Genomic DNA, 288,358 nt, shown 5'->3' with positions numbered 1-288,358 from the left:
CAGTTAACAACTCCAAGAGATTTATTCTAAGGAAGCGGCTCACACAATTATGGAAGCTGAGAAGGCGGGAAGGTGAAGACCCAGGAGTGCTGATGGTATAGCTCCCATCTGTGAAGGCAGTAGAAGACCAATGTCCTAGCTAGAACATAGGCAGAAAGAACAAATTCTTCTTTAATCAGACATTTGTTCTATTCAGACCTTCAAAGGGTTGAATGAAGTCCACCCACATTGAGAAAAATAACCTGCTTTACTCAGTCTACCAATTCAAAAGTTCATCTCATCCAGAAACACCCTCACAGGCACAACCGGAATAATGTTTAACTAACTATCTGGGCACACATGGCCCAGTCAAACTGACACATAAAATTAATGTGTCACACTCCCTAATGACACAGATAAAGACCTAGGTTGATAGTCTATTTGTTATGACACTAGATGCTACTTCCCTGACATCCCTCTTTTCTTAGTACTTCAAACAAAGGAGAGAAGGGGGACTCGACTAAAAAGGTGTAGAATTTGCTTTTAATTTGGAATGACAAAGGTTTGGAGAATTTATGTAAGTGGTATGAACACCACTATGATGGAATGGGTACCCTGATTCTTTCTGAGAATATCAACGACATGAGCTTTTAAAAATAATTGATTGCTTCTTCTAGTATTAAGTTCATAAAAATGCTTTTCTTAGATCTGGTCCTGATTTCTCTTCAGTCCCTTTCTCAGTTTTAGAAAACTATGGGCCTTTAAAAGCATTTGAAAATATGCTTGTAAAACTTGAACTAGTACATTGAGTAAATGTCAGTCAAAGAGTATATAGAAACTCCACACTGAGGTCAGAGAACACATGGAATGCTTTTCCCAGAAGTGGTGAAGGCAGCACTCTCCCTGCTCTCAAAGAGCTTATAATTTTGTGGGGACCATCTCACAAATGACCAACTGGAAAACATGAAAGAATGAAACAGTGTTGGTCTGAGGTATAAAAAATGTCTATGGAGGCCCCACAGAGGCACAACTCACTTTCAACCTGAGAATAAACAGAAAAGGCAACAGAAATAAGAGAAAAAGAAATCAAGAACACTAATCAGAATGCGTATTTGTTTTCTACTGCTGTGGAACAAATTATCACCACCTAACAATTTACATCGACACACACGCATTATCTCAGTTTCTGCAAGTCAGAATTCTAGCCTCAGATGGGTCCTCTATTTAGCCTCATTTGCTTGTAATCAGGGTGTCACTGGACATATGGTATTATCTAAGGCATAACTGGCAAAGAATCTGCTCCCAAGTTCGCTTGGGTTGCTGGAAGAATTCCTTTACAGGGTAGAACTGAGGGCTTCAGTTTCTTGATGGCTGCCACCTGTAGGCCATTCTCAGCTCCTGAAACTGCTCAGAGTTCTTTGATACATGTGGTTTCCCAACATGGCCACTTGCCTCCTCAGAGCCAGAAGACTCAGAGGAGAAAGAGTCTTTTATACAATATAAACATATACATTCCATCACCTTTGCTATATTCTATTGGTTAAAAGCAAGTCTCAAATCCTGCCCACAAACAAAATGGATACTAAGAAGCAGGGATCATGAGGACCACCCCAAGAGTCTATTAGCATTGTTATGCTACTTCAAGATTGTGGCCAAGAGGTGATAAAGCTTGGAACTGGGCAGAGGCCATGGATATCAATGACTGATTAGGAAGCATCACTACAGAATCTATAAGCAGAGGCTGGGCACAGGTCTAAGACACATAGAAGTTGTCAAAAATGGACATGCTGAGGAGGTGTGGGTCAATGATTTATTAAGCTTAACAATCCCTGAGAAGCTTGTTAGAGATGAAAATTCTCAGTAATCCTTCTAAATTTTGATTATGTGAAGGTCAAGGGATCTATTAATATATTTAAGTTAGAACTCTCATTACCCTGCACTAGGAAATGCTAGAAGGATAGGGAAAGAGAAGAATTCAATTGAACTCAGCTCATCAAATATTCATTGGGCATGTGATGAGATACTATGACGTCTAAGATTTAAAAAAAAAAAAAAAAAAAAAAAGTCTTCCTTGAATGACCCCAAAATCTCTTGGGAGAAAGGCATGTGAGCAGAACATTAGAAGGGATCACAGGACATAGGGTAGTCCAAGGTGGCTCAGTGAGCTCAGTTTTAGAGAAAAGTATTGGAAAGTCTGCCCATAACATGTGTTTCCTAAAAATAAAAATGACATTTAGTATGCCCTTAATACCTACTAGGTTAGAAAAACTATCTAATTTAATCCTTATCATAACCCCCTTTATGATACTATTATTTTTCTATTTTACAAATAAGTAAACAGAGCCGAAGCCGGTTTGGCTCAGTAGTAGAGCGTCGATCTGCAGACTGAAAGGTTACAGCTTCGATTCCGGTCAAGGGCATGTACCTTGGTTGCGGGCACATCCCCGGTGGGGGGTGTGCAAGAGGCAGCTGGTCGATGTTTCTCTCTCATCGACGTTTCTAGCTCTCTATCTCTCTCCCTTTCTCTCTGTTAAAAATCAATAAGATATATTTTTTTAAAAATAAGTAAACAGAGACTAAGGGAAACAAAGTAATTTGTACAAGTCACTCAACTATTGATAGTAAATGTGAAAACAAGATATATCTGGGCTTTTAACCATTACTTTATACAACCTAAAAAGTATTTTGAAGGATCAGCAGAAACTTCCAAGGTAGATATGATAGCTAGGAGGGATGGAAGGAAAAACAAATATTGCAAGTGAGATATAAGGAAATTACTCTGTAAATCATTTTTTAAAAGCAGTTTGAATCTACTCAAAATGTATTTAAGTGATTCCATCAGGAAAATGTTCAATTTTACATAAGAAAACAATTTTGTCAACTACAATTAGAAACTTAAGGAATGCTAAAGAATCTCTGGAGAGAAAAAAGGGGGGAGACCTTTGATACGAATGCTCAGTCTAAATCAAGTAAAATGTTGTTTTAACAAAGGGGACATTGTTATGGTTTGTGTCTCTTCAGCAGAAGAGGGCCAAGTAGCTGAAACGAATGACTCTTGTCTCTTTAGGAGAACATCTTATATCCCTTTCTTTGATAAAGAGAAACAGCTAGAGAACAGCCTGTGGCAGGAAGTGCTTATTTTGTTAATTCCAAAAGTACCCCTAACTACCAAGGAGGTTAGTCCAGAAAGACCTCTCCCTCCGGTAGAGAGGACAGTGACACTATCATCTAGGGTCACGTTATGACCAACACTGAAGCTATCTGTGCTGAACATGCTGATCCATGTCTAAGGTCTCTTCAAAACTTGCCTCAAATTATATTTTCATAAATTGTAGAGATAGGCAATCCGTATCTGTACACATCTAGACCATTTTTAATACAGAATCATTATTTTAATACAGAACAATGTCAAACGAACTGTAAACTTTAGTAATTCTTAACCAGCTGGGCTGAGAACTCTTGGTCAGTGTCCCAAGATCCTGCATGATATGGTGGCAGCTGCTGACATGCCAGGTATAGCTTCTAGACAAAAAAAATAATTAGTTTTTAGGACAGTATTTCTCAGTAAATCTCTGGTTATAGGGCAGTCTTTTTATTGTTTGTTTGTTTTTAATGTTCAGCCCCACTACAGATCAGTACATAGTCCTATTGCACATGATCAAATGTATATTGTTCTAAGACTAAGTTCTATTTAACAAGGGCATAACACAACACCTCATCTGGTCCTATTCAATGAGAGGAGGTCATCAATCATCTGCTTGGATATCATGATAATGTCAAATTGCTATAAAATGCTCTCAATTTCTGCACTTTTCTAATCAGAGACTGGAAACAGTTGCATGGTGGCCCTGACCTACAGATGTTGCTATGGAAAGCACTGTATAGACCATGGCCTTGACCATGTGAATCATATTCAATGGGCACGAATATGCCATCAGATGAGATTAAGGAAGAAGAGAAGACCAATGAGTGGAGACAGAGCAAAGGTTCTCTATGGGAGGGGAAATGATGGCTGAGCCAATATTTTCTGTCAGCACAGCCAAACAGAATGCCAGCCCTGTGAGAGGAGGACCCTCTCCCAAGCCTCCCTCAAGCAAACACCATCTCCAGCCTTCAACAAACACTGCCTGAGTGTCTACAAACATAGGGTCCCATGCCCAAATCCATGAGGAACACCAACATATGTGAAATGACTTTAGGCTCATTGCCTTTCCCCCAAGCTGGCCTGGCCTGCCCCCAGAAGGGAATTAGAAATAATGCAGCTGTATTGATGGGTTTGAAACACCTTACGGGAACGTCTATCCTGCCCACAAAGCTCTGAGTGCTTCAGGAGAAAACTCAATGCACATAATTCTTAAGACAATTCTTCCTACATTTTTTATCATTTCTGAAATTGGTGTGCACGTTATGATCAATGTGTACACTTAGTATGGCAGTGTTCCATTGTTTTGCTGCCAACTGTGCTTAAATTCATATTTAACAGTGGTGGCATTTTACAAATGAAGGAAACTAGGTAATATCCACTGTAAATAAAAGCATGTGACATATTATTTCTCTTAGGCAGCATCGTTTCAGGGAAGTACATCCAGGGGGAAAAAATGTAGGTTTCAATAATAAAAATACAATACAAACTTGTATTTATTGAAATTACTGCCAGTTATTTGTATAAACTCATGTAAATCTTATAATGACCCTCTGTGATTATTATTCATTTTACAGATGAGGAAAATGAGGCACAAAGAGGTTCAGAAAATGGTCCCAATATTATACAAACAGCTATGAAGTACTGGGGCCAGCCAAGGTTCAAACCAATGTTGATTGCTAACTACATGATAAAACAAAGTTGAAGTTCATTACTTACTGCAGTAAAGAAGAAAACATCCTTGACAGCATCTTATTTTCTAGAAGAGAGATTTATGAAGTTTAGGGTCTAGTTTAAGAAATATATTTCAATGCAGAGCTTGATTCAGATTGAGCCAACTTCCTGGCACAGTAGTTTGGGATTGGTTGACACAGCAAGGAAAGTGTTCCTAAAGTCCTAAAGAGCAAGCTTGATGGATCTGGTAAAGGGATTCATTGTCCTGAAATGAGGTTATTTCCTCTGATGAATAACCTTTATTTAGCTGAATAATCTTTATTTAGATAAATGGATTTTCAGGAAGTTCCTTAACCAAATAACATCTGCAATATCATATTCATGGGCAAGAGTGTCATAAAATAAGGTCATGTTAATGCAGAGAGGGAGCTGTGTGGCTTGCAGATGGCTTCTGTTCCCACCAGGTGGTAGGTGTTTGCCATCTGGTATGACTGAATTGTGTCCCCCTTCAAAGCCCATATGTTAAGCCCTGACCCCCAATGCAACTGTATATGGAGGCAGAGTAGATAGAAGGTCATTAAGGTCAAATGAAGTCATATGGGTGGGGCACTGATCAGAGAATTGGAGGTTTTATAAGAAGAGGAAAAGAGCAATATTTTCTCTCCCTCTTCCTCTTTTTCTTTCCCCTCCCAACTCTGCCTTCCTCTCTCTCTTCACCCCTCAATCCCCTTTCTCTCCCCACATTTCTCTCCATGTGCACTGAGGAAAGGCCAAGTAAGCATACAGAGAGAAGGTGGCATCTGCAAGCCAGGAAGAGAGAACTAACCCCCCCACAATGGCACCCTGGTCTCTGACTTCATCTCCACAACTGTGAACAAATAAATTTCTACCGCTTAAGCCATCCAATCTATGGTAGTTTGTTAACGTCAACCCATCTAACAAATACACCATCCATACTCATAAACATTCACTTACACACACTCAGCTTCTCTTAGTGAGTAGCTGTAAGAATTCAATGAAATCGTGTATGTCAACATGCTTTAAGCTGTGGAGAACTCTATGAGTGTTAGCCAATAGCAATGTTAATGGTAGTGGTCCCTGCAGCTTCTGATTTCTTGCAGGCTCAATACTCGGGCCTGAACTTAATGACATGGTTGAGTAAAGCAACTGAGCCTAGCAGTTCTCCGATGCAAGACTCGCCTTGAGTTAATCAGAAAAGAAGTTTGGCAAAGGGATCGAAGAACAACTTGGCACCAGAAAAATCTACATTCTCTGTATTTCTGAGAAAGTGAACACCCAGCTGTGAATTTATTGACTCTCCCTTAATAAGTTATAATGGAATAAATTTTGTCTTCTTGGTGCCTGCTAATTAGACAATTATTTAACTCTGTTTCTTTTTTTTTTTAAATGACTCTCTGCTGTTGTTTGAAGACTTCTGTCTATTATTTATAATAAAAACCTCTGTCACATTTTTGCCTCATTATCCTTAACAAATAGTGCATTCCCCAGCCCCAATCCGTGGCTCCCTTAGTTCTCCCTCTCCCAGCACCATTCCAGGCTAGAGCTCCCAGAGTTTCAAAGACCAGCTGTTATCATTTTGTTGACTGAGAGATTTTTAGAAACTTCTATCACAGGCACAAGGCTCCATGGGGGGCTGTTGAATTAAATATCAGCTCTTCAAACACAAATTAGCTCAGAGAACAAAAGCAGCAGGAAGACAAGGGACAAATAGAAGCAAGTGCTGCAGTCCTCCCACTCAGTGATTGGGAAACTGGCCCTCTCTCTCCTCCCTGGAAGGGAGACTGAATTCCTAAGCCAGTGGCCGCACTTGGCCGTGATCAGTCACATAGCTCTTTCTAGGACTGGAAATCAAGCTTAGCTCAGCCCAGGGTCACTCATTCTTTCATCAGAAGATTTTGTTATGTTCAAAGGAAATGGTCCTTTCACTGTCTCCTACAGCACCCTAAAGGTTTTCCATTGAACTGCTATTTCTTTTTTTTTTTTTTTTTTTTTTTGAGGGGAGAGTTGATGAAACAAGAAAGTACAGAATTAACATTTGCTCCTCCTTACTACATTGCAATAGCTGCCTTCCATGGAGATAGGATTAGCCTATCTTCATTTTATAGTAATGTAGAGAGCATAGTAGAGTTGAGACTAGATCCTACTCAAAGCCTGGCCAGGGTTGGATTCATAAATGTGAGACTTGGCAGTCAAACACGATCCTTGGCTCAGGATGGCCATACATGGTTAAATGCTCTGCTGTCTTGAATTCATAATAATTTTATCTTTCACCTTGTGTTTTGCAAATGAAATCCAATAGGTCATGGAGAATGCACATAAACAGAGTTGATGCGGGCAACATGCATATTTACTGTGATGCCCATTAGCACAGAGTTTCAGTGGATCCGTGATGTGTGGGAGTTCAACAAACTCAAAACAAGGGCAAGGTAAGCATGTTAAGTCCATGACTGAATGAGAGTCTTGGCAGCCCCCAAAACTACACTCTCCTTTCCCATCAGAATTTTCTTTTAACACAAAAAAAAGAAGGCAATCGTTCTCTAAGAAACACAAACTATCAAGAAACCCTTTCATAATTCTTTTTATTCCTTTCTCATCCCTGTGTTAGCCAGCCGCTTATGCTAAAAGTGATGACATTAACGGAAAAGGAAAAATAAAAGATTGGGCAACCGTAGCTTCTTCTACTCCCAGTCTCTCCTTCCCAGTCCCTCCTTATTCATCAGTAACTGGAAGAGAGAATGTCGTAGACTATTAGTGCATCAAGAAGTGAAACAACAGTTGAGTTGGTTTTGTTCAGCGATGCCACTATCCTAACAAGAACAGAATACATATGGATGCACACACGAGCAATGAAATGCGAATTGCATCATTTCAGTGAATACAAATGAGTTCAATGCTCTTATATTTGCATTTAATGCATTGAAATATGACATTGCACAGTTTGAAGATAAATGATAAGGTCTATACTAATAACTTAAAAGTTTAGCTTTTCTTTACTTAGTATGACATTAAATAACAAAATATACCATGACGAGCAAAATGTGAGACCATGAAAGAAAGGGAAAGGCTTCATATCGATATTTTAATGCCTTTAACCACACTTTCTTCCTGATTTTAGAACAAAGGGCCCCACGTTTTCATTTTGCACTGGACTCTACAGTGCCCACCCTGCCCGTGGCATCAGTGTGCATTGGAAGCTGGTTAGAAATGCAGAACCCCAGGGCACTTCTCAGATCTGGAACAGGAACCCCAGGTGATACAAGCCCAGGTCCACATTAAAGTTTGAAGCCCAGGATTAGAGAATCTGTTCAGTGAATCGCAGATGTCCAATGGGGAAGCTGGGACCTAAATTCTGGCAGCCTGATCCCGGAGTGAGTTGAGAACCGCTGCACCCAAGTGTGGGCTGTGAAATCAAAGTGTATTTACCCAACTTTCAGATGTAGGAACAGCTCAGAGAGGGTAACATCTTAATAAGCTACCAGCTAATAAGTGATAAAACAAGAAGCAAATCTTCCTCACCCCAAATCTAAATTGTTTTCATTTGCACCAGTTTTCAAATAAGAGTGAGTATCAGAAATAACAGGACTTATTATTATTATTTTTTTTAATGCAGAATCCTGGGTCCCAACCCCAGACACATCAAACCAAAATCTGTTGGGCTTGAAAACAGGTTGGGGCTTGAAAATCTGTATATGTAGAAACAGTGGTTCTTACATGAGGCTACACAGAAGCACCATGTTGGGGAGCTTTTTAAAAATCCTGATGACCAGGCTACCTCTAAGATGATTGAAATCAGAATCTCTTGGAGTGGGGCTCACTCAACAAAATGTAAAACCAATGGAGAACTGTTTTCAAACACTCCCAGGTGACTCTGCTGCTCAGCCAGTATGGGAACCCCGCTTCACACCTGCTGGTGCCCCTGGCCACAGGGCTGCCTGCTGGGCTCCCGGCTGCAGGTGAGGAAAAAGTGCCCCATGATCAAACAAACAAAAATATGGAATTTCAAGAAGCTAATTTTATTTCTACGGCGAACCTAATCAACCAGCTCTGTGTGTGAAAAAATGCAATTAGTGCTCGGGATCACCGGTGCATGTTTTGTTAATAAAACTGTAAAAACTTATCAAAGACTCATTAGCAGCCAAAAGCAAAAGTCGGTACTAAATATTTACATCTGTTTCCAAATCAACATTTTTTTTATCTCCAGGAATAATGATATTCACTAAGAATTATTCTAGAACCTTTGTTAAGGGTTCATGTTAAGAGAGAGAGTGGTGCTCCTTTTAACAGCCATGGAAGCTGGGGAGCTAGGGTCCCTCCAGGGTATGGGAAGGAGGCCATGGGGAGAAAGTGAGGAGCCAGGAGGTTGGTTTTTTTTTCAAAAATTTTTTTTTATTGTTTAAAGTATTACAAATAGTAGTACATATGTCTTCTTTTTTCCCCCATTGACCTTCCCCTGGCTTCCCCTACCCCCCTGGCACATGCCCTCACCTTTCTCTTCCCCCCAGTGTCTTGCATCCATTGGTTATGCTTATTTGCATGCATACAAGTCCCTGGGTTGTCTTTTAAGAGCTGTTGGCAGACAAGTCTGGAGTCTCAGAGTTAAAAAGTGCCTAGAGGTCAAGAATTAAAACTCTCTTTCAAAACCTGACCTTGCTTATAGCATCTGGCCCTGATACCAAGTTTTTGATAGCTTATCTGGTGACCACCACCTTCTTATGAATTACCTGGATGCTTGCTTCTAAGGGCAGCAATTTCTAAAGCCAGCCCAGCATTAGATAATAATCCCACCTATCAGATCAGCATCCCCTGAGGGTGGTGCTTTAAAAACAAACAAGCAAAACACAAACAAAGGGATTCTTAGGTTCATTAAAGTTTGAAAACATCTGTTCAGATAGTTGATACAGTTCCATCCCAGTGTTAGTGGCAAATCCAAGCTAAGGCCACCCTGGGGATGTTTTGGTGGCTGATTACCTGTAGCTGCCCACCCAACAACACATATCTTCATACCACTCTCTTTCCTATCTACTCTAGAGTGACTTGGATATTTATCTACACATGTAGAACATTAGCCACCAAAAGGGCCTTAGACATTATATGACTTTTAAAAATGCCCAATTCAGGGGTCACTTCCACATGACCCAAGATTAGTCAGTCCCCCTTAACTACCCTAAATGAGTCCTATTTGCCCATTTTGTAAGGTTTCACTGGCACACTAAAGGTTCTTGTCATTGAACCAAAACCTGCTCCCCAAAATACAGAACAAATGGTCTTTTATCACAAGGGCTACCCAGAGCCAGTCTCTCTTTCACAGGACTGACTTTAATACCTATAAAAATACACCACATGCCACTCAAACCTTTCCTTCTTCAAGCTTAATAAACTCATGTCCTTTAAATTTTATTATTATTAAATTATCTTAAAATTATGTTTGTGTCTTGTCTGGCATAATATTATTTTTAGTTCATGTGAATGGGAGCATGCAGTATTTCATTCTGTTTCTTGTTTTTTTCATCAAACCCAAGGCTTCTAAGAGCTGTGTGTGTTGCTCTATGTACCTCTTATTTTTTTTTTCTCCAATTGCCAAAGTTTCCCCACATCTCTTCCCATCTCTCCTACATCCCCAAGTCTTCCTGCTACCCATATAATCCTATTTTTACATATTCCTCTTTATCCATATACCCTTTAAACCAAGTCACCCAAAACTGAATATCATCTGATACATTATAAATACACAGGGTACTGGAGATAGACAGGATGGGGCAAAAGTAGGTTTACAGTTGTTCATACGGAAAATAATACAATAACTAATAAATAATAATACAAGAATAAACTCCGTGTTCTGTGTACTCATAACTGTAAACCTCCTTTTACCCCACTTTGTGTTTTATGGGGCATATGATCCTAGATTTCCAATATAGTTATCCATTGGTAAGGTCTTTAGTTGTAATGACAATACTTCATTTCAATCATTGACCATTGATAGACATTCCCCTTCTGAGGTTGCAGAAACCTATGGCCTGGGGAATATTGTCTCTTAAGTAGACTAACCTGTATCCTATTTCCATGCATTTCTTTTGCTCATGGAAATTCTTGTTGTGTTGTTACAGATAAGCTTTCTAAAGGAGACTCATAATATGCAACAGAAACCTGAGAGATCATCTAGCATGAAGTTGCCTGAGGAGGTGCCAGTAAACTAAACATTTTCTAAAGGAGGAAACTGAGGTCCAGAGGGGTTCAGCGATTTGCCCAAGGTTCACAAATCAATTCCAGTTTCGGAGCTGAGTCAGAAGCCCCAGGTGTTCGGACTTCCAGGCCGGCTTTTCCCGGTGTCCCTTTGGACCATGCTCCCTGCAGCACTGGAGGGCTGTGCATCAGCTTCTACAGCTGCCTTCCCCTCCCCCGTGGATTCTCTGAAAGCAGAGCACACAGACCCAGTCTCTATTAGAGCCTCTGAGCTACAAAGCCTGCATTATTTAACGCTGGTGTTAGCTATTGGGAAGGAGAATAGATGGCACTATAATAAAATCCATAAAATATACCAAATTGGATTTTTTTTTTCAGGGATGGCTCCAAGCACAAGTTGATAATCAAAATGTTTTCACAGAGACTTGAAATAGTGCTTGCTCTGTTGAAATTTCCATGAATCTTCAGAACATCGCTGTTCCCTATCATCCATTGGCTGAACACATTGGGCATAGATATGTGTCTTACAGTAAGTCATGAAGAAAGGGGACATTTCCTAAAGGCCTGATAAAGAAGGCTTTCTCCTCAGGTTTAGAACCATTCCCACCTTAGGGCATGAAGGTCTGTAGCCCTCGTGGTCTCCTAATACTTCCTGAGCAGCCCAGTCAGTATGTTGGAAGTGATGGGGGCATTTTCCAGCAAGGGGAGGAAGCTGTCAGTGACAGTGAGTAGCAGTGGCGTCTGTTATCCCTTTACAGACACCTGGGTTTTCAGGGCTACTAATAACGAAGCCTCCCAGTTCCTCATAAGGACTTGACCACAATTCCATTAGGTCACCAAGTGCTGCCTTTCTTAAAGCGTTGGAATCAGAGGAGCTCTGTTTCCCATCAGTGTGGTCAAGTGAGGAGCAGCAATTAACACAAACCTCCGTCCGAATTTCCCAACTAATACAAGTACTTTAAAAAGAAAACTTCCAGTTCAAGAAGCTTTCATGAGAATAATCAGTTACCTCTCTTCAAACCCAAGTCCCCAGTAAAATGATTAAAATGATATGGTTTAAAAAATAAAATTGTAACAGTGATAGCACCTAAGAGAGCGATCAGGGCATCAGAAAGTTTAAGGAAATCCTGGCAGACAGAATGTGGGATATTACGCCAAAACCGGTTTGGCTCAATGGATAGAGCGTCGGTCTGCGGACTGAAGGGTCCCAGGTTCGATTCCGGTCAAGGGTGTATACATTGGTTGCGAGCACATCCCCGGTAGGGGGTGTGCAGGAGGCAGCTGGTTGATGATTCTCTCTCATTGTTGTTTCTAACTCTCTATCCCTCTCCCTTCCTCTCTGTGAAAGCCAATAAAATATATTATAAAAAAAAAAAAGAAGAAGAAGGTGGGATATTACAACCCAAAGCACCATAAATAAGACATGCTCCCTGGAGAAGCTGGAGACAAGCCAAGCAACTTGGGGTCAACAAATGACAAAGCTCAGGAATAGGCTCTGAGGCAGCTGGATGAGTTAACTGAAGAGCTCTTTTTAGATCAACTGAGCCAGCAAAGTGCTGATTCCTCTTCAAAGTATACAGAACATAGATACATAAATCTGACCTGATGGGATGAAGCTTCACAACCATTCTCTAACAAAAACAGGCAATCATCTGCATAAGGGTCACTGTGTGGGTGTCTGAAGCAGAGAGAGAAAGAGAATAGCTGAAACCGGTTTGGCTCAATGGATAGAGCATCGGCTTGGGGACTGAAGGGTCCCGGGTTCAATTCCGGTCAAGGGCATGTACCTTGGTTGCGGGCATATCCCCAGTAGGGGGTGTGCAAGAAGCGGCTGATCGATGACTCTCTCTCATTGATGTTTCTAACTCTCTATCTCTCCCCCTTCCTCAATGTATAAAATCAATAAAATATTTTTTTTTTAAAGAAAGAAAAAAGAAAGTTACTAGTACATAAATTTCTGTTCTCCACATCAGACCCTAAAAGAAAGGAATAGGAGGAGGATAAGAAGGAAGAACAAGAAAAGAAGAAATGGAGGAGGAGGAGGTAGAGGACAGGAGGAGAGAGCTCTCCTTCTGAATGTCCTCCCCAGAAGCACCTTCAGCTGCATGACAGCTGCAGACTGACTGTCTGCTTCACCTCAAGGTGCCCATCACCTGGCCCATCCACTCACATGATTTCCTCTCATGAGAGAAGCTCCTGTTGACAGACACCAGCAAAACCATACGGAAAATTGCATCAGGAATATATACCAATTAATCTAGCCCTTCATCCATGTGTCTTAACCAATAACCAGGACTCACTAGACATGTGAGTTAAACCAAGAGAGAAAGAAGCTCTACTACAGTAACTGAACAAAATAACAGACTCAATAAGAAGCAGGTGTTAAGCCATCAACAAAACAACAAGAAAGCCCACTACATGGGAGAACATATTTGGCAATGTTATATCTGATAAAGGCCTACTCTCCAAAATTTATAGGGAACTCAGACATCTTAACAAAAAGTAAATTAATAATCCAATGAAGAGTGGGCAAAGGACTTAAATAGACACTTTTCAAAAGTGGAGGTTCAGAAGGCCATGAGACATATGAAAACATGTTCAAAATCACTAATCATCGGAGAGATGCAAATCAAAACAACAATGCGGTACTATCTCATACCTGTCAGAATGGCTATTATCAACAAAATAACAAATGACAAGTGCTGGTGAGGATGCAGAGAAAAAGGAACCCTCGTGCACTGCTAGTGGGAATGCAGACTGGTGCAGCTTCTAAGGAAAACAGTATGGAGTTTCCTCAAAAAATTTAAATTGTACCTCCCATTTGACCCAGTAATCCCACTTCTAGAAATATATCCCAAGAAATCAGAAACACCAATCAGAAAGGGCATATGCATCCCTATGTTCATAGGAGCACAATTTACAATAGCCAAGATTTGGAGACAACCTAAGTGCCCATCAGCAGATGAGTGGATTAAAAAATGTGATACATCTACACAATGGAATATTACACTGCTATAAAAAAGAAAGAACTCTTACCATTCACAACAGCATGGATGGACCTGGAGAGCATTATGCTAAGCAAAATAAGCCAGTGGGAGAAAGAAAACTATCACATGGTCTCATTCAATTGTGGAATATAATGAACAACATAAACTGATGAACAAAAATAGATTAAAAGACATAGAAGCATCAAACATTCCATCACTCTTCAGACAAAAGGCAGGGAGGGTGAAGGTGAGGGTTCAGAGATCAACCAAAGGACTTACATGCATGCATATAAGCATAACCAATGGATACAGACACCAGGGGGATGGGGCATGTGTTGGGGGGGTAGGGGTGGCCAATGGGAAAAAAAGGAGACATATGTAATACCATATGTAATACATGAATTTAAAATATAAAATATAAAAGTTTAAAAAGAAAGTTAAAAATGGAAGCAGGTGTTACTACAGTGAGCACATATGAATTTTTTTTTTAAAATCTAATTAGTCTACTCTGAGATATCCAAAAAGATTTGATTTCTTATAAAACAAGGCTGGTGTGGATCCAAAAGATGAAGCAAAGAGACAAAGAAATAAAAAAGGGGAGAGAAAAGTTAAGTAACATGGAGAATAGATTAAAGAAATTCAACATCTATTTAATGAAAGCTCTGAAAGTAGAAAATAGAAACAATGGATGTGAGTAAATAAAATATAATGAAACAACACACTGGTAGGTATGCTCAGTGGTTAGAGTGTTGGCCCTTGTACTGAAGGGTCATGGGTTTGAATCCCAGTCAAGGACAGATACCTGGGTTGCAAGTTGGAGCACCAGACCCTGGTCAGGGCACATAGGGGAGACTACCAATTGATGTGTCTTTCTCATTTTGATGTTTTTTTTTCTTCTCTCTCTCACCGCCCCTCCCTCCTTCCCTCTCTTCCATTCTAAAAATCAATGGAAAAAATATCCTCTGGTGAGGATTAATGTACATGGAGAGAGAAATGAAATTTCTCAAAGCTTAAAACACAAGAATATTCAAACAAAAAGTTCCTACCAAGTGCCAAATAGAATTAGCAATATAGCTTGATACAATTTAAGAATTCCAAGGATGAAGAAAAGAAAATCTTAAATGTTTTCAGAGAGAAAATAACCACTTATAACCACTTATAAAAAAAAATCAGAACGCAGTTCCAGTGTTTTATTTATCAACCACTTACATAGCTCTCATTTTATGACAGGCCCTTTTCAAGACACTTTAAAAACAATAACTCATTCAGTAGTTTGTAGTATCACAGTCCTTTTCATCAACAAGCTTGAGTACTAAAACACAATCAAATAATATCTTCAAAGTTTTAAGAAAAAATATTCAAGCTCAAAATCCCATACATATTTGAACCATCAATCATGTATGGGCAAAATAAAGTCATTCTTTGACATTTAAGATTAGAAAATTCACATGCCCCATGTGAAAACTAAAAACCAGTAACAGCTATTCCAACAAAATTTAAGAGATACAAAAAGACAATACGAGATATAATAAGCTGCTGAATATGACCTGGAAGAACAGAAGAGAGTTGACAAGAAATTAAACAATAATCCAATGGACCTTGACTTCGGATATTCTTTTGAGCATGGGTGGTTTAGTGACATAGGATGATATTGCCTTCTCTGTGGCCAGACACTAAATTTGGTATGACAATGGATACTCTATGCATAATCATAGAACTGCAAATGCTGGGTGGGGGGTGTTAATTTTTATAATAAACCTATCATCAAAGCAAGGGGAAAATGTCATTACAGGAAATAGAAATACAAATGAAAAAATACAAATGTAACAGAAAGTGAGAGAAAAAGGAGATGAAAGATTGAGAGAAAATGTAATAAAATAAATGCTTCACCTTTCATGTCAGGGAATCAACAAATACAATCTAGCATTAATAAATCAAGAAAAGAGCCAAAACTGGTTTGGCTCAGTGGATAGAGCATCGGCCTATGAACTGAAAGATCCCAGGTTCGATTCCGGTCAAGGGCATACACCTTGATTGCAGGCACATCCCCAATAGGGGGTGTAGGAGGCAGCTGATCGATGTTTCTCTCACATCGATATTTCTAACTCTCTATCCCTTTCTCTTCCTTTCTGTAAAAAAATCAATAAAATATAGTTTTTAAAATAAAAAGAAAGAAAGAAAATGTTGGTAATAATTTAAAGTTTATAATAATGAGCATCAGAAAAACTAAAAGTCAGAAACTAGTAGTTACTGGGAGTAGGTTTTTCTGTAAACTTAAAACTGCTCTAAAAGAGACTATTAGTTAAATAGATTAAAAGACATAGAAGCATCAAACATTCCATCACTCTTCAGACAAAAGGCAGGGAGGGTGAAGGTGAGGGTTCAGAGATCAACCAAAGGACTTACATGCATGCATATAAGCATAACCAATGGACACAGACACTAGGGGGATTTGGCATATGTTGGGGTGTAGGGGTGGCCAATGAGGAAAAAAGGAGACATATGTAATACCATATGTAATACATGAATTTAAAATATAAAATATAAAAGTTTAAAAAGAAAGTTAAAAATGGAAGCAGGTGTTACTACAGTGAGCACATATGAATTTACTCCACAGCTGCCTGTGGAGTAAGTGGTCAACCCCTCTGTGTGGTTCAAAACATTTTCATTATGATTACTTTAATAATATGCTTAACCTTAGAATAAGTATGAAGTAATATAGTAAAATAGAATGGAGAATTTTTTACAAGTATATCTGATCCTTACTATGGTTATTTATCTATTTATCTTACCCCCAAAAACTCTTTGAAAGCTTATCTGTATATATCCTTATTGTGATCAACACAGAACTTTCAGCCTTATGTTTAATTTAAAAGGTTATTTACAGGGTGGATCAAAAGTAGTTGTTCATGTAGAAAATAATACAATAATCTGTATATATAAAAGCCTAAGAGACTGTTTTGACCAGACAATGGGACAAATGGATGACAGGATAACCAGCCAGTAGTATGACATGCACTAACCACCAGGGGGCAGATGCTCAATGCAGGAGCTCCCCTCCATCCCCCCCAATCTCGGTCATCTGTACATTTCCAGAGCCTACCCTCCTGCCCCAATTGGAACTGGGTGAGACGGCCCAATCATCTGATCTCTGGCCAGGCCAAGGGACACACCTGTGCACAAATTCATGCACCAGGCCTCTAGATATTTATTATACAAGAATAAACTGTTTCATGTACTTGCAACTGTAAATCTACTTTTGCCCCACCTTGTACAAAAATCTTAAAAGAAATAGAAACAACTCCGAGACCATATGGATTCCTGCAACAGAGAGGAATTGACAGGAGTGCTCCAGCCATGAAGACAGAAGAAAAAACAGTCCAGAGATGGAAGATGCTGACGATGCCTTGCCATACTAGCAGTCAGCAGCTGTGCGTCACTGCAAGTTGCCCAGGACCAAACCAGAGAGGGTCGGACCTGCATTACCACCATTTGTTCACCAACCAGAACTGAAATATTATTGCTGACATGTACACATAAGGAACTGTTTGACATAGAAATTGGGACTCAAAAGAACTGGTGGCCCAGAAGGGAACTCACTATAGACTGATTCATTTGCCTCTCAGTAGAACCATTACTGCTTGTCTCATTTTTGGTTCTGATAAGTGTATTTCTAGTATCACATGAGCTCGCTCATCTAGGGGAAATGATGAACAACATAGACTGATGAACAAGAACAGCATCTATCAGACTGTCAAACCTCAGAGGGAAGGTAGGGGAGGGTGAGGATAAGAGAGAGATATCAACCAAAGGACTTGTGTGCATGCATATGAGCCTAACCAGTGGTCATGGACAACAGGGGGTGGGGGCATGCGTGGGGAGGGGTTTGGGATGGGAATGGGGGGATGATGACAAATATGTGATACCTTAATCTATAAAATGTTTTTTTAAAGAAATAAAAAGCACAATTATTGATGTTTCTTACTAATTTTCAACTTCCACCAATCACTTTATTTGTGTAATACCATCTATTGCAGTTAGGATACTGGCTGGGAGCCAAGGTCTCCTCGGTGCCATCTGCTGCCTGTCTGGCACTCCTTTGCCCTTGGCTCCCTGTTTCTTGACTGCTTTCCTAAACTCATAGCCCTTCTCTGGGCCAGCCTGGCAATGTCTGCATCTTCCTGCACATCTGCCTTTCCACTGCTTGTTCTCAGTGTGACAGCTTTGCTCTGTCTGGTCTCTGAATGGCCTTCGTTGCTGCAGACAGACCCGCCATCCTATACTCCTCACCCCCACGCACCTCAATGTGCTTCTGCCTCTTCATGGTTCTGGGGTCCTACTCTGCACCTGCCTTTCACTGATGCTATATGCTGTGCTCACTTCTGAATTATATATATATATATATATATATATATATATATATATATATATATATATATATATATTCACACACATATATAATTCACTTCTGAATTTTATAAATATATATATTCACATATATATATATGTAATTCACTTCTGAATTTTATAAATATATATATATATAAACACCACTGGAATGTATAAAGCAGGGAGTTGGAAGTTAGGCAAATATTTTTCAAGAGTAGTTTGATCGAGAATGTCAACCTCAGTAAGGTGATTCTGTCCCCTCCGATCAAGCCAAGGGCAAGGAGCTGAAACAGAACCTCTTAGAGAACTGAACATGCCCTCTGCAGTTTGGTGAGCAGGGAATAGCAAATAGCTCATTCTTGTGAAATCCAAAAAATTAAGAGAAGTTATGGCTGGCCTCTCATAGCATGAGGAAAGAGACTGTCCTGTGGAGGCAACCAGCACTCCTGGTATTTGTGAGGGAAATACATGTGGCAGTGTTTCTGGTGAGCCAGGTGCTGGCACTCCTGGGCCAACAAGGAATTCTCATGAGTCTGAACAAGAGAGCCCCCTACAGGGGCAAGGGACTCTGCCAAGAGAGGCTGGGCAGGTGGCCAGCTGTAAGCCAGGGGACTGAGCAGCATTATAAATTACAGCTGTAATACAAGTACATTCAGATGTGTCTAGCAAACCTCAGGTAAAAGAGCCCCTATGGTGGTGAGGGCAGGAAAGGGAATTGAGTCAGCTGCAAACACTTGTCAAGTCCAAAAAGCACTGAGGCCAGCTAATGGCAATGTTTATCAAGGGAGAAATGTTCTCCCAACCTGTAGTAGGCAGATTTCTAAACTGGCCTCCAAGATTCCTGCTCCCGGTAGGCCAAGCCTTCAAGCCTTTGTGTCTCTCCCCCCCACTACCCTCCACCCCCTGCCATTCCTTGAGTGTGGGGAAAACTGTGATTTGCTTCTAACCAATAGAATACAACAAAAAGGGAAGGAGTTTTATAAATGTGAGTAAAGTCCCTAATCAGCTGACTTGAAGTAATGAAAAGGGAGACTGTCCTGGATTGGCCTGACTTGGTCAAGGAGCCCTTGGAAAGAGGCTCCAAGATTAGTGATGCTCTCTCCTGCTGGTCTTGAAGAAGCAAGGAGTTCCACAGGAGCAAGGAACTGAATTCTGCCTGTATCCATGTAAGCTTGGAGGAGGATCCCACACCTCAGATGAGATCACAACCCAACAGACAACTGGATTTTTCATTTGGTGACTGCTATACATCCTCTTGTTCTTCTGGATCCACTTATAAGACTCTGAGTGAAGGGCCCAGCTGTGCCTGCACTGTGAGCTCATGAATTACTCAAGTTATAAGAATTTGCTTCACATCAATATAAAACTAATATGCACACACTACAATTCCAGGGAGTTGTACACACACTACAACTCCAGTTGAAATGAAGATTAACAAGATGAGAGAGGATTGGTCAAATTACTCAGTGGGGAAAAGAAGAAAACAGGGGGGAATAGCTGACCATATCCTCCTTCTCTTTGCAAGGGGACAGCTTAAGGCCAGAACTAGCTGGAGAGGAGGGAAATCATAACTTTACATAAGGATTAGTTTTTATTGTTACTTGGAATTGTGTTTGTGGTATGTATGTGTGTAAACTGCTCTGGTGCCCTGGTTATCAAGAAAGGAAGGTAGCCATTAGCCCCAAAGTGTGGGAATTGATGGGCAGCACAAGAAGCGTAGTTACCTTCAGATTACACCCTGGAAGTCTCACTTGTTTATTTTGTCACTTCTTTACATAGGTCGCCACATACCAAATTGGAAATGTTTATGTCTGATGCTGTCTTTCATCCTAGCAGACTGTCCATTTACCCACCCTGCCACCAACCATTAATAAGAAACTCCAGCCCTAACCAGTTTGGCTCAGTGAGTAGAGCATCGGCCTGTGGACTGAAAGATCCCAGGTTCAATTCTGGTCAAGGGCATGTACCTTGGTTGTGGGCACATCCCCAGTAGGAGGTGTGCAGGAGGCAACTGACCTATGCTTCTCACTCAATGATATTTCTAACTCTTCATCCCTCTCTGTAAAAAAATCAATAATATATATATATATATATATATATATATATATTTTTTTTTTTTTTTTTTTTTTTTTAACGAAGAAACTCCAGGCCTCCCAATCTCCTCAAAAGACTTCCCTCATCCTCATTTCGTTCCATATTCAGCCTTAACCCTGCATTTTCTCAGCTTCACACTTCCTGGCCTCATTTTTTCTTTATAACCCTCACATCTTTCTTTAGAGTTGATAGATCTATTCTTTCTAATTAGCTTTAGTGCCCCCTTCGCAATAGGTCTCTCCCTGGGCCCATCTACTTACGTCTATGCTGGGTAACTCTCATGCCTGGCCGACCCCTGGTCATTATTACCCAACCCCAGCACTGGTCTACTTGACTGGCATCCCTACCAAGTTCATCACAACTTCCCATGATGGGGGATTCAACAAAAGTTGGGTATTCTTAGCAGTCTTTTTATGGGGAGATAAAGCACAGAAAGAGTGGCCAATAAAAAGCACAGTCTCAATCACACAATCTGTATGCATATCTGCCAACACATGCATGCACACATGTAAATCTTAGAAGCATAAACAGCAAGAATTAAAGAGAAGTTGCATTTGGTGACTGCTCATTTTTTCTTCTGGGTCCACTGTGGAGCTACAAATAAAGGTTCCAGCTCAAAGGTTAGAGTCATAGATGCTGAGGGTTTCAAAGGGCCTTAAAAGAAAACTACAGTATGACAGATGTCTGTGCCAATGCCCCCTACTTCAAGTGCAAACCTAATTCCTACTGCTATAGCTGTGACACCAGAGGTGTTAGAAGGCAATCTCATCGCCATACCTAAACTTTAACTCAGTGAAGACAGAGATCTTATCCTTCTGTTAATCATTGTATCCCCACACCTAGAATAATGCCCAGTATTTGGTTCACGTTCCATACAGGTCCACCAAATGAATGAATGACTGAAGGACCAAGTTCCAAGATGAACCTACAAGCATAGGCCTTTGCCAAACAAGTAGACACTCAGCCCCATGCTCTCTCTTTTGGCTCACTCTCTCTTTCCCTTTGCCCTTTTGCCTATCTGCATCAGTTTTATCTACTTCTGTGTCAATTCCCCCAACTCTCTCTGCTCCTCATCTCTCTTGCTTCTCTACTCCTATTCTCTCAATTTTTCTTCTCTCTCCAACTCACGACTCTGTTTTACCTGACTCCCTCTGTCTCTCATTCCCTGTTATCCCTTTTCTTCTTTGTACCTCTCCCTCCCAGCCCCTCACTTCACAGGCCCATCCATTTTTATCTGTCCCCCTCCCTACCACTTACCTACCATACTATTTATTTGAAGGACATTTTATTTGTTACATCTATTGATTAAAAAGTTTTGTGTTCCCTGTTCTTAATTAACTTATCATTCATTCTGCTCCCATATATTGCTGTTGCATATTTCAAACAATAGATAAATTGCTGATAAAGCTATTTGTAAATCAATGTTCTGTAAACTAAACCATATTTCAAGTGTACTAGAACTTGCTAGATAAAGGAATCTATGATGAAAAATTAAGCAATTTCCAATAATGCGTGTTTTTATAAATCTGAAGATTCAGAAAATAGCCATGTAAAATAAAACAAACTCGTTTTAACGTCACCACAATCATTCTGCCCCAGTTTGTGTTGGTCTCCTTTAGTTGGATATTATATTTCAAACATTGTCTGTAAAGGGGACTCAATTCTCCTGGGAGGCTCTTCTTTATGAAAATGGAATCATTGGAAGATAAAAGATGAATGAGAACATGTTCAAAGTCTGCAAATTTATAAAAGGTAAAAATACAAAGAGTGTCCATTCATTATACATATGCCTGCCGGTTACTAGTATATCCCAGGCACTCCAGTAAGTCTTGAGGATGAAAACTTGATTAAGACATAGTGCTTGCCTCAAGGACTCACAATCTGATAGAGGACAGAAACACATAATTTCAAGACAATTAGGTATTTTAAATAATAGTAGCACACATGTTTAAGAAGGCTGGGCAGTGGCACCGAGTGGAGAGTGCTGCACAAGAGCAGCAACTGGGTGTGTTTTGATTGCTGTCTTATCGCCAGTGCCTTGAACGGAGCCCCCTTACATTAGACACACAACGAATATGTGTTACTAAATTGTTGAGTGATCTGCTCCACTGTGGTGGGAGTTGAAAGAGCAAATCGATAAAGGCTTCATAAATGAGGAGAAGATACGGACACTGGGCCTTCAAGGCGGATGGATGGAATCAGCTTCTGATGTGGAACCTGCAAGTTTAAGATACAGAGGGGAAGAAGAACTCTACATTCAAGAACCAATTTCAAGCAAACACAGGCCATTCACAAAAGCCTTCTCTCAGATTATCAGGAGGAGAGAAGATTTAATTTCTAATAGTTCACCATCTTGGTTTTTTTTTTTTTTCTCTTGATGTCTTTGTCTGTTTTACCATTGAGTTACTTCTTGTCTCCCTTATGCCTCTTTGTTGTAATTGGTCCTTCAAAGATCTCTCTGTCTAATTCTCCCAAATGCCAGCTCTCTCCTTCATAGACTCCTAAGTTACTATTGTATCACAACTGTTCGAATACTTTCCTACTTATGTGTGTGTTAGGGCAAAAACATGCTATCAATTCTAATACTTTCTTGATTGCCCCTTAGAGCCTGTTAGATATGATATACCTATTTTATTGGATTCCATAGGCAGCATAAGCTTACATCCAGAATTTCCCAAGACAGTTTTTTTTAAAATATATTTTATTGACTTTGTACAGAGAGGAAGGGAGAGAGATAGAGAGTTAGAAACATCTATGAGAGTCATCGATCAGCTGCCTCTTGCACACCCCCTACTGGGGACATGCCCACAACCAAGGTACATGCCCTTCACCGGAATCGAACCCGGGACCGTTCAGTCCCCAAGCCGATGTTCTATCCATTGAGCCAAACCGGTTTTGGCCAAACACAGTTTTTATCTCAAACACTTGCTTGTGTTGTTCTCCAACCTGCAGAGTCCCTGAAGTTTGAATATTTCTTCTCTTACCTCTCTCTGTCTCTCAGTCTGATCTGACAGGAGGAAGCAGCACAAAATTCTTTTGTTAGACCATGTGTCACACACAATTTTTGTTTCAGAAAGTCTGAATACCAGATTCAGGAGTCTTGTCTCCTATGACAATTTGTAAGTCCTAACATTTGCTGCAATAATTTCCCTACGCTGAGGCTGCTCTAGGAACAGGGGCTGTGGGGTTTCAAGTGCTGTGCAGCATATTGGCTGAAAACTGAAGGTCATCAGCATCGCCCTTAGGGAGGGCGGGAGGGAGGATACAGGTGGCCAGGCAGGACACACAGCATATGGGCTTTGCAGCCAGACAAGCTGAAATTCTAATTCCATCTCTACCACTTCCTAACCAAGCAACTGCCTTCCGCAGGGGCTAATATCAGCCCATCTAAGAGCTCCTCCTCCTCCACTTGGGATGAAATGGAACCGGAGGGGCTCTCCTCACAATTGAATCTTGTCTGCCAACATTACCTAACACAGTAATGAAACAGGTGTCTGCCTCCGGCCTTTTCCACCCCAAGGCTACCTTCTGTTAATAGCCACACATGCTCCTGTATCACCTTCATTTGGAGGCATGGCCCACACCCTAGTCCTTGTTTCCTCTGATTAGTATCCCATTGACTCTCCCTGCTCTGGGGTCTCCAAGCAATAATTCTCCAAAGTGTACCTCTGACCTACACAACTCCTGACCTAGGGGTCATAAGCTAGGAAAGGGCTCTTGGTAAACCTTAGATTTTCATCCTGGCTATCCAGTGCTCATGTTTCTTACCCCTCAGGAATTTTGCATAACATTACATAAGTCAGTCTCACATAGAGGGACCCAGCCCAGCAGAGAAAGGTACTCCTCCTCTTCAGCCACATAACTACAAGGTCGTGTCTTTTCCTAAATTACATACACTACATGTGCCAATTCTTCTGATCACATTAATGCCCTCTAGAAAGCTGCCTACACACTGTCAAGTTCAGCAACTGCTTGTCCCCAGTTCTCTTTTTTTGCTTGTCCTCCCTTCCCCCAATAACCCCAATGTCTTCTTACAGATCTTACTCTTCCATTTATTCTTCTCTCTACTCTCCTATCCCATGCCTTGGCCATTTTATGGAACTATAAAAGACACATTTCATCCAAGTTACACCAGACTCTCTTAATTTTGACTCCTAAGGACTCCAGGGAAGTCATCTGAAGCCAGAGCATAAGAAGGACTGCAGAGCACAGTATGGGCAGTCATTTTCTAAGAACTAAAATACGCACCCAATTTACATGACTATTTGCATTTGTGTATAAATTATACATCAATATGTATCCTCCCAAGACAGTGAGTTACTAAAATAATTTTGCTACTTTCCACTTGTCATTGCTCAATTTTTCCTCTCTCCCACTTGCAACAACACCCACACACATCTTTTCAGCCCTCAGAAGAAAGAGAGTGATACAAAAAAAAAGGGGGGGGGGGTAGAAAAGAAAACATAAGATAGAATGAGGTAGAGGAGAAAATATAACAAAGGAGGTAATAAGGATGAGAAAGTATCAATGCAATAATAAATATTTGAATAAACAAAAGGGACCACTGTAATGAGTTTATGGTGATGATTATAAATACAATCAATTCTATACACAATGAAAGCAAAATAAATATAAAATCACATAAATGCTGCCCTAGCCATTTTGGCTCAGTAGATAGGGTGATAGCCTGTGGACTGAAGGGTCTCAGGTTCAATTCTGGTCAAGGGCATGTACCTTGGTTGCAGGCACATCCCCAGTAGGCAGTGTGCAGGAGGCAGCTGACCAATTTTTCTACCTCTCTATCCCTCTCCCATCCCCTCTGTTAAAAAAAATCAATAAAATATAATTTTTAAAATCACAGCAATATCTCCTAAAATTTCCTACTTATTTCAGATATTAGGATTTAATTTCTAAGAAATGTGTCTTTAATAGATCATTCTGGCATGCATACATAGATTCAGTCTTTTAATAATAACCAAATGTCATAAAATAGTTCAGCTACAACTGTTTTATGCCCACATTGAACTGCTTTCTGTAAAAGGATCAAGCAAGACAAAGCTTGTGCGGTAGACAATGCTTATCCTGCAAAGCATTTCCTTGAGAACTTCTCTCCCCGGTCCCATCCCACCTCTCCTCAATTAGGCTGTTCAGGCAGCTATGTATTCACTACAGAACTCCTATATCCTTGACCAATCACAGTCTTTCTCCTAGGAATCTGGACTTGGGACCCAGAGATGCTGGGTAGTTTGAACTCTTCACTTGACTCAGGAGGTGAGGTTGCCCTCCTGGAACAGCCAACTTCAAAGGGACAGAAGGAAGCACAAATACCAAATGCAACCAGAGAGAAAGCCTAAGGCTGAAATGTGTCTCTGAGGGCTCCAAACTGCAGCCCCACTTTCTGCCTTTGGGAATTGGAGACACCATGTATCCTTATCATAAACTTTCCCTTCCCGCTGCAGCCAGTTTGGGTAGCTATCTGTTATTTGTAACAAAATAACCTTGACTAAGACTATTTAATCCAATTAATCAGAGGAATTTCCAATTTAATTTTGAATTTCTAATAATTTTTAAATACATTTGAAGTATTTTGTAGCTAATAAAACTTTTTTTTTTCATTTTCTGTCCAATGAAGTTGAATTATTTAGGGGATAGCCACTTTGTATAAGGAACTTTCCTTATCTGTGTCATATTTTCAGCCAATAAAATATCAGATACTTTAGGAATACATATCACTTTGTGTTACATAATAGATTATGACTGCGAATCACACATCTTGAAAAATAACATATACCGAAGTTCAATAAAATTCTCACCCATGGGTCTCACTTCTTCATTTCTGCCACCAAAATACCAATACCTCATTAAATGTGAACAAACATTGGAAATGTGCTAATTCAGTTAATAAATGCATAGAAAGAGCAAAGGCACAGATAATGAAAAAAACGCAGCAAGAAGGAAGCAATAATACTAAAAAAGGAATAAGTCTGAGAAGTTCTGCAGGGCAGGCTGCAGGCTTGATAAGTAATTCATTACAGTAGAAAAGAAAGTAGAACATGGTAGAGTATCCACAGGCCCTGGAAGAGGAATCCGGGCCTGTTCTCTCAGCCATGCTGTGTGAAGCTCTCACACTTTGGTACCAGAACCCCACTGAGTATTCTTTCTAATTGCTTGTATAGCCACAGGGCAAAGTCAATGTATGATCAAATGTAAATCCTGCATATTGCACAATGTAAAAGCAGTAATTCTTAACTAATTGTTTTATGTCTCAACAAAAAAAAAATATATTGCAAGCTCACACTAGCAACTGATGTGATAATTAATACACTGTTGATCCCCATGATAAACACACATTGGGAACTGCACTTCTGGATAAGAGACATGACCCTGCCCTAACCAGTTTGGCTCAGTGGATAGAGCATCAGCCTGCAGACTGAAGGGTCCCAGGTTCGATTCCGGTCAAGGGCATGTACCTCGGTAGCATGCACAACCCCATTAGGTTGTGTGCAGGAGGCAGCTGATCGATGCTTCGCTCTCATCAATGTTTCTAACTCCATATCCCTCTCCTTTCCTCTCTGTAAAAAAATCAATAAAATATATTTTTTAAAAGGAGAGACATGAGCCCTGCTTTCAGTAGGTACAGGTGTTAGTTCAGTCCTATGTCCATGCTCTACTTTCTCCACTCACTGATGCTAATACCACTAAAGTTGGATTGAAATAAAACAAAAAACATGAAACCGCAGTTTTCATTTTTAATATTCAGTATCTACTCTATGCCAGGGACTATATTAGGTGTTTTCTGTTTATATATTACATATAATTCTCTTTATAACTCTACAAGGTAGGTTTACTCTACCTATTTTACAGATAGGCAAATTGAGATTCAAAGAAATTAAGTAATTTGCCCAAGGAAGTAAATGAGGGAATCCAGGATTGAACCCAAATCGCTCTTAATTCTGAGTCTATCTATTTCTATTTCATCTGGACTCAGCATTAACTACACTAAACTGTCTCTGCAAAATAAAAAGAAAGGTGTTTGTTCAATCATTCAGTTGCTCATTCATTGATTATTATTTATGCTCTTATTGAATACTTACGACCTGTTGCACAACTTCAGGGGGCACCACCCACAATGTACCCCACATTCGCCTCTTCCTCCCTGCACAACAAGAGCTGGTGCCCTGGAGCTTCACAACTTATAGAATCTGTCTGCCATTGGGCAAGGCATTCTGAATGACACCAAAGTGAGGAAGGAGCTTATTGTTGATTGCAGGGATAAAGAAAATTGTCATGAACAGAAGAAAATACAGTAACACCTCAAGCGGGGTAAAAATACGGTGGCCATTCTAAAGCAAGCATCCAATTTCCCAAAGGGCTGCTTGAGGAGATTAATAAAAGGGGTCTTTTGAATACCATGAGCCATTTGCTGACTGCACAGGTGGCCTGACATAGCCCACTGCTGCCAAACACATTCAAAGACACCATGAGGAAACGAGGCAAGTGGGAAAAGCTTTTTACATTTTTTAATCTCCCGTGAATTATCTTCCTCTGTGCTATGAGTGGAAGCAAATCATTCTCCCGCCTCCTTCCAGTTTCACCTCCTCCCCCATTTCAACACGCATGTTACAATTTGAATTTATAATTCATATGTATCCTCCTTCCATTTGGGTTTCAGTGGCTCAATTTTAGGAAATGCAAATACATGTTCCTTGCTACCTTCCCTAGCTCAGCAGTCACTTGTCAGTATACTGACTGTAGATGAAATTAAAGGACATCTGAAAAGACCTGTGATTCTAAGAATAAACATTAGAGAAGATTAAAAAATGATAAAACCATATTTGGACACCAAGTAAACCCTTCTTGTTATTTTTTTTCTCTTTTTGGCTCATGGATATCTGATAATGTACTTCTAGAAAGTTAAATGTAGTAACTGGTCAGGGATCCAATTTTGATATTTTTCACATATCTAACATGATCTATTGCTACAGTTTCATAAAAATAAGAAATTGATGCTAATCACATATGTATGTGACTGCATGCTCATTCGCACCATGCAAATTCCCCACTCAGAGATAAACCGCCTCTGTTCTTCATTCCCCTCCTTCCACTGGTATCTGAGTTTTTATTGTTACTGAGGAAGGAAGATATTAATTTTTTGCTCTAGTAGTCAGAAGATTAGAAGCATTAAAACAGATGCACCGCAGTCATGTTTATTTGAAAATTTTTTTATCTAAAGACCAAAAGGAAGCAAATCTAATTGATAGATACATGAAACAGAGCTGCATTCTCAAAAAGATTATTTTCTTGTGCTAACTTTCCTCCCTTGCTCTATGTAACACCTCATCTTTGCAAATGTAGAGTTTGCTTTCTAATGAAATCCTCCCTGTCACTCCGCCTTCCAGGGAGCAGTCCTCTATGGCATGGCACGGCCCCTCACAGGTGGCTACGCCCGCCAAGAAGACATCAGAGATTCCACAGTGGGAGGAAAAACCACAAAACAGAAGGCTAAGGTCAAGGGAAAATCTAAGTAAGGAAGGATGTTTAGTGAAGGGAGGAAGGAGGTTGGGAAGACAGCACAGAAAAAACAGACCCGATCTGGAAAAACACAACTGACTTTTTCAGGACAAAATGAGATGCACTGAGTGGTGCTTTAGAACAAACAAAACCTATCTGATCCTTAGAAACCTGGACTTTGTGAAATACAGTCTCTTGCCCTCCCTCTTCTCCCCCCGCCCCCCCCCAAAAAAAAAAAAAAAAAAAAAAAAAAAAAACCCTGCTGAATCCAAACCTCTGGTAATGAGCAAGGAATCTGGACATTTTCAAAGTGCACCAGGTGAGAGAGCTTATTCGTGTTTGGAACCAAGGCCTTAAAGACATGTACCTTCATAATGTTTTGTCCGAGTAGAAGTCAGTCTCAGCACTGTTGTTGCAGATCCTGGAGGAGGGACAAGCCACTGGGACCTCTGAGACCCGGGTTCAGGTGGGAAATTGGGGGCAGGGGAGCAGCTGTTCTCCGTGAGCAATCCCTAACGGGAGAGGGATATCATTCAGACATGAGTTCACAGCTCTGGAATTAGTGGCAAGAACAGTAATAGACAGGAAAATCACATGCAAAAGATACTACACAGGAACATTTAATGGAATGGGTTGGTTAAACACATACAGTTAAATATTAAATATGTTCAGACATAATGATTCTGAGGTTTTTGTGTCCTGGAGCCAGCATTTTCTGCATAACCATCACCCTTTCCTTATCTGAACTATGGGAATGGCCTCCAGGCCAGTGTCTATATGTCCATTTTTGCCCATTCCCTGCCAATCCATTCTCTTCCCTGCAGACTGCAATCATCTGAAAATAAAATCCCAATTGTGTTATTCCCTTACTTAGTATGCTGCAATAATTCTTAGGGTAGAGATCAAAGTCTTTAATATGACATCAAGGCCCTTCGTGATCTGCCTCCACCTCCTCTTTTGCTACTTTCTCTTCCAGGTCACTTTCATACTACATCGCTTTCTTCATTGCTTCGCATTACACAGTTTCCTCCCACTGCCACCCCCAGGTCCAAGACTTTAAGGAACGCTATTTTTTTATGCCTGGATGCCCCTCTCTAGCCCTGAATCATCATTCAAATCTCAGGTCAAACATCCCTCTCCTCCCATTCTAAGTCAGGTCCTCATACTCCCTGCACTTTTCCTGTGCTGTTCTTTTCCTGCATGCAGTAAGGTCTATTTTTGTGAGTGTGTGATTAATGTCTAACTCTCCCTTTGGGATGCAAACTCCACTAAGGAAGGACCATAATCTACCAAACAACTAGAACAACAGTGTCTGAAATATAATAACTACTTGGTTTTCTGGCAGTAGGAGGGGGCAATATACTTGGATGAGTAAGATAATGAGAGTACCATAAAGAAGCATGGAAATCAAGAAAGGAAAATAAAATGAAGTATTTCATTTCAAATATTGATTCTGGTTGATATCAACAAAAGCAAGTGGACTTAAGTAAAGATAATAAAAATCACAACGACATTTAACTTAATAGACAATTGATAATGTATGTTGTGCTCACTCTAGGGCTAAAAATAAAGACTTGGAACATATAATTATATAAGAGATAGTTAAATCCTGAGAAATTCAAATGCAAAAGTACATATAAACATATCAGAAAACCAAATATCAGAGAGCTTTATGGATGGTGACATTTTGTTCTTATTAAGAGACACTAAAGAAGTCACCAACGCCCATGGGGGTGGGAGGGCCAAATGAGAGAAAGATGGACTGGAGGACATGACCAACCAGCCTGGTGTAATGAATCAGAGGACCAGGGAGGGATTTTCCAGATATGAACTATCAAAGACGTCAACAGCTGTGGAGAACACAGGGATGATGAGGATTGAACAGGCCACTGGTATTGGCACAAGTTTATTCCTTGAAGAGCTGAGCACTCAAAACCTTACCATGAAGGATGGGTAAGAGAATCGGGAAGATAAGTAAAAGCCCATTTCCAAGCACCTTCCCCTGTACATCTGCAAATGTAACCCCAGCATCTGGGTTAGGTCATTGTGCCCAGCACTAGGCAGGTTAGAGGCTCTTGGGGTGGCAAATGAAACATAGTTTCCTCCTCAGACACTTCAGATCTACTCTCATGTTCATGAGCATCTATCCTGAATACTTGCTGACCTGCACACACTATATACTCAGGCATGATTATTCACCTTGCTTTCCTATGCCCTTATGGATAAAGACATTTTGTTCTTATTAAGAGATACTAAAGACGTCACCAACAATGAAAGAGCTTTACCCAAAACTTTCCCAGATTAGAACCCAAATTGATAGTAATCTGAACCAATTATGTCACATATCCTCAATGGATGTTTACTGACCCTGATGGTGAAGTTATTTATGGCCTTTGATTTATCTGCACTGTACACATTTTCATTTCAGCAGAGCAGAATTGGTAGTGTTATAAATATCTGTGAAATATTTCATGAAGTGTAAATGCAAAAATCCAAATATATATCGACATTTCTTCTTGAGATGCTAATTGACAAACATAACCAGAGAGCGGTTGGGGGCAAACACTGAAAATGTCAGTTGGTGAAGGTTTATATTTGTCTGTTATAATCCTGACACCCTAAAATGTGTAAACAATGAGAAAGATAAAGATCAGAGGTTGCTTATTTGAGTTTTCATAAAACCATAAGTTAATACCAGAAATCAACATATGTACCTTACCATCTAGCTTAGTGCTCAGAAAAAAAAAAAGAGAGAGCTGGAAAAAAAAAATGGAATTGGCCACTAGAAAAACTACTTCCTCCAGGTATTGATTATCAGTTATATTAAAATCTTGTTACCGAAAAGAGTTCTAAGTCACTGTTACTGCCCACTCACCCCATCTCTCCCATGTAGGTCCAGTTCACTTGGCAAATGTGCCCATTTCTAAACAAGCCTATCCATGGCCCTTTAGGACCAGTGACATAAGTGGTCAGTTGTCGGAATGTTCACATACGACTTTAGGAATCCATGACTAAGCCCAGGGAGAAGATAGACAAGAGAGAAGGAAGTTAAACTCCTCCACCCCCTTGCTCTGATATTCTCAGCCTTGCCATCCCTACACTCCTGTCTACCCAAAAGAGAGATGAGTTCATTACAAGTGGCCCTGGATATATGAAGTCTTAATGGCTTTAACTGTCAGAAATTTCATAATAAACTTATAATGTATCATCTAGAAGTAAAAGAAAGTAGATGGCAGTCCCTCTCTCTTCTCACTATATTTAGACCACACATCTGACATCTGCAATCCACCCTAGGAGCCATTTATAAGGGATGTAGACAACCTGAAGTGAGTTTAAATCTTAGTAGAACAGAAGCCCTCAAAACAATGTCATATGAAGACAAGTTGAAGGAATTGGGGGTATCCTCTTAAAGAAGAGCAAGATGGGGTGGGGTGGAGTGTGGAGAGATAGGAAGGCAACAATGCAGTTGAGCTGCACCAATGTCAGTGGTATATCCATCTTCCCCATCCAGACTGTCAGCAATGACCTTATTTTATTTGTGTTGGGGACTCAGGGCAGGTCTGTGCCTATAATAAGTTTTCAGTAAATATTTGGTTAAAAAGTGAATGACTAATAATTGCCATCAAATTTCAACCATGTGGAAAGGTGAGATTTGTTCTTTGTGCTCCCAAATTACAGAATTGAGAACAATGGGTAAAAGCCATAAGGAGTATCTTTTCTGTTAATATAAGGAAGAACTTCCTCTAGAGCTCTTCTATAGAGAGTTCTTCCTGGGAGGTATCTAATGGAGACCAGCCAAATATTGGGCACTGACAATGATGCAGAGGAGATTTAAGTATCAAGTGGGTTTATGTTGACCTTGGCTCTCAATCCTGGCTGCATATTAAAATCACTTAGGGTTTATTTTGTTTTGCTTTGTTTTGTTTTAATACAGCTACTTAGGCACCATCACTGGAAAATTTGTTTCAATTGGTCTAAGGTAGCGATTTCCACCTAACATGCTGCCAGAATTTTTAAAACATGCAATACCCGACTATTTAGTCCAGGAACTGACCTCTTTTCCCTAAAATTTTCAAATTAAAAAAAAAAGCAGCTAACAATAATAGCTGTATGGTGTGAATGAATCAAAATTATACCTTTTGTGTGTGTGTGTCAAATAGGCAAAAAAGATATTTTTGGGTGTGCCACAAAATTTTAGTAATTAGTTTATGTGTGCCATGAGATGAAAAAGATTGAAAATTGCTGGTCTAAAGCATCAGCATTTTAAAACACTCTCCAGATGATTCTGATGTGCAACTGTTACTTCAAACTTAGACTCTGATTCAACATCTGAGGAAATGAGCACTTCCATTCAAAACACTCCAATTTTGACTGACGGCCCAATCCATTACACATTCTCTAACACTGGTTAAACTAATGAGGCATATAAGGCAATATTCCAAACAGAAAGAGAAAATTGAGAAAGACAGGCAGAAAGAGAGAATGAGGGGAAGGGGGCAAGAGGGGGGGAGAAAGAGAGAGAGAGAGAGAGAGAGAGAGAGAGAGAGAGAGAGAGAGAGCGAGCTGTATAAAAGCACATTATCATTATCTTAGTTTTTAGTTTGCAAAAATCTAAATAATTAAATTTTCACTTTGTAAAAAGTATTGGCTGTCCAAACATGCAAAGTTCTTCCCCTGAAGTGTCCTGATATAGAATCCCCAGCATTTGGATCACCAGTAGGTATGGATTTAATCAAAGGCCTCAGAATTCTCAAACCTCAAATTTTGTTTTGAGACCTCTCAGCCCGAAGACTGGAAATAGCGAATGGGAATGGGAGAGTACATATGGTTGTTAGAATGCAAGTAGGTGACAATCAGATAATTTCATATGCTGCTTTTTATCATGAACTATTTTTGTAAAAGTCTGCTCTTTAGTAACTGAATTATTCACTTATATTCTAGCTGTATTTTAAATATGCCACATTTGAAAGCAGGGTAAGATATATTTAAAGAACATGTTATCACTTTTTAATAGGTTGAAAAGTGGCTTGGAGTGTTGGTCTTCTAGATAAAATAAACCAGTCAGCTACACATCTATAAAAACAGAGACCGGATGGGCATTAAAGTTTCCTTCAATCCAATAACTAGAGGCAAATTCCATCCGATAGCTTCTTAGTTCAGGTTACCCTTCACTTGCCTTCTGTGTTCCTTATTTTGGCACCTGAGTCTGTTCAGTGTTTGGTTGCCACTACCTGTGGCTCCCAATGACTGAGAATTCTACTCATTTACATTCACATTCTTAGGAGAGAACATAATGATGGAATAAATTTATCATATCATTAAAATATAAGGTCTTAAAAACACAGTGAGACAAAGATAATTAATTTCCAGCACATAAAGTTGGAGGTGGGAAGGCAAATGCCATGCCCACAGTCAGTACTCAGAGATTCTAGAATGCAGTGACAAAAGGTCAGTTCAAACAGAGGCAAGTATGTTTGCACTGATTTTTTTAAGCTATATGTTTAAAAAGAATAGTTAGGGGTGGTTTCCTATATACTTGGTAAAACAGCTTAAAAAACTGAAGACATTACCTTCAAAAATAAAAACCTTACCTGGCATTTTTTAATAAACTCACAGCCCTCAAAATTTATTTTTAAGACCATTGTCTTTTCTTATTTTGGTAATTTATAGTAAATTCTATAATATAGCAGGAATAGGGGTAGGAAGCTCTGGGGTGAATGGGATTTTCAATTTTAAATAGGATGATCAGGAAAGGCCTCCCTTAGTTGGTGACAGTTGAGCAAAGACCCTAAGGAGTGAAGGAACTATGAACATATCTGGAGAGAGAAAGTGCCAGGCAGAGGGAACTGCAGTGAAAATCTCTCGGGCAAGAATATGACTGGAGTATTAGAAGCCAGTGTGGGCACTGACAACAGGTAGTGAGAGAGGAGGAGACTATTAGGACATTAGCTCAGAAACAGGTGACAAGCCCTGTAGGCCTTTATAAGGACCCAGTGAACTGGGGATCCTCCTCCCAGGTTTTGAGCAGAGAAGTACCATATCTGACTTTGGTTTTTAAAGGATCATTCAGCCTGCTATATTGAAACTCAGGAGCCCAGGCCAGAGCAGAAGTAGGAAGACCATTCAGGAAGGACACTGCAATAAACTGGGTGAGAAAAGACTGTGTTCAGAACCAGGGTGATAGCAGGAGAGGTGATTGGATGTGGTCAGATTCTGGATTTTCAGGTATTTTTATTTTTTTTGTATTTTTTAATTAAATTATTATCTGTGTACATTTCAGATATATATATATATATATATATATATATATATATATATATATACACACATATATATATATATATATATTATGATTTTTTATAGAGAGGAAGAGAGAGAGATAGAGAGTTAGAAATGTCAATGAGTGTAAAACATCAATCAGCTGCCTCTTGCACACCCCCTACTGGGGATGTGCCTGCAACCAAGGTACATGCCCTTGACCAGAATCAAACCTGGGACCTTTCAGTCCGCAGGCCAATGCTCTATCTGCTGAGCCAAACCGGTTTCAGCTGGATTTTCAGGTATTTTGAAGAGGAAACCAATAAGCTATTCTCTGTTGCACTGAAAGTAGAATATGAGGTTAAGAGATAAGTTGAGGATGGTTTCAAGGGTATGGGCCCAAGCAACTGAAAGGGAAGAGTTGCCCTTTATTGGTAAGGAAAGATGAGCAGGAGCATGTGTGAGGGAGAACAGAAGTTCAGCGTGAGACATTAATTTTTCAACATGCCTATTACAAATTAAAGTGCTGAGTCAAGCACAAGATTGTGTGTATTTCAAGTCTATCTGAGAGTTGCAGGCCAGAGATATAAATGTGGGAATCTTCAGCAGACAGAAAGTATTTAAATCCATGAATCTGGGTGAGCATGAGTGTTGACAAAATAAGAAAGGCATCCGAGGACTGAACCCTGGAGAACCCAATATTTGGAGGTCAAGAAGAACAACAAGCACCATCAAAGAGAATAAGATGGAGTTGTCACTGACCATTGACGTGTGAGGAAACCAGAGAGTGTGCTGTCCTGGAAGCCCAGGGAAGAAATTGTTTCAAGTAAGTGTAAAACTGGACATGTTAAATCCCGTGACAGAACGATTAGAAGCTGGCTGAGACCTGACCTTTGTGCTTAGCAATGGGGTGGGCACTGATGGTCATTGTATGAGTAGCTTAGTTGGAGTAGAAGAGGTGAAAATCTTGCACAGAATGAACTCAAAACAGGAGCAAAGTAAATGGAAAGAGCAGGTATAGACAATCCAAGTAGCCATCACTGACTGCAGGAGACAATGAAGAACTAAACAGACATTACCCTCCCCCCCCAATTAAGTAGAACTCAGTATATATAAAATGGGCTCATATTCCTATTCTCAGAGGAAGGAAAAAACTGTTCATCACTTTGTAATAAGGTGAGACATTTTTTAACTGCTCATTTTGTCAGCCTACCCAGCTTCTGAATCAAAAGTCACAGTGTTCCTGTTCAATTTGCAAAGCTCAGGTGACATGCTTGGATTCAGTTCCATGTTCCTAGGCCCATGGCCGGCAAACTGCAGCTCGCAAGCCACATGCAGTTCTTTGGCCCCTTGAGTGTATCTTTTCCACAAAATACCAAGGCCTGGGCAAGTCTATTTCGAAGAAGTGGCGTTAGAAGAAGTTTAAGCTTAAAAAATTTGGCTCTCAAAAGAAATTTCAATCGTTGTACTACTGATATTTGGCTCTGTTGACCAATGAGTTTGCTGACCACTGTCCTAGGCCATAGAACAAACCCAGTCCCCAAAAGACTTCAGCCCTCTACCCAATCAATAAATTGCAGTTAATGCCCTTAGGGAAAATGGTCTTGGATGAAACTCCCAGTTAGCAGCCAATCCAAGCCCATTAACTTCCATATCTGGAAGTAGGTGAGTAAAGTGCATAAGGCTGATGGCTTCAATTCAGTTCTCATTTATCAGCATCACAATAACCTGACTCAAGGATATACAATTCAGGGTGATTGGATGAAATTGCTGAGTAGAGGTCCAAGACCGAAATAATGAGGCTGGAGGTCAGGATCCACAATTACTGGTACAGTTGTTTCAAAGGACCAGGTATATTGTCATGGAGCAAGAATAAAGGGCACCCAGAGGCTCTAACCTAGACAAGCCATCAGGCTGATGCAGCACCCTATCATTTGCCTCACCCTGTGACTTCTGACTCTTCATTTCATTAAAAATATGCATAACAACAGTGATTACCATAAACCTTTTATTTCTATAGCTTAATTCCCTGCAAAATGCTTTCTGTCTATGCTTTTCATTTGAGTCCTTTAGCAGGCATTTCATAGATAGAAAAACTGAGCTTGGAAAGGGTGAGGAACACAGAACTGTAGATGGTGGGGACCAATGAAAAGCATACTTTGCTTCAGTGAATAACACCTCCCACCTAATTAGGAAAAGAATTGGCTATATGAGTAATCAACTTTGGAGATTATATGTGATAGAATGAAAAATGTTTTATCTGTTAACACCAGAATTCTTCTAAGGAAAAAACTATCTGTGGTTAGGAAAATACTTTGATAAATAGCAGATCCTGGTTTGGCCAGCATAATCCCAATGTTTTTCTTTTGTCTTAGAGAAATAATTAACATTGCCCACTTTTACCTCCAGAGATGTTCTAGTTCTTAGATGTGGTCACCATATTGAGATGTGTTTGCTACTACATATAAGCTACCTGAAAGGAGGCAGGGAGGGAGGGAGGTGAGATCCTATGCAAGAGCAAGGGTTAGCAGGCAGTCAATTGTTCGTCAAGCTGTTATGCATTTGACATAAGTAAGAATGCATAAAAGAGCCAGAAGAAAAAAGAGAAGTGAGTAGAGTTGTAAGAAGCTAGGCAAATAATGTGTGGCTGTGACACTGTGTGGAGTTAACTCCCAAATCTCCAGTTGCAAGGTAACTTTAGGACAAGATACCTGGTTTCCGATTTGAAATTATTTTTATTCCTAAGATGTAAAACCTTGCCTTGCCCTTCTTTCCACCACTTCAGTCAAGTCTACTATACATGTAAATGCTTGATGTAAGGTGTTGTTGTTGTTGTGTGTGTGTGTGTGTGTGTGTGTGTGTGTATGTTTATAGAAATTAAGGAAGGAAGTTTCATAGCTAAGATACACAGAACAAAGAGAACACACAAAGGACAGGTGATAATGCAAAGCCAAAATACAGAGGACCAGAAGTTTAGAGTTAGAAGTGACCTTGAACATGTAAGCTCTCCAGAAATTCTCAAAACTCACAGAGTCAAGTATGGAAGTTTTGGGACAATGTCCTGCAATTCTCACAGAGCACAAACACAGTTCACACTGGGGCTGCATAATAAGTGAGTGCAATAGGGATTGACATTTGTTTGATTAATCAGAAAAGTCAGTTAAAGTTTCTTAAACACTTTATAAAGTCTTAAACCTACACATGTACATTTATTCTCCAATGTATTCATGTGGAGCCAAAGCTGTTCCTTCATCCATGAGCCTGTCCACTGGAGTTCTCTATTGTCTTTCTTGCATAAACTGCGTTCAGAATAATGCAGAATCTAATTTCATTAGAAGAGACTCTAATTTCTTTAGAAGAAGCACTCCTAGATGTCTATGATATTTTTCTAATTTTTTACAGAGGTTTACCAGTCCCTAATTTGATGACAATTTTTCTTAGCAACTTGTTTTATCAATTCTTTCCAAAGAAACTTAGCTTTCATGGATGTGTTTTCTTCTTGCAGTAATGGCCTACTAATTTAATATTTAATAAAATTACATAATTATGAAAACAAATACAATTAGCATAAACACATTTGCAACAAATGCAGCTGACTCTTGAGAGGTATAGAAGTCATCCATGGGAGCACGCGTGGTTGGTGAATGAGAGCTCTCAATTGCCATGACTCTGGGAAGTGTCTGTGATTTCAGAGGAAAGGGAGAGCTCTACCATTCCAAGAAGCTTGGTAAGTGGAGGTGATTTTAAAAGCTTCTTTTTAGATTATACAAAATTTTCCTGAAGAGTTCAACAGCTTGTCAATGCACAGTATATGGGAACTATGGCCATGCTTTCTTCCCTCCAGTGACTGCATCACTGCCAACCCGAGAGCTGCATTCAGTGGTTAAACCTGGCCCAGAGACCGGGGACCAACTTCCCCAAATGGGGACAATAATCACTCCCATTCCTAACTGAACAATCATAGGGTGTGGTGGGCTCTCACATAGGCTCAACCTTTAGTGAAGCCCCTTAGAAGAAGCCAAGCTGCACCCAAGGCTGGACAGAACAGCTCCAGGAGATTCTCAGCAAGAAGAAACATTTAGTGGTAATGACTAAACACGTGTATTCAATGTAAATTAGGACTCTCTTCAGCTGGAAAGGGCAAAGAGCTAAATCTAAGCCGCAGCCGGAGAAAGCACATTTCCTCCTAATCAGCGGAGCACAGTCAGGGTGCAGTGGAGCAGGTAAATGAACTCATGTGTATAATTAGGATCTTTTTTCTTTTCCTCCAAAGTATGAAGAAGGAAAGGTTGGCATGTGAGGGGAAGAAGTTAAAAACTTCTGGGAGATGACTTCCTTAGTCATCTGAAGAGGCAGGTTAGCCTTGATAACTGTCCTGGTAAAGAGCTGAGGATATCAGCCTGAGGAACTATGTGAACTAAAAGGGCTTCTGATGTCAGAAATTCTTAAGTGATGATAGCATTCTTTAAAGTTATAGATTTTTAAAAAGATTAAAATCAATCACCATAAGTAGATAATAAGCAAGGTTTCTAACTACTAGTGTACCAGTTAATAATGTGGATTTTTTTTTCAATAGATGGAGTTACACATGTTAATATATATGTGATTTGATATGTATGCTATTCTGTTGTATTGACGGCAAGCTTCAAAGCTTCATATGTCCAATTTGCTGAAGATGTTAACATCATAGATATTTTTATGCTTAAAATGTCCAATTTGGTGAGAAAAAAAAGAGCATTTGTGAGAAGTTTTAATTCATTACTATAGTAAACTCTTTCACGGCCTGTGTGGAAAGAGTTCCAATTCAGGGTTCGGATTCTGGAGAAGGACCGCACACAAATGAAGAAACTTGAGACTTGAAGAAATTCAACTTGGTGATATGGGGGCCAGGCAGTAGTCCAACTCTAGTGGGAGAACTACTCACTGCTCTGGCCCTGCCATCCTCTTTTATTAAGGCTTTGGGGAAAACATCTTAGGCAACATAAACAGAAATTTACATGTAGCCCTTAGGCAGGAAATAACAGAAACTTACACGGGACAAACAAGGTGGAGGCTGCTTCAGCTAACAATGTCTCGAGTAAAGGGTGAATGGTTAGAGTAATTAAGGTTGTTGACCAGCCTTCCTGGCTTCCTGTCAAAATCTCTTTTTAGTGAAACTGATTTGTTTTCCAGCACATTACTTTATTTTGAAGAAAAAGTTATCATATACTTTGGGAAGCTTATGGTGAACATCTTCATCTGAACTGTGAACACTGGTTTAAATGCTTTAAAAGTGATTATTTCAATATGAAAGACAAAGAACATCCAGGTTAACTGAAAAAGTTTGAAGACCAACAATTACAAGCATTATTGGATAAATATGGGTGTCAAACTCAAAAACAACTTGCAGAAAAATTAAGCGTTGCTCAGCAAACAATTTCCAATCATTTACAAGCAATGGGAAAGATTTTAAAGGAAGGAAAATGGGTGCCACATCAACTGAACAAAAGACAAATGGAAAACTGAAAAGTAATCAGTAAAATGTTGCTTCAATGGCACAAAAGTAAGTCCTTTTTGCATTGAATTGTGACCGGTGATGAAAAGTAAATTTGAAAATCCCAAATGCACAAAATCATGGGTTGATCCAGGTCAACCATCAACATCGACTGCAAAGGCCAAATCGCTTTGGAAAGAAGGCAACGCTTGCATTTGGTAGGATCAAGAAGGTGAGGTGTATTATGAGCTTCTAAAACCAGGTTAAACCATTAATACTGATCACTACTGACAACAAATAATCAATTTGAACCACGCTTCAATGATGAAATGACCAGAATGTTCCAGAAGACACAGTAAAGTAATTTTGTTTCATGATAACACACCATCACATACTTCAAAACCAGTTAAAGACACGTTAAACGATCTTGCCTGGAAAGTATTCACCTATCCGCTGTATTCACCAGACCTTGCTCCTTCAGATTACCACTTGTTCCAATCGATGGCACACTTTCTGAGAAGCACTTCAAAATGTACGAAGAAGTGGGAAATTGGGTCTCTGAATGGTTTGCCTCAAAACAAGAAAAGTTCTATTGGGATGATACCGACAAATTACCTGAAAGATGGGGAAATGTGTAGCTAGCGTTGGACATTACTTTGAATAAAGCACTTTTGATGTTTCTCTTGAAAGTATCGTGTTTTCTTTGATTACAAAATGCACCATTATTAAATGGTACATCTAGGTTTTGTGTTTAAATTTATTTTAGGCCTAGATGGTTTGGCTCAGTGGATAAAACATTGGCTTACGGACTGAAGGGCCTCAGGTTTGATTCTGGTCAGGGCCACATGCCCAGGTTGCAGGCTTGATCCCCAGTAGGGAGCATGCAAGAGACAGCCAATCAATTATTCTCTCTTATCATTTATGTTTCTATTTCTCTCCCTTTCCATTCCTCTCTGAAATAAATAAAAATATATAAACTTACTTTAAATTATCTTTAATTTTACTATGTTTATATATTCTTCATGATGGGACATTTAGTACAAAGAAAAAAAATATATGTACCATTGTCTCTGGGGCTCAACCTCACCAGTGGTCCAGTTGGGAATCCACAGATGAAGCAGTTAAATTAATGAGAGGCAGTAAAATCTCAGACATCTCACATAGTAGACATCTCCTAGGGCAGTGGTCAACAAACTGCGGCTTGTGAGCTGTGGTTTGCCACTCTGTTGACTAATGAGTTTGCTGACCACTGACCTAGACTCTCAATTCCAATAATTGCAGGCCATTGTTGTTCCTTGTGATTAAGCCCCTAGCAAAAGAAACTAAGAAGAAAATAGACAAATAGGACTACATCAAAATAAAAACTTCTGCATAGCAAAAGAAACCACCATCAAAATGAAAAGGGAACCCACTGTATTGGAGAACATATTTGCCAATGATACATCTGATAAGGGGTTAATATCCAAAATATATAAAGCACTCATACAAGTCAATAGAAGGAAGACAAACAATCCAATTGAAAATTGGGCAAAAGGGCTGCATAGACATTTCTCCAAAGAGGACATACAAATGGCCAAGAAACATATGAAAAAATGCTCAAAGTCACTAATCATCAGAGAAATGCAAATTAGAACCACAATGAGATATCACCTTACACCAGTCAAAATGGCTACCATCAACAAATCAACAAACAAGGGATGGCAAGAATGCAGGAAAAAGGAAACACTAGTTCACTGCTGGTGGGAAGGCAAATTGATGAAGCCACTATGGAAAAGAGTATGGAGTTTCCTCAAAAACTTAAAATGGAACTTTGTTTGGCCCAGCAATCTCACTTCTGGGAATATACCCCCAAATGCTGAAACACCAATCAGAAAGAATATAAGAACCCCTATGTTCATAGCAGCATTATTTACAATAACTAAGATTTGGAAACAGCCCAAGTTCCCAAAAGTAGATGAGTAGATAAAAAAAAAACAACTGTGGGACATTTACACATTGAAATACTATGCAGCTATTAAAAAAGGGGGGGGGGGGAATCTCTTACCCTTTGGGACAGCATGGATGGCTCTGGAGAGTATTATTCTAAGTGAAATAAGCCAATCCGAGAAAGATAAATATCACATGATTTCACTTATTTGTGGAATCTAAGGAACAAAATGAATTGACCAATAAAATACCTTGATGTAGGGTTAAATATGTGAGAAGAGATAACCCAAAGAATTTATATACTTATATGCATAGCCTATGGACACAGGCAATGGGATGGTGAAGACCTGAGGGTGGGTGGTGGGTAGGGACTGAGAGGAGGGGAGTAAAAGTGGGGTGTAAACAAGACGTCTGTAATACTATTCTATATAATTAAAGGCTAATATGCAAATTGTCCCCTTGGGAGTTCAACCGACCAGAAGTTCAACTGCTCGCTATGATGTGTGCTGACCACCAGGGGGTGGCACGGAACAAAGGAAGGCCCTGGCTGGCAGCCAGCAGCCAAGGAAAGAAAGGTCCCAGCCAGCAGATAGCAGTCAGAGAAGGAAGGCCCCAATCAGCCCTGATCACTGGCCAGGCCTAGGGACCCTAGTCATGCATGAATTTCATGCACTGGGCCTCTCGTCAACAATAAAACTATACAAATAAGGAAGTTAATGCAAGATCTAGAAATGGGGACAAACCGGCATCAAACTGAATACTATCAAGTATTGGCAACTGGCAGGAGGTGGGAACATAAAAGGTAACAAACTGAACTGACAGACTCCTTTGCTTTTATATTTGTTTTATTTTTTTTTTCATTTGTTCATTACTTACTGACTTGAGGCCTGATGCACACACAATTCATGCAAGAGTAGGCCCTCCTTCCCCTGTCTGCCGGCATCAGCTTCCCTCTGGCACCCGGGACCCAGGCTTCCCCTCTCTTCATCCAGAAGGTGGTCCAGAGGCCATCTGAAAGGATGCCCAGTCTAATCAGCATATTATGCTTTTATTATTATAGATATTCAAAAGACATAAAAAGAAGCAAAGAAATTAAGTGGAACTTGCTGTTGGAGATAATAGGAACAAATACATAAACTTTGTTTTCCCTGCTGCCCACTCTGCCGAAGAAGGGAGACGTTGGTTCCAGCCCAGCTTTTGTGTTGTGAAGTTGGGCGGCAGATATCAGTGGAGTCTCCACATTTCCCTCCTTTCTCTAGCTCTTCCCCAGCTCAAATTCATGGCAAGGAGGCCCATGCTGAGGCCTCTGCGGGAAACCATCAACAGTAGCAGCTAATGGGAAGCCTAATGACCTTTTAATGGGACAAGTAAAGCTAAGAGAGTTGTGCAGATAATATTTATAATAGAAGAAAAAGAAACTACGCAGTAAGCTGAAGCAAGAGCTTGCTAGGCACTGGTAAGCCCAGCAGAGAAAAAGCTGCAGCCCTCCTGGAGGAAGGACATTTATCACTCCTCTGAAGACCTCCACAGCATTGCAGCACACCCAACAACCCCCAAACTCTGAGAATAATGGGATTACATTCACAGTGCACCATGACATCTCACAGGACTTCTATGGTAAGCAACAACAGCAGACAGACACGTTTCTTCATTTGCATGTATGAAATGGTATTAACCCATGGAAGACAGACTGCTAGGTCTCCAAGACCTGCGTAAAATCCGACTGAAAGCAAACATGTTGTCAATCAAATTCAAACACGGACGGGTAGCAGAAGAGCCTGGTTGCACAGGTATTTCCCAAGGCCTGTCACATCACCTGGTTTTATCAGGCTTACCCAAATTTGTCTTTAGAGCTTGGAGATTTTTATCCCATCCACTCTAATAATATTAACGTACCTGAAAACTCTACAATAGTTCTCTAAATGTGATCCCTAGACCATTGGCATCTGAATCACCTGGGAAGTTGGTAGAAATGCAATTTCTCAAGCCCCACTTGAAGCGCAGTTACTGAGAAAAATCTGAGGGCGGAGCCTGGAATCTGTGTGTAACCAGCCCTCCAGGTGATGGTGGCAACACCCTCAAGTTTGAGAACCATGGGTCTATAGCAGTGTTTCCCAACCTTCTCTCATGATGAGAATCACCTGGTGGAGTTGTTAAAACACAGATTCCTGAATCCCAACTAAGAAGTGCTAAACTAGAATTTTTGAGAACATGTAGGTAAAATTTCATACCTAACTTAGTGCTCTGTATATAAAATCTGTCTTAGAGCACTAGTTAAGTATACAATTTTACCTATATGTTCCCAAAAATTCTAGTTTAGCACTTCTTAGTTGGGATTCAGGAATCTGTGTTTTAACAACTCCACCAGGTGATTCTCATCATGAGAGAAGGTTGGAAAACACTGGTCTATAGCACTGAATTGCAAACATGGCTGTGCATTGGCATCTCCTAGGAAACTTGCAAAAGCAAAATGCTGGTGCCTGGTTCCTACCTTCTCTCCCACCTCCAGAGATTCTGATTTAACTAGCACCAAGTGCTGCTAAGACCGTTGAATTTATTTTTTTTTAATTCCCCAGGTGATTCTAATGTTCAAGGAAGTTTGAAAAACGCTAGAACATAGAAAATGAATGGGAATAGACAACTTCTCACACCTAAGGCAAAAAGCATACAGGCAGTCAACAGGTATTCACAGCCATCAATTACAAAGAATAATAGGTAGTCTATACTGACAGGCTCAACAGCGTTTCCCTTGGTCATATTTCAATAGAAGAGAAAGTAACAATTTCCACAAAAGTCTTAGGCTTCATTGATTTCAATATATATTTCAAATTTCCTGTTTTGTCCTTACCACTAGGGAACTCAGAGGCTAATTTTGTCCTTGGGAATTTTACACACACACACACACACACACACACACACACATACACACCATTGAAAGCTCCTGACTCCTGTTTTTTGTTTGTTTTTTTTTACATCTGTTTGCAAGTTCTATTGCCAATGTTCCTCTTCACACTGAAGGACATGTCTCCCAGGCTCTGCAATGATCGAGGAAACCACAGGACAAAGGTGGCTCATAAGCCTGGAGTCCCAGATTTAATCAGAGTTGGGTCATGTCAAATGTCTTGATATTAGGACAAACATGATGAATTGATCATTATGCATTGATTATTCTTGGTTCTTCCCTCAGGCCTCCTGAGAAGAGTGCCCACACACCCTCCTCTGACATTGGAAGCGCCTCCCTAAGAAAGCTGGGAGGACAAGGACACTACACATGAGCCTGATTGAGAACTGCCCGAAATTACTTTGGAAGAAAGCATAACATAAACAAGTAAGTGCAGGAATTTCCCCTTGGGATCTCAACCATGTCTTTATTCAAAAGCATTATTATTGATATCTCCTCTCCTTCACTGTTTATTCTTTGGATTCCCCTGAACACCTACACTCAGTAAAGAGAAACATTCTACTCCCCATTTGATATCACTGACACAGGAGACCCCACTGTGGCGGACATTCAGAATACCTCTGAAATAATGAGGTTAATCCCTCTCCTTTGTTTTCAGTGAGAATGGATGCTGGGACTGGCACTGCCGGTGAGAACTTCCGTCTCCAGGATGAAAGAGAGGGGAGCAAGTTGGGACCCAGGGCTGAGAAACAAGAGAACCTGGTAGGAAGCAAAAAGGAGATAAGTTCTTGAAATTGGGATTCAAAGGGTGGGGTGGGGAATGTGAAAAAAAAAATAATAACACAAAAGCCCAATAAAATAGGGCATTCTCACCCTCTCCTAGAAGAATGAGAGTAGAGAAAGAAGAACAAAATGACAAAAATCCAAATCAAGTCTGCAACCTCAAGGAGAAAAATTGTCAGCACTTTATACAGAATTCTTGAGCCATATTTACACATTTATTACACCCAAAGGCTTTATTGTTCAGTCTTTCTGCCGTCCTCTGGGTGAAAAATAGGATTCTGTTCCTCGGAGCTTTTACAAAAAATGGCAATAACATTCTCTTGAGAGTTGGCCCTGTCTCCCAGCTTTTCCTCCTTCCTAATCAAGTTTGAGCTCATAGAATTGGTGCTTTGGGGTGTATTTCGCTAACTTCTGCTTTAGGCATCAGCAGCACACCGCACTGCATTCTGGGGGCTTCTCAGTTCTGCTGTTTCCTGCAGTGCGAATGGCAGCCCGGGTAAGTGCAGCAGCCCTTGGGTGTGTCCACACTTTAGAGAAATGTACTTTCACGTTTTGTTTTGTTTTTGTCAGAAAAAAAAAAATAATAACACAAAACCCCTAACTATCCTTATTAGTTCTCACTGTTCTGAGCAGCAAAGTAAGCTTATCCATTTCCCAGAAAGTTGAGGAGATAGGCCTCTCATGTTCCATGAACACTGCTTTTGGAACCTGTGTATTAGAAACATGTCAGTGACCATCTAGTCCACACCCGTTGGAACAGTGGTGCACAAAGAGGCAAGAGGGCCTCGCAGAGCCCCACAGCGGATCAGACCGGAGCTCCAACGTCCCAGCTGAATTCAGGTCTGCTCCCAACGCACCTCACCTTGCCCTGAATGCCACAGAGCACAGCAAGACTGGGAGCTGCTGCAGCAACTAGCAATCGATAAAGGAAACAGAAAGAAGCCTAACGGGATGGGAATAAAGCCCGGGCCCTGGACGAGCGTGGAAAACGGATGCACACACAGGAGACGGTGAGCAGACCTGCAGCACAGGTCATGGCTCAGAGGGAATTGACGCAGGCAATCCACAACAACAGACACAGACAGAGCCAAGCAGGCCAGCACGGGGGTGCCAGAGATATCCTCAGAGCCTGGCCCAGGGCAGAGACCCTCTCGTTTCTCTCCTGTTCCATGAACAGGTACAAAATACAAAGTCTGACCCATGCATTCTTGCACTGAGGGAGGCAGGAGGTGCAATAGATTTCTAGGCAATTGCTTCTAGCTTCTGTGCCCTTATCTGTAAAAGGGGTTCACGTGAAAAATGAAGTCAGACATGTGAACTTGTATATGCATTATAAAGGAGGCTGAGCTCCTACTGTTTCTTCTAGCATCACAGTCACTACAACCTCAGGGGCAAAAATCACCTAGGGCCGTGGTCGACAAACCACGGCTCAAAAGCCATATGCGGCTCTTTGGCCCCTTGAGTGTGGCTCTTCCACAAAATACCACGGCCTGAACCAGTCTATTTTGAAGAAGTGGCGTTAGAAAAAGTTTAAGTTTAAAAAATTTGGCTCTCAAAAGAAATTTCAATCGTTGTACTGTTGATATTTGGCTCTGTTGACTAATGAGTTTGCTGACCACTGACCTAGGGCTTTAGGGAGTTTGTGAATCCCGAGGCTTAACGAGGAAGAAAGTATGTTGTGAAGTGAGAACAAGCTGTGGAGACAAACAGCAGTGGAGGGACCTTACCTCTCCAAACCTCAGGCTCCCAGCACAGGTGAGGAAATCAGTCCATCAGAGCCCTGAGTAATAATATTTTCAAAACAGATGTTAATTAAGCTCTCTCTGAGAAACAGTCAATCTTATGGCCAGTACCAAGTCTTTCTTCTAAGCATTCATTCACCTGCCAATTATAAATCTAACCCCAGGTGGGCTTACCTGGATAATACACCTTCACCATGTAAAATTCCCCTTCTATCCCTTTCCGATTGTCCAGGAATAGAAAGCAAAACTCAAGTTACAATTTAATTACCAAGTCAAGCATAGAAATGCAACAACTAGAACAAAAGATAAAACAACACATCTGTCAAAACCATTGGTTTTAAAATTAGCTAGCTAACCAGAGAATCAAACACTCATTACATAATTTCGGAAAATTCTTCACAATAACTAGAAACGATTGCCTTGATTGGGCTTTCTTATTATACACACGAGAAAGAAAGTCCTCCAGTAAGTGAAAGAAGTTTAGCTGGGTAGAAGTGACAGAAATCACAGTTATCCGATCTGGATCAAAAATATTAAAGAAAAAACACTCATTGTTCTGTCAGCCCTGAGACATTTTCGGCTTGCTCACACTGGAACGCGTCCCCCTGTGGTCTTGTAAAACTCACTGAATTGGAGTAAAGTAGCATAAGCAGCAGCTTCATCTTCAAAGATGCCATGTAAAATATGCATAGTAACAAGCAGGGTTTTTCTTATTCTTGCGCCTCCGCGGTTTCTCTTCTCAGTTCCAAGCATCGGTCATGCCTCGCTTGCCTAATATCACGTCGAGTTTACATTTTCTTGCACTCACCACCACCTTCCAACCTCGAGCCTCTGCCGCTGCCGGGGGAGCCCTCCTGGGCTCCTCCAGAAGGGACCTGACTTCCTGAGCCAATAAACGTGACAGAAGACTTACGTCTCTTTCCTCTAAGACAGTCCCCGGTAAACAGCGCCCAGGTTAAACTGCTTGTACTTGAAAAAACAAATAAACCAAAATGGCATGTTTGTGGGTCTGTGTCTCAGTGCTCTGCTCTGTAAATTCCTCCTGAATAACTGATTAGGTCTGGGACCAGCAGAGTCTCGATCTGAAGCAAGATGTGACCTGTGAATTCAAATTTACAGGCCCAATCCCCTCTCCAAAATGCGGAGGTGCTGATACATCTTGCCATTTCCATGGGTGGACTGCTGTAGACAAGATTAGGGATTTGTCTCCACAGGACCCCACACCACTCTTTGCAATAAGCAGGTGGACAAAGCCACAGAACAGAATGACCTAGTGATGATGTTATTGTAATTAGGCAACCATCCTTGAAGACCCTCTTATAGGCCTCGAATCATGCAAAACTCTGTCTTTCCAGCAGTTAGCACAGTGCCATGTGCATAGAAGAGACTCAGTAAATAAAATCTGTTGAATGAATGAATGAATGAATGAATAATCATTTGGCTTAGACTGTAAAAACGATTTCAAATTTTAACCAAAAAGATTAGTTTGGTCCATTGCTAAAAAAAATATATATAGAAGTAGGAAATTACAAAAGAAAAAAAATCAAAAAGTTTTAGTTGACCCCCAAAACAATGTATGATAGGAAATAAAAAACAAGAGACATGATAAGAAGCAGAAGGGGCCAGGCAACCTAGGGGATGGAACCTGGGAAATGGACAAACCCACCAGCGTAGGGCAGCGGTCTCTCCAGCTTTAGGATTTGTCAGCACAAGTATAGCCAGATGGTCTGAACATCCTAAGTAAAAGGCCACCTGCAGGTTGACAGGGTTCAGCCCTGGGAAAGTCTAGCTGCAGATGAGACTGATTTGTGGGGTCTGGGGATCACAGGTAGGAACTCTAGGAACTAGCTAAGCACCCACAGTTTATGCAGAGTCAGCGGGAAAGCTCTCATTGCTCAGCTGCTGAAAGGAAGCCTGGTGTTCCTTAAATCTGTCTCAATTGTCTAGACTCTCCTGGATCTCAACTGACACTGAGACCAGAGTGAGGATGAGCCTACAGGAGTGTCAACTACAAACACCAATATGGCACACACTGTTAAACATGGTCTTAGGAAGTAGGCACCATTGTTATCACCTCCTCTTCACAGATGAGGAGACTGAGGCACAGAGTACTTAAGTGCTGGTCTAGGGTCACGCATGCAGCTAATAAGTGGCTCAGCAGGAATCCAAACCTGGGCAGGTTTGCACCACGGTCCACACTCTAAATGATGTATCCACTGCTCAGAGGCCCCTGCTGCGGGGCTCCGAGGGAGGTGGTCAGCGGATGCCCTGTTCTTGCTGCACAGGATCAAAACCAACATGACCAGTTACCGATGTGGAGAGCCACACTTTGAAATGCACAGAATTAAAAAGTGGCGCAGATAAGCAAAGCCTCACACACAGGAAGGCATGACCTGTGAGAATAATTCAATAGGCAAAAGCCCAAGGGGCCTGACGCTGGTCAGGAAGCGAATTAATATTTACACACTAAGACTCAGATGTGCAGAAATGGAGTTTTAATTCCCATGCTCTGGAGCCCTCACCCGCTTTGCCTGCCCCTACCAGGTTTCCAGGCGATCCCCTGTGGCTGAGACAGTCTCCTTGGTGTCAGCACACTCAGGATTCACCCCATTAGAGTCCACAGAGGGCGACTTCCCCACTGCCCAGCCCTGGGAAAGCTTCTGGGGTCCTGTCCCACCTCCACCTGGGCAGGGGCCTCTCTAGCGTGTGGCTATTTCAAAAAATAAAGAAATTTAAAGATTCAGTTTCTCACTCAAACTTGCCACTTTTTAAAAAATATTTTATTGACTTTTTACGGAAAGGAAGAGAGAGGGATAGAGATTTAGAAACATCGATCAGCTGCCTCCTGCATACCCCCTAATGGGGATGTACCCACAACCAAGGTACATGCCCCTGACCAGAATCAAACCCGGGATCCTTCAGTCCACAAGCCGACGTTCTATCCACTGAGCCAAACCGGTTTCGGCGCCACTTTTTTTAATTTAAATTTTATATTATTGATAAACTTGCCACGTTTTAAGTTTTCCACAGACACTTGTGGTTAATGGCTACCAGCCTCAGGTAATACAAATATAGAACATTTCTATTGTCGCAAAATATTCTACTAGACAGTACACACACACCCCCACACACACACAGAAGGTGTCCCCAAAAATGTACACACAATATAACAGTCGATTACTCATTTAATTTTCACTCCTTTTCAAGTTTAACTGATTTGAAATAATGGGTGAAGCCAGACTAAGCTTTGAACAAAGAAAATTAATCCTAAAGTGCCACTAGACTTTTTCTGGGATACAGAAAAGATAAAGTTTGAATTGAGGGCGCATGAATACCAAAGATAATGATTCTTGATATTGGAGATTCCTTTTCTTTGTGTTATCAGCAGTGTCTGGAACAGAATGGTCATCAATTTGAAAATAGGCATTGACAAAAAAAAAAATTATTCATTCCCATTGATTATTTTTCAATTTTTAAAATGATCTGTATGTTAATAAACACCAACTTTTTAGTTACTCAAATGTATATATATTTTGGGGACACCTTGGATATATAGTCCAATAGAATATTCTGTGATAATGAAAATGTTCTATGTCTGTATTACATATGTAGATATGTGTGTATTCTTATTTGTAGCTTACTTTCTTCCAAAGATAGCATATATAGAATAGAAAATATATATAACAAGACATTAAAGAATCAAGCTAGAAATTCCATGCTTTGTAGAACCAACCTCTGCAAAGAGATAACATTGGGATTTTGAACAGGTTCTTTAATCTTTTGAGCCTCAGTTTCCTCATCTTTCATATGGGTATAATAATGACACCTGTCCTACCAAACTCTCAAGTGGATATAATGATCACTTAAGATAGGGGTGTCGAACTCAATCAGAGAAGGGGCCAAAATCTAAAATCCAGCCTAAATCGCGGGCCGAATGGTTTACTGAACAGTCATAAACTGACAATGTCATAAACTGACAGCGGAGTGCAGTGATGACAGGGCGGTGCGGGCCACATTGCAATGCCTGGCGGGCTGGATTTGGCCCGCGGGCCTTGTGTTTGACACATGTGACTTAAGATAATGCATGTAGAAGTACTTTCAAATTTCTAAGGTGACACCTGAATTTAGCTATTGTTAGTCCAGTACTAATAAAGAATCCTATTTAATAAAAGAGTAATATGCAAACAGACCAAACAACAGAACAGCCAAACAACCAATCAAAGAGTAATATGCTAAGGCTGCTCAACTGCTCTCTATGATGTGCACTGACCAGCAGGGTGCAGATGCACCATGGTAGGTTAGCTTGCTCCTGGGGTCCAGGCCCATCAGAACTGAGCAAGATGGCCCAGACACCCCCTGAAGCCTTCCTGCAGTCCCTCCTCGGCCTGATCATGCACCAGTGGGATCCCTCAGCCTGGCCCTTTCGCAATCCAGGACCTCTCAGAGGATGTCTGAGAGCTGGTTTTAGCCCCATCCTGCAGGCCACTCCCCTTGGGAGGGCGCCAGACACAGGGCTTATGTCTGGCAGCTGCTATGGCAGCACAAGCCTCTCCCGATTGGGACTGATTGGGACTGATTGAGCACGTGCTCAAAGCAATCACAGTGGGGCTGGGATGAGCAGGAGCAACAGATAGGAGCTGCAGGCAGAGTTGGACTATGGACTGAAGGCCACCCAGAAGGACCCCACCTGTGCACAAATTCATGCACTGGGCCTCTAGTCATGTTATAAACTGAATGTTTGTGTCCCCAAATTCATATGTTGAAACCTCATCTCCAATGTGATAGTATTTGGAGGCAAGACTTTGGGGAGGTGATTAGGTCATAAAGGTGGGGACCCTCATGTACCAGGTCAGTGGCAGTATGAAAGTGATTCCACAGAGCTCCCTTCATCCAGGTGAGGTCAGTGAGAAGATGGTTATCTGTGAAACAGGAAGTGGACTCTCACCACACACAGAAATTGTGGGTGCCTTGATTATGGACTTCCCAACCTCCAGAACTGAGAGAAATAAGTTTCTGTTTTTTAAGCCCCTCAGTCTACAGTATTCTGTTATAGGAACTTGAACTAAAACAGAGTTATTTTATTTTTAAAAGAAAAAAAAAATGTAGCAGAACCCAGACTAATTATATCTCAGGTACTGGAGGAATTGCATCTATATCTCAGGGTTACACTATGCTAGCATGACAAAGTCGGAAAAAATAGACTGCCTTAGGAGACTGAGCATGGGACTTTTTAAAGGAGGAAAAAGAAGAGTTCCTAGGCCAGCCACAGACCAACACATTCCCTGTCAATTCTTTAAAAATTTAGAACATATTTTATAACAAAATACTTTAAATATTTATAACACAATGTATGTTTTAGAATTACTTACCAAGCTGAAAAACTTTAGGGATATTGCAAACGTGGTATGCTTTGATTTCAACCTTCCCCAAGATCTGGATGGTGAAATGGGGACTAATGGGTATGTGATTCTATTTGTGTCTGCTTGAAAACCTTCCCTCAGGTAGTATTGATTATGTTTCAAAGTTAGCTTGAAAGGGGGTCTGGAGAATATTGTCCTTGGAGCCATTCTGTTACACAGTTTTGACAATGATGAATGCTCTCAATGGAATGTTTGCATATGACAACACGGAGCAATCAGCTAGGCCTTAACAGAGAAGGCTTTGAAGGGGCAGGCAGGCATCTCCTTAGGGGAGGGGTGGCTGAATAAAGAAGGTGAAGGGATTAGCTAAAGAACATGTATGCATACCTCATGGACTAGGACAACAGTTTAGTGAAAGCCAAGGGAGGGGGGATGTAGGGGTGGGTGGAGGGTGGGAAAAGTGGGGAGGGGGGGGAGGACACCTGTAATAATGTCAGCATTAAAGTTTTCCATTAAAAAAGGAACACACACACACATTTTGTCCTGCTCAATTAACTACAACCATGCATAGAGATATAAAGTTAACCCTACCTTAGAATTAAGGAAACTGATAGAGTAGTTAAATCAATGATTTAGGGTCACAGAGTCAGCTATCAGCACAGCTGGAATTCCAACCCTGGTTTTCCTAACTCCCCAAGACTTCCAATTTTTTCTCTAAACACATAGCTGGTAATTGCCTTCCCTTTCAACAATGGAGGACTCCTTCTTTATCCCTTCTCTGCCTTTCTCTTCTCTTTCTCTTTCCCCGCTCCTTGCATGTTCAGTGTCATGCTCTTTACCTTCTTCCCTGCCTACGCCCTGTCCCCACTCATGTGCAGGCAGGTTTAGCTCCACTAGAGTTTTTAAGGAGAGGCCAGGGGTTGGACCCTGCCCTAGAAAATGATGTTCGTGTTCCCCCAAAGGCAAAATCACTAGATATCCCAAACACAGTGGGGAGTGACCCATATTTTACTGTTTGTTCCATTTTCAACTCCACTGGGACAAATAATTGTCCTATATTTTAAAATGGAACTAGGGTGTGTGTGATGGGGGCAGTATGCACGTGTGTGAGTGAGAGAGAATATGAGAGAAACATATCATACCCTCGCTTCCTGATTTTATAGTTGAAAACTGCTAGGTCAATCATATTTTGTCCAACCAGCATTCTTTTCCACTCAATATACTCATAAGCATCACCATCTACCTAATAACCTCTGTTTTTAATATTGACATCTGGAACACGTGTTCATTCCTATCATTCATATTCACTTTTACCTTCATAACCTTGTCTGATCGGAAGGAAAAAAAATACTATCATTCCCATTTTTAAAGAGTCACCACATCAGAGAATGTCAGTCATTAAATTTTAAGAAATTATATTTCCAAGTCTCTAGATCTAGAGTCCCCTGGCTTCCAGGCCAGCTCTCTTTAATCTCATGTGGCTCCTTCCCAGCATTGTGAGGAGGAAAACTAGGTCTCCTATCTTCTTATCCTGGTCTTTTTATAGAAACGCAAATGCAAACCCTAAAGATGGGGGGACGGAAGATTTAAATGGAAATAATTTATTCTCCCTTTAACTAAAATGGAAAACAAAAAGGAGTAGAAAAAGGAAAGGAGCAACAACCTACCACTTCAAATGTAGTGCATGAGCCAAGCAACAGTAATGAGCCATCATGAAGAGCCAAGGAATGGGAGAGCAGAGTCCTCCAGCCCAACCCCCAGCTCCGTGCACAGACTCTATGGCATCCTCAACGATCATGACCATCACTAATATTCACTGAGCACCCCATCCTCGAAGTCCCAAGCACTGTGCTTATGGATTTTAAGTTTCCTCTAATTTACTTACAACCCTAAGTAAATGACAACCCTAAGAGGTAACTATTATTACTACCTCATTTTACAGAAAAATTAAAAACTACTTTGTCATCTATCTGTATTCCTCACAACAACCCAAAGTTATTGCTGTTACATTATTACCATTTTCGAGAAGACAAACTGAGACTCAGAAAGGTCAAGTAGCTTGCGCATGGGTCACACAGGTCTCCAATGTGGATGGAAAGCAAAGCTACCTCACAGAGCACCATCTCAGCAACACACAAAATGCCTTCACTCCCTCCTCCCATTTGACCATCCATCATCAAACATTTAAAGTCAGAACATGAAGGTGACATTCTGCAAATAAGCCCAAGACTGGGTCTCGCAGTATCCTACTGAAGAAAGACCAGCACTGGCCCCTAAGGAAATCTAGTCAATAATTCAAAATGGAAACATGGATTTATCACAAAAGCAAACAACTCTAAAAAAAACAAAACAAAACAAAAAAAAAAAACCCGAAAACATTGTAATTTCATTGGAGGAGAGTTCTTAAAAGAGAAACAAAAATTGATGGCTTAGGACAGGTAAAGGCATGACAAGGGGTTGTAAATCCTGATCATAAATTAGGACTGAAAGAAGAGGTTTTTTTTATTCAATTGCTGGGTAAACTTTTATTGGATACACTAGCACCACCTTGTGGTGAAGAAGAAGAACTCGCAAGGTTCTACCTGTTCTGAACTAATAAAACATGCTTTAGCTATGGAGGTAAAACAACGTTGGATACAAAACACAGGGCTCCAGAATTTCACTCACTACGTGATGACAGCTATTTGACTAAATATCCTACTTAGTGGAAATCTTATTTTATCCCAGATAGGGCAAAATTCAAAACAAGGTTAGTCCTTATATTTTTAAAGATATCTATCTTCATACATATCATGAGAATCTACTGATGAATGCTAAGCCCTAATGTTGAGATATGGTAATACCTCACACATTTATATAGCACTTTCCCATGCATAATGTTTATTTTATCATCAAAACAACAGTGAGTTAGGCAGACAATATATTTATCCCATTTTACAGCTGAGGAAATTGAGGTTAATTTGTGTTGCATTCGCTGTGAAGTTATTTGTGAAGCTTCCAGAGATAACTAAGAAGTTAATAAGCTTACATAGGAACTAAAAAAGCTGAGAAAAGACTCAGTCAAGTAAATGTTCCATTCACTTTTAGATGACTTCTAAAGAGCTGATTTCTCAGCAAAGATGCCTTCCACAAGTCAGAAAAATGAACAGAACCACAGCAACAAATGCTCCCTGGAATAAGCAGCCCTAATTAGCTGGAACGCTGGGCAGCCCCATGTGCTGGTCCATCACTGAAGTCCTTCAGGGTCAATATCCTCACATCGAAAGACATTTCTACCAAGCTGGCTTCATCAAACCGCTGTCGAAATAATTACATCTTCTTAACCAAACCATCTCCAAGTCATCCAAAACCTGCTCATTCTTTCTTGTCCACTGAACATCATCCATCTGTTTGGATTGAGCCAAGAAACTCCACTTAGCAGAGAATACTCCTATGTGCAAGGCACACAGCAGTCATCTTTTTTAGACTATGCTTGGTGGGCCCTGTGTTGGGGTGGAGTGTGCACCTGTCCCTTCTGCAATTGGGTTTACTTGATTTCTTATTTCTGTATAATTTTATGATTCATTTGGTCATATGTGTGTTTAGGATTAAACTTATTTATCTCAAATGCCAATTCATCAAGTCTGTTAATAAACATGCTACCACAATGTGTATACATTAATCTGTGTCTGCATTTCTAATTATTTTTATTGGATATTTTTGGAATAGAGAGGCACAGAGCTTGACAAAGTTATTCTAAAGTCCATTTGGGAAAATGAACAGATAAGAATATAATTTTTAAATACCTTAAAAATAGGAATGAGGAACTCTCACCAGTATATTATATTATTTCAGATATTTTCCCTTTTTCTTCTGTTTGCCTTTTAATTAGATGATGGCGTTATTTGAAATAGATTACAAGAATTAGAAGATTTAGAAGAATTTTTGACCAAAGGTAAGTATTTTTTTTCTCTCCTTACTTAGTGCCAAGTTAATTAATAGTTTTCTTTTTAAAGGCTGTGGGTGAGTAGACCAGACATCAAACAGACATTTTTTTAACAAAGTCCCTTTATTTTCTACTCCAGTTAACATTAATAAATTACCAGATATCAATTCTCCTTGAAATGTTTCCAAGGCCTGAGCCAAGCTGGACACACGGACACCACATTCGCTGGCTTAGGTCAGTGGTCGGCAAACTCATTAGTCAACAGAGCCAAATATCAACAGTACAACAATTGAAATTTCTTTTGAGAGCCAAATTTTTAATCTTAAACTTCTTCTAACACCACTTCTTCAAAATAAACTCGCCCAGGCCGTAGTATTTTGTGGAAGAGCCACACTCAAGGGGCCAAAGAGCCGCATGTGGCTCGAGAGCCGCTGTTTGCCAACCACGGGCTTAGGTTAATCCCAGTTAAGACATGGTTCCACTTTCTCTCCCTTAAGAGGTCACAGCCTTTTCTTTTTTTAAATTATTTATTTATTTATTTATTTTATTTTTTATGGTCTCACATAATTGTCCTTATTCCCCCATTCCCATCCCAAACCCCTCCCTAAATATGCCCTCCTCCAACCCCCGTTGTCCATGGCCACTGCCTAGGCCCATATGTATGCACACAAGTCCTTTGGTTGATCTCTTCCCCTTACGCCCATCCACCCTTACTTTCCCTCTGAGGTTTGAGATTCTGTTTACTGGTTCTCTTTCTCTGGGTCTGTTTATGTTGTTCACTATTTCCTCTATATGTGTGAGATCATGTGATCCAAAAAATACCCTTATAAGAACCTAAACTTCAACAAGCCATAATGGTTGTGCTGAGAGACAAATGAATCAGTCTGTAGGTCACAGCCTTTTATATTATAACCAAGCATGATTGACAATAATGACATCCAATTACAACTTTCCTTTTTTCATCAAAACTCCAAGAAGTGAGCTTCCCATGCTCTAAAAATACATTATAAAGCAGCAAACAACAAATGTGTTTATTCTCTTTTCCATTATAAATAACATGATAATAACTAGACCACACTGTTCGCAGATGAAGGGTGCATTTTCAGAGAAACCATTGGCATGTGGCAGCAGGTTGCCTGGGGATCCCCGAGAACAGGCCAAATGATATCATTAAGGAATGGAAGAAGTCTTGAGGATATTTTTGATAGATTGGCCTATATTTTACCTAGCAATAAAACAACAAATCAATAATAAAAATATTAAAGCAGTATAGAAAAATAGGCAAAGGATTATGCAGTTCCAAGAGAAAGCATTAATGACTGCTAATACTATGGAGCCCATCAGCTGCTTAAAGTATATGTAAATAAAAATAACTATAAATAAGGAAATGTAAATTGCCTCAGCAACAAGATACTATTTTCTCTCTATTGAGCTAGAAAAGATTAAAAACATTATAAAAACTCCCTACTGTCCAGTAGGACTTATACCTTTCATACTGCTAATTCTCTTCCATTATGAAAATGCTAAGACAATATGCATCAAAAGTCCCAAAATTGTTATAGCTTTTGACCTAGTAATTTCATTCTAGATAACAACCCTAAGGAAATAATTAGAAATATAGACAAATTTATGTGCATATATGTTTATTATAGCATTATTTATTACAGTAATAAATGGGATTGATAAAAAAAATGCCCAACAATAGAGGCCTGCTAAAATAAATTGCAGGCCATACAAACATCCATATTGTGAATTGTTACACAACCATTAAAAATTACATTTAAAAAGAATTTTTTGAACAACGTGGGGAAATACAATGCACAAAGTGAAAGAAACAGTATATAAAGCTGTTCATATAGCATAATTCCATCATTATAATTTTAAAATACATTTGTATGCAGAAAAAAAGAAAGTACCAAAGCATGAACAATGTGTAAGATTACAAGTTATTTCTATTTTATTCCTATGATACTTCTTTGTTTCTTCCAAATTTTCTAGAGTGAACATGTAATACTTTAACAATTAGAGAAAATGTTTGTTTTTAAAATATATTTTTATTGATTTCAGAGAGGAATGGAGAGGGAGATATAGAAGCATCAATGATGAGAGAGAATCATTGATCAGCTGCCTCCTGCACGCCCCCCTAGGAGGATGGAGCCCAAAACCCAGGCTTGTGCCCTGACTGGGAGTCTAACCGTGACCTCCAGGTTCATAGATCGATGCTCAACCACTGAGCTACACCATCCAGGCAGAGAAAATATTTAAAGTGGTCAAATACAAGATGATGGAAGGAGACTAGACTTGGGTGGCAAGCACACAATAGAGTATACATGTCGTGTTATAAAGTTGTTCACCAGAAATTTTTATAATGTTAATAACCATTGTTGCCCTAATAAATTTCATTAAAAGAAATAAGAAAAATAAATAAGTATATGCCATTGCTTGCACTCAAGGCCTTGGAAAGAGTGTGTTCCAGCTCCTTCACCTAGCCTTGATTGCTTCTTAAACACAGCAGGCATTTCCACAATCCCTGCTTTCCTCTCTGAAGTCCCTAGTGCTTGGAAATCCTTATAAGAACTTGAAAGTCACTTCTTCTCATGACACTCTCTGTGAGAATTAGTTTCTCCTGTATCTTTATTTTAAAACCACTGGGTGCTTGGTCATAGGAAGCCATTTACCAATTTAATTCTAATTATTCATTTATTTGTCTGTATCCTCTGTTGAACTTTGAACTTTTCAAAGGTCTTAGAAAGCTTTAAATCTCTAATATCTAGTGCTATTCCTGGCATGTCATAAATATTAAATATATGGATGAATGAGCGATAAATGGAAGAATGAAAGGAAGGACGGGTGGGTGGGTGGATAGGTGGATGGATAGATGAATGAATGGCTGGGTGGATAAGAGACAGGTTAGAAACCCACAGATTTTCAAAAGGTGAAACGATGTAGAAAGAAAGTCCTCCTCAAGTTGCTTCTCATATTTCAATGCCTAATACAGCAGATGACACACCAGAAGCACTATGTTGAGCACTGCTAAGACAATTGAGCCATAATTAGCTTATAATAGAACCGAAATTCTTCTGGTTGAAACAACAAATCTGTTATCCTGCTTTACAGTAAATGGCTTTCTACAAGGGATATCCACATGCTATTTTATTATTAAAAACATTCCAATAAAAGATATGCTGAAACATTATTGCAATTTCTACTAATTAAAAACTAATTAAGTCATTTGCTGAATAATACATATACTCTACTTGCATTATCTATGAGTACGCTCTTCACTTACAAATATTTGTCTCCATTTCATTAAAGTAATTAAACTGCTTCAAGTATGGTTATTTTTACAAGCATTTTTTATAGCCAACTCTCAATTTTCCATACCAATGGAGAAGCATAATTGAAATATTTAAAACTGAATAAAAGATAATACAGAACCTCCCTGAAGTTCTTTTCCTCCCCCAGTTTAACAACAAAACAACTGACTTGAGTTTTAGCTCAGCTCCCTTCTCTCACTCCCACTCTGGTATTCTAATGGAAAATAATTACCCATCAACAATAAGATCATATTCATGAGCACACAGTCCCTCTCCCCACCCCCTCTTCCTTCCCTCCTGCACCCCATCTCTTAATGCTTGTTAGAGCAAAACCAAGGTAGGAGTGAGCCTGCTTTACCAGGCCAGAGGGACCATCCCCAAATCAATTACAAAATTAATTGCACTCTGTCTCTCCCATCACATTGCCCATGCCTTGTCCTGGGCAATTATGACAATTCCTTAAGTTCGTAGGGGGGAAATTGCTGCATAAAGCAAAAAAAAAAAATATTTACACTAAGCATCATAAGGGAGGTGGTGAGTGATGTCAGCATGTGCATGGCTGCGGATCTGGCTGCAGCTTTGTTTGCTATTTAGTGAGGGGAATTATGCAGAGGAAACATTTCCTTTTGCAGAATAGGAAGGAGCATCATTATGGAGGGGCAGAGAGTAAATACAAAGTTGGGTGCATCTAATTACATATTTTGAGAAACGTGACAAGAAAACATATACTGGAAATGGGTTGAGAATCCATTTTATATAATAGGCACTTGGTTGGGGATAAAGGGAGTAGAGTTCTTCTCACTTCCTACTGTCAGCTTTTGCCCTGAAAGGAAGTGCTGCCTTTGGGATGAGGCAAATGGTGCTGCTCAGAGAAAACACCATCCAAGGAGGCCAAAAGTCACGTGTGGGGAGGAGGGCGCCCTGAGCAGATCAGGCCGGGGGAAAGGTGGCTGGAGTACAGACAGTATATGGCCCAGGAAGGCTGGCTCCAAGGGCCTGGAACTGCAGCTGTGATAGAAAACAAAAGATTGATGATGATGAAGATGGATGGGTGGATGGATAGATGTATGGATGGATGGATGCATGGATGGACGGACAATTTCTTAAGTTCCTAGGGGGGAAATTGCTGCATAAAGCAAAAAATTATTTGCACTAAGCATCATAAGAGAACATCCTCGTCCATCTCCTTCTCTCCTTTTTCACTGCCTGGATGGACAGACAGGCAGATAAACAGAAAGACAGACAATTGATAGATATGCAAACAACTGCTTAGATAAATACACAGATAGAAAGAAAACTATTTGGTGCCCACCCCTTGCCTACAAGAGCCTAATAAATATACTAACACCTCAAGGTCCTCAGAGACAGTATCTGGTTCCTAAGGTTAAAGACACAAAGCAGGTTGTGTGGCAGGAGGCCCGGGAGGGAGTTTTCATTGTTGTTTTGTTTCCTTTTTAATACAAGCCAAAGAGGCAGTCCCCAAAACGTGTTCAGAAGGTTGCAATGGAGTTTCATTCCAACCTCATTTGTTATATGGCATCTCCTTTATTCTGGACTTTCCCCTGCTTTAAATTTTATTGGATTTTAATCGGAGACCATCTGATGAAATGGTCGGAACCCAGATTAGAATGGAGCATGCACTACAGCTGAATGAGAGGGAGGACAGTGGAATCACATAATGGAATATAAAATAGATTTTAAAAGCAATAAAACTGCGGCAGGCGGAGGGGTCTCCTCAGGGGCAGGGAGAAGTAGAGACATGCAGAAATGTACTCACCACCCAGAGGTAGAGACGTCCAACAAGTTCATCCCCAGGCCACGGCCAGGTCCAGGCCCACAGCCACTCCCCCAGGGCCAGAAAGTGCCTCATGCTGCCAGGAGCACAGCAGAGAGTAGAGGCAGAGTCTGGCTGGCTTATGCGAGTAAGACTGAACAGTTATAAAAAGGGGAATAGCCAGGCCCAGCCAGTATGGCTTGGTGGTTAAGCGTCAACCTATGAACTTTCGATTTCTGGTCAGGGCACAGGTCTGGATTGTAGGCTGAGTCCCCAGTGGGGGGGAGCGAAGGGGGGTGGACATGCAAAAGGCAGCCGATCCATGATTCTCTCCTATTATTGATGTTTCTATCTATCTCTCCCTCTCCTTTCCTCTATAAAATCAATTAAAAAAAAAATTTTAAGGAAGAACAGACAGAGTCCTCAAGGAGCAGAGACAAGCCCTGGATTCTTTAAAGTTCGTTGTGAGAGATAGTGGAGTGGCAACTACTAAGAACAGGGCTTCTGGAATCAGCCATGGCAACTGAACCCCAGGGGACCTTATGAAAATACAGATGGCAATTTAGAAGGTCTGGGTGGGCCTGATGATGTGCATTTTTAGCTCTGAAGTGAGGCTGATGCTTTGTTCCAGGGACCATGGAATGGAAAGCAGTGTTTTTCTCACCTGCATCAACATCATTCAGTACCTAGTTATAGCTCAGAAGCACCTACCCACACACACATCTCCAGGGATGATGCCTGCTAATTTGCATGTTTATCAAAATCCCCTGTTGATTTTTATGCCTACTCTGCCACAAGTCAGACAAAGTATGATAATTTGTAACATGGAGTTCTCTATAGAAATGACTGTATGACAGCAGGTTGATTGTCAGAATCAAGAGTAGTGCGAGGAGGTAGGAAGTGGCTGTCACCCAGGAGTTTAGCAGTGAGTCTACCAACAGGAAACAGGGCCAGGATCTCTCTCTTTGGGACACAGACTACATGCTTTAGAGAAGGCACAGTCACCCTAAGGGCTACATCTTCCTGAGCAGATATTTAAAATTCCATTAGTCTCCTAGCCAATGGAACCATTTGGAGACTCATCTTTAACTCTGCACTTTCCTTCACACCCTTCTCTCCAGTCCAGTTCCCAAGTCCTACCAGCTCAGCCTCTAAGATCCATCCTCATCCATCTCCTTCTCTCCTTTTCCATTGCTACATCACAGTCCCACCCTCTAGCTTCTCTCACCTGGGCCAGAACAAGTATCCCAGCTGATGTCCCAACTACCATCCAGCTCCCTGGCATTCTTCCCTCTTCCACAGTTGGCCTAAAACTCCTTCAGAAGCTCCACACTGCATTCAGAACAATGGAGCCTGAAATGCCCTATGTGATCTCACCCCTCCGTCCCTCTTGAACCCCATCTTTTCCTCTCTGTGCTCCAGCTGCACTGCCTTCTCTGTGTTTCTTAAACATACCAAGCTCTCTCATGCTCACTTCTTGTTGAGTTTTCTTTGCCATACAGACCCATTCCTCCTTTAGGTCTAGGCCTAACTATCAGCTTCTCAGAGAGAGACCTCTCTGCCCACCTCACCTTATATGTGTCCCTCTCTGGCCTCCTGTTGTTCCTTTATATGCATTATAGCTGACAGTTGATTCACTTGTTTACTCAATGTACTTTTCTTTCTCTTCCATTATACCTTGAGTCCTCAAAGTGTGGAAAAACTGCACAACATCTCCTGAGAAACACTGAGGGAAGAGTCTAGACCATGTTAGCAGCTCTTCCCATGAATTGTTGGGTGCTGAAGGCTGAGAACCACTACCCTGGACTGTGACCACCGGGGGGAGAAGAGACCAGGTGTGTCTTGTCTGCCATTGTGTGCCCTGCACTAGAATAGTGCATAACTAGTAGTAGACATCTGGTAAAGTTTTTAAGTATTTATCTATTGATAAATTAAGTCACATATGGCTAAAACAATTCCCATGTCCCACCCAGAATCCCAACCTATAGCCACTAGAATAGTAGCAAAAGCTCTATTTGAAAGGGAACTCTCACATGAAAACCCTGGCCAGGTTTCAGATTTGATCCCTGGTCAGGGCACATACAAGAATCAACCAATGAATGCATAAATAAGTGTAACAACAAATCAGACTCTCTCTCTCTCTCTCTCTCTCTCTCTCTCTCTCTCTCTCTCTCTCTCTCTCTCTCCTTTCTCAAATAAAATTAAAAAAAAAAATTTAAGTAAATATTTTTTAAAAAGAAAACTCTTCCATGAATTTTGTATCCAATGAAGGAGTTCTAACTGGATTAGGAGTAAAGACTGGATTTTAAGGAGAAGGACAGAAGCTGGAACACCAGCTGGGGCCCAGGAGAGATGATGGCAGGAACTAGACTGAAAGCAGTGGGAAAAGGAGTTAATTGAAGAATAGATTTTAGAGACTGAGCCAACAAGACTTGTGACTGGTTGTAGATGGAATGGTGTGAGGTACAAATGAGTCATTAGGAAAGGAATAACACAGGTGAAATTGGGATTCACAAGTATACTGGGTGCCAAGTAAAGCAAATAGTGCAATCTATATATATAAAAGCCTAAGTGACCATTATGACCAAACAACAGGAACGACTGGTAGACCAGTCACTATGACATTCACTGACCACCAGGGGCAGATGCTCAATGCAGAAGCTGCCTCCTGGTGGTTAGTGTGCTCCCACAGCCAACCTCCTGTAGCTCCTCCCCTTGGCCAGCCAACCTCCCAAGGTCCCTCCCCACTGCCAGCCGGCCCCCTTCCCATAGGCCTAGATCACCTGCCAGGCTGAGGAACCCTGCCTGTGCACAAATTCGTGCACCGGGCCTCTAGTAAAAGATAATAAGCAGGCTGCCTTTGCCTAAGAATGGTCACACTGGGCCCATTTTCTTTTCTTTTCATGACCCTTCCACCTCTCCATCTCCCATCAAACACATGTAACCCAAGGATAGAATGGTATATTTGGAGGAAATCATTTAGTGGCCATACTTATTATGTGGCTGAGGATGCTGCAGGCCATGCAGGGGAAGTGACTTATTCAGGTCACAGGCTTGCTGGTGGCCATGGGGATTAAGCCCCAGTCTCCTACCTCCTAGTCCATTGAGATACTTGGTTCAGTGGGCACTCTGAGGGGGTTGGGGAAGAGGACAAAAAACAGCTCCAGGGTCCAACATGTTTGGAAATGCTGCAAGCAACATTCTCTCTAGAGAGTTGTAGTGCACATTATATTAAGGCTATGAAAAGCCTTCCATCAGAGAAACCTGTCTAACTCAGCATTTCTCAAACATAGTTGATCTAGAGCAGGGGTCTTCAAACTACGGCCCGCGGGCCACATGCAGCCCCCAGGGGAGTCTGATCCTGCCCGCCAGGTTTTTTGGTCAGTGAGCGCAGCCAAGGTGTTACAGTAGGAATTAGTAGTTCATATAGTCCGGCCCTCCAGCTCTCTGAGGGACCGTGATCTGGCCCCCACTTTAAAAAGTTTGAGGACCCCTGAAGAGTTTCACCATCCCACAGAACTTTGTAACACCTATTAGTACCCCCAGGCCTCATACAAAGCATGAGCTATAGGAGAGAGGGGGGTAAGTTAATCCCAATTCAAAGGTTACATCTGAATTTTTCATATATTCACACAAGTCTTGGTGCCTTTGCCATGTTTATCCACATTTGGAAACCTTTAAATGACTTTTTCAGCAGCTGGCAGGGCTCACTTTGAAGGCATTTTGCTTTCCCCGGGGAAAGATAACAGGAAGCAATGCTGAGGTTAGGTATTCCTGCAGGCTCAGGTGCCAGAGCTCCCAAGCCTGAGCCTGGTTCTCCAGAGCCCTGCCCTGCCCAGCTGCCCTTTCCTACTATGAGGCCACAGCCTGCACAGGAGGGTCCCTGTGCTCTGGCAAGAAGAACCCCCTGGCATGGACAAGAGGAAGTAGTGAATGGGAGCAGACACTCCAGGGATGACAGGGAGTGGCTGCCCACCAGGAAGAAGGGGAGGGGATGGTTATTAGTGCTCAGCAGTCCCTTACTTAGGGGAAGGAGGTCTCTCAGAAATGGGAGATGCCAAGTTAAGATGGGTATACAGGTGTAGGGCCTTCCTAAGGGAGAAGTGTCTGGAGGTGACACTGGGAGCTTGGCTGAGCCACCTCATCTAGGGAACAGCTAGAAGAGTGGATGCTCTGGAATTTACACAGAACAATGTCCAAATGAGCCAGGTTCTCATGTTTAGCTGCATGACTGTGGACAGATGCTTCATCCCCCAGGGCCCTGGTTTCTGCATATGTAAAAGAGATACAACAATTCCTGCTTCCCAGAATTGCTGGGGGGGGGGGGGGGGTAAGTTAGATAATTGTGAAAACACTGACAGATACTCCAAGGTCTGATTATAACTAGTACTGGGGTTTATTGAGCACTTACAATATGCCAGGCCTTAGACTAAGTGCTTCAGAGACATTAGGCTGTCTACCCATTCCAGGAGCCCTATGAGATAGATACCAGTTTAGACTCGGACTTTATAACCTAAGAAATTAAAGGCCAGGAAAACTAACCACTTGACGCAGGCACACTGATAGAAGGCCAGAATCTGAACACAGACAGTCTGAGCACAGAAAATATTGCCCGCTCTGGGAACACAGATGTAATAGAGGAGCAGAGGGCAGGCTAACCGTGAGCCAGCAAAGCTCAGTGGGAAGGTAGGTTATGAATGCTGCAACCATCAAGGGCCCCTCCTGGGGTCAGTTTAACAAGCATAACCCTTTTATTTCAATTTGCAAGTTCTGCCTGAGACAGAAAAAAACTAGAAATCTTGTCCAGGGACCCACCTAGTTGAGCTGAGTGGCAATGGCCAGAGGGATGTATGCCAGCACCTATGGTGACCGTGGTATTCTCTGTGCCGATGTCCAGGACAGGAGGTTCCTTCTAGGTCCTTGGCCAAGGCCTCCTGCAGAGCGGGAGTGTGCAGCTCAAGGCCAGCAGTGGAGGTCAAGGCCACAGTTACATCAGGCCATGGGCACCCTGATGGAAGCCTGCTTGGTTGCAGCAGCCCTTGGCAATCCAGAGGCAAAAGCTCCTGGGTAGTAATTAAATCATGGAAAAGAGATTTCTCCAGGTTGGACTTTGATGGCCAAAACTGGCCAGCCCTGAGTGATTTTTTTAAAAATATATTTTATTGATTTTTTCACAGAGAGGAAGAGAGAGGGATAGAGAGTTAGAAACATTGATGAGAGAGAATCATCGACCAGCTGCCTCTTGCACACCCCCTACTGGGGATGTGCCCACAACCAATGTACATGCCCTTGACGGGAATCGAACCTGGGACCTTTCAGTCTGCAGGCTGGAGCTCTATCCACTGAGCCAAACTGGTCTCAGCAAGCCCTGAATGATTTTTAAAGAAATCTGGTGGAGTCTGTAAGGAATGAGAGCTTCCAGGAAGAAGGGGGGTGAAGGTAGGGAAGGGAAGGGTGGAATGACCTTTAACATCACCTGTTTATACTTGGCCACAGCAGGCAGCCCCAATGCTTCAGTAAAGACCAATCCTAAAGGTTTCACTATTGCGTGGCAGCAGGGAGAGAAGTTCCAGAAGGGCTTAATGTGAACCCCAAAGATAAATTACAGCTCTAAGTAAAGTCAGAAGAGGGGGGTGGAGGCATTATGTGGATTTGAGGCTGTGGTGCAGGGAATGGGAGTGAGTGCTATGCCCTAGCCCCCAAGCCCATCTAAGTCATAAAACGCAGGATAGCAAAGTTTGTCTCAGGAGTAAAATTACATGGTAGCCAGTAACCTGTGGAGCAGGCCCTTAATCAAGCAATGCTGGCTGAGAAGGACAAAAGTCTGCCTTATAGCCCAGGACCATGGTTGGCAAACTGCAGCTCTCAAGCCACATGCGGCTCTTTGGCCCCTTGAGTGTGGCTCTTCCACAAAATACCACAGCCTGGGCAACTCTATTGAAGAAGTGGCATTAGAAGAAGTTTAAGTTTAAAAAATTTGGCTCTCAAAAGAAATTTCAATCGTTGTATTGTTGATATTTGACTCTGTTGACTAATGAGTTTGCCGACCACTGGCCCAGGAGAAAGGAAGAAGGTGGGAGGGGAAAGCAAGGAAAGAGAGGGGGGTGGGAAAGAAGGGAGGAAAAGGGAGAGAGGAGACAGAGCTTCTAAATTAAGGTCAAATACCAGAGGAAGAAATGCTATATCCAAGCCAGCCTAAGTGTGATAGAACCATTTTATTCTATTCCTTAGGATTTGAATAAAAACCATTGTTTTTAAAATAATGCTGCCAGACTTCTGGGGAAGTCTGCTCTTCATTGTAGCTTTAATTCCTGTAATAAGGGGGGAGAGGGGGAAGTTTAAAATTAAACATAAATGATAAAAACTTCAAAATTTTTCAAGTCAAATTTCATTAATTGATAAAGGTCTACCCTGAGCCTCTGGGCAAGGGCAGTAGAAGGGACTTGGTTAATTTGTAAGATTAAAGGCATTTTCAATAATTGAGGCCACATTAGAGGGAGACTCTATAGCTTGAATGACATTCCAAGGTCAGAAGACTGAAAAGCTAAGTGTCCTTATCCTAAAACACCAAGTTAGCCTTTCAGACAAGAAAAATTCAAGCTACTGTGGCCTTGAACTTCAAAGACTGATAAACAAGAAACAGACAATATAAATTGGTAATCTACCTGTTTATACATAGATTTATCTTTCCTTTGGTTAAGGAATCTGACCATTCAAGTCTTGAATATTTTAAGGTGTTCTGTATAAAGTAATGTGTTATCTTGACAGTTTATTAGCAACAAAGTCAAGAGGGTCAAAACTGAAGACTCCGTCTATAATTTTATTTCCACTCTGCTTACATCTTAATAAAAGGTGTCTCTTGCAACAGTAAACAGAAACCAATCCACATTTGCAGGTGCAGAAAAGGTGCTTTCAAATATATTAGCAGCAGAGAATGACATAAGCTTATTGGAATCATCATTACTCACACTTTTTGTACCTTGGCAAGATACAAAAATGATCTGTTTCTTCTAGCCAAATAGAAAGTGAATAACCAAGTCCATGGAATATGAAACTAAATCAGTTAAGACAATGGTAATTTTATTATTGTTGGTATTATTAGTAACTAGTACTCAGTGCATGAAATTTGTGCACTCGAGGGAGGAGTGGTGGGGTCCCTCAGCCCGGATTGTGAGAGGGTACAGACTAGGCTGAGGGACCCCACCCCACCGGTGCACGATTGGGGCCAGGGAGGAACACAGGAGGTTGGCCAGCCTGGGAGGGACCACAGGCGTGTCCAGTCGTTTCACTCAGTCCGGATTAGCTGGATCCCAGAAGCAAGCTAATCTACTGGTCAGAGCATCTGCCCCCTGGTGATCATAGTGACTGGTCATAGCGACTAGTCGACAGGTCGACTGTTTGCCCCCTCGTGGTCAATGCACATCATAGCAAGCGGTTGAGCGGCCTTAGCATTCATTAGCATATTGCATTTTTATTGGTTGAATGGACGACCAGATGACAGGACACTTAGCATGTTAGGTTTTTATTATATAGGATAATGATACCATACACAGTGCTTCATGATCTTCTAGTATTTTCCCACATTTCCTTGGTCAGAGAGAGAGCTGCTTTGGTTGAAGGAGCAGGTGTACATTAGAAGCAGGTTGAGACTGAGTGTCCCATATCCCCTCATTCCCTCCCATCCTTGGAGGTGACCCTTGAAGCTCAATGGGAGACAGAATTTAAAACCACAGCCATAAATTACCTGATTTTATACTCAATGTGACTAATATGGACATTTTGTTTGCCACCCAACCTCCCTTCCCCTTCCTCTTGGTAGCAACAAGATTTCCATTCTGAGGTCCACACCTACCCAGACATCCCACAAGCTTTGGCAGATCATGCCACACCTGGTTCTAGACTTGGAGCCTATGGAAAAGAAGTATTATCCCACTGACTTCTGTTACTGGTTCAAGGGTAGGAGTGTGACATATTTTGGGCCAATGAGACTATACACTGGAGTTTTCTAAGGGTCTGCAAAAAAGAGTAGTACTTGAGTTTTGTTATTTGACTTGAATTTCTGTTATTTGCAGCTGATTTCACCCTAACTGATATAGATGCTATATGGTGATTTAGGCAAGTGTACTATCTCCATTTTAGAGATAAGGCTGAAATTCTGAAACCTGATGTGACACAAGAGCACACAGTTAATAAGTGATGTAGTGAGGAAACCAACGTTCATGTCCTCTGATACCAGGACCAGTCCATGGCCACATGCCATCTCCATGATACGGGCCTAAAAGGCCCCCTTTTCAGTTTTATGATTGCCACTAACTTTGAATTTAAGCATTCCAACATTACACAATTAAAACAAAAAAATGTGAGTCTTGCTTCACTATATGTTAGCCTATTAAAGAAGTAGCAGTGTTTTTATTTTTGTTTTCATAGCTATAACCCACTTGTAGACGAGACGCTAAACCCATCACACAGCTTCATTCATATCACCGCCAATAACATCAGGCATGAGGACAGGCTGCAGAAGTATGTGCAGGTGTTAAGTATGTTGTTCTTATTGGACAGGCTATTAGGTACATTAAAGTGGGAAGCCTTAGGTCTGTTATTTAATACCAATTAACAATGCCGGTTAGGCAGCGTGGAATCATAAACAGAGCTCTGGCCTTCCAGGAGTTCGCTACTAATGAGAGCAGAGAAAATGGTGATCCTTCCTCCTTCGCTCCTTCCTCCAGCTGCCCTGATGTGTGATTAATTCTTCTCATGTGTGGGCTAACTAATTGTGGTTGAATCAGGACTCTCTCTACCATCACAGGGGAAGTCACCCTGCTTCACTTAAAGATCAATCAATTCTATGAAATTATATGGGTCCAGGCAGAAGGAACAGAGAGAGCACAGTTAGGAAAAAAAAGAAAAGCAATTTGTCCTCTAGAGATACCATGGGTTACTAAAGCGTAAACATACATTTAATCAAAGGAGAAAAAAGTCAAACTGCCTAGAGATAAAACATATATCAATTATTATTTCAAATTAATGTTATTTTATTAAAACTAATTTCAGGCTGAGAGGGAACTAGGCAGACATAGGCAAAGCAGGTTGCATGCTCTTCCTCACACTGGGAATACTGACTTCTCATTCATCCAGACTTTTGCATCATGAGAAGGTCAAGAAGAGTGTTTAGGAGTTCAAGTTTCAAGACAGACTTGGATCTAAAGCCCAGTCCCAGTATTAACTAACTATATGACTATATGACTCAGTAAATTACTGAACCTCTTTAAAACTATTTCCTTATTTACAAAATGACTTGGCGTAAAGATTAAGATTTATGCATTAAAATGTTTAAGATACAGGGCTCAATAAATTGAAAATACTATTATTATTAGCCATATGCCAATCATCCTTCAAAACTTAGGTTCTCATTCTTAATTGTAGAGGCAGCCTTCTCTGGCTTCCCAACAACCATGATAATTTGACCTAGAGCAGTTATTACAGGAGCCATTACCACAAGTCTCTCCAAGTTCTTCAATATTCACTCTTCCCCTTCCAAAACCAATCCTTAGCTGGCTTTGCAGACTCTCACTGGGGCTAAGGAGCATGCCTCTACATCACTGCCTCATTTTCTGGGTGTCTGAACACTGCTACCTTAGACTCGCCCTTCTCCAGAAGTCCGTAACTTCTGGTGACCCAAAGAACATTCTGCGGGTCTCTCAATGAGACCCGCATATAAGGCAGAATCCATGTGATCTGTTTTCAGAAAGGGTCCTGATAGCTAAGAAAGTGAGAATGTTCGTGCCTCTTGCTATTTTCTGCAGACTAGCATGCATGTCAAGGGTCCCCAGGTCGGCCTTTTCTGAAAATCTGCACTACTGTCTCAGGTACAAATGCTCAGGTAGGGTCTCACACCAGTTATGGCTGTCAGGAAGCAAATAGCACATGAGAAATGTGAATAGAGAGAATTTAATGCAAATAATTATATGAAGTTATTAATAAGGAGACTAAAAGAACATTAGGGTATCACAGAGGCAGCAAGTACAAGAAATAGCTATCACCCCTAAGGCTTGAGGAGCAAAAGGAAATGTAATTATTAAAACTTAGAAAAGGGAAAAATAAAACTTACAGGAGGGATACAGTCTTGTGAGAGGGGAGTGCCAGCTGTCTGGGGTGGTGGGGGGTGGGGGCAGGTTTGCAATGAGACTGATTCTCCAGATGCTGGGAAAAACTGCAAATCAAATCCAGCTGCTGCTGCAGGACGGAACTGCTGCTTCCAGAATGAAGAAGTTTTACTGGGTGACACTCAAATGGACAAACAGCAGAAATGGTAAAGCCCATCTTCCTCCTCTAGCCTTGCAGTATCCCTCTTACTGCCCCCTACTGGCAAATCCCAATAAGGAACCAGCTGACAAAGCATGAATGTTTTTGGCAACCTATCACAAAGCAGGGCACAGAAGGGTGGCTTTGGAGGTGAGAAACAATAGCTTCTTGACTAGCACAAGGCTCCTCTCCTTCCCTTTGACCAGAGATTTCCCACCATTGGAAAGATATTAGAGGTTTCAGAGACATCCACTATGCCCTTCTCTACTCAAGGAACCTCCAACCCTCAACCCCAATAGTCTCTGAGGAAGGCAGAAATTTCCCAAGGATATGAAAGTCTTGCAGGAATTTCTAAAACTGCCCACACCAGATCTATCCCATGTGGGTTAAAACAGCCTGATATATTATACAAGGCTGTGTCACTCCTTATTTTATTGATCACATTTTCCAGCCTATAACACAAAATCGTATAATCAATGAGCACTAGGTAACAGTCCACTTAATACAACATCAACAATATAATATGACCCAAAATTGCCATCATCCTCTAAAATAAATGTCTTCCTTTTGTTCTGATGGGTAAATTGCATCTGAAATGTATATGTACATTTTATTTTCATTTATTTAGCTTAAAATTCTATTCCATTTCCTTTACTACTTTAATGCATACTCAGCTTGGGCTTTTTTTATACTTCCACAAGAAAAGGGAGTCTAGGATGATGGCAACCTGGTACAAGTCCCTGCTATACTCCTAAAGCCACATGGTCTGCTGCTCCTACCCAATTATTTGCTGGGGATGATGGTCAGCTGAATGCCAGAGAGGTCTCAGGCTGCAATCCATGTCTAATGAGGATAATTCCTGGGAGGCCTGAAGACCACGATCCAAGAGCTGGGGTAATGACTAGATACCTTGAAGGAGCTTGGTCCAGAAATTTTTTTACCCCTCTAAGGGTGAGGTCAACATTGGCCCTTTGTGAGGGGTCTCACAGACTCCCAGAAAACTGAGATGTGGTGAGCTATGAGGCTGAAGTCTACCTGCCCCTCAGGTAAGGAAACTATGTGAAGTCTGGGGAGAAGGTAACTTTATCCAGAAATTCTAGACTACTGTTTCCGTTTCACCATCCCACATTACTTCTCACTACCATCAGGAAGCTGCCACTTGCGACATCTCAATAACACATCTGAGTATCAGTAACACACAAAGGAAAATAACACAGCTAATGGTTCCAGAGAAGGTAAGACCAAATAATTTGGGCACCCAGCAAAGTGGTGCTTCAGAGGAGACAGATGACAACTGACCGACAGTATTACTATCAATAGGGTTTCGTGAAATGCAAGCATGGATCACAAGCTTACACACAAGATCATCTAGATCTGAATACCTTCCTTTTGAAATTAAACATCTCAGTAAATTAATTGACAGAGAAGTGATGAACACTGAGACACAATTTAGTGCCCTGGAATTCTAATTAGAACAATCTCAAAGTGCAGAAAAGTAATTATGAGGAAAAAGATGAAAGACTTAAAGCATAGGTTCAGGAAAACTAAGATACAAGTGATAGGAGTTTTAGAAATCACCAGTGGAATACAGTGACAAGAGAAAACAATTAAAATAAGCAAATAATACAAGAGAACTTTCCTGAGATGAAAGAAAGTTCAAGTTTTCTGATTAAACATATACATTAAGTTCTAGGTAAATATAACTGAAAAACATATACTCTTGAGCACATCACACTAAAACTTCTAAACTCTAAGGATAAAAAAATATTTATGGGTTTTCAATAGAAAGAATAAGTTATCTACTAATAACTGGTATAGAAATTTGTATTCATCACATAGGAAACTAGATGATATGATGTTGGAGGACATCTTTCCTACAAAGAGGAGAGGATTTAATCCCAAGGATTCCAAATCCAACTCTGATATTCAACTGTTAGGAGAAAAACTATTTCTATATAGTATTCATGTCACCCATTTCTCATCAGAAGAAAATGTTCCAGATGGAACTTTTATTTTCATTTATTTGTTCTGTACATTTATTTGTACATGTATCAAAGTGATCAAATACTGCCTTTTAAATATGTGCATTTGATGTACTTCAATTGTGTCTCAATAAGCCATATAAATAAAAAGAGGACTTAACTGTGTAAATGAATACAAAACAAAGCAAGAGAGATAGAATAACTTTAAGTATACCAGTCTTTGCACTGTGAGTGATTGAATTCTCCCATTAAAAGACATAGACAAAAATCAGATTTGTTCTAAAAAAAAAAAAAACTCTAAGTTTATAAGACATACTTAAAGTTATAGTGAAAGGTTGAAAATAAAGAAATATATAAAGACATACTGGGAAAATATAAATAAAAGTTACCAAATAACACAGCAGGTAAATATGCTAAGCAAAATGCATTAAAAATGCAAACATAACTGAATAAATAAGCTTAATAAGTATACTAGGAAGATTCAATATATTTTTCAAAAAATGAGTATACCTACTAGAAGAAAAAAAGCAAATAACTAAAGGAATTAAATAACACAATCAATAAATTGAATAATATAAGCAACAAAGGTATTAAATATATGGAGAAGCATATGGCTCCAAATAGGCAATATATATATATATATTGTCTTCTGTCCATAAAACATTTATAAAAATATTGATTTTTTACTTTTCTTAAATAATAATATATCAAGAAAATCCTTTACAGCCTATCTTTTCCATTCATAATACATTAGGAACAAAAGATGAATGTGGCTAATGAAAGCAACTGTCAGGACTTTTCTGAGGCTGAAATACCACCTGACACTGAACACGATGCAAGGCTAACCTTGTAGGAAGAAAATATGGGATCCAATTCCACCTTTGCAAAACTGTGACATTGGGAGGTTACTCAAACACTCTGAAATTCCAACTCCACAAGATAGCAGTAATTCTACTCATACTACAAACTTCATAAAAGTTTTCCACCAGTGACAAGGCAAACTGAGACCATGCAAATGAAAGCATAAAGTACCATACAAATGTAGGGTTTCTGTGGGGAAATATGTCTAAGAAGCAATCAACTGGGCTCACTGAAAGACATAGAGAGAAAAAGGATCTTGAAATCTGACTTATTATATCGGGATCTACCTGTGCATGTATGCAAAGATCTTTTTAAAGAAATCCAGAAATGCCACACATACTTGGAGTAGTAGGAGCTGCAGCAACTAACAAGAATAACTTGTTACTAACAACTAATGAGGAGGTAAAGTCCCTCAGATAGGAGCTACTTAAATATTTGATGACTAATAAATTAAATGTTAATTAAATACTTCGGCAATTTTCTTCCCTGACCAGCATATAATTAACATTTAATTCGTTATAAAATATTTAAAGTTATGAAATATCCTATGGTATGTAAAATGTCTCCTTTGTCAAATCATCTTGAGACAATGTGTCAAGGGTACAAGAGGTTAGACTGGCATTTAAACCTCAGGAGACAGAACATAAAAAGTACCTTTTGTGACTTTCTCACATAAAGAAATTGAAAATGTGATAAGGAGAATCTCATTTCCAACTGAATTTGACCAAGGAATGTATAACTGTTACTAGGGAGGAAAGGATGAGATAGGAATAAGGCACCCTCCAAACCTAAAACTATAATATAATGAATGTTGCAACCACTTCAATAGTAAGTAGAAAACATGATTAAAAGTTGGTTAGGAAAAAAGCACCATTCACTTTGGCCTCTTTGGATGGAAATTCACCTGGAAGAAGGAGCATACGGAGGAAACAGACTGGTAGAGCAGTTACTCTAGTAAAACAACCAGTGCCATGAAAGAGGTATCCTGCTGCCAACTCCCCCACGATGCTGTCTGTAAGCCCCAGAGGGAAATGCATTCCCTCATTGTTCAAAGCTGACCTTGGAAAGTACATGAGCCTGAGTATCGCAAAGGAAATAAGGCCTGGACAGACTGAGACCTGCGGGAAGACATCTAGCTAGTGAGGAGAGAGGGATTTGAAAAACAAGCATCCCCATTATTAGTCCTTAAACCAAGACCATACAAAAGAGTCACTGGATCAAGAGAAGTGACTTCTGTGGATCATCAGTAGAGCTATGCCGTGAACCAGGTTAATGGCAATCTTCTAAAAGAAGGCTCCTGTGACACAAACCTACAACATCAGAGGGAATAGGTGGGTTCCATTTCCAAAAACCATGATTTAGGGGTGCAGCCTCTTCCCTCCTGTCCCCTCATTACCTCTCAACATGCACGGTCTTCAGCACAAGCCCAGTTCAGTGATTCAGATAGCAACACTCATTCTATCTGCGGTGAAATAGATGTGGCCTAAGCATCAGACACTAAACTTTGGCCTTCACAAGGACTGATTCTGATAGCTTCTCAAACCCCCTCAATACCTGTTATAATAGACATTGACTGTAGTCTACCCTCTTCTCTCTGGTATTTAAAGGGTCTAGCTCCAACCCCAGCCCCCAAACCCCAAGAGATACATTCTGCTCAACATAATATATGTTAAGCACTGAAACCTCATTCTGCTTATCTGTGATTGATTCAGGAGTTAACAGGAACCTAGTTCTTGCCAAAGGGGTATGAGGTGTCTACTGGGAACTTTCTCTAAGGAAGGAGAACCTGAAAGAATGAGTCCTCATAATCCTGTTTGATGTTGTGTCTGTAGGCAACTACAGAGCAGCCACAGCCATCTCACCATTGGAGGGTTGATCCTAAAGGAAAAGCACCCCAGTGGGCACGGAGACCAGAAAGAAGGAAAGATGCTGGCCACTCAAGACATTAATTAGTGAGTGACTGAATTAATCTAGTCTGGGGTTGCCCCACCTCTGGCTTTCTGACACTGTCCTTTGTTTGACAGCCCGTCTCCCACCATGCAGCCTGCCTTTCATTTCTATGTTCCGTTTTCTCAATATTTTTGCTCCTTGTAACTCATATTAATTTCCCACTATCTGATTCACACATCTAGGGCTTCCATTTGTACAGATCCCAGTCTGCTCATACTATCCAGCTCAGAGCTAGAAATAAAGTTCACACCAGCCCAATATAAATGTTTCTCAGATCTGGATTGCAATATGATTGGTGTTGTCCCTTTCACTCAGCAGTACTCCTAAATCATCCTATAATTTTGGATACAGGAGATACGGGAAATTACAGGAACAATAGTGTCGCCATCAGGAGCTGCCTTTCTCTTTGTGCTCTTGATTCCTACTCCATCCTCCACTCTAGCAAGTTAGTTCACTCACTTGTACCTGCAGGTCCAGAGGCAGCCACTGCAGGGAACAGATTTGACATTAGCAAGAAGCATCCATAAACTCCTGGGACTACAGATGGCTTCAGTAAACAGCTTGACTTTACAGCTGTTCTGATAAACTGCAGTTTTCTTGTTTGCTTTTCTCTATCTCTTCGGCTTCTGTATCCCATGTCCTGACCCTCTCCCTGGAAGGTAGGACACTTGCACTACTTTACTTTTCAGGAAATTGTAACCCCACGTTCTGGTCTGCCTGCTTGGTTTCTTACCTCTTCATTGGCCTGGTTCTCATTCCTGGCACTACCCTCCATGGCAGACCTTGATCCCTCATCTGCCACACAAGAAAAGCTGCTGTCCACCCTCTAATGTGTCAGACATAGCCAGAGCTCTGAAAAATATCCAGGAGAGGGAGAGAATGCTTCAGAATATAGTGAAACACATGGCCCTGTGAATATAAGCCAGGGAAAGTGACAACTAATCTTCCACTGAGAAGGTGTGGAAGAGAATAAGAGAATTAGAAAGAGACAACAGTATATGCACCAAATAAGAATGTATGCGGAAATTCTCTGGTTTACATGAAGCTATTAAAGTCCAGATTGGAGAATGGTCAACAGAGTGAAAGGCTGAGAATTAAGGAGAAAAAAAATGAGGCTTTTGAAAACATGGTGTGATCTACAATTTCAGAGCTCACCTGAACTAAGTCAGAATGCAGAGCGTCCTGGATTAGCACTGATTTCTAAGGAGGAGCTCTTGATGTTGTTGCACTTAACCTACCCACAGGGAACACCCCAGAGGAGCTGAGAACAAGGAAGAGCGTTTACTGATCTCGGACACGGCAGTGTTGGCATTCTCATCCCACAGCGGTTACATGACGCTCACCTGAGGCTATGCGGTGACCTCAGGTTTGGTGACGATTGAAAGTTTGTTTACTATGTCAGGTGACGTTTTCTTGGTGGAACAGCCATGCCATTTAACTCTCTGATGAACCCAGCCAGCACCGTGATAGAGCTCTTCACTCCCCCAGATGAGCAGGAAACATGAGCGTCACACGTAATTACCATCCTCAGAGAACAGAGCCCATTAATGATCTGAGCTGAAACCAGGTCTGAATACTAATGAGAGGGTGGCCTTCTAGGATATTAATTAGGGGTGACACTTTCAGGGCAAGCTTGACTTTCCTTCCTAGGATTCCAGTGGAGACCAGGCATTGGATGTGAGCAAAATGCAGATTCAAGTAAGAAAGGGAAAGAAGGAACAGTGGAGAATTAAAATAAAATAAAATAAAATAAAATAAAATAAAATAAAATAAAATAAAATAAAATAAGATAAGATAAGATAAGATAAGATAAGATAAGATAAGATAAAATAAGATAAAATAAAATAAGATAAAATAAAATAAAATAAAATAAAATAAAATAAAATAAAATAAAATAAAATAAAGTAAAGTAAAATAAAATAACCACAAAAGCAAATCAGGAAGCTTTCAATCATAAAACTCAAGAGGTAGGTAAATCACTACCTGTAACACAAGTGTCCCCTGCTCTCTCCTTGTCATTTGAGATTTAATAAAACTGATTCCATCCCTTCTGCTGTGTTAAGTAGGAAGTCTATTTCTCTCCCCTAAGATTTCTGAGGATCTCTACAGTTTACGTTCTCAAGATTTTTTTTATTCTAAATTTCTCACTCTGCTGAACATGACAGCTCACCTGCATGTCTTACCTTCTCCCCTTGATACTCAAAATGTGGTCTTGAGACCAGGGTCTAGACACTTGTTGGTAATGCAGAATACTGGGCCCGACCCCAAACCAAGTGAATCAAATCTGTAAGTTTAGCAAGATCCCAGTGATTTGTGTCTACATTAAAGTTCAAGGAGCTCTGCTATACTCAATGTGAACAGTATAGATGAGGGACTCCATTGCTCTTTTATTTGCCCCAAAGCATGAGGAGATTATTACAAATTTGAGGCAATAGAGGGGTTTTCATAGAAGCAATGCCTATACCTCATATGAGATTATAAACTATCCCTGTATTGTAAAGTCTTCAGACCACCTTGACCTGTTGTTCAACTGTCTCTTTCCCTCGAATCTTACATCTCAATTCCTCTCATTTTATGAGGTAGAGTAATTCAGTTCTCTGCTCTATTTTAGATCTTTGCTCACTTTTGCATATAATAAAAACTCACTATGTCCAATGATAAGACAATGGGTTATCGCAACCTTTGGTACCTCCAAAAACTTGCAGAGACTTTGAAGTGTGAAGCTTTCCTTTCTTTCTCACCTTTGGCCTCTGTGCATGGAGGGAAGCAGGGCAGATGAATATTTTCTTTTGATATGAAATATGTCATCCCTACCCCATTTGAAAGGCAGAAACTGCCATGGTCAGTTTGGATTTTGGAACATTCTTTTTTTTATCCTGAAATGCCCAAATCTCAATTATTCATTGCAAAGCAAGATAAGAGCAGCTTAGGTCATTTAAATCCACAGAGTGTAAATACCACATGTGAAGCTCTACTTTCAAATATTTTATCAGAATTACACACAGAGAATGAGAATTATTCTAAGTTCTAATTGGTTTCTCTTTTGTCAAGATCAGCTCCTATCGCAGGCTCCAGACTGAAGACTTTGGCTGGGGCAGCTTATTACCACCCTCTTTACCTGGGTCATTGGCTTTACTTGTGGCAATAAGCCCAAGGAAGGAAGGTGGTAACAGATTTGGACATGGGCTTCTTAACAGTATCTCTCTAGTATTGGCTATACTCTCTACTATGATCTTACTAAGAAATTCTTGGCTAAGGTAGGTGTTGATGTTTCAAAACCTTGTTTTTCATGCTTTAGGATCAGTTGACCAAGAACCTGGGGTGTCATGAGATTTATTAACAGTACGGAGGCCCAATTAACATGGCTCAGTGGTTGAGCATCAACCTGTGAACCAGAAGGTCACGGTTCAATTATTGGTCGGGGCATATGTCTGGGTTGCAGGCTAGATCCGTGGGGCGGGGGGGGGGGGGGGGAGAGCATTAAAAGGCAGCCAATCAATGATTCTCTCTCATCATTGATGTTTCTACCTCTCTCTCCCTCTCCCTTTCTCTCTAATATCAATAAAAGTATATTAAAAGATAAAAGTAGGGAGAAAGGAAAGAGGTTCACATGTCTCCAAGTAAAGTGAAAGCCAGAGAATGTTCCAGGCATGGAAGACTGGAATCACTGGCTGGGTAGGGAGCCTAAATGACTGATAATACATGAGATTAATCTGTTTTGTAATGCAGGTGGACAGCAGCCTCTAGTAGGTACCAATAAACTTCAATCAATAGTAGAGTTTATAAGAAACAGCCCTGAGCTCAATTGAGCATGACAAATGTTCAGAACAACACTTTTTTTCAACACCTACTGGTGCCTGACATTATGCCAGGCCCTGGGAAAGCGCACATAACTGCGAAATCACCCCTGCCTTGAAGGAATATAGTCACAGGGCAAAGTTAATTTGAGTATGGTATGGTAAATTCTAAAATAGAGATAAGCATAGGGTGTCGTATATAAGCACAGAAGGCTTGGGGAGGTTTCACCTGAGAAGAGATTTTTCGATTCTACAGTGGTGGCAACTGATGTCCTTTTCATCACACCTGTCATCACAAATATGTTTATGTTAGGTTTTTCTAACATAATTCTCAACATACCTCTCCCGAAGGCTTTGTAGCAGAGTTGTTAAAATAGAGGAGCCTGGAGAAGCCACCGGGTACTATGCAGAGGTGGAGGTCTATGGGAAATTGATGTTAGATTGTGAGCTTCTCTCATAAAACAATTTGGAAGGTGATTACGAGACAACAGGAGAATGACATTACAATTTATTGTTCAAACTACGGCACTTCTAAGAGTGAAGGAGGGACGCTGTTAATAATTCCTAGAGTACAAGCCTGAAACCATAAAACTTCTAGAGGAAAACATAGGTGGTAAGATCCTTGACAGCAGTCTTGGTGATGATTTTTTGGATTTGACAAAAAAACAAAGCCAATGAGCCAAAACCGGTTTGGCTCAGTGAATAGAGCATCGGCCTGCGGACTGAAAGGTCCCGGGTTTGATTCCAGTCAAGGGCATGTACCTTGGTTGCGGGCACATCCCCAGTAGGGGATGTGCAAGAGGCAACTGATCAATGTTTCTCTCTCATCGATGTTTCTAACTCTCTATCCCTCTCTCTTCCTCTCTGTAAAAAAATCAATAAAATATTTTTTTAAAAGGCAATGAAAGCAAAAAATTAAACAAGTAGAACTACATCAAATTAAAATGTTTCTGCCCACCAAAAGGAAACCAACAAAATGAAAAGGCAACCTATCAAATGGAAAAAAAATATTTGCAAATGATATGTCTGATAAGGGGTTAATATCCAAAATCTATTAAAAACTCATATAACTCAAAAGCAAAAATCTAATTAAAATTTGGGCAAAGGATCTGAATAGTCATTTTTCCAAAGAAAACATACAGATGGCCAACAGGTCCATGAAAAGATGTGCAACATCATGAATCATTAGGGAAATGCAAATCAAAACCACAATTAGCTATCATCTCACACCTGTTAGCCAGAATGTGAAGGAAAGGGAACCCTTATGTACTGTTGGTAGGAATGTAAATTTGTGTAGCCATTATGGAAAACAGTATGGATATTCCTGAAAAATTTTAAAATACAGTTACCATATGTTCCAGAAATCTACTTCTGAGTATTTATTCAAAGAAAATAAAACAACATAAATGTTGATTGATAAATGAATGGATAAAGAAGACTTGCTATGTATACAATGAAATATTATTCAGCCAAAAAAAATAAAGGAACTCCTTCCATTTATGACAACATGGATGGACTCTGGGGGTACTGAGATGGGAGCTGTGAAGTCTTGGAAATACAGAAAGCAATGCATCCACCATTTTTGTAACTCTGCCTTTTTAAAGGTGGGCTTCAGCAGCTCTTTAAAGGCAATGGCCACTTGCCCTGGCAGGTTTGATTCCGGGTCATGTGCCTGGGTTGCAGGTTCTATTCCTAGCCCTGGTCAGGGTGAGGGTGGGAGGCAAACAATCTATGTGTCTCTCTCATCTCTCTCTCTCCCTCTCCCTCTCTCTCTCTCTCTCTTTTCTTCTTCTTCTTTTTCTTCTTCTTCTTCTTCTTCTTCTTCTTCTTCTTCTTCTTCTTCTTCCCTCCCTCCATCTCTTCCAAAAATCAATAGAAAAAATATCCTCAGCTGAGGATCAACAAACAAATGATAAATAAGTAAATAAAGGCAATGCCACTTACTTAAGAAACATGAGGAAGAATTTGAGATTATCTAGAAAGTTCCTCAAGAAATGTTGAGAATTTTAAAGTTCTGTTCATTAACATGATACTGAGCTTGGTGTATTATGTAAGGTGTAACCTTAATTAATACAATAGCACAATTCTGTTCACCAAGAACAAATGGAGGAGGAGGAGGAAGCAAACTGGCTCTTCTTTCTCAAAGAGGTGTGGTAAGAGAGAAGTTGGGTGAAAGTTCCTTATAGAAAATCAGCTCTTGTGAGAAAAGCTCAGAGCTTAGGTGAGAACCAGGAAAAATTCAGAGAGGGTCACTAGGCCCTTGGGTCCCTAGAAAGATAACCTACCACCCCGTGAGTCAAATGGTAATTTGATAACCTGCTTCTGAGGAATATCACATTATTGCTAAAACACATTCTAATATAGAGCTCCTAGTTGCCTCAGGATGAATGTTTTTAATTTTGAATGCTACACTGAATTGTTCATCATGAAGATGTTTCATAATGCAATATGGCTGCAAGATAGGAACACACCAGAGAGATCGGCAGAGGCTGAATAATTGATTGGAAATGCCTCTCAGGGAAAGACCAGCAGCAGCACACTGGCCAGTAAAGGAAACACTGAAGTCAGACACAGGAGGGAACTAGCCAGGGGAGGACCAGAAGTCAGAGAGTTTGACACAGAGAAAAGCAATGGAACTTCCTTCTCCTATAGCCCCTTACAGAAGGCCAGACACAGTAGGTATCTCTATTACCCAGGCATCCAAATAACAACTAAAGAGGATGCTTTTGGCAATAAAGTTGGGAAAAGAGTGGGTTCCACAAGGGCCTCAGTGAGGAATATCAGCTTGGTACCCTGAGTCTTCAGCCACACAGGCAGGTAAAGAACATCACAACTGGCAACACAAGATATTTTGGCTTCTCTATGAAATTAATGTTCATTGTGTGGTATTTCCAAATTAAATTTCCAATTAACTAATCCTTTCATAAGAAATCTTAATTGTCAGAGTGCTGAAGAGGAAATAAAGCAACAGTGTACATGATAGATAAAATTAATCGCCTGAGAATTCTTTGTAAAAGGTCTCTGAGTCTAGTCACAACAACATTTGTATTAAATGACATGTCAAATATTCTCTAGAAAATGTCCTAAATGAGGTCTACATCTCTGGGCACCATCACATGAGGACTTTTTCTTCTCTTGGGACATAACAGGTCTAATCGATGGTAATCATTTTTGGTAGAAAGGTGTGGCTGGGTCTCTCTGTGCCCTTTCCAGCAAGAGACTGCATAGCTGTAAGGAGGGAGAAAAGCATGTTGCATCTCAAGATTCTTACGAAGACCCATATGACATAAAAATCTCCCTCAGTCTCTCCTTTGATATGTGGGTTTCTATAAATAAAATAGGAGAAGCTAAGCCAGAAAAGACAAAATGGAATTGTGACGGGATGTCATGTGAGCCCACAGTTTCAGCCCGATATAGTAATGAAAGGGATCAGCACCCCTATGCCCTTTGCTAGAACAGTTGCACATTGTCATCAGGATGCCTGGTAGAGGAGAAGGGAAGGCTGGGAGTGGGGATGCTGTTTTTGCAAAGAGCTTTTGTAAAGAGCATCTCAGCATGACAGGGAGAACCGTGTTGGTTCTCTATGGGAATTAAGCAGCTGCACTGTATGAATCCATAATTCCAGGGAAGTGACAGCCTCATTGCCGCAAAGGGTCAAAGCTTTGGAGGCAAAGCACTATTAATCCCGATGAGGTTCGCAACAAAGGGTGTGCTGTCAGCAGCGACCACACCAGGGGCTGCTGGCTTAAATTCTCAGGCCATGCCCACATGAACTGGAGTGTGTTTATACTCCACAGTGAATGGTGAGGCTTACTCCTCTCATTCTATTCCATGAAGAACTGAATCTTTCCTCAGGATTTTATATACAAAAGCAAAAGTGCTAGGTAAGGGCACAGCTGTGGCATGAGATGTAAGGTGCAGGCCAGAGTACTCAGAGGGAGCCCAGGCCATGAGAGAGCCCCATAAGAGTTGAGGGTCAACATGGTGACAAGCTCAGGGGCAAATGTGATAAACTGCCAAAACTCCAAAGCAAATGTGGTAGCTATGATGATTTAGAGAGTCACTACAAAGCTAAGAACATACAGGGTGGGAAAAAGTAGGTTTCCAGATGTGAGTTTGCAAAACACAGAGTTCATTCTTGTACTATTATTTATTAACTAGGGGCCTGGTGCATAAAATTCGTGCACTGGGGAGGGGTCCCTCAGCCCAGCCTGCCCCCTCTCACATCCTGGGAGTCCTCAGGGGATGTCCTACTGATGGCTTAGGCCTAAGCCGCAGCCTGGTCTCCCTTTGCGGGAGGTGACCGGGCTGATCAGGGGAAGGCTCCAGCCCTATCACCCCGCTGCTGCAGCCACTGCCCATCACCATGGTATTTTCATCAACATGAACTCCAGTCCCTTCACCATGAAAAAATGACAACTTTCTTTAAGCATTTTCAAAATGTGTCTTTCATAGGATATGACATTTCTTTATTTTTCTTTTTTATCCTCACCTGAGGATATGATTCCATTGATATTTTTTCTGCTTCTCTCTGATCACAGGAGTTCCTCCACCCACACCTCCAATCGCAGACTCAGTCCCTTCCCAAGCCTATAGCTTCTGCCCCAGGATTTAGGCTTGGGAAGAAGGATGTCCCACTCCTCTGATCACAGGCTCGGCCCCTTCCCAAGCCTAAAGCTTCCATCCAATGGGCCAGCTGGGAGTGACCTGGGTGCCAAGGAGGTTCCCAGGACCCAGGCATGTATGCAAATTAACTGCCATCTTTGTTGGGTTAATTTGCATACTCACTCTGATTGGCTGTGGGCATAGCGGAGGTATGGTCAATTTACATATTTCTCTATTATTATGTAAGATTACTGTATTATTTTTCCATACAAATAACTGTAAACCTACTTTTGCCTCACTCTGTATTTATAGTCAGCTCCACAGATGAGAATTTCAGGATCCTGTAGGATAATGGAAGCAGAAAGGTTTTGTTTGTTTAATCTATAAAGTTTCCTCCTAGACATCATGCTAAGTAACAAGGACAAGAAAAAACAATGCAGACGACACTCTGTTTCTGACCACAAAAGGGACTAATGCCAAACTAAAATTCTCACAGCAATTCTTTGTAAAATTCAACAAACCTATGAAGCAAATGTTTTTAGATGTTGGCCAACAAGCAGCCTATAAAAAAATGAGAAGCAGGTGAGGTAAGCCCTATGAAATCCCTGTGAGAAAGCAGTTTCTGGGCCATAATTCAGGGAGGTGTGGTCATGCAGAGCATACTAACTTCATTGTCTGAGAGACAGAGCTTGAAGATCAGGACCCCAAGGGGATATAATTTGTGAAACCTTGTACTAACAAGAAGAGAGCTTCACAGAACTAGAGAATAAGACATCTGAAAAGGGTCTTGACACTTTGAACAAAAATTAAGTTTCATGTGCACAGGATGAGAGTAGATGAGGCCCACAAACAATAGCTACTGGGGATGAGATCTGTGCAGATTGGAGTGGAGACTGCAGAAGTCATAGAGTGCACACAGAGATGTTAGTATCCCAACCAGCCAATGTAAAGAAGCCTTACTGCACACTCCAAGAATTCAACTGAGATCTCAGAAACAACAAAAATGAGTTGCCTTATTCTAGCGATAGAGTTAAGTCTATAGTATGTCTATTCTAATGTAGCTTAAAAATGTTCCTTGAGCTGAAACGGGTTTGGCTCAGTGGATAGAGCATCGGCCTGCAGACTCAAAGGTCCCAAGTTCGATCCCGGTCAAGGGCAGGTACCTTGGTTGAGGGCACATCCCCAGTTGGGGGTGTGCAGGAGGCAGCTAATGGGTGTTTCTCTCTCATCAATGTTTCTGACTCTCTATCCCTCTCCCTTCCTCTCTGTGAAAAATCAATAAAACATATTTTTAAAAAAACTTTCCTTGAAAACATCACATTGATCCTCCATTAAATTAACTGCCCAATAGAATAAAACCCAACACTCTTTAAATGAAGACAACCAAAGCCAGGTTTTGTGTTTTTTTTTTAAAAAAAAATGCATTGTTTACAATTGTCTAACACACAATCAAAAATTACCAGATAGTAAGGAAATGTGATCCATAATTTTTTTAAAAAAAAATCAATAGAAACAGCCCTAACAAGTTTAGCTCAGTGGATAGAGCATCAGCCTGCAGACTGAAGGGTCTCAGGCTCAATTTTGGTCAAGGGCATGTACCTTGGTCGTGGGCACATCCCCAGTAGGGGGTATGCAGGAGGCAGTTGAAAGACGTTTCTCTCTCATCAATGTTTCTAATTCTCTATCCCTCTCCCTTCCTCTCTATAAAAAAATCAATAAAATATATTTTTAATCAATAGAAACATATCTATAGATGACAGAGGTTTTATAATTAGCAAACAACTACTTTAAATAGGCAGTATAAAAATATTTAAGGATTTAAGAGAAAAAAATAGATATAATAAATGAAGAGATAATGAAACACCACATAAAAGAACCAAATAGAAATTATATAACTTAAAACTGATATCTGAACTAAAAGCAAAAATGTTCTAGATGGTAGTAATAGCAAAATGGACACAGAAAAAATAAGTTCATATAAAGACAAGACGGTGGAAAATTATCCAAACTGAAGCATGGATGGTGGGATAGGGGTGGAAGTGACTAGAAAAATGAATATATGAAAAAATGCTTTACTTCAGTGTGAATAGGAGAAACATGAAACAACATGGATATACTATATCTCACTTAACTCCCAGCAAGGCCCATGAGTCTAATTATATACCCTTTGTTGAGGCTATAGAAGAACATTTGTTTTTATTCTTAGCTGCCTGATAGGCAAAATGGCAACTTCTAATAAAATTACATGTGCACTTATCCCACCTGCCTCTCTTTAACTTTGGTTAGTGATACCCTGAATTCTGTTTTTATCTGGAAACATTTTATAGAGTCCTCTTATAATCAGGGTGCAGTTGGAGTTGGATTATTTTTCAACCCCATATTTGCCAGGTAGAGGTGTCCTAATCTTGATGTTTAACTTGTATATTGATATTGGACAGTGGGGCAGACACTTAGAACTCTGTTCACTAACTCAGGATCGGGAGGGTTTTCAAATGCTGTTGATCAAAGGTATATACTTAAACTTATCAAGGGCCACAGCAAATAAGTCTTGGAAATACAGGAAGCAATGCATTTGCTTTGGGAGAAGCATAAAACAAATATCTTGAATTTTCAAGCTCCTCCCCTCTGTCCTGATTACTATGGAATATATGTGGTTCTGGTGATGGCAGGACTTTAAGAAGAGAGAAGATTATAAAACATATTCATATCACACGCCAGGGAGCTATGATCTGCAGGAACCCAGCCAGCAGTCAGGAGCCAGCAGCCAGCAGCCAGCCCTTTTTTATTTAGAGAGTTTTATTGAACACAGCCATGTTCATTTGCTTATATGTGGTTTATGGCCATTTCTATCCCACAATAGCAAAGTTGAGTGCTTGCAACAGAAACTGGGCCTTTTACAGAAAAAGTGTGTCGCCCTGGCCATTGTGACTTGGTTGGGTGTTGTCCCATCCACTGAAAAGTTGTGGATTCGATTCCAGGACAGGGCGCATGCCCAGTTTGTGGGCTCAATCCCCAGTACAGGGCATGCAGGAAGCAACGGATTAATGTCTCTTGCACTTTTTCCATGTATCTCTCTCTCTTTCCCTTCCCCTTCCCATCTCTCTAAAAATCAATAAAAATATTTTTGCCTCCATCAGCAGCTCAAGGAAAAGGCTTCAGCTTCCCCACCCTGGACCACCTGCTTCTCAGAGTTATTATTATCCCAAAGTCCTGTGTCTGTGTTTGTTGTTGTTATTTACTCTTCCTGAGATAGAATTGAAAGTCCAGTACTTTGGTGATGACATGATTTCTTTGCAATATTCAGTTCAATTAATTATAATGTCTGGTGAGACAACTATCCCATGTTCAGAGTTCCAAGGTTGCTGTTCCCTAGAATATCTCCCACAGTGAAAAGTCAGCTAGCTGCTCAGTGAGAAAATAAATTCCTGCCATTTAATCACCCAATCTGTAGTATTTTGTTACAGCAGCTGGAGCTGACTAGTACAGTCCCCAGTAGGATGGACTTGCCTTGTCACTTGTTTCTAGTGCACTGGTTAGTTTATATCCCTCTATCCTCAGCTTTTTATATCCTTCCTACAGGAAGTTGAGAGAAGCTCCACTAAGGCTAAGTCTGAGGCACAGAGGAGGAAGTGTTATACCTGTCATTATCCAGCCTAGGCTGCCCACCCAGCCTTGTCCATAGTCCTGACTGTTAATTCTAATGCCTCCTTACTATCTTACTTAGAAGGCCCTATTTAGTCACCACCCAAAAAGGTCCCCAGTCTTGTCTTAAACTGCTGGGAATCCTTTTTGGGAAAATAATGTAACACTCATAGACCCTATGCTATTAAGTGATTGCTGTTCTCATTAAAAAGTCTCTCCTTGTATTTTTCTGTATTTCTCGCTGTATCTTCCCTTATCTCTTTATTTTTAAAATGTTATTCTCTATCTGCCTCATTATTGATGTCTTTCTTTGTCTCTTAGTCCTAATCTCTCTCTTTCAATCTTAATAATATTAAAGTATGCTTTTTAGTTATTTTTAGCATAGTGAATAAGTTTTGGTCTCTGGTATTAATTTTATAAGTTAATGAGTCAAATGCTATATGCCTCTTCTTGTCTGAAAACAAATAAGCAAGTGAAAACCAAATTAAAATAAACTTCTGTAACTAATCCTGACTTCTTTTTTATTGGGTGCACTACTAACCAACATTTGTTTGTGCCACAAGAGGGCAGTGCAAGCAAGCTTATCATTGAACCCAAGCAGTGGTAATTCCAGGAAAAGATGGCCAGGAGCTTTCTTCTAGAGAAAAGTAGAACCAGAATGCAGCAAATGCCTGCTTCTGTCACTTGGGAAGAGTTATGACAGGCAAAGAGTGTGGGAAAGGATTCAACAGACTTTGAATTGGCTTTCATATCTGTGAATTTCTGTTTATACCCAACTAAAGAGGACCGTTACAGTTTATCCTATCTAGTTCAGGTCTGTTTTGTTGAAAATCAAGAGGTAGGGGAGGGTGGTGAGGTCAAGAATTACTTGAAATATTTGAATGTGGTTGGCCAGAAGGACCTGGGAGTTTGGTGATAAACATGTTGGCTTTGTGGTGAGGAATGGCCAAGCAGAAATATCTAGCTAACATTTGTAAATTTGTGTCTAGCACTCAGTAGAGAAGTGAAGACAAGGGATGTGATTTGAGAGGTCACAGAAGCCACATGCACGGAGCTTAAGGGTCTGTGGTCTCCCTCCTGGGGGCTTTTGCAGGGCTCTGCAGGGCACGCCTGTGTCTTCCTAACCTCCCAAGCTGCCCCCTAATATGTGCCTGTCCTAACTCTCATTTGCAAGTGACAAAAACTCAATTCAAATTAGAATCAGTAAAAAGGGGGACTTACTGGCTACTGTAACTAAAGAAATCAAAGAAGTGCTAACCAATAGAAATATAATGTGAGACACATGTAATTTAAAATTAATAGACTCATTTAAAAAGTAAAAAGTTCTAGGTGAAATTAATTATAATACATTTTATCAATCCAATATATCTATAATTATTCTATTTTAATGTAATAAGAATGCCAAAATTATTAAGACATTTTACATTTTTTGTCACACTTTATTTTCAAAATCTGCTTCTTATTCTACATTTCTGGGACATTTCAGTTTGGACTAGCCATATTTCAAGTGCTCACTAGCTTTATGTGCCAGTGGCTACCATATTAGACAGCAGGGGCCTAGAGCTTGACCTTGAGGTCTGACTGGATCCTCAAATAGTGTCATTGGGCTCTCTCTCAGTTTTGATTTTTTTTTTTTTACATATTGGGTTCATCCTCTCCAAAAAAAACATGCCTTCACTTGGCCAGACTAGATAGCCCACAAGTAGTTCCAACTAGTATTGTGATTACAGCTCAGTCACAGAGGAAAAGACATCATTCTGATGCCATCAATGGGTCCTGCTGATACATAATTATCCATGAACCAATCAGTCACTGAGGCCAGGGATGTAGAGCCAACTCCAACCTACTTGTCTTTGGTAGATCTGACAAACAAGGCTCTAACTGCCCAAGCCTAGTCAGTGCTCCTCTTTGGGCCTGGGGGTGCAGTGAGAGGACTGGTCAGCCCACCTGAACCACACAGAATCAAGCAAAGTGGGTCCCCAAAGAAAAATAGGGCACAAATCACACATATCCATGTAACAACCACTGGTGGGCTTACTCTGGCCCAGACCCCAGGCTCAGTGCTGAGGGAAGGGCAATTAGGAAGGTTGGTATTAATAGCTGCTCATCCAGTCATATTTTGACTACCAGTTCCTCTTTTTCTACTTCCACCATAGTCATTGTATGAGGAAGACGAATCCCCACTGGATGCCCCTTCCTGATCTCAGGTCCTTTTAGCTCGCTCCTCAATGCCTGCAGCCGGATCTCTCCCATGCTAACCTGCGTGGGACTCCTCTCAGAACCTGACCATCCCAGTTCCTCCATTCAGCCCTTGGACTTGGGGTTTAATTCTGACTATTTCCTGACCTTGTGGATTGGGCCCCAGTGTGGCTCTCGCATTTGCTCTGACACACGGGATCAGTACCCTCAGGCTCAGCTCTTTCATGCAACTCTCATTGCCCTGAGAGGCAGCTTCAGTCCTCGTGGCTCAATCCTGACGCTGAGCTCCTACCACAGCAGTGAAAATAAGAAGCAGAATAGACTTACAGTCCAGGGAGTCACAGCATAGACTCTGGAGCCAAAGTGAGGCGGGGATTCAAATCCCACCTCTGCCCCTTAGTGGCTCTGTGATGTTGAGCAAGTTATTTAAGCTTTCTATGCCTCGACTTCCTCTTCTTCAAAATGCAGATAAAATAGGACCTATTCACCAGGCTTGTGCTGTAAATTAGATATGCAAATATATGTTACACTAGTGGCCTGATGCACGAAATTCTGGGGGTTGGGGGATTCCTCAGCCTGGCCTGCACCCTCTCCAATTTGGGAATCCTCTCACAATCCAGAACCACTGGCTCTTAAGCACTCACCTGCTTGCCTACCTGATGCCCCTAACTGCTGCCTGCCAGCCTGATGGCCCTTACTACTCTCCCCTCCTGGCCTGATCCCCCTAACTGCCTATCTGTTCTCCCTTCCTCTCCCCATCTTCAGACCCCAGCAGAGGAGTGCTGAGAGCTCTCTGTGGAGGCTCTGCCCCCATCCTGGTGACCCCTGCCTGGTGCGCTGCCCTCTGGGCCAGGTGGTACCATGCGCCTCCATGGGGGTAGGAGGCTGTCCCCTGTGGCAGCCTCATGTCCCAGTGGCACAAGACCCCGCCCCATCCCTGCCCACCAGCTCCTGTGCCTGTGCAGCCTGGTTGAGACTATGACACCATTAGGACCAATTAGCATATTACCTCTCTATTATATAGGATGTTTAGGAGAGTCTCAATAGGCTGTACCTCGGAGGGTTTGATGAGGAGAGGGGAACACTAGGACTGATAGGGAGTGAGGGTTTCATTACAGAGATCAGACCTTACACTCCTGTGGAGAAAGCGGGGTGAGTAAGGTCCATAAGGGGAAGCCAGAGGACCCCAGAAAAGTCACTCATTGGGGACCCAGCTCAGCGCGGATTGCCTACTGAGAGGAAGGCTGCAGCCTCACCGGGTGCCGGGGGCCTGAGTGCCAGGTTAGAAGGGGAGGCAGCTGGGGAAGAAACTGAACCAAAGCGGAGGAAAGCAAGGAGCCTGGATCCCACCACCATCCCTCTCCACTTTTAACCCCACCCTGCTGGTGACCCGAAAAGGATGCGGTGCCTCCACTGACTGCACACCCTGAACTCAGAGGAGCGGAGGGGGTCCTGAGCAGCAGCAGCCCCTGGGGGCCCCGCAGCCTCTTGACTCCCATAAACTCATATCAGCCTGACAACAGCACCAGCAGCATGGCCAATGCACCACCCCATCCTTCCTGACACCAGGGCTGCTGGGTCGCTTCTGCCTCCCAAATCCCCGTGACTTCCACCGGTGCCCACCCTAACCCAGAACCTGACTTCCTCCTTTCCCCACCCTAACCCAGAACCTTCTTCCTCCTGTGCCCACCCTAACCCAGAACCTACTTCCTCCTGTGCCCACCCTAACCCAGAACCTTCTTCCTCCTGTGCCCACCCTAACCAAAAGCTTACTTTCACCTGGGCCACACTAACACAGGACCGCAGGAGGAAGGAACCCTGGGAGACATATTCACAGCTTAGCTAAACTGTCACAGTATAAAACCACCAGTGTGTTAGCTGCTATTATTATTTCTGCTACCCATATTGTGTATGGGTCTTGCGTTGTTACCATTTATTGATTATATTATGCTCCACAAGAGGGTAAGATCCCCGAGGATGCCTTAATTCAACCACTTATACACAATTTAAAAGAGTTGTCAGCCCGGCAGGAGTGGCTCAGTGTTTGAGTGTCGACCCAGGAACCAACAGGTCACGAGTTCGATTCCCGGTCAGGGCACATGCCCAGATTGCAGATTCCATTCCCAGTAGAGGGTGTTCAGGAGACAGCTAATCAATGATTCTCTCTCATCATTGATGTCTCTCTCTCTCCCTCTCTTTCTCTCTCTCTCCTCTCCCTTCTCTGAAATCAATAAAAACACATTTTTTAAAAGAGTTGTCATATATTATACATGTTAGCTAACCCATATGACAGCCCCATGGGCAAGATAGGTTTTATGACCCACAGCTTCCAGAGGTGTGAGGTGGCAGGGCTAAAACTCAATGGCAGGTCCTGATTAATTCTAAGTCCTGGGCACCCTGCTACGCCCCTTACACCACACGGGGGCAGCACAGTGCCCAGCGTGGCATTCAACCAGGTTAAAAAACACCGCTTTCAATGTCTGCTACACATCAGTTAACAAGACCCATGGTATTTCCTGGCACAGTGAGGCTGCTTTCCGTGAAAGGTCAGTGGGTGCAGTTACTAAAGCTTCACAGGGCATTTGCCTGCGGAAATCCTAATGTTGAATTTTTAAGGATGCAGTTCCTACAATTTGCAGCAAGTGTCACCCTAGAGCTACTGAATAATCATCCCTGAGACCTAACAGGATCTAGAGAATCTGTGTAAAGCATATCATGTAATAACAGGGCACTACTTACATTTTAGCCTGGGCAAAACAATAAAAAACAACGAAATATTGTACCATTTCATGTTACCGTGCAGACAACTTTTTACCAGAGTATTTCTCCTCACCTACCCTCCTTGACTGGCATCAGGAAGTGCCTTTCTGACACCTATGAGCTAAGTGCTGGAAGTGGCAGAATGGTAAAGCAGATTTTTCAGTGCTGTTCTTGTTCTGTCGTGCTTTGATATTCCCAAATCCTCAGGATTATCACTCAATGCAGCGTACCCCTGATAGCACATGATCCTCTCCCTGCCTTCTTTGCTCCTTTGCAAAACAAAAGTCATAATGAACTTGACTCTCCTGAGGTCTGGACAAGCCCTTTCAGGACTATATAAGACCCTGGGAGATACTAATAACTTTATGTTTGTTTTGTACTGTACTTTTCAAAGTAACTTTTATATCTATAATCTCATTGGAAACTTATAACAACCTTGTGCAATGAAGAGGGCAGATATTACAGTATTCATTTTACAAAAGTGGAACTAGGCTGCAAAGGTTAAGTCAATGGGTCAAGGTCACACAGCTAGCCAGCCAAGTGCTGTATCTCCTGTGTCCAAGTCCAGAACACACTCTGCTACTGTAGAGGAACCAGAGTCATAGATACATATTGGCATAACCTGTGCATGTTCTGTTGTGGATAATTTTGACAGAAAGAGAGTAAGCAGTTTCAATGGTCTTGATAGCCATGAAGCCAAACAAACTCTTTAGTTTATCTTGACTCTAGCATGATAAAGAATGGAACTTCCTGGTTAACTGAGAGTGCCACCCATGCCTATGATTTGATACTGCCATGATGGCTTCCCAATACTGCACTGTGGTACGATTTTTAGAATATAAACTTCCTGGAGGGGAGAAACTTCCTTTTGTTTGCTGCTGCATCTCCAGTGCCCAGAAGAATCTCTGGCTCAGTAAGTGCTTAATAAATATTTGGTGGGGCCCTAACTGGTTTGGCTCAGAGGATAGAGCATTGGCCTGTGGCCTGAAGGGTCCGAGATTCGATTCTGGTCAAGGACATGTACCTTGATTGTGGGCACATCCCCAGAAGGAGGTGTGCAGTTGGCAGCTGATTGATGTTTCTCTCTTATTGATGTTTCTAGTTCTCTATCCTATCTATATATTAAAAATAAATAAATTAAAAATAAATAAATATTTGGTGGGGAAAAAATAATGAATGAAATCTTGATGAAAACAAAAGAGGGAGATGGTCATGAGTTTTAGGTTCCTTGCTTTCCTTGTTCAGAGTTTCTTCCCCAACTGCCTGCCCCTCTGACCTAGCACTTCAGGCTGCTGGCACATGCATTGGTCAATCCACAAGTGAGCCGTGGTTCCCAATGAGTGATTCTTTCTCCGACCCTCTAGTTTCCCCTCTTATGGACTTTCACTTACCCCTCTTTCTCCACAATCATGTAAGGTCTGATTCCTGTAATAAAACTCCTATTCCATACCATTCATAGTGTTCTGCTTCCCCAATCAAACCTTCCAGGGTGCCTAGGCTTACAGAAACCCTCCCAAACATGTCACATATATTTTCATATCTAATTTACAACAGAAGCCTGGTGATTAGGACTTATTTTATCTGAATTTTGAAGAAGAGGAAATATCCACACTGTGAGATTGCATAATTTAGCTTTCTAGGTTTGCCTTAGTCACTTAATGAGTGGAATAACTTCTATTTTTATATCTCAGCTTATTTAATAAACAGACCTACATAATGAGAAAATGAGATTTAGCAGTAGGCAATCCTGCCTTTTCCCCAAGCCCTTGTCATTTCCTCAGCATTCATAAATATTGTATTTAAATAGCACAGTTTTTCATAATCCTTCTTCCAGTCAGAATCTCTAATCCAAACATTCCTCCACCAAAGGTGTTGCTTTCTAAGTTTTGTCCATCAGAAGTGGCTTCCTGAGTTTTTGAGAAGGATATGGCATGGTGAACACACAGGTATGCTTCTCAACAGCCTTGTGCTTGGATTGTGTCCCATGATCGAATTGTTCCAGAAGCACAGCCAAACCCAGGCATGGGGAGGTTTAGACCACTGAGTGAGGACCAGGGGCTGCAGAGCCATCCAGGATCCTATCCCTTTCAGGTAGGTTGTCTGATGATTTCTCCACTGGGACTCATGACTGGTTTGCGCTTTATTACCATCCACTCTCCGCAAACTAACTGGGTCCAATTTCCATTACTGACTATAGCCATTCAATGACAAACCCTCAAGCCATGTTATTCTATGTAAGAGGCATCTCTCAAGTGGTACCTCCTTTCTATCTTCGCCATTATGACTCTAGTTCATTTTCTCAGCTTTTTTTACATGAATTATGTAAATAGTTTCCTAACTGGTTTCTAAAACCAAGTTTTTCAATATTATAGACCCCCCACCACTTTGCTTTCTGCTTTCAAAACTTTTGGTGTTCCTGTTTCCAGAAAATAAGGATAAAAAACTTAGCGAGGCACATAAAGCCTTGCACCCTGGATCCAAGCCCTGTTAGCATATGCCTGTGGTTTTCAACAACCACCCACACCCAACACTACCCTCTATTCCTCCAAATCATAGGCCCTTCCAGCACACACTCCTTTCCTGGAATGGGTTTCTGCTTTCTCTGCCATCTGATGCTCTCTCCCCCGTCTGATGCCTGGAGATATTCATTACTCAGGGTCCAATTCTGCAAAAATCACCCGAGTTCATAATATGTTGTCACCGGTGGGGTAACTTGCTATAATCTTTTTAGATAATGATTTGATAGAAGATATCAGGAGGCTAAACAAGTTCATATTCTTTGACCACATTATTTGCCATATTTATATTTTCTAGGAAAAAAAACTCAAGAAATTATCCACAGCCCTAACCAGTTTGGCTCAGGATAGAGTGTCAGTCTGCAGACTAAAGGGTCCCAGGTTCGATTCCGGTCAAGGACATGTATCTTGGTGTGGGCACATCTCCAGTGGGGGGTGTGCAGGAGGCAGCTGATGGATGTTTCTAACTCTATTACTCTCTCTTCCTCTATGTAAAAAATCAATAAAAACATACTTTTTTATTATTTTTTAAAAAATATATTTTATTGATTTTTACAGAGAGGAAGAGAGAGGGATAGAGAGTTAGAAGCATCGATGAGAGAGAATCATCAACCAGCTGCCTCTTGCACACCCCTTACTGGGAATGTGCCTGCAACCACAGTACATGCCCTTGACTGGAATCGAACCTGGGACCTTTCGGTCCGCAAACCAACGCTCTATCCACTGAGCCAAACCGGTTTCAGCAAAACATATTTTTTTAAAAAAGAAATTATCCACAGAAAAATCCATTACAGTATTATTTATAATAGTAAAAAAAATGCAAATAACCTAAATGTCCCCCTGTGAGAGAATGCTTAAAAATAGTTTCTGAACTTTTATGACTATCCTACCTAATTAAAGGAGTAATATGCAAATTGACCATACCTCTGCTACACCTAAAAGCCACACCCACCAGCCAATCAGGAACAAGTATGCAAATTAACCCAACCAAGATGGCTGCGGCCACAGAGAGAGCAAAAGGCTTGGATTTCCCTGGCAATGGAGGAAGCCAAGTTTTCCTCCCACCCTGGCCTGCCCTAACCTTTGTTCAAGGCTACAAAATTTCAATTATAAAAGATAAATAAATCCCAGATACCAAGGCCTCCAATTGGGGCATGGCTGGGGGAGGGGGGGTGCATGGCCAGCCTGCAAACCACCACAGGCCCCTTGCCAAGGCTACCCCATGTCCCAAGGGAACCCCCACCCTTATCCAGGAACCCTTCAGGGCAAACCAGCCAGCACCCACCCATGCACCAGGCCTCTATCATATCTAATAAAAGAATAATATGCAAATCAATCATCACTCCAACACACAAGATGGCTGCCTCCATGTTGATACAAGATGGCCATCACAAAATGGCCAGCAGGGGAGGGACCAGTTCTGCAAGGGAGGGCAGTTGTGGGCGATCAGGCCAATAGGGGAGGGTAGTTGGGAGGGACCAGGCCTGTAAGGGAGGGCAATTTGGGGCAATCAAGCCTGCAGGGGGGGGCAGTTAGGGATGATCAGGATGGCAGAGGAAGGAAGTTGGGGGCAACCGGGCCTGCAGGGAAGAGCAGTTGAGGGGAGGGCAGTTAGGTGTCAATCAGGCTGCCAGGAGAGTGGTTAGGGGATCAGGCTGTCAGGTAGAAGCGGTTAGGGGCAGGCAGGCAGGCTAGAGGTTGGGAGCCTACAGTCCTGGATTGTGAGAGGGATGTCCCAGATTGAAGAGGGTATAGGCGGGGCTGAGGGACACACCCTTCCTGTGCACAAATTTTGTGCATGGGGCCTCTAGTTATATATATAATCACATGCCAAACACACATTTGCATGTGTATAAACAGATATACACTGAGTGGCCAGATTATTATGATCTCTGAATGCATAATAATCTCGCCACTCAGTGTGTGTGTGTGTGTGTGTGTGTGTGTGTGTGTGTGTGTTTGTGTGTGTAAAGCCCGGTGCATGAATTTGTGCATGGGTGGGGTCTGGCCTGCCTGGCCAGAGGGAGGGGACATGGGCAGTTGGCCAGCCCACCTGCTGGTCAAACTCCTGGTCGATGAGACAATTTGCATATTAGCCTTTTATTATATAGGATATACCCTGAGTGGCCAGATTATACGTTCAGAGATCATAATAATTTGGCCACTCAGTGTATAGATAGATAGACAGATAGATAATCTGAAACAAATCTTTATAAGATAATACATATCTTCATGAGACAATACATACTTCACTACATATAATACAACCACTTTTATTTTTTTGAGTGTTGATTGCAATCCATTAAAGGGGTTGTGAGTCACAGTTTGAAAAACACTGGGTTAAAAATATAATAAAAATATAATGAATATAATTCAGCTACATAAATATTTCTTCAAATAACATTTAATCACAATATATTAATGTAATATTAAATGATGAAAAGCAAGGTACCAATTATTCCTATAGCCTGAATATAATATCTTTTAAGCAGGTATGCATTGGGACGGTTCTCTTGGGTCATCATCAAGAGGCAGGTGCTTTTGCCAAAACCGGTTTGGCTCAGTGGATAGAGCGACACCCTGCAGACTGAAGGGTCCCAGGTTCAATTCCGGTCAAGAGCATGTACCTTGGTTGCGGGCATATCCCCAATAGGGGGAGTGCAAGAGGCAGCTGATCAATGTTTCTCTCTCATCGATGTTTCTAACTCTCTGTCCCTCTCTCTTCCTCTCTGTAAAAAAAATCAATAAAATATATTATAAAAAAAAAAAAAGAGGAGGGTGCTTTAGTATGTCCACAATTTACCTAGTATTTCTATGTCATAGTTTCTTATGGGGAAGCAGAACAGAACATGAGATTTTGATAGTCCTGGTGTCCCATGTGACCTTGGACTAATTGTAAAGTATATTCATTTTACTTAATAAACACTTAATAACCATGAACATTATGTACTCAGGACCCATCATGGGAAGCAGCCATTTAAACAAATTAACCCACTGGTGGTGCAGATGAACATAGATGTACAGTGGAGACCCCAACGAGATAGGGCCATCATTTCCACTGGGAAGTGATTCCTGGGATGAGATTAAACATGAGTTCACCCCAAGATATCAAGGAAGAAATAAAAGAAGCAATGCCCAATAAAAGGATGGGCCAGTGGGGTGCAGGTACAGGATAAATTGAGGGACATTGGGTACATTGGTATGACGGGAGCATAAGGTAAGGGAAGATGGAGTGAGAAGTGAAGCTGGAGAGCCAAACATGGGCTACATCATGGAGGGCCTTATGCCAGACTAAAGAGCCTGGACACTCTGGGCCTCTGATTCTTAACAAGGATTCACATTTCTGTTGCCTACACAACTTTAAAAATTATAGCTGCCTGGCTAATGTAATACTGATTAGGTGAGCCTTACTGAGATCTACCTTTATTTTTTCCTCAACCTCTTTCTGTAAGCAATGAGTGATATTTAAGGAGCACAATAAACAGATGTGTAATTCCACATTTCTAACAGCATCAGTGTGGAAAGTGCACTGGACACGTGGATGGGACTGAAAGCAGGAAGTCTAGCTGAGGAGACCAATATGAAGTCGGATGAGTAAGGGTAAAAATAAATGCGAAAGCAAAAGCAGTAAGGAAGGAAAGGAAGGTAAGAATATTGAAATGCCAAGTGCACAGTCTGGACTTATAATGATATGAAGGTGGCGGTGGCAGAAAAAGGTGGATTGAGGAGCTGGGAGGTCTAGCTCGTCCATTACCTCCTGCTGTCCTCCTAAATCAATAGGCAAAATGAAAACAGACACTGCTTCTCTACCAGTGTGGAGAACAGTATGGAGTTTCCTCAAAAAACTAAAATTGGAACTCCCATTTGACCCAGTAATCTCACTTCTAGGAATATATCCCAAGAAACTAGAAACACCAATCAGAAAGGACATATGCACTCCTATGTTCATAGCAGCACAATTCACCATAGCTAAGATTTGGAAACAGCCTAAGTGCCCATCAGCAGATGAGTGGATTAGAAAACTATGGTACATCTACACAACAGAATACTACGCTGCGGTAAAAAAGAAGGAATTCCTACTGTTTGCAGCAGCATAGATGGAACTGGAGAGCATTATGCAAAGTGAAATAAGCCAGGCAGTGAAAGAAGAATACCACATTCTCTCACTCATTTATAGAAAATATGGAAAATAAAGAGCATTATAACCTGATAAACAAAGATACAGAGGCAGTAAAGCATCGAACAGACTGTCAAATTACAGTGGGAAGGCTGGGGGGTGTTGGGGAGGGAGGGAAAGAGATTAATCAAAGGACTTGTATGTATGCATATAAGCATAACCAATGGACACAAGATATTGGGAGCGAGGGGAGATGAGAGCATGCGATAGGGGTGTGGAAGGCTGGGGGAAGGTCAATGAGGGGAAAAAAGGAGATATATGCACTACTATATGTAACACTTTAAACAATAAAATAAAATTTAAAAAAATCAAAATAGATACTTGCTCTGCTAACAGAATTATAGGAAAAATCCTCCCCTTCCTTTCCTTGGCCCACTTTCCAAACGACTGCCACCTCTAAGTAGCTCCTGTCTCTGAAGCTACTGGTTAGCATGTGGGGGTGGAGAATGGGAACATGGAAGTGGAGGGGAATTAAGGATGACTGCCTTGTCCCAACACCTCAGGGAAAAGAATGCTTACCTCGTGGATGTGAAGTGAGAATAAATACGATAATGTATGGACTGTGTCTGGCACATGGTAAGCTCCTAGACTGGAGTGACTAAAGCTGAGCCTTCCTTTCATCTGACCAGAAATTTCTACCTGGTCCTGGTCTCCTCTCTTGAACAGATTTATAGGGTTTTTAGTGCAAGACTAAAATGACAGGTTTCCACCTTTCCCCCCCCCCCCCCAGATAATACGATGTTTTCCATCATATGGAATATTGAAGTCGGAAGTAGGTGAAAGATGCCCCCGCCCCTTTAGTCTGTGTTTCATCAACTGAGAAGAAATTCTGTTTCCTGATAATCCTCTCTGAAATTTAACATTCTTTTCACCCTTATCCTCAACGAAAAAGAAGTGCTAGCAGCAACACATCTGACGATTCCTTGTGCCATCTAAAAGTTAATTCCTCTTCAGTGCTTTGCACATAACCGCAAATACTACACTTAAAAGAAGAAGCTGCAGAAGCCTTTATTAAAGCTGTTCTTTTTATAAAAGTGCGGTCACAAATCAATGCATTGCTAATGAGGAGTTTTCCTCTATAGGCCTCCAGGCTGGAGCCTTGCTCAGGACTTCGGGCAGGGCAGGGGGCCGGGGCAGAGGGTGAGCACAATGGGGGCTTTCAGCTCGGTTCCTTCAAAAGAAAGCAGAGGAAGTCAGATGCCAGAACCAGCCTCCCCCTCCGCTCCCAAGGTTAAGCCCAGATTGTTATAAGGAGAACTAGGGAGAGGGTTGTACTAGACTCAATCATCCAAATCTTCCTCTTAATTTTTTAAAAATATATTTTATTGATTTTTTACAGAGAGGAAGAGAGAGGGATAGAGAATTAGAAACATCAATGAGAGAGAAGCATCGATCAGCTGCCTCCTGCACACCCCTTACTGGGGATGTGCCCACAACCAATGTACATGCCCTTGACCGGAATTGAACCTGAGACCTTTCAGTCCGCAGGCTAACAGTCTATCCACTAAGCCAAACAGGTTTCAGCCCTCTTAATTTAAAAATGGTCAGAAATGCATCTTTTATTCTCCTTCTGGAGGTACCTATGTCAGAACACACTGTGTGGTGATCAAGAGCCAGGTTGGCTACATCAGAATCCTGGTCCCAGCTCTGCTGCTGCTGTGGGTCTTGGACCACTCACTTGCCTGTGACTCATTCCATCATCTGTAAAGGAGGATAACATCACACTGATGCAGACGTTCCGGAGGTCTGGGCACCCGAGGGTCTGAGACCACTGTGGGTTCTTGGCTTCGCACAGGAAAGAATTCAAAATCAAGCCAGCACGGAGTTTAGAGGAAAGTGAGTGTTTTAGTGAAGCAGGATCTTCCTACAAAAGGGGTGGAGATGTCTCAGAGGAACTCCCTTGCTATTTTATGTCCATATATGGGCTTTTCATTTCTGATCCTGAAATGGGTGTGCTTTGCATGCCAATGTTCATTGTGTAATGAGGGTAGGGTTATTATTAGGTGACATTAGTTGCCATGTTGGATCCATCCTGTCTCTGCCAGTTTTAAGCCATAAATCTGGTGGTGGGGAGGAGGGCACTTAATTCTTAGCAGTTCCTGTAGCTTTATAAATTGCAGCTGTTCTGCCACATATCCTACCTCAGGTCCAACCTCACAGAGTTGTTGTGAGGATTAAAATGAACAAATAGATGCAAAATGCTTAGAAGAGAGCCTGGCAAGTGGTGTCTGGTCAGGAGATACTGCTCTGCAGGGGGAGGGTGCCAGGGTGGATCAACCACGGAGCTGCTAGAAATGGATGTGTTCTAGAACAAGAGAGTGTCAGTACTGGACCACAGGCCAACTGAGCCCCACAGACATGTAGTTAACTTGTTCAGGGTTTAACTTTTAAAAAATTCATTACTACCTGGCCGTTGTGGCTCAGTGTTTGAGTACCGGCCCATGAACCAAGAGGTCCCTGGTTTGATTCCTGGTCAGGGCATATGCCCGGTTTGCAGGCTCAATCCCCAGTGTGGAGCATGCAGGAGGCAGCCAATCAATGATGTTTCTCCTTGATATTGCTATCTCTTTATTCCTCTATCTTCCTCGCTCTCTAAAAAATCAATAAAACCATTTTTACAAAATCGTTACCAATATAGATGGTTCAGGAGACATACGAATCAGCATTTCTCCTCCATCGTGGGAACTTTCCCCTCTCCCTTATAAAATGTAAATAAATTACTTCTAAAGTAAACCAAAGCTACAATTTGTCAAGAACTATGTCATTTTACATGTTATCTAATTGAATCTTCAGAACTATGATGTTAGGATTATGATCCTCATTTTGTAGGTGAAGAAAATGAGCCTCAGAGGGGCTAAACATCTTGCAGAGGGTCAGTAAGGACATGACCGAGCTGGGGTGTGACACTCAGCTCCCAGGGTAACACAGTGCATCCTTCTATCTCACTGTTCCCTCCTGATCCACCTTGTGCCTCCAGAGACTTCTTAGACCACCCCCAATCTTCTCATTTAAGAGAATTTCTTCAAATTCACCCTCCTCTCACCACAGCTCTGACTACAGAGCTAAAGGTGGTGACAAAACTAGCATTTTATGCACATTGCAAATGCCCTAGGAAACTGATGAGAAAAAATTAAGAGGCTATGAGATTCCCTAAATATGTAGAAAATGAAGCCGCAGAATGCTTGACTGTATAGAGAAAATTATTTTAATGGTCTAAAAAGTCAAAGGTGGGAATTTTTTTTCTTTTTTTTTTTAAAGATATTTTTATTGATTTCAGATAAGAAAAAGAGAGAGAAGCATTCATGATGAGAATCATTGGATGCTTCCTGCACACCCCCTACTGAGAATTGAACCTGCAACCAGAGCACATGCCCTTGACTAGAATCGAACCTGGGACTCTTTAGTCCACAGGCCTACGCTCTATCCACTGACCCAAACCAACTACAGCAATGGGAAATGTTTTCAATAAAATTTTTTTTTAAATATAGGCAAAGAATGACTGGAGGGAATTTAGAGTTCTATCTATGCCACAGCAATTTTGAGGCAGTGCTGAGATTTTAAATATTTATTAGCTGTCTTAATAAGAAGGGAAGTCTATAGCAATAAATGAGCAACACACTTGGCTCTACAACTTACTAGCTTTGTGACCTTGAGCAAATTACTTAGCCTATGTAAGCCTGGATTTTCTGATCTATAAAATTAGCATAGCATTAAACTTGGAAGTGTGTTGTGAGGATTAAATGGAATACACAGAGTGATTAGCATGCTGGCTGCTATACAGTAGGTATTCTACAACTGTGTTTTCCCACACTGTTAATTCTCCTCAGTAATTTAAAATTGATGGTAATCAGAACATAGATGTGCAGTTTTGGAATGAAAAGGGGAAAAAATAGGAAAGGAGGGACTATTTGACCAGATAATAATTAAAGTCTTCTTTCTCTTAAACAGTCTTGAAGTGCTATTTTATATGCAGCAGCACTCAAATAGTACCTCCGACAAGAAGAGTTGGAATACTGAGTAAGTGTAAATGACTTAGCTGTCGCCTAGAAATTTAAAGCTTCTGAACTACTACTACTGCTAATGGCTAATATGGAGTATTTACTATGACCAAAGCGCATACTCATTTATGTGCACCATTTTATTTAGTCCTCACAATCTCAAAGGAAGCTACTATTATCTCCATTTTGTGGATGAATTTGAGCCTTAGGAGAATTTTTTAATTTGTCTAATATAATGAATCATTGCAACTTGTCCATGGACATGGACAAATAATTTTGTCCAAGCCCAACATGCAAAACTTATGTAAATCTGATTAACTTGAGGGGAAAATAATGGATAGTAAAAAAAAAACTGTGGCTTTAATGTAAATTATTTTAGGCTAAATTATCTAATCCATATATCCAACCTGCTAAACTTAATCAGACGTCAACAGAACTTACAATGTTAAATACACAGTATGCCCTGATTGCTTTGTCTAATAATTGTGTCTCTATCATTAATGTCTTATTAAGCTGGAACTTTGTGCCCTGCCTTTACCCAAAATGGAAAAATTATACCTATTTGAAAGGAGACATGAGGTAAAGCTATAAAAAACTACATACACACAGAATTTAAAAGTCACCATTTCTTTAATTGTATTCATCTACTGTCAGTGAAAAGAAAATTGAATCTCTGTACATTTAAGAAAGGTTTTTATTTGGCCCATCCTGAGGGCTATAGCCTGGAGATATAACGTTAAGGAGCCCTGAAAGAATGTCCCAACTTCGAAAGATGAGTGGCACTTACAGAGGCAGAAAGAAGGTGGGAGTGAGAAGAGTAAATTATTTTAGGGCCAGGACACCTTTTCTTTGGGGGAAGAGAACTGGAAGGTGTGTGAAATAGTTTTATTGATTTCAGAAAAGAAGGGAGAGAAACATCAATGATGAGAGAGAATCATTGATCAGCTGCTTCCTGCATGCCTGACATTGCATATTGAGCCAGCAACACAGGCATATGCCCTGGGAATCGAACCATGACCTCCTGATTCATTGATAGATGCTCAACCACTGAGCCACGCCCGAATCTCTAATATAAAATCAAATGTAGCCCAAGAAATTGGTGCAATCATGTGCCCATTGGTGAACGACTCTAATCGCCCTTGCTTTCTGATATTTGCTACTTGTAACACCTGAGATTAAGAAACCAATCATATATTTTCAGTTTCATCAATTTAGTACATCCTTGAAGCACTTTCTCTGAGTGAAGCAATGTGCTAAATATTATGACCACAATGAAGATATAGAAGAGGCCATCCTGCCTGCCTGAACTTGTAAAAACACCTATTTGTATCCTTATAACACTTAATTGCAATTATTTCTTTTTGGGTCTGTACTCTTCCTGCAATATGAAGTCCTTAAGGAGAGCTCTGGTGGCTTATTTTCTGTTTTTATCTTCAACACCTAGAATAATGTTAAGCACACAGCAAGGGATCAAAAATGATTGTGAAGTAATCAGTTTACAGTTGAGCAGGGGTGATCAATCATGTGCACAAATATAGGAATACAGATGGTGACAGTTTCCTTATATGTGGTAAATGCTACAGCTCATGAAAGCACCAGTCACTTCTCAAGAGACTGACAAAAAGGATTGAAGAAGGACAGAATATTTGGAGACAGTGAATGGAGAGAGAGAGAGAGAGAGAGAGAGAGAGAGAGAGAGAGAGAGAGAGAGAGAGAGAAAGGGAGGAAGAAAAAGGAGGAGAAGGAGGAGGAGGAGGAGGGGGAGGAGGAGGAGGAGGAGGAGAGGGAGGGAAGGAGGGAGGGAGGGAGGGAGGGAGGGAGGGACCTGGGGACCTGGCAGGTGGGAGGGAGGGAGGGAGGGAGGGAAGAAGGAAGAAGGAAGAAGGAAGAAGGAAGAAGGAAGAAGGAAGAAGGAAGAAGGAAGAAGGAAGAAGGAAGGAAGGAAGGAAGGAAGGAAGGAAGGAAGGAAGGAAGGAAGGAAGAAGAAGAAGAAGAAGAAGAAGAAGAAGAAGAAGAAGAAGCAGCAGCAGCAGCAGCAGCAGAAGAAGAAGAAGAAGAAGAAGAAGAAGAAGAAGAAGAAGAAGAAGAAGAAGAAGCAGAAGCAGCAGAAGAAGAGAGAGAGGGGGGTGGGGGTGGGGGGGGGGGCAGGCATGAACAGGCCTAAAGCAAAATTTGAGGAGAAGCAGTCATGAGAAGGGAAAGATAGTGGACCATTTGTAGGAGGAACTGAATGAGGTAAGCCAGAGAGTAATAATTTTATTTAATACACAATGAGAATCCTCAAAGCTCCCAGGTGGTAAAATACAGTAAATTTGCTTAGCTGCTGTTATTTAAAAAAGTAGCATCCCAGGATTTCTGGTTCCAGCTAAGATGGAGTAGCCCCATTGCAAACCCCAAGGTAAAATTGTCTTCCCTCTTAAAATTAAAAAGAAATAGTGGATATACTGGGAGACACTGCACAGTGGAAAGAACCCAGGGGCCTCGGTTCCGCCTCAGTGGAGGTGAGCCTGCATCCACACCCAGGATCAAGGTGGAAAGAGATGGTTCAAGGCAGGGTTCACTCCCCCCTCAGGTAAGCAGGCTAGTGAGGAAGGCAGAATGAGGTGGCTCTGCACCTGCCTCCTTCCCTTCTGCCAGGTCCCCAGGGCAGCATGGAGGTGAATTTCACTCCCACCTGTAGCAACAAGTGGTGTGAGTCAGCGCTCTTTCTTTCCTCCTGGTGTCAGCAGGACCCCTCCGGAAGCTGAGCGTATACCCCCACTTGAAGGCAACATCTCTGCAACAGTTGGAGTTCCACTTTCACTAAGATACAAGCACAGCAGGGGGGGTAGGGTCCTTCCCATCCTCACAGACAGTGCAAACAGGCCACTGGGGCTGAGGCGCTTGGTGGGGCACGTCAAGAAATAAACACACACACACACACACACAGCTGTCTCCCGTGTTACACTTCAACAAGGACCATGCCTGCTGTAAATATGTATATATTATAAGGAGCTTCCAGAGTCTCATTATGTAACATTGAAAATGCCCAGGAGAAAATAAAAATCACTCATTACCCACATAGACCAGTAAAATCACAACTTGAATGAGAAAGGACCATCAACAGATGCCAACATCAAGATGAATCAGATATTGGAATTATCTGACAAGATTTGTATAAGTTGCCGAAATTGGTTTGGCTCAGTGGTAGAGCGGCGGTCTGTGGACTGAAGGGTCCCAGGTTCGATTCCGGTCAAGGGCATGTACCTTGGTTGCGGGCACATCCCCGGTGGGGAGTGTGCAGGAGGCAGCTGGTTGATGTTTATCTCTCATCGACGTTTCTAGCACTCTATCTCTCTCCCTTCCTCTCTGTAAAAAATCAATAAAATATATTTAAAAAAAGAAACTTAAAAAAAAAGATTTGTATAAGTTATAATAAAAATGCTTCAATGAGCAATTATGAATTCTCTTGAATCTAACTGTAAAGCTAGATAATCTCATTAAAGAAATAGGAATGATGCAAGAATGCATGCTGAACTGTGAAAACATTAAGCTAAGTGAAATAAGCCTGTCACCCACACACCCACACATTTCTGAAATGTCCAGAACTCTACCAGATGATGAAGCTTGTCAAACTGCTACAGTGGTTTGCAAATGTATAGAGATTGGAAGCTGAAATTAGTGTAGTGTAAGGAAGGACTGTTAGTGAGTATAGATTTCCTTTGGGAATGATGAAAATTTTCTAAAATTAAATTACGGTGATGTTTGTACAACTCTATAAATAAACTAAAAACTACCCAATTGTACACTTTATATAAACAAATTTATGATATAAAAATGCATTTCAATATAAATTGTAACTTAAGTTAATGATTAAAATTTGAAAAGAAATGTAAGTTATCGAACAAAAAAATGCAGCAACTGATACTAAAAAAAAAAAGACACTCGCTAGATGGGCTCAGTAGTACAGTGGAAATAACAGAGGAGAGAAAGCAGTAAACCTGGGAACAGATCAATAGGATTTGCCCTGAACAACAGAGATAAAATAGACTGAAAAAATGAGCAGAGCCTCAGGAACCTGTGGGACAATAGCAACAGATCCATCATCAAAGTCCCAGAAGGACATAAGAAAGAGATTAGGGCTGAAAGAGTATTTTAAGAAAAAAATGGCTGAACACTTCCCAAATTTTTCATGTGCTGAAAGAAAAGTACTGTCAACCATGAATGCTGTATCCAGTGAGGAGTGAAGGGGAAATAAAGACAACATCAGACAAAAGAAAACTAATAGAATTTGTTGCTAGCAGACCTATCCTAACAACTTGGCTAAAGGAAGTTCTTCAAATATAGGAACTGATAAAAGAATCAGGCAAGGAGAAAGTATAACAGGAAAGTGTAGAAATATGGACTCCTCATAAATCTTATTAATCATATTTGATGGTTGAAACAAAAATTACTCATCATCTTATGACCTAGAAAAAGATATATAAAATATTTAATGGTAAAAAAAAAAATGATTTCCGCCTAAGATTAGGAACATGAGGATCTCATACTCACTACTCTTATAAATTCTAACCATTATAATAATGCAAACAAGGTACACAGATTGAAGAAGAAGAAATAAAACTACCCCTATTTGCAGATGATATGATTATGTGTGTCTAAAATCTCAAGGAATCTACAAAAAAAGAAAAAAAAAACTTGAAAAAGTGAGTACAGCAAGGTTCTAGAATATAAAATCAACACACAATTAAATTACATTTCTTTTTTTTTTACATTTCTATTTACTAAAGTCTAATATATAGAAACCAAAATTTAAAGCAACATTCATAATTGCTTCAAAAATTAATGCTTAGGGATAAATCCAACAAAACATGTACAAAATTACTAAATGCTAATGAAATATATCAAAGACATAAATGGAAGGAGAGATACCAAGTTCATGGTCTGGAAGACTCCAAGTAGTCAAGATGCTAATTCTTCCCAAACTGATCTGTAGGTTTAATACAATCCTTATTAACACATCAAGGAGTTTTATAGGCACAGACCCTCTTCTTCTAAAATGTGTATGGAAAGGCACAGGGTTCAGCATGTCTAAAACAATTTTTAAAGAGAAGAATGAAGTGAGATGAACCACTCTACCAGATGATGAAGCTTGTTAAACAGCTACAGTGGTCATCATATTATCTTTGGAGGGATAGGCACAAAGATCAGTGGAACAGCCAGAGACACACAGCTGTATCGAAGTGATTTTCCCCCCCAAAGATATAAAAGCAGTTCACTGAAGTAAGGGTAGACTTTTCAACTAATGGTGCTTGAGCAACTGTATTTATCTCAGAGAAATAAAAACTTAGGTTCACACAAAAACCTGTACAAAAATGTTCACAGTAAAAATAAAATGTTCACAGCAGCTTTATTTTTAAAAGCCAAAAAACTGGGGGAAAAACAAAAAACAAAACAAATATCCTTTATATCCATCAATGGATAAATGATTAAACAAACTGTGGTACATCTGTACCACAGACTAGTACTCAGCATAAAGAGGAATGAACTATTGATACTTTCAAATTGAATGGATTTCAAAAATATTATGCTGAATTTTTTAAAAAGCCAACCTTCAAAGGTTATATAATGCATGATTCCACTTATATAACATTCTTGAGATGACAAAATTAAAGAGAAAAAGAACAAATTAGGGATTAGGGACTTGAAGAGGTGGCTGTAACTATATAAGGGAAGCATAATGAATCCTGTATCATGACTGTGGTGGTCACATGAACCTACTTGTGATAAAATTGCACTAAATATGTACACGCACACACAAATTAGTGCATGTGTAACTGTTGAAATCTGAATAAGGTTGATGGACTGTCAATGTGTGAGACTGTATCAGAGTTATGCAAAATATTACCCTTTGGAGAAATTAGATGAAGGGTATATCTCAAAATAAGAAGTTAAAACAAAGGAATAATCCATTATACAAGGGTGAGCAAAAGTAGGTTTACAGTTGTAACTACACAAAACAGAGTTTATTTTTATATTAGTATAATCCTAAATTATCTTTTTCATATACGTAAACAACTATAAACCTACTTTTGCCAACCCCTATTTGTATCAAGAGTTACAATCATGATCATAACTTTATGAACTAACCCTGGCAACTTCAGCTCAGAAATTATCAGTCATTTGTGTACTCAACATCCATGTTAGGCACTGTTCTAGGTGACAGAACTTCCGGGCTGAAAAAAGCAGAAAATATGAAATATAAAAATAGTTCAATTAATGAGAAAGGTAACTACATCTACAATCACACATGTGAGAACTGGACCCAAATTAAATTTCTAACAATGAAATTAATTTTTGGAATATTACATACTCATTAAAATGATTATGAAAACTATTTAACAGAATAGAAAATGACTATAAAATTAAGGGGAATACAAAATCATCCATTCATTAGTATTATGATAATTAATGACAACTTGCTTTTATATGAATAAACTTTTATTAAATTTTAGACAATTAGAAATAAAGAAATGCAAGATAAATGCTTTCTAAACATCTGATATTATCATCTCTGTGTCATAGTATTTTCACACTTGTGTTTATTAAAAGTATAGATATTCGTTTATTTAAATTTTGTACAAAGTCAAGAACCATCAAATGAAAAAAATAAGTAATGCTAAAGTAAATTCAGTTTTCATCAGTATTGGAATGGTTAGGTTCTGATCTTAGCCCTCTTGGAAAAACAGGTAGGCAGCAGCTGTTGGTTTCCATTTAGACAAAGAAGTCTGAAAATAAGGAGGCCACTCCCTGTGGTAACTATGCTTACAGGAAAGCAGAACAAAACATAATGGGATGAGCGAGTAAGAGACAATACCGGGGGAAGAAAAGATGCTTCTATGGAATCATGGGAGTCAGTATCATAAATAATTTAGGAAAAAGTCTGGGAAGAAAACATTTGTGTGCTGCTTATAGTGTGATTAAGGCGAGATAGTCACCAATCCAAATATGACCCTATCTACAGAGCACAAAATAGAGCGGAGAGTTTGTCAATTACCAGGTGAACTCATAAGGCCACACTGGGTAATTAATCACAAAAGGAGTCTCTTCACAGGGGTGTAAAATGCATTTGGACACAAATGCACTCCTGAGCTCTGACAAATGTGGGGCAGACCCTTCCAGGAGCATACCTGAAGACACATCCTTTTGGTCTCAGTACCATATTTTATAAAAATAATTATTTTGAAGAAAAAACAAAACAACTCCTGCCCTGCAACAACCTACTAACCTCTGCCTGTCAAACAAGGAGAAAGTTATTTCCCTCAGTACAAAAGGCATCAGGTGCTGCCCTCGTTAAGAGTGACCCGGTGTGACAGCAGGGAAGCCCTGCTCTGAGAGGCCGCCAGGTATGCTCCAGTCCCTGGACCTGCCTGCCTCCCTCTCCTGTGCTGCCCCCACCCCCCAGCCTTGCTCTTTCCTGATGGCCCTCCGTGGGCCCAATGAACAGCCACTGACTGTGGTGTTAATAACAGTATTTTCTTTCCTAGTCCAATGCCTTCATGTATTTTTTAAAAAACCAATACATTTATTTTAAAAAAATACTTTCCCAGGAAATAATGAACAGTAATTGTTGTGGACCTGTCTAGCAGACCCTAGAAAAACCTAGACAGGCAAGAATCTGTCAATAGAGCAATATTCCAAATATGAAATTCATGGTTCAGAAATAAGTAACGATGAATGGGGTTCTCAAACTAGTTTGTTTCCTCCCACTTCCTACTGAATTCTGCTTCTGTAAAAAGTTTTGATTCTGTGATGTAGGGACAGATATTAACCATGCCCTTTGCCCTCTACGTAGAGAGGGAATGGAGAGAGGATGTTCATTGCTTTTGTAAAGACGCCTATCTTTTAAAATAACGTCATTATTTAAACTCCATCTGGCACTTGAGTCTCTTGAAAGATTATTAAGTTAGGCATGAGCTAGAGAACAAACCCGTCTGGACTGCAGTTTAGATTTCCCGTGCTATTCTGCTCACATCTTATCCTTCGCTTGGCACATCTTTGAGATTCAGCTTACTGACTAGGATCCCGGGGCATCAGAGGTGGAGGAACAAATCTTCAGGACAGACATTCTGGCTCATTTCACAAATCTCAGTGGCCAGGTAACAGCATAACTGTCTTCTCTGTGCTTTTTACTAGTATCATAAGGAAAGGGTTTCTTCCCCGCACTCATCCCCCACCCCCACCCCGTGTATGGGGCATCTCACTGGCTTTTTTCTGAACTCTATCTGCTCTTGTGCTATACGAGGGACCCTGCCCGACTCTGGGCTGGCACCATAACAGGGATGGCGCCAATCCGCTCCAGCGTTGCTTGGCTGACAGTGTGGGCGTGTGTGTGCTGCGGCCTAGGCTTCCTGCTGACCGAGCCATTGCTCCTGGGCATGACCTGCGGTGATGAGCCTCTGTTGGTTGTCACTACCAGAGTCCTGTGTGGAGCTGGGACCAGGTGGGTCCCGTTAGCACAGATGGCTGGTATGTTGGCATTGCCCGAGTGCAGGGAGAAAGATTGGCGCAAGTCACTGAAGTGGTTGAATGACTGTGTGTTTCTGTGAGCCTTTGGGTTGTTGCTCCAGTATCGGCTGTTGTAGGTGTTAGAGGAGGTCAGTGTGTTGTTCTCGGAGGAGGACATCTCGGTGTGAAATGCTTTGGCAGAAGAACATTTAGGTGGAAGATCATCCTCTCTGAAAAGGAACAGAATAAAGTTGTCATTGGGATTTCATTCAGGTTCACTTACCAGGCCTCTTTCTTCCACATTAAGGATAACATGTCTGTGAAACACAAATCCTCAGGAAAGGCCACAGCAGCTCTGGTGGCCTTGGCTTTAACATTCATTCCCTCTGAGACAATGCCCGAGAAATGCCCATCTTCTCAGTCTCCAGAATTACAAAAGGGCAATTCAAATCTCTCAAAGACTTGTGTTTTCCAATATAACTAAAAAACAAAGCAAAAAAAAAAAAAAAATCTGTGTGTGTGTGTGTGTGTGTGCATTTGCTCTAAATAGGAAAATAGTCCATGAAGAATTTTGCTGAGCTAACTGCTGTAAAATAGCTAAGAAATCAATCTATGGATGTGAAGAACTTCAAGAAATGGTTAGAATAGGCCTGATCTTATTGCACTTTGGGGTTTGAGAGATCATTGTGGATGGCCAAAAACAAGTTTTCCTCAGTAATCTCATGCTGGGATGAAATCTGTCCCTGCATATACAGATTTATAAGATGCTAAGAGGTCATTAATTTAATTTAAGAGGTTAATTCATTTAATATTTATTGAGTATCGTTCCACTAGATGTTTCATGTAAAAAAGACACAGCTCAGATAGCCAATAAACTTATGATCAAATGGGGATGACAATTAATATAAGAATATCTGCAAGTCTGCAGGGTTGGGTAAAAGGCAAAAGTTACTTATGAGAGGAGATGATACCTGGACTGGTCTTGAATTAGATAAAGGGATTTACTGAAGAGATGGAGAAAAAGGAAGGAATATCGCCCAGGAAGCGGGCAGAGGCCTGAGCAAAGGCCCTGAGGCATGAGAGGATGTAAATTGGAACCCAAGTGATCGGGGAAGTAATGGGAGGCAAAACCAGTTATGGGAAGAGGTGAGGGGGTCAGATCCTGAAGGACTGCATGTGTCATGCTAAGTAGACTGTAGGCATAAGTCATCAAAGCCTTTTCAATAGGACATGATATGATGCAATCTGATTCTGAGCCTGAACCCTCATATTTCCACCATATGCCAAAAATCATTTTTCTTTTCCTGGCCAGTGTTACTAAGTGGTTAGAGCACTGGCCTGTGGGTCAAAGGGTCCCTGGTTTCATTCCTGGTCAAGGGCATATGCCTGGGTTGGGGTTTATTCCCTGGTTCTGAATGGAACATGTGTAGGAAGTAACCAAGCGATGTGTCTCTCTCACATTGATGTCTCTCTCTCTCTCTTTCTCTTTCTCTCTCTTCCACTCTCTCTACAAAATTAACAGGAAAAATACCCTCTTGTAAGTATTAACAATAAAAAAAGAGTCACTTTTCTTTAAAGATCATTTTGACATTGTTTTCTTAAGATGTTTATATTCTTGACTGAACTGTCTTTCACACAAAGCCATACTGTTTTGGCCTATCTGGGTATAGGTATGCTCTGATCATATTCCTTCGTGCATTATGTTCTCATCTATAATATGTGTCAATTTTAAACACATGTTCTAATCTAACTTTTCTACTGTGGCAGCCTCCTAACCCCAATAACTCTAGAGATCTGGGAGGGAAGGGGGACATTCTTCACTGTGTCCTCCAAGTCCACCCCTTTCATGATCCAGCAAATAAAGCTGACTAGTACCATGAGGAAAAGTGAGAGCACATACAAGAAAATACCCTTTAGCCATTTTAACTACGTTGGCCATCACAGTCCTAAGATAAGCAAATAAATCTTAGTTTCCCAAATGAATGGAAATATAGACATTGGCTAAGTGGGACAAATTATCTGACACACAAACCTTATTTCATTAGGAATGTCTTCTTCCTCCTCCTCTTTATTTTTGCGTCTCCAGTAAAAGAATGCCCCTAAAATCAGTGCAATGCAAAAAATGACAATAACTGCACCAGTGCCAACGGCTCCAGCTATTAGTCCAATGCTCCTGGGCTGGGCTGCAAAATATATTTAAGGTATATTTAAACAACAAAATAAAAGAGAAATAGCATGTACCCATGCAACTCTATAAACTAGTTTACTAAAGAATCTTCTTGAAATGTACAAAATTGCCTAAAGTATTGCATCCATAAAAAGTTAAACCTCACTAAACTTTCTGTATCCCAGGGGCTAGGACTGAGGTACAGCAGGCTTGCAGTTATTGAGGGAATGAACAGTTTACATGACTCAGCTTCAGGAGAGCCACACCTACAGAGCAGGTAAAAGATGGTACCTGTCTTACCTGCCTGATCTGCCCCACAGGAACTGAGCAATCTGTGGGCTAACTTATCAGCTCATCCCAAATAGATCATGCCCTTTTGCAACTAGAATTCCAATAACCCAGAATTCTCAAATGAAGAGAAAAAAATTATATTCATTTATGATTGAGGGCATTCAACAATTAAGCCGATATAAGAAATTTGGAGAAAATACAAGAAGATATTGTCTTGACCATGGTCATAGATCCTCACAAAGTGTATAATGTCTATAGCATTATACCATTAGAATTGATTTGATTCTATTGATTCTGGGGAGAAAGACCTTTTGTCATAAAGAAGATGTTATATTGCTCAAGCTGAAAAGTATACTAATACACTTATAAAATATTTTCAATAATGATTAAACAAATAAATTTCTATTTAACCCTTAAAAAAACTTAAAAACAATTCAGCATCACTCTTCATTCCCCAGTCTCAGACCTAAAGTGGACATCAGAATGTTACATACTTACGGGAGATAACCTGGAGATCCAAAAGGCAGGTGCTGGTTCCTATGGCGTTAGAAGCCACGCACTGGTACAAACCTGAAGACAGCGTGCTGATGTTACGAATGGTGACTGTTCCTTGAACCTGGTCTGCCAGAAAAAAATAGCAGTCAAATTAGGATTTAAAGGACAAAATAAGAAAAGCAAAGAAATCAGCAGAAGATAAGACTATGAAAATAAACACGGAAGAAGTATCAATAGCTTTCTTTTTTTGCAGAGATTTTTTCCCCCCCATGAATTTTAAAGACCCAAGTCAGGACATCGCATTAAAGATCTGTAGATGCACAGGCTGTCTGTGCAGGCAACTCAGAGCGGAGCCCGAGCACCTCCCTTGTCAGCAAGCACCAGACTGATTCAGACACAAGCACATGGCCTGTCAGAAAGCGGGTGGGCTGATTCCTCAGTCCTTCCCTTCTCTTGGCCTGCTCTGGCATGGAAGCAATTTATTGAAATGGAGCTAGAAAATAAATGTTCTTTTCATCTGCTTTCTTTTAAAGAATAGGGGAAGTTCAACGGTGTGGAACCATAATTTTAAAGCACAAATGACATCACCCCCCCACTGTTTTAGTTGGCTTCAACACTGTATCCCACGTAAACTATGCAGCTGGACTAAGTGCCCTTCAGAGTGAGAGAGAAGTAAATGTGCACATTTCCACTTCCATCCTTTCTGCTTCGTTCCAGACCAATTCTGGATGTGTTCTAGACTCAGAGCGCCTGAGCTGCAATCTGCCCTAACACATGTGGCCCCGAATGTGTCACCTTATCTTCATCTATGTTTCTGTTTCCTCATGTGTGACATGGAGCTACCACTGTGCCTCTACATCATATCTCTATGAGGACTAAAGGAGATAATGTATGGAACAAGCTTTGCATGGTTCCTGATCATGCTTCCCAAGGGAAAAGCCTTCCTGGCATTGCTTGGGAAATTTAAAATTTTCTGAATCATAAAAAAAATCATAAGGAAAATGTTGAATGTCTTCAAATTCTCAATATAGATTAGTAGCTCAGGATTTGAGGTTGCAGTTGAGAGATAGGCATTCACAAATCATAAATCACTTTATATTTTTATATGGCTATATATTTTTAAATAATAATTAATAATAATAATAATAAAGTCATTTCTTCCATAAAAGTTCAGAGGTATTCTGTACAAAATAATAAATGGATGGCATATGAATATACTATGGCAAAATAATACATTTCAATAATATGTAAAACATGATCTCAAACTGATAAACATTTGATAATAAAAAACAGTAAAACTAAATACCAAATTAAAGTCTATATAAATATTCAAAGGTAGTATCACAAACACTTAATATTTAAGCTCTGTTGTTCTAAAAGAAAATTTTAAAACAATACAGCATTAAGTGAATTTTAAAACAATATGGCATTAAAGACTATTCAACAGACTTGATCTTTGTTTCATGCCAAATTTTCCAGAGGTAGAAAATCTTATTTCATTTTTGTGGTAATGCTGAATTAAGATATAGATAGAGAATGGATAGGAAGAGAGCCTATACCCATTAAGAGAAGGTCCAAAGCACCTTCAAGGCAGACATTAGGGTACATCCATCCGCTTCATATTGGCTCAGTCTTTTATTTAACATTGAAAATGTTTTGTCTTTTTGGCCTGACTTTGCCTTTACCATAGAAATAGATATTGATTTTATTGATTTGGATTTTAAATCCATTTCTGTTTTCATCTCAGTGTATTCTACAGCAACATTCCCATCTCCTTCTCTTTGCATTTCTGCTTTTGAAGCATTTACAAAGAACTGAAGTCTACAGCAAATATTCGAACACTGGAAAATAGCAATGAACATAAGTGGGCAATATCTGAATAATGTGATATTTGGATCCCCTTTATTAACACTAGAGATCCGGTGCACAAAAATTCATGCAAGAGTAGGCCTTCCTTCTCCCGGCTGCCTGCACCAGCTTCTCTCCAGATCTGGGATCCACGCTTCCCTCCTCTGGCCACCATAAGGCACCCAGGACCCGGGCTGGCTTCCCTTGGGCAGCCTGCAGGCACCCAGGTTCCAGACTGGCTTCCCTCCGGCCCTTGCTTTGTCAGGAAGGACATCCGGAATGATGTCTAGAAGACGTCTGGTCTAATTAGCATATTACCCTTTTATTATTAGATTACATAGAATCATGCATCAGGATTACCAAGCTAATGACTTATTCTGCTTCTAAAACAGGTAGAGAAAAATCAAATAAATTTAAACCATTAGAGAAGCTGAATCAATAATAAAAAATTCACCAACAAAACGTAACAGCAAGGCAAAGCTTAGGCAAATTCTACAAAATAATCAGATAATCTCTATCTTATTCATACTGCTGCAGAAAATAGAAAAAGAAGAAAAGCCGTCCAACTCATTTTGAGGCCACTGTATAATGTGATACAAAAATTGAACCAAGGACAATAGAAGGCAGAAAAATCACAGGCCATTCTCCTCACTTATGATTACAGATGCAAAAATTCCATTAAAAACATTAGGATTATGAATGGAGCAATTCGTTTAAAAATAATCAGACTTTATTTCAGAAATGTAAGGATGTTGCAATGTTTGAAAATCTATTAATGTAATTCACTTACTGACATTTTGATCTGGAAAATTCTTCATTCTGTCCCATGCATTATAGGATACTTGTTAGCAGCAGTCCTGGTCTCTATCCATGAGCTGCCAGTAGCACCTCCTCCCAGCTGTGACTATCAACAACATCTCCAGACATTGCCCAGTGGAACTGTCCCTGCTTGAGACCCCTGATGCAGAGGCTGCTGAACTTTCTCATGCATTATGTTTCTGGAGAACCTGGGCCAGTTGTACAAGCCTTAGAAGCACAGACCAAGGGCTACATTTTGCTTGAAGTAATATCAATCTTAAACACAGTTTTCACTTACCTTAGAATTCAAAAGTAGACACTAAAAGGATAATACTGAATCCACTGTTATTTCTCCATATGAAAATGAAGTGTACTTCCTAGGATATTGGTTCTAAATCTACTCATCTCTTGACTATCCACATATGAACTAAATGAGAACTTTTGGGTAACTTTTATTTTGACATAATTTTAAACTTACAGAAAGTTGCAAGAATGTCACAAGGAACTCTACTATATATATTGTACAACATCTACTCAGATTCAACATCTTCATATTTTGTCCCATAGGTTTGTATTTTCTCACTAAGCATACAAATACTTTTCTGAGTCATTTAAGAGTGAGTTGAAGCCCAGCCATGGTGGCTCAGTGGTTGAACATTGACCCATGAATCAGGAGGTCAAGGTTTAATTTCCAGGCAAGGCACATGCTAGGTTAGGTTGCAGGCTGATCCATGACTCTCCTTCATCATCTATCTTTCTCTTTCTCTCCCTTCCTCTCTGAAATCAATAAACATATTTTTAAGTGAGTTGGGCCTCTTTACAACTAAGTAATTAGTATTTCCTAAGAACATTCTTCGCATAATCACAGGACAAGCATCCACATCAAGAAATTTAACATTGGTATAGCAGAATTATCTAACCCACAGTTTATACTCAGATTTCACCAATTGTCCCAATAATGTCTTTTTTGGCTATTTCTTCCCCTGTCCAGATTCTAATTTAAAATTCCACATTGCATTTAATTGTTTTATCTCCTTAGTCTCTTCCCATCTGCTATAGTTTATCTTCCCTTTGGTTCACTTGATGTTTCCTCCTGATTGGGTTCAGTTTGTGTGTTTGACATGAATACCACAGCAATGAAGTTGTGTCCTTCTCAGTATATATACTAGGAGGTACAGGATAACACCTTCTAATAATATTAATAAATAGAGGCCCGGTGCATGGATTCGTGCACAAGTGGGGTTCCTCAACCTGGCCTGTGCCCCCTCACAATCCAGGACCCCTCAGGGGATGTCGGACTGCCAGTTTTGGCCCAATCCCTGTAGACCAGTCCAACATCCCCCAAGGAATATAGCAGTGCATGAAGCAGCAGGCGGCCTAGGAGGAGCCTCACAGCTCCCATTCATTCCAGCCCCATGGAACCTGTCTCCACCATGGGGCTGGAATGCTGCAGCTATGCTCACCAACCATGAGCCTGACATCTGGCACCTGTCGGTCAGCTGAGTGGCACTCCCACTGTGGGAGTGCACTGACCACCAAGGGGCAGCTCATGCATTAAGCATCTTCCCCCTAGTGGTCAGTGCATGTCATAGTGACCAGTCAAATAGTCGTTTAGGCTTTTATATATAGAGATGTTCACTTTGATCACCTGGTAAAAGTGGTATCCACCAGGTGTCTCTATTATAGAGTCACAGCTTACCCTTGAATAACACAGGAGTTATGAGAACTGACACACACCCCAGCAGTAGAAAATCTGCATATAATTTTTTACTCCCCCAAGACTTAACTACAAGTAGCCTACTGTTGACCAGAAGCCTTATGGATAACCTAAACAGTCAACACTTATTTTGTACGTTATATGTATTATGCATGGTATTGTTACAATAAAGTAAGCTAGATAAAAGAAAATGCTATTAAGAAAATCATAAGGAAGAGAAAATACATTTATAGTATTTATTGGAGAAAAACTGCATATAAGAGGATCCCTGTAAATTCAATCCCTTGTTGTACAAGGGTCAATTGTATTATTTTTTTCTGTGCAACTAATAAGTAATTTGTGGAGACATATTTTGGAACTATGTAAATATCCTGTTCCTTATCAAACTTTTGTTCATTATTTTGACATCAGTGATGCTTTCCTAACTCCACCATTCCTTCTATATACAGTAATAGGTATTCTACTGTTAAAAAATGGCTTTCCCTTATTCTACTGGCTTTCCTTTATCCCCCATTTATTTATGTATGTCAGCAGGGACTCTCATTTTATTCAATGGATTATGTTTTTATTTTAATGTTCAAATTGTCTCAGATTTGGCTGGAAGAAATGTCTTCAAGCTGGCCCCTATATACAAGGTCAATGCTAATTCCCACATATTATGCCCTTGTCACTAATGAGACATCTGGGGTGCTTTCCTCTGGTGTCAAACATTCTTTTCTCAGAGATGCATCCTGAGTTTATATTAAGCAACTGCAAACATATTAGTAAAGTAAATCTTCTGAAAAAAATATGTTGAGAATAAATGTTATTTTGAGATCTATTTTATTTTTATAGCTATCAAGAGGTAGACTTAAAACTCAGACACATTTAATGTGCATTATTATGAAACATAAAATTATCTAAAGTAATTCTGATAACCGATCCAGTTTGAATTATAAAAGACAAACATTTTCATCTTTGCATTCCAATTATCTTTTATACCCAAAGAACCAAAGAATATTCAAGTTGCAAAGAAAATATCAAAAATTGTGCACCAGCTGGCCTGACTCGGTGGATAGAGCATCAGCCTGCAGACTGAAAGACCCCACGTTCAATTTCAGTCAAGGACACATGCCTGGGTTGCAGGCCCAATCCCCAGTAAGGAGTGTGCAGGAGGCAGCCAATCAATGATTCTCTCTCATCATTGATGTTTCTATTTCCCTCTCCTTGTCCCTTCCTCTCTAAATCAATATTTTTAATTTGACTGATATATATTTATTCATAAACAAGGTATGGAAAGTTCTTTCTACAGATATTTCACAACTTACAACCACTTTTAAATGTTCATTTGTAATTCCAAACTCAATCCAGTATTTCAAAGAAATGTTATAAATTATAAAAGCTTAAGGTGAGCAATATCATCTTCAGTATACTGTTTAACCCCTTTACTTTACAAAAGGCAACACAGGCTGAAAGAGGTAAACTGTAACAGAAAAATCTAGAATTTGAAAATAATTTCAGGATTTGAAGACAAGTTCTATTTTAAACATATCATTTATAATGGTGAGATCAACAAGTTAGTACAGAAATAAAGCTATTTAGCCCACAGTGTGGCTAAAACACCTACCAATAAAAAATCAGTAGAGAACAATATTGTAATAATCATTATTAGAGTAACAAAAGGTATTACGTTGAAAGAAATGTTTTAAAATAATGACATTTGGACTTAAAGGTGATGGGTGGTCCATTGATATTTCTGTTGTGACTCTGAAAGAAAACTAACAAATTCTTTAAGAAGTTGGTGGTCCTGGTTCTTTAATATGTCTAACTTCACATACAACTTAGGACTTTCCTTTTCCATAATTCATACTAATCAGACATAATTAAGGTTGTTTTAGATCTCTCCATTAACTGCCAATTCTTTTATATATATATATATATATATATTTTTTTTAATTGATTTCAGAGAGGAGAGGAGAGAGATAGAAACATCAGTGATGAGAGAGAATAACTGATTGGCTTCCTCCTGCACGATACCTACTGAGGGGAGGTGGAGAATCGAGCCTGCAGCCCAAGCATCTGCCCTTGGCCGGAATCGAACCTAGGACCCTTTAGTCAGCACGGTGACGCTCTATCCACTGAGCCAAACTGACTAGGGCAACTACCAATTTTTTAAAGATTTTTACATCTGTCCTGAAAATGTTACAGTAAGCATGTTCTGTATTATTGATGATGCAAAACTCGAGACTGCTAATTCCTAATTTTTAAAAATGGACTTTAAGTATAATTCTATAATTTTCCTAATATTATTTCATAAAATTTCCTCAATTTTTTCAGGGGTGTTTCTTTTCATATCAAATATAAATAGCTGGGTTAACATGTAGAAAGCCATCAGTGATATCCATGCCTTCCCTATGTTTATCTGTCTGGTGTGATCAATTCCTAGATGATCGGTGGGGTCTTTTCCTGTTCTCTTTCCCATCTCCCTCCTCTAATTAGACATGAGGCTGCAAATAAGATGATTTCCATGACCATGCAGGTGTTCCTCATATAAAAGTAGGCAGTTGCATCTCAAGTAGGAAGTGGATTCTCAGTGATGAACTTCAAGGATTATCTTACAGTTAACAACACAAAGAAGCTACCACTGAGCTATTTTAAAATCTTCACTATGATGGAACAGAATTTCCTTATATAGTTACCACTGAATAATCTGTATTTCATAAAATCAGCAATGAGAAGATATAATACAATGTTTTGTTCTATTTATAGTTGAAAACACAAAATGATCCAGATAGCGTTTTCAGCAGTTAGAAATACAGTGTGTGTTTTTTCAAAATCTGTGAAAGCTATTACTTTGTGAGTTTTAGAATCGAAATTTTCCACAATAACTAATTCAATGAGTTAAGCAAAACTCTACTACATACCCTGAGTGGCTGTTGGAGGTAGCTTGAAGGTATTGTCTAACTTCTCCCAAAGGTAAGTTGGCCGAGGAATGCCTTCCTCAGAGCTGCAGAGCAGGATGACATCGCTGCCGATATCCTGGGATCCTTGGATTTGGCAATGAGGGGCAGAGGGGGGAACTATAACAGGAAGAATAAGCAGCAAAGTATGCAGTCACTACAAGCCAAACGATGACAGAGGTGAGATCCAACATTCAGTACGCTAGGACCTCACTGCTTATGGAACACATACACCAGGAGACCACCTGAGTGAAGCCAGTGACAGTCATGTACCATTCACAGGGTGCCTACAACGTCAGTCAGCAGGGAACAAGTATGTAAAAGGGGCTACACTCTCTGAGGTATCTTATGGGCTTGCTTTCACTCTGCTTCCTCTAAAGAATCCTTGAGATTTTTTGCTCAACATATTGCCTTTAAAAACACTGCTGAATACATATGTTCAGAGCAGCATCATTTACAATACCACAAGGTGGAAACAACCCAAGTCTCTATAGATAGATGAATGGGTAAGTGAAATGCGTACAATGAAATATTATTTAGACTTGAAAAGAAAATTCTGACATGTTACAACATTGATGAACTTTGAAGACATTATGCTGAGTGAAATAGGCTAGTCATAAAAAGACAAAATGTCATTCCACTTATATGAGGTATCTAGAGTAATCAAATTCATGGAAACGGAAAGTAGGACAGTGGTCTCCATCAGCTGGGGGTAGAGTGGCATGTTGTTTAATGGGTACAGAGTTTGAGTTTTGCAAAGTGAAAGTAGTTATGGAGATTAGTTGCACAATAACGGGAATGTACTTAACACTATTGCACTGCACTGTAAATTTCATGTTACATGTATTTTACCACAGTGAATTTTTTTCATTACTGAAAGAGGCCACTTATAGAGAAAAATACCTCAAGGAAGAGCAACCACTTACCCTGCCAGCTCCACTCTGGCTAAGATCACCTCAACAAGGTCCTTTACAAACAAAAATCAGGCAGACCTACTTTATACCTAAGCTGCTTTGTGGTAGGGGAAGTCATGGAAAGGTTCAAATCTACCTACTACTTGACAGTAATACAGTACACATTTTTTAATCATTAAGGCGGATGAGGACACAAAGATCATGAAATAAAAAATTAGTGGGGAAAAAAACACTAAAGAAAAGAGGTGGTGATTCATAGCCAAAAAACAAACAAACAAACAAAAACAAAGAAAAAAAAACAAGCAAGCAAAAAAATATAAAGAAAGTAAGCTCATGGCTTGGAGTCTCTTATTAGGAAATAGAGGCAGTAGAGAATAAATCCAAGAAATGATGTATTTGTAATGCTAATGGCTTTTCAGTAAATGTATTCCATCTTACAAAAACGAATGAATGAATGAATGACTAAATAAAAGAATGAAAAATAAATGCAGTACACAGAAGAACAGGAAAGAAGGTGGGTGGAGGAAAAGAGGACAATGAGAGTAACCTATAGGTAGGAAGAGTAAAAAAATCTCAGGGTACCCTACCTGCTACGATAGGATAAACCAATCTCCTCAGTTTAGTGTCTTCAACATTGCCACTGTGATGCTATGAGGGGAAACCAACATAATTCTTTGAAGGCAGCATTAATTATAAAATAAATTAAAGGCTTTTTGTCCCTTCCTTTAAAAAATAAAATAAATAAATAAACTTGGAGAATGTGGGAATCTAGTTAGCTAACTTATAGGCATAAGCATCAGAATAATACTAAATTCCAATAGTACTCATGAATATCTTAAAATCTACAACTTTAATATATTAGAATGAATGACACTTCTAGGACAGAATTCTCCAACCTGGTTCTTAGTTTTCTTAATCTGTTTAAAAACTGGGAGGACAAGGCACCGCGGCTTTGGCATATCCTCACCCAAGGAAGAAAAATGTCAAGAGCCCCCAACATTAGTGTCTTCAAGTGACTCAATAATGGAAGAGATGGGGAAAGAGCTTGCCAAGGAGCATGGGAGCAGGTTCTGAGACTTAAGTAGGATGAAGGGCCATCAAAAGCATCAACCTTTTCTAAGTACTTCCTTGGTCTCCCCAAATGAACTGCCTTTAGCCACTTCTGCCATAAGCATCCATTTCGGAGGGAGTGTTTTACTTCAGAGGCAGTGGAACTGAGAAATAAAACATGTTTAAAAGTGGAGATAAATTAAGTATTAGTCTAACTTGCCAGTAAAATGGAAAGTACACTAATATGAGTAAAGAAACCTACATTTTAATCTTAACTTTATTGTGCTTCTTATCTATATAACCTTGGAAAAGACCCTAATCTATTTGGTCTTGGTATTAAGACCAACTTGATCATATAACTCATTTAAATAAGGATACTTTTGAGAGTAAGAGGAGGTATTATTAAAATCATGCCAGGACAAGAAGTGTAAACCAACGACTGGTGAGCCTACTCAGAGTTACACAGACATGATGAAGTAGTTAACTATTTTCACATGGGCTGAAACTTCCGCTTCATACTCATAAATAATTCTTGATTTAATTTGCTCTCAGCAATGCATCCTCTCTTGCACAGTCCTAAGGAAAGTGAGAGGCCACTTGTGATGGTATTGTATCAATATATCATCTTTATCCAGGAAGTGAACTTTAGAAAGCTACTAAAATGGAGTGTGGCAGGGGTTGGCGGGGGAGACCAAGCAGCACGGAGAAGCAGAGAGGACGTGGGCTGGGCGGAGAGATGACATGAGAAGGACACAAGCGGACTGTGAGTGCAGTAAACGTGCTTGAGAGGAGATTTGTAAGTAAAGCCCAAGTGCTTGGGACATTTGCTGTCACTCACCTAAAACTGTGAGACCGGTGACCCCAATGTTCCTGCCCCCTCTATCCGGAAGGTTGTTCACCAAACACTGGTAGGTGCCAGTGTCTGAGAGCTGAGTGTTGTTAATGAAGATAGAGACATTGGTGGCTGGCATGGTGCCTGCAAATCCCACCCTGCCGTGGAACTGCGGGGAGCCATCAAACATCTGCCCACCCTGATACAGGATGACCTGCAAAAGAAAGCAAAGTCAGTAAACTGGCCACTGCCTCTCCTTCTGGACATGTAACTGTAACTACCTAGTAAACAGGAGACTGCACCAAACATTAGAAAACTTTATTTCTAACTTAGAGCTTCCACCAAGTTCTTACTGTAACACCTGTCTGTTAGTATCCAGGGATTCTAAATTTTACATACCAAGTTGGAATAACATTATTTCCTTACCTAACTCATCAGAATAAAGAAAACATCTTTATGCTATGCTACTATCAGCCAATAAATATTTCTACTGGTTCAAAAAATTATATCTAAATTGAATGTTTTTTTAAAAAAATGAGTGCTGCTATTCTTATGCTTACTAGGTCACATAATATATCACAGGTAATAATTGAATATACATGAATGTCATGAAAGGAAAGGAGAGTTATAAGCCCATGATCGCTTTCTTATATCAATTTCTATCATCAAAGTTAACTATCCATGGGAGGGGGCTTAGAGGAGTGGGGCTGCAAAACGCCCTTAGGGCTGGGAGTGGGGGACTTGGTTCTAGTCCAACTGGACCAGTAAATGTTTGCATAACCGTGGCCAAGTCTTTCTTTGCCTGTTTGACTCAGTCATTGGCTCCTAAAATGATGAGGTTGAACAAAATGATCTCAAAGGTTCAGTCCAATTACACAAGTTCCACAGTTTAAAGAAATCCAAGAAGTTCCAATTAAATCTACTTGTTCCCCCTACAGAGGATTGAATAGGAGGTTATGTCCTCACCCTTTCCTGCCAGACAGCTCCCTTCAGAAAATGGAGCTTATCAAATATTTTTAGGTAGTGATAAGTTTCTTGAAGCAGGAAAGCTTCATAAAAGAAATAATTAACTCTGGGAATGAAAGTATAGTCATAATCACAATGCATTAATCTTCTGAGCATTCTTTTCTGCAGTAGCTATCACATATTATAGGTTTGTTGCCTATAATTGATACACCTTTTTAGGAAATAACTTCTATTTTCATGTACCCTAATTTGTTTGAAACTTCAGTATGCCGGATGGATTTGTTTAAAATACTGTAAAATTAGCCAAATAATACAAGTACTACTTTCTTAATATCATCACAATCTTTAAAAAGTACTTTCTCATCCACCTTGTTTCAGTCCCTGCCTTTCAAAATGTATTTTGCTTTGGTATATAATCAGTTTTGGCATTTTCTGTCAGTGATTTTTTATTTTATTTTTTTATAAAATTTCAGGTTCCTATATAAAATTCTCAGAGCCCCTTGACATCCGTTAATTTTTCTAGAACGTCTCTTCTGATAGTTGACTTAAAGCAGGAGTAGAACCTAAAGCAGCACAGGCAGTGCACACTGAGCATGCCACCCTTCTCTAGAACTCACGCATGTCCTGGGGATGCTTTCCTACCTGGCTCCTCTGAAAAGATTAATTTCCTAGAGGCAGCACTGGATGGCATAGAAGTACCTGCTCAGGTTGGTTGGCATTGGCGAGAGGAATGACCATCCAAATGACATTGAGGTTGATGAGGGCAGCACTGGTAGTGAAAGTACAGGGCAGGACTGCTGTCTGACCCCGGGCCACCTGGACACTGCCAGGGCTCTCTGAGACCTCCAGGGAAATGGTGACACCTAGGGAAGAACCAACAGGAGGTTATGTGCTCACCCTTTCTGGACAGAGAGAGCTGCGTTTTCATGTGATTCATAATGTATACAGACTGTGACAGTCTCAACTAAACAACTACTGACCAGTCACTGAGACAAAGTAATGGAAACTATTCATCCCTTTCTTTACCTCTTAGTAACTACAAATGAAAAATAGCAGAGGCTACTTATTCTATTTTGTAAGTCATTATTTGGTATTTGGCCAGATTCAAATATAACATAGGAGAATTCAATTGAAAGGGTTTGAGCAAAGCTTGACCCAGTGATGGGGGATGAAAAAATGAGACAATTTTTTTAAAAGCATTATTATATTAGCACAACTGCAATATTAAATGCTTATACATAAATCTAACAAAATATTTGCAGGAACTATAGCCTAAAAACTCTAAGATGCTGATAAAATAAATCAAATAAGACTAAATACATATTCAGCTTTGGAATGTTCATGAGGACTGGATGATTCAATATTGTTAAAGTGCCAATTTTCCTCAAAATAATCTATAGATTCAGAGCAATCCCAGTGAATATCCCAGCAGGCATTTTGTTGATATTGACAAACTAAATCTAAAACACAAGAAAATGGAAAGTGCTATAACAGTCAAAAAAATATTGAAAAATAATTTGGAGAATTCATACTATGTGCATACAAAGTTTGCTATAGCACTATAGTGATCAAGATAGTGTGGTACTAGCACAAGGACAGACCACCAGATAACTGAATTTTATACTTTAAATAAGCCCTTATATTTATGGTCAAATGCTATTCAACTATGGTGCAAGCCAATTAAGTGTGGGAAAGAATTGTTTTTTTCAATAAATGGTGTTGGAACAATTCAATATTAGCATGCAAAAAATAAATAAATAAATAAATAAATAAATAAATAAATAACTCAGACTCTTGTCTCATAGCACAAACAAAAGTCAACTAAAAGTGTACCACAGACCTAGGCCTAGCCTGGTGGCTCCGTTGGTTGGAGCATCATCCCATATGCCAAAAGACTGCAGGTCTGATCCCCAGTCAGGGCGCATAACTAGGTCAGGGCATGTGCCAGAGACAATCAATGAATGTTTCTCTCTTTTCTCTTTTCTCTTCTCTCTTCTCTCTCTTCCCTCCCTTCCTCCCTCCTTCCCTTCATTCCTCTCTAAAATCAATAAACACATCCTCAGATCAGTATTAAAAATAAAAAAATGTGCCACAAAGCTAAAAATATAAAACTTCTAGAAACAAACTTTGTGAGTTGGGGTTAGTCAAAGAGATCTTAACATAGCACAATAACCATAAATCATAAAAGAAAACAATAACTGGACTTCATTAAAATTTTTAAAACTTGAATGATTCAATATATATAATTTAAAAAAAAAAAAAAAAAAAGAGCAAGATACAAACTTAGAAAAAAATATTTGTAGCCGAAACTGGTTTGGCTCAATAGATAGAGCATCGGCTTGGGGACTCAAAGGTCCCGGGTTTGATTCCGGTCAAGGGCATGTACCTTGGTTGCGGGCATATCCCCAGTAGGGGGTGTGCAAGAGGCAGCTGATTGATGACTCTCTCTCATCGATGTTTCTAACTCTCTATCTCTGTCCCTTCCTCTCTGTACAAAATCAATAAAATATATATTTTTTTAAAAATTGTTAACCATATATCTAATAAAGGACTTGTTTAAAGAATATATAAAGAACTATTACAACTCCATAATAAAAAGACGAACAATCCTATATAATAAAGAGGTAATATGCAAATTGACCATTACTCCAACACACAAGATGGCCACCCCCATGTGGACACAAGATGGCTGCCACAAGATGGCAGTTGTGAGCGATCAGGCCAGCAGGGGAGGGGAGTTGGGAGGGACCAGGCCTGAAAGGGAGAGCAGTTGGGGGCGATCAGGTCTGCAGGGCAGGGCAGTTAGGGGTGACCAGGCCAGCAGGGGAGGGCAGTTGGGAAGGACAAGGCCTGCAGGGGAGGACAGTTGGGGGACCAGGCCAGCAAGCGGGGTGGGCAGTTAAAGACAACTAGGTCTGCAGGGGAGAGCAGTTAGGGGTGATCAGACCAGAAGGGGAGGACAGTCAGGGGCAACCAGGCCAGCAGGGGAAGGCAGTTAGGAGTGACCAGGCCTGCAGGGGAGGGCAGTTGGGGGGGGGGGGGAACCAGGCCTACAGGGGAGCACAATTAAAGGGGACCAGGCCTGTAGGGGAAGGCAGTTGGGGGTGACTGGCAGGTATAGGAGAGCAGTTAGGGTGACCAGGCCCTCAGGGAGGGCAGTTAGGAGGGGGGGGGAGGGACCAGGCCTGTAGGGGAGGGCAGTTGGGGGGACCAGGCCTGCAGGGGAGGGTAGTTGGGTGTGACCAGGCCAGCAGAGGAGGGCAGTTGGGGGCAACCAGGTCTGCAGGGGATGGCAGTTGGGGGTGACCAGGCCTGCAGGGAAGGTCAGTTAGGGGTGATCAGGCTGGCAGGCAAGCAAGCAGTTGGGAGCAAGCAGTCCTAGACTGTGAAAGGGAAGTCCAACTGCCCATTTAGGCCTGATCCCATTGAGGAGTGCTATACTGGAGAGGGTGCAGGCTGGGCTAAGGGACACACACACACCCCAGTGTATGAATTTCATGCACCAGGCCTCTAGTCTATTAAAATGGATAAAATATGCTCAACATTATCACTCATTAGGGCACTGCATATTAAAACCACAATAAGATACCATTACACACCCACTTGTAGTGGCTATACCCAAGACAAAATCAAGTGCTGACAAGGATGTAGAGAAACTGAAACTATTCTCACTGTTGCTGGAAATGTAAAATAGTTTCAGTTTTTTAAATAGTTTAACATAAACTTACTATACAACATGGCAATTCCATCCCTAGGAATCTAAACAAATAAAATGAAAATACACTGAGTATCCAGATTATTATAATCTCTGAACACATAATCATCTGGCCACTCAGAGTGTGTCTGTGTGTGTGTGTGTGTGTGTGTGTGTGTGTATGCCTTCCTTCCCTTGGCTTCCAGCACTGGTTTTCCTCTGGCACCTGGGACCCAGGCCTTCGCTCCAGCCAGAGTCTTCCTTCTTCATCTTTGTTGCAGACTCTGGCCAGAGTCAGCCATCTTCCTCGCAGCACTCCACTGCTATAAATTCCTTCACCCCTCACTCTCCCTCTCATGGCAGGCATTCTGCCCTGCCTGACCACTCTGCACCTGGAGCAGCTGGACGGCCACCATTTTTTGCCTTCTAATTTGCATATACACTCTCATTGGCTGTGGGTGTAGCAGAGATATGGTCAATTTACATGTTTGTCTATTATTAGGTAAGATATATATATATTAGAGGCCCAGTGCATGAATTCATGCATGGGCAGAGGTGGGGTTCAGCCAGCCTGGCCGGGGGGAGGGGACATAGGTTAGCTGGCCTGCCTGCTGGTTGAACTCCTGATCGAGGAGACAATTTGCATATTAACCTTTTATTATATTGGATAAATACTGAGTGGCCAGATTATTATGCGTTCAGAGATCATAATAATCTGGCCACTCAGTGTATGTCTACACAAGGACTTGTCTGTGAATGTTCATAGCAGCGTTATTCATTTCATACCCACAAATGGAAAAATATCCCCCAGCTGGTGAATGGATAAATAAAATGTAGAATATCCATACAATTAAATACAAGAAATAAAAAGCAATAAGCTACTGATACATGTTACAGCATGGATGATGAGTCTTTCAAAAGTATTTTGCTGAAAGAAAGAAATCAGATGCAAAAGACAGCAGCATACTTTATTATTCCATTTATATAAAATGTCCAGCAAAGACAAATCTATAGACAACAATCTAAAGACAAATCAGTGGTTACATTGGCTGGAGAAAAGGGAGGAGGGACCGATGCAAATAGATTCAAGCACTTTTTAGAGTGATGGGAAACTATTAAAACTGGGCTGTTGAATTTTATACTTTAAATGTAACCCTGGGACTACAGAGTATGGGACTAACAGGAGATTAAAATCCGTTAAGGAGAGCCAACAAAGAAGCTATTCCAATCACGAAAAATACATTAGGTCCATGGCAGTATCTCAAACTGTTTTATTTTGGAGTGGTATAATCTCAATTCTCCCCCCAAAAGTAGCACAGAATACTGTTATGATTACATTGAGTTTACAAAAATAAATGTACATAACACCTTCCTTAAACAGAACTTCATGTTCTTCACATACAGTCTGATAGTGTTCTTAGGAGTTAAATTTTCAAGATAGAATATTTCATACAACAAGCCCCATATGTGGTAGAATACAAAGTACTTTATAACATCAGGGAAAGTCTCTAGGTTAAACAACACTAGGGAAAGTCTCTAAGTTTAAAAAAAAAAAAAAAGTTGAAGGAACCTCGGGTTTTAAGAGGCAGAACGGGCAGGTAATGTGATCACAGAACCAGCATGACCAGAGGAACAAGTGCATCATCAGGGAGAAGTGGGTTAAGGGAATATGTATTAGAATGATTATTATAAACTAGAGTCCTGGTGCACAAATTAGTGCACCAGTGGGGTCCCTCAGCCCAGCCTGCGCACTCTCCAATCTGGGACCCCTCGGGGGATGTATGACTGCCCTCTCACAATCCGGGACCATTGGCTCCTAACCGCTCATCTGCCTGCCTGCCTGCCTGTTTTCCCCTAACCACTTCTGCTTACAACCTGATCACCCGCAATTGCCCTCCCCTGCCAGCCTGATTGCCCACAACTTCCCTCCCCAGCCAGCCTGATCTCCCACAACTTCCCTCCCCTGCTGCGACCCGCCTCCTCTGCTGGGACCTGCCTCTTCCACGTGAGGTGGTTGAGACTTCGAGACCTGCCTCATCTACACCAAACGGAGCTGTGGTATCCCCAGGCCTCACGGTGCAGAGCGTCTGCTGGGCCCTGCCTCTGCTGTGCCCTCAGCCATCTTGTGGGGGTCATCTTGTGGGTGGCCATTTTTGTGGTGGCCATCTTGTGACGACATCGCACATGATTAGAATAGATGCCATGGAGATGTTTTTAAGAATAAGTGTAAAAGCCAAACTGATGACAAAACTTCCATAATTTCATGCTTCTGATAATACTCCAAGGAAGAGAATGTTCCCTACTTAACCTCCCCAGAAGAATATATACCCTCCACCCTCAAGTTACTCATTTCCAAATGAACTCATACAATCTTTGATACAAATTTTAAAAAGAAAAAAAAAAATGGCCAGTATCTACAATAAAAGCATAATATGCTAATTAGACCAGACAGCTGAACAACCTTCCAGACATCATTTTGGACATCCTTCCGGATTAAGCCACAGCAGCGGGGGCTGAGGCAGAGGTGGTTAGGGGCAATCAGGGAGGCACACAGAAGGGTTAGGGGCCATCAGGTAGCCAGGTGAGTGGTTAGGGCTGATCAGGCAGGCAAGCAAGCAGTTGGGGCAATCAGATAGGCAGGCAAGTGGTTAAGGGCATCAAGCAGGCAGATAGTCAAGTGGTTAGGAGCCTGCAGTCCCAGATTATGACAGGGATGTCCAACTGCCATTTTAGGATATCTCCTGAGGGGTCCCCTATTGGGAGCGGGTACAGAAAAGGGTGCAGGAGAGGGTGTAGGGACCCCGCCCCCTTGTGTATAAATTTCATGCCCCAGACCTCTAGTAAACTAATAATGAATGAGCCAAAACCGGTTTGGCTCAGTGGTAGAGCTTTGGTCTGCGGACTGAAAGGTCCCAGGTTCAATTCCGGTCAAGGGCATGTACATTGGTTGCGGGCACATCCCTGGTAGGGGGTGTGCAGGAGGCAGCTAGTCGATGTTTCTCTCTCATCGACGTTTCTAGCTCTCTATCCCTCTCTCCTCCTCTCTGTAAAAAATCAATAAAACATATTTTTTTAAAAAAACAACTAATAATGAATGAGAAAGATGTAGATGGGAAAGAAAACTACCATAATGTGGAAGGATTTCAGGAAATGAAGAGTAACTGCATGACAGGAGTGGGAGCTGGGGAAAGCAGAGCAGGTATGTTTGTGGAGAGCAATCTTCTGGGTGGCTGCTGGGGGGGAGGGGAGGATCAGGGGAGATAAGCTATGAAAGACCAACTTCAGCTGCATCAACTTCACATCTTTATGTAAGGTTAATCCTGAACGTATAAGTATCAAGAGAACTACAGAAGAAATATTCTAGATAAGTTGCTTTCAGAACTTGTAAAAGTGTAGGTCTGTAGCTGGACAGATCTAGTTTGAAATCTGGCTCTTTCATCTATTTAGCTGTGTGGCTCCAAAGAAATCACTTAATCTCTGATTGTTGCTTTATCTGTTCAACAGGGCTAAATACTACCAGCACATCATCCAAAAGAAATGATAAGGGCAGTACCAGATGTTGATGGCTGACAGTGACTGTTGGGCTATTGCTAGCTGACATTTATGGCACACTGGCCAAATACCAAGTCCACTTTAAGCACTATACATAAACAAATACATGCACTTCTACATTTAATCCTATAATGTATCATCCCCATTTTACAGAAGAAACTGAGGCCCAGAGAGAATCAAAACCAGCTCAAGGGCACACAGCTCTAGGTCACATAGGAAATAGTAAGGCCTGGATTCAAATCCTAGAACTTTATCTATACAGATCACACATTATACCACACATATCTAGCACACAGAAATCAGTCACTACTATATCATACAATCACAAAATGTAAAACTAGTATGGATTTTTTTGTAAAACCATCAAATGGAAACCTCCTCTCAACTTCCTGCTTCCAAAGCCACAAATCAGCTTTGATCTGCCTCATCCTCTTCTTCCTCTCGCCTGTTACCCTGTTTCCCCGAAAATAAGACAGTGTCTTATATTAATTTTTGCTCCCAAAGATGTGCTAGGTCTTATTTTCAGGGGATGTTTTATTTTTCCATGAAGAAGAATATGATACACATTTATTGTTAAATGAAAATAAAGGAAATTTATTACCTGTATACGGTATGGTAGTACAGTAGTTGTCAACACAAACCAGACAAACTGTGAATCCTACAGTATCAAGAATTTACTCATTTATTCAATGACAATCATGTCATCATCTTCTGGAACATCATCATAACAATCCAATTCCTAAATTTCCTGGTGAATTTCTTGTGACTGGATTTCTTTCAGAATCAGTGGACCAAATCTTTCATGTTTAGCCTGGGGAGGGGGGAGCCTTATTTTCGGGGGGATGCCTTATATTTCACTCAGAAGGAAACCTGTAAGTAGGTCTTATTTCCAGAGGATGTCTTATTTTCAGGGAAACACGGTAGATTAAAGGAGCTCATCTAAGACCAACCTCTCATCTGGGCATACATGTCATAGTCCATCCTCTAGGCCTCCTTAGCACCCTTATCAGAGACTGCTGCCTCTCATGTAGCTTCAACCTCTCCCACTGCACTGGAGCCTTCCTGGTAGCATTTAAACATCCTCAAGTATTTCCACTTTTTTAAAAAAAAACCCTCCCTCCCTCCACTCCACAGTCCTCTCCAGCGACTGCCCCCTCTCTCATATATCATTAATCTTTTTTGTAAGAGTTGTCTATACTCACTCTCTCCACAGTGACTCCCTATTCCATCTCCAATGCACCCCTGCCACTACTGCTTCTTAAATAGAGTTCTCCCTAGGTTTCTCAGATACCTTCACGACTCATGATCATTCTTGGACTCTCAGGAGCATCAAACAGTAATCACCGTGCCCCCTCTTTCTTGAAACACATGTTTCCCTTAGCTTCAGTGGCATAATTTACTTCTGGCTTTCTTTCTATATCACAGAAAATGTCTGTCTCTTTTGCTTTTTCACCTTTCTATGCCTGGCTATTAAATGGATGCCTTCTAATTCTGAGCTCTCTCTATAGACTCATCCATTATCATGGCTCCAATTCTTATATATGTGACAATGGCTTCCAAACTTCTCTAACCACAAAGCTCTCTTCTTATATCCAAGTGCCTCCTAGATATCTCTATATAGCAATTTTAAAGGCACCTCAAGTCAACTTGTTCAAGATAAAACTTGATCTTCCCCTGTGCCTGCATCCACTATATGTCTGGCTCCTTTCAAGTCTTCCCTACACTAGTGAGTGGCTGGATCAATCATCAGGTTATCAATTTTTATTCAAAAATCTTTCTTGATTCCTTCATTCTCTCATCACCCCCCAAACCCAATCCTTGATCAAATCTGATCCATTTTACAGACTAAATTTCTCTTGACTTCTTCAATCAGAGCCTCTGCTCTGTCCTCTGTTTTGTCTGTTTTGCTCTGTTCCTCACCCCAATACCCTTACTTAGTGACCTCCTACTTATCCTTCATATTAGCTCAACCGTTACCTTCTCACAGAAGAGCCTCAGCCTAGGTTGGGTCTCATAAAATACTGTTCCTTTCATTCTGAACACTATCCAAACTTGTAATCATACTTGCATTAGTGTGATTATTTAACACCGTCACTTAGTATAAAGCGCATCAAGAGCTTCATTACTGTAACTACTCAATAAAAACTCAATAAATAGACACTGCTGAACTGATCTAATTCAATTTCCACATGAAAATACTAGGGTCCAAAGAGATAGCAAAGGTCTTAAAATTGGGACCTGCATTTTCTGATTTCCAGTAAATAGGTTTTCAACCACATCGAAGTGTTCCAAATACTATATTTCAGAAAATTAATGATATTATTACTTACTAGAAGCCCAGTGCACGAATTCGTGCATATGTGGGGTCCGCATGGGGGACTGGGACCAGGATGTAATTAGCCCTCAGGGTGGGCAGTGGGACGCCCTTGCTGGCCCAGGATCTGGATCCATCCCTCTGACACTTCCAGGAGGCCGGCTGCACTGTTAGTATCGTGCAGGCGGCACTGGCCCATCAGTACCTGGCCCATTCTCCAGAGATTGGACCGCAGGCCCACTGAGGAGGGAGTGGCTTGTCAGGATGGGTCGATCAACTGAGTGCACTCCCACTGTGAGAGCACTCTGACACCACGGGGAAGCTCCTGCAATGAGTGCCCCCTGGTGGTCACTGTGTATCACAGCGGTCATTTTGGCTTTTCTATATATGGATATTATGATTTGGGTGAAGTGATATTTCTGTACCAACAGAACTGGCACTGAGCAATAAAAACTCAATTTATTTGTAAATATATCTGCTCTCCTTAGTCTCATATGGATAGAAATAGTTAACTTTTGAAAAAATGCTGCTCTGCTCTTTAGCTTTCAGAAATCTATATGAAACAGAGATTTTGATGACTATAAAACTTTTAGGACTACACAGAGAATACTTGGGTCAGGAATAAACATCTGTAAGGGACTTTATGGAGAGCATTTTTTATTAGAACTCTGGTGTGCCTATGGTGTGCTGTAAATCCCATACCATTCCCACCAAAAGGGCCTACATTCCCTGAATAAAGAGCCAGTGCAGGGTCATCTTAGATTCTGTCCAATGGCTATTGAACCTTCCAATAAGAAGAAGCTAGAGGTAGACCTAGAGCACATGTGTCAAACACAAGGCCCGCGGGCCAAATCCAGCCCGCCAGGCCTTGCAATGTGGCCCGCACCGCGCTGTCATCACTGCACTCCGCTGTCAGTTTATGACATTGTCAGTTTATGACTGTTCAGTAAACCATTCGGCCCGCGATTTAGGCTGGATTTTAGATTTTGGCCCCTTCTCTGATTGAGTTCGACACCCCTAACCTAGAGAGTGGATCACTGGCATTCTGTGAACTATACATATATTTCTATTTATAAATTGAGATTTTCTTATTTTGCTCTATTTCAAAACTCAGAGTGATCAGAAAAAAGTTGTGTGACCTGCTTAAGTTTACCTCTATGGAAATAATTGGTTCTGAATAAATTTAAAGGGATATGGAAAACAAAGTAAAGTCGCTTTGTGGTTGAGTCTCAGCATTCCTATTTAATATACTGATTCAACTGAGTATAATAAAAAACTTTCTTAGAAAGACTCAGCAACAATTACATGGGTGTTTTTTCACATTTTAAATGCACAGGGTTTTTGGTTTTTTTCTAGCTTACAAAAACAAAAACAAAAAATTAAAAGCTATTTCTTTTTAGAGTGCATTTCCATGTTTGAAATTCTATGCAAGAATTTAAACTTTAATACTAAATAACGGATTAAAAAGTCATTGAAAATATCTTGCAATATGCAATATTTACATGTAAAATGAATAATTTAAGAGCTGAATTTGCAACGTTTTTCTTAGTAACTTCACCCAAGAAAAATTAAGTCAACTTATGAATTCTGAATAATTCTTAGCAAATAAATATGAAAGACATAAGCACATAGCCTTGTTTCCTCTGAGGAGTTGAAATCATATGTAACAGTTGTCTGTACTCTTTTTTTAGGCTCTTATTTCCCAAGATTTAAAGCAGAAAGAAATTCACAATATCTCAGACCAAGAGATAATGTTAGAGAAAAATAAGCTGGCAGCAAAGGATTCTTAAAAATCTTAAGAGGGACCATCCACACACTATACACATAACCAAGAGAACAGAGGATATTTTACAGTGATAATGCTGGAAGGACAGAAATCTCCCCTACAGATCAGAGCCAGAACACCTAAAGTTCAGAATGAGAGCTGGCCCAAGCAATCCAACTGAGATTTCAAAGTAGAGTGTTTGCTGCTATCTGAGGGACGTGTGTGCTCATGTTTCAGGATCAGCCCAGCTGACAGAACACATCCCTCTGGGAATGTAGTCAGCAAAGCATCAAAAGGATCTCATGGCATTTGGGAAGATCTGTGTTGTCTATTTACCCAAAATGTTAACATCAGCAGCCACAAAACGTTTAATGGCTTTTATGATTCCCCTATGACTTCATAAGTACTGTTTCTTGCATATAAAAAACATGTTAAAATTCATTTAACCTATTCAAATTCAGTTTTGTGATCCCATCAGACTGAAATACTTTTCAAATTATAAAAATTCTATGCTCTACTCCATTTTCTAAAGGAAACTATAGAATATCCAGGTTTCTACTATGGTAGCAATTTTTAAAAACAGATATCTTCATACTTTAATCAAATTTTAATTAGGTAAAATAATCTACCTTTATAATTTGTATTATACCATTGTATTTTAAAAACTGCAATCTTGTGGTACATCTACACAACGGAATACTATACCACTGTAAAAAAGAAAGAACTCTTACCATTAGCAACCGCATGGATGGACCTGGAGAACATTATGCTAAGCCAAATAAGCCAGCCAGAGAAAGATAAATATCACATGATCTCACGCATTTGTGGAATATAATGAACATAAACTGATGAACAAAAACAGATCCAGAGACAGAGAAGCATCGAACAGACCATCAAACTTCAAAAAGAAAGCAGGGGAGGGAAGGGTGAGTAAAAGATCAACCAAAGGACTTGTATGCATGCATATAAGCATAACCAATGGACAGAGACACTAGGGGGATGAGGGCATGTGCTGGGGGGTGTAAGAGGCAGGCAGAGGTCAATGGGGGAAAAGGAGACATATATAATAATATATGTAATACGGTACTTTAGATGATAAAGAATTTAAAACAAAATATACAAAGTGAATATACAAAGTGCTAAAATGAGATAAAAAATGCTGCCATCTTAATTAAAAATAATGTTTATGTTAAAGGACATTAAAGCATGCTTTGGTCATCAAAATAGTACTAAACTAAGTGAAGAGTAAATATCTGGTTAATTTTATCTATGTAGATGGCTTTATTATGCACTAGTCAACTACATTAATCAATGTGTAGGATCATGGCCACATCTAGACTTCATTCATGCCATATTAAACAATGTAGTTCATTGTTGGTATACAAAAATAGGCTACCATAAAATTCTACATTCTTATCTTCTGGCTGAAGCAATGCACACTCATACATGTCCCATGGTATTAGAACATTACTTTTCCATAGTATTATAGTCCCTCTTTATTTTTTATTTTTTTATTTTTTTTAATATATATTTTATTGATTTTTAACAGAGAGGAAGAGAGAGGGATAGAGAGTTAGAAATATTGAGAGAGAATCATCGATCAGCTGCCTCTTGCACACCCCCTACTGGGGATGTGCCCGCAACCAAGGTACATGCCCTTGACCAGAATCGAACCTGGGACCTTTCAGTCCGCAGGCCGACGCTCTATCCACTGAGCCAAACCAGTTTCGGCTATAGTCCCTCTTTAGATGCCATTGCAGTGCCTTCTCACTGACTTTTCCTCAGGAAGCATACCAAGGGCAATCAGCATGCCAGGGAACTAGAGTATAGAAACGATTTCCTCAGGTGTAGTTCCAAAGAGCAGGTTCAGAGATGCGATCAGGTACAGAGGAAGCCATGAAGCCTTGTCCTGAACCAATGTCATATTCTACATTAACACTTCCCTTGTCACTTTTCAGATGGTCAGAAAGCATATACATCTGCCTTCTGGGCCCCTTCATCCCTAATATGTGGGTGACATTGACTCAGCAATAGCACCTGACAACTGATTTGAATGTGATTAGAATCCTCATTAGCAAGTCTCCTATTACATTGCCCCTCTCCTGAGTTCATATCTGGGTTCAAGAATAGGTGTTCTAATATTGTACAATGAGAAAGTCCCTTACAGGGGTGACCATGGTCTGGCAAGGCTATATTTTGCTTGTGCTATATTATATGTCCCTCTCAGAGTTTTTAATAGTTTGAATGGCTTATAATTAAACAATACAAAACTCTAGATGGCCAGCTTATCTTTAGAGTTGGTATCACTGGGCCTGCATTTCATATGGCAAATTATTCGTGCTGCCCCACAGACAAAGCATGAGCTCTCCATCTCCCCACAATCCCCACCATTTCTTATTACTCTACCATATAGCCCAATTTACACCTGCCTGACTCCTGTGGGCATTTGTGTTTGCAAATCCTTTTGGAAACCTTAGTGAGTAATGGGATTATAATTAGCTATTTATAGAAGCAAGCCACAAACACAGAATCGGGTTTTGCAATGTTACGATGGACATGACCTTATGATTACCACCACAGCCACAATTCCCTGCAGGGAAACAGAATAAAGCAGTTCCCTAAACATGGGTCACCATGGTTTGTGACACAGAATCTCATTCACACACCAGCTACAAGTGATTGTACCAGGAATTACAACTGGACCAAAACAGTCACCTATAACCTGGACAGTTGCTTATGAGATGACCGTCATAAGGTCCTTGTCAAAAGATACACCAAATACAATGATGCCCAGCAAATACAATAAGACCTTGCCTCTTGTGGGTCATTTGAAAAAGCAGCAACATGTGACCAAAGAAGAGCTAGGTCACTAAAATAGGAATAAAGAGGGGCATTAAATAATGACAAAGGGGTCAATTCATCAAGAGTATAATAGTCCTGTGTTTGCACCTAACAACCAAGCTTCAGAGTATATGAAGCAAAAACTGATAAACTGAAATAAGAAAAAGGAAGGAAAAAAAAAACAGTTGCAATTTATAATGACAGTTTCATAATTAGAGAATGGAACACTCTTTTGTCATTAACAATGACATGTAACAAATCCATAAGACAAACAGATAAAATCAGTTTTTAAAAAATCAGTAAAAATATAGAAACCCTAAATAAAGAACTTATGAACTAACCAGTAAACATAACTCCGATTTTTAGAACACTCTACCCAGCATCGTGAAATACACATTATTTTCTGGTGTACATGGAATATTCACTAAAGTAGACCATATTCTGAGATACAAAATAAACTTTAACAAATTAAAAATAATTAAAATCATACAAAGAATGTGAATTAAATTAGAGCCAAATAACGAAAAGAAATCTAAGAAGTAATAAAATATTTATAAAAATCAACTTCTAAATAAATCATGGGTTGTTTCCCAGTTATTGGAATATAATTCTCATACTTACAAATTCGTAGGTAGTTTAAAGAACCTAAAATGAGGCCTAAATAGTATTGAGCACGATTTGCTACCTTTAATTTATCCAGATACTAGGACAAAATAAATTATACTGAAATTGAAAAAATACGTAATTTATGAGTCAAAGGTGAAATTACAAGGAAAATCAGAAAATTTGTTGAATTGCATAAAAATGAAAACACAATGTATCAAAATTTATGAAAAGCAACCAAGTACTACTTAGGGAAAAATTGACATCTAAATGCTCACATTATAAAATGAAGAAAGCTTTATAATCAACAACCTAAATAAGCATCCACCTTAGAAAAAGAAAAGCAAATTAAATCAAAAGCAAGTAAAAAAACACAAGAGTATTTAATGAAAATGAAGACACAAAAATTAGAGTAAGTCAATGAAATAAAAAGCTGCTTCTATGAAAACCTCAATGAACTTGATTAATATCTAACCAAACTGATGGATAATATATGAGAAGACACAGGTATGAAAAAGGAGACATAACTACAGATTCTAAAGATATTGGAGGAAGAATAATAAGTGGATATTATAAATAGATATATGGTAATATATTTGGTAACAGATATATAGACAAATTCCATATATCTGAAAGACAAAGTACCAAAGCTCCCTCTAAAAGATATAGATAACCTAAATAGCCCAATGTCCATTAAAGAAATGAATGTAATTTGCATTTCAAAATTCTCCCACCAATATAACTCCAGGTCCAAATAGCTTTTTGGTGAACTCCAACAAACATTCGATGGTAAAAGAAAACACACAAAATCAATCTATATCTCTCTAATAAAGAGCCAGGGTGTAACAACAGATCATAACCAAAGGCTGACCATTCGGAAGTCAGCACTGGGTTGCCATGGGGACCCAGCGCTGACTACTGAGGCTGCAGTCCCAGTGACCCAGCAGTGACTGCTGAGGGGGCTTTGAATCAGGCCTGGAAAGAGACCTGAAGAGAGAAGCTGGGGCTGATCTGTAGTGTCTATGGCAGCTTTTGACCAGCACTTGCCTCTCTCTTTCCCTCTGAGCCTGGCCAGCAGCCCTGCCTTCATTTATCTTCGAGCCTCCACCTGGGCTGCTGATCAGCCCTGCCTTTCTGATCAGGCCGTGTTGATAGGCCCAGAGACGCAGACTGGCATACAAACTGGCCAATCAGAACCAAATCTGGGTCAACTGTGAGGAGGCAGTGGCTGCCTAGGAGACAGAGCTTTTGACACTGACTGGCATAGAAACTGACCAATTCGAACAAAATCTGGGTCAACTGTAAGGAGTCAATGGCTGCCTAGGAGGCGGAGCTTTTGACACTGACTGGCATAGAAACTGACCAATTAGAACCAAATTGGCCAGCAGAGGAGGTCAGTTGTGGGAGAGATCAGGCCGGCAGGGGAGGGCTGTTGGGGGTAACCAGGCTGGCAGGGGAGCATGGTTGGGGGTGAGATCAGGCCGGCAGGAGAGGGCAGTTAGGGGTGAGATCAGGCTGGCAAGGGAGGGCAGTTGGGGTGATCAGGCAGGCTGGCAGGTGAGCAGTTAGGAGCCAGTGGTCCCAGATTGTGAGAGGGATGTCTGGAGAGAATGAAGCCTGGACTGAGGGAACCGCTCCCTCCGTGCACAAATTTCATGCCACTAGTATATATACAAAATCCTAAGAGACCACTACGACCGAATGACCTGAACCAGTCAAAGAGTTGCTATGATGGGCAATGACCACCAGGGGGCAGATGATCAATGCCCTCCCATAGCCACTCACTCCCTCAATAGTCCTGCAGGTCCAATCTCTGGAGAATGGGCCAGGCACCGATGGACCAGTGCTGCTGGTACAATCCCAACAGCACCACCAGCCTCATAGAAGTTGGCCTCAGACACCACATTCCCCTCTTTTGATGCTCTGCAAGGAGGAAACAATATAAAAGCCCCCACCAGGTGGTTCCTGACAACTGGTGCAAATGTCAAGGGATGGATCCAGATCCCGGGCTGGCCGATTGCATCCTGCCCCCCATACCCCTTTAGGGATCCCACCCTGCATGAATTCATGCACCAGGCCTCTAGTTCTGTACATAAACTCTTCCAGAGAAAAAGAGAGAATACTCCCCAACTCATTTTATGAAACTAGCATTACCCCAATGCCAAAATCCAACAAAGACAATACATGCATAGACAATTGCAGACAAGTATGCATTATAAACACAGACACAAAAGTCCTTAACAAAGTATTATTAGCAAATTGAATCCAGCAATAATATAATTAATCATGATAAAAGGGATGTTTATCTTATGAATTCAAGATTCATTCAATATTTTAAATCAATATAAAATACTATGTCAACGTACTGTGGTAGTGACTAGAAGACTGTAAATATTTGTCAAAACTCAAAAAACTATACACCTAAAGCCAAGAACGGTTTGGCTCAATGGATAAAGCGTCGGCTTGGGCACTGAAAGGTCCCGGGTTTGATTCTGGTCAAGGGCATGTATATTGGTTCCGGGCACATCCCCAGTGGGGGTGTGCAGGAGGCAGCTGATCGATGATTCTTTCTAATCGATGTTTCTAACTCTCTATCCCTCTCTCTTACTCTCTATAAAAAATCAATAAAATATATATTAAAAAAAAAAACTATACACCTAATAAGGGGGATTTTACTGTATGCAAATTATGCCTCAATAAATATTTTTAATTTAAAGAAAGGATGTTGGGAAGCTCACAGAATCACTGAAATAGCTAGAGAAACAAGCTCAAGGCTAAAAATTCTAGGAAAACATCCAAAATAAAGCTGTAGAAGTGATCCAGGCTTCTATTTCTCTGGATTTATTTTACCAGTTTATTTTTTTCATTACATTCCACATATGAGTGAGATCATGTAATCCTTGTCTTTCTCTGACTGGCTTATTTTGCTTAGCATAACACTCTTCAAGCTCCCCCATGCTGTCTCAAAGATAAGAGATCCTTCTTTTTTAAAGCTGCATAGTATTCCATTGTACAGATGTACCACAGCTTTTTCATTCACTCATCTACTGATGGGCACTTGGGCTGTTTCCAGATGCTAGCTGTTGCAAATCATGCTTCTATGAACATAGGGGTGCATATAGTCTTCTGATTGGTGTTTCGGGTTTCTTAGGACATATTCCTAAAAGTGGAACCACCACTGGGTTTTTTTTTGTTTTTGTTGTTGTTGTTGTTTTAAAGGCTGTACAAGTGGCTTGATGAGAAAATTGCTGCAACTGTCCCTGTCACCAAAGCTCAAATGCCAAAGCCTTACTGAAACTACTACTGATGCCAGCTTTCTCTGAAGCTCAGCACAGAGCCCACGTCTCCCTCTGTTCTCACCCACATCATGGTCTCACCTGCGTGCTCCTGACTGGAGAGCCAAAACCCAAGCTGCAGAAGAGGCTGGAAATTTGTGTTCTCACTTCTGACACTGGGAGGGGGGCTCATAATGTGGAAATTTCTCCAAATGTAGAAATAGGATTCAATATGTGATGGCCAGAAATGTATAGGACACATGTTGACAACAGCAAGCAGGAAAACAGTAAAAGTTGCTTCTCTTTCTCTCTCTTCTCCTCCACCTTGATTAAGCCTTTGTGAAGCCCTCTGTATTTCCTTTCCTCACAGGCCTTTGCAAGGTTTTGGAAGCTGAAACTACTGAAGACGGCCCGGCTTCCTGTCTCTGTGAAGGCCAGTACTCACTGAGGGGACTGTTCTGAGGAAGAGGAGGTGGGAGGGGCTGCCTTTGAACATGAGAAAGAAGAAAAAGGCTACTGGGAAGAGCATGGACGTTGGCCAAGTTCCTGGAGAAGAGGGCACCCATGCTCTGCTTTCCTTAGAGGCCAAAGGAAACAGCAGCTACTCAGAGGATGGCTGCCCTAGGCCACGGGGCTCTGTGGGGGCAAGGTTCCCAGGGCTCCAGAAGGCACAGAAACTGCAGAGCAAGACTCCAAAGGACCCTGCAGTGAACGTGAGGACCCTGTAGTGACCCAGGGAGTCCCCCCGTATTTTGGCTCTGGAAGAGATCTTGCAGGGAACAGGAAGAGGCCTGAATAGTAGTTGGTATTACATTTCCTGCCACACTGGTAAGAAGAGAATCTCAGATTTGTATCTCACGTGATTTAGAGATAATAGATGAATAGACATTTCTTACAAACCTTTGTGGTCCTAGAAAGGTTAAGTATAATTTTTAAATATATCTTAATGGCTCCATCCTAAGAATTACTCTTTTGACTATATCCACGTTTCAGTTTAGAGACAGGGCTGGGCCTGGGGAGAGAAAACTGGCCGTCCAGTGGCTAGCTTTTCAGTCTAAACACTGCCTCTTGTTATAAGGGTAACCCTCTAGCCAAATCCAAACTTGTGACTGGCCCTTTTCAGGGGGAAAAAAAATAAAAAATTCTTTGCTGTTTTAACTTTATAAAAATTTATGGAAAATCTAGTTTTTTTTTTAATCTGGGCAATGATGAGGGTGGGAAGAATGTATCTTTTCTCCCCTGGATTAGTTTTGCTTTGTTTTCTAGAGAAGCCATGGAGGACTTTATATTTTTGTAGGCCTTTCTGACATTGCCACACTGTAGCTCAATGCCAGGATCAGTCTGGTTAGCAGATTGAAGACATATTAGGAAAGACTAACTCGAGTCTCCAGATGGCAGAAAGCCCGATAAATGGCCTTTACTGTGAAATACAGCCATGTTCTCTCAGCCTCACCACGTGGTAGAATACAGCCCCACTTGGCAGTAATGAGCAAGCTCCATTTGTCTGATGAAGCATTCATATGATGACAGAGGCTAAATCAACAAGCAGGTTATTTATGAACAAATAAAGCCATCTGAAACCATCGGGAAGGATGTGATATTCTGAAATCAATTAAAATCTAAACAATGGCTCAACTGAAATATTCAATTCTTATTCACAAACAACATTATTCTTAAATATTTCTTGATCTTTTGGTTAAGTTTGTGGCAGAACTAGCTTAATGTTTAGCTAGTTTAAAGCATTCTTCCATGTATACAACCTGGACAAAATAAGAGATCCAAAATGTGGAAATAAGAGAGTTTATCTACCCTGTTTGAAGCTCTTAGAAATGTAAGAATGACGAGAGAAATGACACTGCATCATTATTATGTGCTGACAGAAGGTGTCCAAGGACTTTCCACGGCCCTCAACGCCCTGTGTGACCTGGAGTTCGCCTGTCTTTCTGGCCAGTCTTACAGACCCTTGTCCGCGGTGGGTGTTCCAGGTCCAGGAGTACAGGCTCTCCTGGATTCCCATGGCCTCGTTCCCTAGCTTTTGAAATACTCTTCCTGCCCCTGCACTTCCCCCAACACACAAATTATCCTTCTAATTCCTACCTCTCCATATCTCAAGATTTCCCTGACCCCCACAACAGGTTACATTTCTTTCCCCTTTAAACGCTTCCATAGCACTTCATACTGCCTTGAAACTGTCATCACACTTTAGATCCTCTTAGTGCACGTCTTTCTCACCAGATTCTAAATAGAATCATGTGCCCAGATCCCAATACAGTAAATGTCCACTAACCATAATACAGTCAATATCCAATATGTATTTGATAATATTCATCAAGAACTTAAGTGTGAAATACTATTATAAGCACTTTATATAAATTTAGTAACGAACAAGACTGGGAGGTGATATGATTACTAATCACATTTTATACATGAGGACAACCAAGCCCAGAGATGTTAAGTAATGTCCCCAGATAGAACTGGGGTTCAAACCTACGTCCAGTCTGACAGCAGGGCCTTCCTATGTCTACTCCACACAGCCTCCTGGCAATAGCGAAAGGAGTGCAGGACTTAGAATGTGAGCACAGCCATGGAACCCTGGCCATGTACCTTATACTCTTTGAGCACTGTGAGAGGGTTTGTATTTTTAAGAAAATGGATAAGAATATCTACATCTCATGAGATCACTTTGAAGAAGCAAATATTAATGTACCTGGCATAAGGAAGTTCTTAATAAATAGTGACTGAATCTGATTTCAAAAAAAAACAAACACACACACACACAAAGTAGTAATAAGCAGTAAGAAACAAAGGCCAGACTGATGTGGCTCAGTGGTTGAGCATAGACCCATGAACCAGGAGGTCAAGGTCCAATTCCAGGTCAGCACATATGCCTGGGTTGCAAGCTTGTTCCCCAGAAGGGGGCATGCAGGAGGCAGTGAATTGATTATTCTCTCTCATCATTGATGTTTCTATCTCTATTTTTTCCTCTTTCTTCCTCTCTCTGAAATCAATAACCAAAAATTTTTTTTAGAAAAAGAAACAGAATTAGTAGGATGGATTCACCCAGACTCATATAAGCTATGCTTAAAAGAAAACCTCCTTTGGTATATGTGATAATACTGTACATATCTATATCCTTTATTCCCCGAGTAAAAGCCAAAAGACTGGATACTTTCCCATGACAAAGCAGGAGTGAAATTCATTTAATGTAGAGTAAAATCATAAAAGAAACATTAGAAAACAATTAACTGGCAAGATATGAAAACATAAATCTCAGTGAAACCAAAGACAGTACAGGAAGAATAAGCAAGAAGAAACTGAAGAAGGTAGTGGGCTAGAAGGCCCTGTATTGTTGACAGCATCTAACACACCGATTAATGTTATTTCTAAGCAGATTAACCAAATCCCAACTGTTCAACATCAGGTCATTTCCCTAAGCTCTTCCTCCCGCATATCAGCAAATAAAGAATTAAAAAAAAAAAAAAAAAAAAAAAGAAGGAATTCTCATCATTTGCAGCAACCTGGATGGAATTGGAGAACGTCATGCTGAGTGAAATAAGCCAATCAATGAAAGAGAAACACCACATGACCTCACTCATTTATGGATAATAAAGAACATTATAAACTGATGAACCAAAAGATAGATATAGAGACAGTAAAGCAACAAGCAGACTGTCAATGTACAGTGGGGAGGGGAGGGAGATCTGGGGGAGATAATAGATCAACAGAAGGACTTGTATACATGCATATAAGTACAACCAATGGACATAAAACTTTGGGGAGGGAGGGGTATGTATGAGAGGGAGGGAGGGGGGCAAAAAAATCAATAAAATATATTTAAAAATAATAATAATAATAAAAATTAATTAAAAAAAAAAAAACACAAATAAGGGAGGTAATTACTCATACAAAACAAAAATGTCCTGAGTTGACAATTCAATCTAGTGTGCCTATTCTTTCCTTCCATTCTGTTCCTACAGTAAAACGATAAAGCTGAAAAGTAAAAAAGAAGAATCGGCTTCTCTTGTGTAATTTTTAAAATAGAGCATCGGCCACCCTGGCCTCGGCAGCAGGCAGTGCGGTACTGAGGATCGACGCAGGAAGGCAGGGCGCAGAGAGATGAGGAGGATCGTTATTTTTGTCCCCAATGCAGGAAGAACTTTTAACCTTCTGATACGATTCCTTATCACAACCTTCTTCATAGCAACCACAGAACTGCAGTGGCAAGAAAGAGATGGGGAGATAAAATATATACATGGTATATACACACAAAATTGCAAAACTTCTGAATTTAGTAATGGTTTTAGAAGGGGAAAAAAATCACACATTCCCCTGAAATCTGACATTACTATGGAAGACTAACCACTAAAAACCAGAATGAAGCGAGCATAACACAATAGTTCCTTTTCTACAATGTTTATATCTGTAACATGTTTATAGCACTGTGTGACAGAATCAATCTCAATATATATATATATATATATATATATATATATATATATATATTTTTTTTTTTTTTTTTTTTTTTTTTTGAGGCCTACCAGGTTTCCCTACCAGGTACAGAAGAATAGGCTGCTACCTCCCCTACGATTCCTAAATCACTAAGACTGGTATAGCAGTAACGTCATAAGATTGTGACTTAGTGTCCATTGCACATTATACCACTGGTAAGAAGTTTAAAAGCAGGAAAACTAAAAAGGGTCATTTCCACTGACAAGGACTTTTATGCAGGAAAAAGCAAGAAAGGACTATGGTCACCCTTCGGGAACTACTTGCCCTAGTTTGCATTCCGAGTTCCCCTATTTGGGCTTAACTTTGATTGTTAACTTCAGGATTAACAGGTTTACGCAAAACCTAAAGTTTCAGCCTGAAGAGGTCCTCCTACAAGCAGGCAGGTACGAGGAAGCATGATTTCACTGGAAAAGGCACAGCCTCCTGCCCCCCAACAACCCCATTTATAGGAGGGATAAAAACCTCTTAGGGCTGAGAAGGTAATGCCAACATGAGATGAATGTGTATTCCCCTGTAAGACCTGCTCTTGTGAGAGATAGACTGTTACACATCTTCTCATTGCTTCTATTCCTAACATCTGGGTGCCTGGGCACCATCTCAGAAAATGCTAAACACCGGTGAGAAGGCTACACTAGAATCCAGAAGGCCTGCTCACTGGGGAACACTGAGTTGTTCATCTTAGTTCTCTCACTACATCGCGAAGTCTTATTACTAGCCTGGCTCATCTATATCTATCTATCTATCTATCTATCTATCTATCTATCTATCTATCTATCTATCTAAAAGCCTAAGCAACCATTAGGACCAAATGACCGGAACAACGGGACAACCAGCCAGTAGCTATGATGCACACTGACCCAGACCTTGCTGCTGGGGCCCTGACACCCCCGAATCTGGTTCACTCGGACCTCAGACCCAGACAGGAGGGAGGAGGGAGCCCAATTCCTCATGGAATCGGCCATGGTTAGCTTGCTGCTGGGGCCAACCTCCCACTGGCTGGTCAGCCCTCAATTGGCCCCGATCACTGGCCAGGCTAAGGGACCCCACCCGTGCACAAATTTGTGCACCAGGCCTCTCATATATTTATATCTGGTCATTTGAATGCCATACAAAGATAAATTTTATGGCTCCCTTTATTAAAATATAGGACAACGACAGGCAATAAAGGACATGGACACAAAAGGTTAAGTGGAAGAGAAATGGAAAAGGGAACTTGACAACAGTAGAATTAACAGCCTAACAGGAAAGAATGCACTTAATTCTTCTCAAGAATGAGAAGGAAACTGAGGCCAGAGCATTGGGGGGGAGGGGGTCTGGTGGGCATGGCAGGGAGGTGGGGGGAAGAGAAGGAGGAGGCAATGACTGGGAACTGGGGAGCTCTGGGGACATCACACTTGTTATGCTTCTCCCTCAGCCCACAGGCTCATAAAGACCCAAGCCAACTTTAAATGTTACACTTATAATTCCGGCAACCAACCAAGTCACATGCACCTTGTTGATACCTGGGCATAGCAGAGTAGAAAGTGGTAAAGCCCCTGAGTTTTTAATGACCAACCCAGGAACAGCCCCACTCTGGACCTCTGTTTATGTGAAAAATAAAATCTCATTTTAAAACAAACAAAAAAGGAGGGACAAACACAAGAAACACAGATTCTATCCTTAGGAACCTGCAATCTAGTGGAAATAGAGCTGTTAATGAAACACAACGGTGATGAATGTTATGCAGAAGATATTTGCTTTTATTTCTCAGGATGAGGCACCTCTGGATTAAGATTTTTGGTTATAATTTGAGAGGCTTTTCTCTAAGTGCGGCTACATCTGGAACTACACGCCTGTAAACAAACTGCTGAGTCCTCAGGTCTCAGGAAAAACAACCTGCAACCAAGGCCAAAGCTGTGACTGACACCCACGGGCCCGGTGAGTGACTGGAGAGGCAACGCTTCTCTGGAGCCTTATAGCTGAGCTCGGAGGTGCAGAGCGTTTGCGGGCTCCAGTGCCAGCCCCTCCAGAGCTCTCTCTGGTTCGGAGGGGACTTCAGTTAATTTTGATCAAACTGATCTTCAGAGGGAGCCCAGACAGGCTGGTGGAGAGAGGATTTCTTGGCCTGAGGAAAAAATGATAGCGAATTGGAGATATCAAAGGACAGGCAGAACTTTCTGCATGGCTGCCACTTGTGCAGAAATGTAGCTGCTCCCTGTGAGAGCCAGGCGGATGGTTTAAGAGTATCCAGCTCCACTCCAGCCACAAAGAAAAAAAGTCACATGCAATAAAATATGTGCTTCCACCAACTTGTGAGTGAAAGGGCTTTGAAAATTGCAAAACCCTATCTGATCTAAGATATTACAACTACTTACACAATATTAATAACCTGTTCCTTCCACATGATTTTAAAAGTTGTTTTCTCCTTTTCTCCCCTGCAAAAGACCTTGTAGCTGGAGACTAGAAGCAGCAGCATGTCTAGACGGTGACTATTTTTCTTTGTACAGTGCACATCATCTTATATCCTGAACCCAAGAAGGCAACGCCTCTCCAGCACCCTGTGAACTAAAGAGAGAGTCTCAGAACATTCCAATTTATTCTTTTCAGACAATTCCGTGGCTCTTCAAAGCTGTCGGTGGTTTTCAAATTCAGCCAGATGAAAAGAGACTACTAAATGCAAAACGGCTACAACCAATTAACCACAGAAGCATCCAACAAATGCACGCATGTACAATCTGAGAATATGGAGATAAAATCACTCATGTCAGATTTCAACAAAAATAAACAGTATTAATGAAGTTTCATGAAGAACATAGCCATTGAGCTAAAGATTGTGAGAACAGTAAGACTGCCACATTATCTACAGTTTTCAAGGATTAAGCGTTGTTTTTCCTGGCACAAAAAAAAAAAAAGGAGAAATGAGAGGTCACAGATCTGTCCATCTCAAGTCAGTTTCCCAATGAAGATATCCTCAAAACAACAATCTGCTTCTTTCACCCCACATCTTCCCTTCCAGCCAGACAACAATGGGAACCACCACTTTATCTCCTACATGATCAATAAAGAGGAAAACAACACTGGGGCCAGAGGTCTAAACAATCCACAAATGCAGTAACCTTGTAATTGAGGGATTCCGCTGTAGTACTTAGCAGCACTCTATCACTACATCTCAAGATGTGTGTGTATAAAAAACACCAATAACAGAAATGCTTGAAGAATGAGAGTTGGATCAGATAAGCAGCTCGATTTATAATTTAGTAGTTGTTCTACTTAGTAAAACAATCATTTCCTATTTTTAAATTAGGAGCTATTAAAAATAGCATTTTCTAGGTGCTCCCCCACCAGTGTTTAGTGGCAATGCTAGACAGAACTGTATCGGTGTTGGCTCTGTAACTGACATGGGAGTATGATCAGAAAAAATACAACCAATCAACTCAGGCAACATCTGAGTTTTTTACAAAAAAGTGATTCCCTCCAGCCAATCCAGTGGCCAGATGGTACATTCAGTGAGCCATCTCTTTTAAATAAGAGGGTAGTCAACGAATAGTTTCTAAATGTTATAAACTAAAGCTTAAAGAAAAAGTATTTAACTTTATATATTGTTTCAAATCCACTAGTTTTCATTCCCAAGTTGTTTTTAGCTTCTGTACCTTGTGATCCCTATCTCTACCTTCAGTGAGTTTTCTATTCCTAAGGGAGTATCAGTTACCCAAACTGTGTTCAGAAATCAAGTCAGTGACCAGATGGCATTGGCCAATGTTGCCCTCTTGCTCTACTTTCATTAAAAGTCTCTTTGAAAGTATTTATTTTGGGTGGCTTTTATGTGCCACCCTGAATATTTCCTGTAGAGCTTACAGGTTCTTTCACTTTTCAAAAATAAAGGTTTAGGGTAAGTCCTAAACATTAGATGCCATTTTAATGTTTGGGTTTTTTATTTGGATCCTTTCAGAATGTTAAAAGAGTCAAAAGTGAGCTTAAATACCATCTGATTCAATGTATTTTATTTCATAAATTTAAAAAATTTACCCCCACAATAGGGAAGTCAATCTTCAATTCCAGATAAGCTTTATTTACACTGTATCAGATTTGTTGCATAAAAGACAGAAACTCAAATACCCAGGAATAACTCTCAAGTATTTATGAATAAGAAGTCTGGAATTTCTACTTCTTTGTCTTTCCACTGTTTATTTATCCCATTTCTCATTTGTACATTTACCAAGTGGTGAATGATGGAAAGAAAATGATCCTGAAATCAATCCATTCTAATAATTTCCAGAAGATTTATTATTTTAAAGCTTTTAGATGAAGAGAGGTTAAAATTATAGAGAAGAACCTTCAATTGATTTAAATAATTTAAATGATCAATGTTTCATGTGCCCTAACCTTCTAATGTAATCACAATCCCCATGTAAACTCAACAAATAATCTCTAAATTAGAGAGTCAAACATTGGTGTTAAGGTTTCTGCATGAACTCAAACTAAATACAAGAGATTTGAAAACTTACTCTGTCAGAGGGAAAATACTTGAAAAATATTAGGCTACAATTATTGCCAGGATATCTTAGTTATGATAATCTGATTGCATTGTGAAACATTCAAATGCAGTTTTTAAAAGTTAGTGAAACATTGCGAGTTAAATTAGGTAAAAAGTGGTAAAGCATAAAATATACAAATATGTACCACAGCTATAGGCAACTGAAGCAGGCAACATTAAATAGTTCTGCAGAAAAATCTACAAATAAAGGCTACTTAAGAATTAGGAATAAAAGTATTGATGTGGTAAAAATAATATCTGGCCTAGATTATATAAGTGGAGCTAAATATAATGTACTATTAAGGCAAGGCATTTACCATTGAGTAAGACAGATATTACTGAAATGGTGAAAATAAGAAAGTTTCCACTGAGTATTAGTAAAATGTGTATTAGAACTTCCACTACCTGTGTATTATAACTTCTACTATCCCTCCCATTGTGAATAAATTACTATAAAACTGAGCAAAATACATAAAGCAATTGTTTTCAGAAGTTGGAAAACATGTGTGCTGCCTAAAGGCCCCTTCCTGACTTAGTGTAGGGAAGTGGTATCAAAGCAGAGCATAGTCAAGTTTGGGTTACTGAGGTGGTTGGATTTGTGAAATAGGTTACAAAGAGCTCCAGAGATCTATAGAGAGTTTCCTTAAGTCTTTGGCTGAAGACTTGGTTGCACATATGAAGGACATGATTATACACAGCTCAACAGAGAAAAGTTACTGAGGAGCTAAACAGAGATACTGCAGGTTGAGATACTGCAGAGGTTGATGGGCTCAGAGCCTATGAGAGCCTCCATTTCCAGATCTCAGTATCTAATGGCACACTGAATGAAGCACAGGAGGCCAGCTGATTGCATCAACAGTCTACACAATGGAATACTACACTGCTGTAAAAAAAAAAAAAGGAATTCTTACCATTGGCAACAGCATGGATGGAACTGGAGAGCATTATGCTAAGTGAAATAAGCCAGTCAGTGAAAGGAAAATACCACATTATCTCACTCATTTGTTTAATATAAAGAACATTATAAACTGATGAACAAAAATAGGTACAGAGGCAGAGAAGCATCGAACAGACTAACTACAGCAGGAAGGCTGGGGAGGGTTGCGGGGGGCAAGAGATCAACCAAAAAACTTGTATGCAAGCATATAAGCATAACCAATGAATGCAAGACACTGAAAGTGGGTGGGGAAGTGGGGAGGGCAAAAAAGAGAAAAGTCTAAGACAACATGTGGCCATTATGGGTGGTCCAAGAAGTCCAGGAGGCATGAGAGTAGGTTGCTAAAGCCTTTAGTAAAAAAAAGTGTTCACATAGGAAGAGGGGCACTAATGGGAGAGCTATTCTATTGCAATTTGCTCAGATTCTAGAGCCTGCCATTAAAAGCTGGTTTTCCAGTAACAGTACAAGTTGGCTTAAGTAAAGTTTATTAATGAAAAATATGTTGTCTCCAAAACCCAAAATGACCTGAAAAATTCTGAGCCTGTGTTAGCATGTGTGGATGTTGAAAGGGCCCTTCATTAGCTCTTCCTTGACAGTGTCAGGGAATGAAACGGCTCGCAACTTAGCAATTCCCAGGAATTTAACAAAGGTAAGCAGGGCCGTGAGCAGTGCCCTCTTTGCACTATGTGGAGCAATGGCTTGTGTTCCTTGTATTAGTATGTCCTGAATGAGTACATCAAATGAATCTCCCTAAAGGAGATGTCATGAGTGTGATGTCATATTTGTGGCTAAGACCTTGCTTGCAAAGATTATATTAGGTTGTACCTCGTGGACAGCTGAGTTCAGGTGTATTGTGTCCCTTCAAAGATGAAGGCAAATTGTAACTAAGAGGCTGTTGAAATAGGCTCTGAACAAAACAGATAAGCCAAATCCATGACAGCAAAGTGTTACCTGTTGGTGATTAAATGAAGTCAGTAATTTCAGTAACACTGGAAATGCAGGCCTTAATGGGTCGAATCATGGCATGAAGGTTATGGTGATCCACTATGAGGCACCTTTTATTCTTTTCAAGTTTAACAACAGGTCAAATTGTGCTGTTAAGTGAAGAAATAGTAGGAATGACCACCATTTCTTTATAAAGGTCATATAGGGGTTTCAATTCTTAAAGGTTCTATTTTAATTTGCAGTGGGCAATATTAACTACTTTAATCATGGGCTGGAGAGGAGGTCAAGGTTGTCCCATTTTCCCAAGCCGAATGTAAGTGCCAAAGACGTAATTAAATTAAATTTAATTTACTACTCACTGAGTCAGAACACCCACGCTGACTATGAGATATTTTAGAGCTATAAATTGTATGACCATGGGGAATTTAGATTAGGTAATAATTCAAGTGGTTAAGGCATGCTATTTGTTCTCTATTTTATATTCAGTAACTTCCCTATTAGTATAGAAGGTACTTTATTCAAATTTGGAATGATCCCTGTGTATAGGGTTACCTTGTTGAAATATATTGGGATACTGAGGTATAACGATAATTTTAGTCCCAAATCAATTGAAACCATGAAGGAGCATTTCATCAGGACCTATGTTGTAGAAGTGCAAAAATCAATTGGATTCTTTTAATATTTTTGTTGTATAAATTCTTTTACTAAACTTTGTATTTCCAATTGGGTCAAACTGTGGACCTCTGATCCAATATTTTGTTACCTCCCTGTGTATCCAAGTACTTGTTGGCTTTTTGTGTAGGTGTGTGATTGCTAAATTTACTTCAGAAAAATTTTCTCTATCCTGCTCATAAACTTCTTCCTCCAGGGGGCCTCAAATAAGTATTAATGGAGTTAAGGGGTTTCCCCATGGCAGTGATGGCTTTACTGGGTCAGCTTTGAGTTAACAACTTAGTTTTGCTACACAGTGCTATGGGTATTTTTCTCTGTAACCCTGAAATATTTGGGATACAGTTATATTAGTGTTTAAAGAAAAACGTATAGCTCTAAGTGCTTATATTAGAAAATTACATAACAAACCAAATAAAATTTATAACAGTTGTTATTGTTATAATCAGGAATAAAATTAAAGAACAATAAATGTTTAAATTGATTAATCAGCACGAAAGGCTACTTATTTACCAAAGGTTATAAATAAGATAAAATTTATTTACCAATAGTTATAAATAAGATAAAATCAGCTATAACTTTAAATCTTCATGTACACATTTTGAAGTACAATAGACATAAAGAAAAAATGCACACATCTCAATCAAGTATATACCTCTGCCTACATCTTTCTGGGGGAAGGAATGTATTTATTTTAATGTGAGCATCTGAAATTATTCACCACTGACAACTGGTTGTGGTCCTCAAAGTCAAGACTTAGAAAAAATTACAGGTTAGGTTGGAGAGGTGTGTGGACAGTTACCAATGCAAAACTTAGTAAAAAGAAAATGCAAAGAACTCTGTATTTATTGAGTCAGAAATGAAAGTATAGACTTGTTTATGGAAAAAAAGGTAATTCCCCATGACACATACACAGAAGTTCCCCAGTGGATGCCTGAAACCACAGACAGCAGTAAACCCTATCTATACCGGTTTTTCCTATAGACTTTTCACTTAAAGGAAGCGCTTTATGGCTTCTCTTTGGCATAGTCACATTGCCAGCATCACTGCTCTTGCACTTTGGGGCGATTGTTAAGTAAAATAACTGGTTACTTGAGCACAAGCAGTGCAATATCATGACAGTCACTCTAATAACTAAGGGGAGGCTATTGAGTGGCTAACAAGCAAGGAGCAAATACAGTGGGATATGCTGGACAAAGGAATGATTCACATTGTGGATGGAATGGAGCAAGAAGATACAATATTTCATCATGCTACTCAGAACAGTGCACAATTTAAAACTTATAAGCTGTTTATTTCTGGAATTTCCCATTTACTTTTTGTAGCCATGGTTGACCGTGGGTAACAAAAACTGCAAAAGTAAAACCACAGATAAAGGGGGATTACTGGAATACTTGATGTTATCAGCTCTTCCTAAAGAAATCATAGAGCACACACAGGCTCCCTCTGTACCCTATCCTTTCTGATTAAGGAGTAACACAGGCTCCATCATGAATAGCAACAGAGAAACTGCCCATCCAACAACATAAATAGCCCTAAGGGCTTTAATCTGCCATATCCCACCACCAGCGCTCTTCCTCTAGTTGAGTTCTAACATTGGAAAAATTCTTCAAACCACCACTAAATGATTAAGTGTGCCATTTCCCATTACACATGATAAAGCATTAGTCTAGCAATTGCAGATACTGATTGCCACAATGATTGAAACAGTTAAAAAAAAATCCCTTGGGTAATGTGCATTTTATATATTTTATTTAAAATATCTAAAGATTAAGTTTCTCATTGATATGCTTTTCTTAGGGGGGAGAGGAGAGGGAACATAGACCTGCAAATACACATATAACCCAACTCAATTTTCCTTTCATGCCTGGAAAGGCACTAAAAATGTATCCTTTGAAGTTCAATGAGGAAAACCACCCATTCCATTCCCCTATGAAATGTTCTCTTAGCACCAGGAGCCTACGGTCACCAAACAAAGAGCTTTTAAAAAATACTCTAAAAACAAATGTAAAACTGCTGCTAGAGGATGGATGAAAAGCCGCAGTGTGAGGCCAGGCCGGAAACAATGCCTCCCAGCCCCACACCCTGTGTACGCTGGCAGCCACACGTGGCTACTGGGACCTGAACTGGAGCCAGTGAGAGTGAGAAACTGAATTTTAATTCACTGAAATGTAGCTAATGGCTAGCATGGTGGTTAGCACAGTTTTAGGCTCTTAGCATTTTTACAGAACAAAACTAATCATCATTCGTGTATCTCTCATACCAGGGATTGCATACTGGTAATCCATGGGCTATTTTGGCTGACAGTTAAGTGATCAGTGCAGCTTTGGCTTTTAATGCAAATCAAATACTTTACACAGGGCACACCCTGGTTGGCCCCTATAGCTAACAATTTTTGATTCTAAGTTCTTCACATGTATTAATTAGCTCAATCTTTACAACCTTTATATAACATAGATACTGTCATTATATGCTACTAGAGGCCCGGTGCACGAAATTCGTGCGGGGGGGGGGGGGGGAGGGTGGTGGTGTCCCTCAGACCAGTCTGCACCTTTTCCAATTTGGGACCCCTCGAGGGATGTCCCTCTCACAATCCAGGACTGCTGGCTCCCAACTGCTCGCCTGCCTGCCTGCCTGCCTTCCTGATTACCCCTAACCACTTCTGCCTGCCAGCCTGATCACCCTCTAACCACTCCCATGCCAGCTTGATAGATGTCTAACTGCTTCCCTGACAGCCTGTTTGCCCCCAACTTCCCTCCTCTGCTGGCCTGGTCACCCCTTAACCCTGCAGGCTTGATCACCCCCAAATGCCCTCCTCTGCTGGCTATCTTGTGGTGGCCATCTCGTGTCCACATGGGGGCAGCTATCTTTGACCACGGGGGGGCAGCAATCTTGTGTTGGAGTGATGGTCAATCTGCATATTACTCTTTTATTAGATAGGATAGAGGCCTGGTGCATGGGTGGAGGCCAGCTGGTTTGCCCTGAAGGGTGTCCCGGATCAGGGTGGGGATTCCATATGGCATGGGGTGGCCTGGGCAAGGGGCCTGTGGTGGTTTGCAGACCAGCCAAGCCCCCCAGCACCAGCCCTGCTATCTGGAACTTATTTACCTTCTACAATTGAAACTTTGTAGCCTGGAGCAGAGCGAAGCCTTCTGCTTGCTCTGAGGCAGCAGCCATTTCTGTTTGGATTTGTTTACCTTCTATAATTAAAACTTTGTAGCAATGAGTGGAGGCCTAAGCCTGCAAGGAAAGGAGGGAAGCTTGGCTTCCTCCATTGCCTGGGAAACCCAAGTCTCCCTCCTGCTCTCTGTGGCTGCAGCCATCTTAGTTGGTGTTAATTTGCATACTTGCTCTGATTGGCTGGTGGGCGTGGCTTATGAGCATGGCTTGGCTTTGTGGGTATAGCGAAGGTATGGTCAATTTGCATATTACTCTATTATTAGATAAGATTACCTCTACTTTAAAAATAAAAAAAAAGTGTGAGAGAGGAATTAAGTATTTTACCAATCTATTGCTAATGAATGACAGAGCCAAATTCTGAATGCAAAAAATCTGATTCCAGAGTCCTTGTATGCTCTTAACCACCATGCTCTCCACTTCTTGCAGGCTCCCTACTCCTTGTAATCACTTATTTCACAAGCAAAATATTTTAAACACAATTTTTTCAATATAATTACTGGGTCCCACTTCAGCCTTGTTTTGAGGAGTGAAAGTAATTTCTACTTTGAAACAGTAGCCAACTGTTAAGAGGCTTTAGTAGAAGGTGCCTCATGTACAGGCAAAAGGAAAGACATAGATGGCCTGGTTACCAACCTGAGCAGGGGTCAAGTAACCAGCATTCCTTTCTCTACCTTCAAGAAAGGTCATCACCCTCTAAGTCTCCTTGTCCTTCCTACTTTCCCTGGGCTACTGGGCCTGTTATATATTTCCCATTTGATTAGGAAGAAATTAGCGAAATGAGCTAGGTACACAGCACCTGCACAGCCCTCCTAAAATCAAAAGAAAAAAAGAACTCAAACTGGACACTGCTTCTTCTACAATCACTTGCAAATCACCTCTTTTCTTGTATTTCTCAGAATCATGAATATTGCCACAAAGTTCTCTATACTATTTCACAGAAACTGGACTTTAAAAAAGTCAAAGTTCAACAAATAGCCTTGCCAATAATGAACATATTGTTGTCCTTTTCTGAAGGGAAAAGAGAAATAAATCCAAGTTGACAAATGTGGAGTAAACCAGAATCCGGAAAACATCATAATTGCCATCACTATGACCACCATGCATGCTTAAGGGAAAAGCAAGGGGGAATGCAGGCATATTCTGTGACTAAATTTGGTAGTTTAATTCTTCCCTTTCCTTACTTTATTACAATGTACTCAGAGATGACTTATATGAGGACTACAGCCAGGAATCTTGTGGTCATGTATTTTATTAGTCTCCAACTGTCCTGACTTAGTGGAAAAAAAAACAAGGATGATGTTATGAGGAGCAAGATAAAGAGAATATTAGAAAGAGATACATGCATTTTCACTATAGTAACATCAATAAATATAAACGTTAGATAGTTATGATTGCTTCTGCCACTTGAGTGAATTTAAAAAATGAAGAATGCTAAATTTAAGTGCAGTGAGTAAAATCTGAGTTAAAGCCAAGGTCAGCCAGTGCCTGAAAGGATTAACAAGTGTATTTTATAATATAAGTCCTTCAGTCCTATCTAGTTATCACAAGAGGCATTATTATAAAAATAAAATGAAACTGATGTGTAGGTGAACAGAGAACAGATATTTAGTAAGGGCTTATTTTGTCCTTAGCATTGAGTTAAGCATTTTGGGATTCTCTACATTAATAGAAGTCATCGTCCTGTTTCATAGGCTCCAAGCACTAATCTCCTCCCCTTTCCTCCCGGCAGTGATTTATATCTGCTGAAAGCTGTGCACTGCGAAGGCACCTGAAAAAGTATGTGTGAGGGAGAGCAGGCTGTCCTACCAATAAATAAAGTTGCATGCACCAGATTCCCTGGATGTTAAAGGCTGGATTTTGGAGGTTCTGTCTAGATTAGGCATGAAATACAAATAAACTGCCTGCCCTCCAATATGTATGGGAGATTTTTCTTTAAAAGGGGGGCCAATTTTTATGATCCCTGCCATGAACTGTAGGCCACAGGGCTCTGCTTAGAGAAGACCCAAGCCCCTATGTAAGATTTCCGGTTCAGATTAAGATGCTCCTGGATGTTAGAAAAGGAAGCAACTACTATAACTTGACTCAAAAAGGGAAGACTGTGGATAGGCTGAGTCTTGAGTGGGACCTGGAAAGACAGGGGAAAGAAGAATTAAACAGTAAGAAAGGTAGGACCACACACCAGACAGAGAAAACAGCAAGGTACAATAGGTGAGGAGTAACATCCCAGGATAACGTGACCACATGAAAGAAGTGATTATCAAAGCCATTCTTAGTTGGTTGTCCTTATTGAATTTATAGAAGGAGAACAATTATTCCTAATAGTGTGAGGTTTCACCTCAAAGATGACCAGAAGACAACAGGTGTCCTAAATTCTTAGGAGAGTATGACCTGAGGAAATCTTGATTAGATAGGCAGGACAGAGTGTGTGTGTGTGTGTGTGTGTGTGTGTGTGTGTGTGTAAGAAATAATGAATGTGTGGGATGAAAAGCTTGTATCTAGGTAATGTAGCTAAGTCCTTAGTCAAGGCTCAAAAAGGACCACTGAAATTAAAACTAATATCCAGTACTTTGAAAACATTCCTAATATCTGGCCTAATAATACCATTTCAAGGAATCTGTCCCAAGGAAACAACCAAAGATGCAAAGATTTATAAAGTATTACAGGGTTACTTAAAATAGTGAAAATTTTAAAACAACCTAGATGTCCAGCAATAAATTGTTCAATAACAAACTATTATACAACTATTCTAAATGCTTCTAAAAAAACATTTAGGGAAAAGGGAAATGATCATGTTATAACATTAGGTGATAAAAAGCAGGATATAAAATTCTATAAAAAGTATTATGTCAAATATGTGCATGTAAAATGAATACCATAAGGAAATACAGGTGGAGAAACATTTTGGAGAAAATGATTTGGGGTTCAACTTTAGACACTGAGTTTGACAAGTTCTGAGGAACAAGCAGATAAAAATACCCAGTAGGTAGCTAGAAATATGAGAAACTTGGAAAAGAGAACAAGAATGAATTACTAGAAGGGTCAGACAAGTACCTAGAGAGGGTAGGATAATTAGAGTAATCCTCTATAATAAAACCCCAGCGACCACTGGGACCGGTTTGGCTCAGTGGATAGAGTGTCAGCTTGCAGACTGAAAGGTCCCGGGTTCGATTCCGGGCAAGGGCATGTACCTTGGTTGCGGGCACATCCCTTGTAGGGGGTGTGCAAGAGGCAGCTGATCGATGATTCTCTCTCATCAATGTTTCTAGCTCTCTATCCCTCTCTCTTCCTCTCTGTGAAAAATCAATAAAATATATATTTTTTTAAAAAAAAAACACAAACAAAAAAAAAAACCAGCGACCAAAATAGCGGAACGACCAGAATGACCAGAGACCAGTACAACCGTGCCCCACCATTTGCCCCGGCCGGCCCCATTCCCAAACAGGGACCCCCCACCCCGATCTGGGACCCCATCAGGGCAGGCCAGCCAGCCCCCACCCCTGCACCAGGCCTCTACCCTACATAATAAAAGGGTAATATGCAAATTGACCCTAAAGGTGGAATGACCAGAACAGGTGTGCTAACTACTTCTTGGTTCCTTTCCCCAGCTGGCAGGCTCTGATCGCCCGATGACGAATGGAGAACTGGGGGTAGGTGGCAGGGGATGCAGGTGGTGCCAAGTCCCCCTCCCCACCGCAGGTTGCCCTCTGTGTGTAAGGCGACTGGTGGGGCGGGGCCAGTGAGCAGGTAGAACGGCCTACGTCTTGGTCCCTTCCCCTGGCCAGCAGGCTCCAATCACCTGATGGCAAACAGGGAAGTGGGGTGGGTGGTGGTGGGGGGAGGGCCAGCTGTGGGCAGCCAGGGAAGGTGGCCTTGATCGCAGGCCAGGCCTAGGGACCATATCCGTTCATGAATTTCATGTGCCGGGCCTCTAAGTTACAGACATAAAAAGCTATAAAATCAATTTGTATGTTTAAGTCAATTTACTATGAAACCTACAAGCCAACTGGACTAGATTGGCAACCAGGTCTTTGGTGGTCTTCACAAAAGCTATTCCCAAGGGGAAGCTAATCCTGCTGAGACACAGGGCTGCAGGATTAGAAGCCCGCATCCCCGCCTGGATGAGCCAGAGGAGGACTTGCTGGGCTTCGGCAAACCATAGGATGAAGTCCCTGGACCACACGCATCAGGATTATGAGACACCTATTTAAAATTGCTGATTCAAGGGCTCAACCTCAGACATTTGACTCACAATCTCAAGAGGCAAAAACTCAAAACTAAGCATTTTTAATAATCTCCCCAGGTAATTCTTATGCATGCTAAAATATGAGGACAACTTGGCTATATGCTTTCCACAGTGCAGTCTACCTCTAACATTCTACGGTTCAAGAATTTGTCTCTGTCTGAAAATGTTACCAAAAAATGCACCCAGAAGTCAGAAATTACCAGATAAACATACAATAATCAGAAATACTCAGGGCAGAAGACAGACTTGTTTTTCATTTACAGCAATCCATTTCTATTATGTAGTACCATTATTCTAATGGGGGTTGAGGAAAAGGCCATAGCTGAGGGAGAGAATTAAGTTCCTGGGTAGCTAGGAGACCCACCCATGGAGATGGGGTTGTGGGCTAGGTGAACTATGCAAAATACAAATGAAAAGTTCTGCATGGTGGTAATGAGGTGCTAAAAAGAAGTCATGCAACCTAAAAGCACCAGGCTACTATTATTAGATACATTCAGAAAATATTCAGTGTTATTCTCTTCCTTTTGGTTTGGAAAAAAAACAACTATGTTTCTATTTGTTTATATATAGAAAGAGTCGATGTTTTTATCTACATACACAGAAAATCAATGCTGTTATTTTTTTCTTTAGGGAGCCTACAATTTTAATTACTATTCCCTAATTGGTATTGACCTTAATTGACTAACAGCAGTCGTATGGTGGGCCTTTCTGCCAAGCCTCCTGGGTCAGGAGCACAGTGAGCTCATTATGCACAGAAGCCTTTTGTCTGCAGTGGGCTTCGACTGAGCAACACTTGTTAGATCTCAGAATGCTGGAGCCAGGACGATCCTTGAGAGGCCATCTAATTCAACCCTCCATACACGGTTTTCTAAAAATCATTCCAAAATCTCTCATCCCCCACACAGAGTCTAATTAAAAGATTTTCTCATTTATCTTGAGTTACTCCAGTTATTTCTTCTTGACACACCTGTAGCATTCCTTGCTTTAAATTACCTTGAGATAGTCTTAGGGCATCATTATATGATGTATTTGCTTTGCAGATTCTTAAATAAGATAGCAAGTAAGTGGAAAAGAAGTCCAAAAGTCGCATGGGTTATATCTACGGTTGTGTATTAACAATAGTGTTTCACAGACAGTTAACATACATGCAGATAATGAGTATAAATCAGAGGATGGGCTGAAGAATGGGCAGAACTAAAGAGGGAAGGAATGGGGTCAGGGTAGAAAATTTCCCACCAGTACATCACAGGATGAGATGGTTTAAAAATACCAGCTTAGGTAAGTAAACACATTACAGCAAACACACAAGTTACTTGCATAAAGAAAAGCAGAGCAACAGGGGGAAATACAAATGGAAAGAAGAGGAAACATTTTATACTTTTAACTAGTATTCTGTTGTTTTTTAAGACTCAGTATATGGCTCTTTCATAGGTAATACAACCTATTTTAACTCCAAATAAGATCACTTCTAAGCCATCTCAAACAAATAAAAATGTTATCTAATGTATGAGGGCTTATATAAGATTACGCAAATTCATTCTTGTGTTTGCAATTCTCACAAAAACATCTCCTTCTAGCTTACCCGAATCTATCATACTACAGCTGAAGTCCTCCAAATTTTGTCCTCCAAAGCTCACAGCTCCTAGCTAGCTACAGAATGATTTATATGGTTCAGATTGACAGTAAACTGTCCCTTGACCAATAAGCCCAATTTGCCATAAATGTTTTATTAATTTTTTTTACAAATGTCCATGTACACTATAAAGAACTAACTTCCCCTCTTTTCAGAGAAGTCATGTGATCTGTTCAGATTGACAATTCAAGGTCTAGGCCACAACCAGATCTTTGGATTCAGATCCTATCTCTTTTATTCTTCAGGTCAATGAATCATTTGAAAATCATTTGAAAAACTGATAAAACTCGTGGGCCAATCATCTTCCCCAAAAATATAAATACATTTTGACATACAATTTAAGAGAATGTGAATACTCCTGGATTAGGAACCTCCAATTTAGAAGAATCAGTGCATCTGCTAAATGGCCATATTCAAGGGTCACACAAGGAACCCCAGAGATCCAGAGGGGCTCAGCTCCTCAGCTACATTTGTGAGCTGAAAACAAATATAAGACAATAAAAAGAGGGAAAGGTAAAAGAAAAGAAAATTAACAACTGTTCAGCAGCTGAATCATAATTTACTAAATAGAAGAGCTCTTATCTCTCCTAATTTCCACTTCATTGCTTCTTGGTTGGCTCAAAAATCAATTGAGATTACAATCAAAGTATAACTGTATCAGACATACTAGGTGTACTAGTTAATAATGTGGATTTTTTTCAATAGATGGGGTTACACATATGTTGAAAAATGCTATTTGATAAATATGCTATTTTGTTGTATTGACAGCAAGCTTAAAAACTTCAAATTTGCGCCGAAGTCAGTTTGGCTCAGTGGTAGAGTGTCGGTCTGCGGACTGAAAGATCCCGGGTTCAATTCCGGTCAAGGGCATGTATGTTGGTTGCGGGCACATCCCCAGTAGGGGGTGTGCAGGAGGCGGCTGGTCGACGTTTCTGGATCTCTATCTCTCTCCCTTCTTCTCTGTAAAAAAAAAAAAATCAGTAAAATATAAAAATAAAAATAAAAACTTTAAATTTGCTAAAAATCATAGATATTTTTACACTTAAAATGTCCGATTTCATGCCAAAAAAAAAAGCATTTGCGGGAAGTTTTCATTCATTATTTTGAAAAAAAAAGTTATTGTATACTTCAGGAAGTCTATGGACTTCCTACTCCATCTCAAGATACTGTGTGACGCTGGTTTAAACGCTTTAAAAGTGATGATTTCTATGTGAAAAACAATGAATATCCAGGTCAATCGAAAAAGTTTGAAGATGAACAATAACAAGCATTATTGGATGAAGATGCATGTCAAACTCAAAAACAACTTGCAGAAAGATTAAATGTTGCTCAGCAAACTATTTCCAATCATTTACAAGTAATGGGAAAGATTTTAAAGGAAGGAAAATGGGTGCCACATCAACTGAACAAAAGACAAATGGAAAACTGAAAAGTCATCAGTAAAATGTTGCTTCCACAGCACAAAAGAAAGTCTTTTTTGCATCGAATTGTGACTGGCAATGAAAAGTGAATTTATTTTGAGAATCCCAAATGCACAAAATTATGGGTTGATCCAAGTCAAACATCAACTGTGAGGCCAAATCGCTTTGGAAAAAAGACAATGCTCTGCGTTTGGTGGGATCAGGAAGGTGTGGTATGTTAAGAGCTTCTAAAGCCAGAAGAAACCATTAATACTGATTGCTACTGACAACAAATAATCAATTTGAACCATACTTTGATCATGAAATGACCAGAAGGTGCCAGAAGACAAGGCAAAGTAATTTTTGCTTCATGATGACGCAGCATCACACACTTCAAAACCAATTAAAGACACATTAAAAGATCTTGCCTGGGCCGAAACCAGTTTGGCTCAGTGGATAGAACATCGGCCTGCAGACTAAAAGGTCCTGGGTTCAATTCCGGTCAAGGCCATGTACTGCAGTTGTGGGCATATCCCCAGTTAGGGGTGTGCAAGAGGCAGCTGATCGATGTTTCTAACTCTCTATCCCTCTCTCTTCCTCTCTGTAAAAAAATCAATAAAATATATATTAAAAAAAAAAAAAAAAGATCTTGCCTGGGAAGTATTAACCCACCCGCCATATTCACCAGACCTTGCTCCTTCAGATTATCACTTGTTCCAATCAATGGCACACACACTTTCTGAGCAGCACTTCAAAATGTACAAAGTGGAAAATTGGGTCTCTGAATGGTTTGCCCCAAAACAAGAAAAGTTTTATTGGGACGGAATCCACAAATTACCTGAAAGATGGGGAAATGTGTAGCTAGCAATGGACATTACTTTGAATAAAGCAGTTTTGATGTTTCTCTTGAAGTTAATGTGTTTTCTTTGATCACAAAATCCACATTATTAACCAGTATACCTGTAACTAAAAGGAAAGAAAGTTCTTTCCTGTAGAAGTGCTTACACTTTTTGATGAAAAACAGTACTAAATTGTCAGATATCATAATAAATGTGGTGGTGTTGTCTTATAAATGCAACAAGTTATGTGGGTTGCACTGAAAATCCAAACATTTGCTAAATATTTTTTATCTTACTGTTTAAACTTTAAAGTATTATAGATGTCCCCCTCACCCCATTTTCCCCATTGACCCCCTGTCAGAGCACTGCCAGAGCACTGGTGCTCTGAATCCATACAGCTTCTGAATTATGCTCGACTATGCCAACTGTCAGGGCAGGTTCCCTCTTAAACCCTGCCCATTGCACTAACTGTCGGGGCCGAGCCCCTCTGCCAGAGGCTGGACCTTTTTGGAGGTGGGTGGTAGATAGAGAAGCCATGAGAACTTGTGGGTGCATATAAGAAAGCCTTTATTGTAAAAGCCAGTGGCCATACAGCCATCAGACGAAACAGTCCTTCATAGCAAAATCCCATACAGGCAGCCGCACACTGGCTGATAAACCAAAACATATTTCCCATAGAGCAGTAGTAATCTCTGTACCCACAGCTATTATCTGAGCAGCTGTGCACTGCCTGTGTACTCACAGCCTCACATAGCAGCAGCACCTGAGCTCTCTGCCTTAGCAGCTTCTCTAGCTTCTCTAGTCTCTCTTCTTCTGCAGCTTCAGCAGAGTAGCTACCTCTGAACCTGCCTTTTCATCACAGACTCTCCTGTCTCCAGTATATGGGCTGGTTAACAACATGTATTATAACACTTAGACAAAAGAGACCAGTTGCCAACAGTGACGTCAATCCTTTGGCTTATAGAAGGGCATAGTGTACCATGTGTCCTTGCCCCTGCATAGTCCTTGGACACCCTGATTAAGATTCCCATGCTCAGATTGGCCTTGACCGTCTGGTGTACTATCAATAAGGCCTCCACACTCTAATTAGCTTTGGCTATCCAGCAACTCTGGCATGGTTCACACAAACACACACACACACACCATCCTCTCCACTCCTGTCCCCTCCCCCAGGCTTTCATACTAAATAATTTTTAAGAGACAGGAAGAATATACCAAGCATTTAGGAGATCTTACCTCTAGATGCTGAAGCATCAGAGATAATTTTAATTTCCTTCTTCATACTTTCCTATATCTACAGAAATTCTTATAAAAATGTGTAGTATGCCTAGAATTAGAGAAGCACCTATTAAATATAAGTCTACATTGTCACTGCACAGCAGTATGTATCACTATAGAGCAGTGATTCCTGACCATTTTTTGGCCATCCCCCACCTAAACATCTCTAAAATCCTGCTACATATCCCCACCATGACATATTAAATCTTATTATTATGTCATATAGTCATAATAATAAAAAGTCAACTATTCATGTGGAGGAAGCCTAAAAGGCCATTAACTCAGTCTAAGCAAACTTCCAAAGAACATGGCATCCATGAAAGATAAATAAGAGAACAAAAGGGCAGTTGAAGTATTGAGAAAAAAATCACTAAGAAATTGTTTAAAAAAATAAATAATAATAATAATAATAATTTTAAGTGATATGAAAAAAATAGCAAATAAAGTTTCAAACTAATAGAGAACTGAAAAAGCATAAATAAGTCACAGTACATATTTATATACTATATATGAAGCCCATGGAACTATAAGATGCAAAAAATTCACTGTTAATAACTCATTCTCAAATTGGCCTCCTGTGGGGCATGTATCCCACGTTGGGAACCACTGCTTTAGTCCAGTGGTTGGCAAACTCATTAGTCAACGGAGCCAAATATCAACAGTACAATGATTGAAATTTCTTTTGAGAGCCAAATTTGTTAAACTTAAACTTCTTCTAATGCCACTTCTTCAAAACAGACTCGCCCAGGCTATGGTATTTTGTGGAAGAGCCACACTCAAGGGGCCAAAGAGCCGCATGTGACTCAGGAGGCACAGTTTGCCGACTACGGCTTTAGAGAAATGGAAGAAACACAAGGAAAGGCCACCTTGTTTTGTACTCAGCAGCTGGGTGGATGAGTTCTGGGGGTGGAACATTCATAATATTCGGAAAAGATTAAGAAAGGATAAGAAAGAGGTAGCCACAGAAAGGAGAATAAAATTAAAAAGTAAGAAGAATTACAGGGATAGAACTGCAGTAGTAGCAGATCAAAGTAGTGTGATAAAAATGTAATCACAACCCATTTTGGTGCACAAAAATAGTGTCTCTTTTTTTTTTTTTTTTTATACAAGACACATACTAAGTAACGCAAAACCAATAACAAGGTTAAGTTTTACCTCGCCACATGCTCGGCAACCCTCATGATCAGAACTCATCACAGCGTCCATCAAACAGGGGCTCCATGCTGCGCTGACTGCGGGGTTTCCAGCATCATTCCATGGACTGCAGGCTCCCTCCACATCCTGACTCTGGTGGACGCACCTGATGTCAACAACCTGGGCAGCAGCTAAACCAGGATGACTCTTCCACCACTTGACCAGGCACGGTCCCACAGGACAGCGATGCAGTGAGTTTCCACCTCACAGCCCACTGTGTGCCTCTGTGAGCGCCAGGGTCTGGCCATTCAATCAAAGCTGGTGCAGAAACAGCACTGCTAAGGCTTTTCAAACAACAATGCAGCAACTGGACGAGACTCAGTTCTCACAACTACTGATGAGGAAACAGCTGGAAAGGCTAGTATTCTGTCCAAAGTCACATGGCTAATCTGTAGCAGAGCAGGGGCGCTCATGGCCCTGGCTTCACATTGCTTTCCTCTACACCACAGCTCCTTTAAGTGCTGAATGGGTGGTTTTATCTTAACTATATTCTACTCAGGTTAAAAATCAGAAATGGCGTGGAAAACCTACCAAAGACACCTAATCATTCTGATTTATTTTTCATTTCTTTGTCAAGTCGATGTCTTACCAGGGAACAGAATTAAAAAGAAACCCTTCACCTTCATATTGTGTCTCTCTAATGACATACGTGGGTATCTCCAGGCTCAGGTAAAGGCAGCCTTCAGTATACCAAAGATTAAATATTTACCCAAATAAAAAGCAGCCAGATTAAGGCCAGATTCAGATTTAATTTTAAGAGGCAAGTGAAAAACTATTTGCCACTTCCTATTCTTTATGTCCAGTTTATTCTCTCTAAACCGAACATCCTGCAGCATCACCAAGCCAGCCCGTACTCCTCTCCCTCTGTCTGGTTTCCATTCCCAAGCCTTCTCTGGACCGCCCAGGGCTCTGCCTGCACAGGAGGGTAACATGGCACCACCTGTGGAAGAGACAACTCCACCGCCTCTGTAATTCTACCCCACAGATAAGCTGAGGAAGGGAAGGGAAAGAAGACAGACACACTTTCCTAAGTTACCTCGGGATTCTGAAGGAGGGCTCTAACCCAGTCACCCTGTTACAGTCTCAGTTAAAGGCTAATAAGCATATGGGGATGCTAGTAAACAGAGTTTCAAGAATTAATGCCAAAGTATCCAAATAGAAGATACTTTAATATACATATATGAAATCTGTCAAATAGATGTTCAGATATACCACTCATTATTTGAAAATAAAGTTTCTAAAAGCCAGAGATCATAGTATGATTGGCCTGTGTTGAATCTCTCCTCTAGTCTTTCTTTATATTCTCTACTGAGATACATAGAACTTGATAAGAATTTGCTATTTCAGGAGATTCTCCAAAATAATTTCCTTTTGACAGCTATTTGCCAACTATGAACCAAGACTCATCTTTTAATTATTAAACTTGAGCATTTCTGAATGAGCTGCCTCTACCCCCTGCCGCTCTCCTCCTGAGCGGCTGTGCCTCAGGTCCAGCCTCAAGTCCTCCGACCACCTCAGCCACTCCCCACTTCCGGGCAGCAGCTTCTCCTCCAACTCTCTTACCCTCTCATCTCTATGTACGTTCAGGGGTCAGTTCAGACATCACTCCCTAAAGACCCCTCCTCAGACACCACCCTCTCTTATGCATTCTTTCTACAGAGTGCTGTGCTTTTTCTCTTCTCAGCATCCACTGCAATATGTTAAATAAATGAACAAGAAAGTGAATAAGCATAGTTTTACTACTTTCTCTTTGTGGCAACATTTCTATTTATTTTATTTTTTATTATGCGCTGGCAAGCAGTGCCACAGAATGTGGCAAGAAATCTTCCCAAAATAAATGCATATTCTTCCCAAAGTTAATGCAAGGATTTATCTCACACTAAAGACACACTCTCCAATAACTGTGCTGTGATACACACCAGCTTTAGGGTCATTATCAATATGAAAGTATATGTATACATACATATACATATACATATACATATACATATACATATACATATACATATACTGTATATATACATACACATACACATACACATATACATATATAATTTTTGAGAGCTTTTAACAAAAACTCAAGTTATTTCTAAGGGGTCATTTGAGGATTCAAATAATATTAGATGCACTACGTATTTTTTACATTTGAAGAAAGATACATGCTTCATAGGACATCCCTAAACAGGGGCATATGGACTACTTTTGCAAAATAGATGTGTGTGTTTTTTGTATTCTCTGGGACTGGAGCAAACAGATGCATTGTTGGGGAGGGTGGGGAAGGGAACAGGATAACATGCCTGAGTGCCTGAAGCTTCTCGGGTTTCTGCTCCTTCCTCCCCCAGGGCTCCTGCCTGCTCTGGGCCTCCAGGGAATTACTACAGCCAGAAGAGTCATGTGGAATAAAAAGGATCCAGGCTCTCCAAAACCTAACGAAGGAGACCCTTCCATGCAGCGGCCCCTGACACTGAATAAAAAATAAAGTACAGGGAAGGGCAGGAAACCAGCTGAGCTTCTTCCAAGCCAACAAGTGACACTCAGAACTAAATTCTGTGACAAAATTATTCTAAAGGTTGTGTCAAAAAGGAACTCTAATGTCAAATAAATTTTAGTAATTTTTAAAATATTAAACAAGAAAGAAAAATAGCTCTTCTTTTTTTCTTCAACAACTTTGAGCAACTAACAACTAAAGATGTTAAAACTGCGATGCCTGTATTCCAAAGGCCTCTTTGCCAAAGTGTAGCATTGCATTAGAAACACTCAAAGCACTCATTTAGCTACCCATTTATAAGTGACACTTGAAAAATGAACACCATCAAGCTTTCTAAAAATAGAGCAAATCAGCTTTGTTTTACTTGTCAGGGACATGCACATCGCATCCACCCACTGCTGGCTTTTCTAATTTAACTGCTAGAGTGGTGGATAAACCAAAATGCACAAAGAACACACAGATAAAGACAAAAATCCATCTCATAAGCAGTATAAATAGCAATGGCTTCTACCCTGTTGATGAATGAGTAATTTTTCATTATCTAGTCTATGCCTCCCATGTGCTAGTACTGAAGGGAATGCAGAACAAATATGGGGTGTATGGCCCATATTCCTAATTAGGAAGCTTTTCAGCTAGCTGTAGAAAAAAAAAAAACAAAAAAACAAAAAAAACACTAATGGCCATAGGATAAAAATCAAGGAAAAAATGGCACTCTGTAGGTGCTAAGTGGTATTACAACCTTTTTAAAAACCAAGACCACTGTGAATTTGAAAATAAAGGTTTTTAAAAGGCAGCACAATCTGGGCTGAGCCTAGAAAATAAATAGGATTTAGACTGGGAAGTATATAATACAATAAATAAACATGGAAGAGGGCAGTCCATGTCAGAATATAAGGAGGAGAAATACAGGGAGTCCCCAAAAATGTATACAGCTGATAGCTTACTTTGAAATGAAGTGTATTTTAATAAGCACTGCCTTTATAAATTATTCAAAGTGTGTGGATACATTTTAGGACACCCTATATAAGCAAAGAAAGTGTTGGGTGGGAAGTGGAGGGGTTGCCTGGCAGACAGAAGGTGAAGGAGGGGACTGGCCTACATGAGGTTCAGTGGGAAACAGTGGAGGAGACGCGGACTGTGGAGAACCTGGAAAATCACGGTAGGTACTGCAAACAGTCCCACTACACTTCCCTGGGAAAGCAGCAAGATTAGAGAGGCAGTAGCACTGAAAGGAACCAGTGGAACAGGTGCTACTGCAAAGCACAATCAGGGGTGCGAGAGATTGGGGGTTTATGTCTATATAACTGAACTGAATTTATTTTAGGGCCCCCATTCCACTGAGTAGTAAAAACTAAATTTCAGTCAATTCAGGGTTATATCAGCCTATTCCTGTTTCCCTCTTTGCCATGGAAAAGTGACAAACTATTGCAGGTCCATCTAATTAGACAGCCCTCACAGCCAACTCCAACCATGCTGGGCTCAGGGGACCTCATGCACTTCTCCAAGCTCTACTTTTTGGAGGAGAGGAAGAACTGATTTGTAATCTTCTAGATCAATTTCCTTTATGTCTGAAACATCACTTCTAAAATTCAATAGTCAATAACTTGATACTTTTGTGATATGGGATATGCTATGTTTATCTTTTCCTTAAACAAATAAATCACACAAAAAAAACATTGAAAGTAAAGTATAATTGAAAAAAAGTTAGAGTTTACTTTCAATTATAGTTTACTTACCCTCCCCACACACACTCACACACACACACACACACACAAACTCACAAATATTCAACCAGAAAAATAAAAGATCACCAAATGAAAAACAGAGTAAGTATAATTTTACACAACAGGGAGGGGCACTGGTTATTGTCTCAAACATTACATAAACCTAAGCAGGAGGTAAAGAGGTACTTAACAAGAAATGCTTGGGAATGGAAAATAAGTAGGTACACTTGCAGATGTTAAAAGGAAAAGGTGACAGAAATAGAGAATACTGAATAAAAAATAAAATGTAATCAACCCAGGATTTCCAGCTTTTGAGTTTCAAGGCATTATCAAGACAGCCAGTTCAGAGTGGAAAAGGTTCTGAACTTGGTTCTGAATTATGTGCACATAGATTTTCCTAGTTCAAGGTAACGACTTAAAAACCTGAAGAATGGGTTTTAGTCTTATGCTAGGAGTCAGTATGATGAGCTGTTTGTCAGTAATAGATTCACTACGATGGCTTTCAAAAACTATCAAATTTCAAATAGCTATAGTTTTATGAAAGAGAAAGCATAATTGAACTTTTTCTAAAAAAAAAAATTTAAAATCTTCAAACACTAAAATCTGTCTTCCCACTCACACTTCTCTTTTGTAGGAATAGTTACATGGATTATTTATTCTTTGAAAAAAAATATTTACCTACAAAAAAAAAAAAAGACCAAGATGAACGGAGTGGCGTCTCAGCAGTATCTAAGCAACTGAAGCAGGATGGACAGCAATAAGGCTGACAAAAGAATGAGTATTGTCCCAGTTTCAGAGCCTACCAAGCCTAGAGATGGATCCTGGTGAGACTTGGAACCCACAGAGGTACCTACTGCCACCTCACTAGCTCTCCCCCCGGATGACAACCTGACGAAATGAGTCAATTACAGTATGAGAGAGCAGAAAGCACTGGAATGACTGAGCGTGCAATGGGCACTATGGCATGCTGCAGAGACAGGGACTGGGAGCAGGGAGATTCCCACAGCATAAATTCACTAAGTCAGCTTCGGTCAGATTAGCACACTTCCGGGAGTAAGAGAATGCGGTAACAGAAAATAAATTCCTAAAGAAGACTGTTTTAGGTTTATCTGTGCACATAAAAAACAGAACCTCAAAAATTCAGGCCGTGCGTTTTGTTCTTAATTCAGAGATGTATTTCCTCATTTCCAGTGAGAGTGGTTAATCTAAAAAGAAATGACTGGGAGAAAAAGGGAAAATTAAAGATATGAAAACATAGTAGGTGGATTAAGAAATGTTAACCCTTCCCTTGCTCACCACCTTTTTAAGCCTTCCCTCACACCTGAACACTTTAGTAGGGGTGTCGAACTCAATCAGAGAAGGGGCCAAAATCTAAAATCCAGCCTAAATCGCGGGCCAAATGGTTTACTGAACAGTCATAAACTGACAATGTCATAAACTGACAGCGGAGTGCAGTGATGACAGTGCGGTGCGGGCCACATTGCGAGGCCTGGCGGGCTGGATTTGGCCCGCGGGCCTTGTGTTTGACATATGTGCTTTAGAGCATAAATGAAGGAAGAATGGTATATTTGAGATAATATACTAGTATACCCAAAATCATATTTAAATCTATTAAATGAGAAGATATTTATCAAAACTACCTAAAACTCAAATAATTATTGGTGTACATTGAAGACAAATACTAGAACAAAATGCATTTCTATCTTTAAGGAGAAACTCCCAACTCCATGAGAACAGAAATGGTAAATTCCATGTCTGTTTGGCTTTGGAGCTTCTCGCTAAATTGTCATCTAGACTTGAAATGTTTGGCTTTATTCCTATCCTTCTTTCCAGTCCCAAATGGACAGGACTAAATGGCCAATTGTTCCTGTCCATTGGGGTCTAGAAACAAGGGTCAGAATGCCTGGCTCCTTGTGGTCCTGTAATCTAAAAACCCAGGAAAAGGCACACGCTCTTCAAATCATATATTTGTTAAAATATAAGGTTTAAATGTGTTCAAATTGAAAATATTAAACTATAGTCTCATTCATGTATTTTCAAGTCACCTCCTTATGGGTCTCTCCTTTCTTTATTTCCCAATGTACTTATCACCGTGTAACATACTACACATTATACTTATTATGCTCAGTAATAATATTGTCTATCTCTCCATGCTAAACCAGAGCTCCATGAAGGCAAAGATCTTCACTTTTTTATATCAAAGAAGACTGCTTAATAAATAATTGTTGAATAAATGAATTTGTATAACCTGTGCAAATCTTAACACCCTATAAATTTGCCATTCTGAAGCAACAAAATCCATGCGGCTACAACATCAAGTATGGGCACAGGACTGGGCAGCTGTAGCCTGGTCACTCTGGGAAAACACTATCACTGAATTTGTAAAAGCTGGAGCTTAATGTTTGGGAGGAATAATTCTAGGATAAATGGAACAGTTGCAGATATGTAGATTTGGGTCTCACTGGCATAAACTAAAAGTAAATTGAAAAGTTCAGTCACCCTTGGAGAACTAAAATATGGGCATCTTTAATAAAGAATGAACACCTTCTTAAAGCAGAGTTGAAGACGGCATGCATCATGCCGGAAATGAGCAAGAGTTGGAGTCATTGGCCTTCAGGTGATGCCAGGACGACGTGAAGACGCAGGACATTAAGAAAGGCATCACAACTCTGCTCCCCCTTGGCTGTTCCCACTAGGAATGCAGATACCGATGCCTTCTATGTTTAACATCTCCCATTCTTTCTGCTTTTACCGCTCACTCTCAGTCTCTTATGCCCAGTGTTTTGTTCTCCCTGCTGGTCTTGCACACAGGATCTCTCACCCAGGCATATGTCCCACCCGGCAGGACCAGAACTTGTCATATGCAGAAAAACAAGCTGCCCTCTCCTGCCCACCAGCATGTGCCAAGCTCAGCAGTGGCCTGGCACACATAAATGAGCCCTGATGTGAACAGAGTGGTGCACGGACAGCCCCTAGAATTAATTGTTCCCTTCACACAGCCCTGGGCACACATCCAGAGGCTAAATGCTTTCAATGCATCCTGGATAAATCCCCTCAAAAGTGGAAAAAAACACTTTTCTCTGTTGACTGCCTAAGCCTGGTGACATTCAGAAATACCAGGGCTCTGACAGGAGGTTAAAGAAAGGAATTAAATAAAGACCCAACTCATTTCTTTAAGCTCACTTGCTGTCTGAGTTCCAAAGACCTGGTGTCATAACCACGTGAAATATGCAAACCATTAATTTTTTAATTAAAAATATTTAAATAAAAATATTAATTAAAAAATATTAAGATGAGCCGTCTTGGTTTCTGACGTGTCTTACACTTCTAAGAGCCTATAGTTCAATCAAAATGAACTTTTAACCACCCACTGTATTACAAACAACTATTCTGACACTGTAAGGACAACTAAATAAAAATATACATTTAAAAAATAAAATTAGAAAATATATGAGACAATTGTGGTAGAAAACAGTGAAGTACTGAGTTGGATCTTGAAGGATTTAGGATACAGATACAGAAACAAGGAAGTTTTCAGACAGAATGATGGCACATGCAGAGAAGCGATGACAGAGATGAACATGACACCTTGTTAAGACAGAGAAGACATTGGACTAGCTGGGTGCAGGGATCACTCACAAGAGCTATGAGTAATATGGGTTGGTCTCCCTTCAGAGGAGCTTAACTGGCATTGTGTGCAATGCAGAATGTTTACTAAAAGCATTTAAACAAACAAACAGACAAAGATGAATTGATATTTCATTAAAATGTATTTGTTGGCCATAGGTAGGTTGATCTGGAGTAGTTTATGACTTAAAAAAGATCAATTGGTATGGATACAAAAATAATAAAAAGATTTACGCTCAAAGAATTTATAGTTCAGAAAAAAAAAAGGCAAAGATGTACACAATTATTTATGAAAAAAGGTGATGAAAAGTAATGAAGTTACAGGATACATTAAGGAGTACAAAGGAGGCAGTGATTGTCTCTATCTGAGATTACAGATGTCATATGGGAGCTGACCCTTGATGAATAAGAAGAAAGTCAAAGTCTTTAATCAAAGGCAAAAGCCTGTAAAAGCGAAAGGTAGTTCTAGAAATAAGGACTTGCTGAGTTAGGCTGTCCCTTGATAAAGAGGATAAAAAAAAAAAAAATGAAGCTGGAGCCATAAAATGAAGGTCTTTAAGGACCATGCTAAGGATCCTAGACTTAATACTGTAGCTAAGCACAAAGAAAATAATGTAGAGAGATCTATGACAGCTTCCTGTCATGAAAAAGCAAAATTCAGAATTGCAAAACTTAAAGTATTCAACTAAAAATCATGTTTAAGTTAAATGAGTGTCAATTTCACTTTCCCACTTAAATCAAATGCTCTGTGTTCCCACAGATTAATCTGGAACTTAAATGTCCAAACAATAGTCTATTTTTATATGCATTATACAATTATTAATTACAAAAAAAGATCAGTTGGAATAATAATGCAGTAGTTGAGTTATCAGTGATGAGAATCACTAGTGTTTGGGTAATCACAGTGAACACAGGGGGTCAGAGGGGGCAGAGAGGAGGAAGGAAGAAGCTTCTGCTCTAATGAGAAGCCCCTTCCAGGATGTGGGGAGGCACACTGACCCTCAGTGGGTATGTGGAGCGGCACTGCAGTCCTGGCCAAGGGACCCCACAATGGTTCAGCAGGTTGTGGGTACAGCACCCAAGCCCCTTCTTCGGTACACAAACCACATTCATGTGACTGGCTTCCCAAAGAGTTTGGCAAACTGATTAATGCTGTCTCCCTTAAGTTCTCATTTTGCCATTCCCCCCAACCAACTCAGAAAGAAGTTCCTACCACAATCACGGCACCACAGAATCCGTGTCCTCTCTCAACCTCCATTCTCTATCACCATTTGAGTTACTATCATTAAAAACACATCTGTCAAGATACCTAGTTACCATGGTGATAAAAAGACAATATTACTGAGAAGAGGAAAAAACTGCCCTTTTTCTCTGACAGGCTAAAACATTTCTCGGTTTCCATCAGTTTCCCTAGAAGATTAGGTCATTCATCTCCAATATCTCAAAATAAGCCTGCAAATAGCTCAACCCTCCTTCCAAGACAAATACAGGGTGCAAACCTCATCCTAATTGCTCTAATTACATGAAGAACATAATGAGAGACAGCAGCAGATGGCTACAGATTACATTTGACAGACAAGAGCTCGCCTCTCTTTCCTCTTACTAAAGAAACTTTGCCTTGAAAAAAAGGTATGTTGTTTTGTTCACAAAGTCAAATGTATGATTTAAATAAGACTATCCCATTTTTCTTTTTTCCTCAATAGTACCTTTCCTTTAAAAAAGAATCGACTCACTTCATGTAGGCTTCTGTGACTATATATAACAGAGATAAATCTGTACCTCTGCTGAACAAAAGGTGTGCTCAGTTGCTTGTCAGAAGTTTATGCAATTCCATACTTTGATAAACCTCACCTATAATCTCGAAGATATGCTCTATCAAATACAGAATTTGGGTCTTTAATTGGGGCCTAATAACAAAAGTCTCTATCCCAACCACTGTCAGCCCCAGCTTTACACAAAGGATGGAGGGTCAAGCTTCCAACCACCATGTCGCCACATGTCACTTCAAATTCAATCGCCAAAAGTGAAGTCATTATCTTCCCCTTAAAAAATAGATTTGTTTTCCCAATTCCTTTTGGATGGCTAATGATAAGAACAGGCTCAAATCCTAACTCCTCTCATGCTGTTGTCTGTACTATCACACAGTAGTCTGTATCCAGGAAGTCCCTAAGTCATAACCCCCAAAATCACCATCTTCACCCAAATGCTGGGGCTCTCCTCACCTATTGTACTTCCCAATATGTCAAAGGAGGTACTGAACACCACTGCCATGAGACCTGGGGCTCAAAGAAGGCACTTGTGCTGCTACATTGGCAGTGATTCTCAACCTTCCTAATGCCGTGACCCTTTAATACGGTTCCTCATGTTGTGGTGACCCCCAACCATAAAATTATTTCCGTTGCTACTTCATAACTGTAATTTTGCTACTGTTATGAATCATAATGTAAATATCTGTGTTTTCCGATGGTCTTAGGCTCTACAGGTCATGACCCACTGCTATAGAGAACGGCTGCTGTAGCGCTTAAGACCATCAGAAAACACAGATATTTACATGACGATTTATTACAGTAGCAAAATTACAGTTAAGAAGTAGCAATGGAAATAATTTTATGGTTGGGGGTCACCACAACATGAGGAACTGTATTAAAGGGTAGAGGCATTAAGAAGGTTGAGAACCACTGTGCTACAGGGACGGAGTGCAAGAAAGAACAAAGCTCCTGCTACTAGTGAAACCAGAGACAGATTCAAGCTCTTTATCCCAGTCTGAAGATAGAGGGAGGACATTCTGAAAACTGGGTCTTGGCAACACCTCTTTCCCAAGTGGTGTTGTTCCCTTCATTCTAAAATCAGATCTATCTAGATTATCCATGCGAATGAAAGTTCATACTGTCACAGTCTCTGGGATGGACCAGGAGAGACACAGCAATCACAGAAGAGTCCATACTCCCCCTGCTCCCCCACAATGTAACACTCCGGTGTCAGCACCAGCAATTCCTATTCTCTGCAGGGGAAAAAAAAACTGACTGAATTTTATCAGCTGCTCTGATACAGCCCTACATAGCCCCTACCTGTTAAAAGGAAAATTTAGGGCACATTTGTTTTCATGCTCATATTTTCTCAAAGGCAGGCATCCGGGTAGCATGACATGAACATATGGGATGTGTCACCACCCATCCAGAAATGCTAGTGGCCAACTATTTTCTCACACATCAACTTCCACTAATAAATGAAGGTGGGCTCTGCACCGGTGACTCAGTAGGTTGGAGCATCGTCCCATATACCAAAAGGTTGTGGGTTCGATCCCGGGTCGGGGCACATAGTATGCAATGGATCCATATTTCTCTCTCATGATGATGTTTCTCTCTTCCTTTCTCTCTCTCTCTCTCCTCTCTCTCTAAATCAATAAACATATCCTTAGTCAAGAAGATAAATAATTGACATTAGTTTCCTTTGACCTCTAAGTTACCTTAATACTTGAATACTTGATTTGCATTTTTCTTATACTTGATTCTAGTACTCTTTTGCCCATCTTCATAATGACTTACTCTGAGAAACATGTGAATATTTAAATATTGAAAAGAGAAAAATTATACAGAAAACATGTTGAGAAGTCTTATTTTCTTGTGTCAATTGTCCAAAGATATTTAAAAACTTGTTTTCCAAGAGTAAAATCCATTTTCCATTCTGTGTAGTATGCGGGGGAAACAATGAAACTGTAAGGGCAGTTTGGCAACATTTTGTCACTTGACCCAGTTTATAGGGATGGTCCATGCTTCCTCCTCACCCTCCATGAATTGTCCCCTGCCTTCCTCAAAATCCTAAATTGGATCTCTTATGTTCTTTCTTCCACCCCCTTTGATAGAACCTATTCCCCAATTCAAGATCTGAAAAACTCATTCACTAAGAAAATTATCAGTTACTATTCCAGAACACAACTGTTTGACATTTAATAAGCTAAAAGAAGATTAGAACAAATAATTTCTATTATGGGTTATAGGGCAAGAAAAGGAACAGCAAATAATTTTATCACCCAGACATGAATTTACATGAAACCTTTTCTAAAAAGAAACATTTATGTCCCAGTCTAAGCCCTGTTTCTGTCTCCTGAATAATATCCCTTTCTCTCCTTCTTAGTATCTTCACTGAAAAGGCCTTTGGCTCACAGATGACATCTATCAGCTCCACCAGTTAGAATAAACCCATAGCCCCAACCCAACTGCAGGAAAAGGCAGCCTTGGTCAGTAAGGAGGAACATAAAACAGGACTAAGTGAACAGGTAGCACCGTCTTTGTTGTGATGAGCTGGCTACTGTATGACTAATTAACTAGCAGGCACCTGGAAATTTTTATATGTATTAACAGCTTTAGTACCCATGACCACTCCATGAGATAAATATCATTATTATCACTTCATTATACAAACAAGGAAACTGAGGTCCAGAAAGCACGCTGGTTAATTTGTCACGGTATCACCTGTTGCATAAAGAAGGCCTTTTGACAATTAAAGCCGCTAAAAAGGAAATGAGCTGTATGACCCAGTGAACTTCCCAGCACAAGAAGAATTTAAGGAAGGAATGGTTGGTCATGTAGCTAGAGCAATGGAGAGATTTAACAGGTATATGAGGAAGGAGGGGATGGTTGTACCTAGAATGTTTTTATCTATATAAAATGGGGAGGGGGAGGAGGAGGAGGAGGAAGAGGAGAAAGAAGAGGGAGGAAAAGTTAAAGACAGATAACCCTATAATTAAAAAAAAAAAAACAGGGCAGATGGAAGAGAGTAAGGAAGGGCAGGTCACCACAAATCTCAATACTGACAGGATAATTTTAAAAATATGTATAAACCACAAGAGAATAAAATAACACCCAAGAATATGATTTCCAAAGGTCCCCTGAAATAAGATAAAAGTCTGTCCTCCTTGCTGAGAAAAGGGAAGAGAATGGTAAGGGAAAAGGTAAACGTGTGGAAGATTATGCAACAAATTCTGAGTTGCAAGAATTCTGCTGCTGAAGGCTGCTGCTCAGGGACGCATTGATTGTGATCTAAATCCGAAGAGCCTCCAGGGGGAGAAGGCAGGGTATGCCAAGTGAGAAGACAAAAAGCCAGCGTGTATCCCTCTTAGAGCCTAGGAAATGCATCCTGGCTTTCTAATAACATTCTCTAAACTTTTGTCAGAGAGCTAATGATAGATTAATAATAATAATAATAATAATAATAATAAATTTCTTTGAAGAACTCCCAGAGGCTTCACAACATATGCTGAGCCACATTAATATGCAGCATGGAGTTACATACAGTATCACATTAAAATTCAAGACCCTTCAAAATTCAATCTTATTTAATTTCAAAGCAGTATTTCAAACCAAAATGCACGATGGGAATTGAGAGAAAAGGGGGAGATAACAATATTCTATCTCTATCAAGGGAAGAACTAAGGTAAAAGGGGAGGGAAGTGGAAGGGAGTCTTTTGAACGCTTTTAATGACAGCTTCATTTGTGGTATGTTATAAATTCCTGTCCCCGTCACAATGCAAGAACAAAGGACCATTTTACTTGCTTCTTATGTTATTACTTCAATCAGCATTAAGGTAAAAAGCTACATTTCTAGCTCTGATCTTCCACTTAAGCCCTAGAGGCATATTGTTGCATTGCTTGTTGGTTTTCCAAGGAAACCACAGCTCAGAGAGGGTAACACATTTTCCCAATGTTACATGGCTGGAAAGTGGATCAGTCATATATTATAGTACAGGTTTTATATGAACTCAATAGTCCTCACATAGGAGAACACAGAAATTAAATGGCAAGAAAAGACAATGCAAAGAATTTTAAAAAGAAAATGTCCTAAGTTCTCCAGTCTCAGAGTTTTCTCCACATTTCTCATCAGAAGAGGTGATTCTAGGTGCTGGGTCATTCTGAGACCACAGCTGCTGCCTAGAACACGGTGTTAAGAATGGTTAAGGCTAAAGGTTCAGTAAACAAACATTAATTAGTTTCATTCCACTAGACATCCATCTACTAAACTCCTAACCCTAGTGAACCATCTCACAAACATGTGGACCAGGACACTGTGGTTAGAGGATTGGTTTTAACCCATCATCTCCGTGACAAATACTCAGAGCACTAACCTTCCTCTAACGGGGCTTGCACACCTTGGTATAGGAGAGCCATTACAGTCAGGCTTGAAGCTGACTATACAACAATACGCGGTGAAACTCCCAACTAGAAAAGTGAAATGTGAGGGTATCTCATCCCAGAGGATGAGGAATTCCCTCCTCCAGGAAATGGGTGAGGACCAGCTGCCTTCCCATTGTTCTCATGCACACCCTAGGTAGGGGTTGCCCTGGGGCAAGTTGTGGGCACTGAGGACTGTGGGCTCAGTGTAAGACAGCAAACTCAGGAGCCAGGACTAGAACAAGTCCTAATGCCCCCGCGTCTGCAAGTCCTGCATGGCAGTCTGGTGTCATAAAACATGCTTGGCCCCCTCAGCGAAGGTAGTCCAGTCCCAGCAAAGATTGCATCGGCTGCTAAACAGCGTTTGGAGTTCATCATCCAGAGAACTAAAAGAGTTACAATTCAGGAACACCAGGCAGAGAGCCCAACAGCAGCAGCCTTGAAAAAGACAAGAAAGAAAAAAAATGTAGCAGCAACTCACTGGGCATGTGACCTGAGCCTCTTGGCAGGCTGCCTGTGGGGCTGGATGGCCTGTGGGCAGAGAATTCACATCTTTCTGCTGCCAAAAGCCAAGAAGACCCAGACAGAGGAATACCAAGTCAGATCCTCCATCAGGCTAATAATCAATGAGATCTTCATAGGAGAACAATGAATGAATAACCACAATGCGGATCTGTTTTACACAGGCATGTGACCCATCAGCATGACTCTAACTGGGCTTTATGACTTCTACAACCTGGAGCAGTAATATATTAATGGGGTATCAAATATGCAGCCAATGCAAGGTTGCTCACCTGGTAGGCAGATTGCTAGACAAAACTCTGAAGCAAAAACAAAGGGCAGAGTTCAGCTTAACAAGTCAACTGACATTAAGTGCATATGAATTGAGACACTGGGCCAAGAGCAACTAATACAAAGATGAATAAGATGTCTGTGGGGGAGATACAATATACTAGGGGAAGGGGGAAAAGCAAAGGGAATGTCAACATAACATGGCAATTGCTGGAACAGTGTGTATATCTTAGTATATGAAGATCACCTGCCGGAGTTAAAAGACCAAAAGCAAACAGGTTAAGCATCGACCCCCATGAGGACCAAAGGGAAGAGTTAGGAAACCACCATGTCTAGATTTTCTAATGGAGACATAAAGGGAGTGTGACTTGCCCAGATTCATGCAGATTTTCAACCAGCAGCAGGCCAGGGCTGGTGGGACTCAGGTTTCCAGTGCTTTCTACCATCACAGCACAGTGTTCCAGAACGCAGAAGACGGGCAAGCTTCCTGCCTCTGAAGCTGAGTGAGCGAACACACTTCCAAACATGCAGACTCTGAAGATAAACTGACTAATGACAGTGCCTGGGGACAGAGGGAGGGTGTGAGGGCCGGATGTCCTCCAGGGTGGGAGAGCTGGAGGACAGAATGGCATTTGCACATGTATGTCAGTAGCCAGAAAAATTAAAAGTATTTCTTCTGCAATTGGCAGCAAACATTCCCAAAGCAAATGTTTGCTAGAAGGTTGCTTCATTTGGTGTTACTAGTTTTGTACTCCTCCCCTAGCAGAGAGCTATTTCATCACTTGTGCTAAGAATGGGGAGAAGTCTTGCATGCAGATTTCTTAGAGACCACTAAAATTAAGGCGTATTACAACATAATTAATTAAGTCTACTTCAGACTGTGTTTGCAAGCTCTTCCTCTAGCAGAACTTCGCTATGGTCTCATGAAATTCAAATAATAAGCCCATAAACTAATATAAAGTTCTACCCAAGTTACTTTACAAACAGAAACACAAGCCATTTGCAATTATAAGGTAACTAGAGGCCCGGTGCACAAAATTTGTGCACTAGGTGGGAGGGTGTCCCTCAGGCCAGCCTGCACACTCTCCAATCTGGGACCCCTAGAGGGATGTTAAACTACCCGTTTAGACCCAATTTCACCGGGTTCATGTCTAAATGAGCAGTCGGACATCCCTCTCACAATCCAAGACTGCTGGCTCCCAACTGCTTGCCTGATTGCCCCTAACCGCTTCTGCCTGCCAGCCTGATCATCCCCTAATCAATTCCCTGCCAGCCTGATTGATGCCTAACTGCTACCCTACCAGCCTGTTTGCCCCCAACTTCCCACCTCTGCTGGCCTGGTCACCCCTAACTGCCCTCCCCTGCTGGCCATCTTGTGGTGGCCATCTTGTATTCACATGGGGGCAGGATCTCTGACCACATAGGGACAGCTATTGTGTGTTGGGAGTGATAGTCAATCTGCATATTACTCTTTTATTAGACAGGATAGATGCCTGATGCATGGGTGGGGGCCAGCTGGTTTACCCTGAAGGGTGTCCCGGATCAGAATGGGGGTTCCCTTGGGGTGTGGGGTGGCCTGGGCGAGGGGCCTGTGGTGGTTTACAGGCCAGCCACACCCCTGGCAACCCAAGTGGAGGCCCTGGTATCTGAAATTTATTTACCTTCTACAATTGAAACTTTGTAGCCTAGAGCAGAGCCAAGCCCCCTGCTCACTCCGTGGCAGCTGCCATTTCAGTTTGGATTTGTTTACCTTCTATAATTGAAACTTTGTATCCTAGAGTGGAGGCTTAGCCTGGTGAGGGTGTCCAGAAAGCTTGGCTTCCATTGCTGGGGAAACCCAAACCTCTCAACTGCTCTCTGTGGCTGCAGCCATCTTGGTTGGGGTTAACTTGCATACGTGCTCTGATTGGCTGTTGGGCATGGCTGGTGGGTGTGGCTTGAGCAGAGTGATGATTAATTTGCATATTACTCTTTTATTAGTAGGATGAGACCAATACTACACTTAATTCATTCAAAAACACATTTGCTGACCATTTCTGGGTCATGCACTATTTTAAGACCTGATTTTTTGAGAGAAGATGGGACAAAAGTTGAGAAGCTAGACAAAGAAAAACATAAGATGAATAAGATATATAATACACAGCCCCTATCCAGTAAGAAAAGCAAATATTTCCCTCCTCCAGGAAATGGGTGAGGACCAGCTGCCTTCACATTATACTCATACACACCCTAGGTTGGGATTGCCCTGGGGCAAGTTGATTAAAATAAATATAAAGCTGATCCATGTTATAAAGCAGTGCCACTCCAAATGTAGGCCCATGGACCAATGGACCAATGCCGCCTGGCCAATTGCTCACTATCCTATCTAATAAAAGAGTAATATGCAAATTAACCATCACTCCATCACACAACATGGCTGCCCCCATGTGGACACAAGATGGCTACCACAAGATGGCCAGCAGGGGAGGGCATTTGGGAGGAACCATGCCTGCAAGGGAGGGCAGTTGAGGGTGATCAAGCCTGTAGGGGAGGGCAGTTAGGGGTGACCAGGCCGGCAGGGGAGGGCAGTTAGAGGCAATCAGACTGGCAGGGGAGCAGTTAAGCATCAATCAGGCTGGCAAGGAATTGGTTAGGGGATGATCAGGCTGGCAGGCAGAAGCGATTAGGGGCAATTAGGAAGGAAAGCAGGCAAGTAGTTGGGAGCCAACAGTCCTGGATTGTGAGAGGGATGTCTGACTCCCTGTTTAGGCCCGATGCTACCATGATCAGGCCTAAATGGGGAGTCAGACATCTCTCAAAAGGAGGGATGAGGATAGGGAGCAGATTGGAGAAGGTTCAGGCTGGGCTGAGGGACAACCCCCCCCATGCACGAATTTTGTGCACCGGGCCTCTAGTTAGTCCATAAGAAGACAACTAAGTTCAGAAATTGAGAGTAAACATTACTTTAGAGTAATTTAGTAGTAATCTTAGATCTGTTGAATCTAACAATTTGAGGCTTCTATATTGTATTTTGTGTGTATCAATTACACTTCATTTTTCCAGTATTTCATTTTCACTATATTTTACAAAATTGTCAATCCACAAACAGTTTGAGAAGCAAAGCAATGAAGTGCTAAAACAGAAGTACTCTATACTATATATACTGTACTATACTATACTATGCTAGTGCAGATAAGAAATGGCTTGTGAGATTTAAGAGGGGCTCCAGAGAGGAGATAACCTTTGAGCTGCAAAGGATTAGTCAGAGATAGTGAGAAGCAAAAGGTACCCCAGGCAGAGGATGAGCATCTGCAAGAGCCTGAATCATAAATGAAGATGGCATGTTTACAGCATAAATTTGAGGCACAATAATAAGCAGTAAAAGGGCAGAAAGTTAACCTACAAAAAGACTTGTATGACTACAGTTTGGGCTTTTGGCTTTACCCAAAAACAAGAGGGAACCACTGGATAGTTTCAAAATTAGAAGGATGTGTTTATATTTTCATTAAAGTTATTCAGCAGTGTTGTGGTAGGTAGGTTGAAGAGAGATAGACCAGCAGGAAAAACAGAGTCCACTTATGAACACAATGGAATAATCTATAGGAAAAGTGAATGGCTGATAAAAATGTTTTAAAGGCAGGAATGTATAATATTCCTTACTTATCAATATGAATCATATAGCTATTCACTTAATTCAATAAGTGGCCTGATTAGTAAGTGGTAGATTTGTAAGTATAAGAATGACAAGTGGGTTACTACAAAACAGAAGACATATCAAAATAAAATGGGAAATTCCAGAAAGAAAATGTGAAAGTCCAGTAAATGTAAGTGTGGTAAGTGTGTTGCTGAGAGACAGGAGAGATATCTGGGATGAAATGTGAAATTCTAGAATGATATCAGGCTTTAATAATCTAAGTAGATTCATATGTGTGTGATGAACAAAGAGTTGTAACCAGCACATTTCCTTTGCACTTTCTATGTACATAGCAGTAATTTAAACACTATGGGCGATACAAAGGGGAATAAGAATAGTCCTTTAACTACTAGCCCAGGGCAACTCAGAGGTCTCTTGAGACCCCCTAGTAGTTAGTTCTGTGCCACAGCAGGCCTGAGGTTCTTACTTCAACAAATACCAAACCAAGACCTATTTTCAATCGAGAGAATTCTATGGGTTCAGGGAATCACTAAAGAGCAGATCTGTGCATGCATGTGCATGTGCATATGCATGTGCATGTGTGTGGAGTTGGTGAACATGGAAAGAAGGCTTCTTAGCTAAAAGAAATGAATATTCTCTAAAATGTCCACAGGAAAAATGTGAAGCCCTCTCAAACTCCCATCTCCAAGGACACACACAATTTTGGCCTCTCTGACCCTTGGATCTGGCTTTCTGAATCTGATCCTGGAGCTATAGCCAGTCCACAGGCTCTCCCACTTACAGTGACTCCAGGGCTACCTTGAGACTAAAGGAAAATGTTCAAGAGAAAAAGAAGCTCAAGAAACTGCACCAGAGTTAAACTACTGAGTCAACCAGTTCCTCTGGAATCATGCAGTCTCCATGGAAAAGGTAGCCCTCCCAAACCCAATGCACACTCCACGGTGATCCAGAATCTACTCTTCTCCTTAAGAGTAGAGATCACAGGCTGCATAAATCCCTAAAACTTAGTTATTCTTAAGAGAAAGCAATAAGGATGGGGAATGTAGCATAAAGTGTATACCATTTTTCATAAATTATTTTGAAATAAAAGCCCATTATTAAATATAGTCAGAAACAATTCAAATATAGCTCCATCATGGATATTCGAACCCACAATTAACACATACAGGCAACCCCAGTTAGCTTAACACTATTGTTGTGGAACAGGCCCAATATCTCTGCTATGGTAATTTGACTATGTTTTACTAAGTGCTCACAGTAAGTGCCAACTACATTTCAAGGCACATGATTTTACCAAAACCTACAATAGGCTTAGTTTTATAGCAATTCTACTTCATTATAGTCAAGAACAGGGACAAATAATGTCTTTTGTATCTCTACAGCAGTACCTACCCAAGTAAAATTCAGCAGTTAGCCTATTAATTTAATCTAATTATTTCACAAGTATACTAGATTAAATATTAAAAAGTTCAATTGACCTAAAGCATAAGCATTTAATCTAAGATCATCAACTGCTGCTTGATTTTCCTTTATAAAAACGCTAGTGGCCTGGTGCACGAAATTCGTGCACTTGGGGTGGGGTGCCATCAGCCTAGCCTGAGAGACAGGAAAGTTGTAACTCGCAGCCCAGGAGCCCTCGGGGAATGTCTGACTGAAGGCTTAGGCCGCTGCACTCACCATACATAAGCCTGGCTCTGGCTGAGCGGCACTCCCGCTGTGGGAGTGCACTGACGACCCAGAGGGCAGCTCCTGTGTTAAGTGTCTACCCCTGGTGATCAGTGCATGTCATAGCAACTGGTCGTTCTGCCATTTGGTCAATTTGCATATTAGCCTTTTATTATATAAAACTAGAGGCCCAGTGCATGAAATTCATGCATGAGGAGTGGGGGTGTGTCCCTCAGCCCAGCCTGCACCCTCTCCAATCTGGGACCCCTCAAGAGATGTCTGATTTCTCACCAGGATCAGGCCTAAATGGGCAGTTGGACATCCCTCTCCCAACTGCTCGCCTGCTGCCTGCCTGATTGCCTTTCACCACTTCTGCCTGCCAGCCTGATTACCCCCTAACCACTTCCCTGCCAGCCTGATCACCCCCTAACCACCCCTGTCAGCCTGATCAACTCCTAACTGCTCTCCTGCCGGTCCAATTGTCCCTAACTACCCTCCCTTACAGGCCTGGTCACCCCCAACTGCCGTCCCCTGCTGGGACAGGTAACCCCTAATTTCCCTCCCTTGCCAGCCTGATAACCCCTAACTGTCCTCCCCTGCAGGCCCATTCCTTCCCAATTGTCCTTCCCTACAGTCCCAGTCATCCCTAACTATCCTCCCATGCAGGCCTGGTCCCTCCCAACTTCCCTCCCCTGAAGGCCTGGTCCCCCCCAACTTCTCTCCCCTGCAGTCCTGGTCCCTCCCAACTGCCCTCCCCTGCCAGCCTGGTCCCCCCAAATGACCTCCATAGCAACCCAGGACGCCAAGCCTTCCTGACCATCTCCTGCTTTGCTTTGGGGCAACCCAGGATGCCAAGCCTTTCCTCCCCACCCCACCCCTCTCTGCAGGCTCTGTGGCTCCGGCCAGCACCACCATTTTGGCCCACCAATTTGCATATTCCCTCCTTATTGGCTGTGGGCGTGATCACCTTTATCACAAAGTGACAGTTAATTTGCATGTTACTCTTTTATTAGATAGGATAATATGGCCTATCTCTTTGTAAAATGCCATTGGATATAAGATAAATATTCATATAAAAAGGAAGATAATATAAAACTATCTCCTAGCATTAATTGCTAATTTTACTAGAAAACGAACAAAGTCTCAATTAGTGCCTACCCGTCTGTAAGACACTATTGGGAAACAATGGAAACCAAAAAGATCCACAAGGTCTGGAAAAGATAGAGAACAGAATTGCTTAATACCAACAGTGTATGGAGGTGAGAGAGGAGAAGCTCTCCATTCAAAGTCCCCAAGACCCTCTGCAAGCCCTGTACAATGCACTCTCATGGAAAGTGATGAATAAGCTTCATTGATAATGGCTACTACGTCACGGCTGGCTGAACATTCAGTCCACAGACAGAAGGCTTCTTGTATTTGCTCGAATCAACCATAGGAAAGTTTTAGCAGAAAGACTGTTATATTCAAATGGAAATCAGTACTTTGCAGCAAGAATGAACAATTAGCAATTCCTCAAACTGGCACTAAGAGGAAGAGCAGGGAAATGTACCAGAAATGATCGCAAACAATCTATATTCCAAAATGTGAAATAAATAATGAAGACTACTATTGTTAGCATTTGGAAAGTCACATGGCAGATATAGACCGAGATACTGTGGCTCTCCATTATCAACCCACACTGGTAGATTGCATCCAAAAATCCCCCCTGTAGTAAATATCTTATTAAATGCAAATGTAAACCATAGTCTAAAATTCCAGCACATGGTCTTGATAGTGTTTCTTGAACATTTACTTTAAAAGTACAAAGCCTATTTTTACATCATTTGAATCTACTGTTAAGCCTGTTTTCACCAGATTAACAGATTTGCAAGTATCTCTCCAACATTCACAGGACAAATAGTTACCATCCTCACCCCCATCTCCAAATGCACACATAATCTTGGCCTACCTGACCTACAGATCTGGCTTTCTGAGTCTGATCCTGGGGCTATAACAAGTCTGCTCTCCCGTAAGTTACAAAGATTCCATGGCCACCTTGAGATTGAAGAAAATATTCAAGAGAAAAAGAGATTCAATAAATTTGGCCAGAGTTAAGCAATGATTTCTTATATATTAAACCAAAAGCACAAGTGATGAAAGAAAAAATTTGATAAATGAAATTTGATCAAAATTAAATGTTTGGGCTTTAAATGACACCATCAAGAAAGTGGAAAAAATAACCAAAGAATGAGAAAAAAATTTGTAGATCATATGTCTAATAAATGATTTGTATTCAACATCTACAAGGAAATTATTAATTTACTAACAAGAAGACAACCACATTTTAAATAATAAACAAGGGATGTGAATAAGACATTTTTCCAAAGAAAACATACAAATGGTCAATAAGCATGTGAAAAGGTGCTTAGCACAATTGGTTATTAGAAAAATGCAAAAGCATAATGAGATACCATTTTAAACCCACTAGAATGGCTACAATTTAAAAATGACCATAATTATTGGTGAAGATGTGAAGAAATTGGAACCCTCACACACTGCTAGAGAAAATGTAAAATGTTGCAACCTTTTTGGAAAATAGACCGAGTGGCCAGATTATTATGATCTCTGAATGTATAATAATCTGGCCACTTGGTGTATATCCTATATAATAAAAGGCTAATACGCAAATTGTCCCCTCGACTGGGAGTTTGACCAGCAGGCAGGCTGGCCAACTGCCCATGTCCCCTCCCTCTGGCCAGGCTGGCCAAATCCCACTCATGCACAAATTCATGCACCAGGCCATGAATATATATATATATATATATATATATATATATATATATATATATATATATATTTACACACACACATAACTAGAGGCCTGGTACATGAAATTCATGCACTCGGGGGGTTGTCCCTCAGCCCAGATTTTGAGGGGGCAAAAACCTGACCGAGGGACCCCATGGGTGCACGACTGGGGCTGGGGAGGGATACAGGAGGTTGGCCAACTGGGCAAGAATTCTGGGAGGGCTTCAGAGCATGTCCAGCCCGTCTCGCTCAGTCCCAATCAGCTGGATCCCAGCAGCAAACTAACATACCGGTCGGAGCATCTACCCCCTGGTGGTCAGTGCTCATCATAGCAACTGGTCGGCCAGTCAACTGTCTGCCCCCTGGTGGTCAGTGCACATCATGGCGAGCAGTTGAGCAGCCTTAGCATGTCATGAGCATTTTATGCTTTGATTGGTTGAACAGCCGACTGGTCGACCAGACATTTGGCATGTTAGGCTTTTATTCCATAGAATACACACACACACACACACACACACACACACACACACACACACACACTGAGTGGCCAGATTATTATGCATTCAGAGATCATAATAATCTGGCCACTCAGTATAGTTTGTGGTTAAACAGAAAATCACCACAAGACACAGCAAGTCCACTCCTGGGATACCAAGGAAAACTAAAACTTATGCCCACACATATGTATATATTCATAGAAGTATTCATGATAGCCGAAATGTAGAACTCAAATGTCTATCAACTGATGAATTTCCTAAAGATATCTCAGCCTAATAATTTCCAAAATGAACTGCTGTCCCTCCCAAACCTGGTATATGGCACCAGAATGAGGCTGGTGCTTATGCCAGAAACCTGAAATCATCTATCATCTATCTCCCTGGCCCCTACATCAGTCTGTTACTGAGTGCCACTGATTCTAACTCCAAAATTCCTTTCACCTACCCACCACTCCCCTCTATTGCCACTGCCATTACTCTAGTTTATGCCACTAATATCTCACTCTTTGATTTCTCCAACAGCCTCTTCTTAATCAGTCCCCTTGCCACTGTTCTTGACTCACTCCAATCCATTCTATACCCAAGGAAGATCTTTTTGAAGCACGGATGGGGAACCTTTTTTCTGCCAAAGGCCATTTGAATATTTATAACGTTGTTCATGGGTCATACAAAATTATCAACTTAAAAATTAGCCTGCCACATTTGGGCAAACATTTAATTAACTCACCCCTTACTGCCTTGGCAGGACCAGGCCAAATGATATCATGGGACTTATATGGCCCATGAATCAGACCTTCCCCTCTCATTTTAATGTGTGAAACTCTTCAAATTAATTCTCATTGCACTTAAAGTCTAAAGACAGGAAACATATCCTGAGTTATTTACCTCAGGACACTCAGTGCCTAATGTCTAGTACATTGAAAGAAGGAAAAAGAAAGGATCAGGTCTGGGACAAGATGATGAGTTCAGCTACAGGCCTGCTGGCGGTGAGGAGTCTATAGGACATCCAAGTAGTTACCCTACTGGAAAATGGCAATATGGGCCTGGATCCTAACTGACCTTTGGCTTCACTATTTCAGGACTAACGTTAAGTAGAGTCATCTACGGTAAATGGCACCAAGACTATTTTAGATAATCATGAATCAAGTTAATAAAGCTTGAAGCAAGTTCAGCTTCTTAGAAAAGATTAAAGTGTCTCTCTAATCTGAAATTTTGAGGCTCTGGGTCAGGTCTAGGTTAGCATTTCAAGGACAACAGAAACTACTGCTCCAGTACTTGGTTTGTGGTAGGATATTTCCAAAGAGCAATTTGGTAGCAAAGCTATGATTTGGCCACTTCTTCAGACTATTTTTGAAATACCCCTGCTCTCTGATATCCTCACCAATTTCCAAATGACTTCTCCACTAGTTAATCATAAATTGTTTCTGATTCTCTGACAGTTCATCTGGGGTGCAGCCTGGAAGTCTGTGTTCTGACAAGTACACCAGGCAATTTCTCAGTCTGGGGATGCCACTGAGTTAACAGTTGAGGGACCAGAAGCAAAAGTTCTCTTCCTTCCTCACTCCTACTGCTCCCAGAGGGCTGCCTTATGCTGTAGCTGCTATCAGGGTCTTTAACAATAATAATTAAGTTATAATTTACTGTGGCTCCCTATGGTACTTTATCCTATCTAATAAAAGAGAAACATGCAAATTGACCATAACTCCACTACATCCACAAGCCATGTCCAAGAGCCAATCGGGATGAGTGTGCAAATTAACCCAACAAATATGGCAGCAGCCACAGAGCTGGAGTCAGCCGGAGGCTTGGGTTGCCCGAAGTGATGGAGGAAGCCAAGCTTCCTGCCCGCCCTGGAGGACGCTGGCCTCCACTCAAAGCTACAAAGTTTCAATTATAGAAGATAAGTAAATCCCAACAAAAATGGCAGCTTCCATGGAGCTAGAGAGAGCAGGAGGCTTGAGTTTCCCCCAGCAATGGAGGAAGCCATGCTTCCCGCAGCCCTGGCCTGCCCTGGCCTCTGCTCCAGGCTACAAAGTTTCAATTGTAGAAAGTAAATATGTCCCAGATACCAGGGCCTCCGCTTGGGTCACTGGGGCGCATGGCCAGCCTGCAAACCACCACAGGCCCCTCACTTAGGCCACCCCATGCCCCAAGGGAACCCCCATCCTGTTCTGGAATACCCTTCAGGACAAACCAGCCAGCCCCCACCCATGCACCAAGCCTCTATCTTATCTAATAAAAGAGTAATATGCAAATTGACCATCACAACAACACACAAGATGGCTACTCCCATGTGGTCAAAGATGGCTGCCCCCATATGGACACAAGATGGCCATCACAAGATGGCCAGCAGGGGAGGGCAGTAGGGAAGAATCAGGCCTGCAAGCAAGGGCAGTTGTGGGAGATCAGGCAAGCAGGGAAGGGCAGTTGGGGAGACCCAGGCCTTCAGGAGAAAACAGGTGGGGGGGACCAGTCCTGCAAGGGAGGGCAGTTAGGGGTGACCAAACCTGCAGGGGGGGGGGGCAGTTAGAGGTGACCAGGCCTGCAGGGGAGGGTAGTTAGAAGCAATCAGGCTAGCAGGGGAGCAGTTAGGCATCAGTAAGGCTGGCAGGGAAGTAGTTAGGAGGTGACCAGGCTGGCAGGCAGAAGCGGATAGGGGCAATCAGGAAGGCAGGCAGGCGAGCAGCTGGGAGCCAGCAGTCCTGGATTGTGAGAGGGATTCCAGATTGGAGAGGGTGCAGGCTGTGCTGAGGGACACACACCCCTGTGCACGAATTTCATGCACTGGTCCTCTAGTTCAATATAAAGTACTGTATGTGACAAACACTAAGAACTATCAGAAAGTTTCTAATAAGTAACAGGTACTTTTCCAAATGCAGATGTAGGAGACACTGATTATAATCTCCAATATCCTTTTTCCTCCTTAACTTTCTCCACCATCAGTATTTCTTAATTACTGAGTGGATACAAACTCTTCAGGTTCAGTAAGATGGTGATGGCATCTAGCTATATTTTAATTTTTAAAATGATATATAAAGTAATTTAAATATTTTAACATTTAAAAAGGGACATTTTGAGAACCTCTGTATACTCATCCAGGGAGCATAGTTGGCTTATGGTCTGGTCAATTAGTTTCTTACTCAGGTGATCATAGACAATGATCTGGTGACTTTGACAGTCCTAAGATTTTAAACTCATTTATATTTGGTTGTATATTATTCATTTTATATAAAGGACCACTGGCTAAACACAGGAAACTTGAGTATTATTGAAATATAAGTCAATAAAAAACATTAAATCCTGCAACTTCAACTCAAAATGATTTTACCAGCTCTATATTACAGAAATCTGATCAGATTTATTACATTTACAACAAAACGTCTCCAATACTTCAAAATCCAAGGGTGGGGTAATATGACATAAAAACTGGATTTTCATTTACAGGGCATTAAGAGTGCCCCCACAATGCTATTTGCTGGAAAAGTGCTTATAAAAAAGCACTTCAAAGTATTTTATCTATTATTGTATGTAAAAAGAAAAAAACTCAAAATCATTTCTTTTAAAAAGACAAGCTACTAGACTTTCAATCACAGGATGACAAAGAAAGGTTTTATTCTTTTTGATACCTGGACACAACCTTAGTTTCAATCTGCACTTTATATTCATTCCTCAAAAACATGTGATTTTAAAATTTGTTTTATTTTACATGATTAGCTTATAGTAAATTAGTCAACCTTGTTACATATGCAAAATAATGTGTGAATAAAGTTATTCATTTTAGCAGTTAATAATAGTAAAATAATTGTATATCATCTGAGTATCCACCAATAGGGGACAAATTATGGTACAACAATACAACAGAAATGGTATGCAGACATAAAAAAAGAATAATGGGACATACAGGTATAGTATGCTACTACTTATATTGCCAATGGGGATGGGTTATAAATGTATTTGATGGTAGATGCTTAAAATAACTCTAGAAATGATACTTTTTAAAAACTCACCACACTGGTTGCCTGCAATGAGACAAATCAGAATAATGAGGCCAAGAAAAACTTGTCAGTAAATATTACATATTTTGAAATTTGAACTATGTATATAGCCTATTCCAAGAAAGAACTGATTTCAATAAATTACATTTTCAAAATGAAAACCATGTATAAGATTTTTAAAAGAGTGAATACTTTGAAAAGTGTAGTACTGCATAATCAAGTTATTTCTAATTATATAGATAAAACCATTTTGTATAGGAACTACTGCAATTATGTCTGTTATCTTAAAACTGCTCCATATATGCCCCCCTGAATCACATGGAGCACAGCAACCTTAGAGTTAATTTCATCTCAAACTATGTTCCATCAGTGGTTGAAATATCAGCTACAATGGGCTCCTTCATGTCCCCAGAGCTACAAAGAAAAGCAGTACAAACATGAGCTTCTTGACAAATTTCCCATAAGAAGTGAATGAACAAACATGTTTGCGTGTTTAATGCTACATTAAATCATACATTAAACACAAAATATAAATCAGTACTTAATGAGACTATCCACTGAAGATCCATTTTATTTGAATCACATTTTCTTTTATAGCCCCAAAGTGAAAGAATACTTTCTAAAAATTCATAAGAAAGTTCTAGAGAAATAGGGTCCTGGGTCACAAAAAGGCACAAAGCAAGTGACCAACGGCACGTAGTGACTAGCTGACACCCAAAGTTGTTGAGGAACAAACATCACAAATCTAAAAATATAAAACAAAATGAACAAAAGGAATTAGCTTTTTGATTCACCATCCAACCTCAAATGGGTATTCCCATTGTTCGATTTTTACTTAGTTCCTAGCAGTTTTCCAAAACTTTAGCAGTTTTCCAAAGATTCATCCTTCTTAAATTCCTTCTCCCACCCTATTCTTGCATCTCTTGGCAAACCTCACTTCTCATCTTGACTAGAAAAAAATGAAGGGATTCTAGCCCTACTTCACCGAAGTGTAGATCACTGAACCTGTCCTTTCACCTCTCTCCTCCATCCCGCTGGAAGCCTTAAGTCTCTCCTCAAACTTTCCCCAATATCTTGTTTATGCCATCGTGCATCCACATTTTAAGAGCTGCTTTTTCTTCAACCCCCACCTTTGTGCCTTCAAAGAAGCAAAGATCTTTTGTTATTTTGGAAAATGTTCTCCATTATCATATTTCTCTCCTTTGTCTAGTCAAGCTGCCCAAATATATAACCCACATTCATTACCTTCCCCTTCATCCCTCAGGAAATGTATGCTTCAGGTCAATATCCCATACTTATCAAAGTTCCTTAATGTTCCCCTAGTCACTGATTCAAAAGTGAAAGGAACCTTTCAAACTTATAGACTCCATCTAGCTTATCCTAATGTATAAAAAGCCAAGGACTGCCATGATGGAGACAACTGGATGGACACCGAACAGCAGGCTGCGTGGGGCGACCAGGTCAAAGGGGGGTGAGGGACAACCAAATAATTGAACAGCAGGCTGCATGGGACAACCAGGCCAGCAAGGAGAAGGGGCAGTTGGGGAAGACCAGGCCAGAAGGGGGAGGCAGTTAGGGGCAATAGGCAGAGGCAGTTAGGAGTGATCAGGCTGGCACAGGGGGATGAGGGGGGCAGTTAGGGGCAATAAGGCAGGCAGGCAGGTGAGCAGTTAGGAGCCAGTGGTCCTGGATTGTGAGGGGGATGTCTGACTGCCAGTTTAGGCCCGATCCCCTAACCAGGCCTAAACCAGCAGTTGGACATCCCCCAAGGGGTCCCGGATTAGAGAGTGTGTAGGCTGGGCTGAGGGAATACCCCACCCACCCCCCGCCAAGCCTTAAGTTATATAGATCAGTGTTTTTCAACCTTTTTTGGGCAAAGGCACACTTGTTTCATGAAAAAAATCACGAGGCACACCACCATTAGAAAATGTTAAAAAATTTAACTCTGTGCCTACATTGACTATATATAAAGTAATTCTCTTGAATAGGAATCAAATAAACACAAAGAAAGTATTTTATAATTACTTTATTATGAAATATTAAGTAAACAAAATAGTGAAAAATTATAAAATTCTTGTCTTGTCTGCACCTACGGCACACCAGGCAACATCTGTGCCGCGGAACAGCGGTTGAAAAACGCTGATATAGATAAAGAAACTAACACCAGTCAGATATTAATTTGACAACATTATACAGGGAATCCGTGTGGCCTGGAATTGTGACAACCTTCCATCCAGAAGAATACAAATTTATTGGTTTAATAAAAACTAAAGCAAGCAAGATGAACCTTACTCAAGATTATATCAGGTATCCATAAAAGGAAATGAAAGATACACATTTATAATCTGAAATGAAGGCCAATGGGAATATAGCAACACATAACCCAAAGCATATTTCAGCCTGCTTTGGAATATGGCCTTGCACTTTTTGAATTCCTGAACATCTAAGCCCAATAATAAAGTTCCACTGCGAAGTTTTTTTCAGGACAGCTTTCCTCTTCTTTTTTCTTTTCTACTCCTCCCTTGGACACGTGTCTGCAGGGCACAGCCTAAATCTGAGTGCTGAAAGATCCTGCCTAGAAACTGAAGGGGTAGTCAGAGGAGAAAGAGGAACAGGGAAATAAGAAGGAAGGGGTTTATCAGAGGAGGTGTCAACAGCGCTAAATGCTAACTCTGCTCCTATGTTCCCCTACAGACCTCTTTTCACACATACACTTTTGGTCATTCTAAATAAGTCTCTGAAGTTTTCCTAAATTAGGGCTTAACCTCCTTTACAAACAAACATTCTCATCTGAGCATTAAGAGAGCACATTCCTTAATCTACTTGTAATCTACTGTGTTCTGTCTCTTAAACATTCTACAAGCCAACCAACAGGCTCAGAGTAAAATATTTAAAATTCTACTGAAGCTTCTCCCCACCCAACACCTTCTTCCACACACCCTTTCAAACACCCACATAACTAGTAAAAATTGACATAATAGTATATGAGAACTTTGAATAGAGGACCAATAGGAATAAACAGATTTTTAAAAATTAGTTTGATTACACTCTTAGCCTCTCCAAAATTTTTCAATCCCAAATAATTAGATGTCATAGTCAAAATGTGTTTTTTTTAAAACTAAGAGAAAATCTTAAAAGCAGTCAGATAAAATAAAACATTACATACACAGGATAAATAATTCCAATGGCTGTAGTTTTCTTGTCCAAAGCCACAGAAGCCAGAGACAGTTGAACAATATCTTCATATTAACAAAAGAAAAAAAAAACTGTCAACCTAGAAGTACTATATTTATCAAAGATATCCTTGAATAATAAAAGAGAAACAAGAACATGTTAAGATAAAGAAACAAAAAAAATTATTATGAGAAGACCTACACAGTATGAGTTGCTATAGGAAGGTCCTCAGGCTGAAGGGAAATAATGCCAAAGGAAAAAATGATCTTCATTCAGAAATAGTTATTATCTAGGTAAATGCAAAATGATATCTATTTCTTAACTTATTTAAAATAAATACAACCATTTGACACATAAATTGTCTTTTGCATTTAATAATATATGTAGGTATAAAACATATGACAGCAATCATATAAAGGAAAGTGTGACTTATGGTAAATGAACTCCTATGTTTGCAAGATGTCTATATTTTGTGTGAAATGGTATAATACCTAATTATACCATAATAAGTTAAGGGTGCATATTATAATCTCTAAAGCAATCACTAATAATAATAATAATAATTATGATAATAATAATAATGTAAGAAGGAATAATAGCTTACAAGTCCATGAATAATTAACAGAATATATTAAAAACCTTTCTACAAGAGATGTGTGTTAAATAAAAAGACAGATAAATTGAAAAGAAATAGATGGGAAGGGATAAGACAATTAAAATGGTAACTATACAAAGTCTGAAAGAATTATAATAAAATCATATGAATAAAAGTAAAGACAAGAGTAAAATCAAACAAAAAGTGGAATAATTCATAATGATAAAAGCGTTAACTCAATCATAAACATATATCACCCTAATAACAGACCCTTCAAAGCACATGAATCAAGAACTGACAAACAAAAGGAAGACAAAACAATTCTAGAAGACTTTAACATCCCTCTCTCAGCAATTGATACACAATGGAAAACAAATAATAATGAAAAAAAGAGGATTAGAAAAACACTATTACCTTGACCTCTGATAATCACAGAATATTAATTATTTTCAAGTGCATGTTATGCATTCACCAAGAGCTTGTATTTTCCAGTAAAACACGTTCCAATCAACTTAAAAGGAATGACATCATACAGAGTATGCTCTCTGATTAAAAAGGAATTAAGTTGGAAATCAATAACAATAATATATTTAGGGAAACTCCTAAGTGATTAAAAGTTAAAAATGACACTTTTAAGGAAGCTGTGGATCCAATAAGAAAATCACAATGGAAGTTAGAAAACATTTTAGCCCTGGCCAGGTAGTTCAGTTGGTTAAATGTCATCCCAATATACCAAGGTTGTGGGTTTGATTCCTGGTCAGACCACATACATGAGTCAACCAATAAAAGTATAAATAAGTGGAACAACAAATCAATGTTTCTCTCTCTCTCAACTCAATAAATAAGCAAACAAAGAAAAAAAAAACATTCTGAACTGAATTCACAAATTAAAAAACACAACATGTCAAAATGCATAGGATGAAAGAAAAAGAGTGTTTACCTGGAAACTTATAACTATACATGCTTATCCTATATGTCTATATAATAAATAAGTAATATGCAAATTGACCCTCACACCCTCAAACAAGATGGCTGTCCCCATGTGGTCAAAGATGGCCACCACAAGATGACCAGCAGAGGAGGGTAGTTGTGGGCGATTAGGCCAGCAGGGGAAGGCAGTTAGGGGCAAACCAGGCCAGCAGGGGAGGGCAGTTGGAGGGACCAGGACTGCAGGGGAGAAGTTAGGCATCAATCAGGCTGCCAGGGAAATGGTTAGAGGGTGATCAGGCTGGCAGGCAAGTGGTTGGGAGGCAACAGTCCTGGATTGTGAAGGGGATGTCCAACTGAAGGGAATCAGGCCTAAACAGGCAGTCAGTCAAGGATCAGGCCTAAACCGGCAGTTGGACATCCCCTGAAGGACATCCCCAGATTGGAGAGGGTACAGGCTAGGCTGAGGAATACCCCGTCCCCCCCTCCCCCACCCCCGTGCATGAATTTTGTGCACTGGGCTTCTAGCATTATAATAAAAAATGTCTAGCTCATCCAGTTTGGCTCAGTGATTAAGCATCGACCCATGCACCAAGAGGTCGCTGGTTCCATTCCAGGTCAGGGCATATGCCCAGGTTGCAGGCTCAATCTCCAGTAGTGGGTGTGCAGGAGGCAGCCAATTGATATTGATGTTTCTCACTAATGTTTCTCTCCCTCTCTCTCTTTTTCTCTCTCATCAATAAAACATATTTTTTAACAAAGGTCTAAAATCAGTGACTTACATTTCCACTGAAAGAATCTAGAAAAAGAAGAGCAAAATCAAATTACATAGAGGGAAAAATAATAAAGATAAGAAGTAATTCAATTGGGAAAACAGCATCTTTTAAAAAGAACACCTGAATATTTGCATTTTAAAAATGAACATTTACCCTTACCTCATATAAAAAAAACTAATTCAAAGTTAATCATAGACTAAAAAGTAAAAGCTAAACCTATAAATCTCCTAGATGAAAACACAGAAAACAATATCTGCAACTTTTTTATAGATATAATTTCTTAGGAAAAAGCACAATCTATAAAGGAAAAGAAAAAAAATAGTAGATTTTCCAAAACTGAAAACATCTAATATTTGCTCTTCAAAAGACACCATTAATAAAGCGAAAAGGCAACCCACAGACTGGCAGAAAATATTCACAATAGATATCTGGTGAAAAAAATGATGCCCATAATATAGAAATAACTCTTATAACTCAATTAGATGACAAGCAACTAAGTTTTCTTAAATTAGCAATATTATGACCAAAATTTCACTAAAGAAATTACATGAATAGCCACTAAGCACATGCAGAGATGCTAAACATCACTAGTCCTATTGAGGAAAACAGTAGTCCCAAAGCTGGAAACAGCTCAGGTTTTCAATAGGAGAGTGAAGTATATCCATACAAAGCAGTTCCATGCCACAAGAAAAAGCCACAGACTTCTGATAAATGCAGCAACAGAAATGGATTTCAAAATCATTACACTGAATGAAAGAAACTAAGCGAAAAGAGTACATGTCTGTATGATTCCATTGACAAAAATCCTGTAAAATGCAAACTAACACAGTAGCAGCAGGCAGATCAGGGAAGGGGAGCCTGTGTAAGGATGCAGGAGGCAGTTCTCCGAGCAGCTTCTGGGCCTGATCTCCCAATGCCTTCCATCATGGGTCCTGATTCTGAGAGGTCTGTTCCCATCAGCCCGCAGGCCAGGGCCCAGGCTTGGCTGTTCACCTCTCAGGAAGAGACTGGCACCCAGAGGGATAGATGTAAAATGAGACGTGTACTCTTTAGGTGGAGAAGAAATGTTTCATATCTTGATTGTAGTGGTGGGTTCGTGGATATATCCACTGTCACCTAATGTTCTACTTCAAATGGATGCATATTTTTATACTTCCACTGAACCTAATCAAAGTGGATTTCTTTAATCATCAGTACCTACCAAAAGGCGCCTTTTTCTGTGGTTTTGATTGACTGACTAGTCATAGGCAATGCACCATCTTACCACTTTCCACAAAAATCATGGTGTCAGAAAAAGCTATAATTATATCAGCTAAACTAAAAAATAAATCCCGTTTTATTTCCGTACCAAAATTACCTTAAGTAAACGGAACATTAATTTTGAAAAACAATTTCCTGTGGAGGGTGGCAGGGAAGTTTCAGTTGAAAGGGGCTGCTAACTTAGTTTCACTGGTGCTTCCACTGGGAGTCCAGGGTCAGAGAGAGAACAGGGGAGTAATGTGCTGCCCCCCTCTCCAGGATGGTGGGGGAGGATCCTTCCAGGGAGTACAAGATGCAACTTAATCAGAATTTCCGAAGAAGAGTCTTGAGGCCAAGAGATTGGCAGATTCTTGGGGGCCTCTGAGAAATGTGGAGAAACTGTCAAACTATCAGTGGTCAGTCTCTCAGGACAAATTCAAGAAAGGAGAAGCTGAAAAGGTCTGCCATTCTCCAAGTATTCACGATGACATTTCCCGACCCTCTCATGAAATTCCCAAATGAGTGCAACTCTGTGATTTTACATGCTTTATTTAACATATTCAGAGTTACATATTCCCTCCCTCTCCCCCAGAAAAGGTTGTTTGGCTTCGTTTGTGCTCAGATGGGTACTGTTTAACTAAAATTGAATTTCTTCTGTTGCCACACTAACTAGATTTCAAAGGTCTGACCTGGTCACCAACCCTAGACCTAGAAATCAGACACAAATGGCTAGATTTCAATCTCGATGCAACCTTTTGATTATTCATATATATATATATATCCATACATTAACAAAACTCCCACAAGTTTAACATTTCCTTCTTACATTCCCCCTATCCTGAGAAGAGAATATTCTCTTTACCAGTCTTCTTCACTCCTTTTAGAGCAGGAGGTGGGGCAGGGAGGGGCTGAAGCAGTAATTATGTCTAGTTTTTAAAAACTATTGATAATGTGTCTCTCCTCTTAGACTTACACTTAACTCAACCTTTATTGAGGAACTAACATGATCTTTAACTAGCTCAAAAGCAGCTTAACTGATCTCCTTGTCTCCCTCTTGGTCCACTTCTTCCTCGGTGCTACAAAGTCAGATTGCTAAAAGAGCTAAGTTGAGCAAGTGATTCCTCTTTAACACCCTTGGAAAGCTTCCCACACACAGCTCACCATTTAAAGTCCAGGTTCCTGGTGCTTGCCTGTCCTTCTGGCCCCATCTCCAGCCTCTGGTCCTTTTGAACCCTACCCTCCAGTCAAGCAGAACTACCTGCAGCTCCCGGACTATTGTATGCCTCTATAACTCTGCTTGTCTGTTTTTTGTCCACAAAAGCTGGATCTCACTTCCTCTCCCTTCCCCATTATCGCCTTGCTTCCTGAACTCCACCCTTCCCCTAAGATGAAGCATCCAGACCTGTTTCTGGCCTCACCTTGCAAACTTGATCATTCCTCTTCCTTTAGTGATGGACTTACAGGTGGTTTTCTGCTTTCCCTCCTGCAACTTTGGGAATAAAGGTGATTCTTGCAACATATTCATGCACACAAAATGTGATTCCCCACACAAATCACACTCCGATGGGTACATTCAAACCTCCTCACTTGTTTGGATATTGCTTTTTTATGCCCTTCAATCTCTGTTGATCGCCTCAACTTAACTTTAAGATACAGCAGAGAAATGGCATTTTCTAACAGGGACAAGGTGGCCATAAATAATTTGACCAGTGAATTTTGTTAAATGAATATAAAAGACTGTACTGGTTATTTTGGCAATGTTTATTAAATACCTACTATGTGCCAGACACTGTGCTTGATTCTAGATACACAACACGGTCCATAAAATAATTTTATTAACACAGGTAATTTATAGAAACAAAAAACTTTATAATTGAAAGGCACATCGGAGACCAAGTCCAGACCACCCATTTTATGGTATCTGGTAAAGGAAGTTTCTTGCCCAAATTCATCCAGCTGGCTAACTGCAAAGGTAAGATACGAGAGATTTCCCATTTAATGTCTCTTTCCTATCCCTTTCCCTCTGTTTGGAGGAATTTTGGATGAAGACACAGATTAAACATTACTTTGGTCTATAAAACCATATAAAGCCCAACATTTCAAAGTCACATTCATCTACATGTAAGAAGAGGCTTGACACTGCATTTTTCAAAAAGGAAAACAGTGACATAAAACAAATGCAAAGGGAATGAAATAGCAGAGACCCAGAAGTGGGAGCTGAGATTTCATCTCAGTCAGCAGATGACATCTATTTGCACTCGTTAGCGCTGCCTGGCATGTGCTATGCCACCCCCTTGGGTAATTTACATTTTTTTAAAGCATGTATTTCTAAATTTAGGAAGTCAGGATAATCAGGGTGGAAAAGCCCATCTGCTTGATGCTCACTCCAGCTGCTACAGATTCTGAAATTAAATCTGAGTATTTTCTTGTCTGTTTCATCTTACCCAGTCTGGAATACAAGGACATGACAGAAGCCTTTATGAAAAGTGACTGAGGGCAGGGTATCTGATGTGTGTTTTTCCTGGAGCACACAACACCTCCATTGTGGTTCACTGGCCCTTCCACAAGCACACAAGTGCATGCATGACCTACACACAACTGTGTGCACTCACAGCATATACACATGGGTCTTGTGTAATATTTTGGGGGGCAATATGGGGATGGACACAAAGAGACCCTAGAAAGAGATGATTTTTTTACTCTGTGGAGGTTAAAATTAAGCTCAAACAAGAGAGAAAAGGTAACTTAAATATTGCTTAGCTGTTTATTTCCCTTATCTTATTGGAAAGAGTATCCACCTGGATTCTGGTCCAGACTTCGCCACTTACATGCTATGTAGTTTTAAAAGGATTGTTTTACTTCCCTGTGTTATTATATAACATAAATAATAGAGGCAGGAAGGGAAGCAGAGAAAGCAGAAGACTGGAGGTGTTTTCTTGATCTCAGTCTTCAAATGGATGGCAGCTGGGCACATTTTCGCAAAAAAAAAAAAAAAAAGGCCACTGTAAATGTGAGTTTTCCCCTCTGGTCTGAAATGGTCAACATAACTATATTCAGAAGCAAATCCATAAATATTTATTTGTAAACCTTTCAATGTACTTCTAAGTGTACCTGTTATATATTCAAAGTTAAATCAACATTTAATAGACACTAAAACAATATAGAACTACTTTTTAAATAAAGACAATTCAAACAAAATAATTTTGCATTTCTAAAGTGCAAAACTAAGTTAAATGAAAAAGGAAACAAACAATCTCTAGGATGACGTTTATTTCGGGTGATAAATATCCAGTGTAATTGTTGATAAAGTCCAAAAAGAGAAGTACAAAAGCTCATCCAGAGAAATAAACTATTTCTGGGCCCATAAACCTTTCCTGAGTACCTTTCTCGTGTTAGGTGCTGTGATTGATATAAGCAATACTGAGCAATGACTGTCTCAGACAAAATTGTTGAAGTTATGACTGCTCTTCGAAGTAGGGAGTCACTCGGTTAGGAATAAAACCATACTACTAACCAGAGTCAGCTCCCATCTCAGTGTAGGAAGCAGCCTGCCAAACCCCAACCCCGAGTGTCTCAGAGACAGAGACCCAGCACAGACTGTAACACGGGTTGCAACCACCTGACCCTGTGACTTCCTAGGAAACCACTATGTCCCCGGAGAACACAAACAAAACCCAAAGGGTTGTAAAGCTATAAAAGGAGGCTTCAGATGTTAACATATTTCTTTCTAAATCAATTATATTACTCTTAGCCTACCACTAATTTATAGGTGACCGAACACTTTAAAAAGAACCAGGAATTTCAGAAAATAAATATTAGTTTGATCTTATTTGTTACTGCCTTAGATGTTGTTAGCCTGTATTTAGTCTATTTTTGGCTCTGCTATATCCCAGTGCCCATTACAAAGTAGGAACTCGGTCAATATTTAGTGAATAAATGAAAAAAATGTTTTATAAATTAGTTTTATAATGACAATGGCTGAGGGAAAGGTCTCTTACTATGTAGCAGGTTTATTAAGGCCACCTCTTCATAAGCCAGCCACTCAGTCAGGTGTTGCCTGCCTCACTTTCCAGATGGAGAAAAAAGTTCAAAGGTTAAACAATACTCTGACCAAAGAAGAGAAGGAAACATGTGACTATCTACTGTACCTAGGTCAGTGGTCGGCAAACTGCAGCTCTCGAGCCACATGCAGCTCTTCAGCCCCTTGAGTGTGGGTCTTCCACAAAATACCACGTGCGGGCGCTCACGTACAGTGTGACTGAAACTTCGTGGCCCATTCGCAGAAATCGGTTTTCAGCTCTCAAAAGAAATTTCATTCGTTGTATGGTTGATATTTGGTTCTGTTAACTAATGAGTTTGCCTACCTCTGACCTAGGTGATCTGGGTTGCAGGTGAAAAACTCCTCCTCCAAGACAGAGAGACAGAGAGAAACAGACAGAAAGGACAGAAAGGACAAACAGTCTGAGACTAGCCAGAAAGGCTAAGCGAGGAAGGTTTGCGACAGGTAAGTAGAAGCCCACGAAGAGAACAGGCACAAACACTGAAGTGTACCTGGCTGACTCCCAGCCAGGCAAAAGGCACCCCCTGGGGTACAGGAGTCCAGGAGGGAGGTGGGAGGTATGGGGGCTCTCATGGGTGAGAGTTCAGGGCTCCTCAGAGCCAGGGAAACGGGGAACCAGGATTGTGTGTGTCATGTGTTCAAAATTTCTCCAAGTAAAAACTGCCTAGAAACATGTCAGTACAAGCAAATAATGGCATGAACATTTGTGACAAAGATAATAGCCATTTAGGGTAATTAATCAGTCCAATTGTCATTCCTAAATTTTTTTAAAATCATCTTTAGAAATCTAAAAGGAAAAGCTGATTTTCACCAGAAGGAAGGAGAACACTGCAAATACAGGGTTTTTATTGACTGTGCAGGAAAATGTTTAGAATGCTGAAGCCAATAGTTCAATGTGTACAGATTACAAGCATAAAAAAGAGTTTCAAATGAGTTACCATAGCTACAAAGATAAATTTGAGGAAACTAAAGAAGAGATGTCATTAGGGGCAGTTTTCAAAGAGCCAAATAATAGCCATGAGGTCCAAATTTAACTTCCTAACAGGAAGTGGCGGATGCTCCTTTCCACGTGGCAGCTTCTGATGGCATCCCCACCCCCACATCCCCAATTTAGTGTCCCCCGCCTCCTCTGCCCCAGACTAAAACCTACTCAGCTGCTGCAAGGCCCTTGGTCCCCACCTGCTCCTAAAGTCTCTCTGAGCCCCAGCTGCACTTGTAGCCTGAGCTATAAATAATTACCACTTATTATTTATGAAACAAATATCGAGTAAGCATTGGCCATGCGCCAATGTAAAGGGCAAGGGAGATGAACATTAAAGAGGTGAGTGTGTAGGTTATAGTAAACAGAGATGGGCTAATGTCTGAACAACTCCCAATGGAGTCAGGGAAGGAAAAAACCCAACCCGGGGAGACCACCTGGAAGGTGACATCAAACCTTGGACACATCAGCGTTCTTTCCCAGGCCCAGGGGGGGAAAGAGGAGGAAGGAGGATTTCAAGTTGAAACAATAGTATTTTCTTTTCTCTTTTCCTGAAGCAGGAAGGAGGTAGAATTGGAAACCACAGGATCTGAGTTATGACCTTATTTAACCTTTGTGAACATCAACCTCCTTGTTTATAAAATGGAAATAATGCAAGGGTGTGGTGAAGATCAATAATACAATGTATACTGAAGAACTGGTACCTAGTAAGCATTCAAATAATGTTTCCTCCCTCGAAAACTTAAACTCAACGAAGGCGGGAAGGGAGTTTTATTCTCCTTTCTATCTCCTTTCTAACACAAATACCAGGCACAATTTTTGAGAAATATATTAATTTTTAAACATTCCCTTTCAAACTTAATAACATATAAATACTCTAACATGCTTACGTATTCTATAAAAAATAAAATTTTAGCCCTAGCCAGTTTGGCTCAGTGGATAGAGTGTCCGCCGGCAGATTAAGGGGTCCCAGGTTCGATTTCAGTCAAGGGCAGATGCCCTGGTTGCAGGCTGCATTCCCAGTAGGAGGCGAGCAGGAGGAAGCAGATCAATGATTCTCATCATTGATGTTTCTATCTCTCTCTCTCCCTCTCCCTTCCTCTCTGAAATCAACAAGAATATATTTTTTTAAATAAAAATAGATAAATAAAATTTTAAACTCTTTTATGGTCGGTGTTCACCAACACATACACCAAATACTTAAGGCACAGAAAGCAGGAACACTGAGAGAGAAACTTTTTAATGATTTTTGTCTGAGATATCAGGACAAAAGATTAAAGTAGTCTTCTTGAAGGAAAAAGCACAACTGTGTTGTATTTACTTACCCTTTATAGTTTGTCTCATTTTGAGTTCCACAGGAGGGCACCGTAATCTTTTTATGCCTAGGAGTCTAAAGGTCATTAAAGCCCAGCTCACAGCTCATACAAAACTTCCCAAAAATCTTTTTTAGTTAGGCCCTAGAATAGAGACAAAACCTCCACAGAGCTAAATATAGCTTCAAAGATAAAAAGCAATCCACTTACTGGTTGTGTGAGCCCTACACAATATTAGGCACTCTACATATTACCTTACTTAATCTTCCTGCACTTAACTCAAGGTATTGAAATCCACAAGCACAATTTTCTCACTTGGAAATAGGGCTAATGTTCATTTATCTCACAGTCTTGTCTTAAGGATTAATGAGTTAAACACACAAAATGCCTAGGCACACGTGGTGAGTGGCCAATAATGGAAGCTCTGATCTTAATAGAAAATTGACATCCAGACTAGAAACTTGGGACATCAAAAGCAGAGAAGTGTGTGACTTAGACAGGCATCTAGAGTGGTGGCACCAGCAGAACTGAAAGCTTGTCAGAGCTGGCAGTGGAGGCAGGGTGGCTTGGCTTGCCACCCTTTGGCACATGTGCCCAGGGCCTATTCAACTCCAGTGTTCCAGGCTGTTTAACCACACTCAGTTCACTGCGGGCACCTCTGTCACAAAAGCCTGCCAAATCCATGTATTTTTTAAAAACACTACAAGTGTTCAAATGAATAAAGAGGCTTTTCTTAATAAAAAGATCATTTATTGTGATTCAACAGTGCACTGGAGTACAGTTCTTGCAATTGCTTACACATTTGCTGCTGTGTAGGTAAAGCAGCCTAAGTTAAAAACCAGGACAGAGCTTACGACTGGTGTATCTGGCCTGATGAGAACTCTAGATTCCCTGGGACTGGCCATGCATCTCAACAGAATGTTTTCAAAAGGCAAACAAGTAAATTTACATTTCTTTCTTAATAAATAAGCATATTCAAAGAAGCAGAGTCTATTTTCTCTCAAGCTGATATGATCTTCTTACTAGTTCTGTCCTCCCATCAACCCACCCCAAAACCACAGGGCTGGCAGGGGTAGGAGGAAAAACTGAATTCAGTCCTATCTAGTCATTTAAGTCTGATCCAATAATTGAACAGCCTCTTGAAGGAACCATTTAGATGTCTCTTTTGGATGATCCAGATAAATGATCAGTCTTTCATTCCTTCCTCCTTGTCCTCCTGCTTTTCTTCAAAATGGTAGCTGACTATGTGAAGGGGAAAGTCCTCAAACTACCCCAAGGCAGAGGAGAAGACAGGTGACCTCATATCCAAACAATGTTTTTTTGGGTCTACATTGCCTCAGCTAAACGTACCTTAACTGGCTACACCCAGACTGGTAACCAGTAGGGTACAACTGGTTGTCTGTGGGGATGTTCTTTCCAGCAGTGGTGGTGGTGGTATTGAATGGGAAGTAGTGGTGGGTATGTGCCAGTTCATATTCTTTGTACAGTGTTCCTGATCATTTGTCTCTGATCTCAAAATTCCTACACATATGGACTCTGTTCTAACCTCAGACCTCTATCAGTAACAGGTACTTGGAAAGGTGCTCAACGTCACTAATCATCAGGGAAATGTAAAATAAAAACATGGTAAGATATTACCTCATAACTTTAAAATGGCTATTACCAAAAAGACAAGAGATAAAAAGTGTTGTCCAGGATGTGAGAAGAGGAAACCCTTGTACACTGCTGGTGTAAATGTAAATTGGTGCAGCAACTATGGAAAACAACATGGAGAGTACTCAAAAAATTAAAAATAGAACTACCATATGATCCAGCAATTTCACTTCTAGGTATTTATGCAAAGGAAATGAAAATAAACATTAACTAGAAAAGATATCTGCACTCCCATGTTTACTGCAGCATTATTTACAAGTAGAGGATTGTCCCTCAGCCAATCCTGCACCCTCTCCAACCTGAGACCCCTCAGGGGATGTCCAACTGCCTGCCTGCCTGATTTCCCCTAACCTTTTCTGCCTGCCAGCCTGATCACCCCCTATCCGCTCGTCTGCGAGCCTGATTGACACCTAACTGCTCCCTTGCTGTCCCGATCACCCCCAACTACCTTCCCTTGCAGGCCTGGTCACCCCCTACTGCCCTCCCCTGCGGCCATCTTATGATATGAGGGTATGAGGGTCAATTTGCATATTACCTCTTTATTATATAGGTAGTCAAGATATGAAAACAACCTGTGTCCATCAATGGATGAATGATAAAGAAAATGTATATATAATATACAAATAATATATAAAATATTATTCAAACATAAAAATGAATGAAATCTTGCTGAGACAACTTGGATGGACCTTGAGGGCATTATGCCAAATGAAATAAGTCAGACAGAGAAATACAAATACCATATTCTCTCACTTATATGTAAAATCTAGAAAGCAAATAGACACACACAAAAAAACTAATAAATAAACAAACAAATACAGGTTCATAGATACAGAGAACAGCTGTTATTGGTGATTGCCAGAGACAGGGGGTGGATGTGGGGAAAATAGGTGAAGGGAATTTTGAAATGATACAAACTTCCAGTTATAAAATAAACAAGTCAGGTGATATAATGTAAAACATGGTGACTATCTTACCTAATAAAAGGGTGATATGCAAATTAACCATCACTCCATCACAAAGATGTGGCACCCATAGCCCCAAGATGGTGGCGCCAAGTCCTCTCAATCCTGCCGGAGTCCCCTAGTACCAGGGGGTTGATGGGGGGGCGGGTAGGAGATGGCCGCTGAGAGCAGGCAACATGAGCAGCCCCGGCCGTGGAGAGTCACTGGGCAGTGGGTGTGGAACAGCCAGGCTCCACAGAGAGCTACTGGCACACGGATTCATGTGCAGGGCTACTAGTAGTTAATAATACTGTACTGCATATATGACAGTTGCTAAGAGAATAAATCTTAAAAGTTCTCGTCATAAAAAAAAAAATTATTAACTATGCAACAGTGATGGATGTTAACCAGACTTACTGTGCTGACCATTTTTCAATATACACAAATATAATTGTAAACCTTAAACTAATATAATGCTGCCTGTCAAGTATACCTCGATAAAAATCAATAAAATAAAATTTTAAAAACTTGCCATCTTCAAAAATTTCATTATACAAAAACAAATGTAAGGTGGAGTTATTATGATACACAGTACTCAAAAATATGTAATGCAAATTACTATTTTTAAATGGTAAAATTAAGATCACAAGATTTAGAACTTAACCTCAGTTCTAGATGATAAAGATGATATTAATGAAGGAAAAGGAGATGATGATGACAGACATGGCAGTGGCAATAGAGAAGAAGAGGGAGATAGCATACCCCCCCTAAAAATAGGAGAAAATAAAATAAGGCTGTAAAGAGGAAATAAGAACTATTTAAAGTCAAAATTCATAGTGTTCTGTTTCAGTCCTTGATTACAAGCATTTCTTAAACACCTACCATGTACAAGGCACTGTCCTAGACCGTGGAGGTAAAATGAAGTGTAAAACCACCTCAAAGGAATTACCTAACCAAAAAGATTGGACATAAACATAAATAGATAAACCATCTCAATGTTTTAGTCCTCAACTCCCAACTCTCATAACACACACACAAAATAATTTCCAGGTGGACTACCACTCAAAATATGAAAAGAAAAGAGTACAGCTTTTGGGAGATAATGGAATATCTCATGACTCTGGGATAGGTAGAGAATTCTCAGCCATTATGCAAATAGTGTTAGTCCGAAAGGAAAAATTGTTCTTTCAAATATACAAAATAAGAGTGAAAAGCCACAATACAGAGTACTACTAAAAGAAGATTTTGCAACACTTACAACTAATAAAGTGCCAGTGTTCTTAGCAATCATAATTTTTAAAACATTTTATAACTTTAAAAATCAAAGGAGGTAGAAAAGACACAGATTCTCCAATCTTAAAAACTGAAAGAAAACTAAGGGTGTCTCAATAGATAATGGATAAATAAAACAGTGTATGCATATAATGAATTATTCTGTCAAAGAAAAAAGAATGAGGTTCTGAAACACATTATACTATTAATGAACCTTGAAAACATTATACTAAATGATATAAGCCAATCACAAAAGGACATATATTGTATGATTCCTCATATATGAGGTACCTAGAATAGCCAAATTCATAGAGATAAATATAAATTAGGTGTTACCAGGGGCTGGGGAAGAGGAAGATGGGGTTATTGCTTAATATTTATAGAGTTTCTGTTTGGGGTGATGAAAAAGTTTTGGAAATAGTAATGATGATTGAACAACATGGTGAATGAATATGCTTAATGTCACTGAACTGTACATGTAAAATGGTCAAAATGGCTAATTTTGTTATATTTTAGCATAATTCTTGAAAACTAATCATGTAATATATCAAAAACCATTAAATTGTATACTTTAAATGGGTAAGTTATATGGTTATGTGAATTATAGACTGCTAAAAGGCTTGCACAGTTACTTTACAAAAGAGGATACCAAAATGGCTGGTAATAAGGGGAAATGGTGTGCAACCTCATTATTAATTGGGGAAGTTCAAAACATCTATAAATATGAGCACACAATGAGATATCATCCACTCGTCAGAATGGCTAAAGCAAAATAAATGGACAACACCTGCTATTCACAAGAATGCAGAGGAAACAGATTCTCATACACAGCTGCTAGACTGTATAAAGATCAGCACTCCACTTTGGAAAAATGGCAGAACCTACTAAAGCTGAATATATACAATTTGTTTCTTAGATATATTCCTAAGAGAATGCAGTTCAATATGCATGAAAACACATGTAAGAATGTGCACAGCAGTATTACTTGTGTTATAGGCCCAAACTGGAAACAACCCAAATGCCTCTCTATAGTAGAATGGATAAATCGCTATCACAGTGTGTTCATGCAATGAGGTACTATCACGTAATGAAGGTAAGAAATGGCAGCTATAGGTAACATGGATAAATTGCATACACAATGCTGAATTTTAAAAGCCAGACTCAAAAGAATGCATAATGAATAAGCATGATTCTATTTGTATCAACTACAAAAACAGGCAAGCTAACCTCAGGTGTTAGAAGTCAAAAAGTGGTTAACTTTGCAGGGCAAGGGATGACAGGGTGATTGAGAGGGTCGCTAGGGAGCCCAGGGGTTGGCAGTGCTCTGTCTTTGGTGTGGATGATGGTTACACAAGTATTCACCTATGATAATTCATTAAATAGTACTGTTAATACTTCTGTACTGTTCTGTACATCTCACACTTTTAAACAGTTAATCCCTGTCACTACTGTCTTTTCAAATAAATACAGTGGCTTTCAAATACATCATAATTAAAGAAATATTGACGCCCGGCTGGTGTGGCTTAGTGGCTGAGCACTGACGCATAAACTAAGAGGTCATGGTTTGATTCCCAGTCAGGGCACATGCCTGAGTTTCAGGCTCGATCCCCAGTAGGGGACGTTTAGGAGGCAGCCAGCCAATGATTCTCTCTCATTGTTGATGTTTCCATCTTTTCTCCCCGTCTCTTCCTCTCCCTGAAATCAATAAAAACATATGTATTTTTTTAAATAACAATTGACTACATATAACTCAATGCTCTTCAGTGCAATGAACTAAGTATAGAGCAAGGCGATGGGAATAGGTTAGAAGATAGTGGGAAGATCGCGTAAATTTGGTTTACACAAAGGAAGAGGCTAAGAAACTGCATTAACCTGATCAAAAATGAGCACAAATGAAATGCAAATTCAAACCACAGTATAAAAGAACCTATTTTTATCATTTTTTGTGCATGAGAAATGTCTGTGCTTTAATAAGACTTTCAACTTCACATGTGTATCTCAATTGCATGTATAGAATTTCAATGTTTTGCCTGTAAATAAAAGAAGTGGGTCATTTATTACCGAACTTAAGATAAAAGGGCTGCTGAAAAGCAAAGACCTAAAATGCATCCATTCATACTCAATAAATTAAGCACCTGACAAAAAAAAAGTGTAAGAGAACAAGGCGTAGCTTTTGGAGATGCCACCATGGAAGCACACCAAACTCACTGCTTAGGAAACTATAAGAGAAAAAGACTGCCGAAACCGGTTTGGCTCAGTGGATAGAGCATTGGCCTGTGGACTAAAAGGTCCCAGGTTCGAGTCCAGTCAAGGGCATGTACCTTGGTTGCAGGCACATCCCCGGTAGGGTGTGTGCAGGAGGCAGCTGGTCGATGTCTCTCTCTCATCAATGTTTCTAGCTCTCTCTCTCCCTTCCTCTCTGTAAAAAAATCAATAAAATATATTTGAGAGAGAGAGAGAGAGACCTCTCACAGAGAAGTCTCAAAGGAAACAGGTTTGAGTTGGCATGGACGGGTGAGTAGCATATTATAGATATCAAGAGGAGGAGGTGAGATATTGCAGACCAACCCGAGGGGATGGCGATGTAAGCAACATGCTGAGAGGTAGCCGGCCCCAGGGTTAACAGAGGTTGGTGGAAACTTGACAGATTGGACAGGGAAGAGTAGACAGCTGTGGAGGACACTGGAATTTATCCTTGGAGATGTTTGGAGTTTGCTGTGGTTATTGTTGTTGAAGGAAGAGAACACTGCAAGGAAAGCTGTGTTTGACAGAAAAGGAACCTGGCAGAGAGCAAAAGATGGATCCAAGAGAAGAAAGGTGAAGTAAAGAGCAGCTAGAAAACTGCTGGCATAATACAAACTTAAAACAATAAGGATATACATTAATAAGGTGATACTGGAAGGAAGGGAATAAGGAGTTAAGAACACTAAGAAGAAATATTTTAAGGATTCCAGGGTTTTCAGATGTAAAACAAAACAAAACCTATTTTTGCCTAAGAACAGGCCATGGGACCATGCACTGGTACATGTGATGCTGCCACAACCTACACAGTCTCAAAGTGTGATGTGCCAGAAGCCTGTGCCAGACCAAAAGCAATCTGTCTGAGATGTTCAGCATATGTATGTATCATATATGCAAACTGCCATATTTAAAATTAGATAAATACATGTGGGTTTACCTAATCAGCTAGTACCTATGAAGTAGAATGACAAGTAAAGGTTTTGTGAAGTTAGATGTAAATGTGGAAAAGCTGAATTAGTCCATTTGCCACACGTGGATAAATACAATAAAAAAAGAAAGAGGGTCTCACCACCCTTACAGTCAAGTCAGAGAGTGCCAACTTACACTGGTCCAGAGAATCTGAGCTGAGAATTCAAGAGGAAGTGCTCAAGACTGCAGATTATTTTTGTGTCACAGTCTCCATCATCATTACTTTACAGAATGTTTGTTAGACACGGAAGGAGTAAGCAGATCTGATCTATTTTAATACAGGCAGATGGCTTGGTTGTGGACATTGTGAAGGGATTTACTGAGCGGCTTCAGCAGCTCAAGGACATTACAGAATTACAGGCTCTAAGAGACCTTCCTGGGCCAGCTCCCCATGGCTCACAACATTACCCTTTCTTATTAATTAGAAAGACAACCCAACCCTCTGCACTCAAAGTAACCGGGGAGGGACGAGGGAAGAACGCTATATTTGCCCAAAGAAGCACAAATGTTAGGACAGAAACTGGAAATACAGATTGACCAAAGGGCAACTAAAACCTGTCTTGCTCTACGGACAATGAAATCACGAACTAGGAAGAATTAAAAGTCACTATTTCAGAAAATATTTTCATGAAAACAAACCATGTTTAAGCTCCTATAACTATTTTGGAGTATAAAACTCAATAATTTTTCTACTAGTGTGGCGTAGTTTCAGGAAAAATGTAATGATCTGAAAACAAACTATAATTGCCAGGATAACACAATAGGCAGTGAATGTATGAATCTCAGGATTATTTTGAAAGTTCTACTAATGTGAATAACTTCCAATTTTGGAGACCACCTGGTTTTCTATTAAAAAAATTTTTTCTTCAATGAAAATACAAGAAGAACTGCTGGGAAACACTATGACATACAATCTAGAGTCAAATTTGGGATGTGCCCTAACCACACCCCTCTAAAGCTTTCAGTTTAAGTGTCACTACTTCCCTGGCAGATTTGTTTTGTAAAAGGTCATGTGTTTTCACTTTTAGCCCATAACAGCAATACTAAAAACATTTATATTCATCATAAAACCCAGTATAGATAAAATTTTGGCTAACCATGACTTATACAAAGAAAATTCATTATGATAGAAAAGTAGAGAAATCAAGTTAAAAGACCAGAATACAGTAATTATTGTGATCAAAAGTATATATATATATGCATATTTTTGTCTATATAGCCTGACCATTTACTGACATATATGAATATCTTTATATAAAGGTTGTAAGAGAATAAATGAGGTATGTACATAGCTTGAGTTAAAATGAACAGAAATCATTTTTAAATAAAAAAAAATTAAATCAAATTGAAAAAAATTCTTTATATTTGAAACCACTTTTTATATTTCTACAACAGATAAAGATGATTTTAATTCATAGAATAAACATCACCATATTGTTGGAGGGAGAGGCAGAGGGAAAGTCAAGTAACCACTTTAGGAAAAGTTTTATGGTTATGTTAAAACGAGCCATAAGTTATCTCTGGCTTACTTTATTGACAGTATTCTCAATATTTGGAAGCCAACTCAAAGAGCCAGGAGATTACAGATTACTGAGTCTAATCTCATTTTGCAAATGAAAGCAGACATGGAGAAACTGCATGATTGTCTCCCAGGTCTCACCTCCATTGGTGCCTCCTCACTGGGGTCGAGGCTAAGTCTCTGAAACGATAACTGCCACTAACCACGCCTTTGCTGTATGCCACTCTGCTGGACACTTTAAAGATGTGTCATTTCCTTTAGCTTAGTACTTAATGCACTGAGGGGGCCAGCTCCACTCTACAGGATAATCAAACTCAAGCTCAGGACATTGAACATTCCCAAAGTCAGAGGGCAAAAAATGACAACCCAGGAATTCAAACCCAGTATGTCTGACTATGCAAAGCCTTCACACAATGCTATCGTCTCCTGCAAAAAGCTAGATAGGTACATCCAATAACTCCAGTTTGGCCAAGACAGACTGCAAAAATATCTACACAGATTTATAGGTTATGCATACAAACATGTTCACTGAAACATCTCTGATGTCAAAAAGAAAAATAAGAAACAACATAAATTTTTAACAATGGGGAAACAGTGAAATAAGTTATGGTATAGACTTTCTAGGAAACACTAAACTTAGGTCATGAAAAAGAATGAGGTAGATCCATGCAATAGATGTGGCAAAAAAATGCCCATATTAAATTGTTATGTTTTAAAAATAAGTTGTAGAACAATATTCAGGGCATTACTTTTTAAAAAATAAATGTACATGCAAGCTTTGTTTGTAATTAGAAAGAGGTCTGGGACAATGCACAGCAAAACCAGAGAATTCAGCAGGTGCAGGTGAGGTATGAGTCATTTCTTAAACATTTCTGCATTGGGTTTCTTTTGAATTTTTGTTTTTTATAATCCTCACCCAAGGATATGTTTATTGATTTTAGAGAGAAAGGGAAGGGAGGGAAAGAGAGAGGGAAAGACAGAGAAATAGAGGGAAGGAGGGAAGGAGAAAGAAGGAGAGGATGCAAGAGAAAGGGAGGGGGGGAGAGAGAAAAAAAGAGAGTGGGGGGAACATCAATGTGAGAAAGAAATAACAATCAGTTGCTTCTCGTACACACCCCGACCAGGGATGGAACCCCCAACCTTTCAGTTGGGACAATGCTCCAATCAATTGAGCCACCAAGCCAGTTTTGCATTGTTTTAATTTTTATGCCTATGATATGTTAGTTTTGTAATTTAAAAAATTATAATACAAAAGTAAAAATTTTTAAATGAGCATATTAAGTATTTTAAAATAAAATATGAATATTCCAATTAATGCCATCCCACATAGCATGGAATGATTCTGTGGCTATTTTTTACAAAACCTAACATTCCATAACAACACACCAGAGTTCAAGTACTATAGTCCATGGTGACAGTCTCCTTGATCCTTTCAAAAAATGCATGAGGAAAAAGCTATATTTTTAAATAATGGTAAAGAGCTATTTGCCTTTTTGCCAGCGTTGACATCTGCCCTGATGGCGCAAAAGCAGTGGTGAAAACAACTGCTGGCACCTTCACACCAGTCAAGGCCCTGGCACAACTGCACTCCAAGTCACTATATCCTCCCTGCCATGCACTCACAACTAAAAAGAAATTCCATTCTCACTAAAGAGTGTCTTTGATGAAGCAATAACAGTGACTTTATTGAATCTTGACCTTTTATGATATTCTGTGTGGCACAATGGGGAGTATGAAACATGAATCACTTGTGCTGCATACCAAGGCAGTGCTTATCCCAAGGAAAACCCTGCTACAACTGCAGGAGCTCAAAGTTGAATGAATTACTTGCTTTTATTTTTTTCATGTATCAGCATTTTTATTTGAAGAACAATCCAGACTATGGTTATGCAGACTTAGGTATTTGGCAGACATTTTCTCAAAATCAAAAATAGGATTACTATTTCAAAGGAAATAACTGACAGATGTTTGGTGCCAACTAAAGGAAATTTTAAAATTTTGGAAAACTTGTATCTGCCACTGTGAGTTAAACTTAAACACTGTCCTGATAAGATCAACGGGGATATGAACAAATGTGGTATTTTTATTATTTAATATCTATATCAAAGGACCAATATTTTCCAAATTATCAGTGCATAATGTTACAAAAAAAAATCATGCATGAATAAAATATCCATTCAAAGTACAATATAAACCAATGGGTTTTAATATAACAAAGTAAGAAACATTTATTGATACTGTTTCTGATTCCACATTGCAACCTATCTATATCTATATCTATCTATCTATCTATCTATATATATATGGCTAATATGCTAAGTTTCTGACCATCCAGGTAATGGACGTAACATAGCAAAGCCCGGCTTCCTCTCCCTAACCACTAGCCTCCTTGGAGTTTTTCAGCCCAGGAACCTGACTTGCTTTATAGCCAGGTGGAAACATTTTACACTTTAACCAAATGTCTGTGAAGTGTTTTTCCGTGTCTCATCTCATTTGATCCTCACAGAGGTCCTGGAGTAGGTAGAAAGGAGACTCAGTGGAATCCTATCTTCTTTTCATTAGCCAGAAAACAGAGGTTTAGAAAACTTAGAAACTTGACCTGACTGAAAAAAGTAAGAAATGGTGGATGTTGAAAAATGACTTTCTCACTACACAGCATACAATCAAACACTGCTGCAGTTAAATATTTTACCCATTTTTCTCTCTGCGTGATCTACAATAATAATCTTTGTATTGATATTTACTATTGTGTCGCTGACAATTACCTGAAAGAGAAGTTAGGATGTTTCACTGGGCTGGAAAAAGTTTAGCTAAATCAGAAAGCAGTTCTAATTAAGCAAGTTTATCTACATCTATAAAAGGCTAAGTTGACTCCCACATGTGCAATACATATAAAGCTCTCACTGGCACCAATGGCATGCATGTGTTCCCATCTGTCATTGTCTATCATGAATTTGGTTGACACTTCTATTATAGAGAAAAGGTGAAGTGATATTAAAATATTTATTCTAATTAATTCCCTTTTAATGTGCATGAATTCGTGCACTGAGCCACTAGTCTTTAATAAACTACTACTTACTGAGTTTGGGTGGAATATCAAAGAATATTGAAAATTACCTGTTAATACTATCAAAATACTTCTTACTTTTCTAACTACATATTTGTGTGAGACCATGTATTCTTTATATATTTCAACCAAACCAAGACAACACATCATAGTAAACTGACTGCAGAAGCAGATAGGGGAATCATCTATCTCCTAATGAGCAAGACAGTAAAGAGATTTCCAAAAATGTTGAACAGTATCATTCTTTTCGCTAATATTTTTTGGTTTGAGGAAAAAAGATCTTACTTGTGTCACAAAAAATACATTTTTTATATATATAATATCCATCCATCCATATATAATAGGTTTGTTATTGTTTTTTAATTAATAAATATTTAAATTTTCTCACTTTTAATTTTTATTATGGTAAATATTGATAGACCTAATCCACACAAATGCTTTTTATCATCCTCAACTAGAGGCCCAGTGCATGAAATTTGTGCACGGGGGGGGGGAGGGGTCCCCTTAGCCCAGTCTGTACCCTCTTCAATCTGGGACCCCTTGAGGGATGTCCAACCACCCGTTTAGGCCTAATCCCAGTGGCCTGGTTCTCCCCTGCAGGCCTGGCCCCTCCCAACTGCCCTCCCCTGCAGGCCTGGGCCCTCTCAATTGCCCTCCCTTGCTGGCCCGGTCACCCCTAACTGCCCTCTGTGCTGGCCTGATCCCCCCAACTGTCCTCCCCTTACAGGCCTGATCCCTCCCCAACTGTCCTCCCTTGCAGGCCTTCCCCCCGCCCCCAACTGCTCTCCCCTTCAGGCCTGGGCCCCTTCAACTGCCCTTCCCTGCTGGCCTGGTCTCACCCAACTGCCCTCCCCTGCAGGCCTGGCACCTCCAACTGCCCTCCTCTGCTGGCCTGGTCCCCCCACAACTACCCTCACCTGCTGACCTGGTCTCTCCAAACTGCCTTCCTCTGCCAGCCCAGTCACCCCTAACTGCCTTCCCTGCTTGCCTGATCACCCACAACTGCCCTCCCCTGCAGGCCTGTCCCTCAACTGCCCTCTCCTACAGGCCTGGGTCCCCCACCCCCAATCTGCCCTCCCCTGCATGCCTGGGTCCCCCACAACTGCCCTCCCTTGTTGGCCTGGTCTCCCCCAACTGTCCTCTGCTGACCTGGTCACCCCCAACTGCCCTCCTATGCTGGCCCAGTCACCCCTAACTGCCCTCCGTGCTGGCCTAATCACCCACAACTTCCATCCCCTGTAGGCCATCTTGTGGTGGCCATCTTGTGTCCACATGGGGGCAGCCATCTTTGACCACACAGGGTGGTCATCTTATGTCTTGGTGTGGGGGTCATTTTGCATATTACTCTCTTATTAGATAGGATAATCTCTAAGGCCCCATTAACTTCTGATGTCAAAAGTTGGAGAGCCGAAACCGGTTTGGCTCAATGGATAGAGCGTCGGCTTGGGGACTGAAAGGTCCCGGGTTCGATTCCGGTCAAGGGCATGTACCTTGGTTGCGGGCATATCCCCAGTAGGGGGTGTGCAAGAGGCAGCTGATCGATGACTCTCTCTCATCGATGTTTCTAACTCTATCTCTCTCCCTTCCACTCTGTACAAAATCAATAAAATATATTAAAAAAAAAAAAAAAGTTGGAGAGTCTTTGCAGTATACGGTTAACACATTTTCATGTACTCTGCCTATTGACTTATGTCTTGGCCAACAAATGCCAGTACAGCATTTTGTATTTACACACGAGTAATATGCATATGTGAACTGTACTACAAGCTTTCTTAACCAATAAAAGCCTAGAATGCTAAATACATTCTGCAACAAGTGATGTTTACTATACTCAAACTTCTCTTTTTGCCACTATTTTGTGTTCTACCAAGTGATCTTGACCCATGGGGGCTGCTAGAAGTTGTAAACTGGTAATAATGGATCTGGTCCAAAGAAACAAAGATTAAATACTATGATCGATGTTTGATGTTACTTAAGGCATCTTGAGGACATGGTAGACAACTTGGCTATGATTAGCGGAAGACCTCTGACATTTTGAGAGAGATAAACATCACTGCAGAATGAGAGAATGGTCAATAAGGAAATGAATCATAGCTGGAAGAAACCATGGTTAGAAGGATGCAGACTTCAGGAAAAGGGAAGGGAATAGGAGGGGAGGACAACTGGCATTCTCTAGGTTAAGCCCCTACGTGGAGCTGATTTTGTTAATACTCCTATTTCTATAAAGGATCTCCAGTACTATATGCACATGGTGTGGGGAGAGAGAAGCTGAGCTTAGACTATACGAGGTGTTATTTTATTTGTATCTGTGCTTGGGCAATTAGTTCTAACATACAGGCCCTCAGAACTAAGAATACCAGACATGGAAATGGGAAACTTGTAGATTCGAAGTGAATACCCAAAAGTTCAAGATCATTCTTTATTAAGTGAAGCAATATGTTATGAGGGGATAAATGTTTATGGAAGGAGACTTGACTTTGGGGAGTGAACACACAATACAATATGCAAATGCTGTATTACAGAATTGTAGACTTGAAACCTATATAATTTTATTAGCCAATATCACCCCAACATAGTCTACTTAAAAAACTAGTAAGTGGAGCAAAACCTTTGGGAATTCCTTAGGAAAAAAATATTTCAAAAATGGACAACTTCAAAATTCTGTGATTAAATATAAGCTAAGACTCAGTTTTAAAAGATCTGTATTGTATTGTATTTTTAAATAAACTTCCCAAGTTATAGAATTTTAAAATATATCTCTATTATCTCTCTTTTTTTTTTAATATATTTTATTTATTTTACACAGAGAGGAATTGAGAGGGACAGAGAGTTAGAAATGTCGATGAGAGAGAAACATCGACCAGCTGCCTCTTGCACACCCCCCACTGGGGATGTGCCTGCAACCAAGGTACATGCCCTTGACCAGAATCGAACCTGGGACCCTTCAGTCTGCAGGCCGACGCTCTATCCACTGAGCCAAACCGGTCCCGGCTCTATTATCTCTCTTCTATAAAATATATACTAAATCTTAAAGAAGTTGAAGCTGACACAGTAACACCGAATCCCTAAAGAAAATTTTAACACAATTCTTATTTTCCTTAAAAGAGAAAAAAATTCTTTTTAGGTACTACAAGAAGACAGGATTATCACTAATATCAGTAAACATTTATTTACAATATCTACTAAGCACATACTATGTGCCAGACATAGTAGTGTCCTTTAGGGAAAACATACACATATACATACATACACACACACACACACACACACACACACACACACACACAGAATTGTGTCCGTCATAAAGTTAACTTCATTGAACAAGAATAAAATATTTACACAGAACTATGTCTACATTCTCACATAGCTCCACCAATGCCCACCTTCTAAGGTGATTTCTTCGTCTGCCTGCCTTGCTCTGCGTTTTTTTATATCAATCCTTGAAATAGAAAGAGTTAAATCACTGGGGGAGGGGGACAGGAATGACTAGATTTATTTACCTTAAAAGAACCTGATGCTATTAGCAGAAGAAGATAGCATCCTCCAAAATGGAGAGATGAGAAGGAACAAGGACAGAAAAGAATCAACGTTACTGAGAACACAGGAGTGAGAGAAAAGTGATTTTACATGAGCAACTGCTGTGAACAGGGAGACTCCGGGCAAAGGTGGATAAATTAGGACATTATTAACATTTCCACTGGTGTGATCTTCAAAGAGCTTCAATAAAAAGTTAAAGTTCTTTCCGATTTTTAAAAATATTGAATTAAGGAGTCTTTTAAGACTGGCCTAGAAGTGGCCTCGTGATATAAGAGTTGCATTCACAATGCCATGTTGTTTTATTACATAGTTGTGACACTTAGTGGAAAAATACCATTGAACTTCCAAAGCTATTATACCTTAACCATCTATCCCAACCCTAAATCCTGGCCTGCTTTCACTCATAGCCACTGACATTCACCAAATTCTCTGAAGATTCTTCCAAAGAACTCTACGGGTACAAGAATCTCCTAAACTCAGTGCTTCTAGCATCTCATATTCTCTCCCACATGCTTTTCTCAATAAAAGCGTGCATCTAATCCTGTCACTTTGTTACTTCTCTCAAGATAAAAATGCTAATTGAAGAGGAACAAGAAAGTATATTTCCTCTAAGGATTTTTTATTGAATAGATGTTTTGTTCACATTGGCAAATGTGTATTGTTAATCCTATTCTATAAACAAAAATGTTAGTGATATTTATTAAAATGTGATCTTCCAAGTATACATGAGTGAGGCAGAAGCCACACCATTGAGCATCTACTGTGGAGTGTCCAAAAATGGAACAGCCATCAGATCAATGGCCGAGTCTATCATTTGTGAAATTGGGAAATAGATTTTCTCTCTTTGACTGAGCTCCCATTTCTACAATTTTAAAACCATCACAAAACGCAAACTACTCCTACAGTCTCTTCCTTAGGCGGTAGAAAACCAGGTACAGAGAGAATCAATTGCTCAAATTTAAATAGAAAGGAAAAAATCCTTCCACGGTTTAGTAAGAGCCGATTAACACATAAGTAAACTAATTAACTTTCCACTCTTAAGACCAAATTCAGTTCAAATCAGATGCCCTTTTGAACACCACCCAAGAACTGACAACCTGTCTTAAACCAGTTACTCTCCCAGTATGATCAAGGGAGGATTTTGGAGCCTCCAGATGGCCTGGGAGCTGCCCTCAAAATGAGTGTGAGCTGTGTGAGTGGCCAAGCAGTCCTCATCAAACACAGGAGGGGACTGGACTTCCAGAAATCGGGCAATCCTACCTCAACCTGCCTGACATACAGAAATAAGTTGGTATCATTTGTGTAGATGCAAATAGGCACACAATCCCTATTTTGAATAAACTAGTTACAGGTCCAAATTTAAGTGGGAACACCACAGTCTTAACAACGTTCTCCCAACGCAGCTAGGACTTCCAGTCCCTTGTTCTGTATAACTCAGTGTGACTCAAGGATCTGATGTACCAGCAAGTCACCTTGTTTGGCACTAAATCACATGGCTTACATATGAGGATTCAAATGAGACTGTTCATTATAAATGCTTCCACTACCAAAGTGTGAAAACACATTTGAAAATGTGCCACATACTGTTTGTTACTGGGGGGTGGGGGGACTTCTTACCCGTGGCATCATTGCCTTGGGTCTGACAACAGTACTAAGCATAACACTGTGAAGCATCGATATAATTAAATTGTTTCCCGAATAGTTCGTGTCGAATACATAGTGTATTAAGCTTAATTTACCTAAAATTTCCATCCAGTGGCCATCGCCTTTCATGTAGGTCAGACTACTAAAAAGTTGAATGGTTCCAAAACAGTTACATCACTAAAATTAGAGCTAAGAAATTGAAGTTTACAATAAATTCTTCATCACGCTAGCAATTAGACTCACAATTCATTTTTCTTTAATTTTATATGGTCTTTTCTTTATTTTATGCTTTTCTCATATTTCGAAAAGTTATCCACTATGTCAAGGAATCACCAGTAGTACAAGAAATATTTTAGATATATCTAACCACTGGAAAAACTTTATAACAGTAGTCAACTTTTTTTTAATATATATATATATATATTTTTTTATTGATGTTTTACAGAGAAGAAGGGAGATAGATAGAGAGCTAGAAACGTCGATGAGAGAGAAACATCGACCAGCTGCCTCTTGCACACCCCCTACTGGGGATGTGCCCACAACCAATGTACATGCCCTTGACCAGAATCGAACATGGGACCTTTCAGTCTGCAGACCGATGCTCTACCACTGAGCCAAACCTGTTTCAGCAGTAGTCAACTTTTCAATTCAAATTTCCTTTGACATTACTCTGCAGATATTTAAACAGAAATATCTTCACATCCATTTTCTTTCATAAATTGAAGACACACTCTATTTTCTATCTTTGGGGGCACTGTGCCATTGTAGTGGTCACTGCTACAACGGGTATCTATCTAGCATCTATTTCCCTTTTCCTTCTTCATAATGGAAATAACCTTGTTCATATATACACTCTGCCCCCTCATTCCATACTGGAAGTCCTAGGGATGGTCCCTATTTCGTTGAAACCAACTTTGCCATTGACTGGTTCGATAATTTAATGCAGTCAGGACATGGTCTTCTCCTGGAGACTGCTATGCTAGCACTCAACAGCTGTTCACCCCCTTCCCCTCCCCCATCTTAAGGAAACTGAGTATCAGTGGCCTTTGAGGGGCCTGCTCACTAAATCCCCAACTCGGCATTCAAGACTTCTCTATTCTCCTTTTTCTACTCTTTGAGCCCTTTCTCCTTTGCACAACCTCCTGTTCCAGCAGCTAGAAGGGTGTGTCCTTTCCAGAATATGCCCCTGCATTTTCCATTTCATATCCTTCATCCGGGTTATTCCTTTGGCTAGGAAAGCCCAACCACTGCCAAATCAGTCGGTGCAAATCCTATTCATTCCCAGTCCAGATCAAAAGTAAGCTTTCCCAGGAAGTCTTCCTTGATATCACCATTAATAAATGGCACTCATCATATATTCCTTGTATCATAAATCAGCTGTGCATGCTTGCAGCCTGTTTTAAAACTGTAAGCTCCTTAAGGACAAACGCTTGTGTATCTCTGTCTTCCACCACCATCCCTCCCCACCAGAGTAGCTCAGTAACAATTCTTTGAACATATGAAGACACGTTTTCATTTTTGAGGGTGAAAGTGCCTTTACAGAATAGATTATCATGAAGGCTAAAATGTCCTTGCAAGCCTTTAAAAACATTCTAGGGTGGCTTAGGAGTAGTTCTGCTGAAAGAAAAAAAAAAAAAAAAAAAAAAAAAAACGAAAAAAAACAGATGACCTTGTAAGCCTGATTCTGAGAATTATGCCAATTCTTTAAAAGTACTGCCTAAGAATTCAAAAACAAACTCTACACAAGTGCTATTTACAAAAGAAGAGTGGTGTTTATTGTTATATACAGGTTAATAGATTTTTTTACCAAAAATTTCAGCTGTTCTTATAGTAATATTTAAGACTTATTTACTCAATCTTATTTCACACTTGAAGGAATTAAGACAGAGAAAAATGTTGGCTCCCAGACAAATGGATTTGGAAACACATACAGGTGTCATTTCATTATTATCTACACATCATCACTAAAAATATACCTATTGAACTCCATGAAAGTTACCTGTAACAGACTATTTCCTTCGCTGGCTTCTATGGGAAAGGTATACAAAGTTTTGTATTCATTTCTCCCCTTCCAAATGAATTTGGACAACTTAAGTCAGCTAGTAAATATTAAGTTGCTTCAAGGTCTATGGGTATATTATCAGTTCAAATAAGACCACAAAACTACAGAAAACACACTGAAATCTCCAGGGAGTGGGAGGAGGGATCAGGGTTAACCACAATCTTCCATCCATCATTGAACCTGCTTTTAAAATAAAACCCTTCAGATAAATCTCAGGAAATCTCGACAATTAATTAAATGGAACAGAAAATTTGATCCCACAGGAACAATGCACTCACAAAAGAAAAGGGCAGCATATAAGATGAAAGTCAATGTTTAAGTATGGCTATGCACAAAAAAATAAAATGTTAAGAGTAAATGGAGAGTATAAAACTCAATGTAGGTTTCTAGAAACCGTTTACAAGAAAACGAAAGACACGTTTATTCCCTTTGTACTATTATTGTTATATTCTAGGTGTTTTTTTTGTTTGTTTGTTTGTTGTTGCTGTTTTTGCAAGTCAACTTAAATCCTTTGGGAAAGATGCTATATAGAAAATAAATAAATAAATAAATAAATAAATAAATAAATAAATTCTTGTTTTCAAATATAGTGCAGCACACTGTATTAGTCATCTTTAAAATAAAGATCACCATTTCAGTGGAACCTATATATAGATTTGGTAAAGGTACGATTTCAGTGAAACCTATAGATGCTTGTTAAAGATGATGTTAAGGGTCCGATTTAAAGTTTTCTAAATGGTTTCAAAGTCATCTCCCGTTTTCCTGGAGCCCGCCTGGTAGGGGAAACTGATCCTAAAATACTGTTGTTGTGTTTCCCACCGGACCCAGTAAGTGTGGGAGTTCATTAGCTAAAAAGCGGGGTCAGGTCCTGGATCCCGGAGCAGGTGCGGTCACCTCCGCGCGGAGCACCTGGCCGCGCGGGGGGGCGGGGCGCGGGGGCGGCGGGTGGGCGCGCGCCCCGGCCCCCGGGACGCCTGGGGAGGGGGAGGCCTGAGAAAGTTGCGCTCCCCCCGCCTGGCACCGGCGACCCCCGGACGCTCCTGCGGGCACCGCCGGCCCGGGCCGGCCCCACCTGGCCGGGAGGGCTCTGGCCACTCACCTTGCAGAGAGAGGAGCAGCAACGGCGCCAGCGGGGAGCCCCGCGAAGTCATGCCGGGGCCGCCGGGAGCGCGCCCGCCGCCCGCTCGGCTCCTCTTCACGGCGGAGGCGCGTGCCGGGCTCCGGGCTCCGGGCTCCGGGCTCCCGGGAGCCGGGTCCTCCGCGACTCGCCGCTGCCGGCTCTCCAACCGCCCCGCGGGGCGGAGACCGTGGGGCGCGCAGACCAGGCAAGTGCAGCTCCCCGCGCGGAGGATGAGCCGCAGCCACGGCGTCCCGCGCTCGCCCGCCTCGCCCCGCGGCGCCGCGGCCCCCTCGCGCTGCTGCCCCAGGACCCGCCGGCCCCCCGCGCCGCCGGGGGAGCCACTCCCCCCAACTCTCGCCCAGCTACTCCCGCAGCCGCCGGGCTCCCGGGCTCCGCGCCGCCCACTGGCCCCGCTCCGTCTCCCGGGCAACGGCGGCTCCAGCGCGACGCCTGGCGGCCCTCCCGCCACCCGCGGAGCGAGCGGCGCGGCCACCTGTGCGCGGCCCACGCCCCCGCTCCCTCCGCCCGCGCCGCGCCGGGGAGGCCGAACCGCTAGCCAGGCCGGTGGTGTCTGCCCTGATCTCCAGGGAGGTCTAGGAGGGATTCTTTGGGTTGCAGTTCTGAGATTTCTACTTGGCCAGCTCACTCTCTCCCAGCCCTCTCTTCTGTAACCTAAAGAATCTGAAAGAATCTGATCCGGCAAAATTAAGAATCAATGGGGTTTGTTCTCTTCCATAGCTTTTTTTTAATTAATTTATTTTTATTGCTTATGGTCTCACATAATTGTCCTTATTCCCCCATTTCCATCCCAAACCCCTCCCTACATATGCTCCCACCCCCCTGTTGTCCATGGCCACTGGCCAGGCCCATATGCATGTTAGTTTCCTGACTACCCTTTCGTCCTTGAAAGGAAGGTAGGGGCCATACCAGGATCCGCGCTCCTCCATCTATCAAAGAGATGACCATCTTCTCTTGACCCTTTGGTAAAGTTTATGTCAACTTCTAATATTGGAAATTTTCCGTTTTTAAGTGTGATAGCTCTCTCAAACTAATGTCAAGTGTTTGTTAACTAACGAGGAGGTGATTTTAGTAGGGCGGTGGTTACTTTGGTTAGGCTTTCGTTTTTGTTTCTCATTTATTTCAGTTTGGGTGGGACTAGAAACTTTGCTAGCATCTGAAATAGTATTACTTGAATACACCTGCCCACCTCTTCCTTTATAAAACCTAATCTTCATTCCTTTTCCATTGAGGTCAATATCTTAGAGCCCCTGACCCTCCCCCGAGTCACTTTCTGCTTCAGCCGGACCCCTAGCCTTCTAAATTTGAGGACAGCCTGCCCAGGGGATGTCAGACCGCTCTAGTAAATTTCTACAGTCAATTTCTACAGATTAGGCTTCCGGGGGGCCATTCAGAAATTCTGAGCCCCCATCTAACAGATTCAATCCTCCCAGGGCAACTCAGGACAGAATGTAGCACCCACGGGAGAAAGGCAAATATGTAGAACATCTATACACTTGGACGCAGATTAGAAGATATGTGTAGAAATGAAAATAACAATGCTGTTATCATTTCACATTGTTGGTTTTTTTTTTAAAGGAATACATTCAGAAGTGCCAGTTGCCTTTAATAAGAATACCCTGGAAAGGTATAGTTTGATTAAGAATTAGAGATGCCTCCACTTGGCTCTCTACTTCTAAGTTGCAAGAATCTCTTACCAGATGTCTAGTGGCAAGAAAAAGAATGATGTAGCCATATAGAGGCTTTGGTATGAATAACAGAAGGTTAAGGTTTCAATTTTTATTTTATCACTGGATTTATTCTCATTCATTTTTAACTCCAGGGCAAGGACTAGATTTTTTTTTTTTCCCTCTCTCCAATCCAATTTCTGCATTCTAACCCAGTCACAAGGGGAGCGTAAGAAAAAGGGATATAAAGAGAAAACCGAGGAAGTTCATCAATTGGCAGGTGCTACTAGAGCAGAACTTAGCTTCACTACATCCAAGATTTAAATATTTATTGTACAATTAAATAACCTAATAATCCAAGCTGAAAAGTCCTGAAAAAGCTGATTAGCTCATATACTTCTTAGCAGGTCAGTTCATCAAATATATGTCTATGAGTCTCTATAGGACCTAAGGCACTGGTGGAAGATTAGACATAAAGGGTAACATATACAATCCTCGCCCTTAAATAACTTTTCAGTGTACATGGGATATGTCTGCACTGTCGTGAATCAGCAGAGAACGAGAGCTCGCGTGCCTCTTCGTCACCACAGTGTACTTCTGCCTGGCCCGACAGGAGCTGGGGAGTTATTAAAATGACAGAGTGCTCACAGTTCGTTGGAACAGCCCTTTTAATAGAAAAAGACGTGTGGCTCCTGAAGGAACAGGGCCGGTCAGATTGCAGGAGGCAATCTGGCCACCCAGAAGCGAGAAGCGGGAGGCAGATGGTCCATGGGGGACTTGAAAGAAGCAGATCTGGGGGCTGGAAACTGCAAGTGCCGTACACAGAGGCTTCAAAAGCACCCTCACAGGAAATAAAGCCCCCAAGAATGTGCTTTTTGATTCACAAAGATAGTACCGTCCTGGCATATATTTGATTAAATATTTTATTAGCAATGATGACTTTCATAAATTATTTTATCCTAATCTGCCTTCTGACCACAGCAGGGTTTTGTTTAATCTCTGAAGTATTCTAAGTGCTAAAGCAACAGGCAACATCTTAGGTTTGTTTAATACTTTATAAATTTCAAAGTACTTTCACATATACGTATTATCTGATCTGATCTGATCTGATCTTCACAGCAACCCCAGAGGGTAGGTAAAGCAGGTATGGTATTGTCACTCCCACCCCCTTCACATAGTAAGATAATGAGTCTCAAAAAGGTCCAGGGATACTTCCAGGATTACAAATACCAATGGCAGAACTGGAACCAAGGTCTTCTCACATTTGCCCTCGTCTTTTCTACCACATTACCTCTTTTATCTTTTTACAGAACAATATCTAAAGGAATTTATATAAAGCACTAGAGGCCCAATGCACGAAATTCGTGCATGGGGGCCAGGGGGGCGAGGGGGTTGTCCCGCAGCCCAGCCTGCACCCTCTCTAATCTGGGGCCCCTTGAGGGCAGTCGGACATCCCTCTCACAATCCAGGACTGCTGGTTCCCAACTGCTTGCCTGCCTGCCTTCCTAATTGCCCCTAACCACTTCTGCCTCCCAGCCTGATCACCCCCTAACCATTCCCATGCCAGCCTGACTGATGTTTAACTGTTCCCTTGCCAGCTCATTTGCCCCAACTTCCCTGCTTTGCCGACCTGGTCACCCCTAAATGCCCTCCCATGCAGAGTTGATCGCCTTCAACTGCCCTCCCTTGCAGACCTGGTCCCTCTCAACTGCCATCCCTTGTAGGCCTGGTCCCTCCCAACTACCCTCCCCTGCTGGCATCTTGTGGTGGCCATCTTGTGTCTACATAGGGGCAGGATCTTTGACCACTTAGGGGCAGCCATCTTGTGTGTTGGAGTGATGGTCAATCAGCATATTACTCTTTTATTAGATAGGATAGAGGCCTGGTGCACAGATGGGGGCCGTCTGGTTTTCCCTGAAGGGTATCCCGGATCAGGGTGGGAGTTCCCTTAGGGCATGAGGCGACCTGAGTTAGGGGCCTGTGATGTTTTGCAGGCTGGCCATGCTCCCCAGTGACCCAAGTGGAGGCCCTGGTACCTGGGATATATTTACCTTCTACAATTGAAACTTTGTAGCCTGGAGCGGAGCCAAGCCTCCTGCTCGCTCCACTCTGTGGCAGCAGCCATTTCTGTTTGGACTTGTTTACCTTCTATAATTGAAACTTTGTAGCCTAGAGTGGAGGCTTAGGCCTGCTAGGGCAGGCAGAAAGTTTGGCTTCCTCCATTGCCAGAGAAACCCTAGCCTCTGTGGCTGCAGTCATCTTGGTTGGGGTTAATTTGCATAATCACTCTGATTGGCTGGTGGGGCATGGCTTGTGGAGCGGAGTGGTGGTTAATTTGCATATTACTCTTTTATTAGGTAGAATAGTGTCTTAAAGGCATCTGTGGGGAACACTGCTGATGCCTCCCCAACATTTATCCCACTTCCACATCCACACCCACAGGAGTATATGTAAAATTTGGATAACATTGCCTCCCTCCACAAACACACACACACACACACACACACACACCTCTAGGAGAGCTATAGTTTGGTCTATTTAACTAAGGAATGAATGGAGTGGGGGATGACTAAGACAGGAGATCCTGGGGCAAAAGACTCTGCTGTAGTATAATAATCTTGGCTCAAAAACATTGATGCCATGAGAATACAGTCAACTTCTAGATATCTAAATATGAATTATCCAAATTCAAGTTGTAATCCTAGACCAGCTTCTCTCCTCCACTCATCAAAATGCTGGATCATCTCTTTCCACAACCAATTACTCTGCATTCAAAAATGGAAAATTTCATTATTAGTTCAAGAGGAAAATAATTAAGAAAAATTATGGAGGAAATTATTAGATTTTCTAAAGTTAAATATATTTATTTTATGATATTATTAATTAGCTATCAATATTTTAAATTATGAATGCCATCTATCCACTCCATAATGTATATCATTAAAGGTGTGTTGCATTTAAGTTTTTGAGGATGTCTGTCTATGGAATGTTTTATAAGAACATCTTTCTTCAAGTTAGAAAATACCTTTTTGAACCTTGGTTGAGCCAGTAACTTATTCTACAACTATTTTAATCCAGTTGCTTAGAACCATGTATAGTCTAGAGCAGAGCTTGTTCCTGTAAGAAGTACAATATGAGGAGAATTTTTCTCCATTGCACTTTGTGAAGAGTCTGTAAAGGCTCTGAAGTAATGATATGTGGAAAAGATAATAGTGGAATTGCTGGAGTAATTAATAAGCCGATACATGTTTATTGTGCATTAAGACAAATAAATCATTTAATATTTTAAAACAGACTTCTTACATTGTGGAATCAACTTACAACTTAGACATATTGAGCACTTAGTCTCCTATCTGTTTTTGCTCACTCTTCTGGGAACTTGCTGGATAGGATTTACACGAAGGTAAGCAACATCTCCACAGCTGGGTCCCTATCACATTTGTGAATATTACTGGAGCAAAGTTTCACAACATTTACATCCATTTGGGGGAAAGTTTATGTTTTTTCTTTAAATCTTTTCATTATGAACACATTTCCTTCCAGGCAAAGTTACTCGCTGAGCAGAGTTCATTGTAACAAAGTGCTTTTAAAATCATTCAAATGGAAAATTTTAGATGGCACCACTGTGGGTTTATGTTTTTAATTTTTTGTTTATTGATATTTAGAAAATGGGAGAGAGAGAGAGAGAGAGAGAGAGAGAGAGAGAGAGAGAGAGAGAGAGAGGAAGGAAGAAAGGAAGAAAGGAAGAAAGGAAGAAAGAAAGAAAAGGAACATAGATTTGTTGGCCCACTTATGTATGCATTCTTTGGTTGATTCTGGTATATGCCCTGATGGGGAATCGAACCCACAACCTTGGTGTATAGTAATGATGCTCTAGCCAACTGGGCTAACTTGAAAAAGCAATAACAAAAGAAACGTTTTATGAACCCTGAAAACGTTTTGTATTCTTTCTTATAAGGAAGATAATTATCTAAAAATCTTCAGTCTCTTTAGCAGTATTCTCTAACGGTTAGAGTCTAACCTAAGCTAATCTGTTTGAAATTCTCATTTGTTTTATATATTGGTGCACTCATCAGTATTTTGAAATTCTGATGAGTTTTCCATAAGAAGCTTAATTTGAAGTGCAGTTCAGACTTTCATTTTTTGGCAACAAAACAGATTAGGGATCTTGACTTACAAAAAATTTAAAACCATATTCTTAGAAATCTTAAGTTGATGACCTCTCAACAAATATGGAAAAGTTAAGCCAAAATCTAGATGAAGAAAGGAATCCTTCTGCATCCAGAGTGATCCTATTAAGTCAAGATAATCAGATCACTCCTCTACCCAAATCCTCCCAGTGGCTTCCTGGCTCACTCAGTAAAAGTCCTTACTATAAACTACAGGGCTTGTGTCAATTTCTATTGCTGCAGTAACAAGTTACTACAAACTTAGTAGCATAAAACAACACAATTTATTATCTTACTAGAGCAGTGTTTTTCAACCTTTTTTGGGCAAAGGCACACTTGTTTCATGAAAAAAATCACGAGGCACACCACCATTAGAAAATGTTAAAAAATTTAACTCTGTGCCTATATTGACTATATATAAAGTAATTCTCTTGAATAGGAATCAAATAAACACAAAGAAAGTATTTTATAATTACTTTATTATGAAATATTAAGTAAACAAAATAGTGAAAAATTATAAAATTCTTGTCTTGTCTGCACCTACGGCACACCAGGCAACATCTAGCGGCACACTAGTGTGCCGCGGAACAGCGGTTGAAAAACGCTGTACTAGAGGCCCGGTGCATGAAACTCATAGAGGCCCATGCATTAGTGGGAGTCCCTCAGCCTGGCCTTTGCCCTCTCAATGTCCTCGAGCCCTCAGGGAATGTCCTTAGTGCTGCCCACCGCCACCACCACTGTGCTCGCCAGCCATCAGCCCTGCTTCTAGCTGAATGGTGCTCCCCCTAGAAGCACACTGACCATCAGGTGGCAGCTCCTACATTGAGTGTCTGCCTCCTGGTGGTCAGTGCACATCATAGCAACTGGTTGTTCTGCTGTTCGGTCAATTTGCATATTAGCCTTTTATTATATAGGATGATTCTAAAATCAGAAATCCAAAATGGATCTCATTGGGCTGAAATCAAGATGGTTTCCTTTGTGGAGAGTCCTCTTCCTTACCTCTCCAGCTCCTAGAGTCCACCTACTTCCCCTGGTTCATGGCCACCTTCCCTTCATCTTCAAAGCCATCAACATTGAGACAGGGCCTTCTCACAGTGCCATCTCTCTGACCCTCCCGCCTGCCTCTTCTTCCACATTAAAAACCCTTGTGATTACAATGGGTTTACGTGGCTCATCCAAGATAATCTCATCTCCAGGTCAGTTGAAGGTGACCTTAAGTCTATCTGCAAGCTTAATTCCACTTTGCCATGTAAGGTAACATAGTCCCATGTTCTAGGGGTTAGGAAGTTGGCCTCTTTTGGGGCTCTGGGAATATTCTTCTACTTACTACAAGGCCCAGCTTGATGTAGTCTCCCTTTATCTCTCTAATGGCTCCTTCTATTTTCCCCTCACTGACTCTGCTCATTGTATCTACTATGTGCCAGGAACCATGCTATGTGCTTTAACATCCATACTCCCATTTAAATCCTCAAAACAACACTGTAAGATGGATAATTTTACCCCATTTTTCCAATGAAGAAATTTGAGAGTCAGAGAAATTTTAAACTACTTGTTTAATAAGCCCTTAAGTGGTAAAACCCAACTTTGCTGACTGTGAGGCCAGTGTTCATTCCAATATACCCTGATACCTCTCTTTGAATTAGCAACCTGATCGAAAGTTTGGAACTGGTAAAATTTCTGCTGCTTTATAATACTAAATAATGATTTGTTCATATTTTAGTCTATCTTCTGAATTTGTTGGTAAATATTATTTTTAGAAGATAAAGATTTACACAATTAAATGAATACCACCCCTCCTTTAAAAATTAATCTAAAATTTTATATTTAGTGAGGTTTCAAAACTAAATAATACCTGGATTTTATGTGCTATCCTATATAATAAAAGGCCAGCAACCATAAGCATAATGACTGAAATGACCACTAGATCAGTCGCCATAAGCTGCATTGGCCTCCTCTCAGCCCAACTTCACCTCCTACCCCCCAGCCCCCACAGACTCCGAATGCAGCATGGTGAACGGGGAACCATGGTGAAGTGAGATGAATGGCAGCAGGTTGGGACTGGTGAGCAGGTGGAATGGCCAACCTCTTGGTCCTTTCCCCAGCTCACAGGCTCTGATCACAGCATGGCCAATGGGGGACCATGGCAAATTAGGTGAGTGGTGGCAGGCGGAGACTGGCAAGTGGGCAGAATGGTCAACCTCTTGGTCCTTCCCCCAGGCCCGGGATCTGGAGCCATGCTGTGATTGGGGAACCATGGCAAACCGGGGGGGAGGGGGGGTTGGCAGGGTGGGACTGGGAACTGGCAAGTGGGTAGAAGATGGCCCTGATCTCAGCCTAGGCCTAGAGACCCTACGAAATCGTGCATGGGGCTCTAGTTAATAAAATCAGTAATGACCCATAAAATTTGGAATTCAAAAACAGTGAGCCATCCTTTGTTTCTATGGTAACACAATGAGAAATAATTAGTTGGCCCATGTTTTAATTCTAATAAACTGTTTCACAGCTTTAACATCATTTTAGAAAAATCCATATATATCTAATTCTTATTATTGCCAAAATTCATAAATTAATACCATATATTTCTAAAGGAAGAGTACCACAGTATTAGAACCTTCTGGTGCAGTATTTCAGATCTTCTTATCCCAGCTTTTGCTGCAAGCTTAGCTTCTCACAAGTTCGACCTGACAGCTTATTTCATTGTAGCCTATACCAAGTACCTCTCTCTCTCAGGAGCTTCTCTGACATTGCTGCCTGGGACACCTGCAGGGATCTGGTGGCACTGACATGTCCAACCTAGGAGCACAGAAATATCAGTACTTATGGGGCCACTCTTGACTAGTGTGGAACAAGAGCCAATAGGTAAGCCTACTTCCATGTACTCTCCAAGTGGGTACCTCTTAGTTTATCAAGCTCCTCAGAAGGTCAAGGCATGATCAACAGTAGCTCTAGCTGGTGTGGCTTGGTTGGTTGAGCATCAGCCCATATACCAAAAGGTTGCCCACTGGATTCCTTGCCCAGGTTGTGGGTTCAATCTTTGGTAGGGGAGCATGCAGAAGGCAGCAGATTGATGTTTCACTCTCTCTCCCTCTCCCTTCCCTCTCAAAGTCAATAAAACAATCTTTTAAAAACAAAACAAAAAACAGTAACCAACAGGCAGCATCCTTGATTAAATTTTCCTCTCTCCATTTTTCACTCTCTCATCAATTACCCCTGCTCCCAGAAATTACTTCTTAAATAAACTAACTCCACATAAGCCTTTAACTCAGGACAAATTTATAGGGAAACCCAGACCTTCCCTAAATATATATATCTTATAGACCAAGGAACAGAACAGAGAACCCAGAAATCGACCCAAACCACTATGCTCAATAAATATTTGACAAAAGAGGCAAGAACATACAATGGAGTCAAGACAGTCTCTTCAATAAATGGTGTTGGGAAAATTGGACAGATATGTGCAAAATAATGACACTAGACCACCAACTTATACCATACACAAGAATAAACTCAAAATGGATAAAGGTCTTAAACATAAAATGGGAAACCATAAAAATCTTAGAAGAATCCATAGGCAGCAAAATGTTAGACATATGTCATAGTAATATCTTTACCAATATAGCTCCTAGGGCAATGAAAACTAAGGAGAAAATAAATAAATGGGACTACCTCAAAACAGCAAAAGAAACCATCAACAAAACAACAAGAAAACCCACTGCATGGGAGAACATATTTGTCAATGTTATATCCATTAAGAGTTTAATCTCCAAATTTTACAGCAAATTCAGATAACTTAACAAAAGGAAGATAAACAATCCAATCAAAAAAAAATGGGCAAAGGACCTAAATAGACACTTTTCAAAAGAGGACATACAGAAAGCCAAGAGACATATGAAAATATGCTCAAAGTAACAAATCATCAGAGATACAAATCAAAAGGACAATGAGATACCATCTCACACTTGTCAGAATGGCTATCATCAACAAATCAACAAACGACAGTGCTGGCAAGGATGTGGAGAAAAAGGAACCCCCGTGCACTGCTGGTGGGAATGCAGACCGGTGCAGCCATTGTGGAGAACAATATGGAGTTTCCTCAAAAAATTAAAAATGGAATTCCCATTTGACCCACTAATCCCACTTGTAGGAATACCAGTATATCCCAAGAAATAAGAAACGCCAGTCAGAAAGGACATATGCACCCCTATGTTCATAGCAGCACAATTCACCATAGCTAAGATTTGGTGCAACATCAGCAGATGAGTGGATTAAAAAAACTGTGGTACATCTACACAATGGAATACTATGCTGCTGTAAAAAAGAAAGAACTCTTACCATTTTCAACAGCATAGATGGACCTGGAGAGCATTATGTTAATCAAAATAATCCAATCGGAGAAAGATAAATATCACATAATCTCAGTCATTTGTGGAATATAATGAACATAAACTGATGAACAAAAATAGAACCAGAGACAGAGAAGCATCGAACAGATCATCGAATTTCAGAGGGAACTCAGGGGAAGTGCGATGGAAGTGGGGAGGAGGGTGGTTAGAGATCAACCAAAGGACTTGTATGCATGCATATAAGCATAACCAATGGACACAGACACTAGGGGGACAAGGGCATGTGCAAGGGGGCGAGGGTGGCTGAGCAGAGGTCAATGGGGGGGAAAGGAGACATATATAATACTATATGTACTATAATACTTTAAACAATAAATAACTTTTAAAAAAGAAAACACCAAAAATAAAATTGTTAAATTAAAAAATAAAGAGATTCTATGGATCTTTGTATATGGCTCCTACTAAGGAGCTTTTTTTAATAGCCAACTCCTTCCAAATTATAATGTCAAAACTATTCTTGTCCTAGAGATATTGGCAGGTCTCTCTAATGTATCTTTCTAGATAACTAGAATCAAATAATGCCTATTCAAAATAGAGTTTTTGCATTCAAAATTTTAAATAATAAAAATTTTCAACTCTGCTATATTTTATAAGCTTTAACTCTGCTATATTTTATAAGCTTTACAAAGTCACTTAACCTCTCTATGCCTGAACTATCACCTTTATAAAAATATTATTCTTACCTCATAGATTATTATAAGGATTCAGTAAGGTAAAATATGTGAAAATGCCCATTATAATATCTGGCAAGTAATATTACCTGCTGTTATTATTGCCATTATCAAATTATTACTGACTTATTATTTATAAATTGTTGATTTTATTTGAAATTCTGCCATCATGAGGATAAAATATCCATTTGTGGACTTGATATTCATGAAAAACTTATTGCATTGTATTTTGTGACCGTAAGAAAATATTTGAATTCATTTAATGCTCAGAACCAAGGTAACTCCACAGAATAAACTGAGAAGACCTCTGTGTGGATCTTTGAAGTGAGAGACTTCAAAGCATTATTGCTTTAACAAAATACCTCTGCCTCATAACCAACCCTACCTTGTCTTTCCGCCGTTACTAAGTGTTCGTTCTTAGGTCTCAAGCAGTCATTCATCAATTCAACCAACACTGTGTTGTGGTAACTAGACAATTAGATTATGTAAAATGTATTATTGCATTATTATCCTATATAATTAAAGGTAATATGCTAATTAGACCAGATATCATTCCAGACATCCTTCCTAATGAAGCCAGGACTGGAGGGAAGCCAACCTGGGTCCCAGGTGCCAGGGGGAAGCTAGTGCCGGCAGTCAGGGGAAGGAAGGCCTATTCTTGCACAAACTTTCATACATTAGGCCTCTAGTCCTATATAATAAAAGCCTAATATGCTAAGTGTCTGGTCATCCAGTGACAGGTTGACTGTTCAATCAATCAAAGCATAATTGCTGATGATTTGCTAAGGCCACTCAGCCACTCACTATGATGTGCACTGACCACCAGGGTGTAGAAGCTCTGACCAGAGGGAGCTGGTTTCCGCCCAATCCCACAAGCCACTCCCCTCAGGAGGGCGCCAGATGCAGGACTCATGGCTGATGAGTGCTGCTGAAGAGTTATGAGCCTCTCTGGATAGGGACTGATTGGGCCTGAGCCCAAGGCAGGAGCAGTGGGTTCAGGATGAGTGGGAGTGGCAGGGAGGAGCTGCAAGTGGCATGCCAGCAGGTTTCAGCCCAATTCCCACAGGCCACCCTGAGGGACCCCACCCATGCACAAGTTCATGCTCTGGGCCTCTAGTGAGGTTAATAAAATGACTGGGTTAACAAAGTGGCTAATTGCCCAGTAATTCCAGAGGTTCTGTTGCTGGATCCACATCTATTCCAGCCTCAGCTGTGATTTAGCGCCACCTGGTGGCACTTCAAACTAAAGCTTAGCTATTGATGGGAATGTTTCTGGGTCCTTTTATTAGTAGTTTAGGGAGGTATCAGTGATTCCAGAACAGTGAGTTGGCATGTGTTTTATCAGCTTAATGAAAGAACATAATATACAGGCACACGCCCCCTGCTTCCTAAGATAGAACTGCCTGCTACTTAACCTTCTAACCTCACTCATCCCACCAGACCCTCCCTTAGAAAGTATGTACTTTATCTTCCACCTTCCCATATGAAAAATGGCTGAACGAACATAGGACAGAAATTAACTGCCAAATTCATTACATTTTACTTCTCATTAATAATGGGGCCTATTATAATAGGGCTAACAGTATTTGTTGAGAATATACCACCACATACCATGTTTTGTCCAACGCACTAGTGATACATTAAGTAACAAAAATCAAAAGTTCTTTGCTCTTATTAAACTGGGCAATTAGCCACTTTGTTAATCTAGTCATTTTATTAACTTTATAAGTAGGAAATGCAGAAATATATCACATAATCCTTCAAAACAAATGTGACAGTGGTATGAAGGAGAGAGGTTGGTTGCTAAGCAGGCCTGTAATGGAATTTAACATAAATAACGAGACCTAGGAAGAGTTCATCTGTTGACTAGGTCTTCTGCAAGACCTAGAAATGATTCATCTGCAAGGACTGAAGGTTGACTAGGCAATGGGGAAGTAATAAATTCGGGCACAGCCAACAGAATGTGTAATGGAGATAATTTGAAACAAATAAAATTATGCATTTTTAATTCCTTTTTGCAAATAGTGTTTTTCTGAAGTTTTCCTCCCTTTTAGATCAAGCCACAGGTTTTGTTGTGCACGGATAATGACGGAACAGGTACCTAAGGGAAAAAGTCACTCTTCTGCTTTGAGAATGATGCTTGCTTTTGAAGGCTACTTTCTTGTAGCCAGGCTTTATTTTTGTTGTTGTTGTTGTCATCATTGTTTGCAGTTTTGTTTGTTTTTAATTCCAAGAACTCCTTTTTAAGGATTGAGAGACAAGCCAAATGGATTCAAACAAAAGAATTCTACTGTTACGTCATCCTGAAAACAGGTCGAGGATGTTACATAAATGAGGTTCCAATCCTAGCAAAAAGGATACAGAAACTTTTCAAAGAGAAACGACAGGGAGAGAAGAGAGAGAGGAGGAAGAGGATGCAGGAAATAAAATCTGAGTGTCCTCACTTTCCTTACAGTGCTTAGCAGTTCAAGAAGACATGCTACAATTCAGAGAATGGAAGGACGAGACTAGCTGGGGAATAGTCTTGATGGGCAGGCCAGAGATGGTCTCCCAGAGTTTTGCACACTCCATAAAGATGGGGAAGAAAGGAGGTTGAAGTTATTATGTTCTTGATTGAGGGGAAGGAGGCACTCTGAGATGAAAAACTAAACAAAACAAAAAACTAGTTTCAATGTAGGGTTCCTAAAGTTGGAATAGCATGGCCACAGATAAAGGACTACAGCAAGGTGAGAAAGATGTTCTCCTAGATTTTCTTCTAAAACTGTTGTTTTATCTTTCTTATTTATATCTGGAACCATGTATAGTTTATTTTTGTGTATGGTGTGGGGTAGAGCCAGCCAGTTAACCCAAACCCATTATTGAAAAGGCCAGCCCTCTCCCTACAGAACTGCAATGTATGTAGCCTTTGTCTATGATTTCTGTTTGCAGGGAGTTTTATTCTTCTACTCTGTTCTCACTGATCAATTTTTCTTCCCTAGCTCCAATAATGGGCTGTGTTAATTACTGTAAGTATTTAATAGTCTTAATAGTGTAAGTCCTTCAGCTTTGTTCTCCTTCTTAAGATTGCTTTGGTTACTCATAGTCCTTTGCACATCCATGTGAATTTTAGAATCAGCACCTCGATTTTCACAATAAAATCTCCTGAGAATTTTATTAGGATTGTGTTGAAACCATAGATTAATTTAGGGGAAAAAAATGATCTATAATAATAAAATCATAATATGCTAATTAGATCAGACAAACGAACAACCTTCCAGATGTCATTCCAGACGTCCTTCCAGAAGAAGCTCCAGCAGTGGGGCAGAGGTGGTTAGGTGCGGTCAGGCAGGCAGAGGTTAGGAGCAATGAGGCAGGCAGAGTGGTTAGGGGCGATCAGGCAGACAGGCAGGGATTGGGCCAAAACCAGCAGTCGGACATCCCCTGAGGAGTCTCAGATTGTGAGAGGGTGCAAGCCGGGCTAAGGACCACCACCACCCCCCCACGTGCACAAATTTCGTGCACTGACCTTTAGTATCTTTATATTAAGTCTTTCAATCCAATAACAAGACATATCAATATATTTAGAGTTTTTTTCATTTCTTACAATAATATTTAGCAGCTTTTGTCCGTTTTTATTAAATGTATTCCTAAATTTAGATAATTTTAAATTTTCGATACTATTGTAAATGGTATCATTTTTCAAACTTCATTTTTTCATTTTCTTTTTGCAGGCATACAGGGGGGGAAAAAACCTAACTCTTGTACATCTAAATTGTTTCCAACAATTGTACTAAATTCACTTATAATCAAAGAATTTGTAGATTCTTTTTAATGGTCTACATACACAATCATGCCATCTAAAAACAAGCTTATTTTCTTCCTTTTCTATCTTTATTTGCTTCTTTTTCTTGCGTTATTGCACTTCCTAAGGCCCCCGGAAATGTTGAATGGAAGTGACAGTAGCAGGCCTCCATGTTTCATACCCAATATCAGAGGGAAAGTTTGGAATATTTATCACTTAATGTGATGTCTCCTATAGGTTTTTTTAAATAGATATATTTATCAAATTAAGGAAATTACATTTTATTCTAAGTTTTCCAATATACAATAGTGTATTTTTTATGTCTGTAAAATTCGTAGTAACATCACCTTTTTTATAACTAATGCAGGTACTTTGTATTTCTCTTTTTTTTACAGTGATGGAACAAGAATAGGATGTTAAATTCCATCTTGATTAAATAATATAGGATGATCTCCTCACTTCAAAAACCTGATTTAATTAGATCTGTAAATACCCTTTTCCCAAACAAGGTAACATTCACAGGTTCTGGTGATTTGGACATGGACACATCACTTGGGTATTACCATCCAGCCCATTACACCTTGGTTTGCATCAGTATTACAATGATGTGCCTACATGTAGTATCATTCATATTAAACATACTTGTAGTTTCTAAATTCTTTATATCACGGCTTGATTTATTTTTAAAGTTTGGAATATTCTCATCTGTAATATCAAATATTTTCTCTTCTCTTCTCTCTTTCAGGGTGTCTAAATGACATATTCTAGACCTTCTGAATAGGATTCACATGAAGGGTGTGCTGGAGACAGCTTGCACCCACTTGCCAGAGTCAATTGTTAAATATCCAAGTATTTTGTGATAATGACAATTAAATCATTGGTAGCTTGAAATCAGCCATGGTGGCAGTATTGACACCCTGGCAATCGGTTCTATCTCCTACAAATCAAGGCTTTGTTTTTCCAAGAGGTGGATTACTTACACATTTGTTAGACTCTGTTTTTGTTCTTTCTATCATTATGTCTCTATATGCTTGAACTTGGATATGTTCTCCTGAATTGTCTTCCAGTTTATTAAGTCTGTGTCCGGCTGTGTCCAACCTCATGGAACCCATCTATTGAGTTCTTAATTTCAAATAGTGTGTTTTGTTTTGTTTTGTTTTTATAGCTGTAATTGTCCATTTCACTTTTTTTTATCGATTCCAATTCTCTGGTGAGATTTTTTCCATAATTTCACCTATTCTATTTGGTCATTTTTCTTTATTTTCTTTTACACATTAATCACAGTTATTTTAAATTCTTTGTCTATAGACTTCAATATCTGGAGCAACTGTGGCCCTACTCAATTGTATGCTTTCTCCCTTAATTATAGGTTTTATTTGTCTTGCCTCGTTGTATGTCTAATAGATTTTTATTGTATGCCAAACTCTATTTTAAAAAAATACAACGTCTCCAAATAATGTTATCATTCATTGGAGAGAGATTTTTCTTGTCCTCTGCTAGCATATAGTATGGGAGGCTGATAACCTCAAAATAATTAAGCACTAACTGGGTTGCGCTGAGTTCCAGCATTGAGAAGACAAGTCTACCTTGGTTCACCTCTTTTCCTCAGGCTCTTGACAACCAGGTCAATTTCTACCTCTTCTGCTCTGACAAAATGTCGGGAAACCCAGCTCTAGTCTTTCAAAGTTCTCAGCCCAGTTCTTCAGTGTCCTACCCCTACATGTTAAAGTTTGGCAAGTGTCTTGAAGGGGAGAGCAGCTGTGTGTCAGAGGGAGGCACGTCCCCTTTGTTGGCGGGTCTTTGTTTCTTAAGATGCAGCCATGGAGGATTTCTTTTTTTTTTTTAATAAATTTTTATTGTTCATATTATTACAAATGTTCCTTCCCCCCCCCCCGCCGCCCTCCATTGCTCTCCTCCACCAGGTTCCCACCCCACCCTCTGCCCTTTCCCCACCCCTCATTGTCCTCATCCATAGGTGCACAGTTTATGTTCAGTCTTTTCCCACATCTCCCTCTCCCCTTTTCCCCAAGAATCGTCAGTTCACTCCCCTTCCATACCTCTGATTCTATTATACTCAACTGTTAATATTGTTCATCAGATTTTTTTTTTAATCTCCTTAGTTTTTAGATTCACTTGTTGATAGTTACGTATTTGTTGTTCATAATTTTTATCTTTATTTACTTTCTCTTCCGAAAGAACCCCCTTCAGCAGTTCATATAATTCTGGTTTGGTGGTGATGAACTCCTTTAGCTTTTTTTTATTAGTGAAGCTCTTTATCTGGCCTTCAATTCTGAGTGATACCTTTGCTGGGTAGATTATCTTTGGCTGTAGGTTCTTATTATTCATCACCTTGAATATTTCTTGCCATTCCCGTCTGGCCTGCATGGTTTCTGTTGAGAAATCAGCTGACAATCGTATGGGTGCTCCTTTATAGGTAACTACCTGCTTTTCTCTTGCTGCTTTTAATATTCTCTCTTTGTCTTTTGCTCTTGGGATTTTAATTATGATTTGTCTTGGTGTGGTCCTCTTTGGATTCCTTTTGTTTGGAGTTCTGTGCACTTCCTGGACTTGTAAGTCTAATTCTTTCACCAGGTGGGGGAAGTTTTCTGTCACTATTTCTTTCAGTATGTTTTCGATAGCTTGCTCTCTCTCATCTTCTGGGACCCCCATAATTCTGATGTTGGTTCGCTTGAAGTTGTCCCAGAAGTTTCTTACATTATCTTCAATTTTCTGGATTCTCTTGCCTTCTTGCTTCTGCGGAAAAGTGTCTTCTGGCTCTTTATGTTCCAAATCTTTGACTTGATTCTTGCGATCTTCCATTCTGTTTTTAGGACTCTGTATAATATTTTTTATTTCAGACAATGTATTCTTTATTTCTTGTTGATCCCTTATTATTTCTTGTTGATCCCTTATTAGTTCTTGTTGATCCCTTTCATCTCCTCATAGGTCTTATCAACCTTTTCTAGGAAATTCTTGAAAAACCTTATAAGCGTGGTTTTGAACTCTATATCCAGTCTCTTCTTTTCCTCCATTTCTTTTGTTTGTGATCTATTTCCTTGTCTTAGCATTTTCACAGCTTCCCTGAGTTGGTAGGGTGGCTTTGAGTGCTAAGGTGTCCTATATGGTTCAGTGAGTCAGCCTCCCAGTTATCTGAGGTGCACAGTCTTGGTGTAGCCCTTTGTGGGATGTGTGTGCAGTCTTGTTGTTAAGCCTTGCTTGTTGTTGGTATCACTGGGAAGTGTTGATCTCCAAGCCAATTGGCTATGAGGATCAGAAGTGTCTCAGGTAGGAGGGTTTCTGTATTCCACTTGGATGGGCAGAGTCTCGGGGTGGCACAGACAAGCTTTGTTGAATCTCACACAATTGGTTGCAGGCAAGTGCACCTCTTTGGTATAGGCGCAGACAAGCTTTAGATTCCTGTCTGCCCCACCCTAGGAGAGTCCTATTGGCAGCGAACGAGGAAGCTAGACACTGGAAGGGCCTCTGTGCTCTGCTTGGATGGGGCATAGTCTCGGGTGGTGCAGACAAGTTTTATTCAGCCCCTCCCTACGAGGGTCTGGTTTCTGAGTCCCGCAGTAATGGTCGCTGGCTCTGAGAGATCCCCGCCTACTGCCCGACAGTCTGGCCTCTCCCTGTCTGGGGCCGTCTATCAGCGCAATAGGGTGTTTCTGTTTTCCTCCTGAACAAGAAAGCCAGCTGTGCATTAGCTGTCTGCCCTCTCCACTCAGGGACTAAGCCGGTAGCAATCTCTGCCCACCCTCTCTGTTCTCCGCAAGCAAGCCGGCAGCGAACTCTGCGGCCGCTTTTTCGCGCGCACAGTTTTCCGTACCTTCACAGTTCCTGAGGTTCAGCATGCCTTCTCTCTCCTTCCCAGATGGTAGAGCCTCCCCTCAGCCAGCCGTCCAGCGCTTCAGGGTGATGTTTCCCCTGTTTTTCAGTTCTAAATTCAAACTTGTTGTGGTAGGCTGCATTCGGGTATCTGCCCTATGCCGCCATCTTGGTTCTTCTCCTCGCCATGGAGGATTTCACTTGCTTTTTAGAAGCCTTCAACCTGGCTCCTTAGCCTCCTGCACTACACCGAGCCTGGCCAAAGACCTGTGGGGAAACCAGACAGGACAATTTCCTTTCACCCCTCCAGCCCCGCAGGGCCACAGGGAACATTATGCATTTCTCTTTCTCCAGCAGAGTCCTCCAGCAGCGGCCCCGAGCCCAGAATCACCAAGTGACCCCAGGCAGAGAGAGAAGTGGCTCTTGTTCACCCACCTCCCTGGGGATGCTGCTCTCTCTGGAATTTCGATATCCTAAACTTGCTTTCACAGCCCTCTCATACCTTTAGAAATACTGTATGTGAAACTTGTCTGTGTTTTGTAGCAGGAATTACCTTCTATCTCCTACTATATGCTACCTTAGTGTACATCCCAACACTTCATTTTTGTGATATCCTCCGGTGTTCTGATACGCAGCCAATCTCAAGCAACACTGACCTCATTGAAGAAACTATGACAAGATTGAGGTTTGAGTTGAGGTGCTGTGATTTTCAGGGCTTTCTCTCACATGTGCAAGGTAAAGGGAACCCCATCCTATCTAATAAATGAGTAATATGCAAATTGACCTTCACTCCAACCCACAAGATGGCCATCCCCATGTGGACACAAGATGGCTGGCAGGAAAGGGCAGTTAGGGGTGACCAGGCCTGCAGGGGAGGGCAGTTAGGGGTGACCAGGCCTGCAGGAGAGGCAGCTGGGAGCAACCACGCCTGCAGGGGAGGGCAGTTAGGAGTGACCAGGCCTGCAGGGGAGGATAGTTAGGGGTAATCGGGCCAGCAAGGGAGTAGTTAGGCATCAATCAGGCTGGCAGGGGAGTGGATAGGGGATGATCAGACTGGCAGGCAGAAGCAGTTAGGGGCAATCAGGCAGGTAGGTAGGCAAGCGGTTGGGAGCCAGCAGTCCTGGATTGTGAGAGGGATGTCCAGTAGGATCGGACCTAAATGGATGGGCAGTTGGACATCTCTTTAGGGGTTCCAGATTGGAGAGGATGCAGGCTGGACTGAGGGACACACAAACCCCCCCCCCCCCCCCCCCCCGCCTAGGCACAAATTTGAATTTTGTGCACCAGACCTCTAGTCTATTATACTGTTCATGCGTCATGCAGGAAAAAGGAAGAAGTCCACAGAGCAGAAAAGGCACTCCAGCCATGGATCACTCACTTTTAAGAAGTATCCCCAGAAACTTAAACTTAAACTTTAACCTTAAACTTCCATTTGTACAACATTGGCCCAAATTATATCACTTGTCCACTTCTATCTATAAGGAATACTAGTAAATGTAATATTTGTTAACCTGAATGCTGCCTCCGAGAAAACAGGCCTTCCCTTAGTAAGGAAAAAGAGGAGAATGCATATTAGGTGGGCAACCCCAATCTTTGCTATAGTTTCATTCTTAGCACTTCCTTTTGCTTCTCTCTCTCTCTCTCTCTCTCTCTCTCTCTCTCTCTCTCTCTCTCTCTCTTTGAGTTTATTTATTTATTTATTCATTTATTTTTATTAAATTATTATCTGTCTAGCTGAAATCGGTTTGGCTCAGTGGTAGAGCGTCGGTCTGTGGACTGAAGGGTCCCGGGTTCGATTCCAGTTAAGGGCATGTACATTGGTTGCGGGCACATCCCCAGTAGGAGGTGTGCAAGAGGCAGCTGGTTGCTGTTTCTCTCTCATCGACGTTTCTAGCTCTCTATCCCTCTCTGTAAAAATTCAATTTAAAAATATATTTAAATTATTATCTGTCTACATATCTTATCATTGCCTCCCCCGTTTTGTTCCCTCTTATCTAATAGATCCCTCTCTATAATTGCATAAGAGGAAGGTTATTTTCTGCTCCAAAAACTTCTCAAAATCCCAAAGAGAGTTCTGCTGTTTCATATTTGCATGTAAGAAGCATGACCTCCATACCTGCAGTGATCTTGTATCATGAGAAAGAAACAATGTTACTGGCACTGTGTTCCCCTGTTATGCCTTTCTTCTGTCAAGGAAGAGATTTTTAATAAATAACTTCTTTACTGGTCCTGAAGCCTGACTCTGGTTACACATTTCTGCTAAACTGCTTTTAAGGAACCAGGCTTTTGCTCAGGCCTGTGTGGCTCAGTTGGTTGGCCATCATCTTGTGCACCTAAAGGCTGCTGATTCGATTTCCAGTCAGGGCACATGTCCAATCTGTGGGCTCCATCTGTAAGGGATGTGCAGGAAGAAGTCAATCAATGTTTCTCTCTCACTGATGCTTCTCTCTCTCTCTCACTCTCCCTTCCTCTCTTTCAAATATATATATATATATATATATATATATATATATATATATATATATATATATATATATATATAAGGCTAATATGCAAAGTGTCCCCTTAGGAATTCAGGAGACTGGGTGGGAGTTCAAGCACTCGCTATGGCATGCGCTAACCACCAAGGGGTTGCGTGGAATGAAGGAAGGTCCCAGCTAGCAGTCAGAAGGCCTCAATCAGCCCTGATCACTAGTCAGGCCTAGGGCCATACCAGATCACAAATTTTATGCACCAGGCCTCTAGTCAACTCAGAACATTCAAAGAAAAGTCAGCCTTTTGCCCTGGCCAGTTAGCTCAGTGGTTAGTGTGTCAGCCCATGGACCAAAGGAGTCTGGGATTTGATTCCTAGGAAAGGATAGGTACCTCGATTGAAGGTTTGTTCCTCAGCCCCAGTAGTGGGACATGCAGGAGACAGCCAATCAATGTTTTTCTCTCTCTCTCCTGCTCCTCCCTCCTTTCCACTCTTTGAAAATCAATGAAAAAAAATATCCTTGGGTGAGGATTAAAAGAAAAAAATTTTTTTAATTTAAAAAGTCAGGCTTTTAAAGCAACATTTTAAAAATATGTTTTAAGCAGAACATATTATTTTAAAATAGCTTTGTACTCTTAACATGTGATAAAAAGACCACAGTTTGTTTATCATAATGAAGAGGTCATAATGGGATCCTTATTAATTAAAGCATATAAAAATATATTAGTGACAATGATTACTTTCTCAATCTTTTGTGAGAGAGAAGATCCTTGAGTTTTAGTAGATTGGGTTGGTAATTAAGCCCACAAAAAATGATGAAGAAATGAAATCTATTACCATGGAAATGAAAAAGTGAGGCATTTCAAAACAAAGAGTAGAAAGATTTTATTTGGAAATAATCCAATTTAGAGGGTGAAAGAAAGATTTTTGAGATTTTGTGAATAAAATATAACTATAGCTTAAAGACATCTGGAAATATGGGTACTGATTATTATCTAACTTTCAGATAACAACACCCACGTACCTTCAATGGTATTCTGCAGGCAGCAATTGCAAGGTAAGTATTGGATATAATTGTTAACATTTTCTCAGTTTGTAGAAAATCAATAACCTACTTCTTTTGGTTCTTTCAGAGTAAATAAATAGGATTAGGGAAACTAGATAAAGCAAAAGGGGAAAGAGAAGGAAGAAAATCACATACTTGCTACTAATTAAAAAGGTGAGACTTTGTTAACGATTGCGCACTGTTTCGGGAGGCAATTTTTCACTTCTCTGATTCTGTCGTCATGGCAATGAAAATGAAGATCTATTTCTTCCCAGCTTTGAAATACCATGAAGCAATGATTCACTGAGGTCTGAGACAACTCTGGAAGAGAAGGCATTGGGTAGGAGGAAGAACAATTGTTGAGTCCCTACTAGGTGTTAGGCACTTTGCATTATCTCATTTAAGCCTGGCATGAATACTGGAAGTATTTTCATATAAAGCACCTTGAACAAAAATATATGTAAGTACTTCAAGATTATTTAATTTTTTTTTTCATTTTTAAACTGTACCAGGTGTCTACCTGGACAGCTAAGAATCATATCTTAGATATGAAGTGTAGATAGCATCCAAGTATCTACTAGTATCTTTAGAATATACATGCATTTTGGGGTGTGGCATTTGTTGTTTTTTGCTTTGGAGTGTTGGCGTTTTGCACTGTATTTGGAGTTTAGACCCAAGTCACAAGGAAATAGCCAATACTCATGGTCTCCTGGGGATGCCTTTAAACCATGAGAAAACCGCTACCACAGATGTCTAAAGAGCCTAAGAAAACACAACCAATTACAATTACATTGTCAAGAATTTGGAGAGTCAGGGAAGTCATGGAGAGGAGGTAACAATGTGAGCTGGGCCTTATGAAATAAGTTCCCAGAAGACAGGTGAATTCAGCTGGAATTTCTATAGGGACTGTGTAGAACCTATAGATCCATTTGGGGAGCATGGCCATCTTAACAATATTAAGTTTTTTAATACACAAACGTGGGACATCAATCCATTTCTTCAGGTCCTCTTTAATTTCTTCAGAAAATACAAATCTTTCACAGGAATCTACCTAATAAAGAGTAACATGCTAATTGACCATACCTTTGCAATGCCCACCAGCCAATTGGGAGCAAGTATGCAAATTAACACATCAAAGCTGGTGGGATAATTTGGGTACACAGGCACTGAGCACAGGATGCTTACATCGTTGCCATGGTGATGATGCAGGTGTTCCGAACCACCACAGACATCCCAGACCTCTAGGCAGCGTGGGAAGGCAGAAAGGCAGTTCCATCCAGAGCGAAGGCAGTGCCAGCAGCCAGGGGAATAGATTAAATAAGAAGGTAGACGGAGATCGTGATGGCAAGACACACACAGGCTTTATTGGAGGGAAGGGTACCCCTGCCGGCTGCTTTCACAGAGAGGGGCGGAAGAGAGTGAGCACCGGGGGTACAAGCACTTTTAAGGATAGGGGGCGGGGCTTAGGGCACTCAGCACATGCTGATTGGTGATTAGGGACCTAGAGACTTAGGAATCGGGGGCTTAGGGTTTTTGGCAGGTGCTGATTGGTGGTTCAGAGCTCAGGAATGTCTCGCCACAGGTGGGGTTTATGTCTGTCCATCAACTGGAGGAAGGGAGGATCTATCAAGAACGAAGGGCCATTCTTGCATAAGTCTTCATTCGTGCATCGGGCCTCTAGTCTTAAATAAGACTCTCAAGGAGAACATGCAGAAAAAGAAAAATCTGAAAACTTTCCAATTTCCATAAAGCTCAGATCTATTTTTGTATATGTTCCCTGAGACTCCTTTGTTTCTTTATAGCACATGTGTCAAACACAAGGCCCGCGGGCCAAATCCAGCCCGCCAGGCCTTGCAATGTGGCCCGCACCGCGCTGTCATCACTGCACTCCGCTGTCAGTTTATGACATTGTCAGTTTATGACTGTTCAGTAAACCATTCGGCCCGCGATTTAGGCTGGATTTTAGATTTTGGCCCCTTCTCTGATTGAGTTCGACACCCCTACTTTATAGCAAACCTGCCATGCTTAATCTGGTTTGAATTGGTTTCTATGACTTGTAATCAAATGATACTGGGCTAAGACATTGCCTAACAAAATTAATTGGCCTTTAAAAGTTCAAGTGTCTAAAACTCAGAGTTGAGATTTCAATTCAGGTCCAGCTGGCTTCAAAGTCTAGGTTTTCCCACCCTTTAAGAATTCTTACATTTAACTGCTTGCCAATGTACCTTTAAGAGTTAGGCCACATTGCAGACCTACTAAGTAAATACTTATCAAATTGTGCCTCTGCCTTCTAGAATGGCATTTTCCTTAAACTGCATTTCTAATTTTACAGTAGGCTCACTGTGCTCATTCTTATCTTTCAGCTGTAACCCCTAGACATTTCCCTTTTTATGGTTTTTCCAAGCTTCGTAGCTAAAGCTTTGGTTCTTCACGCTCTGAGGATTATAGAAGAAACTGCTGCTTTATTCTCTTTTTTCTTTTTGCTGCTGCTCTATTCTTGAACATTATGCTTCTATTAATATATTCCAATGTCATATTGGCTTTTAATAATGGCACAATTCTCTGGTACCTCTCATCTTGATAAAAAAAAAAAAAAAAAAAAAATTAAGGACATTTGCAAACCACAGCTTTACACTAATCAGTATGATCATGTGGGGGAAAAGTAAACACCATCTACACAGTTTCAGCCGCCGCACTTTCTTCTCTTCTTTCTTAATAACAGCGGGACGTCTTCTCCAGTCACAAAGAGCACTGAAGAGACAAAGCCCGGAGAGGCGGGGCCGAAGCTGGAGATGGGCTATTTTTACTCGTTTCATTAAATTATGTATATGTGAAGTTGATAATTTATTGAAGGGGAACAGGGAAGCCTATGTAAATGTTTGCAGATGAATAATTAATGTGAATTTCCCACATCACTGGGCCTTTAATTAAAGCCACTGTGAAACAAAGCGAGAACCAAAGAGCATGGTCTCACAGCAGCTAATTGCAACTTTCCTAAGTAACAATTGAGATCCCCTGCTTAATTCGCATCTTTAAAGAAAAATAGGCTATACCTGGGGTGACAGTTGTTTTTTTAACCCAGTGTAACTAATTCCGTGCAGACAAAAAAAAAAAAAATCTACTCCTATATTAATAAATTTTCTCCTACTAAAATTTTACCCATGAAACTTTTGGCTTTTATTTGTTGGTTTTACTTTTTTTAAAAGTAGTATTAATTTTCATTTGAGGGCAATACATTGGTGCCTCTCGACATCTTACAAATGAATACATCACGAATACAAGTCCTCAATGTGTGCTTCCACCTGCTACCTACATCCTTGAGCATTTGACTGCGCCTGGGGCATTCCTCATCTCTCTTGTGTCACATTCCTTCTTATCTCTTTCCTACTCACTTTTCACCCCCATAGTCCCATTGTTTGTTTTATTTTTGCTCATTTCTGTTATTTTTCTGTTTCTTTTCTGTTTTTGTCTCTATCTTTTACATCTATTTCTGCTTTTCTTCAAAATCTTACCCTTTGCATATTTTCCCTTAATTTTATTTAAAAATAACTTATCTTCATTGTTGAAAGTATTACAGATGTCCTCTTTTTTCCCCCATTGACCCATCCACCCCAACGCTGCCACCCCCAGGCCTTCGTCACATTATTATCTGTGTCCATGGGTTATGCATGTACACATACAACTTCTTGCATAAATCTCTTCTCACCCACCCCTCTTCCTTCTAAGATTCATTAGTCTGTTCCATGCCTCTATGTCTCTGGATCTATTTTATTCATCAGGTTTTTTTGTTCATTAGATTCCACATATGAGTGAGATCAGGAGATACTTATCTTTCTCTGACTGGCTTCCAGGTCCCTTTATGCTATCTCATGGGGTAAGAGATTCATCTGTTTTTGCTGCTGCATAGTATTCCATGGTATAAATGTACCACAGCTCATCTACTATTGGGCACTTGGGCTGTTTCTAGATCTTAGCTACTGTAAATAGCGCTGCTATGAACATAGGGGTGCATAGTATATTCTTTCTGGTTGGTGTTTTGGGATTCTTAGGTTATATCCCCAGAAGTGAGATCCCATTTTTAGTTTTTTGAGGAAACACCATTCTGTTTTCCATAGTGGCTGCACCAGCCTGCATTCCCACCAGCAATATACTAGGGTTCCCTTTTGTCCACATCCTCTCCAGCACTTGTTTGTTGATTGACAGATGGTATCAATTCTGGTAGGTGTGAGGGGATCCCTCATTGTTGTTTTAATTTGTATCTCTCTGATGATCAGTGACTTTAAGCACTCTTTCCTATGTCTCTTAGTCCTCTTAGAGGACTTTGGGAACTGTGTATTTAGGAACTTTGCCCATTATTTCATTGAATTGTGCTACTTGCTCTTCTGTATCCTGTCTCCCAGTCTGTCTCTTTGTGTTCTGCATGATCTCTGTTCTCATGGTCATGACTGTAATACCTGGGTGAACACTGAGTCCCCAGGAGCTGCTGCTGCCTGCCAACTTCAAAGGTGGAGGAGTTTATACATGTGATGGACTAAATATGTATAATGAACTGTACCATGCCATACATGTCCTTTAAAATCAACTTTATGACATTCCCTGGGTGTGGAGCCAGGAGTTCTAGTCCTGGTTTGTAACATTTATAAACTGCATGCCTTTGAGTGAATCGCGTTAGCTCAGGGAGCCTCAATTTCTTTGTTTCTAAAAAGAGAGGAGTTTGGGCTCTCTCATGTCCCCTTCAGTTTTATAGATGCGATTCCTTATCTGCACCTACCATATTTTCCGGCATATAAGACGACCCCCTAATTTTACAGTTAAAACATAGGTTTAGGCCTATATTTGCTGTATAAGACTACCTCCCACTTCCGAGGCAACACAAGTTCTTTTTTTAATAGACCACCTCTCTGACTCTGGCCAATCTGAGCAGGCTTTTTTTTCGTTTCAAAAGTCGTCTTATACGCCGGAAAATACGGTACTACTTGTGGAAGGAAGTAGGACCCAATTCTTAGTCCTTCCATAGGCATTGGTTTCTTGGCCCAATAATTCTAGGTCTGGTGGGATTTTACGCAGAAAAAGAAGGTATTTGGGGGCAAGAAGCCTCCCTTTCTAATGCACTTTTTGTTTGTACTGTGAAGCGAGCACTGAAAATGGAGAATAGGGAAGAAAAATGAGAGATTATGCAGTCACCATCCCCGGAACACCTGAGATGCGCTGGCTCCAAGGAAAGAGATGGTGAAACCTGGCCTCCCACCTACTCCTACATAATGGGTCCTGAGACCTGAGATGGACAGAGTTCAGGGCAACTTCCTGCTTCATCCCGTGGGCACACAGGCAGCACCAGCCCAGAACTAATGAGTTTGACTATGTAAATGCCTTATCACTTGTAATTATTTATATGAGCTACTCACTTTATTCAAAGTTCTTAATTAAAATTTAGAGGCTTATCAAAACATAAAATAAAAACAAGTTATGACAAAAGCTTAATAGGTAAGAAATAATGGCAGAGTAAAAGCGAGGTGAAGGGACAGATAATGGATGCTGTCGTATCCTCCAAACTTACTATGGGTCAGCCATACATTTAGCTCTGAGCTTCCTGGCAGGCACTGCAAAGAGAAACATGATCAGTTATAAAACATAAGGTCCTTAAGAAGTAAACAAAAGCTTAGGAGCTGCGTAACAATTCCGGGTTCCAAGAACAGACAGAAATTTCTTCCATGAGTACTTATGTAGAAAACTAGAGGCCCAGTGCACGAAAACTTGTGCACTGGAGGGGGGTCCCTAAGCCCAGCCTGCCCCCTCTCACAGTCCAGGATCCCTCTATGAGAGGCAACCGGGCTGATCAGAGGAAGGCGCCACCACGATCACCCCATGGCTGTTGCCACTGCTGGCCACCACAGCCTCCAGAGTATTTTCATCAACACGGAGTCCAGTCCCTTCGCTATGAAAAAATGACAAACTTTTTTCAGTCATTTTAAAGATGTCTTTTTCATAGGGTATGACATTCTCTCTCTCTCTCTCTCTCTCTCTCTCTCTCTCTCTCTCTCTCTCTCTCTCTCTCTCTCTTTCTTTCTTTTCCTCACCTGAGAATATTTTTCCATTGATTTTTAGACAGCGTGGAAGAGAGAGAGAAAGACAGAAACATCAATGTGAGAGGGACACTTCAATTGGTTGCCTCCTGCATGAACCCTGACCTCTGCCCTGGCCAGGGAAGAGCCTGCAATTTAGGTACATGCCCTGATCAGAATCGAACCTGGACCCTGTGGTCCACAGGCCAAGGCTCTATCCACTGAGCCAAACCGGCTAGGGCAGGATTTGATATTTCTTAGCCCCTCCAGCAGCAGACCTTCATTTTTTCCTCCAGGAGAGAGGCGGAAAAACCCTAGATCACTTCTTGGATTCTTATTACCCAAGTTACCAAGAACACTGTGAGTGGCGTACAGGGAGCTTAGCCAATGAGTGGTCAAAAAGGTGTTTCCTCTGCAGCTCACCTGCAGAGGCAGGACTGCCAGCACGCCACAGCTGGCAGACCCTCCTCTCTCTGGGCCTCCCTATAGCCACGGTGGCTGGCGGGCTCTTTTATATCCGGGCCTGTACCATCTGTGGCTTGCCTCACTGCGCACGCAGTCCCCTCCTACCCAGCTGCACACACAGCCTCCTCCTGAGTGATATTACAGCATCCTAGATAATTTGCATATTGCCTCTTCATACATATAGATAATTTGTAATCTACTAAATTATATCTCCAATAGAATCCTTATAATTAATACTAGTGGCCTGTGCACAAAATTCATGCATGGGGGGAAGGGGCGTCCCTCAGCCCGACCTGCACCCTCTCCAATCTGGGATCCCTCAAAGGATGTCCTACTGCTGGTTTACAGGAAATTGGCCTAAACCAGCAGTCAGACATCCCTCTCACCATCCGGGACTGCTGGATCCTAACCACTCACCTGCCTGCCTACCTGATTGCCCCTAACCACTCTGCCTGCTGACCTGCTCACTCCCAAATGCCCCCCTGCTGGCCTGCTCACTTCAAACTGCCTCCCCCGCTGTCCTGATAACCCCCAACTGACCCCCACTGATGGCCTGCTCACCCCCAACTGCCCCCTATGCAAGTCTGATTACCCCCAATAGCCCCCCATCACTGGCCTGACACCCACAACTGCCATCCCATCCTGGCCTCTAACCACCTCTACCTTGGTCCTGCCACCATGGCTTTGTCCAGAAGAACATCCGGAAGGTCTCCTAGTACGTCTCCCAATCTAATTAGCATATTACCCTTTTATTAGTATAGTTAGAGGCCTGGTGCATGGGGGGCCGGGGGGCTGGCTGGTTTGTTCTGATCCAGGTGAGGATTCCCTTTGGAGCGTGAGGCGGCCTGGGTGAAAGGCCTGTGGTGGTTTGCAGGCCAACCACGCCCCGATGGGGTGAGAGTCCCCACTGGGGGGGTGTGGCCAGCCTAGGTGAGGGGCTGAGGGCTGTTTTCAAGCTGGCCACACACCCTTTAGGGTGGGGATTCCCTCTAGAGTGCCTGGCCAGCCTGGGTGAGGGGCTGATGGCTATTTGCAGGCTTGTCACACACCCCCCAGTGGGGACTCTTACTCCATTGTGGCGTGGCCAGCCTAGAGGAAGGGGCTGAGGGCTATTTTCAGGCTGGCCACAGCCCCTTCAGGGTGGGGAGTCCTGCTAAGGTGCCTGGCCAGCCTGGGTGAGGGGCTGATGGCTGTTATCAGGCTGGCCACACCCCCGGCAACCCAGGCTCTCAGCCACTCCTTGAGTTGCAGCCAGGGCGGGCGGGAAGCTTGGCTTCCTCCATTATCAGGGGCAACCCAAGCCTCCTGCTCACTCCAGCTCCAAGGCCACAACCATCTTTATTGGGTTAATTTGCATACTTGCTCCTAATTGGCTGCTGGGTGTAGCAGAAGACAGTCAATTTACATGTATTTCTCTTAATAGTGTAGATGTTTTTATGGAATTATATCTATATTATCCTTCAATAGTTAAACACTGTGCCAAAATTCAATACTTTAAATTTTGTGATGTGCAATAGTAATTATGTTCATCCTTAACTATTTCAGATTAATTGATATCACCATAAGTTTCATTGATTACAACATGAAATTCAGTTCATCTATGTTAATCTTCAGAGTTTGTATGTTCAAATATTTGTAACAATAAAAAACTAAATTTTATTGAAACCCTGAGAGAAGGATCTTGGAGACATGATAAACTTTCTCTGAAAATGTCAACTTAGCATGTTTCTGGGACTAAAAAGGCAAAGAAAAGGAGGGCCTTCTAATCAAACAAACAAATAAACAAAAGTGTACTGTTTCAATGGGGCATACAAAGAATAGTACCAGGTGAGGATTACACAACTCGTTAGGTTTATGTTTTAAGACCAAGTTATAGCCACACTAAATTGACAACTTAAATACAAATATAGCTGCATAAACTGTGAATTCTTTCATTTATTGCTCTAGTTCGATTCATGGACTATTTCTACATAGTTTATCCCTAATTCCAGCCCTCCCGGGAATAACTAACCTAAGTGATCTATAGCACAAGCACACTTACAAAAAGATTTTGTATATCTATGTTATCTCAGTCTGTTCAGGGTTCTGGAACAAAACACCATAATCTGGGTGGCTTATAAACAGCAGAAATGTATTTCTCACAGGTCTGGAGGCTGGGAAGTTCAAGATCAAAGTGCCAGCAGATTCAGTGTCTGGTGAGAGCCTGCCTCCTCATTGTGTCCTCTCTTATCCTCCTAAAGACCCCCACATCCAAATACCATCACCTTGGGAGTTGGGATTTTAATATATGAATTTTGGAGGAACCTATACATTCAATCCATTGCATACATATACAGGGTATGACAAAAGTAGGTTTACAGCTGTTCCTATGGAAAATAATGCAATAATTAATAAAGAATACAATAATAAACTCTGTTTTCATGTACTCAAAACTGTAAACATACTGTTACCCTACCCTGTACATATACATCCTATCTAATAAAAGAGTAATATGCGAATTCACCATAACTCCAACACACAAGATGGCTGCCCCCATGTGGACACAAGATGGCTGCCACAAGATGGCCAGCAGGGAAGGGAGGTTGGAAGGGAGCAGGCCTGCAATGGAGGGCAGTTGTGGGTGATCAAGCCTGCAGGGGAAGGCAGTTAGGGGTGACCAGGCTGGCAGAGGAGGGAAGTTGGGGGCAACCAGGCCTGCAGGGGAGAGCAGTTGGGGAGGACCAGGCCTGCAGGGGAGGGCAGTTAGGAGCAATGAGGCTGGCACGGGTCCAGTTAGGCATCAATCAGGCTGGCAAGGGATCGGGCCTAATGGGCAGTCAGACATCCCTCTAGGGGTCCCAGATTGGATAGAGTGCAGGCTGGGCTGAGGGACACACACCCCCATCCACAAATTTTGTGCACCAGGCCTCTAGTAAATATATAATATCACCAAGATACATTTAAAATCTAAACAATAGAAAATACTCTATCATATAATTCACACACTAAATATTTTCATGTTGTATAAGAAATTGAAGATTGCTAAACCGTCTCTGCCTGCAAGTTCACCTTAATCACTTTCAACAAGCAGCAATGTCCTGAGAAGGTCTGTCTACCGCCTCCCAGGGAGTCCACTGTGTCATCTCTGTGTCCACGCAGTGAGCGCAGACAGACTGACACCCTGCACTGAGGATAGCTCCCTGCAGAAGCTGTTGGCCAGTGACACAGTTGGGCTACTGAGGCCTTTTTCACCAGACTATTAAAATTACTGCAGTTGGCTACCTCTTAGGAAAAACTTGGGTCATTAAATAACTCTTCCCACCTATATTTTTAGTTCATCGCTGAAAGCAAAATCTTATCCTCCACATTAATTTGAGGCTCAGTAGCAGTTTCTGTTTCTACCTCCCAGAAATATTACTAGTTTTTTCCTAAGTCTTTGATAGAAGATCATAATTCCTTCTCTTTACCAGAGGTGGTTTTCAGGAATCTGACATGATCCAAGGTAAGGACAAATCCATAATTCCAGCACACAAATGTATTTGACCACAAGCTCTTTCAGTGTGGGGTCTGCAGCTAATTCTTCTCTGGGTCTCTGCACCTCACTCACAGTGCCTGGCACAAGTGGTGGGTCCAAAATAAGGATGAACTTGCATGTGCAAATAATTTATCATTAGAAATAGAACAAGGAAGGATATCTCATCATCTCAGCTAATCAACATAATTGCTTCTGAGAGAGAAATCAAATTGAGATCAGAAGATAGCCTTGATACAATAAGAAAAATGATCTGAAGACATTTTTAAGGATACTATCATTAAGCTGGAGTACCCTTGTAAATCACCTCATTAGGGACAGCAAGTGGTGGAAATATGCTGGCCAAATAATGACATTAATACTGTAGGTACAGTTGATAAGAATTTTCACGTAGATCTCAGGAAGATGAGGGCAGGGGTAGCACAAATTTTTCTGTTTTCCCAAATCCTCATGTAAAAATAGGAACAACCAGGTAGCAAAGTCAAACATATATTGAAGAACATTCACTTAAAAAATAGTGTCCTGGCTGCCGAAACCGGTTTGGCTCAGTGGATAGAGCATCAGCCTGCAGACTGAAAGGTCCTGAGTTCGATTCCAGTCAAGGGCATGTACTTTGGTTGCGGGCACATCCCCGGTAGGGGGTGTGCAAGAGGCAGCTGGTCAATGTTTCTCTCTCATCGATGTTTCTAGCTCTCTATCCCTCTCTCTTCCTCTCTGTAAAAACTCAATAAAATATATTTTTTAAAAATAATAATTAAAAAAAATAGTGTCCTGGTGCATGAATTTGTGCACTTTGAAAGGAAATTAATTAGAAGAAATATTTTAATACCACTATTCACCCTTTCTCTGTAACAGAAGTGTCAACCAAATTCACAATCGACAGTGACAGATCACAACACACACGTGCAATTGGCACCAGTGAGAGCTTTACATGTATCATGCATGCGTGAGTCAACTTAGCCTTTTATAAATATATAGATAAACTTGCTTAATTAAACCTGTTTTCTGGTGTAACTAAACTTTTTCCAGCCCAGTGAAGCACCCCAACTTCTCTTTTAGGTAATTGTCAGCAACACAGCAGTAAATATCAACACAAAGCAGATTATTATTATAGATCACACAGGGAGAACAACAGGTAAAATATTTAACTGCAGCAGTGTTTGGCTATATTCTGCGCACTGAGAAATCCTGAAGTCATATTCAAGGTCCACCATTTCTTCTTTTCAGTAGGATCTAGTTTCTAAGCTTTCTAGATCTCTGCTTTCTGGCTAATAAAAATAAAATAGGATTCTCCTATCTACCTACTCCAGGATTTCTGTGAGGATCAAATGAGATGAGGCACGGGAAAATGCTTCACAAACATTTGGTTAAATTGTGAAATTTTTGCACCTGGCTATCAAGAAAGCCTGGTTCCTGGCTAAAGAAACTCCAAGGAGACTAATTGCTAGGAAGAGGAAACCAGGTGTTGCTCTGTGACATCATTACCACAGTGACCATTTCTGAGGTAAACTGGGCTATGGGCAATCATTTTGAGTCATGAGGTCTCGGCAGCTTTGGCAGTGATTTGGTGGGCTATAGTTCTGGGGTGGTGGCAGGGCCCATGTCTCACTTGGGGGAAGTCGAGTGTTGGTTTGTTGGCACCAACTCCATGGTGCCATTTATTTATTTATTTATTTATCTATCTATTTATTTTTGAGCCATTTACTTTTAAATGGCCAGTGTGTGTCACAACAGCTCCTGCATTGAGCATTTGCCCCCTGGTGGTCAGTGCACATCATAGCTACTGGTCTGACGGATGGACACTTAACCTTTTATATGTATAGATTGAATGACAAGATATGCTTGCAAACCACTGAATACAGATGGGTGCTGGCAAACCGTTAACAGCCATAATCTTATGTGGCATTGATATCCCTTTAGTAAGAAAAACAAAGCAGCAATCAACCAGCTTCTGACGGTTTTGAGAACAAACCTCTCTACCAGGTCAGGTCCTCCAGGAAGGAGATGTTGATATGGAGTTAGGAGTGTCAGGAGAGGGCCAAACAATGAGAGAAAGTGCTGGGGATGCAATCAAAATGAGCTGGAGAGAGAAAAGGAACATCTAGACCAAAGTGGTGCAGATACACAAAGCAGAAAATCCTAGAAAGCTAGTCACCATATTTTTAAATTTAATGATATATTTTATACAAGCCACTATATTCAAAATTATGTAATTGAAACATGAAATCAGCCGAAACCGGTTTGGCTCAGTGGTAGAGCATTGGTCTGCGGACTGAAAGGTCCCAGGTCCGATTCCTGTCAGGGGCATGTACATTGGTTGCGGGCACATCCCCAGTAAAGGGTGTGCAAGAGGCAGCTGGTCGGTGTTTCTCTCTCATTGACATTTCTAACTCTCTATCTCTGTCCCTTCCTCTCTGTAAAAAAAAATCAATAAAAATAGTTTTTTTAAAAAAGAAACATGAAATCAATATTAATTAAATCATTTACTTTTTTGGCAAATCACATTTAAATATATATATATATATATATATATGTTTTTATTGATTTCAAAGAGGAAGGGAGAGGGAGAGAGAGAGAGAATCATCAATGATGAGAAAGAATCATTGATCGGCTACATCCTGCACACCCCCTACTGGGGATCGAGCCCCAAACCTGGGCATGTGCTCTTGACCGGGATCGAATCTGGGACCCTTCAGTCCACAGATAGATGCTCTATCCACTGAGACAGACTGGCTAGGGCAAATCACCACATTTAACACAAGGAGCTCTGTGCCATCTCTGACTCTTCCACATCCCTCTTCCACCTTTTTTAAAATCCTCACCTGAGGATATGTTTTTATTGATTTTTAAGAGAGAGAGAGAGAGAGAGAGAGAGAGAGAGAGAGAGAGAGAGAGAGAGAGAGAGAGAGAGAATATCAACACAACATATAACCTAACATTCACAGATTCCAGGATTGAAATACAGACATTTTGGGGGGACCATTATTCTATCACAATGGATTTCTCAAAAAATTTTTTTTTAGTAAATAGCTGGCAAGAGCTAGAAAATATTAGGGTGGTATACATCTCCACACTTCTGTTACTTCCTCCCCAAATGAACTCACCAACTGTAATCACTGGCTTCTCTCTGCTCAGAGGAGATGGACTGATTTATCTAGTGTAAATCTGAGAGGAACAGATTGAGCATGATTGGCTCAGAACCCCCGTCCTCCTTCTGGGAGTGAGATGCTTATAGGGAGCACTCGGTTCACTGCTCCCCAGGGACTCTGCCATGCTGAGATCCAGCTGTAGGAGGAGAGTGAAGGTGAGGTTTACCCTAAACCTGGGCTTTCCTTCATGGGGGTTCCGTGATTGTGATATCAGTAATAAAGGTGACATTTTGGCCCCATGTCCCAACTCTTTTATTTGTCTAACTGTTCAGAGTCCAGGTACGAAAGAGAAGTGCCTTTGTTGAGACTCCACCACAGATCTCAAGAGGACACATTTAATTCCTGTGATGCAACTTATTTCCCCAAGAAGTCCCATGTCTCCACAAGTGGTTTTTGAGGATGGAGTTTATGTAGGAAACAGTATACAGCATGGCGATGAAGAGTGAGGGCGTGTATTGTGTCGGCCAGGGTTCAAATGGTGACTCCACCACTTACATATTGTGTGATGCTTGGCATGGTCCTTGACCTCTTTGTGCCTCCATGTCCCTCCTGTAAAATGGGAATGTTAATGCCTACGTGGTAGAGTTGTTGTGAGTCGTGAGATCACAGAAGTGAAGCAGTTAGAAGAGAGCCGTTGCCACAGTGCACATTGTAAACATTCCATGCATGCTGTATATTGGTATCCCTTATACCAAGTCATACCCCATATTGTATCTGGTATAGGAATACTAAAACAATGACTTTTAATCAAATGAAACAGGGTTCTCTGCAGCAGGGACAATGACTTAACTACTTGCTTAGCATGGTGGTTAATCACTTATTGCATGCTGGTTGTGAAATAAAATGGGAAATGAAGAAATAAAATGGGGAATGAAGTTGAAACCTAAGGTAAGAAAATTATTCTGCCACATGACACAATTTGTTTTATAAAACTTAACAGCTTAATAATATGACTTAATTTCCACTTAGTCAGAAATTCAAACAAATATATGGGTGTGATTTTTTAAGTAATGGCAAATGCATTCTGTCTGATTTTGCATCAAAATTGTAATCCAAGGATAATCTCAAAGCATTTCACTATTTCCCAATGCAATCATGAAGCATTTGCTGCCCTCTTGTGGAATCAATTGCATAGTGCACATCAAGGTGACATCTTAGTCAACTGACATAGTTTCTTAAAAAAATAAAATATTTTCCTACTCAAATATTTTTTTTAAATACTCATACTCAAAAAATGTCTCAAAGTTAATATTTCAAGTAACAAATGTATTTTCATTCAAAATCTAGACCCTTTGGGAACATTAAGTACAATGTTTCACTTTTTAAATGTTGCATCAATTGTAATAAACTACAAAATGAATAGACTTAAAAATTGAAGCTAAAAAAATTATAAGTGAATAATGCCGTTTTAACAAGCCTCAAGGGTAGTTCTATTTCACTATTACTTAAATATGTCTGGCTAATCCCTCTGGCTTCTAACTTCAGTTTTCAATTCAGTTTTTCAGTTTTGCATTGCCAAAGTTCTGCAGCAGAATCAGAATCCTCAATGCAACCTGAACATTTTTTTCCTGAACATCTAGAATGTGCAAAAGTTGGGAACGAGAAGGTAGGTGCAGTATATCAAAATTAAAAAGACATGATCTCTGCATGTAAAGAGAAAGGTACATGGGCATATACCACTAAGTAAAATGGAAAGCAAACAATCAGAATATTATGGCACACATTTGAAGACATACTAGTAGGAGTAAAGGGAAGGTTTACACCAGGAAAGCTTCCTACAGTAGGTAGTAAATGTATGGGGTCTTGAAGGATGAATGATAAACCTTTCACAAAAATAAGTAAGGGAAAAGTTACCTTAGATTGAAGGGAAAAACTGACAAGTCAGGAATGGCTGCAGTGGAAGGTGTATTCAGAAATGAAGTCAGAAATAAAGGCTAGTTACAATCCTGGAGACTTAAATGCCATCCAAGAAATATGGACTTCGATCTTTCTGCCTTGAACAATTAATAAACATTTTACAAGAGGTTACGATAAGATCCACATTTTTTTAAAAAAATTGTTGCAATTCAGAAGAAACATTGAAAGGGTGGAAACCTAAAGTTAAGGAGATCTGTTTGATGGCCACTACAATGGCCCAGGCAACAGAATCTGAGCTTTAGCTTTGATGATGACAATAGAGAAAAAGACACCAATATGTTTCAGAAAGAAAGCCAAAAGTCATTCAACAGAGGATTGGTGCAAGAGCGGGGTAAGAGAGAGTAATGAAAATTGGAGAGAATTGAGGAGTCTCAGAGCTCTCGAGTCTCAGCAACCAGAATGATTTTGAAGCCGATAAGGAAGAGGTCACAGAGGAGACAGTTTATCTTTAGTTCCCACCTGTTGTCTATTTGCCAGATGGGGTTAAAACACAAAGTTGTTCCAATATCCACCTCTTATAAATGTTACAATTTATCATCATTTAAGTAAAGGAACAGGAGGGAGAGCAAATGTACATTTTATGCTCCAATTTCTGTAAGTTTTTAATGAAAATCTATGTCACGTAATGCCTCTGGGCCTTAGGATTTTCATTCGTAAAATAAAATTACAAAACCAAGTTTCTAAGGTCCACGGTAGATATCAATTTTATGATTTTTTTAATACTGTGATTAGGTATGGGTGTTTGAGTTGACACAAGGTAGGCACCTTATAACCCAGGTGACCTAGAGCTTAGACAAATATGGAAACTGTTCATAAAGAAGTAAAACTGAAAACATGGAAAGGAAGAAATGCATAAGATAATTCCATAGAGAAAGGGACAAAGCCTATGGAATGGCGCTGGAGATAGAGTGTGAGTGAAAGAGGGAGAGGGCGAATGTGTGGACATGTGCAGGTATGTGTGTGTATGTAAGGGACAGCCCAATCATGCAGGAGTCTTGGGGGCAGGTGGTTTGGGCTCTCCTGGGCCAAAGAGCCCCTGCCACAGCCACAGGCACTCTCCGGGCCCTGGCACAGCTCTGGCTCAGAAACCATGCCACCATGAAAGGCTTACAAGGTCCTCCTTGGAAGGAGGCTAAAGAGAGTGGCAATGGCTAGGCACCCAGACTAGCCGTGCCTGGGCCTGAACCCATGGGCACCCTGATCTGTGTCCCATGTGCATGTGTCCCCAAAGACATACCCCAGACCCTGTGCTTGCCTGCCACAGACACCACCGGGACCCAGTAGCTAAGTGAACACCAGCAGGACCTGTGCGCCTGCAGTTGACATCTGTAGGACCAGCTCTGTGGATGAAGGCAGTACAGTGGAGAATAGAGATAATTCAGGTGTGAGACTCAAGGCAGACCCAGCCTCAGGGCTAAGGAGTCCCTGCCAGCTGGACTACTAGGGCCTTCAACCTCTCAGACCTCAATCAGGTTGCCCAGGGCCGGAAAGAGACAGTGACTCAATTGACCTGCACCAGAGAAGCTCCCAGGAGGCCCAGGATACACACACCAACGGGCCAGATTCAACAACTTCAGAGCAAAATCCAGGGAGCTCCACAAATAACTGACACACAGGTTTTTTAGTGAGTGTCTGTGGTTTTGTTTCTTGGTGTGTGGGGGGTTGGCGGAGGGAGTGGATGTTTTGTTTTTGATTTTTGTTGTTGGTTTGTTTTTCCCCCCTTGTTTTTGATCTTCTCTTTTTCCTTGCATATCTTTAATTTCTCTCTTTCCTTTTATTTTATTCTACTTTTGTCTATTTTTATTGTTATTCTTAATTTTTCTTTTTTTTTTCTCATTGTTTTTCCCATTTACTTTTCCTATCTATATTGTAATATACCTATTAATGCTAGAGGCCCAGTGCACAAATTCGTGCATGGGTAAGGTCCTTCTGGGTGGCCTTCAGGGATCGCGCTGAAACCCACAGTCCAACTCAGCCTACAGCTCCTACCTGCCACTCCTGTTCACCCTGGCCTCACTGTGCCTGCTGTGGGCTCCCACCCAAACAGTCCCAATCAGGAGAGGCTCACGCTGCCATGGAAGCATTTGCCCACCATGCACATGCACCCTGCGTCTGGTGCCCTCCCAAGGGGAGTGGCCTGCAGGACTGGGTATCTCTGATATCCCCCAAGGGGTCCCAGATTGCGAGTGTGCAGGCCAAACTGAAGGCCTCCACCAGTGCATGATTGGGCCATGGAGGGACCACAGGAGGGCTCCAGGGCCTGTCTTGCTCAGTCCTGATTGGCCAAATCCCCGCAGCAAGTTAATCTACTGGTTGGAGCATCTGCCCTCTGGTGGTCAGTGCAAGTCATAGCAACTGATTAACTCTGTCCCCTGGTGGTAAGTGCACATCATAGCAAGTGCTTGAGCAGCCTTAGCATATCATTAGCATATTATGCTTAGATTGGTTGTTTGGTTGTTCTTCCATTCGGTCTATTTGCATATTACCCATTTATTATATAGAATGCTTTAAATACAATATTATTATTTCATTTATTTTTTTAAATATATTTTATTGATTTTTTACAGAGAGGAAAGGAGAGAGATAGAAAGTTAGGAACATTGATGAAAGAGAAACATTGATCAGCTGCCTCCTACACACTCCCTACTGGGGATGTGCCCACAGCCAAGGTATTGTACATGCCCTTGACCATAATCAAACCTGGGACCCTTCAGTCCACAGGCTGACACTATCCACTGAGTCAAACCACTCAGGGCTCATTTATTTTCTATTTCTTTCCCCCTCCCCGGGCCCCCCCCCCCCCCCGCTCCTATACTAGTTTTTTTTTTATTAGCTTCCTCTTTGCTTCTATATAGTCATTTTTTTCATCTTCTTTCTCATAATTTCTTTATATCCCCTCTAAGTCTTTGATTGTGTGTCTTTTAGTATTCTTTTTATTTTATTTTGTTGCTTTGGTTTCCCTTCTTTTTGCTTCTTAGTCTTTCCTGTTGCTGTTGCACTGAGTAGCTTGATTTTTGTGGTATTTTAGTTCAGTTCTATTGTATCTTATTCTATTCTATCAGCACTTGAATAACAGCTGACATGACAACATTTGGGTTGAATTTCACTGATAGCAAGTAAAAGAAGAGGTCCCTCCCACAAATGGTGCCAGAGGTCTTGATCCAGCATCTAGAAGGGTTCAGGAATCTGGAGAAGCACTGTGTATAAATTAAATGAGAGTCCAGAGACAAAACATAATTTTGAAAGGCATTTGGGGAGCCAGAGGAGACTTAGCTAAAGGAACTAAGTTCTCTACTGTTTCAAGACCCCTTGCTTTTTATTAACATAAATTGTCCTAAGGTAAAGTAGATATTGATATATATCAAAGGCCAGGGTTTTGGTACACAGAATCCATTGTCAAATTATCAGGTTTAGGGAAAATGCCTTTGGCTGTTCAGGTGTTTGGCCAGCAGAAAGCAATAACATGTAGATTGAAATGTCCTCAGCTGTCTGCAGCAAGCAATTATCTATGCAAATTTTTTAGGTGTGAGGAAATGCCCTCAGCCATTTCCAGATGATTCAACCCTGCTGACATGCTGGAATTGGCTTTCAGCAAAATGGGACATCACAATCAAGCCCCAATTATAATGAGAGCCCAAATAACACACACAAGGGGAATTCCTAGAGTATCCAGCTCAGGTGAACCTAAGATTCTGCACCACTGGATCCCTTAAGAGACTTTCTACATAAGGCATTTCTCAAAGACTGGGAGGCATAACAGTTTTGTATGATAAATAGAAGAAAATACAAAGAGACAGCTAAAATGGGGAGACAAAGAAACAAATACAAAATAAAAGAAAAGAAGGAATCTCCAGAAAAAGAACTAAATGAAGTGAAGGCAAGCAACCTATCATACATAAGTTTCAAAGTAATGGTTATAAAGGTACCCAAGGAACTTACTGCAAATTACAAGGAACTTAGTGGGAGCTATAGAAGCATGAAAAAGGAAATAGAAACCATTAACCAGAAGCAGACAGAATTAAAGATTAATGTATCTTGACATCAAGAACACACTGGAATGAATTAAAAGTAAATTGGATGAAGCAGAGGATTGAATCAGCTATTTGGAAGACAAAGTAGAAATAAATATCCAATTAGAACAGCAAATAGAAAAAAAGAATTAAGGATTAAAAAGCTGAAAGATAGTTTAAGGAAGCTTTGGGACAACATGAAACATAACAACATCTGCATTATGGGAATACCAGAAGGGGAAAATAAACAAATGGGACTACATCAAAATAAAAAGTTTCTGCAGAGCAAAAGAAACCATCAACAAAGAAACAAGAAAGCCTATTGCATGGGAGAACATATTTGCCCATGATATTTCCTTTAAGGGTTTAATCTCCAAAGTTTACAGCAAACTCATACAATTTAACAAAAAGAAGATAAACGATTCAATCAAAGAATGGTCAATGGATCTAAATAGACACTTTTCAAAAGAGGACATACAGAAAGCCCAGAGACACATAAAAACATGCTCAAAGTCACTAATTATCCAAGAATACAAATCAAAAGGACAATGAAATACCGTCTCCTGTCAGAATGGCTATCATCAACAAATCAACAGATGACAAGTGCTGGTGAGAATGTGGAGAAAAAGGAATCCTTGTGTACTGCTGGTGGAAATGCAAACTGGTGCAGCCACTGTGGAGAACAGTATGGAGTTTCCTCAAAAAACTAAAAATGGAACTCCCATTTGTCCCAGTAATCCCACTTTTAGAACTATATCCCAAGAAAACAGAAACACAAATAAGAAAAGATATATACACACCATGTTCATAGCAGCACAATTTACAGTAGCTAAAATTTGGAAACAGTGTAAGTGCCCATAAGCAGATGAACAGATTAAAAAACTGTGGTACATCTACACAATAGAATATTATGCTGCTATTAAAAAGGAACCTTTACCATTTGCAACAGCATGGATGGATCTGGAGAGCATTTCTTGCCAGTCAGAGAAAGATAAATATCACATGTTCTCACTCATAAGTGGGATAAGAATAGATCGATCTGTAGTCAAATGGTAGGGGAGGGAGGTTCGAGAGCAACCAAAGGACTTGTATGCATGCATTTTAGCATAACCAATGTACACAGATACTGGGGCAGTGGGGGCTTGCCAGGATTGGAAGGGATGGGGAGGGGGTTAATTGTAGAAAAGGGGGATATATGTAAAACTTTAGACAATAAAATAAATAAATAAATAAATAAATAAATAAATAAATAACAATAAAATATTTACAAAAAAAAGAAAAGTAAGCAATGAAGTAACTGATACCACAGAAATACAAAGGTTTGTAAGAAAACACTATAGACAACTATATGCCAACAAACTAGACAATGTGAATAAAATAGACAAATCTAAGAAAAAAGACAATCTTCCAAAACTGAATCAGGAAGAATCAGTAATAGGCCAATAACAACTAATGAAATAAAAGCAGTAATAAAATTAAAAAATTAAAAAACAAAACAAAAAAAAAAACCTCTAGCAAACAAAAGCCCTAGTCCTGACAGCTTCACAGGAGTGTTTTACCAAACATTCAAAGAAGAACTAACACATATACTCCTCAAACTATTGCAAAAAATTCAAAAGGAAAAAGCTCTCCCAACCTCTTTTTATGAGGCCAGCATTATCCTAATTCCAAAACCAGAGAAAGACACTACAAAAAGAAGAGAACTATAGGCCAGTAACTCTGGTGAACATAGATGCTAAAATCCTCCACACAATATTAGCATATCAGATCCAACAATTTATTAAAAAGATCATACACTATGACCAAGTGGGACTTATTCCGGGGATGCAAGGCTGATACAATATTTTGCAAATCAATTAATGTGATACATCACATAAATAAATAAAATACAAAAGTCACATGATCTTATCAATAGACAAAGAAAAAGCATTCAACAAAATCCACACCTATATTTTTTATTAAAACTCTCAGCAAAGTGGAAATAGAGGGAGCATATTTCAAACATGTAAAGGCCATATATGACAAACTGACAGCCAACATCATACCCAAGGGGCAGAAATTAAAACCATTTTCCCCTAAGAACAGGAACAAGACAGGGATGTTCACTTTTAACACTTTTATTCAACATAGTACTAGAAGTCCTAGCCACAGTGATCAGACAAGAAAATATAAAAGTCATTCAAATTGGAAAGGAAGAAGTAAAATTCTCATTATTCGAAGATGACATGATATTGTACATAGAAAATTTTAAACACTCCATCAAAAAAAAACTACTATATTTAATAAATGAATTAGGCAATGTAGCAGAATACAAAATTAATACCCAGAAGTCTATGACATTTTTATACATTAACAATGAGTTCTCAGAAAGAAAAACTAAATAAACAATCCCTTTACCATTGCAAAAAGAAAAAAATTAAGATACTTAGGAATAAACTTAACCAAGTAGGTTAACACTTATATTCAGAAAACTACAGGACATTGAAAAAAAAAAAAGGAAGAGGTAGACATAAACAAGTGAAAGAATATATCATGTTCATAGATTGGTCAGATTAACATTATTAAAATGTCCAAAGCAACCTATAGACTCAATGTAACCTCCATTAAAATACCAAGGGCATATTTCAAAGATCTAGAACAAATACTCAAAAAATTTATATGGAACCAAAAAATATCCCAAATAGTCACAGCAAACTTGAAAAAGAAGAACAAAGTTGAAGGGATCACAATACCAGATATCAAGTTATACTACAAAGCCATTGTAATCAAAACAGCCTGGAAATGGCACAAGAACAGGCATATAGATCAATGGAACAGAATAGAAATGCTAGAAATAAACCCAAGCCATTATGGTCAATTAATATTTGACAAAGGAGACAAGAACATACAATTAAGTCAAGATAATCTCTTCAACAAATAGTGTTTGGGAAATTGAACAGATACATGCAAAAAAAAAAAAATGAAGCTAGACTACCAACTTATACGATATACAAGAATAAACTCAAAATGTACAAAAGATTTAAATGTGAGTCATGAAACCACAAAAATTCTAGAAGAAACCATAGCAGCAAAATCTCAGACATCTCTCATAGGAGTGTTTGTATAGATGCAGTTCGTAGGGCAAAGGGAATTAAGAAAAAAATAGACAAATGGGACTGCATCAAAGTAAAAGAAACCATCAACAAAAGAAACCATCAACAAAACAATAAGAAAGCCCACTGCATGGGAGAACATATTTGGCAATGATAAATCTGATAATGGTTGAATATAACAAATATATAGGGCACTCTTACAACTTAACAAAAGCAACACAAACTATCCAATTAAAAAAAAATGGGCAAAGGACCTAAATAGACACTTCTCTATAATAGTGGACATACAGATGACCAAGAGATGTATTAAAAAATGCTCAAAGTCATTGATCATCAGATACAAAATAAAACAATAATGAAGTATCACCTCACACGTGAGAATGGCTATCATCAACAAATGACAAGTGCTGGTAAAATGTGAAGAAAAGGGAACCCTAATACACTGCTGGTGGGAATGCAGATTGGTGCAGCCATTATGGAATTTCCTCAATGTATGTATAAATTAATAAAACTGAATGGGGCTTGATTTTCCACAGCCAGGATAACTCTTCCTAGAGGGGATGGGAAACAGCTGCTCACTTGTCCCATCAAATGGAGAGGATGGTGCTCCAGCAGCAATGAACTGTCAAGGAGTGTGTGTGGGCATGGATGGGGGAGACCAAAGTTCTACTCTCTTTATTGTGAGGTAAGATCCATGTGACTTTGGTAACATGAAGGCTAAACTCTTCCTAGTAGCACTGAAATCAGTACTGGCACTGTTTATAAAGACAGGATTTAAAAAATGGTTTTAGAAAATTAAAACTGGCCCTATCTGGGTGGCTCAGTTGGTTGGAGCTTCCTTCACACACTAAAAGGTTGCTGGTTCCATTCTAGTGGGGTGCATGCAGTAGGGAGGCAACTCATTAATGTTTCTCACATCAATGTTTCCCTCTCCCTCTCTCTTTCCTCTTTCTCTCTAAAATCATTAAAAATTTATTTTAAAAAAGAAAAAGCAACACACACACACACACACACAAAAAAAAAAAAAAAAAAACATATCCTCTAATGAGGATTTAAAAAAAAAAAATTAAGACTGAAAATACATAATATGACCACATCACCATAATACTGATTAGAGTTTAAAGAAGAATAAATCAGCCCTAACCAGCTTGGCTCGGTGGATAGAACGTCGGCCTGCGGACTGAAGGGTCCCAGGTTTGATTCCAGACAATGGCATGTACCTTGGTTATGGGCACATCCCCAGTAGGAAGGGTTGCAGGAGGCAGCTGATTGATATTTCCCTCTCATCTATATTTCTAACTATCCCTCTCCCTTCCTCTCTGTAAAAAAAACATTAGCAAGGCAATTTACTAACACAGTGACCAGCACTGATATTAGTACTACTAATACTGTGCTAGACAACTGTAATTAGACAAATCAGTTGTGGAGGAAGAATGGATTTGTATTTTATGTCAGCAGCCACCTCTGTTCAGGAATGCTGCCTTCCGGTAGTTGCATGAGTGTCATCGCCTGGCTTTTGTGTGTGTGTGTGTGTGTGTGTGTGTGTGTGTGTGCGCGCGCGCACGCGCGCGCGCGAATTAGAAGAGCAGTACTTGAACAATCCGATTTGACATGCACCTCTACGAACCTCGGCAAGAAAACCAGGAGGGTAGCAATTCCCAAAGCCCTGAGGTCTAGAGGCTGGGTGGTGGCAGCGCCAGAGGATGGTCCACACTGCGCATCAGCGGAGTCCCTCTCCAGAGTCTGCCCAGAGCCAGGGGCAGCCCTTCCCCCAGCAGCTTCTGGACCCAGCTCACCTTCAGGCAACAGCCCGTGCTCCAGAAAGGAAGGAAGAAAGAAGCAGTTCACTGAGGCCCACACAAACCCCCACATGCATTATTGCCTTGCATTCCCCTAAGGTCGCCCAGACAACCCAGATTGGCCCCACCCACAGCAATTTAGACCAATCAGGGACAGGCAGAAAATATGAGCGCCTCCACAAGAGGTTCTGAGGGGGGATCCTGGGAACCTGAAAGCACAACAAGCACTCAAATGACAGCCACCTAGATGGCCAGGAAGACAACTGCAGAACCTGTACAAAAAGGAGGCAGATAACCAGCTGATCCCAGAACAGCTGACCAGGATGACCTAAGAGTATCTGGCCAGTCTGAACCTAACATATTTGGCCAAGCTGACCACAAAGTGTCCAAATACAATAGGCACAGAACATATGATCAGACTGACCTAAAGCGTCCAGCGTTATAAAGTTGCTGACCATAGAGGAACTAATAAGGTTGACCAAAGAATGTCTGAACAAAGAAAGAGTAGGCCAGCTCACCAAGCTCGTCATGCAGAATCTGAACGGACTGGCAGTCAGATGCCTGTTCAGCACCAAGGACAAACTTCTCAGCCCACTGATCGCAAACTGTCCGGCCTTACACCGTCTGTCTCATCTGAACAAAGAGGCTCTGAAAAGTCTGGCCAAGATAACCGAAGGTCTTCTGAACCGACTGATCACAAGAAGTCTAGCCAATATGACCGGAAGGCTTCTGAACCGATGCCACAAAGAGTGTCTGGCCCAGCTGACCAAGTGCCTTATGAACTGATTGACAGCAGAAAGTTTGGTCTGGTTGAACCAAAGCCTGATCTGGTTGAACAGGTTGAACACATATTGTCTGACCCAATGGGCTTCAAATCATCTGCAAAGACTCATCACAAAGCACATAACCAAATTACTGAACTGGCTGAAGAACAGAAAGCTGAACACCAAGTTGTTATCGGCACTGTTAACCCCAGGGTTATCAGGCCTCTCTACACTGAGTATGAAAAGGTTGAAGATGAAGATGACATAGATGACGACCAACCTGACCTTGGAGAAAGTGACGAGTCTGATGACAGAAAACATACCAGCAAGAAGGGCAAAGAGACTGAATTTGAGTTAAAAGAACTCAGATATTCCAAGATTCCAGATATAACTAAATATGAAAATGACATGTTTATGAAAGCATTCAAAGCATATGATAGCAAGCTCGTCGGTACTTTACAAACAAAAGACCACAACTTTGTCCCAAGATTCCCCGCCATCTCAACTAAATTTGACTATTTCACCAATCAAGAAAAGGGTCCAATCATAGTAACCAAGCCTGTAGGTTAAAGGGGCATTTGATACCCACCTGGGAGGTTGGAAGCCAAGCTAGAGGCCTATAATGGTGGTGTGGAGGGTAGAGAGTGGGCACAGGTTGAATCAAGGATGAGAATTAAACCCACATGCTGTGATATGTGTGACCTATAAGATCAGGAAGGACAGGAGAAGGATGGGATAGATAGAAATGAGTTGCTTTCTCTGCTACTCTAGGGCCATTCAGGAATGATTAATGAACCAGCATTCAGGAGACCTGGGTTTCAAATCCTGCTTCTGCTGCTAACTCTAAACACTAAGTCATTTTTCCTCTCTGGGCTTCTACCAAAGAAAAGACATTGGGAGTAAACTATGAAGGGGGAAATAGTTGGAGTAGATTGGAGAAGCCTAAGGTACCTCCAGGACTTGACATACACTATATTGCCTGGAGGACCAGCTAGGTCCCTCATAATTATGTGTCTTTTTTGCATCTCCTCGTGTTTAGATCCCATCATCACCAGTTTCCACTGATAACAGCAAAAATAAGAACTTCCTGGGGCTTTTTGATTTATTAAAGACTCTTTGGTGGGGGGATATTTCCATTTTAGGATAATACTCCAAACTACCAAGAAGGAAGTTCTCAACACCAAAAGAGGCAACTTCCTTCTCTGGTATATCAAGATCCTTATCTAGTTTCACTACAATACATGGAGAAACACCACATTCTGCATATATTCCAGGTAAACCTCTCATTCCCTTTCTTTAATTGTGAGTTTTCTAATAGTTATAATGTAAAAAACAAACTTTGACATGGCTTTCATGTGGTATAAAAAAAGAGCCTTTGATAATACAAAGGATATAATCTCGCTGAGAAGTCAGTAAGATGTATTTTTTAAAAAGTAGTAAATGATAAACACCAAATGAGTGATACTTACCATATATGAAGCCATTCAGAAGGATTGGGTAGGTTGGATTATAGGAAAAATCTTGGCAAAAAGTTAAAAGTTTGAGCCAGACTAGGAAGGAAGAACAAAATATTAGGCATTGAAAAGGAAAGAAAAAAGCTTTCTGGGCATCATATAATATTTTCAAAAGATGACCAATCTGTGATATCTAAGAAACCACATTGTTTGGAGGGTGGAGGGAGGAGTGAGTAGTTAAGGGTTGCTTCTAATTCTAAAAATTTTGAACCATATTGACCTTAGGATTTGAGGCTGAAATTTCTTTAAAGTATAGCATCCTTGCCCAGCTGGTGTGGCTGAGTGGATTGAGTTTTGTCCCAGCACCAAGAGGTTGCTGGTTCGATTCCCAGTCAGGACTGTTCACCCCAGAGTTATCATGCTGGGGTTGTGGGTTATATGCTCAGTAGGAGGCAGCTGATTGATGTTTCTATCTTCTATCCCTCTCCCTCTTCTCTCTCTCTAAAAAATCATGATGAACATTTCTTTAAGTATAGCATCCTTTGCCAATATAGAATTACAAGAAATTATTACATTTATAAAATGTTTGCTATTTGGTGGGTTGTTTTTGTTTACCTGACATGTTTATTTTTATGTTAATATTATTACCCAGCAAAGTACATATCTATAATAATCTATAATAATAAAATAATAATATGCTAATTAGACTGGAAGACCTTCTGAATGAAGCCAGGGCTTCTGGGGTCCCAGGTGCCTGTAGGTGGACAGAGGGAAGCCCAGGTCCTGGATGCCTGCCAGCAGCTGGTGGGAAGCCTGGGTCCCTAGTGCTGGAGGGAAGCCAGTGCCAGCAGCCGGGGGAAGGAAGGTCTACTCTTGCATGAATTTTGTGCATCAGGCCTCTAGTTCATATACTGTATAATATATGAGTACATGAAGTAACTTTGTGATTAGAAAAGTGTAAAATAAGAATCACCCACCTCAAATGAAAACATTTAAACTTAAGTTTAAAGAAGTGGGGTGTAGAAGAAAGATCACAAACTGCAAATTTAGCTCAAGGCTCCAATCTAAATTAGCTGGTTTTTATCTTTGTTATTTGGAGAAAACTACATAACTTCTGTGAATCTTAGTTTCCTCATATAAAACAGGGATAAGTGACACTTCATTAACTCTGCTCTATGCCTTTTCTTTGTTAAGATATTGTTTTGTGGGAGAGCACTTTCTACCTTTAATCAAAGAACAACTAATTACTAAACTGAAGGAAGTAAAATTCTAATTATTCTATAAATATTTTCCTTCATCTGTTAAGAAAAAATAATGCTTATGCATTCAACATTCTTATAAGAAAAATTCGTTATCAAATAATTATTTCATAAAAACATATATGAAATACATAATTGGTGCAAATATATTAAGCAGACTGTACTATCTTATAACTAAAATTTCCACCATTGTTATTACTTAAAAATGATAATTGTTTATTATAACTTGAAGGATTATTCAACAACAACAAAAAGTATGGTAGTGAATCTCTGAAGTTTTATATATGCTCCCTCATTTATTATTAGAAACAGTGAACATCATTTGCACCTTTTAGAATCAAGGCCTCTAAAGGAAGGCTCTATGTACTAAAATCATATAATATTTTAAAATTTTACTCAAAGTACTTTTTTTATGGCATTTCTTCAAAGCAAATAATCCTAATTTCTCAGTCTAGCAAAATCACAGTTCTCAAAACTAAAACTTTCTCACTACTTTGAACTTGGAAACTAGAGAAATATCCATTGATACTTATTACTAAAACTAGAGACCCAGTGCACAAAATTCGTGCTCTCAGGGGGGTCCCTCAAGTCCAGCCTGCACCCTCTCACAGTCCAGGAGCCCTCAGGGAATGTCTGACTGCTGGCTTAAGCCCACTCCCTGTGGGCCTAAGCCAGTAGTTGGACATCCTTAGCGCTGCTGTGGAGACACGAGAGGCTCCCACCACTCCCACTGAGCTCATCAGCCATGAGCCCAGCTTCTGGCTGAGCGGTGCTCTCCCTGTGGGAGCACAATGACCATCAGGAGGAAGCTGCTACATTGAGTTTTTGTCCCCTGGTGGTCAGTGAACATAATAGCAACCGGTTGTTCTGCCAGTCAGCCAATTTGCATATTAGCCTTTTATTATATAGAATTTCATTCCTCCAAATTTTACCTTAGTTTACCTCATTTTATTAGTGGTAAGAAAATAATTTGTCATTTTATAGATACAATTGAATTTCTTTAAAATGGTATGTACACGTTAGTGCAAAAGATCACTTCAGATATAACCTGACCCCATAACTTTAGCTCAGAACCATAATGCGATGTCTTATGCTCTTTCAGCAGATCACTGAAAACTTAGTTTATGAAAAGCCAGAGGACCCCCTGAGTTTTATGCTGAGCCAGGTATGAAATAGGAGAAAAAGAGCAATCTCTTTATTACAAATATAGCACACATACAAGTGTATAAAACAAAACATGTACAACTCAGCGAATTATCATGAAATGAGCAAACCTATAACTACCATTTAAGTTAAAAAAAAACAAAAACTAAAACTAAAACATTACCAATATCCCAGAAGCTTCCGTCCTTTCTCTCAGTTCTTATTCCCCAAAAGGGGCTATTATTCTACCTCTTTTGATATTATCTTCCTCACTTCTCTTTATAATTTTACCACTAAACAAAAATCATGAAAAACTTCTGTTTAGATTTTTCAACTTTATATAATGGAAACAATATGGAGGTATTCATTTGTACCTAGTTTCTTTTGCTCAAAATTATGTCTAGGAGATTAATACAAACTGTTGTGTATAACTATAGTTGATTTTTATTGCTGTATAGTATTCATTGTATGAAATGCCACAATTTATTCATTCTATGATGGATTTGAACATCTAGATTATTTTCAGTTTATAACAATTAGAAAATTTTTTTCCTATGTAATAAAGAGATTGCTCTTTTTCTCCTTTTGCTCCTATCAATGATTCTGTCTCATCACTGATGTTTCTATCTCTCTCCCCCTCTCCTTTTCTCTCTAAAATCAATTTTAAAATATATTTTTTTAAAAATTTTTCAAAGTATTGGTACCAATTCATACTCACAACAGAAATGTATATTAGAGTTCCAGCTGTTTTACATCCTTGCTTAGACTATATCCAACAGTTAGTATTATCAATCTTTTTAGCATTAGCCATTTTGATGGGTGGTTAGTAATAAATTATTGCAGTTTCCAATTGTTTTTTCTTGATTACTAAAATTTTTGCATGTATTTTAATTTGTTTATCAGCCATTTGGAAGTACTTCTTTTCCCAATATATTAATTACTTTTTAACTCATTTGTAACTGTTTCTGTATATTCTGGTTGTGAACACTTTGTTGATTGTGTTTGTGACAAGTATTATCTCACTCTCTGCCTTCCCTTTTTATTTCTTACAGGTATTTTTCATAAACATAAATTCTTAATTTTGATATAGTCAAATTGTAACAACTATTGTATTTATGATTAGTACTCTGGTGTCTTGTTTTATGAGTCTCTCCTTTGCCAAAGTTCCTAACCATAGCCCCCTATATTACCTTGTAGAAATTTGTTAGTGGGGTTTTCTTAGGGGAGGTATTAAAATTTTTTTGTTGCCGAAGCCGGTTTGGCTCAATGGATAGAGCATCGGCTTGGGGACAGAAGGGTCCCGGGTTCGATTCCGGTCAAGGGCATGTACCTTGGTTGCGGGCATATCCCCAGTAGGGGGTGTGCAAGAGGCAGCTGATCGATGACTCTCTCTCATCGATGTTTCTAACTCTCTATCTCTCTCCCTTCCTCTCTGTACAAAATCAATAAAATATATTTTTAAAAAATAATAAATAAATTTTGTTTGTTGGTTGACATTTACATTTTTACCCTATCAACCTGCAATTGATTTGTATAGGATATGAGGTGTTGTAATTTCATTTTGGACATCCAATTGACCAAACATCTTTTGTAAAACAAGCAAACAAACAAACAAAAAACCCATACCTTTCACACTGCTCTTTATTTGGTATGTTTGTCTATTCTTGATCCAATACAAGACTTTATTAATTATTATGTCTTACAATAAGTCTTAATATTTGTAAGAGTTAAGTCATCATATATTATTCTTTAAAATACCTTATATGTTTTTAGGTGCATGTCCATATCAGTATTTATTTTGTAATTTTGATTATTTTATATATTTTTATTCATTTCAGAGAGGAAGGGAGAGGGAGAGAGAGATAGAAAAGTATTTTCTGGCATATAAGATGACCCCCTAATTTTACAGTTAAAACATAGGTTTAGGCCTATATTCGCTGTATAAGACTACCCCCCCACTTCCGAGGCAACACCAGTTCTTTTTTTAATAGACCGCTTCTCTGACTCTGGCCAATCTGAGCAGGCTTTTTACTAGAACACAGGGTAGCTTCGGGTACAGAACATGTATAATTTGCATGCATAAAAAGCCTGCTCGGATTGGCTGAGTTAGAGAGGTGGTCTATTAAAAAAAGAACTGGTGTTGCCTCAGAAGTGGGGGGTAGTCTTATACAGCGAATATAGGCCTAAACCTACGTTTTAACTGTAAAATTAGGGGGGTCGTCTTATACGCCGGAAAATACGTAAATGATGAGAGAATCATTGATCAGCTGCCTCCAGCACAACCCTTACTGGGGATGGAGCTTACAACCCTGGCGTGTGCCCTTGACAAGAATCAAACCCAGGACCCTTCAGTGGATAGATGCTCTATCCACTGAGTAAAACTGGTTAGGGCTCCATATCAGTATATCAGTATCTAGAATTAGTTGTTAAGTTACAGAAATGAAAGAACAGGACTAAGCTCCAGAGAATGAACTAAACAAAATGGAGACAAGCATCAATCAGATAAAGAGTGCAAATAAACTTGATAGAAGGAAAGATATCAGTAAGAACTTCAACAAAAATATAGAAAGCATTTAAAAGGTTATCTTATATAATAAAGAGGCGATATGCAAATTGACCATTTCTCCAACACACAATATGGCCGCCCCCATGTGGTCAAAGATGGCTGCCCCCATGTGGACACAAGATGGCCACCACAAGATGCCCAACAGGGGACAGAAGTTTGGAGGGAAGTTGAGGGGAACCAGGCCTGCAGGGGAGGGCAGTTGGGAGCATTCAGGCTTCAGGGGAGGACAGTTGAGGGGGACCCAGGCCTGCAGGGAAGGCAGTTGTGGGGGGACCAGGCCTTCAGGGGAGGACAGTTGCAGGCAACCAGGCCTTCAGGGGAAGACAGTTGGGGTGGACACAGGCCTACAGGGGAGGGCAGTTGGGGGTGACCAGGCTGGCAGGGGAGGACATTTAGGGGTGACCAGGCTTCAGGGAAGGGCATTTAGGGGCAATGAGGCTGGAAGTGGAGGACAGTTAGGGGCAACCAGACCTGGCCAGGGAGGGCAGTTAGAGGTGACCAGGGCAGCAGGGTAGGGCTATTGGGGACAACCAGTCCTGCAGGGGAAGAGAGTTAGGGGTGACCAGGCCAGTAGGGGAGGGCAGTTAGGGGCAATAGGGCAGGGAGCAGTTAGGCACTGATCAGGCTGGCAGGGGAGTGGTTAGGGGGTGATCAGGCTGGTAGGCATAAGTGGTTAGGGGCAATCAGGCAGGCAGGCAGGCAAGCAGTTGAGAGCTAAAAATCCTGGATTGTAAAAGGGATGTCCAACTCGGGCCTAAATAGGCAATCAGACACCTTGAGGAGTACCAGATTGGAAAGTGTGAGGGACACACCCTCCCCATGCATGAATTTTGTGCACCTGGCCTCTAGTAGAAAACATAAAAAAGAACCCATCCGAGTAGAAGAATACACTTTATGTAATCAACAATAGATTAGATAAGCAAATAATTGAACCATTGATCTGGAAGACAATGTAGTGAAAAACATCCAACTAGGTCAGCAAAAAGAAGCCATTTTTTAAAATTAGAATAGTATTTTTTAAAACTATGGGGCAGCATAAAGCATAACAACATTTACATCATAGGAGTCCCAGAGGAGAAAAGAAATAAAAAGGGATTAAAAATCTATTTGAAGAAATAATGACTGAAAACTTCCCTAACTTGGCAAATGAAATACACACAATTCCAGAAACCACAAAGATCCAAAATGAGATGAATCCAAAGATACCCACACCAAGACACATCATAATTAAATGTCAAAAGCTAAAGTCAAAAAGAGAATCTTAAAATCAGCAATTGAAAAAAATCAGTTATGTGCAAGGAAGTTCCCATAAGACTCAGAAAACTTTTCAATAGAAACTTTGTACCCAGAAGGGACTGGCAAGAAATAGTCAATGATGAAAGGCAAAAACCTAGAATGGGGCTAAGGGAAATGCTGAAAGTTAACGAAAGATTGGAGAAAATGTAGACTATCACCCACTGTTATGTTTGCAAATATTTTTTAAATATGGAAAGAAATATAACAATGCTGGTTAATTAGACAATAGACCCAAAGCCTTTACATTTGATGCATTTTGATATATGGTTTCATAATTCTGTCTGTTTAAATTCATACTATTATTTCTTTTTCTTGATTTCATTTAGTTACATACAGTCCTGATAATCTGATTATTTTCCCTATAAAAGTACATCATCAAAATAAAGAGATGGTTGAGATTAAAAGAAGAAAGAAAGAAAGAAAGAAAAAAAGAAAGAAAGAAGGAAAGAAAGATCTAAGATTACTCTACCAAACAAGCTAATCATTCAGTATCCAAGGAGAGATAGTTTCCCAGACAAGCAAGAAGGAAAAAAGTTCATCACCATTAAACCAGCTTTATAAGAAATGTTAGAGGGACTTTAAGTAGAAATAAAATACAAAAAAAAAAAAAAAAAAAGAATATATAGGGCCCTGGCCTGTGTTGCTGAGTAGTAGAGCATTAGCTCACAAACTGAAGGGTTGGTTGAAGGTTTTATTTCCTGCCTCTGGTTGGAGCACGTGTGGGAGACAACCAATCGATGTGATCTCTCTCTCTCTCTCTCTCTCTCTCTCTCTCTCCTTTCCTCTTTTCCTCCCTTCCACTCTCTAAAAAATAAATGGAAAAATATCATCAGGTGAGGATTAACAAAAAAATATATATGAAAGAAAAAATTCTCACTGACAAAGGCAAATGCTTAGTAATAGCAGTTGATCAAACAATTTTAAAGTTAGATTAAAAGATTAAAGTTAGACAAAAGATTAAAAGACAAAAATAGGAAGATCATGTGTAAATACAACAATAATTAAGGTGTACACAAATACACACCAAAAAAAGAGAGAAATAATGACAAAAAATAAACATTGGGGAGATGAGTAAAAAAGTGTAGTGATTTTAGAATGTATTCAAACTTAAACAACCATCAACTTAAATTAGACTGCTATAAAGATAATTTGGTATAAGTGAAAAGTACATGATAACCATAAACAAAAATATCTATACAAGAGATAAAGGGGAAAAAATCCAAGCATAATACTATAGAAAGTAATCAACATACAAGAGAGCAAGAGAATAAAAGAAGACCAGAGAAAAGCCACAAAAACAGTCAGAAAATTATAAATACAATGGCAATAACTACGTACCTATTAACAATTACATTAAATGTAAATGGACTAACTGCTCCAATTAAAAAGTAGGGTGGCTGAATGGATAATAAGCCCCATACACATGCTGCCTGTAAGAGACCCACTTCAAATCAAAAGACTAAAAGTAAAGAGATGAAAAATATAGATTTTATGCAAATGAGAACAAAAAAACTGGGGTAGCAGAACTTATATCAGTCAAAATAGACTTTAATACAAAGGCTGTAACAAAAGACGAAGAAGGGCATTATCCTATACTAGAGGCCCGTGCATGCAGGGGTAGGAGGAGGCGTGTTCCCTCAGCCCAGCTTGTACCCTTTCCTATCTCGGGGGATGTCTGACTGCCTGCACTCGGACATCCCTCTCACAATCCTGGACCACTGGCTCCTAAGCACTCACCTGCCTGCGTGCCTGCCTGGTCACACCTAACTGCCTCCCCCCCACCCACTGCCAGCCTGATTTCCCCTCACTGCCTCTTGTGCTGGCCTGGTCACCACTTACTGCCCCCCACACACACACTGGCCTGATAACCCCCAACTCCCCCCCCCAACACCTGCTAGCCTAGTTGTCCCCAACTGCTCTCCCCCGCCAGCCTAGTCACCCTTCATGTCTCCCCCTGCCAGCCTATTTAACCCCAACTTCCCCCATCCCCATGCTATCCTGGTCTCCCCCAACTTCATACCTCCCACTGGCCTGGTTGCCCCTAACTGCTCCCTACTGCTGACCTGGTCATCCCCAGTTGGCCCTCCTGCTGGCCTGGTCACCCCACACAGCCTGCTGTTCAGTCATTTGGTCATCCCTCACTAAACCCCATGCCTGCCTAGTCACCCCATGCAGCCTACTGGTTTAGTTGCTTGGTCATAGGCAGCCATCTTGTGAGGGCATGAGGGTTAATTT

The 288,358-nt window shown here is 40.6% G+C and overlaps 1 protein-coding gene across 2 annotated transcripts; it reads right to left on the bottom strand.

Annotated features, from left to right (window-relative positions):
* Positions 1-111,688: 111,688 nt before the first annotated feature.
* Positions 111,689-231,922, bottom strand: IGSF11 (immunoglobulin superfamily member 11). Of its 2 annotated transcripts, none has more exons than XM_084871687.1 (7): positions 231,561-231,922; positions 128,430-128,593; positions 126,771-126,978; positions 123,933-124,088; positions 116,670-116,792; positions 115,746-115,896; positions 111,689-113,943 (listed from the first exon to the last, which is right to left on the bottom strand). In XM_084871687.1, exons 1-7 carry the CDS (start codon positions 231,610-231,612, stop codon positions 113,502-113,504), a joined length of 1,296 nt encoding a protein of 431 aa, XP_084727813.1. In that variant the 5' UTR covers positions 231,613-231,922; the 3' UTR covers positions 111,689-113,501. The 2 variants fall into 2 exon arrangements, with proteins under 2 accessions (XP_084727813.1, XP_084727814.1); XM_084871688.1 differs by having other exon boundaries at positions 115,746-115,812.
* Positions 231,923-288,358: the final 56,436 nt, after the last annotated feature.

The sequence above is a fragment of the Pipistrellus hanaki genome (genome assembly GCF_964339955.1).
Source record: "Pipistrellus hanaki genome assembly, chromosome: 2".
NCBI classification, from domain to species: Eukaryota; Metazoa; Chordata; class Mammalia; order Chiroptera; family Vespertilionidae; genus Pipistrellus; species Pipistrellus hanaki.
This window is presented reverse-complemented; position numbering and strand designations above follow the sequence as displayed.

Coding starts and splice junctions, on each gene's coding strand:
- IGSF11 (XM_084871687.1), bottom strand. CDS start 231,612: ATGACTTCGCGGGGCTCCCCGCTGGCGCCGTTGCTGCTCCTCTCTCTG. Junction 124,089..126,770: donor CACCGGTCTCACAGTTTTAG/GTGAGTGACAGC, acceptor TTCCTGTTATAG/TTCCCCCCTCTGCCCCTCAT. Junction 115,897..116,669: donor GGATCTCCAGGTTATCTCCC/GTAAGTATGTAA, acceptor TATATTTTGCAG/CCCAGCCCAGGAGCATTGGA.